Source organism: Mya arenaria, chromosome 2 (assembly GCF_026914265.1).
Source record: "Mya arenaria isolate MELC-2E11 chromosome 2, ASM2691426v1".
NCBI lineage: Eukaryota > Metazoa > Mollusca > Bivalvia > Myida > Myidae > Mya > Mya arenaria.
The window spans coordinates 58922614-59175757 of NC_069123.1; the positions used below are offsets into that span (position 1 = coordinate 58922614).

At 36.2% G+C, this 253144-nt stretch overlaps 13 protein-coding genes and 2 pseudogenes across 21 annotated transcripts in view; 5 read left to right on the plus strand and 10 right to left on the minus strand.

Moving 5' to 3' along the window:
- Nucleotides 1–17160, minus strand: part of LOC128222024 (uncharacterized) — a 21315-nt gene extending 4155 nt beyond the window's left edge. Inside the window, exons 1-2 of one of the 2 annotated variants that reach the window (XM_052930767.1) lie at nucleotides 17132–17160; nucleotides 93–211 (exon numbers count right to left, since the gene is read on the minus strand). In XM_052930767.1, coding sequence (XP_052786727.1) covers nucleotides 93–192 — 100 coding nt within the window. In that variant the 5' untranslated portion in view covers nucleotides 193–211; nucleotides 17132–17160. Of the gene's footprint in view, nucleotides 1–92; nucleotides 212–2983; nucleotides 3077–17131 lie in introns of those variants that run through there. The other variant, XM_052930776.1, reaches the window with a different exon arrangement.
- Nucleotides 11458–14574, minus strand: LOC128222036 (uncharacterized). The gene is made up of 3 exons (XM_052930789.1): nucleotides 14469–14574; nucleotides 13267–13417; nucleotides 11458–11564 (listed from the first exon to the last, which is right to left on the minus strand). Exons 1-3 carry the CDS (start codon nucleotides 14566–14568, stop codon nucleotides 11516–11518), a joined length of 300 nt encoding a protein of 99 aa, XP_052786749.1. The 5' UTR covers nucleotides 14569–14574; the 3' UTR covers nucleotides 11458–11515.
- Nucleotides 17161–24592: 7432 nt separating the features above from the next.
- On the minus strand, nucleotides 24593–27581 carry LOC128216312 (uncharacterized). The gene is made up of 3 exons (XM_052922877.1): nucleotides 27467–27581; nucleotides 26206–26356; nucleotides 24593–24668 (listed from the first exon to the last, which is right to left on the minus strand). The coding sequence occupies exons 1-3, from the start codon at nucleotides 27564–27566 to the stop codon at nucleotides 24593–24595; spliced, it is 327 nt and encodes a 108-aa protein (XP_052778837.1). The 5' UTR covers nucleotides 27567–27581.
- Nucleotides 27582–33969: 6388 nt separating this feature from the next.
- LOC128204070 (uncharacterized) lies at nucleotides 33970–35951 on the minus strand. Its single transcript, XM_052905410.1, has 3 exons — nucleotides 35840–35951; nucleotides 34897–35047; nucleotides 33970–34027 (listed from the first exon to the last, which is right to left on the minus strand). The coding sequence occupies exons 1-3, from the start codon at nucleotides 35934–35936 to the stop codon at nucleotides 33970–33972; spliced, it is 306 nt and encodes a 101-aa protein (XP_052761370.1). The 5' UTR covers nucleotides 35937–35951.
- A 12209-nt stretch (nucleotides 35952–48160) lies between these two features.
- LOC128204059 (uncharacterized) lies at nucleotides 48161–50072 on the minus strand. The gene is made up of 3 exons (XM_052905399.1): nucleotides 49967–50072; nucleotides 49042–49192; nucleotides 48161–48218 (listed from the first exon to the last, which is right to left on the minus strand). The coding sequence occupies exons 1-3, from the start codon at nucleotides 50061–50063 to the stop codon at nucleotides 48161–48163; spliced, it is 306 nt and encodes a 101-aa protein (XP_052761359.1). The 5' UTR covers nucleotides 50064–50072.
- A 6085-nt stretch (nucleotides 50073–56157) lies between these two features.
- Nucleotides 56158–60625, minus strand: LOC128216323 (uncharacterized). The gene is made up of 7 exons (XM_052922887.1): nucleotides 60582–60625; nucleotides 60190–60284; nucleotides 59536–59604; nucleotides 59120–59306; nucleotides 58686–58856; nucleotides 58324–58436; nucleotides 56158–56319 (listed from the first exon to the last, which is right to left on the minus strand). Exons 4-7 carry the CDS (start codon nucleotides 59238–59240, stop codon nucleotides 56158–56160), a joined length of 567 nt encoding a protein of 188 aa, XP_052778847.1. The 5' UTR covers nucleotides 59241–59306; nucleotides 59536–59604; nucleotides 60190–60284; nucleotides 60582–60625.
- A 615-nt stretch (nucleotides 60626–61240) lies between these two features.
- LOC128218219 (adhesion G-protein coupled receptor G2-like) lies at nucleotides 61241–68959 on the plus strand. 2 transcript variants are annotated; one of them, XM_052925832.1, is made up of 6 exons: nucleotides 61241–61313; nucleotides 62500–62761; nucleotides 64422–64611; nucleotides 65440–65527; nucleotides 66134–66220; nucleotides 67728–68959. In XM_052925832.1, exons 2-6 carry the CDS (start codon nucleotides 62506–62508, stop codon nucleotides 67911–67913), a joined length of 807 nt encoding a protein of 268 aa, XP_052781792.1. In that variant the 5' UTR covers nucleotides 61241–61313; nucleotides 62500–62505; the 3' UTR covers nucleotides 67914–68959. The 2 variants fall into 2 exon arrangements, with proteins under 2 accessions (XP_052781792.1, XP_052781798.1); XM_052925838.1 differs by having other exon boundaries at nucleotides 61292–61388.
- Nucleotides 68960–81033: 12074 nt separating this feature from the next.
- On the plus strand, nucleotides 81034–111222 carry LOC128207803 ((E3-independent) E2 ubiquitin-conjugating enzyme UBE2O-like). Its single transcript, XM_052910946.1, has 20 exons — nucleotides 81034–81237; nucleotides 83988–84161; nucleotides 84820–84917; nucleotides 85538–85598; nucleotides 85901–86056; nucleotides 86762–86877; nucleotides 87150–87629; nucleotides 88823–88991; nucleotides 90262–90467; nucleotides 90731–90836; nucleotides 91800–91940; nucleotides 94504–94643; nucleotides 96535–98024; nucleotides 99334–99434; nucleotides 99672–99734; nucleotides 100011–100214; nucleotides 100883–100940; nucleotides 101512–101633; nucleotides 102013–102092; nucleotides 106814–111222. Exons 1-20 carry the CDS (start codon nucleotides 81034–81036, stop codon nucleotides 107193–107195), a joined length of 4551 nt encoding a protein of 1516 aa, XP_052766906.1. The 3' UTR covers nucleotides 107196–111222.
- On the minus strand, nucleotides 111220–121130 carry LOC128207813 (mitochondrial import receptor subunit TOM22 homolog). 2 transcript variants are annotated; one of them, XM_052910957.1, is made up of 3 exons: nucleotides 121021–121130; nucleotides 112429–112671; nucleotides 111220–111838 (listed from the first exon to the last, which is right to left on the minus strand). In XM_052910957.1, exons 1-3 carry the CDS (start codon nucleotides 121060–121062, stop codon nucleotides 111737–111739), a joined length of 387 nt encoding a protein of 128 aa, XP_052766917.1. In that variant the 5' UTR covers nucleotides 121063–121130; the 3' UTR covers nucleotides 111220–111736. The 2 variants fall into 2 exon arrangements, with proteins under 2 accessions (XP_052766917.1, XP_052766925.1); XM_052910965.1 differs by having other exon boundaries at nucleotides 120940–121029.
- A 1597-nt stretch (nucleotides 121131–122727) lies between these two features.
- On the plus strand, nucleotides 122728–144340 carry LOC128208297 (probable splicing factor, arginine/serine-rich 6). Of its 3 annotated transcripts, XM_052911842.1 has the most exons (12): nucleotides 122729–122967; nucleotides 125911–125988; nucleotides 127787–127888; nucleotides 132348–132401; nucleotides 132521–132586; nucleotides 133745–133780; nucleotides 134330–134437; nucleotides 136997–137098; nucleotides 137376–137420; nucleotides 137723–137779; nucleotides 140188–140223; nucleotides 140498–144340. In XM_052911842.1, exons 1-12 carry the CDS (start codon nucleotides 122825–122827, stop codon nucleotides 140514–140516), a joined length of 846 nt encoding a protein of 281 aa, XP_052767802.1. In that variant the 5' UTR covers nucleotides 122729–122824; the 3' UTR covers nucleotides 140517–144340. The 3 variants fall into 3 exon arrangements, with proteins under 3 accessions (XP_052767811.1, XP_052767802.1, XP_052767820.1); XM_052911851.1 differs by lacking the exon at nucleotides 132348–132401 and having other exon boundaries at nucleotides 122728–122967; XM_052911860.1 differs by lacking the exons at nucleotides 122729–122967; nucleotides 125911–125988 and adding an exon at nucleotides 130212–130552 and having other exon boundaries at nucleotides 127792–127888.
- Nucleotides 144341–144425: 85 nt separating this feature from the next.
- LOC128208288 (protein unc-93 homolog A-like) lies at nucleotides 144426–149961 on the plus strand. Of its 2 annotated transcripts, none has more exons than XM_052911829.1 (8): nucleotides 144426–146360; nucleotides 146672–146792; nucleotides 147056–147196; nucleotides 147504–147661; nucleotides 147928–148158; nucleotides 148379–148503; nucleotides 148688–148819; nucleotides 149408–149545. In XM_052911829.1, exons 1-7 carry the CDS (start codon nucleotides 145995–145997, stop codon nucleotides 148815–148817), a joined length of 1272 nt encoding a protein of 423 aa, XP_052767789.1. In that variant the 5' UTR covers nucleotides 144426–145994; the 3' UTR covers nucleotides 148818–148819; nucleotides 149408–149545. The 2 variants fall into 2 exon arrangements, with proteins under 2 accessions (XP_052767789.1, XP_052767779.1); XM_052911819.1 differs by having other exon boundaries at nucleotides 144429–146360; nucleotides 148379–148514; nucleotides 149408–149961.
- A 3206-nt stretch (nucleotides 149962–153167) lies between these two features.
- LOC128204249 (uncharacterized) lies at nucleotides 153168–183625 on the minus strand. 3 transcript variants are annotated; one of them, XM_052905643.1, is made up of 6 exons: nucleotides 183487–183625; nucleotides 174576–174684; nucleotides 164101–164285; nucleotides 163640–163861; nucleotides 163285–163431; nucleotides 153168–163007 (listed from the first exon to the last, which is right to left on the minus strand). In XM_052905643.1, the coding sequence occupies exons 2-6, from the start codon at nucleotides 174625–174627 to the stop codon at nucleotides 153579–153581; spliced, it is 10035 nt and encodes a 3344-aa protein (XP_052761603.1). In that variant the 5' UTR covers nucleotides 174628–174684; nucleotides 183487–183625; the 3' UTR covers nucleotides 153168–153578. The 3 variants fall into 3 exon arrangements, with proteins under 3 accessions (XP_052761603.1, XP_052761622.1, XP_052761612.1); XM_052905662.1 differs by lacking the exons at nucleotides 174576–174684; nucleotides 183487–183625 and adding an exon at nucleotides 167809–167907; XM_052905652.1 differs by lacking the exons at nucleotides 174576–174684; nucleotides 183487–183625 and adding an exon at nucleotides 164524–164825.
- Nucleotides 183626–189715: 6090 nt separating this feature from the next.
- Nucleotides 189716–190872, minus strand: LOC128216334 (uncharacterized; annotated as a pseudogene).
- A 21271-nt stretch (nucleotides 190873–212143) lies between these two features.
- LOC128210936 (organic cation transporter protein-like) lies at nucleotides 212144–228417 on the minus strand. Its single transcript, XM_052915284.1, has 8 exons — nucleotides 227948–228417; nucleotides 227175–227599; nucleotides 226780–226992; nucleotides 219899–220033; nucleotides 219624–219706; nucleotides 218358–218493; nucleotides 217977–218049; nucleotides 212144–212637 (listed from the first exon to the last, which is right to left on the minus strand). The coding sequence occupies exons 1-8, from the start codon at nucleotides 228377–228379 to the stop codon at nucleotides 212494–212496; spliced, it is 1641 nt and encodes a 546-aa protein (XP_052771244.1). The 5' UTR covers nucleotides 228380–228417; the 3' UTR covers nucleotides 212144–212493.
- Nucleotides 228418–229851: 1434 nt separating this feature from the next.
- Nucleotides 229852–248022, plus strand: LOC128210926 (uncharacterized; annotated as a pseudogene).
- Nucleotides 248023–253144: the final 5122 nt, after the last annotated feature.

Here is a 253144-nt window from a genome sequence, read left to right on the forward strand (position 1 = left end):
TATAAAAGAGAATGTCGTTTGGTTTTGTTCACAGTCCTTAAAATATGTGAGCACACGGACGCTTAACAAAATACAAAATGTCATGGCCTTACTGTCGTATCCGCCGAGTAGAGATTCAATGAATCTGTCCTGCACAACATGAGCCGAGAACACGAATGGCATCAAAGCCAGAAACAATACAGCTGTCTTCATTGTTGTATGTTGATGGTGTCTAGGATAAAAAAACGAAATTGTAATGCAATCTCTTTCAAAAGGTATCTGTTTTTTGTTACAATTAAAAATTAAGTTACTTAACTGGAAAAATGTTATACCACACCTTAATAAGTAATTGGTTCATCTCAATTTTAGTTCAGTTAACCCTCTGGTTGGATCTTATATTTAAAATTTGGTTCTTGTTCATGGATAAATGGATAAATGTTATGACAAGTAATATGTGACAACAATATTGAAAGTTTATTATTTACTGTTCCGATTTTGAGTATTTTATTTATGTATTTGGCTTTTAAGGGCATTCCGAAGTGTAAAAGTCTTTTAAGGACCAAAACATTTAAAAGAAAATCTTTTTTATTTAATTTTAAGGTTCAATATTAAGTAAGAGTAATACATATATTCGTTGCAACATGTGTAGCTGTAATTAGCATTTTAGCAAATTTGATGAAGGATTTTTTTATCCGATCTCTAATCAAAAAGCAGTTGCATGTTTCCGGAAAAGTCAGTACTTCCAAATTAATAATGTCTAGAGGCGTTGTATTGATGGCAGCTATTTAAGCTATGCGTTTTTGTAACCAGGAAATGAATTTAATCCAACATTTTTCATTATTTTTTAAAGCATATTTCTTATTTGAAAAGATATCTTAAAGATGCACTCTTTATCCCAAAAAAGCAATATCACAATGAATTCAATTGTTTTAATTTACCGAAAAGAATAAATACATATTATAAACAGTGGTTCTTACGGACGACACCGAGTTTAATTTGAAAGAACGATGCAGAAAACACGGTATTTCTGCCTTATGAGACGATAGTTGATCACTGAGTCATTATTTTTTGATAAATACACAGTTACAATCTTGTTATCAGTAATTCATGTTTCCCAATACTTTTATATTTCGCCTTATTTATTAAGTAGTTAAAGGTTTATCACTCAAAATATGTGTACGTTCTATGTATTGATTTTAAATACGAGTATCATATTGAGAACTAACAATACATTTTTGATCAGGTAGCCTGGGGCATGTTAACACAGAACATAGTTTTATTGTCTTTTAATGTTTCCAAAATGATGTCAATGATCTTTCTACCATATTCCGTTAAACTTATTTCGTAAATTTTGGTCAACTCCTTATTATCCGAAAAACATGTCACAAAGAATGTATGTTTTACTGCCTATTAATAAAACATGAACTTTTAAAACATGTTTATTTTTAGGCTTCCCAACTAATGTTTGCATGTCTGCAACCAGCGATTTGAATTGATATCCGACATACAGTTATGTATCAATGTATCGGGATAATGTTGTGTTTTTTTTATATTTGTGAACATTTTAAAAGACTATGCCATCACTATTGAGTTTTAATTTACTTGGAAGATAGAATTGTTTCATCTTAAGTTATTCGTTTAAACAAAAAAAAAACCTCCTTTACCAGAACTACCTGATACAAGGGAAAATCTAACGTTCCTTACCAGTATACCCACGATGATTTCTAACCATGGGCAAATGTATTTTATGTTGTATTCCAAGTAGCGCACGTGTTACGCGTGCTTTGACGGCCTATATTTAAGGAATTCATATGTTTTTGACAAAACTTTAAATATACTATAGTCGACCTGGAAGATTAAAACAAAATTAAAAACTATAAAATGACGCAAAAAGAGCATCACAAACGAATGTCAATAATAACTCAGTATGTCATTGGACACAACTGGAAAACCTAATTAAGGGTTAATGAAGGTTTCTATTTCTAACTACACATAGATGCAATAGTTTTGTTATTGCGTCATATGTATTTATATTAAATTTATGTAATAATCCTTTTACGTTTTTTTTTTGTTATGGTCAAATGTGTGAACTCTGAACAACGTCGCTGCCGACGACGACGCAGCCACCGAAATGTAAATATAGGGCAGTGAATATAACAGCTCAAAGCAGAATCCTCAGTGTAAGGTCCGACCATTTTATGACTTAATTGAAAAGTTACTTTGTGCAGATATTTACAGTTGAAAAGATAAAGCATTGAGTTTTGACTTTGGCATTTTTGCCTCTTTCTTACATTTCATTTTAAATTCATTTTATAAGTATGGTCTTATGGTTAAAACTGCTCAGTTTCAAGTTATTTTGCAAAATGAAAAGCTTTCTTATAATGTCCAGTTAGAAATGTTGTTCAGTGTATGGTACAAGCCTTTGTGGATTTCAAATCTTATCACAGAAATGCAGTATGCTATAAATACTTGAGACATAATTTATAAATGTTTTCATATGGTCCATTGTACTTCAGAACAGCACTGAAATACTGGATCAAACTTAAGAAGGTTGCATTTGAATACTCGTTTTACCGTAAACACTAAAATAATAAATATTTTCAAAGACAACCCATTTGTAAAACAAAAGAGAAGAAAATTTCTCAGACTTGTGTTTATTTATTTTAATTGTGGCTAAGCGACGAGCATGTTTTTATTCCATTTTGTTTACTTTAAGATTGTGTTTTATCTTTGTGGCGCGTTAGTTTTATACATAAACGTATTTGCTTTGCTTATTTTGCTAGTGATCCTTTTTTTGCCCAGTAAACAAACGCTTGCAAAAGTCTGTTTTAGTGGCGCAAAGAATTGATGAGGATAATGGGTGCAAAATGTTCTGAACAACAATTTTGAACTCTTTGGAATGGTTTCGGACTGGTGTCTGTTGTCCTGCAGCAACTAGACACATGTATAACAAACTAAATAAAAAAAATAATCAATATAGCAAGAAAACAAGGAAGAGAAATACCTGTTTGTCCACGTAATTTTTAATCCAGGGATGGAATTCTGATCGAGAAATGATCAAGCCTGCGATGGAACTCCTATATATACGCGTTTTTTTATCAGAAAGTTGTAAGAGAAAGCGCCCTCTAGCGTGTTCACACTTTTATCTATTGTTTGACGTAGTGAAGCATTCTATGTTTTGACCTGTTATGATAAAATAATGCATGCTATGTGTGAATAATAATCACTTATTATCAGTAAGTAATTATTATATTGTCTCGTAATATATAATATAATCAAACGTATAGGAAATATTTGTTGATTTCAGTGTAACCTCGTATTTGCCAATCGTGAAAATATTTTTTCTATGCTATCGAGTGGAAATTATAACGACCTTAAACCGAAATGAACAAATTTTCTGTCCACAAAATGATTATTGGTATTACAATGTATTTTCTAAAAAAACACCTTGAAATGTCCTTCCCGCAAAGTTTTGGTTGACGTTGAAGATAACTGTTGTTCCTACGACGGCTTGTGGAGCAACAGTTCTCCAATATTATTTTTTTAGTATATCATTTACTCGTGACAAATAATCAATAAACTTTTATAAATACATTAATATTCCGAATAAAACAGTGAATGCAGATTAAAAGGGTACGAATAATTATGATTAAATTACGATAGTTGCTATTTAACATATTTGAAAGGTCAATAGTGTTAGAAAACAAATTTGAAGATGCATTGGATAATATACATTTTTCAAAGTTAAAGAGTTATGGCATGGCACAAGGCTACATAATACATGTTCATACATGATGGACCATATGTTTGTTCGTAATAGCGTATGCGAACAGATCCTACATGATGCAGCTGGGAAGTGTGCTTATATAGGTCAAGAGGATCAGGTCAATTTGGTCGACAAATAACCCTTAGAACAGGTGTACGTTTGACGGCAAATCTGCTGAACTCGCTATTCAGTTGTTTAACTCTGACGGAAAACTTGGAAATTAAATCTACAATAGTCATTTAAGAGGCTTTTTTTTATTGCATCTATTTTTAAAAAAAGAAGATATTTTGCATTTTTATAACTAGAAAGTGAATTTTATCCACTTATTTCCATTATTGTTTCAATAACTTTCTTTTTTTGAAAATAAATCATCAATAATTCTCAATACATTGTTGATAAGGTAGTCTGGGGCATTTTGACACAAGCACAAACGTATAATGTTGACTTTTTCGAAGGAATGGGAAGGCTTTTAATAAAAATATCTGATAAAACCTTCTTTTGTAAAACCTGGTCAAATTCTTCCTACCCCCCCCCCCCCCCTCCAAAAAATAAAAATAAAATAAAAAATGTCACCGAGAATGTAGGTATTACTCCTTCAGATCGTTCCCCAAAACTAAAGAGTACATGAACATTTTTTGAGTAGTGACATGGTTGTATCAACATGATCTTTTTTCCCAGAGCCTGACGAAAAAAAAAAAGAATTTCCGGAGCATACGGAGAGCTTTAACGTGGTTTCGAATGGCGCATCATGATCTCTAAACGCTTCTTCCTCGAGCGCGTTAACGAGCAGACCATGTACCATCTGAGAAGTATTTATTGTGCTCAATATAAAATGACAACTGTGAAATAATTTGCATTTGATAGCAATGTACACTAAGGATTTATCGAGCATACTAGAAAATGTTTAAAAACAGTTTAATGTCATGTGCATAATAAGAGACTCAGCTTTCCCCGGAAGAGAATTTGCAATCGAACCTTGAAGATGTTGACTGGAAGGCACACCTTACGCGCCGGTTACACCGGCTTGCGCATAAAAAAACACGAGCGCAACGAGCGAAAAGCCAATTTCTGACTAAGATCGGCGGCCAGTTCTGCTTTCGCACAGGGCCTAGCATTCGAAGCACAGATAAGAAATCAATAAAAAGTAGTTTGAACTCAGACTCACATTCCGTTTGACGAAAAAAATCGCCTTTTGGGTATTTCATATCCATTAACTTATATTGTAGAAAAAAAAAATCTTGTCGGTGTAGTTTTTTGTGCAACGACATATTATAACTGGTTTACGTCGACTGCTTGTATAAAACTGGCCATAGTTTGATATAAAATGGCTGTTTTTATGACAAAGTAATTAAAATGTTGGAATTAAATCCTTTGATCTCTGGATAAAATATAGAAAGGTTTTGAAATACATGAACTTAATTGTGTCTGTGTGTATGTGTGTGTGCCTCAAAAGATCAATAACACGTTGTTAATGTAGTTTTTAAAGTGTTTGGTTAAGTAACAGAAGTTACATTTCGGCGTGAAATACACGTATGGTGACGCTTTATAAACCATCGAGATTTGGATGTTAACACGTATAATGACGTTCTGTTTTACGTAAAGTTCGGGATGTCTTTGGCGTTTACCCTGCGCCATTAAACGGGGTTTATGTTAACATTCTTGACTACTGGGCTTGTTACTGTAGTTATTTATATAAATATTGTAAACATTTATCATTACGCCATCTTTTACATCGAGTTCGGCTGCTATTAGTTACACTGGGGGAGTATGTGGTATACACTCTAGCCCCCGAGAGCGAAGTACAGCTTCGTTACTTGTTGTGCTTGCAAACCGATTTTTAGTCGCCATTTTGTAACCAATGACTCATGTAAACAGTCGGTTACACTCAATTGATTGCTTGAATAAAATGGATATTCAATAATGTGCATGAGATAGCTCTCCTACAATGAAAAGATAAGCCGAGAGAGAAGATACAAATTATTATTATTACATTTTGTTACGTCTTCTGCGGTGTATGAAAGTTACAGGGGCGGTATGAAACGTACTGGAAATTACAGGGGTTGTATGGATTATACACGTCGTGCACGTGACCGCTCTAAGCCAATCGGATAGCGTCATTCATGTAGGAGGTGAGATATAAATACATATCGTGACGCCCTGTATTGTGTCGAGTACGGCGTTCCATAAACATTTACTTTATAAAAGTATGTCTTCAAAACAAAACAAAATAACCCTTAAAAGAACTTCTTGACGCATGCTGTGAAATAAAATGACTGCGCATCATGATGTCAGTAATCATGTTTAAAAAGAAGCTTTTCTATGTATTTTTTTCACAAAATATGGAATTAAAGATATGCTAGAAAAAATATATATCATGTGTTTCCGTTCCGGATAGTAAAATTCGACTTGCCGGCTTACCGGCAACGCCGCGTGCCCATGTGTCAGATTTGTTGTTTTTGTCAGTGTTTAGACTTTCAATAACTATTTCAGATCAAACAATTAAACATATATCTCAGTGGAATTAAGGCTATCTCGAACTTCAAAGTATGGATGCGCTTGTATTATTAATTGCTATACAAAACATCACCTTCATCCTTTTTTGAGAATGTTGAATTACCAAAAAGATTTTGTATTCAAATTTCTTTTAGCAACAAGGGTATAGACCTTCTCAATTTAAATATTCAAGAAAAAAATGTAGAAAAATGTATAACGCCAGAATAAAGAATAATATATATAATAACAAATATAAAAGGCCTTTTCGAAATTTCGTATTGAACTATTATAAAGTAGTAGCATAAGATGACTGATAATTTATCTAAATATAATAAAAGCTGGTGTTAAAGAGAAGGGATTGAAATTAATGCCTAAATGCCGTTGATAAATTAAATATCGGCCCTAATAGATATGAAAATAGAGTTGTTAACAATAATCCATTGGCCCTGCATGAAAAGTCATTTACGATTACTACAAAGCTGATCATGGATGTCAAATCCCTACATAAAAATGGTATTTGTTCCAGCTGAAAAAGCATTTTATAATGTAATCATAGTTTGACGTTAATGTTATGCAAATACTAATTGAAGAGTTACATTCTTCTAGAACTTTAGTTCCTATTCCACTCGATAAAGTGTTATTAAAAATCATATTGATTATAATGTTTAATTTTGAAGTTGTGTTGAATGATGATCATAAAATCATACCAACAATACGCTGGTTACCTAAAATGCATAGAAAAACCCGTATAAATCACGATTTATAGATAATTCCATTTCTTGTTTTAATAATCAGAAATAAGTCTCGTTTGGTCTATCAACAATTCTTCGGATGTAGTTTATGATTTTGAAAGATGACGATATAAGGTCTCAGCGCTTAATACATATGCCTTTTACACGCTTTATACATATATTCCACAGTATTTAGTTACAAACAAATCGACTCCTCTTGACGAAAAACTATTGCTAGGAAGAAAACTACTTATATCACAGTAAATGGTGACAAAGCTTGTTTTACCAATGATCGCTCAGATAAGTATATCTATTGGATATGCACAGATGTCATTGAAGTAGTAACTTTTGTACTGAATAACTCTTTTCTAAAATGTTTATATAAGCAAACAATTGGCATTCCAATGGATGCAGACTATGCACTTTTACTTGCAGCAGACCTCTTTTTATACTGCTATGAAAGATAATATATGTTGAAAATATCTAAATCTGGAGATCTTTCCTTTGTTGATAAACTCAACAACACTTTTAGATATATCGGCGATATTCTAAGTTTGGATGATCCGGTATTAACAGATAACATTAATAATGTTAAATCAATATACCCTTCACATTTGTAACTTATAAATCTAATACATCAAATTTAAAAGCATACTAATTAGATCTGCAACTCGAAGTAAGGAAATATGAATTGAATATCAATCTTTATGATAAACGTGATGATAATAATTTCAGAATAATTAATTACCATTCTTTAGATGGAGATGTTCCTAGTTCACCATCATATGATGTTTTTATTGCAAAGTTGATAAGATTCACTAGAATATGCACAAATGTCAAAAATTGCAGCTCTCGTAGTAAACTTATGGCGGAAAAAAACTTCTCAAACAGGGTTTCAGAAACTTTCTCAAAATTTGTTAATGGTCATTATAATATTACGTTGATAACTGTTCTGCTCATCCTGAGGTTAAAAATATTAAGACATTCAAGCTCGTGTTTCTACCTGCAAACATCAGTAATGCAGCCTATGGATCAGGGTATCATCCGATCAATTAAGGTTAGTTATAAGAAGCGGATTGTCGCAAAGGAGCTAAAAGCACTGGACGCAAATCAAACATATGCGAGCAACCTTCTTGACGCCCTTCTGAGATGAAAACTGCGTGGGATGGCGTAAAACAATCAACAATTGTAAATTGTAACCGCTGCCCAGGTCTGATTCCGATTCTCCAAGATGAAACACCATAATAGACGAAGACGACCATGATGACGACATCCCACGTGCACGTCTCGCCTCCGTCATGGGACCAGTAACCATGAACGGATACATCGACATCGACAAGAACATCCCGATATCCGATAACATTGATGACAACGAGATTATTAAGGAACTCATAGATTAGCAAACAGCAGAGAAAGCAGTGTACTCCAGCGACGATGACGATGGAGAAAAACCCGCTACCAAATACCCCATATCCGACCACCAAGCGACAACCTTCATCACCGGAATGAGTCGATATTTGGAGCAGCAGACAGATGGCAGCGAGTCTACGACTTCATTAACAAACTGGTCGGATACGTGACTAAAAAACACATCAAAGGAATCAACAGAGTGCAGCGTGATATCAAATCTTCCTTTAAAAAATAAACCGAACGATACTGAGTAAACAACATTTAATTTCAGTGCCATTTAAACTTGCTTTTCAAAAAGTTTGCTATGTTCCGAAACATATGCTGTCATTTTGTTTTAAATGTTAAAGCTGCACTTTCACAGATTGAACGTTTTGACAACTTTTGTATTTTTTTGTCTTTAAACGAGCCATTTTTTGGGAAAATCCATGGAAGTTATATAAGACAGCTGACAAAAAATTAGATCGTAGATTTTTATATTTAAGTTCAAAAAATGATGTTTTATGCATTTTTTTAACCCGTTAGTAACGATTTAAGCCATAAAACATTAATTTTCGAACGGAAATATGAAAACCCGCGATCTCATCTTTTGTCAGCAATCTTTTATCGTTGGTCTGCAGATAGTTACGTAAAAAAGTGCTCTTTCCAAGACAAAAAATACAAAAGTAGTAAAAACGGTATATCTGTGAGAGTGCATCTTTAAAGTATAGTAACGAAATATTTGTCATTAATTAAACAATAATTCAACAAACATTTATACGAAACACCACTCCGTTTAATCGTATGTTATTGTATATAATATACGCACGTTATATAAATCATTTCGACAAACAATATAATTATACAATTGGGTTGGGCCATAAGTTATAACAACGTTAGAAAATGGCCCTTCCCGCAGTGTAAAAGTCATCTATAATTCGCGAACACTGTCATTTTCGGAAAATGTTAATCCGAACTATCGCTTTTACGAAATATTTTTTTTGGCTCGCTACGATTTCGGATTAACAGTGTTCAACTGTAAGTACAATAGTAGTCTTAAATCACTGATTGTTATGTTATTGCTCAACCCGTTTTTATGGTGGTGATGAAAATGGAGCCCTAACATAACTGTATCAGTATCAGTGATTTGATTTAATGAAGAATTTGGAGATTCATGTTGTCTTGAAATCCATTTTTGGCTGGCTGGGAATGTTCCAGAGTGTCACGTCACTTTCTTTTAAAATTTAACTTAGGTAATAATTTCGAAGAAAAGTTATGCTAATAGGTGTCGTTTTTAAATTTTAATAATGTTTTCTTAGTGTGTTCCCAGTTTTAGTACAACGTTGCTTTTTATAATGTAATTCTTTGATCGCCAAATTGTAAACTTTTTACGTGCTAAGGAAGACTGTGTGTGATGCTCATAGTTTCAAACAATAAATGCATCGTATCTTTGAAATATTTTGCATTAGGTACTCGGAATTGTATTCCTTCGTCTGTAGATATAGTTGGGATCCCTTATCATTTAAGTACTTGGGGTTTACCTTATTGTTTATTATTATTTGTTTTATTATTATGTTTCCTCAAGTTAATGCATACTTTGATAAGGTTTTACCTTTTTAAGCTTTTTTCTTTATTCAGGATTTGTTGGGATACGAGTGTGGTTGTACACGCAAACGGGTTTAACTTCCCAGTAAATTTACATTTAACTGACCGTTCCAACGCGTTACCTATCAAGCATTGGTAATCAAACCTTTTTTATATAGAATATATGCACTGTGTTTGTGGAGTCTTGTGCTGTTGTTCCATGCATGTGATTGTTTTGTTTCTGTGTTCTGTCTATGGCGTTTACCCTGTGCCATTGAAAAAGGTTTAACTGAGCTTGTTTCTATAGTTTTTCGTATAAATATTGAGTACCATCACCATAACAAGAAAAAGCCCTTTGGAGATAAAAAAAATATATATACTATTTAAAGCTTGCACATTAGCAGCAACTTGTATTTTTATTAGCTTGAACGTTGACAAGTGTAGACATGTAACCCACTGCAGAGTTAAATAATAGGCACATTTTTGAGAAGTGTTGCCTTTCGAAAAAAATAAAAAATCCTGAAATTAATGAACATGCAAAGAAAATGAAAAAAAAAACAACCTTGCAGATAAGAATTCCACATTTTAAGTATATTATTTTTTGTTTGTCTTAAAAACCATAATAATCTCAATACATATGCACTGTTGCCTCATATTTATTTCTTTTTCTTTATTTAAAGGCATACTATGAAAACCTTTGGATGATCCACAGGAAGGTTGTTGTTAGCAAAATAACTATACATTTCATTATTTGTTTAAAATATGCTTGTGTACTAAAACGCTACGGGTTTTCAGTATATTTAAAATAAAAATAGGTGCTAATTCTGAATACTAATAACTTCGGCCTTAGTTTGATAGCTATATCTAAGACATCCTCTTAAAGAACGAAATATATTTTATTCTCTATGAATTCAGTTCATACTAGAACGTTTTAATGCATCAAAAACTATGCGTAAAAGAGTAAAGTACCCGTATACTAAGGGTATGATAGCTGAAAAACCTGCAATTCGATGTCAAAAAGAGCACGTTCGAAATGAGGAGGAAAAAAACACACCCTTCCGAAACGTTCATTTTTAAAAAAAATAATTACTATGCCAATTTTAATCAGGCGCTTTTGAGTGTTAAAAAGTCTGTAACGTCGATTATGTTTTGAAAGTTATTTTGAAATATGGAAATCTATCTTTGATTTCCAATGCTTGTCAAAAAAAGAACATAGAGTCTTTATCCAAACATTTAATTATGTTCGGTGGTTTGGAGTCATTGTTTAACATGTAATTGTTTAACATGTAAAAACAAAACTAAACTTTATGCTAACAACTACGTTACAAAGGTGTAGCAGTAGCTTTATGGTTTTGTAAATGATACCTGGCAATATCAGGAAATTGCATTTTAAATTTTGGCAGGTGGTATATGTAATGGAAACATGTGTCTCTAACACCATAAATTGAAGTCATAACCTCTAAATTTGATCATAAACTAGCTTCAGTTGCATTATGTACTGAAACCTTTATTGACTCTTGTAAAGTGTGATCATAGACACATTGAAATCGATTTGCCGAGCTGGTGATGTGGATCTCTATTTGCCTCCCTGTTGTGGAACGAAGGTGCTGGCAAGAACTTGAGCCCTAAAAAGGTGAAATATTATTAATAAATAATCACTGATCGTTAAACAGCAAATCAACGGACACAGTAGACTGCCCCTGTATCATGGATTAGCTCGCGGGACTAATTGGGCCATGACGTCGAAAATATATAGAGGATATAATGTTGTCGACGTAAGAACGAGATGAATTTTAGCGAGAAGTATTTATTATATTTAATACACAAACATTACCTTTTTTTCTCAACATAAATAACAATGTATAAAGCATCCGAAATCGAGAGGCGAATTCTAATTTATTTTGCGAAGTGCTGCCGATGTAGATTTGCGCGTCAACTAGCGTTATCAAAAACGAAACTTAATCAGATACCTACTTGTTCGTACAGTTGTAATAAAAACATATTTAATGTGATTATATACTTCATAAGAACGCAATTAACACTGTTTTACCCGTTAACCAACAAATACGATTTTTTTCAAGTAATAAAACAAAAACTAATAACACAAACTTGGACTTGCATTTAAGAGAGTGGATGCAAACACTTTTGCGACAACATAGTTTTTCGAAATATTAAACGCTTTATCCCATCGTTATTATTTTTATCTTTTGCAAGTGTTTGTGCATTCACGTTATGTCAAGGCAAAAAGTTATACGTACCAATAGATTTTGTTTTTATTCCGGCGGACTTTTTTCAGTATGTGTATACTTTGATTACCAGGGACACATTGATTCCGGATAAATATACCCACTACTTTTTTATAAAAATAAGAATAATAAAAAAACGAGCAAAGTACCTATGATCGACCGTTCAGGCTGTAGATGTCTGGCGGCCGTTTAAGTTACTCCATTGGCCGGACTTAACAAAAACATGTGTAAACAGCTATCAAATCATATTGACAAGTATTCTGTTCACCATTTTAATAATTATGTGACAATATCGAAATACAAATTTAGCGATAATGTTACTGCCTTAAGCACGCTCTTTATAATAAACAACCGAATTCAATACTAAAATGTGCAAACTTTTGATATTCATTATGAATAAAACAAACTTAACGGGGTCATCCCCGTAAAGTTCTATACTATAAAAATATACCTTGCGCATTCGTATTAACTTAATATCAACAATCCATGTATGTTTTTTAAACGAATGTTCCAATAACGTCAATGTTCTCATTCATTTTTTTGTACTAACATCAATATATTTGCATCCAAACAACCACAGCCTGAACTGGCAATCGTAATTATCTCACGCATGTGCAGAGGGCAGGGCGATTTTTGGAAATTAAAAGGAATATACAAAGTCACGTAGATCGAGAGATTATGCAATATTTAAATAAATGTCGTATTCAACGTCAAACGTTTTACAAGATAATATTGAACAACAATAAATGAAGAAAAACATCGATCGACATTGGCGACAAATATGTTCGCACATGAAAACATATTAGATATTAGTAAACTACGCGGACGACGACGCCGGAGAATATGATTTCAATCTCGTACAGATGTTTCGGACAAGTTTCACATGCGACGAAAAAAAAAAAAAATACAAATAAAGTTTAACCTTGGTTGAATGAAAATTACATTATAAAATTAAGACTATTTTTTTTAGGTCTTCTCCTTTTCCGTTTTAAACATGTTAGAATTTAAAACCCTTCCTCATCATTCAGAAATTCCAATAATTAATTAATAGACAGTTGGATAATACAATGACTGAACTCACTCTTTGCAGACAGCAGCGCACACAAGGCCTGTAATGAGGGGGTTGTGTCCGTCAATTTTGTCGAGGAGAGGAGGGCATAACTCGGTTTCACATTGTTGCTCGGTTTCGTCAGTACCAAACTGACTAAGGAGCTGCTTGGCCAAATCTAGGACTGAAAAATAAGGGAATTGTATTGAGACTGTAACCTCCATAATCTGTCCCCAACAAGTCGTTCATAATGGGAGTTTTAACTTTTATCCGACGTGACGACACAATTAGAGTCCCCGTCTGCTGTAACATGTTAAAATCTAAGACATTAAGAACATGTCAAGTATAATCTTAATGAATACAAATGTATACACTCGCTTCGTACGCTCCGCTCAATTCGCCAGTGTTATCTCTTACACATTTATAATTTACTTAATATGTTGTAACAATTACATTAAGGCAGTGGGATGTATTAAATAAGCGACTTGCAATTTGTTTGTAATGACGTTATTTCTGTTTCAACATGGTCTTAGTATTTAAAGATCGTTTTGGTCAAATGTATTCCATTGTAGTTTTGTTAGACTTTTTTATGTAAAATGACGTACGTTGGATACCTCTTTGTTAATTGGGAATATGTGAATGCTGTGACTGATGTATTTGTATGAGACATGTACTATTATGCAAATTTTCTATAGTATCACAATATCATTAGTCGCATATGACCTAAATTATTGATGTCATCTTTTAATGCATACCAACCAACGGCGTTTCTTTTTATCTAACTGATTGCGATGGGGATTGCTCCCAACAAAAAACATGTAACCTGTGTTAATTGGTACGCTTTTGTTGGTCAATTGGTGATAAAACCCAAGAAGGAAAAAATGAACAATCATTGTTATATCACCTGCACCGTGTCGAATGGCAAAATAATAGCCAAAGGTCACTTGACGTTTACCTTTTATTGGTTGCGATGGTCAAGTGGTTAGCGATTCGGACCCTGAATCAGATGGTCATTGGTTCGATCCCCGTTCGGAGCTTCGTTGATGATACTACTGGTTATAACCCAGAAATGGTTAATAGCTCCTAATCATATGAACATTGCAGATTGTAAAACCTGTTCGTACGGTCGTCGTTATAAAGCTCTATAAAAGAGAATGTCGTTTGGTTTTGCTCACAAACCTTAAAATCTGAGAGCATATGGAAGCTTAACAAAATACAAAATGGCATGGGCTTACTATCGTATCCGCCGAGTAGAGACTCGATGAATCTGTCCTGCACAACATGAGCCGAGAACACGAATGGCATCAACGCCAGAAACAATACAGCCGTCTTCATTGTTGTATGTTGGTGGTGTCTAGGATAGAAAATACGAGTTTGTCATACACACCAGACGAATATGATGTATGAAAAAGTTCTTTTTCTTACCGTTCAAAATTAAGATGCTTAATTAAGAAAAAAATAATTATAAAAAAGAAGAAGAGAGAAGTATTCATAAAAAATTAATTTGTTTTTGTGTCAAAAATGTCAGTATTACCCAATTGCAACTACTTTATGAAATATATTGGCTTTTTGTAACCAGGAAATGAGTGTAATCCTCTATTTTTTGTTATTTTATTTAATTGCTATCTTATTTTGAAAAGATAGCTTCAGAACTCAGTAGACATTGTTGATGAGGTAGTCTAGGGTATGTTAACACAGTTTTATTGTTGAAAGACTTTTTAAAGATATGCAAATGATTTTTCTACCCAAATCTGATAAAATCTTCTTTCGTATAATTTGCTCAAGTCCTCATTACCCGAAAAACATGTCACAAAGGATGTATGTTTTACTGCCTAAACTATTGTTCATCAAAACTAAATAAAAATGAACTTATAGAACATCTTTAGTTGTACGCGTATGTGGAAGGCAATTCAAACAAGTAATCCTATGATAAAAATGGCGTTGAAAGTTCATTCAAAGGACACTTTCCGTGTTTAATCCACAGAAGCATACGTGTACGTCAGCCCACAAGCGATTTGATTAATGAGTCTATAATCGACATACAGTGGTGTGTACATGTGTCAGGATGATGTGTTTTTATACATTTGTAAACATTTTGATAGACCCTGCGATCACAATGATTTCTAATCATGGGCATATGTATTTTCTGTTTCATTCAAAAAAGCGCATATGTAACGCGTGCGTTGACGGCCTATACATAAGAAGTTCATTTGTTTTGACAATACTGTGCATGAGGAATTCGTTTTATTTTGACAAACTTAAAAATAAATAAAATAGACGACCTGGAAAATAAAAATAAAATTAAAAAAAAATCAACTGACGCAAGAAGAGCATCACAAACGAATGTGAATGACTGGCCATTCTACTCAGTTTTTCATCGGTCACAACTGGAAAATAAATAATGAAGGTTTCTAATCCTTCCTACACAGACGCAATGGTTTGTTATTGCATCATATGTTTCAATTGCATACTGTAAGTATATGCCCATTTCTTTCTACGGTATTTGCGTCATGGTCAAATGTGTGAATGGCAGTGAATACAACAGCCTTAAAGTCCGACCATTTAATGGCTTAAATAATAGTTACTCTGTGCAGATTTTTACAATTGAAACGATATATCATTGATGATTGACTTTGGCGTTATTGTTCCATTTTACATACAATTGACATATTAAAAGTATGGTCTCGTTGTTAAAGCTTATCAGTTTCGAGTTATTTTGCCAAATTGTAAGCTTTCTTGTAAGGTCAAGTTAGAACCTTTTTCAGTGTATGGAACACGCACTTGTGGGTTTCTAATACTACAGAAATGCATTATGCTATAAACCCTCGAGACATAATTTATAAATGGTTTTATTTGGAACATTTTAGTTCAGAACGGTACTGACATGCTGGATCTCACTTAAAAAGGGCATGCATTTGCATACTCGTTTAATCGTTAATTTCACATTAATATATGTATATTTCATTTGCATATTATTTAATAAATTTCAAAAACATACCATTATTCAACAAAAGAGAAAAATAATTCTCAGAAATTAGTTCATTTATTTTTACTGTGGCTAAATGACGCACATGTTATTATTCCATTTTGTGCGCATTAATTTTGTGTTGTTGCTTTTTTTTCTTGCTTTGTGGTGCGTTAGTATTATGCATGTACGCACTAACTTTTGGCTTATTGCTATTGGACCTCTTTTTATCCATTACAAAAACACTTGCGAATGTTATTTAAATGACGCAAATGATTGATGATGATAATGGTCGCGAAACTGCTGTTTTACACAACAAACAGAACTCTTTTGAATGGTTTCGGATTAAAGTCTGTAGTCCTGAAGCAATAAGATACATGTATGACAAATGTACGAATTTATTTTAGATATATATTTAAGAAATATTACACACCACTGAGGGTCATATGACATGATAAGGACCGGCCAGTCCGTCACCAAAGGTGTATATGGACCGAGGCGTTAGCCGAGGTCCATTCACCTTCGGGGGCTAACTGACCGGTATTATTATGGCTTATATTATTCCGAACACTTTTCATTACTAGACAATATTTTTAAAGCGATTTAAATGTGTTTTATTTAACAAACCTGATAATGTTTACTTGCGACAAATTTTCGCCGTTGCGAAAATAGCAAGCCGCACTTACCAATCGTATGACGTCATCGGCCCCTATTACATTTTTGGCGAGGTCCGGACCGGCCAAAAATATAATATGGACCGCTGACGTCATAAAACTGGATTTTCATCAAAATACAGTGATATACGGACCGATCGAGATTATATATATAAAGAAGGGACAAATTTATGTGAGGTATAATATGTAATCATACAAACACTGAACAAACTAAATGAAATATTAATTAATTTAGCAATAAAACAAGCAAGAGAAATACCTGTTTGTCCAAGAAAATTTTAATCCAAGGATAAAATTCTGATCAAGAACTGATCCAAACTGCGATGGAACTCCTTTATATATATGCTCTGTTATCAGAAAGACGTTAGAAAATGCGTCCTCCAGCGTGTTCAAACGTTTTTTTTTCCATTCTTTGACCTTGTGACGCACGTAATGTTTTGACCCCTTGAGATAAAATAATTCATGCTTTTTGCGTTTACGATTCAGTCTTTAGTGTGAATATAACTAACAAACAATTATGAATTAGTTAATATTATATTGCCTCGCAGTATATCATCGAATCAAATATATATGCGGTATGTGTTGATTTCAGTGTAACCTCGTATTCGCCACTCATGAAAATGTGTTTTCTATGATCACGAGAGAAAATTAAATACGACCTTACACTAAAATCAACAAATTTTCTGTTCACAAAATGATAAATTTCGGAGATTGTGGTGTGTTTAAATTTATTTTCTTAATACACCCTTTATGGAATACCCCTTTCCAGGCTACCCATAGGATGCCCTTCCCGCAAAGATTTTATCGACGCTGAAGTAAGACTGTTGTTCCTACGACGGCTGGTGGAGAAACAGTTCTCCAATATTTGTTTTTGAAGTATATCACTTTTTTAATGCATTTATGTTCCGAATAATAACAGTTAATGCAGAGTTCTATGAAAGATAAACAGGGCATAATGACGATTAAATTACAAAAACGCTTTTCACTGGATGAATATTTGAAAGGTCGAAAGTATAAATATAGGATTAACATAAGATAATAAACATTTTTTTCAAAGTTAAGAGTTTGTTTCATAACACAAAGCTTCAAATTACATGTAACACACTCACTGCCATATAATGTAGTCTGGTCGATTTCCAGACGAAGAGTGAAGATTAAAGACCCACGATTCGTTGTTGACATTTGTCATGTGGTGGAGTATTTCAGTTTATTTATCAGATAATTATTGTCTCTTTTTCAGGGACAGTTTGAAAATATGTATTTGGTGTTACATGGAATTTATGTTCGAGCATTTGATTTTGTCTGTAATTCTTTGTATGAATTAAAATGTTAAACCATTTACCTACAAGAAAAAAAAACTTTGATAAATATGATAACCATTTCCCTTATCAACGGTTTATGTATAAAAAAATAATTATACATAAGCAATATATTTCCTAATCAAATTTTCACTTTTCACATAAATTACTAGGTCAAAAGTGAGGTATTCCGTTTTGATAAATCGGATTTTAAAAGTCTTACTTACAGTTGATATTTTCATTCTTATGGGGTTATTTTACTGCTGATACAGTTACTCACCGCCTGCTATTTACCGTTCCGATATAGTGGTTATAGTGGTATAGATTAAAAAAAACACCAACACTCTACATGTGATTAACCACATGTTTGTTCGTGAAGATCTATGCGAAAATATCCGAAATAATTCAGCTGGAAAATATGCTAATAGAGGTCAGGAGATCAGGTCATTTTGGTCGATAAATACCCCTTAGTACATATGGGGTACGTCTGATGGCAAATCTACTGAACTCGCTATACAGAAATTAAATCTACAATAGTCATTTAACAGTGAGGAGTGACATGGTTGTATAAACATGAGCTTCGCCCCCTGGGCCTAACGAAAATAGTATTTCCTGAGCAGGAGGAGATCTTCAGCGTGACTTCAAATTGCGATGAGTGCATCATGATCTCTAGACGCTTCTTCCTCGAGCACGTCAACAAGCAGACCATGTACCATCTCAGACAAGTAGTCAGTGAAAAAACATGTTGTGTGTGTTACCAAATATCAATATTGGATGTTGAAGTATTCATTTTGTTCAATATAAAATGACAACTGTGAAATAATTTGTATTGTTAGCAATGCGCACTAAGAATTTATCGATCATACTAGAAATTGTTGAAAAAAACAGTTTAATGTCATATGCACGAGAGACTGCTTCCCCCGGAATAGGTGTTGCAAGCGAACCTTTAGGTATTTGTTGACTGGAAGGCGCGTGTACCGCCGCATCGTGCATAACAAACACGAGCTCAAAAATCAATTTCCAACACAGATCGGCAACCAGTACCATTTAACGGTACTATGCCTCGCATATTATAAGTGGATAACATCGACTTCTAGTATAAACCATTCACAGTTGGACATAAGACAATGGTTCATATAACGACAGAATGAAATATAAATAGGAATCAAATAATTTCTGAATACAGTATTTCGATACACTAATATTATACACACCTACATTACACTTTGTCTGACAAAATTTTCACTATGGTTGAAACGGTCTGAATAATTATAAATCGTTTGAAATCCTTTAATGCCCCATTAGATTAAGTACTTGAATAATATAATGTTACATGGATTTACTTTTGTATTCAGTTAATTTAAATGTGTACAATTTCAAATATTGCCTCGATGAAAATGTTTATGTTCTTGTTTGTACTTTCGTTTGTATATGCTATAGGATGTTATTACGTGAACTCATTATTGGAATAGAGGGTAAAAATTTCACATTTTAATGAATGTTTGTAGTGTTAACTATAGGTACTGCAGTTTTGTCTTTACACAACAGTATTCATACATAAGGTATCAATTAGTTTCCACTAAAGTGCTTTATGGAAAACGAGTTCCGCCCCTTGGCGGCCATTTGTTTAGCTAGAATGAATTTGGCATCTAGTTCACATAATGAACATTTCTGTGAAACTATTTGGGAAACTGGTCCGTAGGTTTCAGAGCAGACTTTCAAATGTTCCACCATTTTAGCCATATAAGAAAACTATCCCCGACAAAGGAATATTTCTGAGAAAAGAGATATCTTCAGAGAATATTCATTAAGCTTTTTAAGGGTTCAAAGAATTTGGAAAAGTACCAAATAACATTTTTGTTTATATTATACAGACCATCCCATTAAACATAAGATTTCCATTCGTTTTACTTTCGGTTGCCATTACGATCAAAATGCTGCATGGACTCACGTAAAAGGGGTATGATAGAGAACCAAATAATTAAAGCTTGTGTATAATAAGACAGGCATTCGACAATCCTCGGCCATTTTTATCGAAAACAACCTCGGATGTATTTGGACGGTTTACATACTCAAAAGCTGGTACGTTTAAGTCCGCTGCAAGTTGGTCGCGTAGTTATTTTTTTCAGCAGTTAAACTTTATGACTTAAATCTTGGGAATGTTAATTATGTTTGCAATAATACACTTCACTAGCAATCAATTTAAACTTATATCAATAAATGCAACTCTAAAACACTGCATTTCATTAAAGATATCATTTAAAAATTTCCGAACTACTTCAACTGATGTACCGGCATACATTCGAGGTTGTTTTCGATAAAAATGGCCGAGGAGCTCCGAATGTTAAAATAGGCAGTTGTTTAAGGCAAAACATGACAGAACACGTTGCATGTCGGATGAATGTCAAATGTTGTAAATAATTAATCTACAAAACATATTATCATCAGGCCACAATGTTTTGTTATTTTAGTTAAGCTTCAACCTTACTTCGCAAGACTTAGCTACTTATTCGAAAAACCAACAATGCAATTTTGAAAAGAAATTGAAAATTTGCATGCCAATCAATGACGTGTTTTTATCTAACTGCGAACGAAATGCTTGCCATGATAATTGCTCCCCATAAAAACAAGTTTCTTGTATCAACTGCTACGTTTTTATTGCGTATATATGATATGTTTAAAATCATGGTGATACCAGCGGCACAGTGCCGAATGGCAAAATAAGAGTCAGTGTCATTTGACGCTTACCTTTTCACTCCGTGACGTCATTGGTATCAAGCGTCTGTTTGAAAGCGGTTTGGAGAGCAAATGACACCCAATCGGAAGTGCCTACTCATTGTAACATGGCTATTTTCATTAACACATGACAGTGAATCAATGCATGGTTATATCATCTTAGATAATTGGATACTTTCCATCTTTATAGGTTTTGAAGGTGCATGGTTTGTGTTTTCAAAAACAGGCTAAACATGCTGGATCTTCTTGATCTACGTTTTTGTTCACATTTATTTTTTCTTGTTAGAAACGTCACTTCTTCTTACGATATTAATGTTTAAAACCCAATTTAAGATTTCGAACCATTTACGGCGTTGGGGGCCGAGGAGGGCTAGAAATCAGTGTTATCGTGCATGCAAATCGGTCAATTTACTATCACGGTGGATAACCGTACACCGGATATAGTAGCCCTAGCAAGACGTAAACAACGGGATTTGGCAATATTTATGTATACAACAGCTGAGCTTTCACATTATATTCTGCTAATTGTGAATTTTAAATGATAATAGATACTGATTTTAATCGTCAGATGTTTGATCCAAACAGTAAACATGCGATAGCTCCCAGATTTGTTTGAAAGCAGTTCAATTAGTTTTTGAAACTTAACAACTCGCTCAAAATTTACACATGAGTACAACATATCACTGAATTGTAGTTGAAATGTACAATTACATAAATTTCTGAACTGTACGAATTATTCATTTTCTTAAAAGTAATTTATATTTCAAATTGTGTCAGTGCAAAATTGTTCCTTATTAAGATACAGCTTTGATATGCTTAGATTATGTGAACTGGGTATAGTATTTTTGTGAACTGGGTATGGCCGTATTCTTGAAAAAATGTACTGTGGATAGAAGTATACTGTTTGTGTAGAATGCATTTAAACGTTAAAACATAATTGAAAAATAATAACTACTGGTTTATATAACATTAATGTCATTTAACGAATCGTGTCATGTAAGATTAATTTTAATATCAGGTAGGTTATGTCTCAAATGGAAAGCAAATGTATATTGATTTTTTATGGCGTTTAATGCCCTATGAACAGCTTTGATCATTGAAAGGTGTTGTCAGTCCAGACTTTTTCAATGTTTCTTGTTTGTGATTGCTTGCTGTTTGTGTTATAAGTCTTTGACGTTAACCCTGTGTCATTAAACGGGTTTATGTTTAAACTTTTGGCTACTGAGTTTGTTTCTGTAGTTTGTCATATAAATATTGACTTGGCTCAATCACCAGTTCATTCCTCAATTTCACTGCAATTTCTGTATACAGAAAGGAGTCAGCACTGGCGACCTCGATTACGAAACCCGTCCATTTCAACAACGATTCGTCACTTATTTACAGCTTTATCAGCTTAAATGTTGCTGATCAAGTGCCTTTATGTTCAAATTAAAGATTAATAGGTATGGTATATATGTCTCTACAACTCAATAACCAGGTCGTAAACGAAAAATTGATGTCTCTTTTACATTTCGCTCATATTACATGAAATTATATGTTAACCATTTGTTCATTGAATGGATAACAATTAAAATACTTAAAACGACTGACTTCACTGAATAATAATCATTCGATTTAGACTTCTAACACACACTCCCTTCGGAACATTTGCGGTCATACCTAAGGACTGGGTTGGGTGGGGGCGAGGGGTCAACAGTCTTAACATCAAAAAAGCAATTTGCGAACTGTCTGGAGAAATGGTGAATAATCCCTCAAAGCAATCATATCATTTCATACATGAGTCATTCTAGATGATCAATGACTTTCAGTTTGTACATATCAGCAGAAAACACGCAATGAAACAACTCTTTTTTCTATTCTAACAATTTCGACCACACAAAGTTGGAGAGAGCGAGTGAAATGAAAATAAAGAATACATTGTTTTTTCATTTCGTTTTTAAAAAACGAGATCATGTATCATAATGTATCATGTACAGAATGATAATCCCGAATAATTATAATAACTTCTCCCATCTCAAGTTAATACCCTAAGGGGTGTTTTTGTCTTCCGGGGTTTGTCAGAGACATCTAATAACATTTTATTGAGTTGTCAAATGCAACATTGCTTTTTTGTCATTTCGATGGTCGGGGCTCGAGCACGTGAATATGTTTTTTCTGAAAAATATCCGGTATATCCGTCGAATGAAGCATCAGTTTGGTGAAGCCTAATATCTTATATAAATCTTGTTATTAAAACAAACGCAGAAAAAGAAAAAAAAACTTAGTCCCTTCTTGTTGAACATTTGAGGAAAAGGTGATAAAAACTGTGAGTGTCATTTTAAAGCAATACACTCTTCAATTTGTTTGGCAGATAGCGTCTTTCAGCGATTTTAGCGTCATTCTACATACAAGTATGTGCAAACGTGCCATATATGATAAAAAAATTAGATTTTTTATCAGAATTAAAATAAGAAATCTGAATTTCTGATTGTTATGCTTACTAGTATATTTATCAGTAGAAATAACATCATGCTTTCATTTTGAAGTTGATCTTAAATGGAAGGAAACATGTTTTTCAGGAAATTTATATGCTTTGCTATATTGATTGGCATTGACAACATGCATCAGATATACGAACAGATTTGTTCATATTTGTTTTCACAAATAAAAACAATTATAACAATATGTAACTCGTCAATATTTGTGCCAATGATCATGAAAAAATAATGTTTTGAGTTATCTACTTTATGTCATAATGTTTATGTAATGTCATTGCCAAAGGTTCTTTGAGGCAATGGTTCATGTAAGTTTTACATTCAATGATTTATAGAACAGCATGAAAGCAAAAATAATACATGCACTTGGGATAATATACTATACCGTCCACCTCATTATCACAATTAATTAAATTTGAATTGTTATCTTAGAATTACTTTTAACTCTTATTTCACTGGGAACTAAACCATTTTCAAAGAGAAGTTCGACGCATGCGCACATTCAATCAAAAATTCGATTACTCTACAATATAACTAGGTTTCATATGATGTTTTACGCTTTTTCAGCGGCTTAGTAGCGACACGAGTGTGATCTATTACGACAGCTAGTCCCGACAAAACTCGATCACTCAATGTGTTCCTAGACGATTTCCCAAGACGTTTGTACGAACGTTTTACAGCTTTGAAATAGTGCTACTACAATGATTCATCTTTATCAACACTACCACGGTTATAAATCAGAACACATAATTCACTCAAACGATTGTTTGTAGCATAAGCCTTAATATTGAAATACAATAGTTTGATAACTGTGTTAAATATGAGTTTGGTGTGTGACCGGTCTCCAAGCCGGACAAGTGGGTTTTCTCCGGGTACTCCCGTTCCCCACACGCTCGAGAAAAATTGTGCCAACGAAAGTGATTAATATAATGCTTTAATAACTTGTTTAACAATCGTTGCAACATGAAGTTTAAACTAAACTTCTATCTCCCTGCGAAACCTGTTGTTTCAAGTGTAAGACATACTTCCTAAACTTTTATTTCTAATATTAATTAAAATGTTAGTGCAATCATTAACTAACATAAGCTGCATTACATACTAATTGCCCCTGACAGCTGTATAAACAATTCTTCGATTCTTGAAAATTTATTCACCGATGCTCAGGATAATCATAATCACATAGAAATAGATTTGCAGCGCTGGTGTGAACCTCTATTTCCCTGCAGTTGTTGTCGATAATACAAGTGGTGCAGCAGTTGAAACGTAGTTTTGTGCAAGAACTTGAGCCCTACAAAAGTTGAGGTATTATATAAAATTAGTATTTAATTTATTTATTTTCAACAATCGTTCTACAGCAAGTCCACTGCCAGAGTAGAATGTCCTCACTTTCGTTTGACCATCACGTGATAATAAATAGCATCGTCGGCAACCACGGTACTTTCTTCCGTTACACTTCATACATAGTGTAGTGTATATCGGGGATATCCGACGATGCATAAATATAAGTTATTTCTAAATGTCAGTGTTCGGTCGATGAGAAGGTCGGTTTCGCCGACAGATATTGGAAAGCAATTTTGTGATAAGCTGTTAAATGCATTTTGATTTTACTCCGAAATTCAAGAAATTGGTTCGTTCAACTATGCTGAAATTTAAAAAAATGTCAATAATTGTGATTGTCAAGTGTTTTTAAGCATGTGCCACAAAAAATGCATTATTAAAAAAAATGAAAAAGGGAGATAATTCTGAAATATAGATCCTTAAGTTAAAATAGTTAAAGGATGCGCAATTTCACATTGCTTTCACTTGATGTACCAAATTTTTTATCAATTGCTTCAAACCGTTTTTGATGACAAAGTTTCATTATAAAAAAAAAACATGGAGATAACTTTGCAAAGATATCAATCAATTTATTCATAGAAGAAGAAGAAGAAGAAGAAGAAGAAGGAGAAGAAGAAGAAGAAGAAGAAGAATGGGAAGACTATGTTTTTACTATGAATATTTATGCGAAAACCTCCAGAAAAAAGTTCAGTAGCAAAAAGTTAGTTGAAGATTTATTGGAATAAGTCAGTTCAATTTTCCTTTTAAGCATAAGAGAATAACGTGATATTTTTTCTCTCTTTCCTGTTAAGCATTTTTTAGACGGACGGTGCTATATATTTAAACAGGAAACGACTTCATCAATATATTTTGAACTGTATGACATTATCAAAGCAAGTGTGACGCCACATTCTAGGAAACACAATTCAAATATATTATACTGTTGATGTTAAGATTTTTACTGAATAAATATTCAGGATATAATTTACTAGTAAACAGAATTAAAACGATCAAGCATAGCATTTGTTTTCAAATCTTCTTGGTGCTACATTTCTGTATTACATATATCGCGGGAAATCGCTTTACTTTGTGGTGTTCGACTTATCAGCAGCACTGGTGAAATAGGTAGTTTTCTTGTTATTTTCGACCGTAAAAATCATATGCACCGTTCAAAAGTGTGAATTGTGTATAAACGTTCATATTGAATCAGAGTATACACCTTACAATTAAAACGTCATTAGTACCCATTCCATTGTCCTGTAACGGCGGACAACATGCTCCGTACAGATGCTTCGGCAAAACATCGCACGAGACACAAGGCAATAGAAAACATACGGAAATGTTGTTGCTACCTATAAAGGCTTCCTTTTTTCTTAATTTAACTGGAGTTTTTTTCCCTTTTTAACATGTTCATATCGAAACCCCTTGTGACCGGTAGTATACGTACCCATATTCGCTAACTTAAAGTAATGTTATAGACCGTTGGATAATACAATGACTGAACTCACTCTTTGCAGACAGCAGCGCACACAAGGCCTGTGATGAGGGGGTTGTGTCCGTCAATTTTGTCGAGGAGAGGAGGGCATAACTCGGTTTCACATTGTTGCTCGGTTTCGTCTGTACCGAACTGACCAAGGATCTGCCTGGCCAAATCTAATACTAAACAATATAGGAAGTGTTATTACATTTTAACCATCATTCGCATATCGGCGCTCAATAAGTACAATTTCAGATTGGAAGTTTTAGAAACAAACATGCGTCAAAGTTGGGTTCCTCACCTGCTGAAACATGTTAAAATTCAGAAACAGTTTAAACGTTCAGTTTGTTTTCGAGATTTTCAAAATTCCGCTTTCACGTTTTTGAAACTTAAGCCGTACCTGTTATGGTGATGTTATGATGATGTTGTTTTACCAGTTAAAATGTGTGATTGTTTATTGCTAGGGCTTCAATAATAAAAAGAATGCCGTGGTGAATTGTAAATTACTAAGTTATTAATAAGCTTAGACAGTCAATATACAAGATGCTTTTTCTCCCACCTCAGTCAAAGAAAATTCAGTAAAAAGGTATTTTTTGCTGGAACTCTATTGTGCGTAGTAAAAATAAATGAGTATGGATATGTGATAATTCGTGGTTGTGATGGATATGCGCGCAGCGATTCAGATTATGTTAATAGTTAAATCTGGGAGTAGGATTACAGGGAGAGGAAACCAAGCTAAACAGCATAAGTCAGTCTGAAAATGCTGTCGTCTGTTAATTTTAACACTGATAACAATGATTCGATCGATATCAGCGCGCTTTTCAAGATTTACAGCAATGCGGTATGGAGTGAAATGTGTATGCCGTCACAAAAATGGTCTTAATAAAGTATTAAACTTAAGATCCCAGGTTAATCGGTCTTTAAATAGTGCTAAGAAGAGTGAGGCATTATTTCTTGAAAGATTTATGAACACTTTTTATGGTGACATTTGAAGCGAGAAATAAATTAATTAGCGTTCTAAATATTGCCACAAAACAAGGTTTCTATGATGCTACAGACGACAGTCTTCAACAAGGGGGTAATAACAAAGTGATGACCACAAATAAGGAGTTCCATACGGGCACATGTTTTAACTTTGCCCGTGGGCAAGATAAGAATTTCTAGCATGGTTAAATTTTTAGATTTACTTATCTGAGGTGGGAGAAAAGCTTATCTAAAACGTTATGCTCACGGGGCTCAAAACCTTGGCGCACACGGACGCTTAACAAAATTATAAAATGGCATGGCCTTACTGTCGTATCCGCCGAGTAGAGATTCAATGAATCTGTCCTGGACAACATGAGCCGAGAACACAAATGGCATCAAAGCCAGAAACAATACAGCCGTCTTCATTGTTGTATGTTGATGGTGTCTAGGATAGAAAACGAAAATAAAATGCAATCATATTCAAAAATTATATATCATTTTCGAATAAAAAAGAGACACAAAACTGTATTCACGCAAGTTACATTTAATGAGTTCGTCGTACCCACTTTTAGAAAATGATGTATGTAAAAGTTTATTTTTCTATCCATCCAAAATTAAGAGATTTAATTGAAAATTGTTTAACGATAAGAGGTAGTTAGGCCATCTCAAACAAATTTCCGTCTAATTAAAACTTCTAGTTGGATCATTTATTTAAAGTGTTGCAAATAAAGTTCTTATTCATGGCTAAATGTTATGACAGGTAACATGTGACAGCAATTCTTGCGGTCTTTTTAATTGAACGTTTCAACGAACGAGTTTTTATTTATTTAGAGGGCAAATAAAAGAAGTAATGATATTATCAATAACGGAGTGGCAAGCGATGTATTATTTGCTTTGGTCTATTTTATGAGATTTATTCCCTTGTTCCGAACTAAACATCAGATATACAGTAATAGAAAACAGAGAGAAAATGTACGTTTTAACTCAATATGTAATGCATTGCTCTTTAAAATGGTTATACATGTATATATATATATATATATATATATATATATATATTTGAAATGCATACGTCATAGATCCTTTTTCGAGTATCAAGTTTTGTGTACATAGATGGTCGCTTTGAGTACAAATTCAATTATTGCAATAATTTTAGAAAACAAATACTCGGATAAAAAATATTTGATGATATGCTTTTTATAAATTTGTAAAACATTTAAGGGGTCTTGTCATTAAAAGTGAGTTTTTTATTTACTTTTGAGTAAGTGCATTGTCTCTTGATTTGTTCTCTTAACACATAATAGGACTTCCTTTTATACCTTAAACTGATCTTTCTAATGCAAGGAAAAATCTATCATTTCTAAACAGTATACCCACGATGATTTCTAAGCATGGTTGGGCAAATGCTTATCGTTGTCGCATATATATATATTTAACGGTTATTGAGTTATGGTCAACTATTGAAGTGTGCACAATGCCGCTGCCGACGACGACACAGCCAACATTTCTGCTATGGGGCTGCGACATAAAACTAAATTTTGGGTTTTAAGTTAAAAATGATTATGCCGAAATTCAATGGTTTAATTGGTTTTATGTCCAAAATTCTACAGTTAGAAAACAATAATCATTAATGATTGACGTTGTGCTTTCGTTTCTGGCATGGAAGATGTAGCATAATAAGGGCCATCCCGTAACCTAAAATTGAATGGTCCTAAACAATCAATTTATTGTCCCGTTTTTACCAAAGGTACTTTAATAATAAATATGTTCATGGACACCCCATGTGTCAACTAAATATAAGAAAAATTGTAATAAGTGATGATATATAGATAATTATTTTAATTATGGATGAACGACGACCACATTTCCTTTCCTTTATGAAAACCTTTTTATTGTGGTTTTCCTTTTGTGGCCTTTTTGTTTCATTGATTTATTTACAGGCTTTTTGAGCGTGACCCTCTTTAGGTCCAGTACCAACACATTTGCGTAAAAGGTTATCGGAGCGAAGAATTTATGGTGATAAAGGGTACCGAATAATTGTGTAGACAACAAGTGGAAACCCTTGAGAATGGTCTTGGACCAGTGTCTTTAGTCTACAGCAATTACATACAAACATGGTATATTATACAGGTATGGTGTACAAAACAGGTATGGTGTATAATTAGAAATCATATTAGGTCTGTATCAAACAATAATAGTTGCTATCATACAATCATTGAAGAAGTTGAATAAGATATATATTTAAATAAATTTAAATAGCATAAGTAGCATTAATACAAAAAAGAGACATACCAGTTGGTCCAAGTAAAGTAAGCTTTGATCCTGGGATGGAGTGATCAAACCTACGATGGAACCCCTTTATATACACCTTCTTTCTAACAGAAAGTAGTTAGAGAATACGTCATCCAGAGTATTCACACTTTTTATCTATTGTTTGACCTGGTGACAAATGTAGTGTGTTAAACCTTTATAATATACTAGTACATGCTATTGTAGCGTACATTGACTCCAGTACTTCAGGCCTTAGTGTTTATATAACTTATGAACTATATCGCTTAAAAACTAAAAACTAACCAGAGTCAGATTTCATTGACATATCGGCATATTTTTCTTAGGCCATTTACAATTACAAAGTGAAATATCTAGGCCAAGATGTACAGGCTACATGGCATAATAAACATATAATGACACTCAAAAGTATTGTCTATAAATAAAAGAACAGTAAATAGTACACCAAATAATAAAAAATATACGTATTCTCTTATGAACATCCAATGAAGAAGCAGCTAATTTGTATGTCTTAATTTCATAGAAAATTACACATATGTTGCAAGATTGTACGGTATCAGCATCGACAACGAAAAACATAATGACTAGATACACCATTTATTAAACACACAAAATGAGCGGCATTGTAAGAAAGGGTTGGAAAGTTGGAAAATTTTAACTGCGGCGGGCAACGACCTTATTTGCATAACAAATCTGTTGTAATAGCTCCAGAGTGCTGCGTACTTGCTAAAAGTATCACTGTCATGAGTCATTAAATGTTGTGCGGTTAATATAGTGCGAATAAGCTGCGATTTTGCACAATTACGCAATTAAAATCATGGTAAACGCAAATGTTTTAATATCGACGAGTGAGAAAATGTAAAATAAAAAGCAGAATGCGCTAAAAGTTTTAAAATAAACGCGTAATGAATCAAAATAAATACATATTCATATCTGTGATTACAGTTTTGCCGCAGCCTGTGTTCTAGATTATATCGGTCATTTATAGAATCTGGGTAATCGGATTCGGACAGGATTTTCCCCCGGAAATTAACGCGGAAAACCCGGTCAACTCCGAAAAAACATGAATTGTGTTGCAATTAAATTATCAATTGGCGTAAAATATGAAAAAAATTGATTTAAATGAAATACTTATTTTTATCCGATAATATTATTTTCGTTGATTTTTATATCCATGTTAATATACAGTTGTTGTTTTTTTTAAATAACCTTAAGTCGACTTTTTTGGCATTTTTCTTATTATGATTGTTTATTTTTAACTATTACTCAATGCCTACTATACACTTTTAAAGATAAAATCAAAGCGCTTAAAGCATTGACGGGCTTTCGGGCTGGTATGATGTATGAGATTGTCATGTAATGCCGAACGGAACAGAAAATGTGTGAAGTATTAGCATTTTGAATCAAAACCCATTGCTATCAGTCTGTTCATTTTGTCCACGGGTGACAGGGGTTTGACAATTTTACGATACACAAACTTATACAGGCAAGATATATGTAGGTGATTCAATACAAAAGAATTATGCGCAAAGAACCTCTCATTGTAGTAATGGACTTTAAAAATAAACTTTATTTAAGTTTATTTACATGACAAATTCATTTTGTGGGATGCATTTGGTTAAGTGGGCTGTTAGTTGAGCAATTAAGACTCAGTCAAGCTTGAAGTGTAGAATATATTTTACTAAAAGTATTTTATACTTTATTGGCGGCAGTTAGTTGTTTGTGAAACAAAGTATCAGGTAAGGTTTTATATACAATTGCAATTGCGTAATACTCAATCCTTTTTAAAAGAGTGTTGCAAGTGACTGATACTCGATGGTTTTGATTGAATTGAGTTTTAACAAAAAATATTTGCGAGGAATTCATGAGCGGACGTTCTACGACTAAGTTATCCATGAAATTTTAATAGACTGCGAGAGAATGGCCAAGCGGGGCTTTTACAGTGGGCTAATCAGTAATACTTGGCCAATCATTTCCCAGCCCAAGGTGGAGCTTCATAAAAAGAAGCGATGTGGTTTCCTTCCGCTCGTTAATACAATTAAGACGATCAAAATACATCATTATTGAACCTTTCCTAAATGGCTGCGGCTGTTATTTGAAAAAGGACTAAAATGAAGTTTTCAATTATATAAATAACGGATATATGTGTTTAAACGCGATTGAAAAACGTTGTAAAGAATAATCATAATTTGGATAATGAGTCACCACAGAACAAAGATTCGGAGAAGAGGGGCGTGAACACAATGACCCTAGAACAATTGACAGCCCTCTCCGTCTGTGCAAGGACAGAGCTAGGGTTTTTATCAATATGTTTTGAACATACAAATGGACAGTTACAACCCAAATGGACAGGGTCAATGATAAAACAAAACCAAGGTTATCACTTTGCTTCATCGGTTTTACCTTATATACCTGTGATAAATCAAACATCACCGGCCATGCAGCAATACTATTGGATGGGTCAGATGGGATCAACAAACAATGATCAGTTTTCAATGTTGTTTCAAAAACTTTAAAAAATAATATTGACAATTAATTGACCCAGTTGGACACTATCCAAATAACGGTGAACCTGATCACAAAAAGACAAGATAAAATATTTCTAAGGGCTGGTGGCATGGAGACAAATAATAAGGACGATGAGTCGCAACTTTGACTCTAAAACATTAGACGAAATTAAAGAAAACAGAAAGAACTAGTATATCTTAAGTGAAAAGTTGACACACTTGAAGTAACGCACTACAGGGCGGAAGCAGAAATTAGGAAAGAACTCGTCGATTTGAAAGGGAGCAGCATGAGGGACAACTTACTGTGTTTTTGGGTACCGGTGAGCAGAGACCCCGATAACAGAAAATGACACCAACTGTGTGGAAAAAATGTCTTAGAAAATACTTTTATGTCTTTGAAATCTAGCTTTATATTGCAAACATGCATGTGAATAACGATATAACGTTTTGAGTAATAATGCTTAACTTTATATATCTTTCTCATGAGTTCAACGTTTTGATTTTCGATATGTATATTGCACTCTCGCCTTTACCTGTTATTACCATGCCATATGATTATGTTATTGTAACAACAATGAACAGTATTTGTTCAAGTTAACAATAAATGTTCTGTTTATCTGATCTGTTCTAAATATTTCCTAACCACAGCTGCTCGCAAATTAAAATGAAATAAACATGTCTAAACATACAATCATATATGAATGCAATATAATATGCACGCAATTGAATTTATTAATGAGTGGAATAAAAGTACATGTTATATGTTGAAACGAACCTGAGTAACAACATAAAACAAAGTGGCTAGTTATACCATTTACACATCCTCTCGAACATTAATGACATCGAAGACACTGTGTCTGTATATTTATAATAACATACCTTCACACATTGTTTTCTTTTGATATAAATGTCTTGCTGGCTCAAAAAACGACATTGAATGTTCAGGCTTGACAACGATTTCGACATTCAGAAAATAAAGGTTGACCTAGCTCGACAAAAGTACCTCTACATTATGTGTTCGCCAGCGTCTATACAATGACAGTTAGTTCAGAGTTTTTCAGAAAAGCGCACCAAAATCGTTTGCGAACTTAACGTCATTTCAAAACTGACGACTCGTTGTTTGATATTCGCGAATAATAAACTTGCAATGTTTGAATAACCTACTGGCGACTGACATGAAAAATAGTGATTTCAAACAGTGCTTATCACGAAGATACGTATGTGTACCTGAATAAAAGTACATTAAGCGTGTGATTTCTTCACATGTGAACCTTAAGACCATAAAATTTGACAAAATCTTAATCCCCAACTGGTTGGTAGTTTGATATCGCAAATAACGGCTTATTATTAAAATCAACATACGACTTTGTAATTGATTATTCGAATCCCCAAGTGGCAACAAGCAGGGAGTTGATTATTCGAACCCTAAAGTGGCACCAAGCAGGGAGTTGATTATTAGAATCCCCAACTGGCAACAAGCAGGGAATCGATTATACGAATCCCCAACTACCAACTTCCTGCCAACTATACCGTAATGGTTGTTTTGTCATTTGCCGAGTGTTGTCGGCTTATCATTTCCTACTTTTTTATCGTAAATGTTTGTTTTTAATCGTATGAATTAAGCTTTTTATCGGTGAAAACGCAAGGTACCAGATAGATAGTCGTTTCCGTGAGTATGAAAACAGGAGACGGTCGAGTAACTACGGTTGAGAAATTTGGGGGAAAAACACGTGAGAGCTGCTTAATAAAATTTGGTCCATCCGTGTGGGCTATTTCCTTAACTTTATAACTTTATTAAGTTCGGACCAGTGTGCCTTTAAACAAAGCAAACGTTGTTTGTTTATCTGCCGTTATGTCACTGTAGTTTCCATTGTATTTTTGATTGAATACTTTCAAGTGCGCATTTTCCCGATAAGTTAAGTATAAACCTGAAAACTGATTGCCATCTGGGTGCATAACAAGATTTTTATATTCTACAATTTGCATTTAATAGGTATATAACGGTGAACATCAATAAACACAACTGACGAGCTCTATTTCCCACCAATTGGCATAGCGGTTGTAACGTAGTTTTGTGCGAGAACCTGTGCCCTGCAAAATTTGAGAAAAAAAAACATATTAAAGATATGAATATTTTATGAAGAGAAACATTTTTTTTTTCAAAATCATGTGGAGTATAAGCTTGCTTTTTAAAAAAAAAAACTTTTTTTTTTATTTATCTAATGGGTCATGCGAATCGATCTGCAAATCCGTCAACACGGTATTGAATGGGACATTTTTCAGCTACGAAGGCGAAACAGTAGGAACATTGGCAATATATTGTAGTTCTGTAATGTCTTTATCGAAAATAAGAGATTGGTCAAATGCTGCTTTTGAATCTTTCTATGAGTGCTACTCTCCACTCTGTATAAGTTTAAAGCGTGAAGTCGAAATAAAAAATATGATCTTTGTTGTGATAAGTAATTTCGTGCAAAGTGAACTGAAATGGTAACACCTTAACAGAGTTATCGCATCCAAATCAAGACCAACTGCAAGTTTTACTTGCACAGTTAGCGATAAGAATTCGTACAAGAATACGAGCAAGTACAAGTAGGGTTTCGCATTCTCTCTAATATATTCAATTTTCTTTTTTTCCGTTATCATAGCTTTTTATACTGCTAGATTTCCCCCTCTTTCCCCAATATAACAAATTATAAAACATTTGAGGTTTGTTACACTTTGGACACTTAACACTGCATTGACTGTATCGGCACCATATCTTTCTATGTTGCATTGTTGCATAATCCCCCCCCCCTATTCCACATAAAACAGTTAGAATTCTAAAACTGTTTTCATTTTAAAGGTTCGTTACACTTCAATTCTGAAGCAACAGTTATAAATTGCAGAGTTCGCAAATTTGTTTAATCATATGCAAACAAACCGCACGTTGGAAAATGACACGAACTCTTTAATTTACTCACTCTTTGCAGACAGCAGCACATAACAGGTTTGTGATTAGTGCATTGTGTCCGTCAATTTTGTTCACCAGTTCAGGGCAGAAAGTGGATTCACATTGAGCCTCGGTTTCGTCAGTACCAAACTGACCAAGGAGCTGCTTGGCCAAATCTAGGACTGAAATATTAGGAAATTTGAATACACAAATAAATACTATTGTTCTTCGGACCGTCAAAAAAGACCTATTGCATGGTTCACATACTAGAACCAATATTTTATATGGAGTTCTCGCTTGTTCACCTAATGGTTTTTGGTTTAACCAGTAAAAGGCAAATGAAGGCCATGAAGGCAATTTACATTCCTTTCGTTATATCGTATACTTGGCTGAGAGCGAGGTCTACTTAAAGCGTTTAGACTGCTCAGTTATGTGTACACCTTATAATACCTTATAATATTTTGCAACTCAATATAAAAACAACAACATTTTCTTACAAACTCTCATGTAAGGAACCCGATATGATAATATGATTTATGTGCAATAAGCCACTGTCGATAATGTTAAATGTTATACCTGATGACCACCATAGTTAGTTTTAGTATCATTTGAAAGAAAACTGCTTGCTGATTTCCAGTCGTTTGTAAAATAAATGACCGATAATTCGCTATAGTGAGAGTAGCTGCAGATTGTAATGGTACTCTTTATTGGTAAAATGTTAACATGTTTTGCTCCTCTTATCAAACAAAAAAATCAAATAATACAATAATAAGATGGGGTCACCAGGCGTCCAAAATTCATTCAACTTCGTTCTCGTTCAATATAACTGTCAGGACTCAGCAAAACTATGTGCACACCTCGACACTAATCAATAATTATATAAAAATAGTTATCATCATGCTATTCAAATGAAGAAAACACTATTATAATTATTTATTATTATTATTAAAGAGTTTAAGCAAAAAATGACGTACTGTCGTATCCTCCCAGCAGGCTCTCGATAAACCTCTCGTTGACACTGGCGCTGAGCACGAACGGCATCAGGCACATAAACACGACGGCGAATTTCATGGTGATTGCGGGGGTGTTGACGTACTTTCTATGGACAACGAGTAATCTTTATAGAAAAATGGCTATAAAACAAATTGCATTTATAAAAGACTTTCGCAATATATATCAACTGTAAAGATGAATCTTTTAAGTTCAGGCGATAATATGTTTTAGGATAAAGTATTATTGCGTGTTTATAAAAACAAAACAGAACTACAATGTCATAAACACTTAAGTGTTTTTTTAAACAATGCATGTGAGAAATAACAGTTAATTTTATACATCAAGTCTCTTATCTTTATGACTTTAATGCATTAGGTTCCTAATTTTACCGACAAAGACTTATTATCTTAATTAAGTTATGAAATCAATTTCATCATAAGTCTCACATAAAATCTTAGATAGCAGGTTTATGTACAAACTACATCAACATGAACAGAACAGAACAGAATTTTATTACACGTAAACTATACAGTTTTTTTTGTTTCATATACATATTTAATAAATTACAATTACAATTAAACCCATATTTTATATCGTTAAAATATCACAACAATTAATGATTGATTAATGATCACTCGGAGTTGTTACAGACACATTGTCTTATCTAATTAAAAAAAAAATCTAATATTTCCATATTTTTTTTCAATTAGATATAATATTAGTTCATCAATGCCACCTGCGTTTTGTATATTGTTTTAGGTAAAATGTAAGAAATCCTTAAGAAAAAGATTTGATTTGATTCAACAGGGGTGGTATTCAATGTTCGTCTTAATTGGATCGAAGAACTGTGTAGCAAATCAGATTGTACAGTGAGTCCAGTCAATGATGTATGATCACATAATGAATACCACCAATGCCTGTTTGTTTAAGGATCACCGTATATATCGAAATAGTTCATTCTAGCATATATATTAAAGCTTCGCAAATCCAATTGTCCGTAACCATATTCCCCAAAAGCAACACATTACCTTCAAAAGTTGTACTGCCAAATTATTTCATTTCGGAGCTTTTATATACATCGGAAAAGCCAGTGGTCAGTTACGTGATCCTGTTACATAAGTGCAATCCATAACGGTCAGTGGTTGGGCGATCTGGTCTTGATAGTGTGGCCTCAATTCCGATCTTTTGACCACATCAGTATTTTGGAAGGAATTATAAGATAGATTTTGAATTAGTGTGAAAAGCAGTTGCTCAGAAAGTTTGTTTCCAGTCTAGTTGTATACGTATTCTGTCCATGTGAGTCAAAATTCACAAAAATGAGCTTGACAAGATAGACTATGCCGACGAAGACATGATGAAGAGGTTCACCGACATATCGATCCAAATAAACTCTATTACCATAATCTTTTCATGTCAATAAACTTAAAACACTTTGATAATTAAATGTTAAATATTTTCCAAGATTTAATCAAACACAAAAGGCTTTGCAATTCTTTCGCCAATAGAATTTTGTTATGTAGGACAACGAGCATTTTATTTTCCCAAAAGGAAGAAATATACACTGAAAATTAAAGTAACCGTTTATAGTTGTCCTAAAGTATTATAAAGCATTGTATTATTCTTACATCTGAGCGGCATATTGCGGCTAAATTGCATGATTTTAAAACTGTTACACATATCTTAAACGCACTAACCAACGAATGATCAATCAGATTTTTCCTAAGGCATAACGTAATACATACAACACAGCAAAATGACCACTCATGTACATGTCGGCTATGATTGGCATTGATCTATGTATGTTAACAAACACATTTTCTTACAGTTTGGTGTACAAGTGTACTTTTGTGGACAAACTTTGACCGGATAACATCGTTTGAAGTATGCAGTTAAAGTACGTGAAAACATATGCATTTAGTTATGAGTTTGAATGTTGTTTCTCAGACGTGCGCGTTCATATTTGAACTTCTGAAAATGATAAACTATGAATCTGTGATGTATATTATCACCGTCATGTTTTATATTGTCATGGTTGTTGAGCATGCTCTGCTTCTCCTGGAACTGTCATCTATGTAGTTGCTAGGTATTTATAGTTATGTCATCGTCAAAATAACTGTATGTCTAGTGTAGGAAATCCAATTACAACTGACCTAGGAGAGATTCCAGTTAAAAGAACCAAGACCATACGGCCATAATATAACTGTTAACCTATTAATAATAAACATACTGTGGAGCAAAGAATTTGCAATTTTCTACGCAATTGCGTGTCGATGACATTTGAAGCAAATATATATTTCAGTACCACGCAAATGGAATATATACTGTAAGAATTGAGTATCTGTGCAAGTAATGCAAACTTCAATGGAAACGCACAGTTTTATTTAAAAAAAGTATTGTCAAGTGTCATAATTAAGATATATTTAGATTTGTGGCGAATTTAGAATTTTTGGTTTTGAAGATATATAAATTTATCATTTTCAACATTCAAAATGGAAGGTTAATTCAAGAAACTGACTAGGGTTAGGGGCATTTGAGCTATTGCTATTCCCTTTGTCAATGGATTCGCCATGTTCGACTTATTTATACTCGCACTCTGACAAGGCTTATTCAGCTTATTTTCCTATACTATTATTAGTCATTGAAGGATTTTTGGAGCAATGTGCACATACTTAATGTAACCCTGGTCAGAGCTACACTGGTTCTTTAACGTGCACCATTGTGTTGTGCGGCCGAGAATCGCACCTGCCCAGTGTGTTACCATTATTACACGGAATCGCCACAAACTGATGATCCTGTATTTGTTTGGTTTTAGTCGTCTAGTACTTGGAACTTATAAGCATGCTTGAGCCGTCGTAAAAAGTCCTTGATAATCATTGGTAGTCTTGGGTGAAATATCTTACAAGGTATAACGACCAAACGTCATTTAAAGCTTCCAAGTCGCATATCAGTCGGTGACAATCTTATTGTGTGACAGCTAGACAGATAAAGCAGAAAAATACGACCGGACTAAGAGCGCCTTATGTCGCACGACTGACATGATGGCGATTCCAATGTGACTAAAGTATTATAGAGACAGGCAAGGATGAGAAAGTTAACGCATAGATCGGTGGCATAAATTAAACATTTGTATAAGCTCAAAGAATAAAGCGAAAAATATATATGATATGTCTAAAGCACGTGTTTGATTAGTATCTTTAACAGGAGGTGGAAGTGTGATCAAAGTCTAAAGATCAGAGCTTTTGGGGAAGAATGTAAACGTTTGAAATTCAGTCAATCAGTTGTTCAATTTCGAAATATAGTATTACAATTATTATGCTCAATCCTTGAAGTAAGCACACGGGAATGTTTTTATAGTATATCTCTCAGGTTCTTTCTTGTTGATTAAGCATGTTTGAGACTACTACACAACACTTTTAAATTTATTGCAATCCGGAAAAAAATGATGGCGCTTTACTATGAGGATTCAGTATGTGGCTTTACATGATGCATACCTCATTTTAAACCAAACCATTTACTACGAGACAAATTGCGACAATGTGTACGGCAGTTGTTCGACAATACTGGGATGTGGTGCAATATTCGTCAAGTTCCGAACGAATGAAATTAACAGTATAATATGGGTATTTGAAGAGAAGATATTCCACCCGCATATGTTGCTTATACTACAACTTAATAATGGATTTAGGTATTGGTTAAAATGTTTGTGTCTCTAGTTCATTGTTGTTAAGGTCCTTGTCTTGAGCTTCTAAACAGGAATTATTTTTGAATTGTTGACTGCCGTGCGTTTCCCTGTAGTTTTCATTGTTTTATTATATACCGGATCTGTGTAACAAATGTGCATGAAGTATCTACTCCCAACATTAGTCCATCAAACCTCTCTACGGATGCAAAAGTGCGAAAATTTTAACGTGATTCACGTGCCTGTTCGGTTATCTTATTTTGCATACTCAATTCCAGTATCTTTAAACTAGCTTGACAGAGCCACGCTTCGATTTCAAACATATGTTTATGTTATACTTTCATTTGTACGAATAAGTCGAAAAAATACAATTCAACCGTCGATTACTCGTAATCGGGAGGCAAGAAGATGTTTATGTGTACTAGTATTATCCCGTCCTGCGAAGTGGGAAACAATGTTGAGTTCAATCATACCGAGGTGTATATACAATTTAATATATAATCGGTATATATATTTAATCAAATTACTGAATCATGCAAAATATTTCTTCAAGTTTCGAATCCAATGTTAGACATGCAACTTCATCTTTTTATTCACATTGTGTCAGGTAAAATAACTTTCCTCTGTAGAATTATATAGAAAGTATCTTAAACTATTAACGATCAAATGGTTTGTTTTGTTACATGCGTCATTAAGGTATTTTTTCCCTCAATATAATATTCTCTTTTTCTATATTGAGATCAATTTTCACAATAATAAGAGCTATTTTTTGTTGGGGTTACCTCGCAATGTTTTCGATCCGACATTGAGTTCAGTTTTCATCATTTTGAAATAAAAGAGAAAAACATGTTTAACATTTGGTTAATAACAAGAAAACCATGATAGCCTATCTTACCGTTTAGTGTTCTAGTTTACGTTCTGTACTTTTAGAACGCTAAATGATCAGCAGATGTCTACTTTGAGAAGTAGGAGGTCACTGGAATCACGAAATAGAGATAAAAACACGTTAATGGAAGTAAGAATGTGCAGGCCTAGACGATAACAATTTGACATACGTCCGAAATCATGTAGTGAATTTCGAAATTCACGGTGTGAACTAGTACGAGCACTTGGAACCTTAAAATCTTTGAACAATCAAATAAAATCAAGCTCATAATACATATAATAAAATCACTCGTAATCTTTAAGCTTATTATTTGGTATACAAGTATACAAATGTATAATCATATATTTCGTTTACTGTTCGATACAATCAAAATCGCTTATATGGCTTATATAATTTAAGTTGTTGTTTAAGGCGTTTCGCAATGGTTTAAATTTACCTTTAAATAGTGTTGCTCTGTCGCGTGCATACAAACATGTGCATAGAAATGGTCCAGGCAATATTAAGATGAGGAATTACGTGACTTCAACGGGGTTCTCACGTGGGTCATCACGGTTCAAACCCGATGTAAACAAGGGGAAAAGTGACGTAAATTCCTAAATAACTTTTTTGAGAAAAAAAATATGAAAATATTGCTAAGCCTATAAATGACTATGCGATTTTCTGCTTCTACACGTGTGAACTATTTAAGATTTGATTGTATTTTAATGATGCAATCCTTGTCTAAAATTTGATGGAATATTGTAGAACGATGCAAAGCTGTGTGCGCCGTGATTCCTTTTTGTGTACGCATTTTTAGTACTAAGTAATATTCAAGAAGTCACATATGCGTTAAAAGGCTAGTTTTGTTCATTACTTTCATAAAACGAATAGTTCGTAAAATGTATTTTAGTTTTGCAATAAATATCGAATTTTCAAGGAATGCTGTTGTAAACGTTTATTTTATTATGCTGCTGTTAACGTGAACTTTATCTTACCTAAATAAAGCTCACTATGTTTTATTGATATGCGTGACAAACTTATTATAACATTCTTATTTTATTCTAAATTATAGTTTGTATTACTCCCTCAATTGTGACGATAATTTACACAACACAAAAGTATTATTCCAAATAGTCTTTTTTTCATGAAACGAATTACATCAACTGGATCGATTTGAAAATTTTAAAGGGTCAACATAGTTTTATCCAGAAGAAATCAGGAAAAAAATAGGAAGCACTGACAAAGAAAATGACTACCACGAAAATATCCTACCCTCGTTTAATGATTATTAGTTTCTTGCATGGCCTCTTGTGTCAGATAGGTTCATCCCAACCCGAGCGTAGGGTGATATGCGGAAACAAGGTTTACTGGGTTTCCGCAGAACTCACGGTGCGAGGGTTGGGATGAGCCTATCTTAGACAAGAGGCCATGGTAGATACTTTTTTACCACCTCAGTTAAAGAAAATAAAGTTGAAATGTATATTTTTTTGCGGGAACTCTTTTTTGCATAGTGAAATATTTTGCGTATAGATGTAATAATTTATGGATCTCATAGATGTGCGCGCAGTGATTCATAATATGTTAACATATGTTTTTGGTGCCATGAAAATGATTTATTTGGATTTTTTAATAAGACAAGGGTTCCATGATGCTACAGACGACGGTCTTCAACAAGGGATGCAATTTCGTGATGACAATTGAAAAGTAGTTCCATACGGATATTTTTTACTCTTTAGCCATGGGCAAGATTAGGATGTCCAGCATGACCAAATATTTGGATCTACTTATCTGGGGTGGAAAAAAATGATAGCTTTGACGTCATAGAAGAAAATATCACCAACCAGACACCGCATGTGGAATCACAAACCTCGAGTAGTGATGATACAGACTGCCCTTCAATACATTTCCTGTAAGAAACACTAACAAAAAATAAAAAATGTTCTTACATTTATGCACGCTTAAACACTTAATATAATTGTTTTAATTTCCCAAAATGATGAATACATGTCGAAAACAATGGTTTTTATGAAGGATATCGAGTTTCATCTAAAAGAAAGGTGCAGAGACTACCGTATTATTTTCCTTATGAGACGATAGTAGATCGTAGTAAATATTTTAGCACTCACCAATCATTAAATATGTTTGTGTTTTCAGCTATTAAATACACGATTACAATCTTGTTATCAGTAATTAATATTTTCCATAAATGCATAATTTAGTAAGTAGTTAAAGGTTTATCACTCAAAATTAATGTTTGTTTTACATGTGTATGTATTGATTTTGAATAAGAGTGTCACTTTAACATTCTTAAAAAGCTTAATTATTTACAGCTATTTTTTTTTTTAAATCAGATCGTTTTGTCATTTGCATACAAATTTCAAATGTATTATGTATTCAAAGTTGAATGTACAAAGGCCATGCAAAACCACAATGGAATATGATAATATATATATATGTATGTAAACAACATCATCACTATAATAATGTACAATGCAATCATACAATACATCAAAGAAATAGTTATTGTTTCAACTACTTCAATAACTTAGAAAGGTTGAAATTTTTCATAGTAAGCTTTGAATAATTTCCATCAAACGGTTTGACTCATATCATGAAAAAATGATCAGAAGTTTATAGTGACATCACATACTAATCAAATAGACCCAATACACGTGATTAAAGAATTATATAATTCAATAGTTAAATGATAAATGTTACATTAACATTTTTTAACGTTATTTAAAGTAAATATTTGGGAGAATTCAAGTACAATCATTTCTTGACAGTTTACTTTCTTTTTCTGGTTGATGTACATGGAACCAGGTTGGCTGGAGTATATCTTGCCTTCCATTTGAGTGTATTCATTACTTCATCAATTGAGTTAATCCACATTTGGTGAAAAAAAAAATCTCATTTATTTTTTACACAGAATACAAAACAATTCACATACATTAAAGCATTAATAGCATTATAACTATTCTTTGTTTTTTAGTTATTTATAAGCCCTAATCCCCCCCCTCCTACACACACGCACGCCTGCACACAAACGCACACAAACACACACGCATCCATTCACACGTACACATTCTTTCAGTCTCAGTTTGAATGATTTTAGGCATTCGTAGACGTATTTGTGGCTTAAGTTTTTTCCCCTAATGGATTTTACAAGCTACGTATTGTAGTTAGTTATACATATTTAAAGGTGGAAAGGTAATAATAATCAATTATTGTTATAATTAGCTGAATCACATACTGGTTATAATGAGTAATTTATGACCGTATTATACGTTATGTTAGAGTGCTGAATTTACTGTTATCTAAGAATCGAGGTCTAAAACTTTCCATTTCTTCTCGTGGGTATCATATTTATCGTTTAACAGTGCGATTTGCAATTCAATTCTTTTTCTCAATGTCAAATACTGTTTGTATGAGTTAAAAGTCGGTATAGTGTTTTTATATTTCATAGAAAAGATATAAAATTTCACACAATTAAGAAATTACATATGACTGTGTATCTTCCATTTCCCTGAATGCATACACATGCTTCTTGTTTTGTTATCATAATATGTATGGATTGCGAAGCTATATAGATGTTAAGTTCTTCCCATAAAGGTTGTATCTTCTGGCAGTCCCAGAATACGTGTTCTATTGTTTCTGTTTCTATGCTACAAAAGTCACATAGAGGTGTTGATTTTATTTTACATTTATAAAGATATTTATTTGTCGGTATTATTCTTAATAAAAATTAATACTGAAAACTGCGCAGACACGTGTCTATTGTAGTAATATATGTTTGCCTGTAAATTGATTTCCATTTTTTGTCGTCATCTAAACCTGAAAATAATGTTCGCTATTTACTTTCTGACGACGGTTTTAAAACATCTCTTTGCTGTAATGAAAAAAGGAATTTATTAGTCTGTTTCGATTTCAGTAATTTATCAGTTAATTTATCTTGTGGTATTTGGTTAATCGTTTCTGATATAAGTTTCGTTTTTAATGATTCTGGTATTGAATTAACAAGTGTTAGATATTTTAGAAAATCTTGTTCATTAAGGTCATACAGAAATCTAAGTTCATTAAACTTGTAGTAGGTCTTTGCTTTATAATCGTAAATGTGTTCAAATAGCTTAATACCCTTCTGATACCATTCTTTATAAAAATAGTTGCGACCATTTTGTTTCAGTAATTTGTTATTCCATATCACCATTTTGCTTATAGTGATTTTATTATTTTCATCGTGATTACTTTTAATATTTACCCACGACTTCAATACGTCGTTCAAAAAGGTTTTTTCTTGAGAAATGTGTTTAATTCCGTTTTGGTCTAGATTGGATTCAAAAATAAGATCGTTTCCATATTTCTTTAGTTTTTCGTGCATAAATATTTTCCAATCCCCATTATTATTTGGGTCTAGATATCGTTTAATCCATAGAGATTTTAGTGAGCCTAGGAAGTGTTCTATATCTGTTAATTTTAGACCTCCATATTCATAGTTTTGACATATTATATTTCTTTTAATCTCATCGGGTTTATTGTCCCACAAAAACTCAAAAACTGCTTTTTTAATGTCGTCAATTGTTTGTTTACTTGGATTAGGAAGAACCGCAAAAGGGTATATAAGTTTCGGAAGTGCAAAGGTTTTAACGACCGTAACTTTTCCCATGAGTGTGAGCTTTCTGTCTGCCACTGTTTTAAGCAGATTCTGAATTCTTTCACTTTGTTTTCTATGTTCTTTTGTATATTTAGTTGTCTATTGTTTGTAAAAGTCATGCCTAGTGTATTTGCGGTGTCAGAAGTCCATATAAAGTTGTGAGTGTTGCAGAAGTGTGTATTTGTATTTTTCAATGATCCCACTCTAAGGACTATAGATTTATTGGTGTTGAGGTTTAGGCCTGAACAATCAGAGAACATTTCTAGTGTCTTAACAAGAGTTTCAAAAGATTGTCTACTACCATTATTAAAGAAGGTTGGGTCGTCTGCAAAAAAAGTTTGTTTAATAGTTTTATCATTAATTTCAATCCCTTCAATTTGAGAATTGTTTGCAATATAGTTAGAAAGAGGTTGTAAACAAATTATAGACAATGTCGCAGACAAGGGGCAACCCTGTCAAACGCCTTTCTTTAGTCCAAAAGATTGTGAAAGAGTTCCATTATTAATTATCAAACTTTGAATGTCATTGTAAAATAGCTTCGTCCAATTCAAAATGTCAGGTCCAAAATTGAATGATTTTAGACATTCGTAGATGTATTTGTGGCTTAAGCTGTCAAAGGCCTTCGCAAAGTCAGCAAAAAACAAGAGCCCAGGTTTATTTTTATCTTCTAGATATTCAATGACATCAAAAATCAATCTAACGTTTTCTCCAATATAGCGACCTTTGACAAACCCAGATTGAACATGGTTTATTATTAAGGGTGAAACATACGTGGGCCAACCTCGTCAATTAAAGAGGGACAATGAGTATTTCGGATGTCTCGCCATGGCGACCTTTCTAGAGCATAACATTTTAAAATCGATAAAATGGATGGATATAAATTCATTCCATGAAATATGATCATTTAGAATAACAGCTTTATGTTGTATGCATTATCGTCACAATTAAGAAGGTAATTCAAACTATTAAGTAAAATGAAATAAGCATGATAAATAAGTAAAGCCTACAAATTAAATATAAATTACGTTATTAAGGTGAGAAAAATTAACGTTAACAACAGAATATATAAAATTCATGTTTACAGCGTTTCTCGAAATATCGATATTCATTAAAAGAACTAAAAGGCATTTTACAAACAATTCGTTTAATGAAATAAATGAAAAAAAATATTTTTTCACGCATGTTTGTCTTCTGAAATATTACTTATTACCAACAAATACATAACAATCAAAGAATCACGGCGCTCACAGCGTTGCATCGTTCTACAACATCCCATCGAGTTGAACTTTTGGCCAAGGTTTGCATCGTTAAAACACAAGCAAATCTAAAAATGTTTAACACTTGTAGAAGCATTGAATATGATAGTATTTTATAGGCTAAGTAATACTTTCATATATTTAAACGGAATTAACGTCACTTTATTGCTTGTTTACATCGGTTGTAATCCGTGGTGACTCATGTGAGAGCCCCGTTGAACTCTCGAGATTCCTCAACCTGAATATACACACTTGCTGAATGACATATTTTGGGTGTTAACGCTTTTTTATCATATATCATTTTCAATATGAAATTTTACGTATATTCGTTTTGTTTCATATGTTGTTTAAACAGTTTTCTCATTTGAACAGCCTCAAAACCAGATATTGCCACTGTAAACTAGCACCATAGATTTGGGTATTTAGTTGTGTTGAGTTGGGCTGTTTTTTTGTTGTGCAGTTCTAGTGCATTGGAAGCTGCAGCCTTTTAATGCTTCTGCAACGTTGTGAGTAGGTAGAGTTTAAGTAAATGTCTTATTGTGTGACTGTTATGCTGACATCGCAGAAAAAACACGACCCGATCAATTTCGCCACGACTTACTTTGTCGCCGGTCTATTGTGACGAATAAATTAGGGATACGGTAAAGGATGAGAAAGTAAACACATAGTCAGGTGGCATATAAAAACGTTGTAGCTCTGTGGTAATACGTTAACATACGACATTGGATATTGAACATTTAAATTGAATGCAATGCTGGCACGAAAATGGACATGCGGCATTCAGAAATGAATGTCTTGCTGGCGTGACATTGGACATTGGGCATTCAACAACAAATGTCTTACTGACACGACATTGGACTTGCAACATTCAATAAATGAATGTCGGGCTGGCACGACAATGAACATTTAAAATGAAAGTCGTGCTGGCATGACAATGGACACTGGACATTCAAAAATGAGGGTCGTGCTAGCACTAAATGGCACATTCCAAAATAAAATTAGCATTGGCACTACATTGAACATTACACATTGAAAAAATGAAGATTTGAAATCGGACACATTGAAATTTGACATTCAGAAACGAATGACATGCTGGCACGACGTTGGACAATCAAAAACAAATTTCTTTCTGGCACGACATCAGACATTGGACAATGTTTCGCTATTTTGTCATGCAAAAAATCCGTCATGGTCCGGATTTGTCCGTGTTTATTTTGGATGTTTAGAAGATATATTAGTATTCAATACGAATATAACCCGTTTAGTCGCGTTTGGATGACTTGCATCAACATTCGTCGGGAACATTTTTTTCTTTCTTTCAATCGCATCTTCGAGGCATGCGCATAAATAATCCTAACGAAAAGCAATATCAAACGATTGCTGACAAATGCCGTATTTGCGATAAAGTAATAATAACATACATGTATATATATTCTGCATTACCTGCAGAAAACTGGAAGAAAGGACAACCTATACCTATAACAGTGTACAGTCAGATTCTTACAAGTTTTCTAAAAAGTATTTTTTATCGAATTAGGAGCGTCAAATAAGTGGATTATGGGGAGTTACTAAATAAAATTTGTCCATCCACGCGGGCTATTTCCTCGCCATATTAACTTGATAAATTTATTAAGTTCGGATCAGTTTGCCTTTACACAGGGCAAACCTTGTTTAGCTGCCGGGCTTGTCACTGTAACTTCCTTTGTATTTTTGATTGAATACTTTCTAGTGCGCATTTTTCCGACAAATTAGGGTAAAACTTGACAAATGATTGCCATCTGGGTGCATAACAAGATTTGTATATTCTTTAATTTGCATTTAATAGTTATCAATAAACACAACTGACGAGCTCTATTTCCCACCAATTGGGATAGCGGTTGTAACGTAGTTTTGTGCGAGAACCTGTGCCCTGCAAAATTTGAGAAAAAAAAACACACATTAAACATATAAAAATTATGTTAAAAACATATTGTTTTCAAAAAAATGTAGAGGATAAGCTTTTTTAATAATTATTGATTTATTTTGAAATATTTTTACTAGAAATGCGACTAATTGACACTATTGTTGCCTGCTAATGGGTCATGCTAATTGAGCTGCAATTATGTCAACATGTTATTGATTGCGACATTTTTCAATTAGCAGGTGAAGAAAAGGAACAATAAAGTGCAGTTCTGTAAAAGCCTGTATCGCAAATGAGCTTTTTACAGAGAGGTTGCCAAATAGTATTTATGAGCTATTTTATGAGTGCTGCGACCCCAAGTATGTGCACTTTGTATAATTTTAAAGCGTTAAGTCGATATTATATATCGAAATAATATGATCTTCGTTGTAATTAGTAACACCAGACATAGTTATCGCACCCAAATCAAGACCAACTGCAAGTTTTACTTGTACAGTTAGCGACAAGAATACACAGAAGAAGTGTTTCGCATCCTCCCTGATATAATCAATTTGCCTTTTTCATAATCATAACTTTTTATGCTGCTCCATTTTCCCCTCATTTCCCCATATTACATGTTACAATTCTAGAACAATTTTCATTTTGAGGTACTTACATTTTCGACACTCATTAATGTCAATAACTGTATTGATTACAATTTGTTTTGTAGAAGAGTGTTGTTGTTTTTCTAAGCAGCAATTATAGATTGCACAGTTCGCTACTTGAAAGTTGTTTAATCATATACAATCATATTGCACGTTGGGAAATGACACGAACACCTGAATTTACTTACTCTTTGCAGACAGCAGCACATAACAGGCTTGTGATCAGTGGGTTGTGTCCGTCAATTTTGTTCACAAGTTCAGGGCAGAAAGTAGATTCACATTGAGCCTCGGTTTCGTCAGTACCAAACTGACCAAGGAGCTGCTTGGCCAAATCTAGGACTGAAATATTATGGAATTTGAATGTTGTTAATTCAATCCAATACATAAAGCAATACTTTTGTTCTTCAGACCGTCAAACGAGACCTTTTGCTTGTTTCATGCATAAAGATCTCGCTTGTCTACCTAATGGTAATTGTTTGACCTAGTAAAAGGTTAATGAAGGCAATTTACATTTCTTTTTTTTAATATCTTATACTTGATGCGGCTTGAACAAACATGATTGGATGAGAGCGATGTCTACTTGAGATGTCTAGACTGCTCAGAATGATGTGTAGACCTTATATAATAGTTTGTCACACAAAATAAAAAAATATAAAAAACACACAAATGTATTTAACATATTTAAGGAATCCGATATAATAATAAGCTTTAAGTTTAATGAGCCATTGGCGATAATGTTAAATGTTGATACCTGATGACCACCATAATCAGTTTAGTGTTATTTAATGAAAATTGCTTGCTGATTTTAGTAGTTTGTAAAATTAATAAACGATTAAACGTTCTAGAGAAAGTAACTGCAGATTGTAATGGTGTTCTTTATCGGTATTATGTTTACATGTTTGCTCCTCTTGTCAAATTATTTCAACTGATACAATATATGGGTTCACCAGGCGTCCAAAATTCATCCTAATTCGTTCTCGTTCAATTGCTCAGCAAAACTAAGTACACATATCGACACTTATCTATAATTATATTATATTTATTATCTTGCTATTAAAATGAAGAAAACACTATTGTAATTATTTATAACGAGTAAAAGAAAAATAGACATACTGTCGTATCCACCCAGCAGGCTCTCGATAAACCTCTCGTTGACACTGGCACTGAGCACGAACGGCATCAGGCACATAAACACGACGGCGAATTTCATGGTGATTGCGGGGGTCTTGACGTACTTTCTATGGAAAACGAGTAATTTTTATAGAAAACTGGCTATAGAAACAAATTGCATTTATAAAAGACTTTCGCAATATATATCAATTGTAAAAATGAATCTTTTAAATTCTTGCGATAATATGTTTTTAGGATTAAGTATTAATAATTGTCTATAAAAACAAAACAGAACTACACAGAAAAGACTTGTATAAGAATAGATTTTAAAATTCACCATTATAAAGCTAGCCACTTTTTCATGCGTGAAAGGAAATGAGTACTTTTTGATATATATATCGTATATATATCATTTACAATCATGTCATACAATGCCATAAACACTGGAGTTATTTTTAAAAACAATGTATGTGAAAATGGCTTTAAGTTAATTCTAAACATTCAAGTCTTTTATCTTAAAGGCTATAATGCATACAGTACCTAATTCTAAAAACTAAAACTAATTATCAGAATTAAGACTGAAATGTTTGACATAATATGTACAAACTACATTAACATGAATCAATATATTTTGTTTAAATAACACAACAAAGAAAATCGGTAAACTCGAAAAATTATCACTTGGAGTTGTTTTGGACACAAAGTGCTATTTCATTGAAATAAACTGGCATATGCCTTTAATTAATAGTTTGTAGAGATACATACAACCTTGTCACACGATTTACAAATATTTTTTTCTAATAGTGTTCCGTGTTTTTCAATTAAATATAATAGTTTTATATAATTTTGTTTGATGTAAAACGTAAGAAATCCTTAAGAAAAATATTTGATTTGATTCAACAGGGATGGTATTCAATGTCCACCTTAGTTTGATCGAAGAACTGTGTAGCAAATCGGATTGTACGATATATATAACAGTGCTGTACAGTGAGAGCAGTCAATGATGTATGACAACCTAATGAATACCACCAATGCATGTTTGTTTAAGGAGCACCGTATATACTGATTAAAATAGTTCACGCTTGCATATCTATTATAGCTTCTCAAATCCAATTGTAGACAATTGTCCCTAACCATATTACCAAAAAGCAACACATTACCTTCAAAAGTTGTACTGCCAAATATTTCATTTCGGAGCTTTTATATACCTTTAAAATACCAGTAGTCACCTTCGTGATTAAGTTACATAAGTGCAATCCATAACGGTCAGTGGTTGGACGATCTGGTCTTGATAGCGTGGCCCCATATTCGGACGTTTCGGTCACAGCATTATTGTGGAAGGAATTACAAATTAGATTTTAAAATTGTCTGAAAATGAGTTGCGCAGATATTTTGTATCCAGTCTTATAACGCATCCTGCCCATGTGAGTCAAAAATCACAAAAGTGATCTTGACCAAATAGACTAGTCCGACAAAGACATAATGAAGACGTACACCGACATAATTATCAATTCAAATAGACATGATTACCCTGACCTGTTCATGTCAAATAACTTCTTCGACTTTCAGCATTTCTTTTTAAAAACACTTTATAAATAAAATGTTATATATGTTTCCATATTTTATCCACCACAAAATGCTTTGTAAATAACAATGTTTTCGCCAAAATTAACATCTTTCTGTAGTACTGATAGAACGACAATCATTTTGTTTTTCATTAAAAGGCAGAAACATGCTCTGAAATTCGTATAAAGTTGTCCTCAGATATTATTAAGCATTGCACCGTTCTTACTTGTTACACATATCTTGAACGCATTAACCAACGATTGGTCACCGGAAGTATTTTACCTAAGCCATACAAAAACACACTCAAAATGAACACTTATGTACATGTCGGCGCCGTGATTGTCATTGATCTCCGTTTGAAAACAAACATATTTTCTTACGGTTTGGGGTACAAGTCCTTAAGGTATTTCCATTCCATTCCTCAATGGATTAGCCAATTGATCGAGGGGAAATGTTAATTTGCATTAATCTGCACGTTCCGCCAACAGATAATCTGGTGGTGGTGTGAGTTTTTGCATTCGATGAGTGTTCCGATAAATTTATTAATGATATTAGGTTTTTGGGGCATATTGCACCGAGAGAATGTCACCCTGGTTAGGGCTACTCTTCTTATACGTGCACCGTTGTAAAGCAGGGCCACACGGCCCCCTCGCAGAAGAAAAATAGTATTGTTTTAGTGTTGCGGCTAGGAATCGACCCTGCAACCCCTGGAATGACAGTCAAGTGTGTTACGACTGGAACACGGATCCGCCACCAACTGATAATCCTGTATGTGTTTGGTATTTATGGTCGTTCGACTAGTCGCATGACCAGTCGTAAACATTCCTTGATAATCGTAGGTAGTCTTGGTGACAAATCATTCCAGGTCTAATGACCTTTCATACGTCCTCGAAGTCTTCCATAAGTCGCAGACCAGTCGGAGAAAAGTCTTATTGTGCAACTTTTAGACTGACATTGCAGACAAAATACGACCGAGCCAAGACCGCTTTGATTTTGCCATGGCCGCAATTACAATGCAACTGAGACAGGCACGACGGATATGAAAGTTAACACATAGGCTGGTGGCATATATTAAAAAGCTGTATCTGTGTGAAATTTACATAAACACACGACATTGGACATTTAGCATTCAAAAGTGAATGTCGTGCTGGCACAACATTGAAAATTGGATTAACAAAAAGAATGTATTGCTGGCACGACATTAGCCAATGGAATCTCAAAAATGAAAGTCGTGCTGGTGCGACATTGTCTAGTGAAAAAATGACAATCTCGGACCCATGAACAAGAAAACTCAAATGGAATAGCGATTGATGTTTTAAAAAGTTTTACAAACTTACATATTGTAAGATTAAATATTCAAATACAGCAACGATTTCATTCGAATATAATAGTTGTTCATCACAACCGTTTTGATGTTGATTTTGATAAAAAATATGAAATACAAATGCAATATCACAAAGACAAGTTAGTCTGAAAGTTTGATTGATAGAAAAATGGCAATAAAGGCATGAATACTTGGCACAAGGAAATAACGTTAAAAGATTGTATCTAAAACATGTAAATTTTTCAACCGATCTCGTATTTAAACTAAATGAGATCATTTCATTTCTATGCTTGAATATACAAACATTAAAACCGGTGGTTATCTTTGCAATTAAGTCACATATGTACACTCCTTAATGGTGCATGATAAGGCCATATTTGTCCCAAGTTAGGCCATCTTGGTAGCAATATCATTTTACAAGGAATTATCAAATATAATGTACATGGTGACTTCAATTCAATCTGAATGTTGAATCGTTGATATTTACTGTTTGTCTGTCGGTGTAAATCCAATATAACCCCAAAAGCAAATTACCTCCATCTGCTTAAATGGCATGCTTGAACAGCATCAATACCATAACATTACTTTATGGCCATCTTAAGTCGCAGATATGCTTAATGTCAATTATAATGTCCGCATGTCTGATGGCCCTTCCAATGCATTGTCTATTAGCACAATTCCATTGAAGCCGGCTGTTATACCTAAAGATCATCAACGTAAGACAAACTAAATGCAAAAAGAAGAGTACTATTTAAAGTTTTTTCTGAATCCTCTGGGTATGCCCACCGCAATTAACCAGTAATAAATGTACTCCTTTCTTTTCTTGGCAAACAATATATAATTCTTCCAAATCTTGACCCAAACAACAGCAATTTATAAGAAATGATAACATGATTTAGCACATCATGATTTAACGCATGGTCAAGAATTGACCTTAGATTCTCGGTCAAAAAGGGGTGAATGTGTAGCTGAAGTTGACTCTCGTGTAGAAAATTAAAAGTGGAAAAAATGGCTGGTATTTTATGGCATGATAGGATGACGTGTTCTTGAATTAAGGGTGACTGGTTTGCAATCATACGTCCCGTATAGTAATTTGACAAAACAAACGTAACTGGATAGTTTGCTCTTTCAAAGTGTGTAAAGAAGCAAACCCTGGTACGACTGAATGTTTTTAACTGTGGACAATTTCCTTTACATTCTCAGATTGTGTCTTGTCCCTGTAGTTTCCAACGTATTATCGTCTCATATTTATATATCTAATACCGTATGATATTTGGTAGAACGACTCTCAAATAGTTGTTTTCATGACGGTCTTCAAGTTACTTAAACTGCTTTTAATACATATATACAGGCTACATTCCTGTCTGGACCAAATAAATGAGGTTAGTTTATGTAGTTCCACATATTGCTGTTTTAACATTCCGTGTCGATTTAATAGTCTAAGACTGATGCAGTTGTGCGTTTGTGCCCCTTTCTGACATTATAGTCACCAAGAATTTATTTAAGTCACTTGGTCCTATATGATAAAGTTTCAAATATGTTCAATGTTTTTCTCCATGTTACCAATATTATAGAATGTATTTTACAAAATGTGAGGTATGGAGAATTGTTTTTGATAGATCTGTACTAAAATACACAAGGCTCGAAACAAGTGCGGCAACACTTTTTAAACCCATAGTATTATGTGTGTGTGTGTGTGTGTGACTGTCTGCATGGTATCATGGCAAAAATAATGATGAATCCTTCAAAACAATTTTATTCTGTACTTGTCAATGACCTGTAAGACGAAATACTGTACTGCAGTCACGGCCGGGCCTGTATTTGGTTGATAAGATCAGGAACGGTGTACCGTTATAGTTGTGGCATGACAGTTGGAATCTATATGGAGCGAAAACCCAGACATCACCATCTCCTCTCGATCACGCCATTGCCAGAGATAGATTGCGTATCTAGAGAGATAATGACTCGAACGACATTGTTTTAGACTCGGTTTTTCATCACTTCAATATTTCATCAGATAAAGTTTGAAAAACAACTCGAGTGACACGTAGTATCTAGTATGTTTGAAATAGTTTTGGCTTTGGGTAAGCAATCCAAATTCAAATGCATTACCGCCAAGAGTTACCGGGGTTCTCAATGCAATAATTATTTGTTATGTGGTGCAGTTAAATAAACAATCAGGAGTGTACTGGGTCGTTAGGTTTTCTTCTGTTTGTTGACATACAGCTTTCGTTTCACGATTGTCCCTGTCTTATTAGTTTGTGATTTACCCCTAACACACGATGCTAAATAAGTACACGCGTAGTGATATAAGGCGTGTAAGGCGTCGACCATTGATTGAAAACTTAATACAAAGTTAGTAGTTTTATGCACCAGTCAATTGTAACCACGCCCCCAAAGGTCCGGGGGTATACCGGGGATAACCGGGAATGGGCCGTGTTTTATCTTCCCGGTGGCCCCGCAGTTTCGGTGAATGCGGTGGTTTTGTATTCGCGCCAAATATAGCGGGGAATGTGCCTTACTTAGGGTCCCTGGGGTGCGGGGGCATTTGGCGGGGATTTAACCATCAGTTCGTCCCCACAGGACGGGGGTTTTATCCGGGCTTGGCTGAACCAAAAGTCAAAGTCCCCGCTATTCCCTGGACCTGGAGGGGCCGTGGTTACAATTGACTGGTGCATTACAGTGACAGCTGCGTGTCCTGACTTGCATAGTTTGTGTTTTTTCGTCATTGTTTCGTACCGGCATCTTCGGAACCAACGTGTTACTGTATTTTGCTTACTCAGGTCAACTATTTGTATGAATTGCTTTCTGCTACTTCTGTTTAACCCTCGTAGATCCATTTGAAATGGATCGTATACGTTCATATATTGTCGGAAATTATTGAGTCGTTGTGGTTGGTTACCTCTCTACCTCGGGAGTTACTGAGCTGGTCAGATAAAGAGAGATTGGTATTTTGTCGAATCACTGCCTTACGAGTCAGAAGTATGAGTTTTCATTTTATTATTGCAATATAGTGTGTAAATCAATACCATCAATGGTTGGAAAGTTAACCAGTGTCGACTCTTACCTCTGCTGTCTTTGAACAGTCTAAATCTAATCGGAATTGCTGCTTTCACACTTCAGGTGTATGTTGTGTTTCCTATGGATCAAATTATCTCTTTTCCCAAATGCAATGATATTAATCCGTACAGTACATTTGGTACAGCAAAATTCTTTTTTTCTGACAAACCCCGACATCTTTGGCAAAACAAGGAAAAACAATATCAAATACAGTCAATTAAGTTTATTGATAATCTACACTCGTTCAGGCGAGAACTTTCACGTTTACCACCCTGGATGCCGTTCCACAAGCGTTGGTGACTGTACATACGTAGGGGCCTTCGTTCTCTGTTGTGATGTGGGAGATCACCACGGTTGGCTCGCCTGCAGGCCGGTTCACGTTCACGGGGTATGAGTGGCCTACCACCTGCAATAGTGTTATAGGATGCAGGGTGGAATTTAAACGTGTGTTGAACAACCATACTCCAGTAAACAATTGCGAGTACATGAGTTACAGCACAGAGTTTAGAACAACGTACAGAAACAGCTAGCTTTGATTCAATTCATGCAATTTATAGTAACGATGTTATTAACTAATTCACAGACATTTGATAGCTGAAATTAAGTCAGCATAAAAGTTACATAGAAAAGTAATAACATGTATGTCAAGTTCCTGTATATTATTTCCATAATACGATAGCTGTCCGGAAGTGCATAAACGGTGCTTAAAGGGACTGTACACCAGATTGGCATCAGTGTTTTTCCGTAACTAATCTCAGGACAATTATCTAATAGTATGTGTTACGCTTTGATATCATAATTGTAAAAAAAGTACCAAAATGTTAAATAAAAGAGTGTCGGATCCCGGGTTCGAACCGGTGTCGCCAAAATTGCAGTCAAGCGTCGTATCCAATGACCTACGACGGCTTACTCTAATCGGGTTACATAATTTAGCGATACACCTACCTCGGTAATATCACTAGATAACACCGACTAGCCAATCACGCATAAGGAATGAATTCTACCTGATAGACATACCCAGTAATCTTTTTTAATGGAAAAATACGAAATAACTGCTTATCTTAAATAAATTGTAAACTATGTGGTACTTCAGTTAGTAGGTTTCAAATGCATTGTACACATCGATGCCAAGTTTATGTCAGTTTTCGACAATTTTCTTTTTGTTTCGCTATTTTATCATACGGAGTACAGCCCCTTTAAAACTGACCTAATTCTAATATGTTTGATAAAATATTTAATGATATGCCACATTATTATCAGAAAACGTGGATCACTTTGATTTATAACAATCAGATTTTCTTGACACCAATGTAAAGTATTTCCATTGTGCCTTGCAATTTTTTACTTTAATTTATAACTGTGAGTTGTGTGCATATATAATGTCATTTGTCTGCAAAATAGTATGAAGATATGACAGCAAAACCTTTACAGAGAAATTGTCAAAATCTTATAACCATTGACTACTTGCCATTTCAACAAAAAATGTCATCTTCCAGTTCACTTTTATAATGTTGTGGGAAAGGATAGAAACTTAGTGGATTACAGAATTGGATACTTTAGTAAAAAGTTTGTTGTCTTAAGTTTCTGATGCAGTATTCAATTCTGAGACATATTTAATAAATATATCATATATATATATTTCTTTTGATAATGATAATGCAATTGGATGTGATCTGACGTCAAATTAGGCGGGTGCCATCCCCCTTTCGGTACGCCGGCTTCCGAGCAATTTCGGGCGGTATCCCGGTTGCCGAATTTAGGTACGCCGGATTTCACTAACATAGTACTCAGGATTTGGATTCCATAAAAAACACACAAGTTACAGTAATAAACTGAGTTTCATTTACAAAAGAAATAATGTCTATATAGTATCATTTTCGAATAAAACATGCACAAATTACCTCAGGGGAGAGCCCCCAAAACCCCTAATCATATTTTACCCTATATTGTTTGGTCCAAGTTCTTCAATCCTTCGACACCCAACGCTAAATCTACAAACCGCCGCTAGTCACGAGTATTGAATATTAATGAATAGTGAGGGAGTGACAGCCTCATTTAGCAGCATTTCAGTAGTTCCCAATGTTATCATGTCAAAATTTCAGATTGAGAACCTTTTACAATATTCTTCCTAACCATGATAAAAAATAGGTACAAATAACAACAGAATAAACAATTGTTTCCGAACACCTCTTGAGGGGTTTGTAATTGCATGATACCAGCAGCTAGGTGAGCTCTCACGTCGCTGAATATACTTTGTGTCATTTAGCGGTGTGTCTCTTGTTAAATGTCTGGTTGGCCTTATTCCTTGTGTCAACAAGATATTTTTTCATATCGAAAGACATGTTCGATGGTGATTAATTTATTGTTGTTGCTGTTTAATTTAATAATTAAGAACGCAAACCGCTGGTACCTCAGGTATTCTCCAGGAGAGTGTGTCAAAGTTCGTGGCATTGCAGTAGAGAACGAGAAAGCTCCTTGTAAACACGAATTGGTCGCTGTCTATGTAAGTAATAACCGGAGGATCTGTTGGGAAATAGAATATCAGCCTACTACTTTTAACGTGTTGAAAATTGTGTGATCCTGAGATTGATATTATAATCAAAAAGGTTTTTGAAAAATTAGTGTTCGCTCTGAAATGTATAAGGGTGTTCCTTGTTTACATGTAACTGAATAGAAAAATAAATTTGCACATGTATGTATAATAATGGTGAGCATGTATACGTTCGTAAGTATTGAATGGGGTTGAATGATATCAATCCAAATGTGACATACTCGTGCAGCAGACTCTGGTATGGCAGATTTTGGTGTCGAACTTGTTCCCTGTGCACACACGAGGGTCCTGGTCGAGACAGTGCCTGAACCGGTGTTGGATGCCATCGTGACCGCAGGAGTACGGGCAATGGGTCCAACTGGACCACACCGACCATAAACTACTTGTGGTGACTATTCATAAAGATGTGAATTGCTGAACATCAAAAAATAAGTTCTAATGGACAAGTAGATTATATTATATTCCTCAAACTTAATTTAGTGTTTGGTAATGTAAGTGTATACTGAGCTTTTCCGCTATCATTATTTTAGGCAAACTCATTAGTTATACAATGTTTTAACTTATGACAACTTATACATTACGTAGTAAGTTTATCCCCATATTTTTATATAATATCTTTGTCTAATATATAGGATTGACATTGAAATATAATTACTCGCGGTAGGAAGTGTTGTTGTTGTTGCCATTGTTGTTGTTGTTGTTGTTGAGGGCGGTTGGCATTCCACAGAGTTACATATTGACTGCTCGCAGCAGGTCTCACACTCGAGAGTCCTCATGGGACCCGCGCGTCTACCAATCAACTCACCTTGTGAACCGTGATCTACATCAGGGCCGCTACACGTCTGAATTGAGTAAAGGTGAAGGCCATTAATTTTCTGGGCTTGTCCCTGCAGTTACCATTGTTTAATTTAAAACGAAAATATCCACAACTCAGGGGAATTTCAATAAAAAGAATGATCTACTAGCGAAATAAAAAGTGTTTGTATCCTTTGCAAAATATTTTTGTTTATTGTGGTATGAGGGAGAAGTACATCTCGCGGCCATTCTAAAAAACTATTGTTTAATAATTACTTCAGGATCTGTACATCCAGTATCATACGTGATTGCCCCGTTGACGTTGAATCTCTTCAAGAAACAGACCTAAAATGTGTGGAATGGATTAAGTTGCTGTACAAAAAGGTATGAGGGAATATCACAATGTATTTTCTTTCACAGTTCTACAACATTAATATTGGTCCATTTATAAAGGATTTTTTTTTTAATTTAGAGGATGGATCATATTTATTGAAAGGATTCTTGACCATCCGTGGACGTATTACTTATAAGTTTATATAGTTTACAGTATTACACCAATGTTTACATAGTTATTTTATTAGTACATGATTTAACGCGATCGTGACAAATGCTGCATTGTTACTTGGCACTGGATAAAAAGGGCAATTTATTGTGTTTGAATGGGTTAATGACTTTACTAATATTAACACATAATAATGGCATAGTTTAGATTATTTTCATATGCAAATTTATCAGATTTTCTCATGAAAGTAAATGGTCAAATAGGTCTGAGGATCTCATTATATGTTCAAACAAAGTTTTATATCTTTAGTGCATATCATTTAATGAAATAACTGTCTTGAATTGTTCGCTTGTAAACACGCTGGTATAACATTGAGCATAAATATACATGTACATGTTTTGCACATGCATGATACACGTTTTGCATACTTGACTTGGAGGACATTGCACGAGGTTTGCACACGTCGTCGCATGTGTTTGGTCGGAACATGAGTAGCAAAACAGCTGCCCATTCACACGGCTGTCTACAATCGGCATCAACTCGTGTTTGAACGGACAATGACAGAGATATAGATAGATAAAATCAAACCGGCTCGAATAGATAACGTTGCCATTACTTGAATAAACTAGAGCGTTCAGAAACAGAATTCTATTTTATGTACACCTATTGAACTTTATTGACAATGTGCCGATATTCATATCAGTATTTATCAAGTCATTAATTTTACTACGTGTCGTTATCTATTTTTATTTTCTTTAATATGGAATACAGATTCAAGAAAAAAAAATGTGCAAACTTAACAAAACAAATAGCTATTTACCTATAGAAGCCGCGAGTACAAAGATGAAATGGCATATAAAGCAATCCATGAAACTTACTTATTTTGAACTGGTTATAATTAAAGAAAGGAGTCTTATCTTTAGAAACCTAGGCTTAGAGATTGGTTGGCAAAACCATTTGTATTGATATTCTGCCATAGTGTTGAGCTAGTCCCCGTTCTTATTAACACGTTAACGAAAAAATCGCACAGAACTTTTCCTGGAGCGGATTTATATGTACATTTTATTGTTTTGGTCTTCCGAAAACATAGTTTAAAATGCCGCCTCGAATTCCAAAATTAAAAATAACAAAACGTTGATAACAATTTGTAATCGAAAATTAATATAATGTTCGAGAACATGTCAATATTTCAACACCGCTTTGAGACAAATGGAATGCATTAAACTGTACCATATACAACTAGTATGTGTTTGCACACGCGACTTCGTTTGCATTGCCGACAATAGCATATTATTATCCCTGTTTTTGTTTTTCTATATATCTTGCCGTTTATGGACGTTTCATTTTCCTTTGTATAAGATGTTGCCGTTAAAATGTTTTCACCATCTGATAGTGACTTCAGATGTACAGAAGTGTACATCTTCTCGCAAATACATTACGTTTAAAGTATACTGTCGTCGCTAAAGTGCTAAACGGAAAACTATTTTTTACAGAGTTTTCTCCCTTATTTCAATTTGCGCCACTGATTCTCGTTTTCCTACCCATTTATATTGTAAGTGAGAATCCGCATGCACATTAAATTAAATACTTGTAGCAACTCACTGCATTTACTAGTCGTATTATCAAGGTATTCATCCAAAATGCTGACTAGTTATATCTGATAAACTATTATTCAATATTTGCAGAAGTGTGTTGTTGTTTTTGAATGCTGATCACATGAATCAGTTTCGTTGACATAAGGGTTTCAACCAGGTCCGACGTGCCCTCCGCTGTCTAGCTTGAAGCCGACACCCTTTTTTTGACGACATGCTATAATTAGTTTAGTGGCGAGTGTTATCGAAACCATAATCAATTATGACCAAACATGTTTTTGTTGTTATTGCAACAGTTGACTGAGAAGGCGTGTTAGGCATAATACAATATCAGCCAATCCGGATCCCAGATAGCCAGAAGATCAACAGTGCTGTTTTGTGTTCAAGCATGAATACACTGTGTTTCACACCTTTTGCTGTGACGTCAACAGTGTCAAAATAAATAATAGCCTATGAGTCCATTGTATTATCAGAATACTTGAGAAATACGGGTTTCAAAAGATACATGAAAGGAAACAACAACAAAAATATAATTTTTTTTTATGTAATCAGATTGTATTCGGTATTTATAAATCAACGCCACAGATCTGTATGCTTGTCTTAAAAACAGGAAATTGCACCATTTTGATAACTTTGATAAAGAAATGGCCAGTGGGAGAAACCCTCTCAAACTCTCCCCTCCCTGTTGAAATTTCTGGCAAAACCCCTCAACATCACCTCATTAATGACTTTTCCTTATCCAAATGTTAAACATGTCACAAAGCATACAATGAACCATAAATTTATGTAAAACATACCATGGACTTGATATTTTTAATGTACAGGTTCAGGAAATTTGCCCAACCCATCAGGAAATTGCTAGTATTTATAGGTATACATAACTCATTTTTATATGCTGTCCGCGCTTTTTTTAATGGGGTTTCTCCAAGCCAAACATTAAATTTTAAAGTACTGGCCTGGATTGCATTTTGTAATGAATAATGTATACATCTACTTTGATACTGAGACTAAGGCTGAATGTCATACGGATTGTACTTTATAACTTACTTCTAGTTGAAGGGTATACGGAATGTCATTCGGATTGTACTTTTTAACTTACTTCAAGTTGAAGAGTATAATTATTTTGTTAATTTATATATGTTTTAGACAAGAATGTCAGAACCAGTGACTCCAGATATTAGTGAACAGACCACAGAACCAGTGACTTCAGATAATAGTCAACAGTCCACAGAACCAGTGGCTGCAGATAGCAGTCAACAGACCACAGAACAAATTACTCCAGATAGCAGTCAACAGACCACAGAACCAACCTCTCCAGGTAGCAGTCAACAGACCACAGAAGTTCCAGTGCAAGAATCTATTATAACCACAGTACCAATAACTGACAAAAAAGAACCGAGTCAAACAGGTAGCTAAGAAGTTCACAAAAGGATGAGTATTATAAATGCATTTTACAATGAGGTTGTCATTTTTTAAAATGTGTTCAGGTTTTTTTTAGATTTTGAGATTTTTGCAAACCAATTGGACAGACAGATGCAATAAAAAGCCAAGGTTTGCCTAGATTTGAAAGGAGCATATTAAATACCTGGTGAATATCATTCAGGTGCTTGTCTGACATCTGTTTTGCTTAATATTACAGATGAAAAATATTAGCCTGTATAAATGGGGTTTTCAATTAATAGCTATGTGGCCACAAGTTACAATGTTAAAAGGCTGCAAAATATCGCTTATATTTTTTATCTGTACACAAATCATTGCTTTTTTTTACCTTTTAAGCCAAAAGATAACCACAATAATGCATGAAAGTAAATATGTTGTTTTTCATGCATCTATCTAGCTTTTGTACATAATATAAATTTACAATTACTTACATACCCATCAATATTATCACAGTGGCAATTGAATGAATCAAATGTGTTATGAACTGTTTGAAATATTCAGATATTAAACAAAATATACTGACAAACTAGAATTTGTAGCTATCTGAAGATCTATTTTGAAACTAAAGAAAATATGCCAGTTTTATCACCCCTTCCTTTGGTGCTCTAAAAATTTGTGACAATTGATGAATTGCCTATAATAGTTGAAAAGTTATGGCTTACACACCAATTCTATACTTTTAAACAAAAACCTCCCAAGTTTGACCTTGACCTTTGAGATAAGAATAAAAAATGTATGCACAACAAGTTTTCATGGTGAAAGTTGAAATGAAATCTTATCAATAAAAAGTTATTGTTGTGACAGGGTTGTAATGAACTGTAATTATTATATATGCCAACCTTGAGGGCATAAAACGTGCCCAAGTTGACATGGATTTCAACAAAAGTCAATATTGAAATAGAGTAACTTAGAAAAATGTATCCCAAATCTACTTTTCTGAGGATACAAGATTTCACACTTATTTTTGTGAAAATGTAATGCCAAATTGATGAGCAACATGCAATAATTGGGAATTCTAAATGATTTTAAAGAAATTATCCATTTGGATGGTCTGAATATCTGATCAGTGGGATGTCTTGAAAAAGGCTTGATATTATGTTAAACTAAGTAAGGATTATAATATATATTACATCTTTGAGTCTCTAAGCCGTTCTCTTTTCATTTCAGTTTTGTTGATAATGCTTAACAGTAAGATTTGTTTGTTTCCAGTTTCATGAGTAATCCTAAACATTTTTACTCAACCCTTTTTTCTTTTTAGCCATTGGATAATTTTTTTCTGACCATTTAGTTTTTCTTCCTTTGGTTTATATCTTTCAGAAATTTCTTGTACCAGCAAGACGCGTTAATGTTCTGTTTTAATTCAACCCTCTAACATTGACTAACTCTTTTATTATTTTCTTATTTGATATGATTGAGGGTTTTTAAATGTAACATTGTACATGTACATAAGTACATGTAGACTATTACATGCAAATTGTGTTACACTTGCAATTTCATTTGCAATATAAGTTTATCAGGCTGCTATTCAGATCCATGTATATTTTATTGTTATAATGCATTGGAGCATCTGCGACATGTATGTGTGTATGATTTAGTATATATCTAATCAAGGCACCTTTAAATAACAGATGAACTGCCCCCTTCTAATGTGCATGATGATGCAAGCAAGGCACTGCCAGATTCCTCCAACCAGACTATAGTGTATATCCCTCCTGACATCAATGTTGAGCCGGCAGTGATTGAGAAACTCACGCTCGGGACACTGGAAATGTTCTTGCCCAATCTGCAGAAAGCTAAATCTTCACTGAATGAAGTATTGTAAGTAAATGAACAGTTCAAAACAATATATTTCATAATTTTTGAACCACCATTAACTAAGAAATTGATAAAAACTCTGGCATAAAATGAATTTAACACAATCTGAGTAATGTATTAATTCATTAATTTCAAGTCTTCATATTTTGCTTATAAGCATGTTTTATTATTTAAAGAAAAAGAGTTATTTGCAAGCCTCAGTGTTTGGTCAGTGTCATAGTGTAAAGACTTTCACCGTGGCAATAGCTAAAAATTATTTCAACATAAGAACATGTAACTTGTGATAATAAGCAGACATGTTGCAGGGCTCATATCTTTGGTGCTGATAATTGTCAAGCTATGCACCTTAATAATTTACAAAAAATCATGAAGCAGATTGATATTTCACATTCAATAAGCTATACGGCCCATGAGGACAAACTCAATATTTACTAATATTTACAATGGTACATACACATACTAGTACATGATTAGGAGAAGGCACACAATAATTGTTTAAACAATGCTTTGAAAAATACTACTACTTATAATGGTCAATATGTCAAGTTTTGAACCCGATTTGTGTTAAAAAGCAGGCGAGTGTTGGCATTTACTCCACGCCTTGTTAAATTTCCATTTATATCTCTCAAATTATTTTAGAAATAACAGGTCAATATAATTTGATACCCAGTATTATAGATAAAGTTGTAAGGGTATCCAATTCAAAAAAATTATCGTATTTCACAACAAGTGTAAGCAAGGCTAAAACATTCTAAACCAGTATTTGATAATAATTTTGTTAACAATACATGGGTAATTGCATATAAACTCATGTTGATTTTCTTTGTCCAGGCACAATCAAGAAGTTTTGATAGAAACGATTCAGCAAGAGAATGCTAAGTTCACAGAGTCTGCAGCTATGCAAGAACTCCGAGATACGGTGAGTATGCTCATGCTTAGTAAAGATGGTATCCATTGTCAACAGTTTTCTGTGCTGAAAACATATATCATGTCTTGTTATTGTCCTTCACTAAATCTTACTGCAACTATGGTAAAACTAACCTACACGTGTATATTAAGCTTCAGTTATGTTCTTATTACAAGCCATGTACTTCTTTTACTAATTGTTTTAGGGGATAATTGTTGATCATGTATCAGTAGATCAGATGATACTTCATAATAGATGATTATGTGCATCTGTGGTAAATGTTTATGTTAATTGGTATTTGTCCGAGAGGTAGATAGATAGATAAGTCTTTAGACTGACAAAGATCAGCAAGTAATTTGTACAATTCTAGTTGATTAATATTATATTTTCAACACAAATTGGTTATCAATTTGTACAATGCTGCTACATTAATGGTGCATTTTTGCGACAAAATGGTTAAGAATTTCAGTCTTTTCTGAGGCTCTAAAATTACAAAAACATCATAATGAGCCAGCCTGCTGCTGCTATACAAAATATTTGATAAAGTTTTATATAAATACACTGAATATTATATAAACAAATTTTGTAATACAAATTACCATGGTGTTTTTTTTCCAGATGCTGCAAGCCAAATCTTACCACAGCAAACTTGTCAATTTAAAGAGGGAAATGAATGGTTTAATGGACAAATCAGTAAAACTAAAGGTTTGAAAAACACTATATTATTGATATGAATAATGTTTCACAAACATTTTCAACATACTTGTATGAAATATTCATTTTAAATAACACTGACATTATACCATCATTGATGTGTATACATGCCATATCTAGCAGCTGGTCAAGGGGTGGAATCTTGGGGAATCCCCGTAAAGTTAATGCATACCCTGGTTTTTGGGAATTAAAAGTGTTCTGGGTTGTTAACCAGGTTTTCACAATGTGAAACCTGGTAATCGAATGTCATCTGTTGTTGTTTGGGTGGGCCGGTGGCTGGTGTGAAATTTAAATGTACCTATAGTATCAAATAATTGCACTGATGTTTATACTACTGTTTGCATATACTATATGTCAAACATCAGTACAATTATTTGAAAAAATTCCGGGGGGGGGGGGGGGAGGCATACCCCCGGACCCCGGACCCCCCTAGTGTGCGTTGACATTATGACGAGTGTCCCGGAATCGACCCAAGAAATTATCACATGTATGCATATAGTGACCTTATATAGGAAGAGTTTAAGGAGACCTTTCATGGGATTGTTACTTAAAATATAAAAAACGATTGGAACTGAATAACTTTAGTTAGGGTGGACATATTTTGTCCAAACTTTGTATAGTTAAAGGAAAAATTTATGGAGGCCTTTCATGGGAATGTGTTTTAGGCCTTAGGGTAAAAGGTCACTGTTGCTAAAGTTAGAAAAACAGTCTCACAATAAAGGCTGAAATTCTTCAGTAAGTCAAAGAAAAGCTGATTAAGTCGCATTACAGGGTTTCTTGTTTTGTTTCGTGTGTTTATGATTGGAAAAAATGCAGACTACATTGCTTTGTACATTATATTTTCTTACAACACATAAATATACTCAGTACAGTGCAATTCAATTAAAAGAAAATGCTACCTTAAACAATATGCTTTTTGAAAGCAAAACATGCAAAGAAAAAATGTAACCGTAGAGCAATATAGATATGTGAATAAATTTATTCTATCTTGCATCTAAAATTATGTTGTTATTCTGCTCATTAAAGTCAACGTGTGAAAAAAAATCCCCTGGGCTAATGTCAAAACCTCCTTGAATTCTGAACAAAATCCCCTGGAATAGTTGCCAGAAATATGACATATATGAATGCCCTTACATCAACCACCATGAAACTTTGTTAACTGGTTCCCAACCCATGATTATAGCGAATTAGATAAATAATGTGTGGAGTTATTCCTCCTAGAACACCAGAGTAAGACAGTAGAACATCAGCTTCAGCTTCTGGTTCATGTGTATGTTGTAAATGTTTATTTGTTATATAAAAATACTGTTTAAACCAACTTCTGGTTCACTTGTCTTTATGTACACTTCTGTACGATGTTTATTTGAATGAAACATCTCATGTTCCTGTATTATTCTAAATTCTAAAACTATTTTATCAAGAATGATATTAACCCTATAATGATGTACTGTTTGTTTCATGTTACATTCTCATAAATTATAACTTACTTGTTCTATAGCGAAGAGCTGTAAAACTGCAGCAGCAGAAGCAGAAAGAAGATATGAGCAGGGTGATGCAGCGAGAACGGGAACTGGAACGCGAGCAGCTGCTGCAGGCCAAGGTTGCCAAACCCACGCAAACTTCACCACAAGGTCAGGGTCAAGGTCACACCCAGCAGGACACACCCCCACAAGGACACACCTAGCCCAGTTAAATGGCTTGTAGTGATTCATTGTATGCTGTGATATATTTGTTTTCCATTCCATTTTATTCACATTAAGGAATAGTATGTATAAGAAATTGTTTTGTGTATGTACCAACCTGTATTTGTAAAATAAAAAACACTGCTCTTGCTTTAGGTAACACTCAGCATTGTAAAGGAGCTTTGTATGAGAGTAATTTATGTGATCATGTTTCATGTTTGTTTCAGTTCATTGTTTAAGTGGGTTTTTTTAATATCTTTGTATGTTCCAAAAGGAGGGAATATTGATATTGCACCATTTGTCTATGGGTAACTGTGTGTCCATCTGGCAATGTTAAGCGTTATGTTCTGGGTCATCTTTTTCACTTACTTTAAAGGCTATTACTTTAAATTTCATAATTTCTTGGCACTATTAGTGCAACAATTTGCATATGGAACTCAATATCCTATAAGTAGATTTATAGACCTTTAAACACTGAGAAATTGGCCAGTCACAAGTTGTCAATCAATAATAGGAATATATTTGTAAATAAATGGAAGCACATGTTTTCATTATCCAATGGATTATTTGAAAAATCTCCCCAAATGATCTTGACAAGTTGTAATAATGACTGTGGTAAATTGTCAACTCTTTAAATAAATATTGTGGTTTTTTTTAAATGTTTTATATAGGTTTAATGCTTGACTCTATTTATATATAAAAGCTGTTGCCTTCCAATTTACACACTTTGCGCCGTGATATATTTTGTTGAACAAGATGCATTATTCTATTACAGTTCTTAGCCATCATAAGTGGAGTGCATATACTAGAACTGGTAAATATGCATAAACCTAGATGCTTTGGTGCAGATTTAAGGGACAAATAGCTACCTGTATCTTGGTATCTTGGTCCGTTAGAGGACATTTATCACATCCCTGTGAGACTGAGACGGTTTTCATTATCTCCTGTTTGTGCAATATACTGTAATGCTTTATTGCATCATTTTATTGGAATGTGTGTGATCTGTCAATAATTTTATCATATTAAGAAATAAAGATGGGTGAACTAATTTGTGTTCTTTTTACATTGTTCTTCTCACCATGTCTTAAATGATCACATACAAAAAATCTGATTATTACAAAAACATTATATCAATCAATCAAGGCATGTTTATAAACAGAATTTAAATATTTCATGTATAATATACCTATTAATGTACCTACAGGTATGTGCATATTGTAAACAATATACAGATGTTTGCTGTAATGAAAAATGGTGTGCTACCTGAGTGTCATCTTATTTGTAACATTTTCTAAACCGCATTAAGGTGTTTTAAGAGTGTGTTGAAGATGACCTGTGACCCACTGACCCCTCAAACAATGTGGTCCATCTTTTGGTTAAGTACAACCTACCTGTGAAGTTTCATAATCGTAGGTAATTGCGTAAACAAAGTTTTTCAATCAATTTCGAACGTAACTTTTTACCTTTGTGTACATTACGCCAAAGACAAACAGGCATATTGGACCATCTTCTGGTCAAATACAACCTACTACTGAAGTTCTAGGTCAACCCATTCTCGAGTTATTGTACAGTAAACTTTCCATAACACTTTTAAAAGTGACCTTTGATCTACTGAACCCAAACACAAAGGTAATCTATTGGTCGTGGGTAGCCTTCCACAGAAGTTTAATGGTCCGAACAACTTTTATCAACTTGAAAAAGTTATCGTGCAGACAAAGTTGTCATAATATTGCTGACCATAAACTTGACCCTTGACACACTTAATTGTCTGAAACAAGTGCTTGATTGGATAAAGACGTTCAAAGAAGAAATGCTTTCACATACCGTTGACCTTTGACTTACTGAACTTCAAAAAAAGGGTCATCTACTGGGCCAAGTATAACCCATCATTGATGTTTATGGTCTTTAGTCAAACCATTCTTAATTTAGGACCTTGACTGACCTACTTCATTCTTTATTTTTTGTGACCTTGACCTGGGTCTTGCATGTGACACACCTCATAATGCTGACCATTTGTGCTTAGTTACATGACAGTCCAATCATACATGGTTAAGATGTGGCTCAGACAAGTTACTGGCCAATGAACACAACTCATTTTGACCTGTAAGTTTGATCTAAACCTTTGAGATACAGGCCTGATCTATACCAAACACACCTAATCATGGAGAACATATGTGCCCAGCTACTTGGGATTCCTATGATGCATTTGAGTAACAGAACTGTGATGTGCATGTGCTATGCTGCCTCATCGTAACAATCTTGTTCAACCTTCATGAAAATGCTATTATTCATGGTCAAGATAAGGCCCAGAGAAGGTACATTCCTTTAACTTAATATTTCAACATTTGACCTCTAAACATGACCTTGACCTTTGAGGTACAGACCTGGGTCTTGCGCGTGACATGCCAACTTAAAATTGTTAACATTCATGGCAAGTTTCTGAAAATCCTATAAAGCATGGTAAAGATACAGCCCAGACAAGGCTCTGTCCGGATCAGTTTTAGCCCCTAAGAGTGACCTTGACCTTTTAGGTACAGACCTTGGACTTGTATGCAACATGCTTGCCTTATCTATATGAAAATTTATCACAAATTTCCAGGAAATCCTATAATGATTAGTATAGATGCAGCCTAGACAAGGTACAGTCTGATCAACAGTAATCATTTCAAACTTTGACCTCCAAGTGTGACTTTGACCTTTGAGGTACAGACCTAGTTGTTATACGCAACATGCAACCTTATCATGTCCATGAACCTTCATGGCATTTTTTATTGAAAAACTTATAATGCATCTCAATAAAACAGCCCAGACAATGTTCAGTCCCAATGCATAGGCACATATACACGGCGCCACCATTGAAACATCTATGTCTTGCTTAGCGCACATGAGCTCCACAATTTTTTTTTATTTCGAACCTCTTGCTCAAATTTTTTTTTACCAAAATCCAACAATCACATTGGTGTGGAATATAGTGGAATGACATTCGGTACCATAATCATTTTTCCATTTCAATCAATATGGTGTAAGAACTGTGAAACATTTTTAAATGACAAAGTAAAACTAGAGCTATTTAAGTTTTTAATTACTAACAAAGTTTATAGTTTCTTGGAGTAATAAATAATATAAAACACTTGTAAGGATATCATAATGAAATTAGGTAAAAGAGACCACAAACAAAACAAAACCTTGGACAACAACACACTACAACTGAAAAACAATGCCTAACACCTTTTAAAGCGAAAACACTTTTGCAATACATGCCTACTAATTTTATGACTACGCCGCAGTGTACTTATATCTTCCTAGAGCTTAAACAAAACATACCAATATTTTTCAGTGTACAAAAATATAATGTTAAGTCTTCAAAATATTTCCATTAGAAAATAATCCCTGGTTTGGATGATCTGATCCATTTAAGTATTGTCCTGCTTTGCATGCTTCCCAACCAAAACCTACATACAAATCTATAAACATTACACTGAACAACCTACTTAATTGGTCACCTAACATTTTATATGAAATAAATATGAAAAAAGCAATTATGATTTTAATAGGTAAACAATCATTATATGTAGGAATGCTCGGTCCCCATGTGCAACATACACAATGTAGTGAAAATGTCTCATATTGGGGTGTTTTAAAATCAGGAGAGAATTAGTTTCATTTTAACTAAGTCGCCCAGAATTTGAATAAAAATAATTTCAATAAAAGCGATCTCAAATATAAAACATATTTAACTGTAATTTAGTATGGTACAGGTGAGAGAGCAACGTCTTATAATTTTAAGTAAATGTGTTCATAATTATGGCTTATTTAAACATTTCAACTTTTTAATTTTAACAAATTCCCACTTCAAGCAATGCAATTACAATGGGAAGGTCTTAATGAAAAGGTAGTTAAAGCCACACCAAATTGATGATTTGGTCTACGGATTCAAATGACCTTTAATTTATCCAGAAACAAATATTTAAACATAATAAACAACACTTTTTTCCGAAACCATGTCCCATAAAGCAAAGCAAATCATGTTTAACAAGCATTTTCAGTGAAAAGATATCCCCCGCCAACGATGGCTTGTTTGTGCTTGATGGCTTGTTTGTGCTTGAAGGTTAAAAAAAATCTCAGAAAGAATAAGATAAGCACATTGGTTTTACTGAGAAACGGCTGCAAACAATGATTTTTTAATAAATCAAGGGCAATAACTCTAAGGAAAATTGACCAATCCAAAAGATAAATAGACAGGCATCATCACATTATGTTGGTTCTTATTTATTCCAAGTGTCATGAAATTCTACCAGCTAGTTGCATAGAAAAGGCTGCAAACATGGATCTTTTAATAAATCAAGGGCAAATAACTCATACAGAAATTACACAATCCAAAATATAAATAAACAGGTATCATCGCAGTATGTTGGTTCATATTTATTTCAAGTTTCAAGAATTTCTACCAACTAGTTACTGAGAAATGGCTGTAAATGAGAGTTTTTCAAAAAATCAAGGGCAATAACTCAAATTACAATTGACCAATCCAAAAAAAAATGAACAGGCATCATCCCAGTATAGTAATTCATATTTATTTTAAGTTTCATGAAATTCTGCCAGCTAGTGACTGAGAAATGGCTGTGAATGTGCATTTTTCAAAAAATCAAGGGTAATAACTCCAAGGACAATTGACCAATCAAATTTTTTTTTGGACAGGCATCATTCCAGTATAGTGGTTCATATTTATTTTAAGTTTCATGAAATTATACCGGCTAGTTACTGAGAAAATGCAGGTGACGGACGGAAGGAAGGACGGACGGAAGGAAAGACGGACGGACGGAAGGACGGACGGACAACGCCATTTCAATATCCCCCTCCCTATTTCATAGGCGGGGGATAATAACGATACTGAACTAAAGATAGTATGGAAAGAACCATATAAAACCATTCACTGGTAAAATGATCAATTTTCTTCTATTTTCAAATCAATGGGAGGTAATCTGACAATTAAGGAATTTACTAAACTTAGATATACTTTTGTGCAAACTGCTCCAGTGTTTGGAAAGACAAAATCATTCTTAGACAGAGCATCCTCTAGTATAATAATGTAAAAAATATATCACATTACAGGGCTAATTTTTCATCAAGTAAACAAGTATCCTATTTGGTACAGAAGGGGTAATTACTTAATAAATTTGGTACAGATACACCAAAAATTCAGAAAACTTGCTGTAGAAACTGCATGCCATCCTTGCTACTACGTTCAAGGTGTTTTTCCTAAATCACAGATAGGTCGATGCCTATAACCATCTTCAAATTTATTGGAGTTTAAAAACTGACCAATTAAAAAAGTTGCTAAGTTTTCCAAAAAACAACATCTGAGAATAAAGAGCATTGTATATGTACGCATTGTATCACACAATAATCTGAGTCAGTGATTACCGTTCATCTAGATGCAAACATCTGACGGATCACTACACTTGACTTCATTTTAGAATACACTTACATGTAATATTACATTAAAGAAAACCGTTCATAATATGCAGATCTTTTATATTTAGCCATAAATATTGATGATAAATAATGTAAACTGAACATTTGAGCCATAAAAATACTTAATCAAAACAAGTAAAAACTGTACAAAAAGTATTGCAATGTAAACTATTGAATGAAACGCTTGAAAGTAGGTTGTGCAAATAGACACTTCACTTCAAAATACACATTTTAACACTGGTGGTAAGAAATGGATATATCAAAAGAAACAAGATTGTGTTTGTCTTTGACTGTCACCCTCCTAGCTACACGAACTTTAATACACACTGCCATGGCAACATTGTAAGATGATTTCAAATTGTTTGTTCAAGTCATGTTTAGTTTAAATCAAAATCCTTCTATTCTTTGCTATGTAATGTGAAGTAGCATAACAAATCATAAGTTTTCAGGATAGGTTTGATATGCGAAGATTGGATATTTCAATGTCCTTCTATCTAGTCCTTTACACTAATGAGAACGGCGTTCCTCTGTCACAGCCTGATTCTTGTTATCTGAAATAAAATTATAATATTATTAAAATAGTATTTATCAAAAAAATTGTATTGAAGAAATCAGTGCACTACAACTAGATTTCCACAAATTTGACATGTCACCTGTCAGAAGTGCACATAACTTTCTAGTAAAGATCAGCATGACATTGACCTTCATCCTACTACTACTACTCCAAAATTAACAGGGATCATCTGCTGACCATGACCAATGTTCACACCAAGTTAAAGAGAAAGAGCCCGTTATTTTTCTAGTAAAGGTCACCATGGCCTTGATTTTGACCCAAAATTCAATAGAGGTAATAGATTGATAACAGAAATGTCACAACATGGATGACAATCAACTAATTATTAATTTAATCTTGATGTGGCTGCCATGCTTCACAAGCAAAAAAAAAATGGAATTTAATTAATAGTTAAGCTTATAAATGTGAAATAAATCTATTAATACAGCCTTTCACTGGAAATTTAAGTGCCTTGGTGCTTGGCTTATTTAATTCTGAAATCAGTACCACAGGGATGTATAAAAATATGTGCGTCTAAAATTGGGGGGGTTGGGAGCAAAGCCCATCTGTCAAAATGGATTTAAGCATTTAACCCTAACTCTATTTTACCCCCTTTTTGATATACATTCTGGTATATTTTTATGCAAATAACCATTCTCTACAGTCCAAACATATTTAAAAGTGATTGACAAAGACATCAAAAAACTAAGAGGTCTTTAGATTGTTCTTGCACATATTTTGTAAGTAAAATAGCTGGCATTTGTATATTTTTAAAAATAAAGTATTCTTTTGCAATTTGAATGTCCAACAGACCTCCCCAACACTGAATTTCTGTTTAATACCCCCTAAAAGTAAGTCTCATCAGATTAAAATTGATCTGAAAATTGACCTAATTTGGAAATCCATATTTATCCACAATTTTTACTCCCTGGGATAAAATAACAAGTAAAGAAGCTATGTATTATCAAAAGGTCACTTCCTTACAGAAACTTATCATACCAACTCTGACCTTAATGAAGTTTCAGTTTCCTGCAAGATGATATCACCTATGCGCATGAGTGATGTACTATATTTAAAAAGTCATGGTACCATATTTCCTAGACTATAAGACGGGGAAATTGGGTCCCGATTTTTAACCTCAAAGTAGGGGACCCGTCTTATAGGCGAGTCTATATTCAACATACGGTATTCAACTGACTGATTTATTGTCTGCTGATGACACCCCAATAAAAGTGACAAGATCACACTAATCGGATTAAGACGACCATCTGCTTTGTTTCGCTGCTATGAACACTCAATATCTGCTAATTGGTAACCGCTTGTTATCGGTCCAAACACATTGTTTATCACAGGAGACACATTTTACTGCCTTTTATATAATTAGAATATTTAAAAAAATCATTGTGTTATTTTTTCCATACATGTTTGAAATAAAAGCTACTTTTTCCTTACGATTAGGCTATGCGTATATCATGCAGACTGGCATGTGGCATGCTTCAATAATTATACACATTTCATTGATCGTTTAATATACGTTTATTTATCTGCAATCATCAATGGTTAATTTAAGTCCCATCAACTGCAATCCAAACAAACACCTGCGAAAATTTAACTTATTACACATGTAATAGAATGTGTAGTGTTTGTCGGCTGCAGATCAAACGGTACAATTTGAGACGTCACAACACGAGCTCTGTAAACATCAAAGGTGCATGGCAGTGGTTTATTTTTAAATAGGTCAGCCTTTACCGTATAACCCCATTTACTCCCAAGATTGCGTCTAGGCTGGTTAGAACATACGATCGGAAAAAAATAATAATCAATAATCCTCGTATGAGAACCTTCAAATCATGGCCAATATATTTGAGTTTACTACAAATATGAATGAACCTTTGGCTGTACGAAAAAAAAAACTTAACCGAGTAACGTTGTTCTATTATTAACCTACATCCACATTAAAGAGTTCACAGTTTACATTAAATTGGTGATTTTCTTCAAATCAAATGAACAAATTTAGTTGATAATTGACTGTTTAGCTTGAACATGACCAAAGATTTGGAGAAATTCAAGTGCTGGATGTGCTTTAAAAATTGACCCCGTCTTATAAAAGAGCCTAGACAAAAACACCAGATTTCATGGGCAAAGTAAGGGGGTCGTCTTATAAGCGGATCGCCTTATAGTCGGGGAAATACGGTACATGGGTAGTGCCCTATACGCACTTGTTTATTGAAGGTAATCATGGGTGAAAAACTGAAAATCAATAATAATTATGGAAGATATGACATTTGCCATGGACTTGATTAGCAATGCTTAGCAAAGGTACAATGTCAGAGGTAATTTTACGGCAGATATAATTAATACTAGCATCCCAGTATATAAGTTTATTAATACTATTGCTTTTAGGAGCTCTGTGACAAAAATGTCAGAGTTAAAGCAAATAAAGGTTATGAGGCCAAAACAGCCACAGGGAGGCCTAGTCTAAAATAATAGACGATTCTTCTTAACCCTAAACAGGTTTGTGATTTTTTGTATTGAAATTGAGAATTTTCTGATCATGTGATGCTAAAAATAGATTATACAAGAGGTTAAATGCATATTTTATATTGAAATGATAAGAGTATACAGTAGGGTTCCAGATGAACAGCACAAAAAATAAATAAATGAAAACAGAACAAATAACAAAACCAAGATATCCTTTTTCTTGACAAATCCGGTCGGTGGAATTACCGAAATCCCGAAAATCCCCGTAAATACTGAAAATCCCTTCCATTCTCTGAGGTATGTAGTGTTTTCTTTAATATGCCCTGATTTACTACTTTATTGTGTTCGAATGTTGTATGCCGTAATTGTTGGAGGTTGGAGAGGGGTGGGGAAGCCTGGGGAGGGTGGGGATGGGGGTCGTGGTGACTAAAACCCGGGACCCCCTTTCATTTTACATCGAATGTGCGAGGTGGTTTTTCGGGATTTCGGTAATTCCACCGACCCTGCATACATGCCATATTTTCTGGAGACCATTCAGGGGGATTTGTTCAAAAGTCTGAAAATTCAGGGGGATTTTGGTAGTATTCAGGGGGATTTTTTAGCAAATCTAATTCAGCAAAATTTCAAAGTATTTTAAGACGAAAGTACGAAAAAAAACAAATTGCCATAATTTTGAAAGGCTCCTGAGGGGATTATGTCCAGAATTTAAGGGGATTTTGGTCACATACCAGGGGATTTTCATCATCGCCATGTAGCATTACGGGCATGACACACATGCCAATTCACCTTGTTTACCCTTGTTTTTCCAGCACTTCATCTATATTTTTATGAGACACAACCATATTGCATAATAAATCACTCACTTGCAAAATAGAATACTTCACAGAAAAATATGTTTCAGAGACAATTTAATGGGCTTACCTTCCTCTAAAATTGGATACAAAATCTGCTGCCTATGATCATAAATGATGACTTTCAGACTAATAGAGAGAATGGAATGAATTATCAATATTTTTCATTTCAATTCCCAAATAGTCAGATTTGTTTGCTTCTGATAAAAAGCAAATGCATAATTTATTGTTTAAGTTCATAAACATATCTTCTTTTGGCATTGATCAAAAAATAAAAACATCACCACCATAATAAATAAATAAAAGTCATTTCATCCGAATTGTCTACTTTCAGTTTCTCTTCTGGAAGTTCTGTTATTTTCCGATATTTGCGATGGAGGTCAATGTCATGTATGTAAACATATGTCAATGTCATGTATGTAAACATATTAGTGAGGCATAACAAAGAACAGCATTGTCTATTAGTTATTTTAATCCTTTTCTTTAATGAATAATTTACTGTCACATTTTAATTATCAATCCTTTTGATGACAATGACACATGTTATGAAGAACGCTTTAATTTGTTACATCCTCTCTGATTGGATAAAAATTATAGTTTTAACCAATGAAAATCGTCCTTTTATCTGACCAGTCTAATTGACATTTCTTACGCAAATTCTGTCAGTTTCAATCAAAACAATACATGAAATGTGCCCTGCTGATTTATTAAGTGTCACCCAATAGGTGTTGTTAAAACACACCATCAGTTGATAATCCAATTAAGCTTCAAGACAGGAAGGGCATTATAACTGTAAACAGGCATATATAATTAAACCCTGTGATAAATTTGCGTAATTTTAAACACTTTAATTCCGGGGGATTTTCATCCCCCTCCGGGAGACCGGGGGATGGGTCGAAATTCCGGGGGATTTTATCCCCCTCCAGGGGATATGGCATGTATGACCCTGACAAATCAATATGCCAAATGTTCATTTTGTAAATTCTTGTCCAAACGTGCTGATTCAAAATATTTATAAATCAAGATAAATATATAAAAAATGTTTAAATATTTTGCACTCACAAATAATTTAATCGTCATCATCATCTGGTACAAACATCTCAGTTTCTTCCATGAATATTGCGAAACGTTTGGCTACTTGCTGGCCAACATAAATCCCAAAGGTAATGCAGCCAAGCACCAATGGGAGACTATATTTCGTTCTCAATGGCCTAGTTGGAATGGACCCTGGTACAGATACTGAGCGTTCAGCTGCATTTCTTGATTGAAGTAATAAAACATTAGGCGTTTGCCTTAGGACTCCAGACTTTTGCAGATTCTGGCAAGCCCTTGCCAATGTTGACACTTTAGTAGCCATGTTTGTTTTAATTCTCTTCCGGTTCGATTTTTTTTAACAATGTAACGGACATTCGCCCAGATAAAAATGTTGCTAAAGAACGTAACGGATTATAGATAGATAGATTATAAGTATCTTCCATGGCCAAGAGTGTAAGATAGGTTCATTCCGACCCGAGCGTAGGGTGTTTTGCGGAAACGAGGTTTACCGAGTTTCCGCAAAACACCCTGCACGAAGGTCGGGATGAACCTATCTTACACGAGCGGCTATGGTAGATGCTTTTTCTCCCACCTCAGTTAAACAAAATTAAGTAAAAATGTATTTTTTTGCTGGAACTCTTTTGTGCTTAGTGAAAATAATTGCGTACGGATATGCGATAATTCGTGGTTGTCATGGATATTCGCGCAGTGATTCAGAGTATGTAAATGGTATGATCGGTCTTTAAAGCTGCACTCTAACAGATTAACAATTTTAACAACTTTTTTTTATTTTTTGTCTAGGAAAGTCCAAATTTTTGTGTAAATATCTGCAAACCAATGATATATGATTGCTGACAAAAAGTCAGATCGTAGATTATCAGATTTCCGTTCGAAACTTAATGTTTTATGGCTAACGGTTTTAAGAAAAATGCATAAAGCATCATTTTTTTTTGTACTTAAATATAAAAATCTACGATCTGATTCTTTGTCAGCAGTCTTTTATAACTGGTTTCAATGGATTTTCACAAAAATTGGCCCGTTCCAAGACAAAAAATAAAAAAAGTTGTCAAAACGTTAAATCTGTGAGAGTGCAGCTTTAAATAGTTCTAAGAAGAGTTAAGCATTATTTCTTGAAAGATGTGTGAAAACTGTTTTATGGTGACATTTGAAGCGAGAAATAATTAATCAGCATTCTAAATATTACCATAAGACAAGATTTCCTTGATGCTTCTGACGACAGTCTTCAACAAGGGAGGTAATTGCAATGTGGTGACCATTTAAAAGGAGTTCCATACGGGCATTTTATCTTCGCTCGTGGGCAAGATAAGAATATCTAGCATGGTTAAATTATTGGATCTACTTATCTGAGGTGGGAGAAATTCTTATCTTGCCCACGGGCGAAGATAAAATGCCCGTATGGAGCTTCTTTTTATGGTCACCACATTGTAATTATCTCCCTTGTTGATGACAGTCGTCTGTAGTGCATCATGGAAACCATTCTCCTTAGAACTATTTAAAAAGTCCGATTTGACTATTAACATTAACTGAATCACTGCGCGGATATCCATGACGACCACGTGCTATCGCATATCCATACCCTCGCGCAGGGTGTTTTGCGGAAACTCGGTAAACCTCGTTTCCGCAAAACACCCTACGCTCGGTCGGAATGAACCTATCTTACACTCTCGGCCATGGAAGATACTTATATTCTAGCATGGTTAAATTAACGGATCTACTTATCTGAGGTGGGAGAAAGATTTATTCGTGCTTATAATATCTGTCATGTGTTTTCGTTCCGGATCGAAAAATCCGACCCGAGGGCACCTGCGTTGCCAGGTAACAAGGCTTGCCGAGTTACCGGCTACGCAGCGTGCCCGACTTAAAAATCGGGCCCTTACCAAATCGGCCTACTACCAAATCGGCCCTAAGACGTTTCGGCCCTACCATTTAGGCCCCTTAATTAAATTGACACGAGGCGTTTCGGCCCCTTACTGATTTTCAACAGAGACATTTCGGCCCCTTAATTTTATTTTATTTTTTTTTGTTTTGAATATCAAAAAACAAATATAATTTGTTAAATCTTATTTCAAAAGAAGTTGTAAATAAGATCTTTAAATTCACAAATAGACAAATATTCATGAAATACATTGATAAGATTGATATAAAAATCATTTAAAACTATTTTAAATCCTTATTTTTAATATAAAAGTATTTAAGTATATATATATTAAATCGTTTCCAAAGACAGGTACCATTTCTTTTAAACGTTTTGCTGTGCCACTCTTAATTTATCGTGTTCACATGTATATCTGTGTTCAAGTATAAAATATATTTTCTATTAAATCTATTTTTTTTATCAATACCTTTGTATGCAGTATAGCTTTATGTGAATAAACATACCTCATTACAACTTTTATTCAAATTAAAAATGTTTATTTTCTCTTATATTTAGTATTAAAAGAACAAAATAAAAATAATGGCCGAAATGTCTCCGTAATCAGGGGTCGAAACATCTAAAGGATGGGGCCAATTTGGTAAGTGGCCGAAAAGGTAACCGTTTCAACTAGGGGCCGATTTGTCTGGTAGCCCCACAACCACCACCACAATCATCATCATCATCATCATCATCATCATCATCATCATCATCATCATCATCATCATCATCATGTCTATCTGCCAGGTCGATCAGTCATTTAAATTAGTGAAATCTTTAGACCGTTTCGAAAGATGGCAGCCTGCAGTATTTTCGACGAAGATGAAGTGTGTATACCCTTCTCAAGTGGAGGGTTTAAGTATGGTCTTGTCGTCGAAAGCTCAGAATATTTAAGCAGTGATGATGAAGACAATACGCCCGAGGAGAGAGTCCAGAAAGGTCAAATCAAAGTCGCCTGGCATCCATCTGGAGAGGAGACCGTCGTGGATGAAGAAAAGGTGACTCACAGTCATTCTTTCTTCTGTCAAAATAAAGCATTTTACAGCATGCTTTCCGGTGGTTCAAACATTATATATTTATTACTGAAATAAAATTGATTATTCATAGTAACAAACAGTGAAAATATCAATTCGATATTTTTCACTGTAGGCTTCTGACATTTTACCACCAGATCAAACATCACTGATGTCATCAGCATGCACAGTGCTGGAACACAATTTCAACTATGTCATTGCAGAAGCTTTTCACAATCTTCTTCGTAAAAAACACAACTTCCTGTCCACGCTTGCGCACTCCTTTTTAATTTAACATTACCAAAATGGACTGATGTCAGTAAATATTTTTCCCAATTTGATAAATGCAGATGCTACATTAGTGAATAAAAAAACAATGGATTTCTTGAAAAACAAGCAAATTCCAAATAAAAAATACTGGATGCAATGTCATGATACATCTGTTTACTAAATTTGATATTGGCAGAATCAATCATACTTCATAGTGTCCTTACTCCTAATAACTTTGATATACTGGTTGACAAGCAGTTTCCGACAGTTTTTAAACGTTTTTATTGAATTATTTATACGTGTTTAAATATCTACTGAAAGTGTTCACATTTTATATAACTACAGCTCAAGTTGCTATTGTCGATATATTTCTAACATGTGTGACGTCACATATAGTGTATCTAATAGGGGCGCAAATAGGGTACTTACGTTGTTCTGATTAGCTTGTGATGAGAAGCAGTTTCCGACAATTTGAATGCGGGGCATATTTGAGGTGCCTGTTGTGTGTTTTTATTATCCGTTTATTTAATAAACTAAATATAAGACTGTAATAAGAGAAATGTTATTTAATTTTTCAGCATTTACAAAAAATTTAAACCGACTTTATTTAGACTGAATATCAATAATTTTTTTATTCATTTCTGATGGAAACTTGTGTTTGTATACATTTAAGTGAATGTGGATGCGAAACAAGCATGACACCAGTGTTCACAAATATGTACACAATGATCATCGTTTGTATAAGTCAATTAAAGAAAACCTTGTAGCTATTCATAGATATGCAAATTAGGTTCACACGCATGCGCGATACGCTGCGCGTGCAGATCCCCCACGTGCAAGTTTGTGTACAAAATGAAAAATAAACATTAAACATTAAATAATAATAAAAGTTTCTTACGTGTCTCGGTAAGAATTTCAACTTTTGATTGCCTAGTTACCATATAGCTGAATTGCAGTACATTCTTTATGAAGATCTAAGGAAGGTACGCGAAAAAGCGATTTGTCGGAAACTGCTTTCCGTCGGAAAATGCTTCTCAACCAGTACTGGTTAACGACCCATTATTCATCTGTAGCAATTTTTTAGCCTACCCATGGAAAACAGCCAAAATGATAATTATGTTCTTGAAAATATGAGTCTGTTGTACAGTTGTTGCATTATGTTTGAAAGATATCAGCTGTTCCTTACAAACCTACATGCATGTTGTTTGTGTTTTTCTGTCCAAATAAGCAAAGTGTACGCTTGGTCTTTTCCTGATACTGAAGTCCGTATGGCAAGGTCCAAATCTGTCCAGACCGGCATATGATTGGTATTTAGAGCCCTTAAATAGATAATTTGACACATTTTGTTGTCGTTTTTTGCACGCCTAAATATTACAAACAACTGCCCACTTTTGAAGGAGAATAACACAAGCTTTATTTGGAAGGGCACACCTGTCTTGTGACTCGAATAGCTATCTTATATCAAAAGTTATTTATGAAAAAAAAAATGTCTGTTCCTGGGCAAAAAAAAGGTTGTATGTTATAGTATGTATATATATTATTTAGACCTTCAGGGCTCGAATTTAGCACTTGCACACTCACCAAATGCGCATGAAATTGGAAATTGCTAGATGTGTTTTAAGGTGAAAACTCCCAAATAAAAGCAAATAAAAGCAACTTTCAATTTTCCTACTCTCTATTTCTCGTAAAAACACATAGAATGATTTACACAAGCGTGTTACACTTAGCACACATTGTAGACTGTTTTTTATGTTCAGGTTTTAGGCAGCAGTATTTGGCTAAAATTTTTCCAATGTTGAGGCATAGTCCATCATCATCATTATCATCGTCATGACAAGCTAAAAAATTACGCATCAATATTTAGAATAGACGATAGCAGATGGCGATGATTAAAGTAATCCGAAATAGGAGCCAAAAATTTTTTGTGTGGACTGCATTATCAGACTTCCTCAATACGTTTTCTTTGTTTACGATTGTAATTTAGAAGGTGAATTGTTATGACACAGAAGACATTATTGTTGTTTTTGATCACATTACATTTTCCTAATAAAAACAAAGGGGTGAACAAAAATATTGCTAAGCAACTTCAGATTTTGCCAGTTTGCATTTTAAGCAAAAGTTAGCGAGTTTTTTTTTTAAATTCAAGGCCTGACCTTTCCAACTAGGTCAGTCCTGTACATATTTCCAATGTAAGTCTTGTTCGCTGGTTTAGGTGGAAGGACGCAAAGAAGTCTTCAGAAGGGATCATGCATATAGACTGCACCGTTATTACCCGGTTGAAAGTAAAAACTGGACCCTTCCATTGGGCCATATAGTTCTTGCTATGAAGAGACAGGATAGTGAAAGGAAACAACCATGACGGGAATCATATTCACATTGGTTAAGAATGACTGCCTTTAAACACCGTGCTAACCAGAAAGCCAGTTTTCATTGGCCTCTTTTACAAATAAATATCTTGTCTGCAGGTGGTGCTGGTAGATCGGTCACTGATGCCAGGTGATGTGGTTCGAAGACTTGTTAGTGGACAGGAGAGTCAGCGGGGATTTGTTCAGGAGTGTATCACCAAGTGCCATGTGAAGATATTAAACACAGAACAGTACATCTACAACATAGATGCTAAAGATGTCAAAGCATTGCAGGTGAATTAATTTTGCTTGATGCATTGATTTTTCTTCGCAGTTTTGGACACCTCCATAAAGCCTACCATATTTTTTCATTAGCAGAACACTATCAAGTTTAGATAACATTATGAACATATTAACTAAAGAATCAATAGAAGTAATTGCTTATTAAGTGTTAAAGTACAAAGTAAATAGAAATTATTATGTAAAACAAGAAGAATTCTGTAAGTTGGCATATGGAATAGGTCCTAAAATTGACTGTACATATATTATCAGATCCATCACCTTTAATGCCACTGACTTTGCACAGCTATTGATTAACTAAAAACATCTTGAGGGTTTGACATTTAAGGTATTCTGTGAGTCTGACACTTCCCATATTTTGCTCTCACTCCTAGATTTTGTGGGCTTAGGAGTCAGTCAGACGCCTAGATCTTGTAAAAGAAAACTGTAATGATTTATGCTATTCTGCATCTACTAGTCTTGTGAAAAAAAATTCAAAGTAAAGTCTTGATCTCTTTTCTGTATGACTATGATTTTAAAATGACCTTAATAGTGTCTAACACAGATCATGCAATAAATACATTTTTAGTCAACAGAGTGTTTATCATTACTCTGAGTGATTGACTCATTTAAAATTCATATAGGAAATGAACATTATAAGTCTGTATTGCAGCCTTATGACGGTGAGTCTCGGGTGACACTGGACACTTGGGTAGGGGATGTGATCATGGCAATGGACCAAGTCATCGTCAGGTTCCCCTGTGGAGCAAGGTATAAAGTTTGTCTATGCATGTAACAAACTGTAAATGTCCTATTAGAAGCGGCCAAATTAGCTGCACAGGGGGTCTTTTTGAGGGCTTCAGCGCCATTTGTTTATAGTGTACCTGCTAAGGCTGCTGAGGTCAAGCATATCAATGTCTTTAATGAATACCCTGATATGATTTAGGTTACACACTTCCTATGTTGATAATAGAGTGAAACATTCTACACCAGGTGTATACAGCTATTGTTTAGCTGAAACTAATCACTGATTTTCACTCCGCCTATTTATGACGCTTAGCATGGAAAATGGTTCTTATTTAGCCCACAGGGTTCACCCAGCATGTCTAATAAGATATTAAAAGTAGGCTTGCAGTAGTCAAAATGTTCATAAGCATGCAAGCCATGCACTTTCAAAATGCTTTCTGGGCTTACTTAAATTCTGGATTTTATATATTAGAGCTTGTAAGAAGCACTAGTGGAAGAAATGTAGCTAAAATAAGAGTTTGTGTTTCACTGGGCTGTTATGTCAGGAGGAGTAGAAAAGGGGCAAATAACATTAAATATATATATTTTATTGAGTAGATTTGAGAGTTCTGATGTATGTACATGGTAATTGTATTTAATCACAGATGCAGATTTGAAGACTCAGAAATGCAGCAACTTCAAGATGTTGAGGACAAAAGGGAAGATGTAAGAAACTAAGAAATATTAATAGTTTGTGCAGTTGAATATGAGGATTATTAATCTCAAAATTGTTGTCATGGTTTTAAGATTCTTGTGTCAATAGAAATATTTTACTTTTTTTATAATATCTTGTTATTTATTATAGCTTAAGGATCAAGAAGATAGCTAATATTATTACCTCTCTCCTTAGTGAACTTGTATTATGTGACTGTAGGAGAAAAAAAGCTATTATCTACTTATATTTATTTTTAAGGAGGATGTATTAACCATGTTGTAATTTCATGCTACACATGTACAATTCAATCCAGTATTCAGAGTTCAGTGTGCACAACTACTATGAAGGTCAGAAGGTGTCTGGCTTCCCGGAGGACTATGATGAAGTTGAGTGGCTGAGCACGTCCAATGTACGCGGGCCCAAGTGTAAGGTGAAACATCTGCTCAAGACCCCTGTCACTGTAGAACAGGTAATAATAGTCTTCCTTTCTCTTTGTTTATCTGAACCTTATAATGAAGGCTTTGAAAAATATGACACTTAAGTAATAACTTGAGTTTGAATATTTTATTTTGAAGGTTTGTGTTTTTATGAACACATGTCTACTGTTAGTATTTTATCTTTGTTCAAAAAATTTAATACATGTTCTTTTTGGTGATAACACTTGACCTGTTTGATGCCAAAGTAGATGATTTTTATAAGCATTCAGACAGATTGTAAGGTTTTACAATTATTTTAGTTTTTGTCTCAGAATTTTGATTTTGGTATCAATGCCATCAATTCAGTCATATATTAAAGATAACACACAATGGAACATTACTCAATTGTTTGAAAAATCGCTGTAAATTTCATAATCCTTCAAGTGTTAGTAACGCTTTAGCCATAAAACATTAATTTTCGATCGTAAATATTTGAAAAGGCAAACTGATTTTTTTTCAGCAGCCTATCACTGGTTTCCAGACATTTACACAAAAATTTGCTCATTCTTAAAACAAATAATACAAGCTGTCAAAAGAGTCAAAATGTGGGAATGCAAGATTAAATTCCGATCAAATTCTTAAATATGAGTATTTAAATATTCATAGTCATTTGAAACCTTTGGTGAAAAAAATATTTTTATGTTCATGCACTGTAAGTGAATTTGTGAACTATTATTAAAATGTGTCCTGTATCTCAGGTGGAAACAGAGAGTGTACAGGTTGAGTGGATCTGTAAAGGTTTCACCCAGTCAGGGGCTGGCACAGACAAGCTGGAGGCTCCAAACAGTGTGGTCCGTGGGGACGACCTTAAAAGGTACATTAATGTCTACATGTATGGGCATACACAGGATCTTATGAGAAGGTCTGTGAGATTAAAACATATCATGATCTAAGATGGTGTTGTGGTTTTCATTGAAAGTTCTCATTAAGTATTATACTGACTATTTCATTTTTAGGGCCCCACATAAAACTGTGATATTTCTAGCTTTAGAAAAAAATGTACTGCATATAAGTGTGTCCAATCGTAACTATTAATATAATTACATTAAGATTGTGGAAAACACCTCAGTGTATGTCTTATTTCAGACTGCGCAAGCTCGATTGTTTCGGATTCTGTCACCATCAAATAGGAGACAAAGCATATTACACTGTGAAAGAAAATGACACCATTCTCCACAAAATGTCTCCTAGGAAACATGTCACACCTGATATCATAGAAATTAAAGCTAAAGAAAACGTTATTGTGCTTGGTACAAAATCTGATACAATAATTGTTAAACAGAGAGGTGTGGAGAATAGAGCTTCTGACTCCGCAAATAACCAAAGTAAGGGAAATCTAAAGGATTCTTTAGTGAGAAAAGATGCAGCGAATGAAATGTTAGACATACCAAATGGTGACATAGGAAATGGGGCAGTAGAAGATACTGAAGCCGTTCAAAACACAAATGATGATGGTGCAAATGCTGATGATGAGTTTGAAGATGTGGAAGACAAGGGTTCTGAAAGTGAAGGGGAGGAGTCAGATGCTAGCTCTGCCAACTCAAGTCATGGCAGCCTTGTACCAAGGTAGGTTACTGTTCAATGTACATATTTGTCATTTGTTTATACAGGAGTCTTCAGCAAACATTTCTAAGCACTATTCTCAGTCCTTGTAATTAGTTTGGCAGTATTTCCTTTGTTTTTGTTAATACATCAAATTTCATAACCGGAGGGCAACAAGTAGGGCTTAACTGTTTGACCTTATCCTAAATGCTCAATAATTAGCACTCGGATTAATTGCAATGCTATTCCAGTCATCGAAATTAGACTTTTAGATGAACAGCTTGGCATCAAATTTTGAACACGCCTTGCTATATAAAATTCAGAATTTGAGCAAGCCCGGAAGACATTTTACCAGTGCAGGGCTTGTGGGCTCGTGTTAATTTCGACCACTGCTATTCATTTGTACATCACTCTTTATTTCTCTGTAGTTCTAGCTTCTATAACTTTAATGTAGAATTTTTTTTGATGTTTACTACACATAAAGACGTCCCAAAATGTAATTGATCAAGTGTTTGCTGAAGTTCTTTAGCTAATTTTTCTGAAGAGCCAATTTCAGCCTGAAATCGACCTCAGAAAAAAATGTCAAAAGCTTGTTACTGGTTGTAACTGACGCAGGCATTTTTTTACATCGAAATCTGAGGAAAAAAGTGCTACTTAAAACCAGTCATATACAGTATTTGTTCCAAATGATGAAATAAATCAACTTGAAAGTGGGAAATAAATATGAGTTACTTTTTGAAGACATTACAGTGTGTGTTATAGGCATATAGGGGTTACTTTTGTCGGCGGCGGCAGCGGCGGCGTCCGCGTCCCATTTTCGCTTGTCCGGGGTATATCTCCTAAACTATTAGTGGTATCAACTTGAAACTTCATATGTACATCATAGCTAGATAGATCTTATTGAGGGCAAGTGCAGTGCACAAGAACCGTTACTCTTGCTGCCATATTTTTAGAGTTATTGCCCTTTGTTAATTTTCTTGCTTAGGTTTTGTCCGTGGCATATCTCGTAAACTATAGGAGGTTTCAACCTGAAACTTATTCCGTAGGTATATCTGATTGAGGGTTCAAATGCCACCTACACTTGAAGTTAAATGGCAACATCATTGTCTATAAATGAATAAAATGCCAATCTAGCAGCTATAATGTCGACAGTAAATAATTCGTCAGGCACACATCCGACTCGCGGAGTTCTAGTCATGATTGATGATTTGCTTCAGGAAGAGGAAGCCACATGGTCTGAGTCGGTCGATGTGTCACGGGAGGATCAAGAAAGAGAAGAGGATGAAGAAGGTGAAGAAGAAGAAAGTGGAGCGAGAGGTGAAGCCAGGAGACAAGGTTGCCGTGGAGATCTGGTACACATTCTCCACCTGTGACGTTATGTGGCAGGTAGGTTCTGTCTGTCTTGTTGGTCTAAAGGTGAGAGTATGTTAAACATTAATATTGTTTTTACAAATAACCAATTTATTTCTTGGTAGCATTAAGATTTTCATTATGGCAGTTTGGGTAAAATGATATGATGGTGATATTTTGTAGTTTTGTACACAGTCTGTTGTATTAACCATAATACTACAGTAAAACTGCGATCGCTCGAGGTCGCCAGGGACCGAGCCAAAACCTCGAGGGAACCGATGTTTCGAACGACCCGATTTTCAATTTTCCAGTTTGATATGAAATATCTTCCAGTGTATTTTAAGTTTGAACTCGTCAAACAGACTGTTTACTAAGACACCGATTATGTGTTGCGTTGTGGAAATCGCTAATATGTTCAAAAGTTGACGTAAACTAAATGTAAAACGCAAAAGAAAAAAACAATAAATGAATAAATAGAAATGTTTATTTTAACAAAAAAGCACATTTTCGTAACAAGCAACATTTGAATGACAGTACATATTGTGGCAGTAGTCAGATTTAAGTTTCGCAAAATCAAGGATTGTTGATTGACACATCTTGTTGGTTTCGTAATCTGTTCAATCGTAATGTGACGTGACAGCGTACAGAGCGTCTGAAGATCACGGTCAGCATGGGCAGTGAATTCAAAGAACCTTCTGATCACATCTAAAGCGTTAACTTCTCATAATTATCATCTCAAATGCCCATATCAACTAATATCGGTCATGCGTTAACAGTGGAAAACGGTTTTTCACACCTTATCAAATTGCCTTTCAACTGTCATTGCAATTTTTACAACTTGCAAAAATTTTAACACCTACCAATTGTTTGTTTATTTTGGAACACGCGTTCTGGAAAAAGTGTGAAATTATATCCTCGAGGGAGCCATTAGGTTTTGTGCACGATTTGTGTACTTGGGACCGAGGATATTGCTCGACTGCTCGACATAGTTAGGTTTCGATGCAGCGTGGGTATATTTAATATGAAAATAGTATGAAAAAAGTTCGGGACCAAGCTCCGACCTCGAGGGAACGCCGGTTCTCGAACGACCGCTTGTTTGAGGGAACGCAGTTTCACTGTATGTATTTAAACCAATAGATGGACTCAGGGATACTTCCATTTGTCTCTAGGATCTCCGTATTGGTCAACGAGACACAATTACAGAAAGGGGTATTGAGATGTAGTTGAATATCTACCTTATAATAACAATTTGGCTAGGACACTGATTACATTATGACTGCTCCATTTCATGTGTTCTGTCCTTAAGGATAGCACAGTGGAGAAAGGTGTCCCCTCCCCGGAGCTGTTCCCTATCCATCACCTGGATGAACTAGAATTTTTCCCCGGGGATTTCGTGCAGGACAATCGGGGAACCACGGGCACAGGATACGGGGTTGTTGTCAGCTCAGACTACAAGGAGAGAACTGTGATGGTCAAGTGGATCCAGCCATATCAGCCAGGCACAGACCTTAAGTAAGGTTAAAAAATTCTTTTCCACATCTATTCTTTGGTGAAGCTCATCTTGTCTTGTGTGTTATATTTTCTTCTTCTTTGTTTTAAGAATCAGTTTCAATATTATAAATTACACAGTCAAAAACTTGTAAAAAAATGAAAAATTGCACACATACACAAGTTATTAATTTTTAAGGTTTTAAATTTCAATAAGAAAAAATACATTGAAAACTGTAAGATTTGTTCTTTAGCGTGCTTTTTTAAAATAAGAACATTGTCAACAGGCCTGTGGAGAGTGAAGCAGTGGAACTGAGTGTGTTTGATGTAAAGGATCATCCAGACTTCAAGTTTCGATGTGGAAGCACTGTGCTTAGGGTCGGAGGATTTGAAGTAAGTGTACCGCCAGATAGAAGTTTGGCGATTGGTAAATTTGTTCTGAAATAAATGAAAACATTTACTATTCCTTATATTTGTTTTTGAAAGGTTCAAGGAAGAAAAAAGTCTTCAGTCCTGTCTCCATATTCAGTTTATTTTTAAAATAAAATATAACTGCTTGCTGAAGAACATTTGACATACTTCTGTAATGTGCCAATCAGCCTGACATGACCACCATATGCCATAAGTAGTACTAGTCTGACAGTGTTTTTGTAAATAACTGGCACCTAGGGTTAAGGTCAAGGTCACTATTACAAAAAAATAGAAAAGTGGTTGGTACTGAATAACTAGTTAGGGTTGACATATTGTGACCAAACTTGGTATATAGAATAAGTTAAAATATACCTTTCATGGGATCGTGTTTGGGGTCTGAGAGTCATGGTCAAGGTCAAGGTCACTGTTACTAAAAATAGAAAAATGGTTAGTTCTGAATAACTTTTGTTAGGGTTGACATACTGTGACCAAACGTATATAGAAAGAGTTTATGGAGATCTTTCATGGGATTGTGATTCATAAAAAAATGGTCACCAATTATTTTATTGTTTTTACAATTTTTGAAGAAATCAACATTAAAATTAATGACCTTTTCACAGTAACAATGTGTTCTTTTGTGACAAGTTAAAAAACGCCATCTTAAATAGAGTAGGAGTAATGGCCCTTTGTAACTTTTTATATAAATGCATATTTTTCATGTTTTTATACTTCTGACTAATTGAATAACTAGCCAACTCTTCGTAGTTACCTGAGTGTTATTGCCCTTAAAATTATAGAAATATCTAGAGCACCATTCAAGTTTTACTTAGGTAAGCAATATTGGGCCATCTATGTCCTTTTGATTAAAATCTGCATTGAAAATGAGCATTTTGCAGTTTTTAGTATTTTGTAAATATGCCATGTTCATGATCCTCCCTTCTGCAGGCTGGTGAAGAGTATGAGGCGGTAGGTCAGGTGTTTCGTGTTGACCCAGGTGGGACAGTGCAGGTCTGGTGGCCCAATAACACTCTCACACACTGCTTCCCCCAGGACCTCTTCCTACCCAACGGCGAGGATGGAAATGAGGTGGGTGTGGTTGTTAACAAAACCAGGAAAGTCTGTTAAACTTAGCAGGGGTAAAGATAAATTCTGAAATCGGGATAGAGAGCTTTAAATTTCAGACTATTGACAATTGTAAAGATTGCATTTGCTTAGATTTTTGCATCAAAGACTGTAGGTAAATATAGACGTCTTTAGGTACAATTTCAAAAACCCTTTACCCTGCTTTTGGCATTTATCCCTCACGCTCATAATTGACAATTGTCATCTGTATTTATGCAAGAAGTTGCATTAAAATATCAGTATGCACACGTTATGATGCCTATTTTCATTTTCATCATTTTCATCATTTTCACCATCACCATCACCATCACTATTCATGGCACCAATAATTAAAAATCACAATGTAGTAAAATGAATATAAAGTAATATTTTTACAAATACCCTATATGTCCCATTAAATGTGCCCTGCCCATTCTTTTTGTAAACCCTTCACTCTTAAAAAGAAACATTTTCCCCATTCAACAAAAAATCTGCTTAATTGGAGTCAAAAACATGAAATAATGATCCGCTGCATTGTAGCTGTAAATATTTGATTTGGGGTCCACTTCAATATATGGCTTCAATATATCGACACCAAACTTCTGGAATTTAACTTGACTGTCAATGTGTACAATAGGGAATGGGTTTTCCGTTAATGCATGACATCAGCAGGTGCCTGAAAATGGGGGCAGTAGGAATGCTTTTCATCTTCTTCTTTTTGTATTTTTTTTTACTTAAAGGTTTAGGTATCCATTATACCCCCACAAAAAAGGTTTAGGTATTCATTATACCCCCACAAACGAAGTTTGAGGGGGTATATAGGAGTGAGCTTGTCGGTCGGTCGGTCTGTCGGTTTTCATGGTTTCCGGACGATAACTCATGAAAGGCTAGACAGATTTGAAAAAATTTTGGTACACAGGTGTAACATCAGAAGATACAGGTCAAGTTCGATATTGGGGCTGGTGGGGTCAAGGTCACTGTTACTTAAAATAGAAAAACGGTTTCCGGATGATAACTCATGAAAGGCTTGACAGATTTGAACAATTTTTGGTACACAGGTATAACATCAGAAGATACAGGTCAAGTTCGATATTGGGGCTGGTAGGGCCAAGGTCAAGGTCACTGTTACTAAAAATAGAAAAACGGTTTCCGGCCGATAACTCATGAAAGGCTAGACAGATTTGAACAATTTTTAGTGCACAGGTGTAACATTAGAAGATACAGGTCAAGTTCGATATTGGGGCTGGTGGGGCCAAGGTCAAGGTCACTGTTACTAAAAATAGAAAAACGGTTTCCGGACGATAACTCGTGAAAGGCTTGACAGATTTGAACAATTTTTGGTACACAGGTGTAACATCAAAAGATACAGGTCAAGTTCGATATTGTGGCTGGTGGGGCCAAGGTCAAGGTCACTGTTACTAAAAATAGAAAAACGGTTTCCGGACGATAACTCGTGAAAGGCTTGACAGATTTGAACAATATTGGTACACAGGTGTAACATCAAAAGATACAGGTCAAGTTCGATATTGGGGCTGGTGGGGCCAAGGTCAAGGTCACTGTTACTAAAAATAGAAAAATGGTTTCCGGACGTTAACTCATGAAAGGCTAGACAAATTTGAACAATTTTTGGTACACAGGTGTAACATCAGAATACAGTTTGGTACACAGGTGTAACATCAGAAGATATAGGTCAAGTTCGATATTGGGGCTGGTGGGGCCAAGGTCAAGGTCACTGTTACTAAAAATAGAAAAAACGGTTTCCGGATGATAACTCATGAAAGGCTTGACAGATTTGAACAATTTTTGGTACACAGGTGTAACATCAGAAGATACAGGTCAGGTTAGATATTGGGGCTGGTGGGGCCAAGGTCAAGGTCACTGTTACTAAAAATAGAAAAAACGGTTTCCTGACGATAAATCATGAAAGGCTTGACAGATTTGAACAATTTTTGGTACACAGGTGTAACATCAGAAGATACAGGTCAAGTTCGATATTGGGGCTGGTGGGGCCAAGGTCAAGGTCACTGTTACTAAAAATAGAAAAACGGTTTCCGGACGATAACTCATTAAAGGCTAGACAGATTTGAACAATTTTTAGTACACAGGTGTAACATCAGAAGATACAGGTCAGGTTCGATATTGGGGCTGGTGGGGCCAAGGTCAAGGTCACTGTTACTAAAAATAGAAAAACGGTTTCCGGACGATAACTCATGAAAGGCTTTATTTCTTGTCAGCAGTGTAACTTCTAAATTACTCAACAGATTTAAATAAAACAATACATGCATGATAAAAGAAGATGCAGTGTGCAGTAACCTTGGAGTTATGGCCTCTTTTCAAAGGAATGGTTTGCCATTCCTGTGTCCAGGCGGCATTTGGGGGTATTCGTCACTCCTGTGACAGCTCTAGTTGTTCATGTCACAAAATCAGAAAATAAACCCATGTTAAGACCCCATGTGTGTCTTTTAGGGCATGCACATTCAATAGGACATTTACAGTATAATGCACTTTTAAGATTACTAATATGTACTCACATTCCCTGTAATTTCAGTCATTCAGTGATGATGATGATGATTCCACAGAGGAGGACAGTTATGGGGAGGATGAAGATGAGGGATCTGATGCCAGCTGGGAGACCGGATCAGAGGAGACAGCCTCAGAGTCCGACACTGCAACAGACAAAAAGGCCAAGTAGGGGTTCAACTGGTTGGAATTGAGTAGTTCCTGTTTCAGAGAAATTTGGTTGTATTTTTTATGCAAACATGTTATTCAGAAAAAGCAGGGTTTTGATATCCCCTGCCAAAAGGGTTAGGCTTGTAGGCAATCTCATCTAGAATATAAGTGGAAAAGTCTTTGAGGTATTGACTTAAAATGTCATATACAGAGAGATCTCAGTTAGCAATAGTGCAGTGCACAAGAACCATGACCTTGGCTGCAGTGTTTTTGAGCTATTGCCATTTGTAACTTTTCATATTTTTTAGCACAGCCTAAAAGCCTTTGAGGTATTTACTTCAATGTCATTCATGTATACAGAAAGATCCTGTTTAGGAGAAGTGCAGTACACAAGAAACATAACTCTTGGTGCATTATTTTGAAAGTTATTCCCCTTTGTTAATTCTCCTACTTATTTTTGTCTTGAGCATAACTTGGAAAGTCTTGGCGGTATTTTCTTCGAATTTTATATACAGATATATCTCATTCAGGAGAATTGCAGTTCTCAAGAACTATAAATCTTGATTGCACTATTTTATTAGAAATTGCCCTTTGTTAATTTTCATACTTATTTTTATGCCCCCACAAAGTGGCGGCATATAGGGTTGCCCTTGTCCGTACGTACGTACGTACGTACGTACGTCCCGAAGATTGTTTCCGATCTAATTCTTGAAAACCGTTTGTCCAATCCTCACCAAACTTTAAACACATGTTTGTGACCATAATATCTTGATCAAGTTCGATAGTCATGGAAATCGCTTTAGTCATTTAGGAGTTACGGCCCTTTTTTGCCAAAAATTCCCGAAGATTGTTTCCGATCTAATTCTTGAAAACCGTTTGTCCAATCCTCACCAAACTTTAAACACATGTTTGTGACCATAATATCTTGATCAAGTTCGATAGTCATGGAAATCGCTTTAGTCATTTAGGAGTTACGGCCCTTTTTTGCCAAAAATACTTCAAAAATATATGTTTCCAATCTAATTCTTGAAAAGTATGTGTCCAATCCTCACCAAACTTTACATACATGATTGTGACCATAATATCTTGATCAAGTTCGATAGCCATGGAAATCGCTTTTGTCATTTAGGAGTTACGGCCCTTTATTTGCAAAAAAAGACTTGAAAAATACGTCCCGAAGATTGTTTCCGATCTAATTTTTGAAAACTGTTTGTCCAATCCTCACCAAACTTTTAACACATGTTTGTGACCATAATATCTTGATCAAGTTCGATAGCCATGGAAATCGCTTTAATCATTTAGGAGTTAGGGCCCTCAGATTATCCTGAATAATCATTATGGCTTATTTTCTGTGACAAAAAATCGAAGTGGGGGCATCCGTGTCCTATGGACACATTTCTAGTTTTGTCTGGAGCCTATCTTGAAAAGTCTTTGCGGTATTGACTTCAAACTTCAGTAAAGAGATAGATCTCATTTAGGAGAAGTGCAGTGCACAGGAACCATAACTCTGGTTGCAGTAGTTTTTAGTTATTGACCTTTGTTAATTGTAATTGCTATCCTTTGACATAAGGCAAAGTTGTTGCTGTTCTTAATTTGGCAGGGGATAGGGCAGTGTGTGACTGCTCTTGTTGCTTTGCATATGTTGATATATATCTGTTCATCCATTGGAAGACCAAACCTTTTCTGATTGATAACTAGGGAGCTCTTAGGCCTATGGTCCTCAATCTTGGTAGGGAGGCTGGTAGTTGAAAGGCTGTGGTAGTGGTGACTTTTGTACATAAGTCTTGGAACATATGTTAATGATGATTATAACAGTTGTTTTCGCTTTTGTTTTGCAAAGAAAGGAAGAAGCAATAAAAATTTTATTATTATTCCAACGTAAACTCTAGATAATTATAATTTATTTCAGGCCAAAGTTGGTTTGGACAGTGAATGATGACAAGAAGAAAGAGCTTGACGCTCTCCTAGACAGGGCAGGAATTGCTTTGTCCGGGCTGCTGGACATTTTTGAAAACAAGGCAGGACCTTTCTTCAAGAAGTCCCGGCAAATCTTTCAGGACATCCTGGCAATCTTCAGGAGATGCAAGGACGTGGAAAAGATCCTCCGATCATCTTTCTTCAATGATGATGAGGTTGCAGATCTTATTGCTAATGTAATGACTGAAGCTAAGAAAGAGAGGACAGCCAGACTTGCAAAACAGGTTGCAGATGTGTATAAGTCTCGAACTTGCCCTGTGAGTGCTGCAGCGCATGCAAATAATGATAAGACTAAATTTGAAACCACTGAAGATGTAAAGCCTGCCACCAAGGACAAAATAAGTGTTGATACAGAGCATGAAAATGTTGACAGCAATACGCAAAATAGTTCAAATAACATGGAAAAAATAGCCAAATGTATTGAAGATGGCATTAAAGACAAGAGGGAGGATAAAAGTATACAAGTTGACAGTGGTAATATCCAGAGTGAAAATGGCAGGAGAGAGGAGACCTTCCGATTATTGAAGGAAATTATAGAGGATATAAAACCAGCAGTAACTTCCAAACAATTTAGAAAGGAATTAGATGATGCTTTATGTGAACTGAACACACAATCTGAATCTGTTCCAACTGAATGTCAAATGTGTGCCACTGGAGAAGCTGTGGAGGAAGCTTGTGTACAAAGTGCTAATGATGAAGAACAAGTGGGCTTAGCCATACAGAAGGTAGGGAAATTGGTTTTTGAAGCAGTGAAATACTCTCCCCATGAGCTGGTTAAGTTAAAAGAAGTTAAAAGGAAACTTGAGGCATATGTTGAACGGAGGGAGAACAATAATCAATTAAATTCGGAGGATATAAAAAAAGAAATTGGTGGAGAAGAATACTGCCATGAAGTGATGCATCCAAACCACAGATCATTGTGTATAAACGTATGCAAAACCTTGAACACAAGACTAATGCTTATTAAGCAGGAATTACATAAAAAATGGCTTGCTTATAAATTTGAATGTGATGAAAATGTGTCGGAGTTTGAACTGTTGGGAAAGATGCAAGGCAAAGCATTTGATACTTTAGAAGATGGAAATGGACCATGGACAGTTACATGGGATTGTGAAAAGGGAAAAGATGCTGTCACCAATAGCTCGACTAATGAGTGTGTTCAAGAGTTGGAAATGATGGAAGAAAAACGCAATTCCCATGAAGTAGATACCGGTAGTAACCCTAAGAATGACTTGTCTCTGGATAAAACTCCTGACCAGGAAAAAGACCCAAGTGAAACAATGGGAAAAGAGAAAAAGGTTGTTGAAAACGGTGAAATAATCAATGAAGGTGGTTCGTTGAATATGGAAAAAGAAGATGAAAGTCAGACTGCGGGTGCCATTTCACTACCCTCAACCATTCCTATGACAACAGGAGATTCCAGTAAGCAGCCCATAAAAAGCACAAGTTTATTTAAGTCTCAAAAATACAACATATATACTAGTGATGTTTCAATGATTGATTATAAATATAATTGATTATAAATATAATTGAAAATTGATAGGTGACAATCAATGTGTAAGATCATAATCGATTATCAACCCAACCATCAAGTTGTTTTTCTTCTTTCCGTTCGTATAAGAGTCGGTGCTTATGTATAGTAGAAAAACACACCAACAATAAATAATTTAAACATACATAAAAGATAAGCATAGTTAATAATTACGAGCTATTGTACAAGAATAAAACTACAATTCAGGTGTTGTCAAAAACGGATTGCACTAACGATAATTGGTGAAACCGATTATTGATAGTCAAACTGGAACCGATTCCGAACACTAATATATACAGTTCATGATGAATATCAGGATCGTGTAATTTCCATTCGAAGTATGTGTTTTAGGAGACTACAATTAACACACAATAATGTTACAACAAGCGATTGATAAACGTACAACTTGAGGTAATGTGCTTATATTGTGATAAAATATTTACACAATAAGAAAATAGAAAAGAAATATAATCATGGCACAAAAATAAAATCATAAAGAATTTAGAATACTCAATGCTAAATATTCCATCTAACATGCACAGTTAAGATATTAAAGCAAATTTTAAAAAGATCAATAATCAGTATTTATACCAGAAGTCAGATTGGCGATTCGATGATTAGCACTCATTTTTAGCTTAATGTTAAATAGGAAAAGTACAAGATGTATATTGATAATGATAAATAAAACATGCTATTATTTAAAATAATGTTGCCGGTTTTCAAACAGTTTTGGCACAAAGTTTTGACATTATATTATATGATAGAATAAAAGATAGCTTATCTATTTCAGCCATGTTTTGAAGTAGTGGATTAATGGTATTCACCATAGCATTCTTATAGTATTGTAAAATCTACAATATAATAACACTTGAGTTTCTTATTTAACTTTATCACAAAAACAGCATATACAATCATTCATTGCAAGATTCTCAATTCGCCCCCTATTCTAAACACCTGTATGAGTATTGATTTCCATAGTACAGAATGAAAGAAAAATTTTAACACAAAACTTGGTTCATCTGAGAGTTGCACTGTAAATTGACTCTTTTAAGAACAGAGGTATATGTATTCAACCAAAATATATTGCAATGTTCTATGAAAAATCAAATCTGAAATACATGTACAATGATGAACACATAATGTTCTACTTGAACCGTACAAATATTTTAAACCATTTCCCACTGTGGTTGTTCATTGCAGGCTTTGACGTTGTAAGTGAGGCTCCATACAGCCACAGGTTCAAGTTTGAGGGAGACAAGGTCCAGGGGAAGAAGCAGTTTCTAACAGCTGTCAGAAGGGAGGTGAGTGTTTCTTGTTGCCCCTGTAGATGCAGATTTACACAAGTTTTATTCCAAATCATAAAGCAACACATACTGTAACTCTTGGATTTTGAAGATTCATATTTGTTACTCCCAAATTTGTTTGAACAAAACTATTTATATCAATTTTGAGACCGTAAATTCACTATTTTTTACATTGACAAATTAATCTTTTACTCACTGTAGAAAGCAATGCAGTGTTAAATTTTCTCTTTCCAGTGGACTTTGTTGCAAAATGGTCTTCCAGATGGCATTTATGTCAAGGTCTTCGAGGACAGAATGGTAACTGATTAAATTGTGTACAAGTATTAGGGGTAATTATCATTCTACATGAATATTATAAAATTGTAGTTTTGAGAAGTCTTTTATCATAAATGATATGAAACATATACTTATTTTCAAAGACCACCGTCTTTAAAACCATGAAGGTTGAAAGTATTTTTTTTTCATATGCGTAACTTTCAAAATGGAAACCTTCATAGTTACAGCAAAATATTTGGGCTATTTCGGAAGTAATGGTATCAATGACCTCTGTTATTGACTACTTTGTGCCTGCAGGACCTGATCTCAGTGATGATCAAGGGTCCCACTGCCACGCCGTATGAGGACGGCCTGTTTGTGTTTGATGTGTATCTACCTCCAACCTACCCGATCACGCCCCCTAAGTTCCACTATCTGTCCTTCTGTAATGAGAGGCTGAACCCAAACCTGTATGAGGACGGGAAAGTGTGTGTCAGCCTGCTGGGAACATGGACCGGAAGGGTACACTAACTTAGATTATGACTTGAATATGTACTCTAGTTAAAAAGTCTGTGTTGATACAGTCCTCTTAAAGTAGTGATGGATCTTCAAAGGGAATAAAAAGGTGATATTCACACAGCTTAGTTCACTTTAAAATTTAAATGGCTTGTTACTATGGAGGTCCAAGTATGAATTTGATTATATTCTTTTTATGCCATATAATCAGCTGAAAATGAAAAAATAATATTATTATCAGTACTTACAATAAATTGTTACCACTAAAACGGAGTTGTATCTCTTGAATAAATCATCAGGATTGACTTCCGACAGTCATTATAGCAGAAGATCTCTGTGATTATTTAACTATAATTTCGAGAAAAAAAACGCTCCCAAGAGAATTGAACAGCATAAACATTTGGATATTTGAACTGTTGCGACAGATTCAATAATGTCACTTGTTTCATCGACATCATGTACAATTAACTGCAATTAAATATCGTAACATTGACCAATCCCAAATTCCAATTTGAAAGATCAGAGGTTATCAGAGACATTGCCTTCCATAGAATATGAATGCAATTGAAAACTAAAGTGTTTATCTATGGCATGCAAAAGGAGTGTTATACAGTTGTACGATACATGTACATGTATATCTGCCTGTGCTAATTGTTTTGTTTACTTCATTTTAGGGAAGTGAACTCTGGACGGCTGACTCAAACTTGCTTCAGGTGTTGGTATCGATACAGGGTATGTACGTGAAAACTAATTAAAAAAAAACTTTACTTCCGGTAGATAATAAAAAAATATGTTAGTGTTCAGAAAATGAGGAATTATTTTGATTTAAGGTTACATAGGTATCATTTAAGATAAATTTTCAAAAATTCCTCCATGCACTTGAAATTTCCCCATATATAGGCTGCATTCCCTTTCCCAAAGTACAATGAGGACCCTGCATGTCTGTTGACTGTCTTAGGCATAATTTTAACTTGATTAAATTGTTTGTTTTCTTAGCTTATTCTTTATGGTCTATTAATACATGTATAAGGTTCTCATAATTGTTATGATTTATTCATGATTTATTCTTGTATATGGGAAACTTTGGGGATAAATGTGTGTATCTGTTAGTTACTTTATGCAAAAGTTAGCTCTGATTCATTCCCAAATGAAGAAAATACTATTTGTAGCAGAAAATAAAATGTTCACTTATAAATGTTCTTAATGATTATGTCTGCATGTCTGATTGATAATGATTTTGTCTGCATGTCTTATTGATAATGATTTTGTCTGTAGGTCTGATTGATAATAATTTTGTCTGCAGGTCTGATTCTAGTCAAAGAGCCATACTACAATGAGGCTGGATACGAGAAACAGCGTGGCTCCCAGCATGGCAAGGAGAACAGCCGCATGTACAATGAGATGGCCATCGTCAAGCTGATTGAAGTGAGAAAATACTGGTCATTACTCAACACTGTCTGTAATGCTGTTCTGAAATCAAATGATGACATTTAGAATGCCAGTTTGTAAGTTTAAGGAAAAAAATATTTCATAGGGGCTGGTTGCAGATCATCCGAGTCATTCAAAGACAGTAAAGTTTGGCAGTTACTCAGAAACCATTTCAAATATTCACATGAAACTTAGTAAACGTGTGGCCAATGGCAATAGACGTATGTGTAGTTATAATGCCTTTTACATTAAGTGTTTGGGTTCATTTTAGGAGATTTTTAATAGCATGAGTAGAGTTTAATCATGATTCCATCTAAGCAACAACCTGATGAAATATACTTTCTAACCTTGACCATAAATCTTGCAAACTTTTCAGTCCATGACAAAGATGGCAGTATCACCAGCAGGTACATTTGTGGAAGAAACTAAGGCCCATCTGAAGAATACTGGTCAAAGGTATGAATAAATTCTCATGAATCCAAATATCATTTTTGGCGTTTATCGTTTCAAGTACATCTTTTTTCATTGATTTGCTTGGACAAAGTCGTTCTTTCTTGTAAGAATAAAATCATGAACTTACATGTTAAACAGTTGAAGTTTAAAAATAGTTTTCATTTCATGTTCTGGCTATGCAGTTATCATTCTCAGATTAAAATTTATTAATTATTAAAACAGTTTATTAAAACTTATACAACAGTATAAGGTCTAATACATTACTATGTATAAATATATTCTTGTCATGTGTCCAAAAGTGGATTGTTTTGACAATTATTATGCCCCCGAAGGTGGGCATATTAAAATCGCACCGTCCGTCCGACTCAATAACTCAGAATATTATGGACAGATTTTAAAATAACTTGCCACATGTGTTCGGCATACCAAGACGACTTGTCGCGTGCAAGAACCGTGTCCCTACCTCTAAGGTCAAGGTCACACTTAGTGTTTATTGACAATGGAGTGTTGCATATAAGGACATAGAGTATAGGTTGTCGTGTCCGGGCTGTAACTTTCCATTGTATGGACAGATTTTAAAATAACTTGCCACATGTGTTCGGCATACCAAGACGACGTGTCGCGTGCAAGAACCGTGTCCCTACCTCTAAGGTCAGGGTCACACTTAGGTGTTTATTCCCAATGGAATGCTGCATATTAGGACATAGAGTATAGGTTGTCGTGTCCGGGCTGTAACTTTCCCTTGTATAGACAGATTTTAAAATAACTTGCCACATGTGTTCCGCATACCAAGACAACGTGTCGCTTGCAAGAACCGTGTCCCTACCTCTAAGGTCAAGGTCACACTTAGGTGTCTATTCACAATGGAATGCTGCATATAAGGACATAAAGTATAGGTTGTCGTGTCCGGGCTGTAACTTTCCCTTGTATGGACAGATTTTAAAATAACTTGCCACATGTGTTCAACATACCAAGACAGCGTGTCGCGTGCAAGAACTGTGTCCCTACCTCTAAGGTCAAGGTCACACTTAGGTGTTTATTCCCAATGGAATGCTGCATATAAGGACATAGAGGATAGGTTGTCGTGGCCAGGCTGTAACTTTCCCTTGTATGGACAGATTTTAAAATAACTTGCCACATGTGTTCAACATACTAAGACGACGTGTCGCATGCAAGAACCGTGTCCCTACCTCTAAGGTCAATGTCACACTTAGGTGTTTATTCACAATGGAATGCTGCATATGATGACATAGAGTATAGGTTGTCGTGTCTGGGCTGTAACTTTCCATTGTATGGACAGATTTTAAAATAACTTGCCACATGTGTTCGGCATACCAAGACGACGTGTCACGTGAAAGAACCATGTCCCTACCTCTAAGGTCAAGGTCACACTTAGGTGTCTATTCACAATGGAATGCTGCATATAAGGACATAGAGTATAGGTTGCTGTGTCCAGGCTGTAACTTTCCCTTATATGGACAGATTTTAAAATAACTTGCCACATGTGTTCGGCATACCAAGACGGCGTGTCGCGTGCAAGAACCGTGTCCCTACCTCTAAGGTCAAGGTCACACTTAGGTGTTTATTCCCAATGGAATGCTGCATATAAGGACATAGAGTATAGGTTGTCTTGTCCGGGCTGTAACTTTCCCTTGTATGGACAGATTTTAAAATAACTTGCCACATGTGTTCGACATACCAAGACAACGTGTCGCGTGGAAGAACCATGTCCCTACCTCTAAGGTCAAGGTCACACTTAGGTGTTTATTCACAATGGAATGCTGCATATGATGACATAGAGTATAGGTTGTCGTGTCCAGGCTGTAACTTTCCATTTTATGGACAGATTTTAAAATAACTTGCCACATGTGTTCGGCATACCAAGACGACTTGTTGCGTGAAAGAACCGTGTCCCTACCTCTAAGGTCAAGGTCACACTTAGGTGTTTATTCACAATGGAATGCTGCATATAAGGACATAGAGTATAGGTTGCCGTGTCCAGGCTGTAACTTTCCCTTGTATGGACAGATTTTAAAATAACTTGCCACATGTGTTCGGCATACCAAGACGACGTGTCGCGTGCAAGAACCGTGTCCCTACCTCTAAGGTCAAGGTCACACTTAAGTGTTTATTCCCAATGGAATGCTGCATATAAGGACATAAGAGTATAGGTTGTCGTGTCCGGGCTGTAACTTTCCCTTGTATGGACATATTTTTAAAATAACTTGCAACATGTGTTCCGCATACGAAGACAACGTGTCGCGTGCAAGAACCGTGTCCCTACCTCTAAGGTCAAGGTCACACTTAGGTGTCTATTCACAATGGAATGCTGCATATAAGGACATAGAGTATAGGTTGTCGTGTCCGGGCTGTAACTTTCCTTTGTATGGACAGATTTTAAAATAACTTGCCACATGTGGTCAACATACCAAGACGACGTGTCGCGTGCAAGAACCGTGTCCCTACCTCTAAGGTCAAGGTCACACTTAGGTGTCTATTCACAATGGAATTCTGCATATAAGGACCTAGAGGATAGGTTGTCGTGTCCAGGCTATAACTTTCCATTGTATGGATAGATTTTAAAATAACTTGCCACATGTGTTCGGCATACTAAGACGACGTGTCGCGTGCAAGAACTGTGTCCCTACCTCTAAGGTCAATGTCACTCTTAGGTGTTTATTTACAATGGAATGCTGCATATGATGACATAGAGTATAGGTTGTCGTGTCTGGGCTGTAACTTTCCATTGTATGGACAGATTTTAAAATAACTTGCCACATGTGTTCGGCATACCAAGACGACATGTCACGTGCAAGATCCGTGTCCCTATTTCTTAGGTCAAGGTCACACTTAGTGTTATTTCACAATGGAATGCTGCATATAACGACATAGAGTATAGGTTGTCGTGTCCGGGCTGTAACTTTCCCTTGTATGGATAGATTATAAAATAACTTGGCACATGTGTTTGAATTACCAAGACGATGTGTCGGGTGCAAGACCCGTGTCCCTACCTCTAAGGTCAAGGTCACACTTAGTGTTTATTCACAATGGAATGCTGCATATAAGGACATAGAGTATAGGTTGTCGTGTCCGGGCTGTAACTTTCCCTTGTATGGACAGAATTTAAAATAACTTGCCACATGTGTTTGACATACCAAGACAACGTGTCGCGTGGAAGAACCATGTCCCTACCTCTAAGGTCAAGGTCACACTTAGGTGTTTATTCACAATGGAGTGCTGCATATAAGGATACAGAGTATTGGTTGTTATGTCCAGGCTGTAACTTTTTCTTGTATGGACAGATTTTAAAATTACTTGCCACATGTGTTCGACAAACCAAGACGACGTGTCACGTGCAAGACCCATGTCCCTACCTCTAAGGTTAAAGATACACTTTGTGTTTATTATACCCCCCAAAACAAAGTTTGGGGGGGGGTATACTGGAATCGGATTGTCCGTCTGTCCGTCTGTCTGTCTGTCCGTCCGTCCGTTTTTTTTTGTCCGGGATTCATCTTTGTCGTTATTGAACAAATCTTTTTCAAACTTTCAGATATTAATGGCCATGATGTAAACTTGCGCCTCTGTGAAATTGGTACGGGTCACATGACCCTGACCAGAGTTATCTCCCCTTGATGTGTTAAAGTAGGCAAAATAAGCCCTGTCCGGGATTCATCTTTGTTATTATTCAACAAATCTTTATCAAACTTTCAGAAATTAATGGCCATGTTGTAAACTTTCGCCTCTGTGAATTTGGTACAGGTCACATGACCCTGACTGGAGTTATCTCCCCTTGATGTGTTAAAGTAGGCAAAATAAGCCCTGTCCGGGATTCATCTTTGTTATTATTCAACAAATCTTTATCAAACTTTCAGAAATTAATGGCCATGTTGTAAACTTTCGCCTCTGTGAATTTGGTACAGGTCACATGACCCTGACTGGAGTTATCTCCCCTTGTAGGCAAAATTAGCTTTGTCCGGCCTAACTCCAGGGCAAACAACCTAGACATGGAGGGGTGGGGGGTATTCGTTAGCCTATGGCTTACAGTTCTAGTTCACAATGGAATGCTGAATATAAGGACATAAGAATGTAGGTTGTCAAGTATGGGTGGTATTTTTTTATGTTCAGAGGCAATTTAAAATAACTTGCCATATGTATTTGTTTGATCTTTAACTTTTCATGTACTGACCTTGTTCATAGGTCAATGTCACATTCGGGGGCATTCGTCACATACTGTGACAGCTCTTGTTTATTTTTGTTTTTGTTTTGGAATGAGCCTATTTTTGCATAAATGTCTAGAGACCTGTTGTATAAGACTGCAGACAAAGAGCAGATTGCAGTTAATGTATTTATGTTTGAAATTAATGTTATAGAGCTTAAAGCATTACTTTCCCTTTAAGAAAACGTTTTTGGCAGTTAAACAAACAATTGGGATCTGTTCTATTGTGAGTTATCTTATATCAGTGAATTGAAGGCACTGATGCCAAATTTAGCTGATTCTGAGACAAAGACATAGGAAAGGTATGTTCTAAACTATTCACAACGTGATAAGTTAGTTAACTAAGGCAGTAAAGGAAACCCACAGCAGTTACATTATGTTGCTTTTACTCTTTTTCGCCCCATTTGAACTGTTCATTGATAAAACTGAGTGAGTCCACTCCCATGACATCATATGAATATATTTTGTTGGTACTTTTTTATAACCTAATATTTTGCAATGTCAATAGGATGATTGACAGAGTGGAACGCTGGGTGGAAATATCGAACAAGTCAAGGATGGGATCAAAACACTTAGATGTGCCAAAACAACCTCTATGCAATGGAAGTGATGAGATAACTCCACTGGGTAGCAGTCAACAATCGAAACCGGCTGCAGGGAGCAGTGAACAGTCTGAGCATTATGATGATCAACGGACAGACAAACTTGAACCAGGAGATAACCAGATTGATGATGTTGATGATAGAACCCAAATACTTTCAGAGAAGACACCTGAAGATCCTGGCTTTCTCTTGTTGCCAGGCTCCAAAGGTTTCTGTCTTGCAGTGAAAAAACACTTGCAAAACTTTAAGGCTGTGCTTTCAAGTCAGATTTTTATTCAGGAATCATGATTGTAGTTGGCCGTTATAGCACAACAATTAACTGTAATTAGTATGTCAAGAGATCTGACAATAGTAATAAGTGCAAAATATAATTTCTGCTATTCCAAGTTTATATATATGCCTGTATTGTTGAGTTTTCAGAGTATGTCAGTACTGTTTTATTTATGCATAGCAAAGATGTACAGTTTGCTAACATGTGCATGTACATTTAGAAATGTTATTAGAGCCCTGTAAATCAAATGTGCAGGTGCCATATATAAAGTAAGCATCCCGTCTTTTTTAATATTTTTTCTTAATAATTTTCAACCAATAAAAATAACAACTTTCAACTTTACAAATCTGCTTGCAGTATCAATATGCTGTACAAGTTTGATATTGTCAAATATAGGGAACTTTGTTAACTAATTAAATTGAGCAGTTTATTGTAAGAATTTTTAAAATAAAATCAAACATTTTAACTACATGGCCCATATTTGCAAAGTTATCCTGTTTGCCTTTCAACATGCCTGTAAATAATATGCTATCATTCCAGGTCCTTATCACATTCTGTGATGGCTCTAGTTTTCATTAGTAAGCAACCTCAAAAGTGAAGATATCTGATGTGATTCAGACTCAAAATTGAGTTGTTGGTAAATTAAATGTGCTTTACATGTCTATATATATTATATATCTATTTAAATACATTTGAGAGATTTTTTATTTTTATAAATACCCAAAAGAAACCTTGGATAATCAAACCAACAAATACTGAACATACATGTACAATCTCAAAGAAGTATTTTTAATAGGACTTATTAATTAACTGTATCAAAAAGAATGTTACTTTTCTGGTTTCTTAATGCGTCAATTTATAAACACTTAAAATATTTATTATTTTTTATAGACAATCAGCTGCATATGAAAGAAAATGAGATCAATGCATCAATCTGTATTTTGTTCAAAAAGGGTTACAAATTATTGTGTTCATAAAAGAAATTTTCATTTAGACAAAAAGTTGTTTAATCAAAGTACATGCTTTTATTTAAGTCATGTTGAGTCAAAACCAAGAGATCAACTATACTGCTGTGTGTTGTTTATTTCAATGTTCATTTGGCATCTGCTTGGTATGTATATGTTCAGCAACAGTTTTGAAAATTGAAATTTGTAATCTAAATCCCTTATTGAGTGATGGTTAAAGGTTGTTAATATTTTTCCCCACAATAAATGGGTGGGTCTGATGCAGACACTGGGCCCATATTTCATGCCCATGAAGGGTGGCATGTAGTAAGCCGACTGTCCGTCTGTCCCCACGTTTTTTTATCAATACACTTTGGCTAAGGAACCTCAAACTTGGTAGGCTGGTTGGTAATGACCAGCAGAGGAACCCAATTAATTTTGAGGTCAAAGGTCGTGTAGACCGCAAGCTGAAAATGTGTTTCCAATCAATAACTGACAAACACTTAGGACCAGATACGAGTTGACATCCACTCCATCTTGAAGTGACTTACCCCTGCCATGTACATGTACTTTGCCCTTAAAATGTGTCAGGTCAATATTTCAAAACTACATTGGAAGAAGGGTAGGGCATCATAAATATGTTATATACTTAAGGCTTGATACCACCCCAACAAGGCCTTTCGGGTGCAATGGTCACATTCCTGTGACAGCTTTTGTTTATTGGAAATGCAAAGTAATAACCCTTTAACCTGCTTAATGTTTGAGATTATATTTTCAATTTGACTACTGACACTGACCCGCCACTTAAATCTACCCGATTTGCCAAAATAAATGTACGCCATATTTGCAAAATACATCCATCGCAAATTATAATTTCAGACACTAAAACATATTTTAAAGTATCTGTTTTACACTCTACATCTTGACAATAGTGCTTTCATATTGCATTTCAAATGGGGGGTTTTGCAGTTTTTGTGATTATACATGTCTGTCAAATATGATAATGTGCTCAGTTTAAAGATTCCATTGTTATAAAAGTAGGATTGTTAATACGTTGTGACCTCATAATTATGTACAAGTATATATTATTATTTTGTAGAAGGTTTCAATGGTGATAGCCAGTTAATATTGTGATATTTATTTATGCTCCAATGCTGCTTCTCATTTGTTTCACTTTATATTACATGTATAAGCCATTGGGCATGGGCAGACATTTACGCAACATTGGCATTACACCCACCCTAGCTTATTAGGCAAAGGTAGGCATAACATTATATTGTCTGAAAAAAACCTTCCTGAATCTGTTGAATTTTCACTTATTTAAACTATAGTAACAATGATGGTTATAGGATTTTTTCTGCTTGTCATTTCATATTGTGGAAGTGATTTCACATGATGAGCACAAGCACCTGGGGACCAGTCTCAATAAAGACCTTAGCTGATTTTAGTCTTAAATTGAAATTATCTTTGTATCAAAGTTTCATTATTTTGCTACATATTTCAGTAAGTTGAACTTGGCCAGTATTTGAAATGAACACAAAGTTGAAGAAATAAAAAAAATCAATGTGTTGTCATTAGTGATGTTCATACAGATTTATGATTTTTTAAAGTTACAACAAATTCTTTGATTCTGGTCCCTGGCCTTATTTCTGAAAACATCTCAAGTCCCTTATAACAGGATTAGGCTAAGCTCACTATTTTTGTTTTTGTATATTTTTTTTTTTTTTTGAAAAGTTCTGATCCTTTAAATTGAAAAAAATCTTATTTTATTCATGACAAACATTTTTATTTTATAAAATATAGTTATGGTAATTTTGCCAAATGAAAAAGGCTTAAGCTACTTATGCTTTAGCAATTCAAGAAATGGTGGCCAGTAACCTGCAGACTTGATTCTGAAATAGACTCCCTTGGATCTGACCATTTTTTGTTGTTAGTCATTTCTACTTTGTGCTAATATTTTGTTGATGTTGCAAGTTTAACTGAAAGGAAAGATTGTTGGGGGGTTTTAGGAATCAAATTCCATAATATATATTCTTTCCATCTCAGTGTGAGTATACCACGTGATTAATTAAGTCATATATGATACGTCAGAAGGCAACAAAGGGCAGTGTATGCCTCTTAAATCGCCCCGCATTCGTTTTATTACCGAAGTTTGATAAGGTGATTAGTTTCATCAAACACTTCGACAAACCTGTTTCCAAAATAATCTTTTGACAGTGCTCTGTCAGACGGCCGTATTTTGAAAATGTTTGTCGAAGTGTTTTAAGAAACTAAACTCTCAATCAAACTCTGGTAAAAGACTGAAAGTGGGGCTCTGTAAGCGGCTTAGACTGCGCTATGTTTCATTTAAAATGGGGAGGAAATATTGAAGTTATCTTTGTTTAAAGTCTTCATTCGAACCAAAATATTGCCTTCCGACGTAGCATTTATGACACAATTCATCACGTGGTACATGTATACACACACTGCATCTGCTTTGTTTTAAGAAAATGGGAAAAAAAAATATTTAAAAAAAATTGTTTTGCATATTATACATACTGATGAGTCATCTTGCAAATGAAAACATATAATGTTACAATCTGACGTTGATATATGTTAAATTGAGAAACCAGACAAGTTCTTCACAGTCTGGATACAAGACGGTGAATGTGAAATATTATTGACTTTGGTCAAGCACTGCTGGCATCAGTTTGAACAACCCCCATGTGTGTGCTTGCTTTGACCACTTCAGTGACCATGTTGTACACCTCATCAACTTGAGCTTAAGACAAGCATCCGTATCAAGATTATTCAGCAGAATTATCTTTTGGCCAGTTTGTAGGATTTTTCATTTTTTGAAAATCAGTTTTATAATCTAGTATTTTTATCTTTCATCTAATAAGATTTTCTTCCAACCATCTGGCATTTTCTTTGTCACAATCAGGTACGTTATCTCTGTTTAACTCTGAATACAAATACATATAGAATCTGTGTGACTAAATAGTAACTTGTCAATGTGAAAATTGTCTGTTATAAGAGTTTATGAAAGCCGGTGAATTGTACACCAATTACACTATTAAGTTAACTTGTTTTTCAATTGAATAAAACAAATAAAACATTTTATAGTTTTGATTTCTTTATTACATATTATAACTATTGAAAGTTATGTAAGATAAAAATGAAACATTGCGGTTCATGAGATGTCTTACACAAAACTAGATTCCATTTCTTCTGAAGCCTTTTCACATTTTACTACACTTAACACAAAATTGTTTCCATAAAACAGCCAATTAACAGTTTCCTTACCGGCTACCGCAGCTTACTGTATAAAACTTGGATAATTTTCCATAGCTTATCTTTTGGCCAGTTCGCAAATGTAAATGATTGGTTGATAGTAATTAATGGATAAATAATTTATTACCAATCAATAAACTTTGACCATAATCCGACAAACTTTATAAAAGTTAAACAATTGGTTGCAGGACTGCAATGCTGTAAGTATTGTTGGTTTGAACAGCGTACTCAAATTTTCAAATCAAACCTCATCCACAACAAGGCGGGGTCAACTTGAATTGGTCATCACAAAACTACATATTTTATCACACACAGTACAACAAAACAAATGAGGAGTATGATCACTGGGGCCCAGGGGGTGGGGGCATCATCCCTGGTCCTGGGGCCATCCCCCCTCCCATCATATTCTGGCCAGACATTGCTGCATTGGGACCTAGCAGGATCTGTCAAGTAAAACAATGTTCATTATTGTGATGTTCAAGAAAACTTCTCAAGCTGAAATCTAAGAAGAAGAAAGTTTATTCAAAGAAATATATCACACAATACATATTTGAAATAGGCCAACATGACCCGTGATCATATCAATGTAATACAATGACTTATATATACATGTATGGCGGAACAGATTGATTGACTCTATTTATATATTCACAGATTTAACAACTAGATGATAAAATGGGCCCTAATGTATTTGCTTTTAATAGGCTTTTAAATGACAAAATCTTTGGTGTTAGGAAGAAAATGGTATTTTTCACCATAAAAATGATGCATGAAATAGTTAATCCCCCTCAAAATATTTTTTGATAAATTTTGATACTTTAAAGGGGCCCATTTTATCATTGGACACATAATATGCAATGAATTTATAAAACCTGTTTCTTCAATGATATTTTTTGGTAATGAGGTGACCAGTTAAGTAATGTAACATTTACATTATTTGCATTTGCCAGTTAAATTTTTTATTCTGAAACAAGCTTATTTTCAACTGAATGTTGTGATTTTCAGATGGTCCAAAAGAATACACATTCTTTACCTGTCTTTGTTGTTGTAACTGTAACTCTTGCATTGATGCTCTTTCCCGTTCAAAAAGAACTGGCAGGAACATAATGGCAAATATGGATGAGAGAGTCCACACAGCTGTCCGACCATAACTGAAGCACACCTTGACGGAGCTCCACGTGAACTGGGAAGCCGAACCACAAGACCTCCTAACCGGCTCAGGGAACATCTCTGCAAGACCGCTTAACCTCTCCGCTAAGGTCTCGTCAATGAATTCCTGCAAAACAGAAAATTCTTTTGTGATCAAAGATATATCAAGCTTGAAACTGTAAAACATGAGCATTAGTAGCAGAGATGGATATTGTTTGAAAATAACTAAATTATTAATTTTGTGTCTAATAACAGTTATTTGTGTAAATGCAAAATTAAAGAGATAACCAGGTTTAAACCCTCAATATCTTTGATAGCCCGAACAAGTGTCAATTATGACAATATTATATTATTAAAGGATTATGACAAACCTCTTTTGCCCCCATGGTTGCACAGAAACCAGAGTGTATGATGCAAGGTCACACTTTCAGGCTGTTTACCAGTTCAGGCCATGGGACATAATACAACAACTTATCATGTTTCATCGGGCGTGGACATTTTTAGAAAAGATTTCCATCATTCACTTTTCATTACCCAGGGGCGGATCCAGGAATTGACGTTAGATTGGGCATAACTATTTGACATGTGTCCCTCCCTCAGAACTGAAAGTTTATGCAGACGTGTGAACTCTACCTAAGGTAGGTAAAATCAACCCCTTTTGATACCCCTCGCCGCTCTACCGCTCACCTGACGAAAGCTAAAGCTCTTGAAAAAAATCTGAACCATTTTTGGCCTAACATTATTTAAATTGAAAACCCGTAAAATTATATCATCCATGCTTAAATACCCCATAATCTGTCACTTTTAATTTATAAGGAAATGGTGCAATAAACAACCTGTCAAATGACTCGACACCTCGGACAAGATCGTTATTAAGAAATGGCACTAAAGACCAGCAACCTACTCTTCAGCATTCTTTGTTAATTGGCATCCTACTAATCAATACTCTTTGTAAATCTTAAAGCTGCATTCTCACAGATATACCTTTTTACAACTTTTTGTCTTGGAGAGAATTTTTTTGCATAAATATCTGCAAACCAATGACAAAAGATTGCTGACAAAAGATCAGATCGCAGATTTTCATATTTCCGTTCAAAAATGAATGTTTTATGGCTTAAACCGTTACTAACGGTTTAAGAAAAATGCATAAACATCAATTTTTGAACTTGAATATAAAAATCTATGATCTAACAATTGTTGTAAAACTGTGAACTGCAGCCTTGCAGGTGCCCTTCATGTATATATCGTTATGTTTTGACAGAATGAAATGAAGAAAAACCCGTCAAACTCATAATTATTCGTAGGATATGTATTAGATCAACTATTTAATATAAAATAACATTATCTGGTAATATTTCTTGGTTTTATGATATTTTATAGACGCAAAATGCTTTAACCCCAAATTCAGATCAGAATAACTACCCAATTTGTACGTGAAGGATTTTCCATATCAAAAATCGTATAAAAAATCTGTCAATGTACAATTATTTGGGGTCGGTATTAGACACAGCGATTTGTGCAGGCTGCGTTATGGGGGTATGAAACGCAGCGGCGCAGCCAATATATATAAATTGGGAAACAGCTTTTTAAAAGATACATTCTTACAGCTTAAAAAGGGTTAAAAAGGCAAGATTTTATTACTTTTTTTGATATTACATATTAAAAAAAACATATTGGAAGTATTGACCAGAAACAAAAATGTGTATTGCAAAATAGGTAAGTTTAATTTCGGAAATGTCAGAAAGCTCATTGTTCCTTAAAGACGGTAAGTAGTTTATATACTTATTGGGTTCTTGTTGTTTTTTATTTAGGAATGTTTGTAGTATTTGACCATAAAAACAGAATATGATCTATTTCGAACTCAAACTCAATCTATTCCATTCAACTTTATATATAGAAATTTATTTCGGATTGTTTTGCCAAATAAGTATGTTTAATTTCGGAAATGTAAGATAGCTGATTCTCCTTAAAGAAAGTAAGCAGTGTATACACTTCTGTTCTTGCTGTATTTTGTTTAAGCTTTTAAAGTATTAGAGCTTAAACAGAATACGATCTATTCCATTCAACTTTATATATGCAAATTTATTTTGGATGGCTTTAAACGTCGTCATAATCTATTATTTAGCTTGGTCTTTGTAAATAAATTTTACTTCTTAAAGGCTGACACCATTGTTTTTAATATTTAAAAGAATAAGATAATGTAACAATGTTAAAATGTTCATCATCCTATTATAGTAAGCTTACCTGTGTTAGTAAATGTGTTGTGTTTTTTTAAATCACACGAGTCTTACACAAATCGTCTTTAATATAGACCTAATTCTTGTCAGCATGACGTAATCATGAGCAAACAGTAGCTGTGTGTATCAGGAAACATGCTAATCCGTTTGTCATGTACTTCACGAGGGACAGGTGCTAATATCTGACACACAGTCATAAAAGTTTATCGCAGTGCACTTGTCATAAACAGAATAAAAATATTGAATGAAATATTTTGAAGGTTTTTTTACCAATTAATTATTACTAACAGGGCGACGTTATCAATATAATGACTGCTTCACACAAAAAACATGTACAAATTAACGTAGTGTCGATAATTCAGAAATCAACATCGTGATTCAATTGCAGGTGGTGGTTGTTATGGCTGGTGCCAATAACATAGAATGTACCGAGGTCTGGCTTTGAAGACGTCCTGTCGGATTTACAGGAGCTGTGCAAGAAGGGGCATGCTACTAACCCTAAGTATGTCGCCGGTTTATAATTAATACAACAAAATGTTTCGACTTGTAAACCAATTATATTTATAAGTGAAAATGGACTTTCTTATATTACTCAAAATACTTGATTTTAGTTTGAAGAATATCCGCAATAAATTGTAGATTAGTGTTTTTGTATAGAAGACCGGCAATCAGGAATTTCGATATATTCATTGTTATCCGTGCTGCACCGCATGGTTATTCGGTGCATAACCGTATAACAATAATATTTAGAAAATTAATGTGTAACCAAATTTACGTTTACAAGTAAAACAACCAGTCTGCGAAAAAAGAAAAAAACATCAAATTTATAAATATTATAAATTATTGCAGTCGTTACCTTCTAGAGTGTTTTGATTATATGAACCAATGCGACGACTGCAACAGCTGGCGCCATTTGACGTTTCGCTAGCAAATGCCGAGTATACGCTTGGTCTTTGTAAATCAATTTAACAGAATTGAGTTAAATAGACATGATTAAATATAAACTGATATACCGTAATTCACCTAAGAGTTCGGACACTCTAAATATTCGGACACCCATAATTATTTTCAAAAATAATTTATTTTGTGTACCTAATTTTCGGACACCCATCAATCATAACTTTCACAGTTGCCCAGAACAAGTTCCACAGACGACAATTATTGATCGTTATCTTTGCCTCCGGCTAGATTACCGTTTACTCCACTACAAGTTAATTGGTTACAAAACAGCCTTAACGATTTATTGCTTATAGAAGGAGGAAGTGTGATATATTTATGGGAGGATTAAAGAAACAACACGGGCGATCAGGGAATTAAAACAAAGACATGTCATGTTTGTAGCAAATTTATAGACAATATGAAGCATTTATTTAACTTGCATTTAATAACTTAAAAAAATAATAATGACGATAATCGTACAGCAATACTCGTCATACTCATCAAGAGAATAATAAACGTCAGCACATTTTATTTATAGCAGTTAACTATTTAACGTGATGAATAACTATTTAACGTGATGAATTTGCAATGATCTTAAACACCACGCAGAAACATGAATCGCACATTAATCGCACATGACGTCCATACTCTCCACGAGATCCTCGGGGCCGAATCCCTCGAATTCGTCGTCACTGTCGTCACCGTCAAATGGCGCATGTTCGTTCAACGCGACGTCATTGCGAACCATGTCGCGTTCAGCACCAGACAACGAATTGCTTATACCGCAAACCAAGAACGACTTAATAATGAGCGTGCGGTTAGCCTGTATGGTCTGAAAGGCGCCTCCGATCCAGTCAACGACCTGTTGCTTGGACGCTGCTCGCACTCGTTCCCCCTGGTTGACCGAACTGAGAACGGATGCTCTCATGAATGCCGACCAGGTCTTCCGGATTTCCCCCTTGAACGGCTTATTGATGGAGACGTCTAATGGCTGCACCTTCGACGTACAACCCCCGGGAATAACTGCTGGAACGCAGTTGCCTCGACGCATGGTTCTCTTAACAGCTTCCGTCAGGTGTGCCCGGAAACTGTCCAAAACCAACATGGAGCGGTCCTTCTCTGTGAATGGGAGGAAGACTTCCTTGACCCATCTGATCATCAGCTTTTCGTCCATCCACCCTTTCTCCTGTACGCAAACTAGCCAGTTGGGTGGATGTTGGAGGTTGAGTTCACGCTTGCCCTTGAAGATGATCATTGGCGGCAGCATGTCACCGGCAGCAGTACACGCCAAGACGACTGTTAGGTGGCGCTTGTCACTGGCGGTCGTCCGTATCCGAATGCTCTTAGTCCCCTTGGTCTCGACTGTGCGGTTCGGAACAAGATCGAAATACATTGGAGTTTCGTCCATGTTAACAATCAAGCGGTCATCAAACTCGTCCAGGCGGCGATGTTTCAGGACGAAGTCGTGAAAGGACTCCAACTTCTTCTCTAAGTCTGCAGGCAGACGCTGGGCCATTGATGTCTTGGCACGTAGAATGAGATCATGGCGCCGCATGAACTTATCCGCCCAAGTTCGACTGGCCTTGAAGTCCGGGTTTGTCGGCAGAATCCATTCAATGGCGAGGTTACATATATCATCGACCGATACCGGCAACTGAAGATCGCGTTGTTCGAGAACGAAAGCGCAAAGTTTGGCGTCGATGTCCTCGCTGTACGTGAGCGGCCTGCCCGACTTCGGTAAATGCCCACTCTTACTCCTTTGGCCAAGGTCGAAGTTAGTTTTTAACCAATCCGACACAGAACTCTTACTGATCTTAAACTGCCGTGCGGCACACCTTACTCCATGTTCTTTCGCGAATGGCACTACTTCACTTTTTTGTTTAGCAGTAAAGTTGCGATACGCACCCCTCTTTGAGGGAGTGACACTAGCACTATCGCTTTCACTATTAAAATCCTCAACCAATCTCTTGGACGGAGTGACCGGCGTTTCGGTTTCGCCGTCAAGCGTGCGTTTCTTTGGGCGACCGACCGGGCGCTTGGTTGGTGCTGTAGGCAGCGGTGATGTTTTCCACGATGCAGGGAGAGCAGCTTCACTAGAAGCGAATCTTACTACGAACTTATCCATGGCTGGTGGTGAAACTGCATGAAAGGGCTTTAAATATATATATTTTTTCAGTCAAGGTATAACTTTGAGTAAATTATTAGGAATGTGATTGGATATTTCATGACAAAACAACATTGGAAGGTATTTTTAACGCTTTATTCAATTAAAATTTTCATCAGAAAAACCGCAAGTTCTTTTAATTGTCGCTCCATTTATCGCCTTGCAACAAATTATTACCACGCGCCTTTAATCTAAACCCCGTGCGCTGTGACGTCACACAGTGTGACTGTTTGATCTGCAGCCGACAAAAGGTGTTTAACCATCTCAATGCATGTGTAAATCGGTAAACTCGTGTTTGTTGGGATTTTAATTAACTTGATGGAGAATTTACACTTATAGGCGTAATAAATAACCATTGATAACAACGGATAACTTTAATAATTAGCATGTACAGCGCAAAACATGAAGAAAAATGGTATGTTTTATCGTTATCTTGGACATAAACAGAATGCAAAAATGATAATTTTCTATGTATTCGGACAGCAAATTTTTTAATTATTTTAAGGTGTCCGAACTCTTAGGTGAATTACGGTACACGTTATTTATTATTTCAATAATTATTTATACGATACCCAAGAGATTTCATCCCAAATTATTTCGTAATTGCGCCATGTGTACCATGCCTTTCATATAATAAAGTTTACTTTCTTATGTAATTCATTTTATTTTCATATTCATTATTTCATCTGTTTATAAATATAATGTCAATTTGTAGCATTACCTTTACATATCTGCATTTTTTGCAAAAAAATGCTTCGATATGTTACATATTACAGGGATGATAATAGAGCCAAGTTGCCAATCCTGAAAATTTCTGCATGGGGTTCAGGGGGCCGCCTAAGGGCCCCGATGGGTCCAGGGCAAAGCCCTGGTGGGGGGATAAGGGGGGCGAAGCCCCCCGAAGCTTTCCAGATTTCAGGGATTCTAATACCCTTTTTTGCCTTAGAATAGTGTTCATGGAGTACACCTTTCGGTTTGGTAGATATAATTATGTTCAACACGAGACATCCACAATCAGAACAATTATCAGGAATCTTAGCAGTGAAGTTTAACACCTTTGTCTTTAAACAAAGTTAAATTTACTTTTTTTACCTGAAGTCACAGGCATAAGACATGTACCTGACATTTTGGTTCAGTTGTCCACTTCCCATAAAACTCAACTGGCTATGATCAAATGCCTGTGTATGAACAGTCTACACTGTGGGATGTTTGATTTATAATAGTGAACAACATATCGATTATCATGCTTGCAAATGTTTATTGTAAAAGTGTTAATTATTCAATTTTAAGTATCATATAAAGAGTATTTATTCCATTTTCTGCACATTTGATGAGAATGTATTGTTATTAAATATTATATATATTATTCCAAGTAATATCCAAGCGGGACTTAAATGCTTTGGCAGCGTAGCCGTTGTGGACATGGTGGACTTTGACGTATTCTGGTCCCTAAGCCAGATTTTTTCCCCTCATGGTGTTACATGAGTCCAGTAGCACAAAAACTTGATTGTCCCATGGCAGTTCAAGTCTCTCAAATAGGCTTTCAAATTCTATGAAAATTTATTCAGAATCAGCCCTAGTGATTTTTAAGGAGGCCAAATGTCTCAACACTATTTCTTTCTCTATAGCAGAAAAATAGCTGCAAAAGTTGTGTTTGTTGACTTGTCTTAGTTGAAACAAAACCGAGATCCATTAACCCCCACATGTTCATCATGGAAATGGCTAGCCACTCCGTAAGTCATCTTGTATGATGCTGTACACCTTTGAAGTTTTTATTCGCTTTTGTATCTTTGGCAAGTGTCTTAAGTAAGGCACACTACTGTGGTGCCAGGGAGCATGTTCAGCCATAAATCCAAGTATCATGGCCTCTGGATTGAATTGTCAGTCATTGACAGGAACAACTGGATGCACTGGCTGTGGTGTCTGTTCATCCCTGACTTTTGTAACCATCAACATACCTGGAAATACAAATTACAACTATAGAATTTAAATCTCACTCAAACTGGGTCCTCAAGACGTTTTGTTGAACTGTCTCAATAGAAAATAAAATGACTGCCTCTACGTAATATGTATTACTACTACAAAATATGTATTCATTTTTTTTTTAAATTTGAACCAAACCAATTTTCATTTGAGCCTCCCATTATGGTCAACAGCCTCTTCTTATTGAGAACAATGCTTCAAACATTATGAGAATAATAAAGAAACGGTTTACAGCGTAAACTTCAATCAGCCAAATAAAATTTGTAAAATAAAAATCGATTATTATGACACAATCCGAATCGGGATGTCCGAAATAATGCTACATGCGCAAAATTCATTATCAGTTTTATAACTTTCTATTAACTTAAAAAGAAACGTTTCGTGAATTTCTCTTGAAAATAAATGGCAAATATACCCTTAAAATCGACGAATCAATGTTTTTAGAAGTTGGTGGTGGTCGTTTTTTTCCAATTTTCCAATACCCGTTTATTCGTCTTCGTCGTCTGTCATATCCGGGTACGACCATCCGGATACTGTCTTCTAGTCCCATCGATAATTTCCGTAATCACCGGATGCTATCTTAACCAATCATATAGCTCGATTGCCAAGACGTAAATAGGTTCGTTAATTTCCGGCTTTACACTTCCGGAAAACTCACCTTTCGTACCCATATTGTTCGAACTGAGCTCGATTCGCTCCTGTACCCCTCCCCCCTAGAAAAAAACTCAACGGATTTACATTAATCTCAAAATCGATCCGTGAGGCCATAAATCCGGAATTCCGGATTAATCCGGAATTTTATCATCCCTGATATTAATATACCGGGTAAATCAACAGGTATAGAACTAGTTGTATAACACTTATCTGTTTCGATATTTGTGTTACTACCGGTGCGTTTTCCCTATATGTTTCTATTGGCTGCGTTAATCGCTGCGTTTTATACCGACCCAATTATTATGACTAATATTCTGGTGTGATTGCGTGGTTATGACTTGAGTTGAAGACACTCTAGTGCTCACCGCAAAATGTCATTAACACGTTATCTGAAATCAAGTTAAGGACTATACCAAACCTCTTCATCTTCATCATGCATTATTGCCGGAAGATTGACATTAACACGTTATCTGAAATCAAGTTAAGGACTATACCAAACCTCTTCATCTTCATCATGCATTATTGCCGGAAGATTTGCCATCTCTTAATATTATTTTCACTTCACCCGTGTGTCCTCTGTGAAAGTAGAGTAACGTCCCTTCGGAAAAGGTTAAAACGTCTATACTCGGTATATTGTATCGGTGTCGATGGGGAATGGTTATGTAGTACAGTTCTGTATCGAACTCTCGGATTTCCGCGTTGCACCTGGTAGTTTGATATATGATATACAAACCTTGATTTTTTCGCAAACAATTCTATTGTTGACGGACTTCATCATAGGCATATATTGGCTGAAATCATTTAAAGTAAATCCATAAGATGACAGTATTTTTCAAATATTCTACTGTTCGTATCATAATCGGATTTTTTGTTGAATTTGAGCTTCACAGGAAGACATTGTCGCAGCTAGACAACAACAATGATGACGCCATTCTCTTAATTGCCACTTACAATGACAATTGGATATGTTATAATCGTAAGTCAAGTTACAACAAAGAAAACTTCCGATGATCGATTCTAATCTCGAATACGTATGTGTTGTTGCTGTTTTTTTAACTTTTGAAATGTGTTTCGATTTTTCTATATCATTATGTTCTACTAAAAGCATACTATGCTACATTTAACTGAATTTATTCGACGTTATGTTGGCATTACATAGAAAGTTACGGTATTAAAAGCTTTTACTTGTATTTTTCATTGTATTATTATTCTAATTCAGTTAGATGTAACCACGGGCATAAAACCAGAAATCATATGTTCCGTGATGTAACCATATAAGTTTACTGTAGTAATTTCAACATTGTTCCCAGAATGTCGAATATTTCGTTGAAACACATATATTGTACATATTAATTGAAATATTTGTGATAATATTAAACTATATTTTATAGTAATGACAAAGACATATATATCATAGTTATGCATTAAATTTTAGAAGCCATTTAAAAAAATCCTGATTTGATATTCATGTGTGGAAGATGGAGCTCTATTCCAGGGACAAGGGCCCCTGTACAACCCGCCCAATCCGCCAGCTGCATGTACGCAGCACATCATTTCTCCCTTCTTCTATAAGAGGGTAGGATGGTCTGTCCGTTGTTGTTGTTGAGTTTAGAAAGGTCTGTCCGCGCCCTATAATGGCTGCATAATGGCTTGACCCAATCATATCTCCAAGTCTGACTTAAATAAAAAAAAATGTTTTATGATCTGCCCGCGAAAATGACTGTGGCTTCTTTATAGCTAGGCAACGCTACGTCCTCCAGCGTGACTTAAAGTTGGAATCATATGATTCACCACCAGTTTGTGGCGTCATATTAAGCTAATTGTATACAGTACGCCAAATATGTTATTTTGGAACCAAATAACTCTGGAAAATGCGATTTACGAATATAGGATGGTCCAACAGAGTCAACATTTTATCAAGAATGAATTGTTGGACTCTTTAAAGCCACTCAATTGGCTGGCGTCGAGGCTCCATCGGCATCGGCTGCAGACGATAATTGTACATGTAGTTATATCCCGTGCCATCTTCGCGACGAAACCGCGCCAGCCGAGCGAAGAGTTACACTAAGTTTATGTTGCTAATTTATATGTGTGTGGTTATCATGCCATTTGTAAACCAATATATTTAAAAATATAATTTCTAAACAATTTTGGTTGTACATAACTTTTTTGAACGATGATGTGTCGAACAATGCTAAATGTGCCGTTTTGACTAAACGTATTTCAAAATGTTTACGGCTCTACTTCGTCACCAAATCATTCGCACAGTAAACATTAAACAGCTGACTCCATAACGCTGAAGAATGTCTCTGGACGATGCTGTGTATGACCGAATACGAGGAGGGTACCGTGTGTTTATTGGGGACCTCGGAAATAGGATAGGAAAATACGAGATTGAAAAAGAATTTAAAGATTTCGGATCGATCATAGATACATGGGTTGCAAGGTAGGTGACTAGTTTATAACTTCTTCTAAATTGGAATCTATTAAAGTGACACTCTTATTCAAAATCAATACATGCACATGTATAACAATCATCAATTTTGACTGATAAACATTTAACTACTTACTTAATAATGCATTTATGGAAAATATTATGCTCATTTCTTTCAAATTAAACTCGGCATCCTTTAAAAGAACCATTGTTTTGGACATTCATCTTTTTGGGAATATTAAAACAATAATTAATATAAATTGTGGTAAATGTTATCTGGGAGAAAAGGTGCATCTTTAAATGATACTGTAGTGTGTAGCAGTTGTTATCAGTTTTTGAGATTATGTACATGTATTAAAGTGTACTGCTCTGCTATCAGAGTATGTCATCGACTTATCTTTGTCCATAGTGAAATTTCGGCCCGATATGGTTTGCGGCCAAAATTGGGCCACATATCCCTCCTGAAAAAAAATATTCCCTTACCCAGGTAAAAATATGCCCCCTTAGTTTTGGAGGAGCATTGCTCCATTTAAGAAATTATCCATTAAGTACCATTCATAAATATATCTATAGCTTTGTTAAACAAAAGTTTTGAATATTAATTCTTTCTAGGTCAAGTTCGATTCTGGGTCATTTGCGGTCAAAAACTAGGTCACCAGGTCAAATTGAAGGAAAATCTTGTTAACGCTCTAGAGGTCTCACTTATGACTGTATCTTCATGACAGATGGTCAGAATGTTTATATCAATAATCTTAAAGTCAAATTTAAATCTAGGTCATGTGCGGTCAAAAACTAGGTCACCAGGTCAAATCATAGGAAAAGCTTGTTAGCACTCTAGAGGTCACATTTATGACTGTATGTTCTTGAAACTTAGTCAGAATGTTTATATTAATTAGATCTGGGCCAAGTTCGAATCTGGGTCATGTGCGGTTAAAAACTAGGTCACCAGGTCAAATTGAAGGAAAAGCTTGTTAACACTCTAGAGGTCACATTTGTAAAGGTTTCTTCATGAAAGTTTGTCAGAATGTTAACATAAATTATTTCTAAGTCAACTTTAAAACTGGGTCATATGCGGTCAAAAACTAGGTCATAAGGTCAAATCATAGGAAAAGCTTGTTAGCACTCTAGAGGTCAGATTTATGACTGTATGTTTATGAAACTTAGTCAGAATGTTTATATTGATTAGCTCTAGGCCAAGTTTGAATCTGGGTCATGAGCGGTCAAAAACTAGGTCACCAGGTCAAATAACAGGAAAAGTATTTTAACACTCAAGAGGCCACATTTATAACTGTATCTTAATGACAGTTGGTCAGAATGTTTATATTAGTAATCTCTAAGTCAAGTTTAAATCTAGGTCAATCGTGGTCAAAAACTAGGTCATTAGGTCAATTCATAGGAAAAGCTTGTTAGCACTCTAGAGGTGACATTTATGACTGTATGTTCATGAAACTTAGTCAGAATGTTTATATTGATTAGCTCTAGGCCAAGTTTGAATCTGGGTCATGTGCGGTCAAAAACTAGGTCACCAGGTCATATAATAGGAAAAGTATTTTAACACACTTTTAACATTTATGACCATATGTTCATGGAACTTGATCAGAATGTTATTGTTGATGATCTTTATTGGATCAAGTGAGCGATTCAGGGCCTTCAGGGCCCTCTTGTTAAAGTTATTACCATGGTAATCAAGTATAACCTTTGGCTCTTAAATAAATTTGTTTGAAATATTAAAAAAAACTCTATGAGAGAGAGAGAACAAAGTCAAAAACATAAAAAAGTTTTTGCTGTTCTGTGCTAGAATGAGTTGAGATTGAGAAATTTAACTCTTCTTGTGATATTGGTGCCAGGTCGAGGTGATTTCTACAAATAATTTCAATTCTCACCTCTGCAATAATAAAAAGAATGTATTTTAAATTTGAAAAAGGAGATTTACAGTTTACTTTATTACTTCAAAACTGGAAAAAAATGGGCCTTAAAAAATAGCATTTTAAGTAAACTTTAATTATAAAGTGATCCAACATCTTTTAACAAATTAATACTGTGTAACATTAGCTATATGATTATTCTATTATTCTTGGGTATGATAATTGAACTGTAACAGAAGTTTTTGGTCCTACAGGCATAACATTAGTTTTTCTGTTTTTATTTTGTATTTCAATAACACTCCATATTCACCTTATACTAGTCCCAGTAGCTTCATCTCTCTATTTGACTTTGAAGGAATCAGTGGATATGCCCAGCCAACATGTCCAGGCCCTCTTGTCATAGTTGTTTTGTTCTTGCACATTTTATTTTTGTTGATTCATAGTAACTTTGTGTTGGTCTGAACACTAAACCTAGAAAAAACAAATGAATGACCCTTGACATATGTGCTTGTTTCCCTCCAATAAACTGCTTTCTTTCAATTAAATTGTAGCATAGCCCATATATCAAATGTAGTCCACAATAATAAACAGTAACTTTAATTTGTTTTCATTTAGTTGCATTTAATTTCATTGTTAATCTTCATTATTCTCAAAAATACTACAATTGGATAGATTTTTATCATGAACACTGGGATTAGGATTTGTTATGGGTCCCAGATGAACATAAATTTATTTTTATGAAACACAATAGCATTTGCAAACAAATTATCATTTTTTAGACAAGAATGTGTCTCCATGATTACCATGGAATCAATTTCAATTACTGACAGCTTAAGTAAATCTTTAACAATTAAACATCACTGTCTGAACGATTGAATGCTGTAGAACAATGATTATATACAAATATTGTATTCTTTTAAAGTCAATGGGTGATATATTGAGCATTCATCTAAAACAACTCAGCAGTGAGCACTGAACTACACTTTCAACATTGCAGCATTGTAAGCATTAATTTATCATTAATCAAATGATATCTCTTCATGTAAAAATCATTATATAATAATTATACATGCAGTTGTTTACATTACAGAAATCCCCCTGGGTTTGCCTTCCTGGTTTTTAAACATGCAGAAGATGCTGAAAGTGCTGTACGAAGAGTACATGGAAGGTATGTCAGTCTAGACCATGATAGATATGTCAGACTAGAGTATGTCAGTGAGTCTAGTGTCTGTCTAGAACTTTGTTAGTTCATGAAAGTTATGTCGGTCTAGACCATGATAGGTATGTCATTCTAGACTATGGAAGGTATGTCAGACTAGAGTATTTCAGTGAGTCAAATGTCTGTCTAGAACTTGAGACCTAGAACTTGTGAGTTCATGAGCGGTATGAAAGTCTAGACTAAAGAGGTATGTCAGACAAGACTATGTCAGTGAGTCTAGCATCCGTCTAGAACTTTTTGTGTTCATGGAAGTTATGTCAGTCCAGATTAAAGAAGGTATGTCAGACTAGGTTATGCCTAGAACTTTGTTAATTCATGGAAAATAGGCTAGTCAAGACTATGTCTAGAAATAGAACTTTGTGAGTTCATGGAAGCTATGTCAGTCTAGACTAAGGAAGGTATGTCAGACTAGAGTATGCCTTTGTCTAGGAAAAGAAGTTTGTGAGTTCATGGAAGGTATGCCGGCCTAGACCAGTGGATGGTATCGCAGACTAGACAATTGAAGGAATGACAGTCTAGATTAAATTGAAAACTTTGTGTATTCATGAAAAGGTTGGCAAGGCTAAAGTAGAACTTTGAGTAGTTGTAAGGTATGGCAGTCTAGACTCTGTTTAGAACTGTGAGTTCATGGATGATATGCCAGTCTAGACTGTGTCTAGAACTTGTTTTTACATGGTCTAGACTATGGAACAGGAATTTATGTCAGTTAAGGTCTATGACGTTGTGATGTTATGGAAGGTATGTCAGTCTAGATTATGTCCAGAACATTCTGAGTTCATAGAAGGCATGTCAATCTAGACTCCTTTGAGTTCATGGAAAGTATGTCAGTAGTGTCTCTGTCTGATACTGGCTAAGTTTTAAGGTATGTCAGTCTGGACTCTGTCCTGAACTTTGTTTGCAGGTTTGTACCAGGAAAATGGATGCAATGAAAGCTTTACAGGGATTACAATGAAATATACTCCAACACAAAAGGGGCACTCTTAGGTGGATAGTCATTAATTTTAGAATCTTATTCATGTAAAAAAATAGACTTCTTTGGATTTTAAACAGAAACTTATTTAATGTTTAAGATATTACAGCGATATTACTTATATCACTTATCTCACTTCATACAGTGACTGTGCACACATGTACAAAATGTTCATATTGTTCAGCTTCAAATGGCTTCTGAAATGAAAACAAATCAAATTAAGTACAGGCTGTGACCAAACTGGGACCATTGATGAAGACAGTCTTGTTTCTTTTAATACACCGTACCCATTTCGTAAAAGAAATAATCAGATCAATAGATCAATGTATGAATGTACATGTATTTGTCAACTTAATTGATTCTCAATGTGTTGTCACATTTGAAGCCACAGTATCAACATATGCATTTGATACCAGGACTGGGTTATGATTCATTGATTGCCTTATAAATGTTTAATAAAAACAATTTCTGTCTTTGGGAATATATTGATACCTTTTTAAGACTCTTATGGTGCCACCCAATCAATACAACTAGAGTTATGATTTTGTATTGCACGAGTGCCAGTGTAACAATTAATATGATGCAATTGGATGCTTAGCTCTGCCTGGTCAATTGTCTGAGGTTGCTTAAAGAGGGGATCAAAGTAGTCCATTTTGCAGATAAAACCATAGTTCTTTACCTACCAAATACATGACGTACACATATTTGATGGCATTATTTTTATGCAGCATCAAAAGGTTAATTCCATGTAAAACCTAAACTGTCGTTTGTTTTCAGACGTGTTGCAGGGCGGCGAATTCGTGTTGAACATGCCCGACCCTTTGAGGAGCGACGTCGACTGCAGGTTGAGGGGTCACGAAGGTCATCACATCGCTCCAGGTGGGTACGCAATGTACATGGTGACAAAAAATATACTGTAATATCTCAGCATTGAGAACTGATTAAATACTTGTCTGCTAAGACACCACCCTGTTCAGATAATAAAAAGCATTGAAATATTAGCAGTACTGGTTGTGGGGAAAACCCTAACCACTTTTGTAGGGTTATATTTCAACCTGTTATTTTGAATCTTGAATCTTGAATTTTAGACATATTAAGTGTAAATGCATTTTATACTATTTATCAAAATTTCATACTAGTTCTCTGTAACAAGGCAAAAATTGTAAAAGGAAGTTTTTTGCCGTCCTTGTATACTGCTCTTATGTTGCTCGTAAAGCGTAACACATTTGGAGTGGTATTATGGATCAGATTTCCAGCACTGCAGTCATTTATACTTCCTTTTAGAGTGAATAGCTTATCAATTTAGGCCAAACAACTCAGATATCAAATATGCTGTAAACATTCTTAAAGATAATTTGCATAACATTATGTGATCATAAATAGTAGCTTAAACTTAATACTCTATACTGCGATTATAAGACATGTACTACCGTATCTTGAAAATAGTTAACAAGGATTCAAACCAAACTGCAGATTGTTATACAAAACTAATGAAATTTTGGCTTTTGGGGCTGAAATTGTATACCAATTAAAGATATCATTAAAGTTCTGTTTTTCAATGATAGTGGTAGATCAAGTACAATATTAAAAAATCTGACTTTGCATGACTTTTTATTTGCTAAACTGCTATTTGTTTTGTGTGCTTCCATTTAATTTTAGCTTGGATAAAATAAAAAGAAATAGTTATTTTTTATGTTTGCTTTAGTAAACCACTAATTTGGCATAAGCCGGGGACAGCTCAGCTGCTAATCTCCACAACATAACTCACTTGATAAAACCAATGAATGACTTAATGGAACTTTGGTGTGTGTTTTTTTCATTAGAGGCTTTCTTAAATCAGAATGAGTCGGGTGATCCCATTGTTCAAGGCATAAGCATAAACACTAAAGGCTTTAACATCCACCTCTAGTTGGATAATCTTTAGAGTCATAAAGGGATTGAGACACATCTCTGCATTGAGTTGATACAAGCTGTGGTCAATGTTTTACTAAATTGATTACACTAGCCTGAACATTGTAGTTTTGCTTGCAGCCACTTTTGTACACATTATTATGTCATAAGCCAATCATAAAATTGGTTCAAAACTTAATTAGTGTATATAAATCCTCACTAAAAGGCTTCCCGGACAAATTCTGATTTAAATTATTTTAAGGAAGCTTCTGATGAAAAAACTACCACATTTTCATTTAATCAGTTCTTTAAATAGGTTATCATTTAAGTGCTGGATAGTATAGAGACATGTACGTCAGCACTAAGAAAGTTATAATCATTTTTGCTTTACTAAATAACACACTCCGGCATGTATTCAGTCATTACACAAACAAGTAACATCAATATCTATTGGAAATTATGGCCCTGTTTTAAATGTAAAAATTTTAGTTGAACTTATGCAGATTTATACTGTATTTCTTAATTCACAATCAATCGATGATACTACGTAAAAGTTATTGTTTATTTTGCTTTAAAAAACATGAAATCGGTATTTGCTGGTTGTAGCCAGACAACTGATTTTTTTGTTTAGTCAAGCAATAATCACTATCTTAGTGTCGGTGCAAATATCTCTATACCAGCCTGCACACATGCACTACCCACTGAAAACACCACTTCATAAAACCAGTTACTGATAAAATGGCAATCATTTTCAACAGATACTTTCTAAGGGATAATTTGTTCAGTGATTCCATAATGGTGGCTGAAAGACATTGACGTTACCAATCAATTCATACCTTTAAATAACAGCGCATGATTCTAATAAACTCTTGATCAAGGTTGTCAACCACATAAAGCCAATAGTTTATGTCTCTCCCTTGAATTCAAATAATGAAGATAATTGCCCTTGTTTGACTTGGACAAAATCCATTGATTAGTGACTCAAATAATCAAGGAGCCCAAATTACACTATTAAACAGATATGATACTAGTATGTATTTATGTTTTCAGCTTTTTTTATCTATTATCTTTTGGTAGCTCATTCAGTGTGTTCCTGCTGTTAGATCATTCCCTCAAAACGCTTTGAATATTGGCCAAAATGTCTGAATTTATACTTGAGCAGTTTAGTGCATTTCATGAAAGGCAGTAGACTGGTGTCATGTAAAAACATTTAACAATTGTTATAGGTTTTCTTGCTTTAAAGATTAAAAAGAAAATGCACAAATTCAGTTATAACTTAACAGACTAAAATGCATATTAAACATTTGTTTAGGAAGCCATCTTGAGACACAAACACACTATTAAGAAAACACACTGACAGTCCTCAAGAGCTATCCCACTAACGAGGGTACAAACCACTCAATCAAAGACTAACTAGCAACAGTCGAAACACGCTTAGTGAGATGGGAACAGAGATTACTTGATGACCGCCTTGTACCCTAATGACGTTTATATACACTCTGGACTGTACTCCATCTGTCCTCTACAATCGGCCACAATCACTTACAATTCGAACACATGCGACAATCGAGACAGAATTCCCAGGCTGGAACTAGCTCACTGCCTGCTTCCCGCAGCGTCCCTGGGATATGACTGCGTGCACACTTGCACAAGGTCAATGTCAAGGTCACACCTTGAGAACTCTCAAACCGCTTTCCCTAGTACACTGGTGAACGGCCTAGACTGTCAAACTGTCGCTTAGTACCCACGGTACTCCCATCTACAGGTACTCTTTCCTGATTGAGTGTGGCTGTTCTTCTGTTTACTGTTCTTTTGAAAACATTCCTGATCATTTCACTTTTTTTTGAAAACTTACTAGCAATTATAGATAGCTGATATCATTGTTCTTTGCAGAAAACTGTAATATTACACATGTAAAAGCATTAGAAAGAAAGAATTAAAATTATCACCATAGTTATTATACAGTTATTTTGTGAATCTACTAAATAGAAAATTCAATGGTCAGGAATGTTATGAATCGAGGCTTATCACATTTTATAAACAAAAATCAAATTTTTAATAATTATGCTTTACTTTCTAAATTGTGATAAAAGCATCACAATAATTTTGTTGAATTGCACGTTCTTAAGTCTTGACAGGTATTTTAGAACTTTAAAAAAAAAAGTTGCCAGATCTGATTTACATGAAGATGTTCTTCTTCAAATAATATATGTGATGGCCTTGTAACAGTGTATTCAAGTTGTCCAGCATTTTATACTGCTATAGTGATGGTGGTGGATCATTTTGCCTTAGAAAACAGTTATACTTGTGGTAATGCTCTCTGTTATATGTTTTAATTTTTATCCACATTTATTAAATTGCGTTATTCTGCTAAAATCCTTTTAAGGTTTGTGTCGCAAATCTGTGGAGAACAATGTGTAAAGTTTTATTTATAAGTAATTTATTTTTTGAAAGCTAGTTTCTTGAAAGCATTTCACAACAGTTGCTTTATCAAAAAGTTTACAATAAAACCTACAGGAGAGTATCTGAACCTTTGCAAAATCAGACACAAGCAACAAAAATGATTAGGTGGATGTGAAGAAATTGAATGAACCTTATGCATATACCATTGAATAATTCATGTCATTTTCTCGTGTTTCATAGATTATAAATTGACACTGTGGGGATAGCTTTTTATCTCTGAGTAGGAAATTCCTTGCATCCATATTTTATTTATGTATCAGATTATTACCACAGATTGTTGCATGCCTGATGGAAGCATAGATAGATCATATTCCTTATAAATATTAAATGATAAGATAAAGCTAAGTTCTCTTTATACAGTTTTTTATGTTGGTATCATAAAGTCTTCTCTCATTGAATGTTGCTGTTCTGTTGTGTGCAAAGAGTGAGGTTCCCTCTTCATCTACCACCCTTCACAGCTTTATAATACTCCACCCATACCTGCACAATCCCTGTTGGCCTTCTATCCCTGAGTGACAAGTTCCCGTTACTTCAAAATCTGTTAATTTGTATTCTTCCTAGATGATTTTTCATTAGTTGAGACTATTATTGTGAGGTAAGAATAATGGTTTTTAGAGGTTGTCATTTATTTATAGCTTGTCTGTTTCCGATGAAAAAATGTTAAGTTACTGTCATAGCCTTGGGGTTGTTGGCGTAGGCAGCGGCAGCGTGCACAAAATAAACCTATGTTATAACTCAAAAGTGTTCAAAGTATTAAAGTTAAACTTGAAATACATGTTACCAAAGACAATACACACATTTCGAGCAAGGCCCATAATTCTGACTTTTCTAGTTTAAAATTAAAAAAGGTACTCTTTTTGGAATTTAAACTAAGATTGAAATGGTTTTACTTCGGGATTTGATTCGATGATTATTTAAATACCAAATGGTTTTACTTGATTTTCTGTTAATTTTGAAATTAAATCTGTTTCTTTATTTTTACTAGGTCAAGGTCAAGGGATAAACATAGCTCAAAGTCAAGAGATCGCAGAAAGCACAGGTTTGTTTTCATCTGACTCTTTGATACCTGCGTATGATCAATCTTTTAACATGACATGCATGCACTTGGGCACAATGTGAGCATATGTCCATTTAGATTTTATTCAACATACTTTTCAGGTCTCGATCAAGAGACAAAAGGAGGAAGTCTAGGTCAAGGTCGGGCTCAAAGTCCAAAAAATCCAGGTCTGTTTAAATATGCGCTTTTGTTTTAATCTTATGCATCAAATAAAATGGTATGTCATATTTTCATTACATGCTTCTGTGTTTTTGTTTTTATGAAGTACTAAACTTTAATATGTCAATTTAATAATGATACAGGAACTCCTTCTACATCCAAGGGCTCTTTAAAGGGCATCGCTTTTTAAAGACAGAGGGCCTCTCAGATTTGTCCTCTGCACTTTTTTTAAACATTATGTCCTATAGTAGAAGTATGCAAAATTTGGTGATTTTTACACCCTTCACCCCAACTTTACACATGCGCTGTATAGTAAGGTAATTTCTCTGTCTGTTTAAATAAACAGTTATTATACCCCCGACAAACGAAGTTTGAAGGGGTTATATTGGAGTCACCCTGTGGTCGGTTGGTCCGTCGGTTTGTCGGTCGGCCTGTTGCAATTTACCTTGTCCGGAGCATAACTTAAAAACTACTGGATGGAATTGGATTAAACTTCATACAATGATAGAGCATAATGAGAGGAAACGCAGTGTACAATAACCATAACTCTATTCTTGCTTATTACTGAGTTATTGCCCTTTGTTACTTTTGTTTTTCCGGAGTATAACTTGAAAAGTACTGGATGGGATTCATTGGAACTTCATACAATGGTAAAGCACAATGAGAGGAAGTGCAGTGTTCAAGAACCATAACTTTACATTAGCTAATTACTGAATTATTGCCCTTTATTTGTTGTTTTTTTTGCTGTCAAATATTTTTCCAGACATTAACTTGCAAACTACTGGATGGAATTCATTAAAACTTAATACAATGGTAAAGCACAATGAGAGCATGTGCAGTGTACAAGAACCATAACTCTATTTCAGCCAGTTACAGCCCTTTGTTACTTTTTTCTTGTCCGGAGCATAACTTGAAAACTACTGGATATAATGTAATAAAACTTTATACAATGGTACAGCACAATGAGAAGGAGTTCAGTGTACAGAGTTATTGCCTTTTTCTGTGTTTTTTTGTCAAACTTTTGTCGGTACAGTAACTTGAAAACTACTAGATGGAATTTCATAAAACTTCATACAATGATAAATCTTAATGAGAGGCGGCATTCGGGGGTATTAATCAACTTCAGTGATAGCTCTAGTTTTATTTTGATTTACTTTTGATTACAGAAAGTCAAGAAAGTCCAAGTCCCGATCAAGGTCAAGGTAGTGTATAAGTTCGCATTAACTTTAATTAAATTATAGATAATGTCGCCATGATGGAATCCCATCATTGTACAGTTTTGATAAATATTTAGTGTAATAGCTTAAGATGTGACATCTTAAATGAATACCGCTTAAAATATGCATGCTATAGAGTGACAGTTACCGTATTTAGTGCTCATCAAATTAATGTTTTCGATATAAATGAAATATCACATTCATGGTCAATCAATATGATATTTCACATTGCATGTCCATTTATGTAATATCTCCTATGTATTCTCCATAGTGCATGTTTGCATTATGTTAAGACTTTTTTGGTAAAAAACAAAAATAGATGATTACATTATATGTAACATTCAAATATTGCTATTATCATCTATAAGCAAAGCAATTTTTAATATGCTAGGGCTGTATTGTACTTAGATTTTCTGCAATTTACTGCAAAGGTAACTGTTTGATGTTTCTCTTTCATTTCTTCCAAATGCAGAATATATTTGAAGAGTGGGTATGTCATTAAAAAGTGTAATTTGAATTCCCCCTTATTTCCAGATCTGGTGGTAGGTCGAAATCACATGAAAAGAGAACTTCCTCAAGACAGTCACCTTCTCCTGAAAAGTCCACTGTTGCCAGCAAAAAGGAAAACGGACATGATGAAAAGTAATGTTTATCATAACATTCCTGTACATATAATGTAGAATGTCATGCAAAACTTACGTGAAGGTCCATAGCCCAAATGTTTGGGCTGTAGTTACATAAAGTTCTATAGCCCAACAGTTACATGTAGGTCCATGTCCCAAATATCAGGGTTGCAGTCACATGTTGGTCCATAGCCAAAATGCCATGGCTGTAGTTACATGTAGATCCATGTTCAAATTGTAAGGGCCGCAGTTACATGTAGGTCCATGTCCTAAATGTCAGGGTTGCAGTCACATGTTGGTCCATAGCCAAAATGCCATGGCTGTAGTTACATGAAGATCAATGTCCAAATTGTAAGGGCCGCAGTTACATGTAGGTCCATGTTCAAATTGTAAGGGCCGCAGTTACATGTAGGTCCATGTCCCAAATATCAGGGTTGCAGTCAGATGTTGGTCCATAGCCAAAATGCCATGGCTGTAGTTACATGTAGATCCATGTTCAAATTGTAAGGGCCGCAGTTACATGTAGGTCCATGTCCCAAATATCAGGGTTGCAGTCAGATGTTGGTCCATAGCCAAAATGCCATGGCTGTAGTTGCATGTAGATCCATGTTCAAATTGTAAGGGTCGCAGTTACATGTAGGTCCATGTCCTAAATGTCAGGGTTGCAGTCACATGTTGGTCCATAGCCAAAATGCTATGGCTGTAGTTACATGTAGGTCCATGTTCAAATTGTAAGGGCCGCAGTTACATGTAGGTCCATGTCCTAAATGTCTGGGCTGCAGTCACATGTTGGTCCATAGCCAAAATGCCATGGCTGTAGTTACATGTAGATCCATGTTCAAATTGTAAGGGCCGCAGTTACATGTAGGTCCATGTCCTAAATGTCTGGGCTGCAGTCACATGTTGGTCCATAGCCAAAATGCCATGGCTGTAGTTACATGTAGATCCATGTTCAAATTGTAAGGGCCGCAGTTACATGTAGGTCCATGTCCTAAATGTCAGGGTTGCAGTCACATGTTGGTCCATAGCCAAAATGCCATGGCTGTAGTTACATGAAGATCAATGTCCAAATTGTAAGGGCCGCAGTTACATGTAGGTCCATGTCCTAAATGTCAGGGTTGCAGTCACATGTTGGTCCATAGCCAAAATGCCATGGCTGTAGTTACATGAAGATCCATGTCCAAATTGTAAGGGCTGGAGATATATTTAGGTGCATGTCCCAAATGCCAGGGCGCCAGTTACAGTAATGTTAAGACCAAACATGACAGTAAGTGAGCTTCTTGTGCACTCTTAGTTCACCAGAAGTGCACTTCGTAGTGCACTACGGTAAGACAAGAGAAAGACTAAATGCAGTCAAGGGGCTGACCAGATAAGGCTTCTTCAGTCAATGATAAGTGCTATCTTTACAGTGAAACTGAATGATGTGTGTAGTTTCATCAGATGTTTAAATGTTAATTAACATATCATTAATGTACATGTAGGTCCATGTCCAAAATGTCAAGGCCTCAGTTACATGAAGATCCATGTCCTAATTGTAAGGGCCACAGTGCAAGTTTCATGTAGGCCCATGTCCAAAATGCCAGGGCAGCAGTTACATGTAGGCCCATGTCCAAAATGTCAGGGCAGCAGATACATGGAGGTCCATGTCCAAAAGTCAGAGTGGCAGTTACATATAGGTCAATGTCCAAAATGTCAAGGCCATAGTTACATGTAGGCCCATGTCCAAAATGCCGGGGCGGCAGTCACATGTAGGTCCATGTCCCAAATGTCAGGGTTGCAGTCACATGTAAGTCCATGTTCCAGTGGTCAGAGCGGCAGTCACATGTAGGTCCATGTTCCATTGGCCAGGGGCGGTATTCAATAAGCAACTTAGATTGAACTTAAATTTAAGATTAGAAACTAAGTGCTTTGAGTGGCCTGTATATTAAGCTGACCAATGGACTGAATGGAATCACTGAGGCATGTTTAAGGATAAGGATAAGATAAATATTGAATACTGGCCCAGGGCGGCAGTCACATGTAGGTCCATGTTCCAAACGCCAGGGCGGCAGTCACATGTAGGTCCATGTTCCAAACGCCAGGGTGGCAGTTACATGTAGGTCCATGTCCCAAATGCCAGGGTGGCAGTCACATGTAGGTCCATGTTCCAAATGCCAGGGTGGCAGTCACATGTAGGTCCATGTTCCAAATGCCAGGGTGGCAGTCACATGTAGGTCCATGTTCCAAATGCCAGGCTGGCAGTCACATGTAGGTCTATGTTCCAAATGCCAGGTCGGCAGTCACTTGTAGGTCCATGTTCCAAATGCCAGGGTGGCAGTCACATGTAGGTCCATGTTCCAAATGCCAGGGTGGCAGTCACATGTAGGTCCATGTTCCAAATGCCAGGGTGGCAGTCACATGTAGGTCTATGTCCCAAATGCCAGGGCCGCAGTTACATGTAGGTCCATGTCCCAAATGCACATGTAGGCCCATGTCCCAAAGTTCAAGGCTGTAGTTACATGTGGGTCAATAACCCAAAAGATTTGCATGATATTAATGTACAGCATTTAAAGGAGGTGTATTGCATGCTTCATTTCAGGGGGAAATCCAGGGAACGATCAATGGAAAAATCAAGGGAAAAATCAAGGAAAGAATCGAGGAGTATTTCTCCAGCAGACACCAAAGTACACAATGTTGAGAAGTAAGTTTTCAGTTGACAGTTTGAATTAAACAGTGTCAAGATATAATTGAACTTGCTTAACCTATGTATTAGTATGATAAAGATATCACCGGTTATAATTTCATTACTGCTGTGATTGACTCATTCTAATGAAAAGATTTTCATTCAAATCATATAGTATCTGTTGTTGGTTTAATCCTGCAGTGTAAACTGTGTAATTCAAATTTTCTTGGAATTGCATGATACAATGTACAGAGATATTTCATTTTACCTTTTTTTGTTTTTGTTTTTATTTCAGATGTGAAATAGATTGTGGTCTCACAGAACAGGAAACCAAAAAAAGGTATGATACTTTTAGCTGTTCCACTTCTCATAGAAGAAAACATGGGATATTGCCCGCCCTTAGTGTCATTGTATTACCATCATCATTGTTGGCACCATGCAAAACTCATTCTCATTAAATTTTATAAATATGGTAACAATGGTATGCAAGTTTGTGCCAGTTACGAAACTTTAGAAAGTTGTCTGTGGATCATATTACATTTGAGACCTTAAAGCCATGATGATTAAATGAATATAAAACAATAACAACATGAATGTAGCAATTATTATTACATGTTACTTTATTTGTTTATTTAATTTCAGACAGAAATCTGAGGAAAGAAATGGTGTAACAAAAGATGGTTCAGATGATAACACAGGGTAAGAGATGCCTGTGTCAAAAATGTCCATTTTTTCATTTGGCAGATTGTTCAGAACTTGGTTTTAGTTAACAAGGTGATGAACAATAGCACTGTTAGCTTTTGAAGGTGATCAATTTTTATGAGATGCTTATATATTTGATTAAACCAATAACATTTGAAACAGTTGTCTCAAATTATATTAGAAATACACAGATCAGTATTTCCATTAAACTTCCAGAGCAGATATGATTTGAAAGTTAACAATGATCCAGTTAACAACAGTGTTAACTTTTACAAAGTTCTGAACAACCAAGCCTTTACGCATGCTTATCAGTAAATCCCCATGAATAAGCAGACAGGTCCATAAGTGGAGTTACAATCAGCTTAATGTAAGATTCCCACTTTTCAGCTGATTTCTCTTGTTTAGCCACAAAACTTAATTAAAACTGTTTATTAGAATTAAAACTGTTACCTTTTATCTCATCTATTTTTTTAGCTCACCTGAGCACGAAGTGCTCAAGGTGAGCTAATGTGAACGCCCTGTTTCCGTCGTCCGTCGTCTGTTGTCCATCATCAACAATTTGATTGTTAACACTCTAGAGGTCACAATTTAGTCAGAATGTTTATATTAATTAGCTCTAGACCTAGTTCGAATCTGGATCATGTGTGGTCAAAAACTAGGTCACCAGGTCAAATTAAAGGAAAAGCTTGTTAACACTCTAGAGGTCATATTTATAAAGGTTTCTTCATGAAAGTTGGTCAGAATGTTTACATTAATTATCTCTAAGGCAAGTTAAAAACTGGGTCATGTGTGGTAAAAAACTAGGTCATAAGGTTAAATCATAGGAAAAGCTTGTTAGCACTCTAGAGGTCACATTTATGACTGTATGGAATCTTGGTCAGAATGTTTATATTGATTACCTTTAGGCCAAGTTCGAATCTGGGTCATGTGCAGTCAAAAACTAGGTCACCAGGTCAATTTAAAGAAAAAGCTTGTTAACACTCTAGAGGTCACATTCATAACTGTATCTTAATGACAGATGGTCAGAATGTTTATATTAGTAATCTCTAAGCCAAGTTTAAATCTAGGTCAATTGTGGTCAAAAACTAGGTCATTAGGTCAAATCAATGTCAAAAGCTTGTTAGCACTCTAGAGGTGACATTTATGACTGTAAGTTCATGTAACTTAGTCAGAATGTTTATATTAATTAGCTGTAGGCCAAGTTCGAATCTGGATCATATGCGGCAAAATCTAGGTCACCAGGTCAACTTTAAGGAAAAGCTTGTTAACACTCTAGAGGTCATATTTATAAAGGTTTCTTCATGAAATTTGGCAGAATGTTTACATTAATTATCTCTAAGGCAAGTTAAAAACTGGGTCATGTGTGGTAAAAAACTAGGTTATAAGGTCAAATCATAGGAAAAGCTTGTTAGCACTCTAGAGGTCACATTTATGACTGTATGGAATCTTGGTCAGAATGTTTATATTGATTACCTTTAGGCCAAGTTCGAATCTGGGTCATGTGCAGTCAAAAACTAGGTCACCAGGTCAATTTAAAGAAAAAGCTTGTTAACACTCTAGAGGTCACATTCATAACTGTATCTTAATGACAGATGGTCAGAATGTTTATATTAGTAATCTCTAAGCCAAGTTTAAATCTAGGTCAATTGTGGTCAAAAACTAGGTCATTAGGTCAAATCAATGTCAAAAGCTTGTAAGCATTCTAGAGGTGACATTTATGACTGTAGTTCATGTAACTTAGTCAGAATGTTTATATTAATTAGCTGTAGGCCAAGTTCGAATCTGGATCATATGCGGTCAAAAACTAGGTCACCAGGTCAACTTTAAGGAAAAGCTTGTTAACACTCTAGAGGTCACATTTATAAATGTTTCTTTATGAAAGTTGGTCAGAATGTTTATATTAATAATCTCTAAGTCAAGTTTAAATCTTGGTTATGTGCGGTCAAAATCTAGGTCATTAGGTCAAATCATAGGAAAAGCTTGTTAGCACTCTAGAGGTCAGATTTATGACTGTATGTACATGAAACTTAGTCAGAATGTTTATATTGATTAGCTCTAGGCCAAGTTTGAATCTGGGTCATGTGCGGTCAAAAACTAGGTCACCAGGTCAAATAACAGGAAAAGTATTTTAACACTCTAGAGGCCTTATTTATGACTATATGTTCATGGAACTTGATCAGAATGTTATTGTTGATGATCTTTATTGGCCCCTCTTGTTTGTATATAGTGTGATAGGGATACTCTGAGCTTGTACTGGTTTCCTCTTACAAATTTGTGTTAATTGAAGAAGGAAATTCAAGCCATGTTATACACAGATATGCTTGGCAATGTAAAAGTATTCAAAAGTATTCAATATGGATCTTCATTTAAAACCAAGAAATTAATAAGAAACCATTTATTTGCAGCTCAAAAAGAAAAAGGAAAAACTTGGAAGTAGAAATGTAAGCACATGTTAATCCTCCTTTTAACATGTAAAATTGCAGAGTTAAGTTCTTACAGTATTCTCAGATATCCTGAGAAAAGGTTAGCATTTTGGCAAAGAAGCAGAAAAACAAACACATTTGCGGACTTATATATAAGGGCCAATATTTGATAGTAATAATCCCTTAAGAGTTACAGAAATAAAGCATTCCATGAAATAAAATCAGATTTGTGTTATACAAGTATATGAAATTTCTGAAAAGGTTCATACTTACGATGTGATACATATTTCAGGAACGAAGACAGTGAATAAGTCTGGCTGTTTTGAGATTTTTTACCGGTGATGGATTTTTGCATGACATATCAGATGTTGGAATAAGAAAGTATTAGAACCAAATAATAAATATAGTTCTATGCTTGTCTGTTTTTCGCAGAAAGAATGTCGAGGTATTGCCATAGCCTTGCCATCAGCATAATCAGCAAAAACATTTAGATTGACCATAACTGAAAAAAAAAGATGTTTATAATATTTGAATGAAACTTGGTGCACATGTTACCAGTGACAATTTGCTCATATACAGCAAAGTCCTTCAATAAATTATACTTAAATAATTGTTAAGGTATTTTAACTAAAATCAGCAGACGAGTTTTGGCTCGGCAGTGCTCTTGTTTTAAGAAGAAAGGATAGTTGTTGTTTTTTATAAAAATATTACATATTCTATTTTACAGAGTATATTAATACTTGTATCAGGCATACCAAGTGTGTCTTTCTTTTTAAACCAAAAAATATATATAAGCAATGCTTAATATGATCTGCTGACTAGTGCTGTATGTTTGATAATACTGTAAAAGGCAGCTGAAATGAGGTTTAGACAATCGGATACGTTTATGATTATATATTCTTTATTCATGTTTGATATTAGTTGATTTTGATTATCATCAATTTATGTAAACTACATGTTTGCAACTTTGTAAACCAGGTAGCAGTTTTGGGTAGTAAAGATGCAAAAATATCCTTAATTAGTCACTAACATTTTTGGTTTAAACATCATAATGAGAAAGACAATTTCATTTTATTCTGCTAGTTTATTATATCTCATGGGTGATTTCATTTCAAAGCCTGAAAGGTTGCTTTCTTAAGTTAGTTATTGTGTTGTTGTTGTTTTTTTAAAACATTTGTATATCTTTCATTATTGTAAATGCAATATCTACTACTCACTTTCATGCACATATGAAAGGAAATGTTTAAGACTTACCGTATTAAAATAATAATTTTAAATATAGATCCCTGCCTTTTTAACCAGGTTTTTAACAAATACCAGGTTATTGGAATGCGGATGTCGTTGGACGGCAGGTGGGTGCTTGTCAAACATTGGTTTCTGCCCAATAACTTAAGTCAGCATTGATGGATAGTAACTAAAGTTGGTGTTTAGATAGCTTATGTGAAGACCTAGCTTGGGTTTGCTTTTAAAGGGGTAGAGTAAACTTCAAGGTCACTGTTACATAAAGTAGTAATATGGTTTCTGCCCAATAACTTAAGGAAGAATTGATGGATAGCGATGAAAGTTGATGGGTATGTAGCTTATGTGAAGAGCTAGCTTGGGATTGCTTTTAAGGGGATCGAGTCAAGGTCAAGGTCACTTTTACTCTAAATGGAAAAATGGTTTCCATCCATTCAAGTAAGAATTGGTGGAAAGTATTGAAAGTTGGTGTGTAGATAGCTGAGGTGGCGTGCTAGCTTGGGATTGCTATTGAGGTGGTCAAGGTCACTTAATTACTAACAATTACTTCAGTTAATATTGATGGATAGTAAATAATGCTGGTGTGTGGGTAGCTTATGTGAAGAGTTAGCTTGGGATTGCTTTTGAGGGGTGTGGGGCCGAGTTTTATGTCACTGTTACTTAAAGTAGAAAAATGGTTTCTGTCCAACAACTTTAGTTAGAATTGATGGATAGTCATGAAAGCTTGTGTGTTAGAAGCTAATGTGCAACTCCAGTTTGGAATTTCTTTTGAGGGGCTGGGCCAAGGTCAAGATCACTCTAACTGAAAATAGTAAAATGGTTTCAGCCCATTTACTTTTAGCTGCTTTTTTTCCAAACTCATACAAGAAATTAATTTGCTATAATTTCTGATTGCCCATATTAATAACCTGGTTGCGTTGCATTTGCAGTGTTTCTAGTTGTTTATAAAACATTCCTTCTAGCATTATATGATCATTTGTACACATAACTCATTACAACAATATATATTCAATACCTAAAATCCAATTTCATTTTAACAAAGACTAAAAATTGCTTATATTTTGTACTTAAATTAATTAAACAACAACAGTTTTCAGTGCTTTTTACTAATATTTTTTACATACGTACTGAAAATGAGTAAATGAAAATATGATTTTGATATAAGCATTGTCTACCAGGTTTATGAATTTATAACTATCTTTTATAGCATAATGATTTTAAGATGAATCAAATTTACTATTGCACTAGTTTGAAAAATATTGTCATGTTAAAATTATGAATGAGATTGCTGTGTCTATGTACTGGTTAGGAGCCACTTTTTAGCCCTTACCAAAAAATCCCCCGACCTATAAAATACTTGTTCAGCAACTCCAGTATGATTGTTTTTCATACATATTATATTTTGTGGTCAAATGATGCACAAATATTTTTCTGAAAGTAGCAATTAATCAGCAAAATTGAAATTGCACCAGGTTGCATCATACTTCTTCCAGCTGGGACTCATTGAGTTTTACCACTTAACAAAATGGAAAATGTGAGTGAATTATTTGCTCAGTAAACTGTCATTTCAGTGAAGGTTACTGAGTAGGTTTGGCACAGGAGTTCATTCTGAAAATAAGCATTCATAATAAATATTATACTGATTTTTTAAATCAGGGGTTCAAGAAAAATCGCCATGGCCGCGAAGCAAGGGGTTCCGCACGATTTAAAAAATAAAAAAAAATGGGGGGAAAGTGGTTCCAAACCAGTACTGTCTCTTGTATTGAATCTTATTCTATGTTTGATATTTTAAAACATTCCACTCATGATTTGTATTTTATTGCCATGGATGTAGTGTATTCGGTGTAACGTTAAACTTTTAGTGTGAAATGTATTTTCTTTACATCAGTGTTTTGTTGTTCAGATTCTATGTCTCTTTTATGTTGTTAAATGCATGTATTTTAATCCCTGATTTCAACAGTTTAACTGTGAAGTGCTTTGTTCTTGCTTTATTTATTTTGTTTTAATTTCTTTGATAGAATACTGTCAAACAACATTCTGTTTTCATTCCAGCAAAGTGTTATATGTTCGTTATTGTGTACCATCGTTTTAAATTCATACATGCAAAGATATTTTACATATTTAATTATGCTCAAAGCCTCAACTCTTATTTAAAGAACTTATGCTATTTAATAACGAGTAAGTACTAATGTGATTTTCATTAATTGCTCTTTTAAAGTAAGTTACATGTGTGGGATTCCTTAGGGTAGGTAGCTACCATGGTGCATATTTGTATCAGATGAACATTTGTACTCAATCACTTGCATTGGAATATCACCTAGCTATTGTTGTTCATTAGATGTACTAGAAGGAAATCTGGCCGAATATACATTACTTAGCTGGTCAGTTAAAAAAGCTCAAAAAGAGCTTACATGTATCCTATCTTGCCCTGCTGACTTATTTCGATGCCATTCATGATTGTGATATAGATATTTAAGAAATCCTGTTTTATGTTTAAGAGATTTATATTGTTTTTGGGGTTTGTTTTTAGTCTGTCTATTTTTGCAAACTAAGAAGTCGAGGTATTGTGATGGCGCCCGTGTCGTGTGTGTCCAGGTCTTCCGCATGTAAAAACTTGAACCATGGCCATAACTCAAAAACCGTTGAAGATGTCCAAGTAAAACTTACCGTAGTACATGTATGGTCAGAGACAATGGACAGGGGTGTTGCAATAATACTTATGCCCTATTCCGACTGAAAACAACAGTAACAGACGGGAGTTGACGCCCGCTTGTGGTACTCTTGTTCTCACCTGAATGCACTTTGGTTAAGTTGGGGATACAGTTAAGATTGTCTATCGTTAAATATGTACTCATTTTATTAACAAATCTCTATATTAAATGGTAAAATGTTAAAACTCTTCGCCTTTTTATTGTCACAATTGTATCAAACTCCATATTGAGTTTGAAGATTTTTGCGTTATATCTGTCAATCAAATGATGGAAGCTTCGTGGAAGTGACAACTGCATTGAAGTGAAAACGAAATACTTTGTGGTCTGATTGTTCTTGAACTAAATAAAAACGTTGTTTCCCATCATTTTGACCATGTTCCGGCCGATCGCATGTGAAGTCCATATGTAATGACGTCTATATCAGACTTTTTCTTTTTGTAATTGCCAAGCTATTCATTCAAAATAATCACATATACAAAACAATATGTGTATACATAGTTTACATATCGTATCTAGAAATTACATATGAATAGTGTCTTTAGTACATTTCACATAATCAAAATCAGACTTACACATCTCAGAAAAGTAATCGCAAGCATTACATGAGGCCCCAGCGTCCTGCGATTCGACCTGTTTTACGTCAACATCACGGACAAGCGCGGTAACAGTGGTATGCAGTAGCATCTACAATTCACTCGAAATCACTGGGTTGGAAGTGTGTGTTCTGAATAATCTCGATTTCAATTTGGACAGTAGTGCTGTTGTAGGGTTTATCAACGTTCTGGTGAATGTTTCAGTAACACCTGTGTCGTGCAACCTCGTTCGTTCGCATTCGGAGCTCCTCGGCCATTTTTATCGAAAACAACTTTTTCGATAAAATGGCCGAGGAGTTCCGAATGGTTTGTTCGACGTTAGCAGTGTGATTGTTTCCATCTAGCTTGCATTAAGGCCAATTGTGAGCATACAAAATACTGACTGAGAACTTATCGCTACGTGAGTTATAGCGTTGATATTCATTAAATATGTAACAATTTGTTTAAGAATCATCGTATACTTTAATAAAGTTATCATTCACGTTTCATCCGCAAATACTCCCTAGTTTAGAATGTATAGCGTATTTGCCGAGAAACGGTTTCTTTTTCTGTAGGTATAGTTGTTTCTCAGCTATGTAGCTATTGACAAAGGCAATATGCAGATTTGCCAAAAAATAATTGAAACTTTTTGTATCATGTACATTAAATACATATGTTGATTTGAAACTATTCAGAAAATAACGTTACAATTAAAAGGAACACAGCCATTCTTTAAAAGTTAAGGGTTTAACATTTAAAGAATTGCTCTTCGCATGCATATAAAATATGGGGGTATACGCATAATGAGTCATTCAGTCAAGCAGTTCTTAAATGGGACACATTTTACACTGTTAAATGCCAAAGCGTATACTATATTCTTTAAAACTAGATTCTACATGTACTTCTTAATATTCTAGATTTTTTGGTGCACGAAGATGCATCAGACATTAAGGAAATATATAATTTAAAGTTATATTATAAACTAATAAACAGTCTATGAATGGATGTCTCAAACATGAACACAGTGTCTCCTTAACTGCTTAAATGCATTTACTATATACCTGATTTGTGCTTAGTGAATCGCGAACACATTAAATTGAAACGGATACCATGGCAATGGTCAACAATTAATGAACTGTTGCAACTAACCACACGCCTGTGTTAATAGACAAGACAAGCCAACCAATGAATCAATATGGAACGCATTAAGCTTTAAATTCTGCTAGCACTGTTTTCAGGGGTTTTTTTTTCGGATATAATTACGAAGATGGAAAGTAATTCGGATAATCAAGAATCCGATATCAAGTTTACTAAAGTTGGCGAAGGTTTCAGTGTCAACAGAAACGATTCTTTTGATGACAACGCAGAAGAAACCGCGTTCCTTGCAACAGAATCACGTCATACCAGCGACAAGGAACTCGATGCCGTAGACGTGACGCCACCACCGTTCGGCCGGAAGCGGATGTTGAAGAATCTGGTGGTTGTGAGCGGGGCGTTCCTGTTCCTGTTCACGTCGTTCCAGTCGCTTCAGAACCTACAGAGCAGTCTGAACAAGGAGGCGGGCCTTGGGACCGTCAGCCTCTCCGTCATTTACGCATGTGGCATGCTGGCCGGGCTCCTGCTGCCCCCACTGGTAAGCGTAGGCCAATAGCGACCGTAATAATAACTGCCATCCTCAGCTAGCTTGCTTATTGCAGCTTTGTTATCGGTCGGTCAGTCTATGTCCGGACTCTTAAGTTATGAATATTAAAGGCCTGACGGATTTAAATATCTTCGTCACTCCTGTAACATCCCTAGTTGTATATCCAAGCAATGGTATCCGAGGAAAAAGTGTGCATTTATTGGTTATGTATTGGCAGGCATTGAAGTGTGTAAATTTTCTGTGCCATATGCCGCTCAAAGTAATGCGAGTCACAATTTTGCTTTTTTTTTGCATTTCTTTAGATAATTAGCGTGTTGGGATGCAAATGGACGTTGGTCGGGAGCATGGCCTGCTACATTGTGTTCATGGCCGCCAACCTGTACCCTGTCTGGGCCACCATGATTCCCGCATCAATTGTCTTAGGTACGTGAAATACATTATTTACGAGGTATCATTGGAAAATAGTTCAAAATGCACAACATGTACGAAATCCTGTTTCCGCTGTGAGTAACATTAGGGCGATATTGCCTGCTTTTATGAAATTCTGAGGACGAAACTGCAAAACAATGTTGTCGCATCTTCGCGTCCTGATTGACAGCAGAACATTAACGGTGGAATCAGGATTCTGTATACAAATAATTGGTTAAAAATCTAGAAATAATTTTTTAAAAAGTTCAACCCTGTAGGTTGCGGCGCAGCGAGCCTATGGGCTGCCAAGTGCACGTACCTAACCCAACTAGGCGCCTGGTACTCGGTCCTCGACGGCTCCCCCAAGCAGGGAACCATTAGCAACTTCTTCGGCATATTCTTCATGTTCTTTCAATCAAGTAAGATTTGTTTTCGTGATGACTTCTTGATTTTGACCAAGCGAAAAAACGTGTTCAGTGTCAAAGTAACACTCCTTCACTCCTTTACAATTTAGGTTTTGTAGATTATAAATGTGTTATTAAACCAGGCAGATGAATGAAGGTTAAAAGTCCTTGTGACTTTTTTCTTATTAATCCAAATGTCGCTGGCACAATTGTATCTCATCGGTCCTGGACGAAGATATCCGCGTTGTTGAACATTATACTTTACACTTCTCAAAAACAATTAAACTAAAGCCATATTGTCATTCTTCCCCTACCCTGCAAGGTCAGATCTGGGGTAATCTGATCTCTTCGGCGGTGTTCAGTCAGGCGGCCCCCGACAATTCTAGCGTCTCCGAAGACGTGCTAGCCACGTGCGGCGCCAACTACTGCCCAACCGACTACCGTAACAATACTAACCTGGACAGACCTAACACCACCAAGGTATTTTCTAACATAAAAACATGGCACTATATGCCATATATACACAAGTTAACTAAAAAGTCGGACTGTTGCAGCTCTATGTAGTTCCAGATACGGCAAGGTCCCCTTGGTAAACTCACTGTATGGTTTCGTGTTCAGACATTGGTAAGACTTAAGTTTAGGTACATAACCATGGCTGTTTGTTTTGAATAATTGCTCTGTTTTAGAATAAAAAAAATACCTTTCAAAGTACCGGAAGTACAGGTACATGTAACGTCTTGCTTAAGGTGTATACGGTGTGCGGTATCTACCTTGGCTGCGGGATACTGGCGCTCGCGATCGTTGCCGTCCTGCTCGACAACATATCCGTCCGGACGGACGTGAGCCGCGCGCCGGTCCGTCACCAACTGTCTGCTATCGCCCGCCATTTCCTGTCGTCGCGTTACCAGCAGCTCCTCATCCCACTCACCGTCTACAGCGGCGTGGAACAGGCGTTCATGGCTGGGGATTTCACCAGGGTAATCAATGCCATACTTGTTTATATAAATATTTAACTCACAGTTTGGTTCGAACTAGAACATACACGTGTATAGTTATAAGTCGAGCTATACATATCTGCATACTGGTCTTTGGATTTTGGAACACGAAAATAAATCTCTTTTGACAACAGAACCAAGGCTAACACTCTTTTTCTTCAAACAGACACTGTATATGATGGCCCATTGGGTATAATTACAGTCGTATATCAGCTGTGTGCTGGGGGTATGGAACGTTGGTTACGTTATGATAGCGTACGGTATATCGGACGCCCTGGGCTCCCTGACGGTCGGCCGCCTTGTGAAACACACCGGCTTCGTTCCCTGGTTTGTAGCAGGTACAATATACAATAACATAATATTAAACTTGTTTCAGACGAATTTTCTTCAAATAATGGATGGCAATTTTTAATCACTTTAAACCCTTTATAAGGTATTGGCTTGAAACTTTGTACAAACGTAAACAAGGACGAAACGCGTTTGTAACATTTGCATCTTTATTTTTATTCAGTATTTATTCTCCACGGAGGTTCTATGGTGACGCTGTTATTATGGCAACCGTCCCCGGATCACGTGGACGTGTTCTATCTCATAGCCGTGTGCTGGGGAGCTGGGGATGCCATCATACAGACGCTTGTTAATGGTGAGTGCTCGGGCTGTGTCTGATATCATGTACATCATACTATACACGCGTGTATACACATTTTAATATACATGTACTATGCTTTGGTAGTTAGGAAAATGGCATGCTGTTGAAACCATAATGACCGTCTTTGTCGTACTATGTAAGAGTTAGATGACGTGAATTATTTTTTTAATGAATAAGAATAGGCGGAGTGAGCGTAGCAAACGAGCCCTTCTTATTCATTAAGAAATTACTTCAGGTCATTTAACTGACTTATAATACAACCTCATTGGCTGATACATTGACAACGCAAAATCTGATTTAGGGAGTGTGTATCGGATGATTGGCGGTAGGCGGCCCTTAAAACACCCGCGAAAGGTGAAATTCTTAATGACTAAGTCTAGTATTTAATGGTTGCCTATCTGCGATTTCATTGGCTTAAAATGTAAGTTGTATTCTAAGCGAATTTATTAATTAAGCGAGTTATTATTTTTCCATGATAGGAATGCTTAAATAGTTGGGGTTTTTTCAAATATAAATTGATAATGCGGCTTATGGCTACATCGACTGTTTTAGAATGTACATGAGATTGTATTAATTTTCTAGCTCTTTACGGTTCGTTGTTCACTGAGAAGCCGGAGACCGCCTTCGCCAGCTACCGGATCTGCGAGTCTGCGGGCTTCATCCTGTGCTTTGGTTACAGCGCGTACATCTGCACACGCGCCAAGTTGGTCATAACATTGTTGTTCCTGGTCGTGGGATCCGCGCTCTACGGCGTCCTCGAGTGGAACCAACGGAAATCGCATCGAAAGTAGAGGAGAATAGAGGCGGGGAAGCGGTGAATATAGTAATCCAAGTTTGTGGTTTAAAGAAGTCGGCTGAGAAGCTATGGAGATTCGTGATTGAATCAACAGTCAAGCAAACAGGACTTCAACCGAAGTGTTAATTATCTTTGTTTTTTCTATATTATGTAAGGGGATTTATCTTCTACGGATCTTTAAAGTGTTTCTAAATGTTTAATGCTTTGTCAACTGTACTGTTTATGAGCTTTATGTTGCCGTTGGTTTTCAAAGTAACACTGCCACTACTTACTTGACAATCTCATATGGTTTTTATATTCACTGGTCAATTGTTATACAATCTTATTAATTATAAGTGTGAATAAATCTTCTACAATAGTCATGTTATCAGTTTGTTTTGTTTTACTAAATCATCATCTCAATTGTATATGAGTGCGTTAATTTCGGGAAGTCCTTGTCTAGCATTGTTCACGCCATTGGATGAAAACAAAATAATTTCAGCTTCATTCAGATTTTCAACGCAAGTCTGGGGGAAGGGGAACGATGCTACGAGGAGGATATATTCCACAACCTTACTTTGAGCTTTCCAAACTCAAAAACTAGTTTCAGTTTTAGTTTCATGGGTTTCGGTGATTTGGAAACCTGTTTCGAATGTTTTGATTGAAGTAACAAATGCATGGTTTCGTGAACAGTTTCAACAACATGGTGGAGCTTTTCCGTGAAGCCATTAGTTTTTAATTTCTTCAAAGCAATGATACCGCAGATGGTCGTTTGCCTTTTTTGACTAAATGGTGTTTCAACTTACATGTTTGATTACTGTCCGCCATGTTGTTTTAATCGAAGTGAACTAGTTTTCGGAGGGAACGAACCGACGAAACCTGGAGGGGGTTTCGATGGTTTCAAAAGCCAGTTTAGTTTTGTGTCAAACAAACGATTAAGCTGGTTTTCTTTTTATTTGAGACTGTTCCAACACATACAAAGCTCATGAAACCGATGTTTAACCAAAAGTAGTGTATTGCCAACAAAAACGCCCAAATTGTTTTGGTACCGATTAATTCGAAAATGAAAACTGCAGAACGAGTGACCTCAACGGGGTCGCATCTGAAAACCGCAGGGTAAATGTTGTTGGCTGTGTTCGGGGATATTAGCCTGTTGGTATCAAGCCAGCAACTCAAGATAGCAATTATCTTAAAACTACCTTGGTGACGTTGCTTAGTAAGTATCGTATTCTGATGGTTATTGCCACGGTCAGTCAGTTTCCAGTCAATGGCTGCAATCAGAAATTCACATAGCAAACACATAAGGTTAGTTTAACGTTGTGTGAATGTTGCGTCATGATAATGTTATTGTTTAACATTTTATCACTTGCAACCCCATGTAAGCAATGTTATACAGCCTTACATATTTTCTTAAATCACACACGTTTTGTTTAAGCTAGAGTTGGTGCGATTCGCTGCTTACTCTTATTCGTTCTGTGTATTCGTTCAGTTGTTCACCAACAAAACAGCTTTTCCAAGAAGTTAAATACAGTGATCGAAATTAACACGTAAAATATTCTCAGGGGGCCTTAATTTCATTCAAAATAAGGAGAATCGCAACTTGTTTGTATGACGACATGACAGCGTAGCCTAATATATATGCTAAAATGAATCTGACATTTGTCGTCATGTAATACTAAAAACTATATAACTCGTCCAACAAGTATATTATGAAGCTCACCAGATACTCGCTTAATAACAATTATCATGAACTCGTATTTTGTATAACATGACACCTCATATCAGATTCTATATGTCACAACGTTAGTGCCTGAATTTATTTGTCACTATTTTTCATTATGAGTAATGGAATAAATAATTCAAGGCAAGCATCGCATAACGATTTGCAAGAATTAAAATAATAATGGAATTTGGGGATTGGACAACGTTATGTTAACGTTAAACTAACGTTGTGTTAAAGACTTTGCGAGACGTTTTCTAGGTTTCCTTTAACTAAGAAAACATTGTTCTAACGTGACAACGTTATCCTGGTCCATTGGATGGACGCAGTTTCGAAGTAAGAAAAATGAATGAATATGAGTATAAACTCTTGATCCTAATCTTAATCGAATATTATATTACGTAAAGTTTATTGAAATTATTTAGATAAAATACATTTTTTTTTTATTTAGAGGAAAGAAAAGTAAATAAATTGAATATAGCGTTCTTAATCACCATGGTACTTGATTATTGGTCGAGCATGTAGGACATCTATGTCTTGTCCGAGGAAGAATACAATAAACTTAAATCATCCACCAGACCAGCAATAAAACAGTATTGATACTATTGCATTTACAGGCGTTTTTTAGTTTTGTTTACCCTAACCACCCATTTTGTTGTATGAAGGTTATGTATTGGTTGCCAAAATTGCGTTGTTTCAACGTTAAAATAACTCCACATTCCTAACGTTGAGACAACATTGGCGGTAACGGTGCAACAGCGTTTAGAAAATACAGCAATATAACGTTATAACAACGTCGTACGAAGGTTGTGTATTGGTTGCCAAAGTAACGTTGTCATGACCTTAAAACACACCCACATTCACAACGTTGTAACAACGTATGCATAATGTTAAGACAACGGTAATGGTAACGTTATTTTAACGTTATGTGTTTACACGGCAGTTTTGGTATAAAATTTGGTACTTTGCCAGCTTATATTCCAAGTTACTGCACCCCAACCCGATTTATTGAAATTATTTACGAGTGCTTCAGTGCGAACTAGGGTAATGGGTGAAATAATTGTTTGGTTCCATCTTGTCAATGTCAATGTTCCAATATCTAGCATTCAAACAAATAAAAAGCAAGCATTGTTGTGTATACACACGATTGTAATTGCACGGTTAAACTCCGCCTGGTTGTAACCGTTCTGATATGGTGGTTAATGTTTAGATGCAAACAAAGGAAACATGTTAATGGTTCAAACGTTGACCAATTACCTTATTTCAGAACGTTGCAAAACAAGAAACTTGGAACAATTACTGCGAGCTTATATACACAGTACGAAGAACGCTGTTTTTCAACGTTTACCCGTTTGGAACTTTTTTTTTCAACATTTGATAACCTTGACCTAGACTAACCAAACAAGACAGCGCCTCGCAGGCACCCAGAATGCAACCACAAAGTACATCTCCATGTAATTATCAACGATGTATTACACAAACTTTAAATGAATATATTGTGGTTACATTTTGGATTAAAGCTAAGTGTCTGGTGAGTCAATTTGCTTAGTAAAACATTGCTCTAAAAAGGAACGTACCACAAGGGCACCAAAATGTTTAAAATGCATGCCGAGTAATACATGTAAACTAAAAGTTAAAAAGTGTATGTGTTTCATCATGACCTGGGACACAAAACTAATCATTCAAATGCTGTTGCAGTGTGAAAAGACACAGATAATGATTAGGTTTTATCCTGGGAACCTCTTTGTGGTATCTTAAGCAATACTTCATGATTTAGAATATTTTTCTATTAATCATTTACAAACCAAATGTATTGAATTTGGATAGTATAACTAGGTTTATACAATTCAATGTATTTATTAGGAAATGGAGAAAAACGCTCTCCACAAATACAAACTGGTTATTCGATTTAATTTCACAACATTCAGCAAGTCAAACACTTAAAACTATTAAATGACATAATAAAGGGTCAAAGTGAAACATATTAACATATTTCATTTAATAGAATATTAAGTATAAAATCCAGTTACAGAAATAGAATAAGGTCTGCAAAACAAATATATTACAATAACGTACTAAATTCATATGACATCATTGATACAAATGCATATAGTCTATGGGATATCTTATGTACATAAATTATACAAATAAAAACAAATTAAAGCATCGGTATCTCAGTCTGTTTCAAGTCAATTTGAACAAGAACAAAAACACACACAAAATGTAAAACATTATTATAAACATATATGTTTCCAAACTCAAGATTTTTGTACTACCACAGATTTCACCCTATTCTTTTCTACATCACTCCCACCTGTGGTTACACTTTCACTTTCATCGTCTTTTTCTTGTTTCATTCTGCTTGAAATTAAATGATAAGAATCCTCTCCCCTGGAAGACCTGTAATGCCTGTCAGCATCGCCATCTCTAGCATCGCTATCTCTAGCACCACCGTCTCTGTCATCACCATCTCTATCATCCTTGCAAGACCGGTAATGTCTGTCATAATCGCTATCTCTATAACTCTTTGAAAACCTATGCGAATATTTGTCGCGATCTTCCTCTCTAGAATCCCTCGAAGACCTTCCGGAATATCTGTCGCGATCTTCTCTGTAGTCTCGAGATGACCTAAAATGTCTCTCATGACCATCCCCTCTAAAATCATTGGCCGACCTATAATGTTTATCAATGTCGTCCCTGTAACTTCTGTCATCTCTTTCAATCCTTTCGCTGTCTGAATGCGTGTATTTGTCTAAGTCATATTTGCTTCTGGTATATGATGGTGTATGATAACTTCCTCTGTATCCTCGTCCTCTTCCTCGAAAATAATACGGCCTGTATGCTGGTCGAAATTTATAAAAATGTCCTCTGGAACTGAATGAATATCGTTCTGATTCGTCTTTCATAAGCTTTAGACGCTGAAGTTCAATCACGTCTTTGTCCCGCGCCATTCGTAATCTTTCTAGCTCTAGCTCCCTCCTTTCACGTTCTAATTCTTTTTTCTCCTTTTCTATGAGCTGTATTTCAAGATCAGTACTTTGGATGTCACGACGTACATTAACGTATGTTTCTGTTCGTTTATCCATGTATTCACTTGTCAGACTATCATATGCGCTGCGCCTTCTTTCTTCTTCCAAAAGTCTTCTTTCGTATTCATATTCTCCGTCGTTATTTGACTTAAACGATCGTTTATTGGATGAACCGTGTGAGTCATTTTCCCATGTTTCATAGTCGATGTCGTAACTCCGTTGACGTCGTTCATGCCTGTAATCGTTCGGAATCGTTTCACTTTCTAAGGAATCTTTCCTCTCTCTTTCATAATTGCTGCCCTGACCATGTTCACGATCTATGCTTGTATCGTTTGATCTCCTAGAAATTAAGTGGTGTTCGGGCGATTGGACCATATTCCTCTCTGACTTATCTCTAAAACGATCACACTCTAGTAATGCTCGTCGTGGTTCCCTGTCGTAGTCATGCGTGGGCTCATACTGGTCGAATGATCTGCCGACAGCGACGCGTTCAAGTTCTGTTCTTTCATCTCTTTCACATGAGTCGATCCTATTAACACTCCTCCCTTGCTCATGTTCTTGTCTAAATTCATCAGGATAACCTTCATCGTAACTACGTCTTCGTTTATAAATGCTGTCTCGTCTCAATAGGTCATCTGTTTCACTCTCTCTGTTGTTATCCCTATTTCTTCTCCGATCAGTTTGATATTGTTTGTTTTCTCGGATATTCCGATTTTCTATAATACTGTCCTTATTTCGGCAATATTCATCATCTTTAAATACTCTTTCATTTTTATTTTCTCGCTCCTGTCTGAGATATCGAGCTTGCACATTTCGTCGTCTTTCTATTCCTAATTCTTTTTCTAAGTTTGATCGCTCGCTTTCTAAGTCAGACAATGACCGATCGCCTTCATCTGGATTATAGGTGTCCCATTTACTTGCAGCAAGCTCACTGCGTTTCCTTTCTAATTCTGATTCCGTATCTTTAGACATTTTTCTCACAAATTTTATTTCATACCGGGCAAAATCTGACTCCACTTTAGATGGCGAATGTTCTGCCCGGTTTCCATCATTTTCTTTTGCCTCAGTATTTTTCGAACACAGCATTTTAGTTTCTTGGCCATCTATTCTGGTATCCTTATCACGTAAACTTTGTAATCTTTCACGATGTAAATCATAATCGTCCTTTTCCATTCGTTGAGTTTGTGTTTGTGAATTTGACTGTTTTCCAATGCCGTTTTCATCAAACTCATTTTCATTTGTACTAACATCCTCAATATCACTATATTCGCGAAAATAACGAATCATTTTCTCAATGTTGCTCATACCGTCACCAGCTGGTGGTTGAATTGTATTCTCATCTTCCAATTTGTCTTTTTGGGTGGATATGCTTACTGTGTTGATATTATTTGCTTGACTTTCAACTGTTTTCTCTTGAATATCCAATTTAGCATCTTTATTATCCATTTGACTTTGATCTGATGTATGCATTTGGGTGTTGTCAATTTGAGGTGTTGACTTAGTGATTTCTGCTTGGGCTTCGGTCTTCTTCGTACAACTAGAACCTTCTGCTCGAATATCTTCGATGGTTTCGGTCAGTGCACCGTGTACATCTTGAAGCATGTTCGATGTCTTGACATGGTCAACCGGCATAATGGTAAGTTGATCGACATGCTCGTTTTCATGTGTATTTTGGTTCTGTGGAAGTTTGGTCTCAACCTTGAGTGAACTGGTTTCTACATGATCATTACGTTTTTCTGTTTCGGAAGTTGATAACGTACTATCATTTCCATTTCCTCCATTTGCTCTGTCTTGTTCTGCATGTGTTGCAGAAAAGCCTTGTCTATAAAAACGTGCATCAAATTCGTCCACAATATCGTCTTTTGCGACAACACTGCGATCTATTTCACATGTGATACCAGTGTTATTTTTCATTTCAGCTCCATGCGCATCCATTGTAGAAATAGTCTGCAGATTTCTAGAATTGTTGCCATAGAAACTCCTGCCCATCCATCTACCCCGAAACCCCCGGAAAGGTCTACGTGGATAACGACCTCGTCCTCGACCTCTGAATGGTACAAAAGGAGCATGGTTCATGAATCCTCCTCTTCCGTAATATTGAGCAATTCTAGCATTAGACTGAAAGTTCGAGTGCTTATTATCCATTTGACCATTCCTATTGGTACCTGAATAACACTGATGAAATTCGTTATTACCTTGACTGAATTTTTTTCTGTCTCTGCTATCAAATGAAGTTTCTGTTTTAGCACTTGCATGACTTTCATTACATTTTCGCATATCATTAAGCATACTTTCGTCAATTGATCCCGGAGTGTTTGCACTTCCAACAAGCTGGCTGAACAATTCTTCCTTTATTTGTTTTGTTAAATATTCATAATGTCTGTGAAGGTGTGTTTTTAAAAGGTCATCTAGTTCTTCCTCATTTTTAGGTGTTTTAATGCACTCGTTTGGTTTGTTACTTTTTACTGACTCGGGTGAGAACATGTCTCTGAATTTATAGGCGCTTCTATCAACTAGTCCCTGTGTCTTGTTCCTTCCATGTCCAGTATTGCTGTTCATGTTATCTCGTTTCACTTGAAGAATTTGGAGTTTTTCTGTCAAATAGTGTAAATAACTTGCAACTTTAGTATCACCTTTTTTATCTCCAGTGGTGTCTTGGAAAGTGCGGCGGTATTCCTTTATAGCATTTTCAATTTTTTCTCGCAGATAATCTCGTTCTTTTTCGCGCTTTTTTCGATTAAGCTTAGCGCTTTCTGTTGCAGCAATTCCCGGAAAAAAGGGTGCACCTGGTGTACTGTTTTCTTTGCGTTTGCGATACTTTCGACGCCAAGAAAAGAAACCGTTAAACGTTTGTACTTTTGATTTTTTTGTCGATTTTGTATAGTCGTCTTGATTTTCAGATATTCCCTTGCGTCTACCATCGTTTGACCGCGCGCGTTTGCTCTTTTCTTTTGTGGATTGGCTTTTGCTTCTAGACCGATGTTTCCTGTATGGCGAATGTGACTCCTCTTTATTTCCAGATATTCCCTTGCGTCTACCATCGTTTGACCGCGCGCGTTTGCTCGTTTCTTTTGTGGATTGGCTTTTGCTTCTAGACCGATGTTTCCTGTATGGCGAATGTGACTCCTCTTTATTTCCAGATATTCCCTTGCGTCTACCATCGTTTGACCGCGCGCGTTTGCTCGTTTCTTTTGTGGATTGGCTTTTGCTTCTAGACCGATGTTTCCTGTATGGCGAGTGTGACTCGTCTTGATTTTCAGACATTCCCTTGCGTCTACCATCGTTTGAAAGCGCGCGTTTGCTCGTTTCTTTTGTGGATTGGCTTTTGCTCCTAGACCGATGTTTCCTGTATGGCGAATGTGACCTATGTCTACTTTTGCTTTTCGTTCGGCTACGTTCATTTTGGTCTGAAGATGAATGTGTTCGTCTACGATTACGTTCGCTAGATTTGGATCTTGTTTTTTTCTTCGAATGCTCGTATTCTATTCTCTCTTTCCTTCTCTTCCGTATGTCACTGTAATCGATAAACCTTTTACTTGTAGTGCCTCGCAAGTATTTTCTATATTGCTGATTTTTTAAGATCATTACTTCATGAAAAGGAATAACGTTTGGATCTGAATTTATTTTGTCTGATGGCTTCTCCTTTGTTTTGTTTGGCTGTTCTTCTTTTGGAATTGTTTTTTCTCTATTGATAGATTCTGTTAATTTTGCAAAATTGTTTTTTCTATCCGTGTTTGTTTTTAAATGTTCCGTGCTTTCTTTGGTCGAATTATTTGGAACTATAGCTTCTGTGTTTGTAAGTATTGCGGGCATCACGAGCTTTGCATTTTCAGTGTTGTCTTCAATAATCTGCGTCTCCGGCTGTTTTGTCACAATTGTGTTTAAAGATGATGGGATTTCACTCTCTGATGTCTCTTGTGACTCATTCAATGGACCGGACATATTTACCAATGGATCAGCCGTAGGTGTTGTTTTATGAAAATTTCCGATTATTGTTGGTATTGGATAAACTTTTGTTTTTGAAGTTTTGACATCAAACATGTTCTTCCGTTGGTGAATGCCCTTATTTAGTACCCCTGGTTTTTGAAGGGTGTTAGAAGGACACGTTGTTTTACTAAAAGTGTTTGTTGTTTCCATCTTAATTTCAGGGACAGGTACAACGCAACCTATGGAACTGTTTACATATGTTTCCCTTTCCAGCGATTTTTCATTTCTAGTAAACGTTATTGGGACGCCAAAATGTTCAAGTAATGTAATGTCATCTTGGTCATGAGTATCAAATAATTGTGGCAGCTCATCTCGTCGTTCGATATCGCTGTATTGGACGTCTGTGTGAACTTGAAAACAACTTTTGCGCCTTTGTCTATAATCAACGTCACATACAACTTTCCCTTCTATCTCATCGACTGGTTCTGCCTTAATAGATATATTTTGCCATGGTTCATGTGTTGTTTTCTGCAACTCAGAGTTGTCTGTTTTTCCTTTTAAGTTAGTGTCGGTGTCTTCAGTTTTAACATTGGAAACCGCTAATGTATCACTTGGCATTAACAAGTGTGAATTATCTGTTTTATTAAATCGATCACGGTCAGATTCGGGCAAAGCATTCATAGACATTGTTGCTTTTTGATTGTTATCTGATAAGAACTGTAAGACAACAGAGAGCTCCCGTAATGTTTTCACTATTGCACTTCTTGTATCACCCAGATCCTTTTGATTTGCCGTTTCCTTATCTGCATTTACCATTTTCTGCGAATCCTTCGCTGAGTGTACCTTTGTTACGCCATTTGCCGCGCTATCAATAGCTACACTTCTGAAATTCTGTACCTCATTTGCAGATTCTACCATTTCTTGTTTAACAGACGCGCTGTTTTCTTCATTGGTTTTGGTTTCATAAGAATCTTTAGTTGTGTCAGGGTGGTTTCTAGTCTGCTCAGGCAAATCCATCATCTGATTATTGTTTGCTTTTGTTTCAACTGGGCTTCTATAATCCGAAGTCCGGTGTTGCGTTTTCGTGATTTTATCAAAAGTTGGCAAACGGTCATTTTCCTTTTGTGCCTCTTTTCTTTTATATGCAGCAGCTGCGACTTTGCTGGAAAGAAAGTTTTTAACTTTATCGGCAACACCTTTATCGATCGTTACAGGCTTACCCACCAAATCAGTGTACTTTGCGTATTTTGGTTTGCCCGATTCTTTACTTATGGTACTTTGTATGAAATCGTGAGGGTTGTTCAACGCTTCTTGCACCATTGTAGGTATTCCAGTACATTCACTTGTTTTAGAATTTACACTGTCAGAATTTTCGACAACCATTTTTTCTGCTTCGTCAATAGTTAAAAGTCTGTATCCTTTTGTTTCTGATTCGGGCAAGTTATTGATTTTGCTTGATAACTTGTTGTCAGGTTTTGATGCATTTAACGTGTTCTTAATTTCACGACTGTCGGAAGATTCAATATTCCGAGGTATCGACTCGATTTCGCAATTCCTGTCTTTCGGTGCGTTTACTGTAGTACCTGTTGAATAATTATCGTCGCGTTTTGTACTGCTGTTTGAATGTATTTGTTTTGATAGGCTCGTTGATACTGATTTACAAACATCTTGGCCCTTGGAGTGTGGTACATATTCTTTCTTTATTGTTGCTTGATCATTCATTACCTTCGCAATAGTATCATTATCTGTTTCTATGGTTATATTTAATGTCTTAACGATTTCGTCGACAGGCCCCCTTTCCAAAGTACAATGTGTTGGCAGTTCGCTTTCTTTTGTTTCAGTCCCCGTATTATCATTTCTGACTGATGTGCTTGGTCGAAGAATCGTGCCCTTATTTTTAGTAGTTCGATTAACAGAAGACGTTTTACGTTCTTGCCTCTGAACGTTTTTGATTAATGTCTGACTGTGTTCAACCTTTTCTAACGTACACTGTTTTGGCAATGTATCACTTTTAGATGATTTACGATTCAGGCCAGTTGTTTCCTGATTTGTGCAAGTGTGATCAACTGTAGATAATTCATTCTCTTCAAGCTGAACGTCTTTGTTAAATGCCTGACTGTTTTTACTGCCAACCTCATTTTCTGAATTACAATCAACAGGAAAGGATTTTCCATCCTCTAGCTGAACATTTTTGTTTAATGTCTCAATGTGTTTACTGCCAACCTCCTTTTCTGAAGAACAATGTTTAGGGAATGCACCTTCGTCTGCTTCAACATCTGTACTATCATTTCTAGAAGAATTGCCATTTTTGTCCTTATTTGTGCAGGTTTTATCAACTTGAGAGGGCTTACATTCTTCAAGCTGAACTGTTTTGTGTAATGTATAAATGTTTTTACTGTCGACCTCCTTTTCTGAAGTATAGTTAACGGACCTGGATTTAGATTTTTCAAGGTGATCGTTTTTGCTTAATGTCTGAATGTTTTTAGGAACAACCTCATTTTCTAAAGTACAATGTTTTGTCAAAGCGCATTTTCCTGCTTTAACCCCTGTTTTATCAGTTCTGACGGTCGTACAACCTTGAACCTGACCCTTAGTGCCTTTATTTTTGCTAGTTTGCGTAACAGATGCGGATTTACACTGTTCTTTCTGAGCGCTCCGCGGCCTTTGTTTTGCTGTATTTTTCTTTTTGGAAGGCGGTAAAGACAAATCTAAAGCAGACGCTGTGTTTTGTTTGCTTTTCTTTGTAAGCGAAATTTTATCAGGCAAAGCTAGTTGACTGTCAAATGAATGTTTTACAAATGGTGTGTCCGTTTTTTGCTGATGTGCCGGTGGAATAGAACTCTTTTCTAAAGTCGACAAAGTTTCGATCTCATTTGGGGCTTTGTCAGTGGTCTTAGTCCATTGGTCAATGCAATTTGCTTCAGGGCTTGACAAGTTGATTTCTTTTGCAAAAACAGACTCAGCCTTATCTTTATCACAACTAGTATATGAGTGTTCCAAACGAATATTTTCAATAGGGGACTTTGGTCTATCATTTGCATTTTTGTTATGGGAACCATCTGTATGATTTAAGTTCATTGCTGGTGCTTTGTCTAGATTGTCAGCTATAATTAATTGTGAAACTACTCTACTACCATTGTGTTCATCACTTACGAAAGTGTTGGCTCTCAAAGCAATATTGTGTTCATCAATACCAGTTACAGTTGTAGAAGCTGATGTAACATCGGGAGAAATATTTAACATGTCCGGCGCTAAATACCCAGTAAGCGGAGACATGCTCTTTTCAAGCTTTCTTAAACTTTGATTGTGTATGTCTGCTTGACAATCACTACTGTTTTGCTGTGCTGAAATATTTTTATTTCTAGAAGTGTCGTCTGTTACCGAAGCGAAACCAAAATGATCATCAGCCAATGAATTTGATGGTTCGAGTTTATCAAGCTTACTAGCACTTGGTAGTGTGCGTGTTATAATATGTTTGAGAGTTAAATTGCGAATATTTTCTCCAGTTTCTGAAACTGTATTATCAGTGTTGATATCGTGCTCTTTACTATCTAATGGACAAGCTACATGACTTCCATCAATTAATGTTGTGCCGTGTGTGTTATCCTTCTGGTCGTGATCGAATAAATAAGCCAACTCATTTTCCTGATTAGTTACGACATCTTTAGTCGCTTCCAATAAATTAGGAATATGCAAGGTGCTCTTGCATTTTTCTCTGTGTTTTATTTGATTTGTTTGTCCAAACTTTCCTGGTCTTGTTGTATACCTCATCTTACCAGCAGGCTTACCTTTCTTATGAAGGGCGGGTTTTGTCTTCTCTCTACCTTCCAAATATAACAATGTTTCCATTTGACCTCCATCTTCCTTTTGTTCCAATTTATCACTGGAGGTTGCCATGTTTTCAGCAGCTGGATTACATATGTCTCCTGATGTTTTTGGTGTCGCACACGTTTTTGGTAAAACCGCTTCATTTATTGTCTCCAAAACACTAGTTTTGTCACTTTCATTTGTTAAGCCATGTGTCTGTTCTTCGCCATTGATATTGCTTTTATCAGACAAGTCTGTATTTGGCTTTTCCTGGTGTTCAATGTCAGTTGTTGGAGGAATGTCTTTCTCTTTAAACCGGTCTTTTGATATCAAGCATTTTGGTATGGCCGATCTTTTAAGTCGTTTTATCTTAACAAATGGCTTCATGAGCAATTGCCTGCTTTGATCATATGTACAGTTTATGTTTCCAATGTTTATTCCGGAGAAAGATTCTGAATCGCTGACAAAACCAGCAATATCAGTGCCATGTACTAAATGGGCTTGTGTATTGACAGCGTCTAATTTTGGTGGTTTACTATTGAACTGTATGTGTTTTTTCTGCTGCCTCATTTTTATCAATACAGGAAGCCGATCCTTCGACGAATGAAGCATGGCCCTCGATATACCTGAGCCGTGCTGTACAGACTTCCGTCGGCTACTGGATTGGCGCAACTCTTTGGCAAGTGTCTTAAATTTGCCTTTTAATCCAGATTTGGAGAACATGAACCGGAAACCTCTCCTCGTTTCTCCTTTGACCTCCCAGTGAGCTCCAGAAGAACTTGACAAATGAGTCGCCATAGCCAACATAGGATTTTCGGTCATTACAGGAACCTTCTTCACCAAATGAATTATAGCATATGGCAATATTTGGCGCGGAAATTTCACCGTATTGGATGAAACTTCGTCGTGCTCATAAAGATACACCTGCGGATCGAAAAACAGATTTATCTTAGCACACATCTTATAACACAGTTACCTACTGACAAAGAATAACTGTTTAATTAGTTTCTAGCATGTGCCTTATTAGAAAGGATTTGACTCGCGAGTATAATCTAGATCAAAGATATCTCACTATCGAAATACTTAAATCCAACTAATTAAATTATCTTTAAAATGTTTCACTCAATTTTCTGGTTTGTATTTTACTACAAGCGAATGAGATAATGAATGGAAGATAAAATAAGAAATTGTTTTAACATACATAGCTGCAATTGAGAGCCTCACATATAGGCATCGTCGGTTCTATATTTCTTGCAGAAACATGACTATCATATCCAACAACTGGTCTCAGAAATTTGTCCTGCTTATGAAGGCGAGGAAGAACAGGTTTCGACTTTCCCAGTAATATCTACAAAATGAAAAACACATCGCGTTATTACTTAAAGGGTTCATTACTTAAAGGGTTCAATATAATCAATTATTGTAAGAAATAAAATGTACAATAATTTCGCCAACCAATGAATGTTTTCCTTGAATAATAATATTATTTGAAAATAAGAATATATTTCATTCACAATAAGCATAATGTACGAACGGTGATCCCAAAAAGAACACACCTTGTAAACAACAACAAAAATCGGCGTGTAGACGCTCTGCTGTGCCATGTAGCGCGTGAGTATGTCGTAGTGGCGGACAAGATGGACGCCACTTCCGGTGTGGCCAAGCACGTGGCGACGTTTGAGGCCGACTCTTTGGCCATCTTGGCAAATATCTTGCACTATTTTCTCCGTCCCGTAAGAAAACGCAAAGACATCGTCCAAACATTCTTTTGGTCTCCCCTTGAAGTAAATGGTGAACTACATTCCTGATATTGCACCATTCATATGAAACTGTTTTCTAATATTTGCATACGAATATTTCTATAGAAATCTGAATAGATAAAATTACATTCACAAAAATCTTTTATATGTCGTTATCATTTTGTGGAGAATTACAAGAATACGGGAAGCTCGCATCAAGGTCCAATACAACATGAGCAAACCTTGCGATCTAGTCTAGTAAAAACTCTGCCACTAACCTGCTTTTCAAGATCGATTCGCGCAGCTGCATATTTCTGCGCGAGTCTTGGGTTTTGGATGGTGTGAACTGATTCTGTTCTCCAGTATCGATCAGTGAAGTCTACGTCGAAGTATGTCTGTGTAACCTTCTCTTGAAACGTTTGTCCTGCTGCGCTGTTCAGCTTCAGCGGTCGCCTTTCTGCATCTGTTAAAAAGAGGTGACATTAGTGAAATAATCATGGTTTATTTTCTATACTTACATTTGTGTTCTTTCTCGCCATTCTATATTTTAAAATTAGTTCACATTGCTGTTTCTGAATGTTTGTGTTAATCTTGTGAAACCTTAACTATAGTTTGTAACTGCCCAGTCAAAAAATAACCTCAATATTGACATTAATCCACTTGTTGTCACATCTATTTTGCTGTCAAAAAGTAAAACTAACCATGCTTTTTGCGTCTCAACTCCATTGCGATGTTAAACTGTCCGTGTTTTCAATATTTACACTGTAATCCTTATCAGACAACGACGAGGTTCTCTCAAAATTTGTAAATTTATGATTCACTTTAAAATCAATACCCTTACAACGGGTGAATACTGTTTATATATATTTTCGAATATCAATTGTTCGAAATGAATACAGAATATAACGCGTAACGAAACATGAGATTCTTGCATTGAAGTCGAGCTAAGATTCGCTGTATGATTGCTTAAATCAAGTATCACATTTCACGAAAATATTCCGTCATTAAAGTATGAACCTATGTTTATAATTGTGTATGTATACCCACTAGTGGGAACGTTCTAACTCTTATCTACCAGGGTAGCTGTTATAAATACACTTGGCATGAGATCAACATGGTTTGGATAGCATTCAAGTTACGCAATTTATACATATATTCTCAAGCATGCGCCCAGGTTTTAGTAAGGAGTTAAACCTGTCTCCCGTAGATATGTTGGCTGCACATATCAGCATTTATGCTTACATAATGAACACTTTGCGAACGTTTGATTTATTATACACAAAAGAATATTCAAAACAGACGTGTGCATAGCAGAAAAAATGATCCATTTTATTGTTTTCTGAGTACATGTAATTAATTAGTTTTGTAATATAAATGCATGTACATGACTTGGAATGATAATGGATTCACTAGTGTAGGAATGATAATGGATTCATTAGTGTAGGAGCTTTAGCAAATGAATTGGCTTAAAAAGTAACACTTGTTCTTGTATGTGGTGGTGACGTTGGTGGTGATGATGGAAGCGTTGGTGGTATTCACACATCTACGAGAAAATACTGTATATTCAGAACAAATAAACACAGACTTAAGCATAGTTTTAATACATCCTTGAGCACTTCCGTAAACCTAACAAGAATATAAGTATGTATTTCCGTTTTATTGAGGTCAATGGTCTAAATTACTCCAAAATGATAACATATAGTCGCCATTTAACGAAACTATAGTGTGTAGCTATTTTGATATCTGTTAATTAAACGACCAGTCAATCGCAAGTTCAATGATGAAACATTCAACAGCAGCAATTATATGTACCGAAAGAGGAGTTATTGACACAACGATGCAGGTACAGAAGGGTTTGCAGTCCATAATAGTAATTAATTAATTATGTGAAACATCGATCGTTGCAATCAATACCAATTATGAATAAGGATTATCATCATTCATGTATGCATGTAGATCGATCAATTCATTAACAAGTCCAACACGTGGTTGAAGAAATACAAGCATCAAAAATGTGAAAAAATAACCGTGTTTTGTATATGAAACTTGACCAGTACCCACATATCGTGCTAATCGTCATCTTTATGAAATGCTCGCAAATATCGTATTCCGTCTCGGGTCTTGGAACACCTGTAAGCAACTGTCCTTAAATGTGCCAAAAGCCATTTCATTGATAATACAAATTCTGGAATGTGTTAATTTCAATATGAAAATGAATTGTGTAGAAAATCCCTTTTTTATATCTTTGTTCGTATTCAAGGATAATAAAACAGTAGTTCACCCATTTGTCTCGTCCGTAAGTCCATCGGGGCTACCTCGCTACTGTCACCCGTCCCGTACGCAGGAGTTTCGAATATGTATGTGTATGCACGTCGACCGATATCCATGTGTGTTTTAACTATTTAGTTTCCAAGCTTACTGCTGTTGTCTTACTGCTGTTTTAATGCACTAGACATTCTGCTATACTGCTATATCGTGTTTAACTCGCTCCAACTAGAACACAACACCTCTATCTTATCAACAGACAAAAGGGAGATAACGCGAAGTTCGTTACAGAGGTTGAAGATTGTAAAAGGTTGTAAGATCTTTAATAGTGTACATATGGACATATCATCACTGTGCGGTCACTCATTCATTGTCTCACAAAGCGCTTTATCTGTATTCATGTATACGGTATTTAGATACTAGTCTATGTTATTTTTACCAGCTTAAATTGAATTTGATTTTGTTGTGCATTAGTCTTGAACACCAAATACAGTTGGCAAATCCGTTCTGTTGAACTTTTTTTTCCAATGTCATTATTAAGATGACATGCTATTTTTAACCTCATAGTTAAGTGGAATATGTTTCTTTGCACCCGAGTTTTATCACCTGTTGCTTTGACCACTTTTGAGCTGTTCTGTAGTTAACTTATATAATTATGTATTTATTTCCGAGTAATTTTAAGTCGTTCTTGTTGAAAAGATGTTCTTGCTTTTATCATAGTATTCTTTTCTTTGTTCAATTTATGGCTAAATAAAGGTTAAACTTCAACGTGGTACGTGTCCTTAATTTTAACATGGCTCGGTATTTTTCGTACAGCAAATCAGGCATGTACTTATACTTAGTCCCATATGCTAGATAAGTACATGTGTATTGTTGTTTTACACGATTTTGTATTTTTTGTAAATCCGACACGACTCATCCTTGAAACGTAATTGATTCAACGTATTCATGAAAAATATTAGCTATGCGAGCCGATGGGGCGATCTTACTTACAAATTTCGTAAACGTGTTGAATAAATTCGTGTAATATATGATGACAGGTTTCAGGTTAGAAATCACCACATGTTTTTTTCCGGTTTTAACAACAAAAACACCCTACCTGTTTCAACTGCGCAGGTGATGAGCTGAATTCCACAAACTGACATAAAGTAATGATTTACTACACAGGTGTAATAAAGAAAAAGTACGTGACGGTTATATCACACCAGAAGTAGGTAGAGCATGTGAAAAATAAGATTTCAATCTGTGATATTGCGTTTCGGAAAAAGATGGTAAATGCTTTAGGTGATACAAGATAGTAGATTGGAACAATGAATTTAGGGTAATACAACACTTCCTACTGCTTTCATGAGTGGAGAGCAGCTTCAATAATGGGTTTGAACCTGTTGCTCCTAATCACTGAAATCGAAGTCTAGTCAAGATAACAGGAACAAGCCCATATCTTGACAGCATGTGATGGTGTATAAATTTTAAATATACAATTGTATGCCCCAAAACAGTACAGTTAACATATTTAAATAATAATTAAACCTTCAAACGAGGAAGACTCGTTGACAGCCATTTAGGTGAACTACGTTTTATTCAAGCTTTGATATGATGGTTAAAACATTGAATATACGCCCATACTCGGATGGTGTAGGTTTTATGGTGTATATGAAATTCATTAAACCCAAAGTCTATGTATTTAACAATGTCATGTACAACACTTGGTTCCTCCTTACCCGAAAAGCACTTCATTGTTTACATCTGGATGTACACTTTATTATATCCAATAAATGTCCTCTTTAATGGCTAACGATTCATAATTACTACTGTTTAAGACTTACCAACACAAAAATAGAATAACGTAACACAATCAACGGAAGTAAAAGGGGAAATCCGTTCTTCTTGTTAAGCACATGAAAAACGAAAGGGGAAGTTTAAAACTTGGCGATATTTCATTGGTGCGTTTATCATACATGATTTACAAAATCGAAAGTAGCATTAAAACTAGCCTATATATTTAAAAGACCCTTCTGTTTGTTCGTTTCCAGTTAGAACTCAAGGATCTTATCAATGTGGAAATCGATTTTTATAATGATATACCATCATAAGTATGCAATCAATGTACACATCGCAAACAACACGAGCGTATTCCAGTATTATAATGCGATGTTAAATGACGTCAGGTAATGAAAAAGTGCGTTATTAAAATTCAACTTTATTTATAGAATAATACATGGTTGACCATGGCTTTTGGTTGATTATTGTTGCCCCAGTGGAAGGAATAATTGCTCGAGGTCATTGGTCAATGATTTCAAATGGATTTAAAAAGATGATTATGTGGATTAATGAAGGATATGTCATACCAGTATATTTAGAATCTAGTCTGAAGGTCTCAAAACTGAGATATAGCAAAATGGTTTTGAATGGCATTAGCTTTGAAAAATAACGATTGACTGGAATTCAAAATAGCAAACCTTTTCGTACGTGTTTTCAGAATAAGCCTGCAATTTTTTCATTCTTCAAATATTTCCTGTTTTACATCGGTTGAGTGTGATTCCTTGTCTCACTGTAAACATCCGGTACGTTTTCGGATAATACAGTCAAGTTACCCTTAGCGGATCACAACCATTAGCGGGTCACTGTCTTGTTGAAGACACGCTATCAAATTTATTTCATTATATTTTTTTATGAAATTTTGCAGTTATGCACTTTAAAGTATAAGTGAAAATCACAATAAATATTGTTTTTTTATCGGACTTCAAAATAATCTGTATCACACGAACGATTGATGCAACTGTTTACGTGACCCAGTTGTTCCAGCCTTGTTTTGATTGCAACATGTGCTTTTTCCGAGAACTTTTCGTCCAACTACAATGTGTAAGTGAACAATTTATACATTTTATGAAAGGCCAATATATAACCTCTTAGAAATGCCTTACATTATTTTATTTCATAAATACGTTGTTTGAATTTGGCGATAATAGTTAAGTGTGGGTAATTAACCAGTAGCGGATCGCCATTTTGTTTTTGCAGTGAGTCTGAGGGGTTCTTTCAAAACAGTGAATTTGTAACATTTTGTCATTTCCAAATTTTACACAAACATTGCTGAGTACTAATATTTCTTTAATTATGATTTAAATATGAATTATGAAACATATCTCTAATTTAGTTTCATTTATTTTTACTTTTTTTTCTACATCAAAATGATGTATAAACAGTACTGTATGGGACATGACAAATTTCAAAAAGCAGAAAAGAAATCTCAACGTGAAATGAAATATAACAAATACCTTATACATTATTTTATTAGTATCATTTTAAGTCTCTAAATCCAGTTTGCAGGATTTACAGCTGAAGACATTCTCGGCACCCCAGCGTATATGATATCATACAGGTTATTATAATATAAGCAGGGGTGCCGTGGATGAGTTGAAGACTGAATCACAGGCGTCTTGCTCATTGCTATTATTCAACATTTAAGACGCCTGTGTTTTAATGTACATGAAATTGCAACTTCTATGAGTGTTTACCATGCAGTTTGTGATTGTTTTTAAAAATATCACTTGTGTTTCACAGATGAAAAGAATGAAGATTGAATTGGGTCCAAGTTGACAACATTATTTTTTGAAAAGAGTTGGTGGAGGTTAGAAATCATCTTAGTCTGGAACAGAACATCATATTAACATTATCATATTGTAACAGGGTGAACTTATAATATATAATTCAAAATTAATCTTAATGGTACCTGCATGCTTTATTTTCAAAGTTTTTTTTCTGTTATTAAACAAGGCAATGTTTTCTCAAACATAAAATTCATATTGTATTGCAGAATGTGGATCCCAATCGACGGTGTGGTGCATCTTTATGTAGGAGCCCAGCGCAAAAGTCAGCCAAAACCATATCAAAGAAGTATCCGGGAAAAAAATGTCCCAGAGAAAGCGTCTAATGTTCGTCCAGCATTATACAGTGTATGCAATGAAAAGCTTATACTAAGGAAAGCAGCTAGAGAATATAGGGTCTCTTATGTGTTTCTTTATAGGCAGGAATTATTCAGGGGAAGTGCACATCAAAAAGATCAAGGGGCCGGAAACTGTCTTCATCTGCTGAGGAAAAAGGCATGGCCGAATGTCTAAGTGAAATGACCCAGCGCAGAATGGATTTAATGAAATCGTTCATGGTCTGTAAAATGCACTTCTTTAATAATGAAATAAAGTGTGGCAAATCATAAGGAGTGTTTTTTTTTAATTGTGCAATTTTTTATACTCAAAGTAGTTTGAATCTTGATTCAAATTGTTGTGTCTTTTGCCATCCTGCTTGTACATTCAAGGTTATCATGATATCTGTGTAATTTGTCAAGGATAAAGTATTAGGTTTATCTTATACTATTTCTAACCCTTTTATCCTGTTACTTCATATCATTGCATAGGTTAGTACCATAATATTATGCACCAGTCAATTGTAACCCCCCCCCCCCAGCCCCAGGGTATACCGGGAATAGGCGGGGAAATGGGCCGTGTTTTTACCTTCCGAGTGGCCCTGCAGTGCTGGGTGAATGAAGTGGTTTTATCTTCGCGCCAAAATAGCGGGGAATGGGCCTAATCTAGGGTCCCTGGCATTGGGCGGGGATTTTACCAGCAGTGCGTGCACGCTGGACGCTGGATTTAACTCGGGCATGGCTGGATCGAAAATCGAAGTCCCTGCTTTTCCCAGGACATGGGGGGGGGCGCTGTTACAATTGACTGGTGCATCAACACCTAGGTGGTCAGAATATCTGGTCAACCGTTATGTGTTTATATATATTTGTTTATATTTTACTTTTTATAATGTCAGTGGTTTTATTCTTGAATACTTAGTGATATTCTGTGATTTAATGACTCGGGATACTTAATCATTGTCAAATTATTTTAAATGAAAATAAATTATCTCAATCAGAAAGAGTTTATTCTAAGCATGTTAAATCATGAAAATTTAACAGATTTACTAGAACATGCAAACACAGTTATTATTTATATACGTTCACATAATTTTGATCAGTGATAAGCCTTTTTGCTTACTCTCAAAAAATAAATTTAATTTGAGAGTGAGTTTACTTATCAACGTCAAGCCAGAAGAAAATAAGAATGTACAACTGGATTGCAGGTAAAGTAAACTTTAAAAAAAGACTATAAACTTACAAAATAAGAAAAACTCATCTTAGTGATTAAAACTAGAACAGTACCGAGGTATCTTATAAAAAAGTGTTATTAGTATTGAGTTTTGATCCGGAGGTCGTGTTCGACTAGAGTGTATACATAAATGTGTGCTGATTATTTTTAGACCGGATTCGTGCTGTTTATATTTTTTTAATATGTTGATTAATAACCAGTCCAATAAACTGATGAAATGCTTACTCCGATTTAACACAGTTGAATACATCAATCATTATCACCGTGATCATTCTTACGGTAGCTATGGGATTCCAGCTCGATAAAAGTATACAGGATTAAACAGTACATCAACCTATATCAAGTATTATCAAAACGGTGATATATTCTGTTTGATACGATGTGGGACCGATGCATGTGAAGTGTTGTTATCAGCAACATGTTTATCTTTGTAGATGATAGCTATTGCCTGGACGATGTATTTATTTGGTCATATCAAATGCTTTAATAACACCACACATAAATTTTAGAATAAGCGTTAACATGTATAATATAAATTATATTTTTGTCTCTTGTCCTGCGGCGGAATATATCCAAATAGTTTGGCAGAAATCTCCTTTTTCCATGTAACGAAACGCTCAACGTAGTGTTCCCAAAAACGCTATGTTCTGGGAATGTAGACTATAGCACAAGATATGATTTTTATTCAAACATCAATGAAATAGATTTAAACCTATCAGTTTTGGTCCACTTGTGAACAACACTGTAAATAACAATATTTTTGTTTTAATTTAGTGGGTTTTTCCATTATTATTTTGTATGAAGAACAGAAATGGTGTACCAAGGTTTACATCCTTTTTGAACTCTGTTACAGTAAGAGATAAAAAGTGCGTGAAACAGCTCTCACCTATGATAGGATAACTCCTCCTTTGTAAGCAACATAATCCAGCGATAGAAAAACATATTTGTTTTACATTTTTACGTGGCTTATCGCTTAAAACATTCGGGTTTAACTACACACGTATTTTATGGTAAAAATAATGATCAAATTTTTATATTTTCCATTTTGAATGAACAGCATTATAACCATTGTGTTCGCTTCTATTCACTTTGTTTCTAAAACTTAAGCTATCACTAAATGTGATTTCTAACCCCGAACGTCAACCTAATATGAAATGGCAATGAAATATTAAGAATTATTCAGTTGTATTCCATCCAGTACTGTTCAATAAACGATCCGGACAAGAAAAACAAACAAAGGACAACAACTCTGTACTAAGCTTTAACAGGGTTATTGTTATTTTTCACTGCACTTCCCCTCTTTGTGGTTTATCATGGCATGATGGTAAATTTCATTATATCCAGTTGTTTTCAAGTTATGCTCCGGACAAGAAAAAAATAACAAACGACAATAATTCTGTAATTAGCTGAAATTAAGTCATGGTTCTTCAATACTGCACTTTCTGTCATTGTGTTTTACCATCAAGTTTTACTAAATGCTATCCAGTAGTTCTCAAGTATTGCTTTAGACAAGAAAAAAGTAACAAAGGGCACTAACTCTGTACATAGTTAAACTAGAGTTATGATTGTTATTCAGTCGCTTTGCGAGTTGCCATTGTATGAAGTGTAAAAACATTCCATACAGTAGTTTGAAAGTTATTGCCGGGACAAAAGTTTGACAACAGAAATACAGCAAAGGGCAATAACTCTGTCAGTTGCTGATAAGTATACACTGCACTTAAAATTTCTCCAATTGTTCTTAACTATTGTTTGAAGTTTTATTAAATCCCATCTGGAAGCGTTTAAGTTATGGTCTGGGTAAGAAAAAGACACAAAGGGCAATAGTTCGTGTAAGTAGCTTAAATAAACTCATGGTTCCTGAACACTGCACTTCGTCCATTATGTTATATCATTGTATAACGTTTTAATAAATTCATGTTGCGTTCCGGACAAGGAAAATTGCAACGGACCGACCGACCACATACCCCCTTCGAACCTCGTCCGTCGGAGGAAAGAACACTCTATACAAGCAACAGAACGAGGTCATTGGACAAGGATACGGGTCTCTTATGAAGAGTTCGCACGTGAAGATCAAGAACAAAACGCGGACAACGTACACAATCACCCTGCTCCCGGTGATATAGGCACGAAAGTCAATCGTTAAGTTGATACCGAAAGAAACGACGTTCTTTTTTAAATTTAATTTTATTTTTATATCAAACTTGCTCCAAAGTTCACAGCTTTCCACCACAAGTGTATCAACGACTTTATTTACAAGTCCATTTAATCATAGAATAAGGAAATCATTAATAAAAGGCCTGCCGAGAGTTTTCTCAACAAGATAAAACCACTTGCAAATGTTTATCACTTACGAACATTCGCGGGTGTTTGTCCCGGACGTGCGTAACTGTGTTTATCTACAATCAGTTGCAAAAGAGTGTTTTTGCTAACTTTGTGTATTATTCTGAATAGGAATATGATGATGTTTGGTAACAAATTGTACATTATGTTTCATGTTCCAGGAGTTTTGAGAGGTTCTGTATAATATCATCTATGGCCACCCCTTCCGATAAAGTAAGGGACGACGAGACCGCGCATGGATCGAACGTGTTGGCGTACGAAGTTATAATGAATGTTGTGCCATTCCTTGATGTGAGCGCGTATCAATGTTATTTATATTAACTCTCGAACTCACCCTCCGACTAAGCTCGCCTGCGTTCGTGACTCAAGAAATGCCGAATGTCCGGCGATCTTTGACACGATCGGTTTGTTGCAAACGAATTAAGCAAACTATTGTTTTTCTATGTCATGCAAACGTCTGGCTAGTGTATATTACATTGTCACCCGGGCAGCGTCGTAAATGCTTGGAAAAGCTAGTTTTCACAAACACTGATTTGAACTCAGATACAATTCTCGCTTAATAAAAAACAAAAGGAATATGAGGTCACATCATTTTTACTAACTAAGTGTGCTGCATGTTCCACAGTATGCCGATCTGCAGCCTTTCACCGACGTTAATGGATATGTGTTTATTCCTAAGAACTACATGTCCTTTTTACAAAGGTCTTGTATCATGAGGTTAGAAAGTGAGAAGATTGATTCATCGTCCTTTAGAGCGTCTTAGTGTAGTCGGATGGCTGACGTTACGACCTTAATCGTTTTTAATCGCATTGCAAAAATACCGACATGTATGTAAAAGAAATGACCATCCCCTCAAATTTGAGAAAGTGACGGTTTGCCTTCTATATTCTGAGTTTGTTTTGTATATGTCTTTTGAAAGTTGCTCATACATGTATATACGTATGCAACTTACTTGTTCAGTTAGATAGAAGAAATGTATTTATTTAAATTTAACTCACCATAACATGTTCTACTCCACTCACGAAATGTTGTTTTCTCATTTCCCGCCATTTCTTGGTAGCAGCCGTTTTCTGCAATTGGGTGTACGAATACCCTTTCCGTCACGAACTGAAAAAGACCTAAAAGGTTTTACGATAGTTGGTTATACTTTTTGATAGTATCTCAAAAGTATTCATTTTCATAATTTAACCGGATGTGTGAACCGATCTCGTTGTTCAGTAGAACGGGTGCTACGATACCAACACAGAGTGGCTAGCGACAACTAGTAACATCCAACATACTCTCAACATTTGCATATTTTCTTTTAAACATTCATTATCAAAATTTAAAAAAAATGTATAAGTGTTTTAACATACAATTTATAGTTTCTATAAAGTCTTTGAATGTCAAGTATTCCAGAAGTTATTAAGTTATTAATTATGAACATTAACGTACTTAAATCAGGAAAGTGGCTTAAGTAAGGAAATCACTTAAGAAGTTCTATAAACACCATCCATTTGACTCAATAATGACTCCATTTGACTCCAAATAATAGGAAATACATTGTCACTATCAAGAGCACGATAGCAAACAGTTGTCAAGTTGCCCACACGTGTATCCGTTTGTCGTCAAGTTCAGATGATTGTTAAGGGCCTTAAACAGTGCAAAAGTGGGTGGGGAAGGCCATGCAATTAAAACGTTCCAAATTTCATGTTTTTGACATGTTTTGGGGTAATGTGGAGTATTCTAAATTTAACGAAAGAAAGTTTTATTATATTTTGGACCAAAAAGCATTTGCAGTTTTTCGGAAAAGTCTGTTGACAATATAACTGTTTTTGTGTCAAAATGCCCAGGACTACCTACTCAACAATGTCTTGTGAGTTCATGATGATCTATTTTCAAAATAAGAAATATATTCAAGAAAATGATGAGAAATAGTGGATTAAATTTCATTTCCTGTTTACAAAAATGCAAATATCTTTCTTAAAATAGCAGCAATAACAACAACGCCTCAAGTTGATTGGGGAGTACTGACTATTTAAAAAAACATACCCATTTTGTTTGAAGACATTTCCTAAAACACTAAAATACTTTTTTTGATAAGAATTCTGATAAAATCTTCCTTCATAAAGTTTGCTTAACTCCTTATTTCAGTTTCTCATGTTGCAACAGATATATGTATAATGCTTGTTTAATATTGAACCTCAACACTAATTAAAAAAAATAATATTTGTTTAAACATGTTGTGTTCTGGTCCTCAAAACGACTTTTAACATCAATTATACTACATTAAGCTTCCAAAAAAACCACAATCTATGTACACTAAGTCATCACTGCAATCATTCGTATGTGTTACCGCCTTTGCATTCTCAGTGAATTCAATAGGGTTTAATATCTGCTTCAAACGAGTAGACATATATCGTGTTCGCTTTTTGGGGATCAAGAATGAATCTGTATAAAAAGGCAAACCGCAACTTAAATAACATAATACAACTATTATAAGAACTTGTAGTGAAAAAAGTCGCCAGTTAGGTATGATGCTTCATTGTGGCTTGCTTGAACAGCAATGGAGGACACATTCATTAGCTTTTGGCGTACACGTAGAAACCAAAAGTAAATTATAGAGTAAATCATGGAGTGGAATTCTTACACACGTAATGTCGTTATGGCATTATTATGGTTTAGTGAAGATTAACTTAAACTAATAATCATTTCAACATTTTTTGTTGAAAAAAGGAGAACATAATACGCAAAAGCAGTTTGTGTTCATATGAAGCGTACATATTTATGAATACAAGATATAATAACTCTATTTTACCATTGTTTAAAATATATCCAAATCACGACCAGCTTTCAAAAGGCTTCATTATTACCTATTCAGTAGGAAATCAGATCCACTGCCCTTTATGACTAAAACACGAGAACAATGATAGTATGAATGGCTATTTAGAGATATTGGTACATGATTGTGATCACAAGTACTAGTTATCAAGATATACACTTTAATTATCATGTGTGTCAAATTGGTTCAAGTACTATCAACTAGTTTGTAGTATTTTGATCATTGTCAAAAAGGCTTTGAATTTTAAAATATTTTAAAAATGTCTTAATACCGGAACGCAATACATGCGAAATATCACAGCACTTTCAACACAATGAAAGGATTTCTTCGTAAAGGTTACCAGCCAGAAACTGATCATTTGGTCTATTGTTTCAATATTTTATAAGGTTTTACATTGATTGAATGTTTTAAAAACAAATATACTGCTTGTCAATTGTAAGAAAAGTTTATAATATTAAATGATCAAAGATTTAAAAAAGGAAAATTCTTGTTTTTAATGTTTTTGAATTGCTCAGCGTAAACCTAGCATTCATGAATTATTTCAAAATTAAAACTAATGGCTAATGGCTTTCCCTAAATACGTCTTAATTACTTAACTATATAATTAAAAACAAGACAGTATAGTTCAAAAAAGTATAGTTCACTTTGTGTGTATCTTTTGTGATCTAAGACCATTATGTCAAATAAAACTACTGTATTCACGACATTATATGGATGAAAAATGGGTACTAGAGCTTCTACAACCCACAGGCACTCAAAATTATAAAACATCTCTGGTTAATTTAATGGATTTTGTACATTTCATGCTGTAAAATGTAAGAAAAACAAAAACAACAACACCAACAAGAACAACAACAATAGCAACAACAAACAATTGCAGTCAAAATTGCACATAACTTCAAACGTATAAAGGACTTTCTATATATGATATTTTCTAGTAATGATGATGAACGTTTTAGTGTTGAATAAAAGTTATGTACGTCAAATAAGCAACCTAGAGGCGCGAAGTTAGCGGCCTAGCGGCCTGGATACAAAAGTGTTGTACAAATGTATTTGTAACGTATTGTATCATACTTTAATGGCATGTACACACCATCAGATAAGGCATTTCGTTCTCAGTGAGTAAACTATAATACATTAAATATATCATTGACGCCCCATTGTCCAAGTGGTAGAACATTGCAAAAAGGTCAGCAGACATGGTCTTTTTCAGAAAAAACATGAGTGTGAAAAATTCCGCTGGGAGAGACAGATACTATCTACTATACCATAGCCTATGTTAATACCTGCGGTGTGTTTATTAATTTTTTACCTATCGACCGCTCTAATAGAATGAATGTATTTGTCGAAAGGCATATTCGAAGATAATAGTGACATTTGTTTTCTGCTATCTGCTTTTTATTCTATTTCGTTTTCTTTTCTTCTCGCTCTTTCTTAAATTCAAATATCTACTGTTTAACATTGTGTTTTGACAATGGCACATTTTAAAGATAAATACATACCTTTATACGTATTATTGCAAACATGGCTATCAAGTTGCGTGTTACCGTGTGCATTTCATAATACAAGAGTGGGTTCCCACTTCGCCAGATGGTTATCAGTGTTACATGCCCCTCATAAAGTTTTCAAAATTGCAATAAAATCTTGAAACAAATCCAACTTTGCATACATTTATCAGGATAATACTAGGCCAGAGATCAAAAATACGACACGGGTTCATTGCATGTTTAATGTCGTTTTCCCTCTATAAAAACCTCCTTGCGTACAGGAAAGACATAAACTGAAGTTGAGGAAAAACAGGTATTTTATGTTGAAAATGTACTTTTTGAGGTGTAATTATTCTACAATATACAGCAGGTGCTAAAATGGATCCAGCAATGCGAAACTTCATTGCGGACCTGTACGTAATGCGGGTTAATATATTGTTTAGTGCTAATCCTTCATTTATTAGCCCACACCGAATTTATGATTAAACGCACTTACTTGTTTTGGAAAAAAAATAAAAGAAAAGTATTTTAAAGTGAACGATTCTACTTTTCGCCATACAATTAAAAGAAATCCATCAAATTTGAACACAAATTTGACAAACGCAAAAAAAAAAACACGCTTTCCTGCGAAACAGTGTCTCACCAAATCGAGCTAAAATGTTTTTGAGCGCGTACTTATTGACGGTATATGACAATTCTATCAATGTTTATACGACAAAATGTAAGACCAAGAATTTCATTTCAATATTTTTTGAGTGTCACAAATCAATTTGCTTAATCAAGTATGTGTTTGCATAAAATGACAAATGAACGTCTTTTCGAAATAGATGTGATAAAGACTCAGAAAAGCGATCGTACGATACGTGCGGTGATAAGACTGCCCCAGTTACACTCAAACAACACGTGTTGGAACTGCACTCAGTCTCAGAGGCGACTATTGTTCAACATTTCATTTTGAGATAAAGCATGTTTTCTTTAGAAGAAGAAGAAGAAGAAGGCTATGGTTGTCCGGTTAGCGTGTGGCGCAATGGTTAGCGCACTCGTTTAGCACCTAGGCGGCCCGGATTCGATTCCCGGCATGGGCGCATGTGAGTTTGGTTTGTGGTCACAAAGCCGGACAAGTGGCTTTTCTCCGGGTTCTCCGGTTTCCACCACAACACAAGACCACGCTTTCGCGTATAATCGTGCCAACGAGAGTGATTTATATAATGTTGTAATAACTTGTTTCACAATTGTTGTAATAAAAATATGTTTAAATTAAGAAGAAGAAGAGAAGAAGAAGAAAGTAGAAGAATAGAGGAATTAAGAAGAAGAAGAGAAGAAGAAGAAGAAGAAAGAAGAGAAAGAGATGAAGAAGAAGAGGAAGAATTTACTTTAATCTAACTAAGTAATAGCTAGATGACATGAAGTAAGATCTTAACGAATAAAAATCGGCAGAGAGAGAGTGTAGTCCTTCCTTATCATTCAGTTATTACTTCAGGCCATCTAACTGACGTAGAATACAGCAGGGAGACTGTATTGGATGAATGGCAGTGGGCGGACTTTTAAACACTCAATTTTGAAGTTCTTGATGATTTATAAGCCTAGTACTTTATGATTGCCTATCTGCAATTTCATTGGTTGAACATGAAGGCTGTATTCTAAAGACTGTTCGTAAAACAGAACTTACTATGTCATAATACAAATAATTATACTCAACGGAATTTTAAACGCACCCATTTTATGATAATTTGTCCCGTCCTTTCAGTAAGGTACATTTCTAAAACAATGGAAAACACATTGCTGTTGTTTAATGCAATGCTACGCTTATTTTTTATTTAGTTTAATCCATTTTGTCGTTATCAAAGGAGCAATACTTTTATGTCGATTTAAAGCTTGTAAAAATGGTTAAATTAAAAAACAACACTAAAGGCAAATAATTTAAAACCGGAGCATGACAATTATCAGCCCGTATTTTTAAACAACTTGTGTCTTCTAACAAACAAATTTTGATTTTATCAAAATTACTTAAAATTACTCAACTCGACATGTCTTTTTTCCAAGGGGAATTTTAAGAGAGTTGGTTTCTGCCAAAATACTATGAATTTAAGAATATCGACAGTGATAAATTTGTATCATTTCTTTATATCCTTCCGAAAACAACGAGTTTCGTCGGCAATTGTGTATTTGTGGTTGTTCCTTTTTTAAAACTGAACTCTCACAGATTTACCATTTTAACAACTTTTTCTATTTATTTGTCTTGGAACGAGCCAATTTATGCGAAAACTCATGTAAACCAGTCATATAAGACTGCTGACAAAACACTAGATTGCAGACTTTTATATTTAAGTTCAAAAATTGATGTTTTATGCGTTTTTCTTAAACCGATAGTAACGGTTTTAGCCATAAAACATTAATTTTGGAATGGAAATATGATAATCTGCGATCTGATCTTTTGTCAGCAGTTTTTATCACTGGTTTGCAGATATTTATGCAAAAATTTGCTCATCCCAAGACAAAAAAAATAAAAAAAGTTTAAAAAAACCGGTAAATCTGAGACTGCAGCTTTAATGTAATAATTTTGTGATACATTTTTGGTTCATTGAGTGTTCTGTACATTGAGTTTTCGTCATTATGATTTAAAGGAAATTATATTGATATCTTTCTTGAGTCACATGTTTCAAGCCAGAAGTAGACGTGTTATGTTGGCTTTATAGTTTCTTTCAAAGAGCAAGGCTTTTGTTTTTATGTTTTCCTTCGAATCAATTTATTTCCTTTAGTTTATCTAAACTGTGAATGTTTGTTTATTCTCCTGTAATAAAAACACACTCTTAATATAATTGCATCACTTAGCTTAAGTTTGGCGGTTTTTAAATATGATTTTATTTGTGTGTGTTTTGTGTGTGTTTTCTTATTTAGACAGGCTTTCGACACGATGCCACAACATTGAGCAGAATTTGACAATAAGAAGATACTATTTTTCACTAATTCATTATAATGGTCAAGTATCATACCTATCAAAATAGTGAAAATGCAAATATCACTTGGACGTGGCAACAGGGAGTCAAACGTAATTATTTTTGCGGAATTTTAAGTGAGGGTCATGTTCAGTGTGGAACAAAACAGGCGGATTCTTTGGATTTTTTTTGTATTTTCGAAAGATGTTTTGACCTGTTAAGTAGGTTTATATCACTGTTATCGTAATAAGAATTTGCCTATCCGGAGACCTTTCGGGGATTTTAACTTATGTTTCTAGAGGCCTCAACAAGAAGTTATTGAATGTACATGTGTATAAGCTAAAATAATGTTTAAATAGGAACTTGTTTGACCTGAAACTTTGGTTTTAGAAAAGATATACCGCCATCGGACCCAATTTAGCTAAATTGGTATCGAGTTTTTTCATGTTTTTCTTAACGACGGCTTGTGCACTTAACATGGATACGATGGCCAGTTTTTATTTTTAAACGCCTCTTATGTTTGCCGTGGGAATTTCTATGCACATTTTGTTTTGAGCGGAATCAGAATAATCAACTCGTGTGCGTTAATATAAGTGTTAGTCAGACACGAGTTGCATCGAATGCTTATAACCAAAACAAAATGGAATGTGTTACCCGAATACGAACGTCTCGCGTCCTATGCAATTAACCTGACAAATACACTTGTATTATATTCGAACTCTTCATATATGTGCTTTTTAACTCCTAACTCTTTATAATATAGGAACTCTTGACCTTCTCAGCATGGATAGGAAATAGATGGAAAATTTGCGTATTACAGGTTTAATTGATTGATAATTCCGAACAATGCATGTACGCAAGCACTTCATAACATGTCACGAAGCAGCAATCAAAACAGCTTCGTTTTGTGTTACCAACGGGAGCCATTCGCAACAACTGGGCCATCTCCGGCAAGATTCGGGATTCAGCGATGGATAATGGCCAAGGTGTTCCGCTTGCGTTACGAATATGTTTTTTTTATAAACGGACAGAAATTACCGACACTAAAAGAGTAGCGACACCTGTTGTAATAATATGAGACAATCGTCATGCGTGCTGAATAAGACTGGAAATCGTCCTGAAGCTTGCTATGTTTCAGCATTGGAAAACTAAGCTTGTAAAGAAAGTGGGCCAGGAAGTAAGCTTTAAAATACATTGTAGCTAGAATAAAAAGCTAAAATATTATTAACACGATTATATCTTTAATTGATAAATAAAGTGATAATTGACTTGCACATAATTCAGAAAAAAACAATGCACATTTATGAATATGAAAACGTTGAATGTCACTTTAGACCAACACGTCTGGATACTTTCACGAAGCTAGAACAAAGGATGGAATGAAGCAAGATGTAAAAGTCAGAATTCAAGATGTAATTTTTGCATCAACACCCTTCGATATTATAGAGGTGCATCTATATTTAGAGGTGCACGCTATTTTAAACTACCGGTACAGTTCGACTTCTAACGAAGTTCGACATACGTCATATAACAACATGCAATATTAAAATAGAATAGTTTTGTTAATTTCATCACTGTACTGTTTCAGTTCAGTCTCCAATTTTTTTTTACATCACCGAATATTTCTAGAACGGGTAGGTAATTTGGCATAACAAATACATATGACGTCCGTGCACATGTTTTGGTAGAGCCATTTTCGGACAAAGTTAAAAATGAACATACTTATATTTTGGTAACATACTGCCTTTTGTTGTGATTATTAACATTTGTTACAGCTCGTGTCTTATTTACACTAATTACTACGCAAACAAGCGGGTAATTCTAATTTTGCATCGAACAAAAACTGCATAAAACTTCCACAGCAAACATTTAAGGTGTTTAAGCATAGCAAAATTAGCCATAGTAAGTGCACACGCCATCGTTAAGAAAAAGACGCAAACACGCGTTAATTATTTAGCTGTAATATGTCTAAGAACGGTGTATTTATTTTTGCTAAAAACACAGATTCAAGTCACGCAATTTTCTATTCACCGTTAATTTAAACAAATAACCGTTCAGTTTATATATTCAATAACCCTTTAAGGCCTGTATGGACATAGGTTAATAACCGAGAGGAGCTTAAACGTATGGTCTCCGACCTTATCAGATAAAAACAACTTCGAAAATTTAAAAATACCCAAAGAATCCGCCATTTTGTTCCGCACTGAACATGTCCCTCACTTAAAATTCCACAAACATTATTTAAGTTGGGACGCTGTGAAGGTTCCGTTTAGTTCAAGTCTATGAGCAAAGAATCAGTGGCCGAAAATACCACAAGCCCGTAAGCCCTGTACTGGTTAATTTCTTTCCGAGTTTGCTCTAATTCCTGAATTTATTAGGCTTCATGGCAAGCACTAGTATAAGTACCCGGCTTGTGTATCCAGAAGTCTAATTTCGATGTATGGAGAATTTTGGTATAATGTTCAGAAATAAGCCATCAATGTTGGCGACAAAAAAAAGCAATGTGTGTATAAAAACAAACTATTTAAATCAGATTAAAGTAGTTTCAAGTAAACAAAACACTTAAACAACGGATGATTACTACGATGTTGGTGGATGTACAGAGGTTTCGTTCAAAACTTGAATCGAGTTTAAACTAAAACTCTTAAGATATCTTAAGTCTTACCTTAACTAGGTACGTAATCTTTCGCTTTCACTTTCCAGTTGCTTTAATTGCATTTCACCTTGTCCGTTTGATCTCTCCTTTTTCACATTTCATAACTTTTTTTAAACATAAATTGAATTGACAAGATCAAACACTAACGTCTTCTGCATGTAATCAAAGCAGAAGACAGACACGCTTATCATCTATAAATAGTCATTTTGTATTTTCCCAAGTGTTACTTATTATACGATCTATTACCTATTTCTATTAATAGAAAAGTTGGGTTCCCTGATAAATGACAATTGAATTGAGAATTCAAAAGAACTGCGCGGTTCTCATTACATGCTTAGGAAAGCTTTAACATTAATAACATAATATAAACAAAATCAAATTGATATTCTGCCATTGAAGTTTGAGTTTTCAAGATAGCAATCAGACAGGTAAATGATCGCAATTATTTTAAATCACTTGAAGATAAATCATTCTTAAAATGTTAATCAAAGCGCTTAAAGCGTTGAAAGGTTTTTGACCAGCTACGTTTTATGAGTACATGTGTAATCATGTAATTTAAAACACATTAACATGAACCTATAAACATAGTTTTTTCGTGCTCATGAATCCCTTCGAAAATACTTCTATTTATCTCCGACTAATGCCAACTCATCTTCCGAGTGTTACTGACATAAACGGTGCCCGCCGGCTTGTTAGTGAAAAGTAAAAAATAAAACACTGACGAAGCAAATCAACATCAGAACAGTGAGAATTGGAGTATAAAAAGAAAACTCAACTTAAGTAACATGACAAAAGTGATTGGTGAACTGGTAAAAAAATAAAAACATCGCTTATCGTATGTTTAATAGTTGCCACAATCACATTAAATGCGTCAGGGGTTGGGATAGTGACAATATGATTTGGCAAACTGTTCCAAAGTACAACCGAGTGAGGATAGAGTGAAAGTTGTAGATAGCCAGTATTGACTTGAATTTGTCTTAAACATAGTGGGTGCATTAGTCTGGTTACTCTCATTGGTGCTTGAATATAGGATGGCCGAGTAAAAGCAACATGACGCTGGTATATGTTGTAAAATATTACAAGTCGTTAATCTAGTGTACGTCGTCGATTGAGCACCATCCAAGACTTTCCTGCATGGTTGTAACACTGGAGAGGGGAGAGAAGTCATGTTTAACCTAACGAATAGCCCGACGTTGAAACATTTCAATTTTATTGGTGTTTGAATTTGTGTGTGGGTGCCAAATTGTGCTTGCATATTCTAACTTTGGACGGACACGGGTTTTGTAAGCTAAAGTTCTGCACTTTCTGTTTTTATATTTCTTTTAATGAAGTTGAGAGTATTATTTCCATTGGTGGTAATTCTTGAAATATGAGTGTTCTAGCTGAGATCTGCTGATAATATCAACACCAAAATATTTAGCACATGAAACTGACTCTAGGATCTGGCCATGGAGTATATACGGATTTCTGATAAAATGTTTACCTTGTCAAAAGCTTTGCTGAAGTCAAAAAAGATTAAGCCTGTTTGATCGCCTGAGGAAGTGATTCTTACAAGATCGTCGGTCAGCTCGATAAGTTGAGTCTCGCATGAGCGCTTTTTTTTCGAAAACCATGATGTAGGTCATAGAGAATGTTTTGCTCGGTCAGATGTGCAGAACGATTTGAGGCAATATTGTCTTCTAAGGATATGCTTAAAATACATGTGAGATAGGTCAATAGTTTGCCGGGTGCTCTTTTTGGGGCCTCAAATCTCTGTCCAGGCAAAGTTACTGAGAGATATATCCACATAATTTCCGTCCAATTCGGCATAACATGACTTCACTCGTCACTTTACGTGCTTTGATTTTAATTGTAGAATAGTATAATATGAATTAAGTAGTGGTTTATACGCCCGTGCGCGCATTAAATCGTCAAAAGTTAAATATAATAATTATGTCGATATTCCGATGGTAAATTCTGAGATATCGTGACTAGTCTGCAGGTCTAGCGATCTACAGCCGAAACAGATGTAAACTAGCATTTTGATTTTATTTGTTATCAGTCTATGCCCAACAAACTATTACTAATGTATAGTTCTAACAACATGCTTCGTCATGATAAGGAATACATACACATGTCAGTTAACTTATGCATTCATTTTAGGAAGCACATAATACGGCGCAGTACGATGACATACATCGGTCATTGAAGCGAGGCGGCATTTTAGATGGTCCATGATTTTGCACTAGCCTTTTAACAGAGCATGTGGGTACACGTAGTGTATACGACTCGCAACAAACGTTGTCAATATGTATAAAAAAATGCTACCATCATCATGCCATGATAACCGATAGGTTTATTATCAAACTGCAATCAAGTAGAGTGATATGACAAAACGTGAAGATAAAATAAAAACCACATATTTTGGGTGGCATACATGAACATGATTCAGTAATTACTGATGATCTGGAGGCTTATATAGCGTGAAACTCAGTCCATTACCAGTAAGCTGCCTTTGGCCACTTGTTGACAAGTACACCTGGTTGTAAAGGAAAGTCCTTGAGTCCAGAGCTCCTGAGGTAAAGTATTATTTGCTGATGGAATGTTTGCAACATCGGTTAGTGCAATGTCAAACATTCTTTCCAAGTGTCACTAGATCAAGCGACAGAGAAAGTGAAGACAATTTACAAGAAACGTTGAAATGGTCTTACAGGGGATAAAAGCAAAGACCAGACCAGATACACATTATATATAATATGGTCAACAAAACGTTTCTCGGAATGCTCAGATAATGTAAATGAATACTGATGACGAGGATGATGTTTTAGAACATGATACTAGACATGCCTTTAACCTTCATACCAGACTTGTGACGACACAATTGAAAAGGCAAGTTAAATCTGACATATTTCAACTTAATGCTGAAGACTGAGATTATAACGAAAAAACTGGAAAAGGTATACCAGATATTTGAGTTTTTTGATGTGTTTAACATTTAAAGAAATCACTCTTAAAATATTTAAAAACATCATTTCAGTCTGCTCTCAAAATCTCAGCCAAGGAAGCCTTTTAAAATTAAAGCTTTTGTACGATGGACAACCGCCTCATTGGAACGCCGTACATTTACATTTCGTAAACAACGACCAGCAGCGTCATAATGCGGAGAAAAATTGCTGCCCCCATCAATACGGATCGGCCGCCAAAATAGATAGTCGCCGCGATATGCGGTCAAATCTTTCTCCTCGTCGACCATCAACAGATCACAAATGGTCAACTCCGACACACTGGAGACCTGTACCAAATTTGTAAAAGAGGTATCGTTGTACTCATTTTTGTTTTTAAAATGATGCTTATTTGATATTAAAAGATTGGAAATATACATTGTCATTTTGTTGTTGTTGTTGTGTTTTTTTTTCATTGGTGGGGCAGTGAATTGCCAGATAAAATGGACCCCTTTCGTAGCCACGAAAAGCCAAAGGAAGTGTTTTGTCGCGGAACTCATCATCCGCCTCTTTACTTTTTATGCATAATGGAAACTCCCATTCTAGCTCCAATACAGCGATAAAACATATGTATTGTAATTCAGAGAACTTCTTGTTCGATTCCCAAGTCCGGCATCAGATTGGTGTGTTGCACTGACTTTCCACCTTCTCAGGTGTCTTATGTGTATGTACACACCGCAATGCTTGGTAACAACAAAATGCAGGCCCTTTGAAGTGGCCATGGTGTCTGTCAATTCATACAACATCAGACTGAGTTTTTTTCAACGTCAGTATACAATCCTTTTGCCAACTCTACATGGCCGAAAAATATCACTGATACGTCTTTGAGTGTCTTTGATCTCACTAAGCAATTAAAGCATAAATTCCTGAATCTCTGTCTATTCATGATTACCATTACAGATTTGTATTACAAGTAATTTAAATCGTTGATACTATAATATTCAATACTTTTGATATGTATGAATATGAACCAAACGCTGAAATTCTAAACATTTCATTGAAGAAAAGCAATCAGTTTTAATGACAGTGGCAGCATTTAAAATCAATTTATTATCGTCTTCTATAAAAGACAGATCTGTATTTTTTTTTCATTCAATTGACATAGTTCTATTCAAAACTTTTGGCATTCAGGTGTATGACCCATTCATATCATTGTTAAAGATTTCATAGAGTACAAAGCACAATTCTTATAATTGGACTATGGAATGCTTTAAATCCATTTATCCTCTTGGCCCTGAAATGAGGCTTTAACCCTGTGATTTGTTCATTTTATTTGTTTCACATATCTAGTGTCTAATTGGTCTCTTCAGTAAATCTATCCTTTGTGTTACTCCATTTCGACATGCAAGCGCATGTGTAACTCGATCGCATTGCGTTTGTTAATACAAAGTGATACCGATGCACATAATAAATAAAACATGTGTAAAACAATAATGCAATATAGATATGGAGTTGCGTTAAAGTATAGTTATTTCATCAGAAAGTAAGAGGAAGTGTTTCTGCGAGGGTGCAGATTTTCCACAGTGATGCACTGGCATTTAGTCCAAACGATTCAGTTACATCATTTTTATTGTCGAGCCCGCTTGCGGTGAACGCAACATAATTGTTACAAAGGCGGTTCCGTGTATGTGTGTACGTCCGAGTATCCGTCCATCCGTCCGGACTGTACCTTGTCCGGGCTGTATAATGACCATACAATAAAGGATTTTCAAAAAAACTTGCCATGAAGGTTCAACATGATGAGGTGGCGTGTCGCACACAAGGCCAAGGTCCGTTCCTCAAAGGTCAAGGTCACACTTTGAGGCCAATGGTTGGAATGATCCTTGTCAGCGCTGTATCTTAACCATGCGGTGTAGGATTAAAAAATCTTTCGATGAAGATTTACTATAAAATGGCGGTGTGTCACGCACAAGACCTAACTCTGTTACTCAAAGGTTAAGGTCACTCGATATTTTATGTCAATATGAGTACTGTTGATAGGACCATGATCAGATTGCACATACACACATATGAAAAGAAAAAAAGAGCACTATTATATCTGAATGATATCACATTAATAAGATTTTGTAAACATAAACTTTAACATCTTCTATTTTGAAATAACTCTCATTGCAGAACCCTCAGCAAGTGTACTAAGATGCGTTTTCAACTTGTTCGAAATCACTGAAATGTTCTGTGTAGGATTAATAAAATATGTTGCTGGAAGAACAATGCCCCCACCTTCTTCATTTGGTGCAGGCCAGTTTCTTATGCAAAAAACTTCACCATTATCATCTAATACTGTCCTGAAAAATCCTGCCAATGACCTTGGAACGTGTCCTACAGGCAAACCAGTAACACCACTTGATTGAAGGATACTTTTTTCATCAGTCATTATTTCATGTAAATCCTTAGAGAACTTGTCTAAAGGTGGTATCTAAACCAAACAAGCATTTATGCCTTTAAAGTGTGTATATTCTCTATCAACTCTGAGACAAGTTGGTGGTTCTGTGAATGGTGGCCTTATCGTGTATGCATGGTAACTTTTACTGCAGCTCAATGACAGTGGCATCTGGACCATGACTGTCACTTCCTAAAACACCAGGATGTGGATCAGTTTCTGTTGGATTTCTCAGTCGCTGAAAACAAAGTCACACTTATGGAAGCTATATATATTTTACACTCTTCACTTTTTTTAATTGAATTAATCCACAGAGTCTCTTTTTCGGATTCCATGTCCTCCTCCCATTACGAAAACATTCTTTGCAGAATTCTAAATTATTGTTTTACTTTGTTTGTTTACGTGACTACTACTTGTTATTGTAATTTTTCCCTTTTTCTTTTAGCATACTTTGATATATTTTTTTGCCCTGAGATTTCTCCGCTTTTTCGTCAAAATTTAATTTTGCTTTTCTTCCTCTTTCTGCAAATGTTTTTATTATTGGTAATTGCTTTAGAGACATTTTTCTGATTGCTTCTATGGATGTTAGGTTGTCTGGCAAGTCATTGACATTTGGGTATACAAGAGCTTCATTCAAAGCTGGGGAGATGGTGAAGTTTCTACTGCTTATTCCAGGGACAACAATATCTGAAGCAGTTGAATACGTCAAAGCAAGGAGAGGTTTCTTGGATATCGTTTCCTTCTTTTATACTATGTTTTCAGTCTGACAGGTGTTGTAAGATCACTCTAAGGCTTCAAGGGCACCATGTGCATCGGACTATTGAGATGATTTTGGCTAATAAGTTTCATCACATTTGTTTCCCTGAGGACTAATTGTTCATTCACATGAGAATGTAAGTCCTGGTTTAAATGGCTCACTAGTGATGACACTGCTGTCCACAGGGTATATACCTGATTACCTTAATGCATTAATACTGTGAGGGGTTTGTAGAAGAGGAGAAATGCTTGCGTTAGTTTTTCTGCAAAGTTATCTCTGGTAAATAAATGCTTTTTCCAGTGTTTCCCTACTGTATTTTCGAACTGTCAAATGCCACTTAGATTTCAGAGAAACACACATTTGTCAGTTGGCTGCATCAGGTGTGTAGCATTTGGGACAATCCTGTAGAGTTCGATTCCTTTGGATTTGGCTTTAGAAAAACAGATACATCTATACGTGAGCTTACACCGTACACAAGTATTTTTATAGGGCGTTCCAATCCAGCATATTTGTCAAAATGATCGATACATTTAGAGAATGCCTTGGCATCTATACATCCTTTTTTGGGTATGGCAATATCACTGTCTTCTGTGGAACGTATAACCTCTTGGTTTGGGTTCTGGGAACACAAAGAAAGCAGGCAGCATTTGCCCAGATGTACTTCCACAGTGACTGTTAGTCTTTGCTTACCAGCTTTGATGTGGGGAGCTCTAGTTATTCTAGTAGGTCCAAGAACTTTAGCTTTGTTGCTGCCCATATTAAACCTTGTCTTATCAGCATTCCATATCCGCGAGGGATTATCAACTAAATTCTTGTAGATCAAGTATTCTCTAAAATTACAGTACCATCTGTCTGTCTTTTCCTTCGTTACTTTCGACCTACAAAGCTCAAGTTGGATCTCTGGTTTCAGTGACATCAAGTTTTTGTTTCTTTACATAAATAATGCGTACCGCACAAAACCAGGCCTTTCATCTTTTAAGGTGTTCTTCTTTGCTCTTTTTAACAACTGTTTGTATGAAATCCAAAAACTCATATGGCCTCAATCCAATACCTCTTAGAGCCATTTCACTTAACCATGTGGCTAAAGCCTAGTCTTTACTCTGACTGAACATAGAAGATGGACCATTGTTATCATCTATTTCTTCTTCTCCAGATGACCTCCTTTGTAGAAAACTGTAGGACACATTATATAATTTTGAGGCTTTTCTCAATGCCATTTTGTTTTTACTCACATCATACAGTGCTCTCCGTACATGTTTCGACTTCTCGGGAGCCATACTTATACAACTCTTAGTCCTATATTTCTGGGTGATAAGCTTTGCCTGCTTCATTGCTGTGCTTACTCTATGCGATACTGTCAGCCTGACTTGCTTCTTGGAGCCATCTTCCAACCAAAATAATGCTGAAAGAACTGGTGAATCAAATCAAACTGACATGATGAATTGGGATAGTTTTAAAATATTTATCAAACGGATATCTGCCCTGGCAGAGTGGATATCGTTGATAAGGGAACGTGTGTCTTTGGTTCGATCCCCAGTCGCCAGTCGTAGCATCGTTCATTGTGGAGTTTCTTTGGTAGTGTCTTTGGTCAAGGCACATTTTCTAGCCTAGTACTGGTTTGTTTACCCATGAATATAAGTCAACTGTCGGATTGATATAACAGAAATATTGTTCAAAACACTAGTAAAACAAACAAACAAAATTAGTTAACATACTCTAATTAAGGTAAAACAGCAATTCATAATAAAAATGTTATGAATTAGTGTATATTTTTAACGAAAGTGGTTAAAGAAACATGATTTCATATTTGCTTATAATAATAATAAGGATTAAAATTCCCTATTCAAGTTGGCAAAATCGAATACCCATGCCTTATAAAGTTTGAGTCTGTCCCGGATGCTGAACCTGAAATGTCGCATGCAACTAGGTCAACTTAATTGGTGATTGATCAAATCAGAAGTTTTGTTGAGCATGTTATGCTTAATTTCCAAATCAGTGTAAATTACCATTAAGATAATATGTAATACTTACCCCTATTCTTGAAATTCGGCACGAAATCATCGATTTTCAATTTGAGTTCTTGAAAAAAAAATCTTGCGGTGTCACGTGTGCAGTAAACGATGCAGTCAAGCGTTTTGTGATTAAGACAACGTTTATTTGTAAATGACAACACCCGGAATCAAAGTGAAATTAGTTGAATGATTGGGTTACGTGACTGAATATTAAAATTATTTATAATTTTACTTCGAATTGACCCGGAATTGTCGATGATTCGGAACTGTCCAGTTCACTGTACTATACATATTGCAGCCTACTCATGTCAACAGAGGATCATACAGTGGGGCCAGTGTTACCAGGGTTCATAATGAGTGCATTTATCCTTTTTGTATCCATGCGAAAGCCATAAGTAGTGGTGATACATTCCCTTGCCCCTCTATTGATGATCAGTAGCTATAAAGCGACTGTGTGGCAAATATGTAAGTATGTATAACTAAAGGTAACTTTAAACAGCTAAAACAAGTTTAAAACAAAACAAATTAAAACAATTATATATCTTGAAGAAAAAACATAATGTGCACACATGTTTGTTGTGAAATGTAGGTAAAGGTCATGGTCGAAAACAGGTTGTATGGAGGGCAAATTACTAAATGTAGCAGCCGCCATTTTGGATTCAAAATGTAAACAACAGACGATAAGTACGCATTTTGTTTTTCTGGATTTTTTTTGTATTATCTTATTTTGGCAAAATGAAAATAATCCTTTTGCGGTCGAAAAGATGTTTTTCTGGCATATACATAGCATCATAAGATTGCTCGAGTAACATTGAAAGAAAAGTGCGGTGGGTATTAAGCGAAACTCCAACAAGAACTGAGCTCTTCCAAATTTAAGTTCTATGATTCCGAAATAGGAGTACAAATTGGGTCAACTTCTTGTTTGACAGTAATAGTTCTCGGACATTTACCAGAAAGTATGTCATCATTTGTATTGACGCCTGACGTCTTTTGTTTGTTGTACAATGCGAAAATACAGATTTAGACGTAAGAGCAATTTTTTTCTGCACATATGATAACAAAAACCAGATCGATTTTCAACAGACACTTTATATGTGTCTTTGAAAACAAAGGAAAAATCGTGACTCTACTATATTTGCGGCCGGAGATACAACTCCTTACTGGTACTTGAAACAGGATTGATACTTTCGATTGTATACGTTAAACTTCCAAATATGGCCAATACATAGGCATTGTACATTTTAACAAAAGGAGTGCGTGTCCTTGTTTACTGACAATAGCGTTAGACAATCGATTTTTCAAGTACACGAACGGAAACATATGTCCGGTATGGAAAACAAAACAAAAATACCACAGAGAGCAATATTATCACGAGTAGACTACGCCAGTAGCGTAGCCATGAGTATGTGCGTCTTATTTTCTGTAACTATCAGTTAACTACTGTAATATTATTTAACAAAACACAGAATGTAAATTAATTTTCTACCTGGGTGTCTTCGCTACGAATGAAAAGTGAAACTATCGAGTTTGATATTGCACAGTGTATAAGTGCAAATTAACGGTAATTCCTCTGCCAATAAAATCGCTGTATTGCGTTTGAAAATTGAAAATTGAAACTCATCAAATGCCACCAAAAGTTTCAAACAATAACCGTACTATTAGCTCCATCGAACCGATTCTGATCCGAAATCATGACGACATCTAGGATAGTAGAATAGAAGATCTATATGTATCCCGGGTCACGACTGGACGCAGTGGAAGAACTACAAATTCAACAGTGCCTTAATTTTAAATCCATACAATTCACATATCTCATTTTTACAATAGAAATTGTCATTGCAATTTCACAAACTTTTGTGAATTTGGTGCTCGATAGGAAATTTCCTCCCGCATCAAAGGACTTTTTTACGATATTTTTTGTATTTTTATTTCTTTAACGAGCATTTTTCAGTATTGTTTCCGTCTTAATGGTCGATGCGCACAACTTTCAATAATTTGTTCCGTCTTTTTGTCAATGTGCACATTTATACCAAATTTGGTATATAATTTTGACTTTTGGGGCACTGCTTAAGTTGCTGATAAGTTTAAGTCGAAATAGTCTGCATAAAAACGAAATAAAGAAAGACGAGCCAATTGAAAAAAAAACACCTGCACATTTGAACTTCACCTTAAAGCATATGGCCTATGTTTTGAGTAACACACACCACGTGCACTACTGATGGAGGGATTGGTGCACCAGGTTCGCGGAATATAGCAGGATAACCAATGATATTCTAAGAAACATTTTGGTATTGTAACATTCTTGTTTGAGTTCTTTTTATTCCTGTACACCTGCCAATTTAATTATATAGATATACTATACCAGTGGGTAAAGGTCAAGCGGTTGGACGTATGACCATGTAACCGAGAGACAGACGACAAAAATACAGTTGGACAGCTGGACAGCTGGACGAATGAACAAAATAACAGTATCACTAGTCACACAAACTTACAAATGTATGAAATGCATAACACATATAGTACACGTGAATCATGTACAATACATAGCCGATACTTGTGTTGTCTTTGATAGGAGTAACAAGAATACCACCTTTTTACAGGTTTTCTTTATTTTCTAAAATAACTGGTAAACTTAAAATAAATAGTTAACTAAATTTACCCCAACTTAACGTATGGAGGAGCTTTAATTTGTATCCATGGGTAATTCATGTCGTAAACCCAGCAATTGATTTGCTCCCAAGGGGTACTTCGATTTCGGCAAGAGTTTACAGTAAATAGTTGACACATAAAACCAAATAAAGGAAGGACATTGTTATATACCTTTATTTAGTATATCAAACTCTTACCGATACCGAATTATTTATTACAACTTTGAGCAGGTCCGAGTTAATGCTTAAATCCTATTGTATAAGACAACTCATATGACATTCAATCATTTCTGCATGAAGCATTCGTGTATGCAAATCAGCTTATGAATATTCATAACCGGGCTACTTTCTATTTACAACCTATGACGTCACGTCATAGTAGGAAGTTGTTTACATGTGTATTTTCCTTCTTAAAAAATATTTGGGGTTAAAATAAAGCAACAATGAACAATAAACTTTTTTTAAATATTGATCTTGTATTATTTTTTTTATTATAAATGACAATAAACTGATTGCGGAAAACTGGAAGCTGAAAGTTCGTCTGCAGAGGAAACATGGCGGATGATCTGTCAGATTTCGACTTGTTTAAAAGATCTTTTTGGTAGTTTTGAGTTGTTTGTGTCGGAATTGAGTGAGGAAACTGCTGCTGCTGCTGTTATGATTTCTCCAGAAATTGAAGAACTGAAGAACATTTCACTTGATGATTTGCCTGAAGTTACAAATAAAAATGAAAGTTAAGATCTAGGTCAACAGGATAATGAAAGTTATGACATGCCGACAATTCATGAATATAAACAACAGGGCAGTAGGTTCAATGGTAAAAATATTGTCATAGGCAAGGAATAATGGAAGATACATTTCAGAGTTTAAACAAGTCTCCTTACCTGAAGAGAGCTGTTAATCCGCTTCGAAATGGAAAAAAAATGAGGAGTCGGCAGCCATTACTGGTCTCATTGTTACTAAATTTAGCTACACGTGTCGTCAATACTATGATGTATTCATACGCATGGAAGGCTACAAACTACTTGGAATTATCGAGTAATGAATTGCGGTTCTTGGATAAAAGCAAAATAAAAATCATCTTTATTTTTTTCTATAGTTGTAATTATAAGTTTTGAACATTATTTTTCTGCGTTTCATTGATGTATGAAGTGTCGGAAAAATTACACCTAATTTATACACCTTCGGTCTTTATGCAAATTAGGTGTAATTTTTCAGACACTTCATACATCAATGAAATAATGTTCAATTCTTAAATTAATTTAACTACTTGTTTTTCAAATTTGGCTACTTGGTCTTTCTTTGAGACTCACATGCTATCTAATTGGAGTGCTTAACCTTTAAAAACATTTAATTTAAAGCTATCGCATTCCTATTGTATATGATTCTTTTGAAAGTGATAAATATAAAACACATTCTTCATTCTTAGTTTGTTTTTGAAATTGAAGCAAGCATGGACATGTTCAGCTTAAAAGTTTTCGAATAATATGACGAAAAGCATACCGATTACCTTTTTGGTTTCTTAACATTCATGCAACATAATACCGCAAAGTGAATAGGAGTGGTATTAAATACAGTAATATTAGCTGGATCACTATTTCAAATGGACTTTTCAACGCAAACTATTGGCTTTTAATGAAAATAATACCCCAGTATGCAAATGATCGGCATACCACCGCGATATATTTTCATGTTAACCAAAACAATCTTGTGTCGTCACATAGGTAAAGCGTATGTTAAAGGCACGAGCCTCTGAATGTGGCAGTGCGAATATTGTTCTTTTTGAACAGATTTTTTGAAATCCTTATTATATCAGCATAATTTTCAAAAGAAGAGAGAACGATCGATGTTAAACTGTTTAATTTCTAGTGAATCAGGTACCAGAACGATCAACCTTAAGCTGTTTAATTTCTAGTGAACCAGGAACCAGAATGATCCGTCTTAAACCGTGCAAGTTATATTGTACCAGGTCCAAAAAGGTCCCTGTCAATATGTGAAATTTCTAGGGTACCAGGTACTAGCGGAACGATCTCTTAAAAGGTGACAGAAAGATAAGTTTTAACCCATGCAAGTTCTACTGTACCAGGTACAAGAACGATCTTTCTTACAGTGCAAGTTCTACTGTACCAGGTACAAGAACGATCTTTCTTAAACAGTCCAAGTTCCACTGTTCCAGGTACAAGAAAGATCCTTCTTAAACAGTGCAAGTTCTACTGTACCAGGTACAAGAACGATCCTTCTAAAACAGTGCAAGTTCTACTGTACCAGGAACAAGAACGATCCTTCTTAAATCGTGTAAGTTCTACCGTTCCAGACACGATCCTTCTTAAACCGTGAAAGTTCTACTGTACCAGGTACAAGAACGATCTTTATTAAGCCGTGAAGGTTCTTCTGTTCCAGGTACAAGAACGATCCTTCTAGAACCGCGAAAGTTCTACTCTTCCAGGTACTAGAATGATCTTTCATAAACCATGAAGGTTCTACTATACCCGGAACAAGAACGATCCTTCTTAAAAAGTGCAAGTTCTACTGTTCCAGGTACAAGAACGATCCTTCTTAAACAGTGCAAGTTCTACTGTTCCAGGTACAAGAACGATCCTTCTTAAACAGTGCAAGTTCTACTGTACCAGGAACAAGAACGATCCTTCTTAAATCGTGTAAGTTCTACTGTTCCAGGTACAAGAACGATCCTTCTTAAACAGTGCAAGTTCTACTGTTCCAGGTACAAGAACGATCCTTCTAGAACCGCGAAAATTCTACTGTTCCAGGTACAAGAATGATCTTTCATAAACCATGAAGGTTTTACTGTACCCGGAACAAGAACGATCCTTCTTAAACAGTGCAAGTTCTACTGTTCCAGGTAAAAGAACGATCCTTCTTAAACAGTGCAAGTTCTGCTGTTCCAGGAACAAGAACGATCCTTCTTAAACAGTGCAAGTTCTACTATACCAGGAACAAGAATGATCCTTCTTAAATCGTGTAAGTTCTACTGTACCAGGAACAAGAACGATCCTTCTTAAACCGTGTAAGTTCTACTGTTCCAGGTACAAGAAAGATCCTTCTTAAACAGTGCAAGTTCTACTGTTCCAGGTACAAGAACCATCCTTCTTAAACAGTGCAAGTTCTACTGTTCCAGGTACAAGAACGATCCTTCTAAAACAGTGGAAGTTCTACTGTACCAGGAACAAGAACGATCCTTTTAAACCGTGTAAGTTCTACTGTTCCAGGTACAAGAACGATCCTTCTTAAACAGTGCAAGTTCTACTGTTCCAGGTACAAGAACGATCCTTTTTAAACAGTGCAAGTTCTGCTGTTCTAGGTACAAGAAAGGTCCTTCTTTAACCGTGCTAGTTCTACTGCTCCAGGTACAAGAACGATCCTCCTTAAACCGTGAAAGTTCTACTGTTCCAGGTACAAGAACGATCCTTCTTAAACAGTGCAAGTTCTACTGTTCCAGGTACAAGAACGATCCTTCTTAAACAGTGCAAGTTCTACTGTTCCAGGTACAAGAACGGTCCTTCTAAAACAGTGCAAGTTCTACTATACCAGGAACAAGAACGATCCTTCTTAAATCGTGTAAGTTCTACCGTTCCAGACACGATCCTTTTTAAACCGTGAAAGTTCTACTGTACCAGGTACAAGATCGATCTTTATTAAGCCGTGAAGGTTCTTCTGTTCCAGGTACAAGAACGATCCTTCTAGAACCGCGAAAGTTCTACTGTTCCAGGTACAAGAATGATCTTTCATAAACCATGAAGGTTCTACTGTACCCGGAACAAGAACGATCCGATCCTTCTTAAACAGTGTAAGTTCTACTGTTCCAGGTACAAGAACGATCCTTCTTAAACCGTGAAAGTTCTACTGTTTCAGGTACAAGAACGATCCTTCTTAAACAGTGCAAGTTCTACTGTTCCAGGTACAAGAACGATCCTTCTTAAACCGTGAAAGTTCTAATGTTCCAGGTACAATAACGATCCTTCTTAAACAGTGCAAGTTCTGCTGTTCCAGGTACAAGAAAGGTCCTTCTTTAACCGTGCTAGTTCTGCTGCTCCAGGTACAAGAACGATCCTTCCTAAACCGTGTAAGTTCTACTGTTCCAGGTACAAGAACGATCCTTCTTAAACAGTGCAAGTTCTACTGTTCCAGGTACAAGAACGATCCTTCTTAAACAGTGCAAGTTCTACTGTACCAGGAACAAGAACGATCCTTCTTAAATCGTGTAAGTTCTACTGTTCCAGGTACAAGAACGATCCTTCTTAAATAGTGTAAGTTCTACTGTTCCAGGTACAAGAACGATCCTTCTTAAATAGTGTAAGTTCTACTGTTCCAGGTACAAGAACGATCCTTCTTAAATAGTGCAAGTTCTACTGTTCCAGGTACAAGAACGATCCTTCTTAAACAGTGCAAGTTCTACTGTTCCAGGTACAAGAACGATCCTTCTTAAACAGTGCAAGTTCTACTGTTCCAGGTACAAGAACGATCCTTCTTAAACAGTGCAAGTTCTACTGTTCCAGGTACAAGAACGATCCTTCTAAAACAGTGCAAGTTCTACTGTACCCGGAACAAGAACGATCCTTCTTAAATCGTGTAAGTTCTACCGTTCCAGACACGGTCCTTCTTAAACCGTGAAAGTTCTACTGTACCAGGTAAAAGAACGATCTTTATAAAGCCGTGAAGGTTCTTCTGTTCCAGGTACAAGAATGATCCTTCTAGAACCGCGAAAGTTCTACTGTTCCAGGTACAAGAATGATCTTTCATAAACCATGAAGGTTCTACTGTATCCGGAACAAGAACGATCCTTCTTAAACAGTGCAAGTTCTACTGTTCCAGGTTAAAGAACGATCCTTCTTAAACAGTGCAAGTTTTAATGTTCCAGGTACAAGAACGATCCTTCTTAAACAGTGCAAGTTCTACTGTTCGAGGTACAAGAACGATCCTTCTAAAACAGTGAGAGTTCTACTGTACCAGGAAAAAGAACGATCCTTCTTAAACCGTGTAAGTTCTACTGTTCCAGGTACAAGAACGATCCTTCTTAAACAGTGCAAGTTCTACTGTTCCAGGTACAAGAACGATCCTTCTTCAACAGTGCAAGTTCTGCTGTTCCAGGTACAAGAAAGGTCCTTCTTAAACCGTGCAAGTTCTGCTGTTGCAGGTACAAGAACGATCCTTCTTAAACAGTGCAAGTTCTACTCAACAAGGAACAATAACTATCCTTCTTAAACCGTGAAGGTTCTACTGTTCCAGGTACAAGAAAGATCCTTCTTAAACAGTGCAAGTTCTACTGTACCAGGAACAATAACGATCCTTCTTAAACCGTGAAGGTTCTACTGTTCCAGGTACAAGAAAGATCCTTCTTAAACAGTGCAAGTTCTACTGTACCAGGAACAAGAACGATCCTTCTTAAACCGTGAAGGTTCTACTGTTCCAGGTACAAGAAAGATCCTTCTTAAACAGTGCAAGTTCTACTGTACCAGGAACAAGAACGATCCTTCTTAAACCGTGAAGGTTCTACTGTTCCAGGTACAAGAACGATCCTTCTTAAACAGTGCAAGTTCTACTGTACCAGGAACAAGAACGATCCTTCTTAAATCGTGTAAGTTGTACCGTTCCAGACACGATCCTTCTTAAACCGTGAAAGTTCTACTGTACCAGGTACAAGAACGATCTTTATAAAGCCGTGAAGGTTCTTCTGTTCCAGGTACAAGAACGATCCTTCTAGAACCGCGAAAATTCTACTGTTCCAGGTACAAGAATGATCTTTCATATACAATGAAGGTTCTACTGTACCCGGAACAAGAACGATCCTTCTTAAACAGTGCAAGTTCTACTGTTCCATGTTAAAGAACGATCCTTCTTAAACAGTGCAAGTTCTACTGTTCCAGGTACAAGATAGATCCTTCTTAAACAGTGCAAGTTCTACTGTTGCAGGTACAAGAACGATCCTTCTAAAACAGTGAGAGTTCTACTGTACCAGGAACAAGAACAATCCTTCTTAAACCGTGTAAGTTCTACTGTTCCAGGTACAAGAACGATCCTTCTTAAACAGTGCAAGTTCTACTGTTCCAGGTACAAGAACGATCCTTCTAAAACAGTGCAAGTTCTGCTGTTCCAGGTACAAGAAAGGTCCTTCTTAAACCGTGCAAGTTCTGCTGTTCCAGGTACAAGAACGATCCTTCTTAAACAGTGCAAGTTCTACTCAACAAGGAACAATAACGATCCTTCTTAAACCATGAAGGTTCTACTGTTTCAAGTACAAGAAAGATCCTTCTTAAACAGTGCAAGTTCTACTCTACCAGGAACAATAACGATCCTTCTTAAACCGTGAAGGTTCTACTGTTGCAGGTACAAGAAAGATCCTTCTTAAACAGTGCAAGTTCTACTCAACAAGGAACAATAACGATCCTTCTTAAACCATGAAGGTTCTACTGTTTCAAGTACAAGAAAGATCCTTCTTAAAAAGTGCAAGTTCTACTGTTCCAGGTACAAGAACGATCCTTCTTAAACAGTGCAAGTTCTCCTGCTCCAGGTACAACAACGATCCCCCTTTAACCGTGAAGGTTCTACTGTATCAGGAACAAGAAAGATCCTTCTTAAACCGTGTAAATTCTACTGTTCCAGGTACAAGAAAGATCCTTCTTAAACAGTGCAAGTTCTACTGTTCCAGGTACAAGAACCATTCTTCTTAAACAGTGCAAGTTCTACTGTTCCAGGTACAAGAACGATCCTTCTAAAACAGTGGAAGTTCTACTGTACCAGGAACAAGAACGATCCTTCTTAAACCGTGTAAATTATACTGTTCCAGGTACAAGAACGATCCTTCTTAAACAGTGCAAGTTCTACTGTTCCAGGTACAAGAACGATCCTTCTTAAACCGTGTAAGTTCTACTGTACCAGCTGCTGGTTCAACAACGACCATTCCTACAGTTCAAGTTAAACTCTACCAAGTACTAGAACGACCCTTTTTGCTCTACCAAGAACAAGAACGATCCTTCTTAAACCGTGCATGTTCTGCTGTACCATCTGGTACAATAACGATTCTTCCTACAGTTCAAGTTCTACTGTACCAGGTACAAGAACGATCATTCTTTATCTGTACAAGTTCTATTGTAACAGATAAAGGACGATCACTGTCCAACTGTGAATGTTCTAGGATACCAGACACCAGCACGGTTCCCCTAAATATGTGGACGTTCTAGTTTATCTGGTACTAGCACGACCCCTCTTAAAGTTCTAGGTCAATGAGGTGGCTTGTGGAGACAAGGTACTTTGTAAATATCACAATATTAGGTTGTGATGTATTCATATATATTAGGGATGGCAACGAGAACTCGAGTACCCGATCGATCGTCCGAGTACTCGAGTACCAAATCACTACTCGAGTACTCGGAAAAAAATAAAAAATAATCTCTAAAAATCACCAAATACACGATTTACAGACGAAGTAGCAGATCTGGTTAGTTGCCAAGACGACAATTTGCGGTCATTTTGATCCCCGCTGTGTACACAATTGAGCCAATAAATTTATTGACAGGTGTTGCAACTGTCAACAAAGGGCCCCTATTTCAAATTCGCACTGATGTCAATTAGCGAAGTATTGATAATTCTATTGTTTACCAATTAGAGACCTTTCACCAAACAATGGACGCTACCGAGCGAAAGAGTAGCGACCGTTTCGAGTATTGATTTCTTATTGGGCGTATTTTAACTATTTTGCAATGATTATCACAATTGATTGGTTTGATATCTTAAATCAAGAATTATGAATATTAATGAAGTAAACAACAATAATACAGAACGAAGTATTTCGTGCTTTTTATGTATGCTTTTTATTATATACATGTATTATATATTCAAGGACACGTATGTAGTGAACGGATTGGTCATGACTAACGAATAGTTTTGCAGACACTATACTACAACTCACGTACATGTACATACAATAATTGTACCAGTGTCGGATCCAGAAAGTGGTGTTAGAGGGGGCGTAACTTAGGGGGACACAACCGAATTACAACGGTCTAAAATAAAAGAGAGTATTTGTGGGTGCTCCCCGAATAAATTTTCAACACTTGCAAGTCCAAAATGGTGCATTTTGAACGTGTTTTATTAAATCAAATTCCCAAAGGAGACATAAATAGTAATATTGGACGATTTAAAGTAGGAGAACGGGTTGCCCTTTCCCTTCATCCGCTAGTGTGTACCTTGCTCCATATGCCATCGTCCTGATCTTATTGTACCTTACTCCACATGCAACCGTACTGACATAATTGTACCTGACCTTATTACCTTGCTCCACATGCCATCGTACTGACCTTATTGTACCTGCCTGCACACGCCATCGTACTGACCTTATTGTACCTGCCTACACATGCCATCGTATTGACCTTATCGAACCTTACTCCACATCTAACCTAAATAGCTCCACACGCAATCGAACTGACCTTATTGTAGCTTGCTCCACTGGCCATAATACAGACTTAATTGAACCTTACACAAAAGGTCATCGTACTGACCTTACTGTACCGTACTCCACATTCCACCGTACTGACCTTATTGTACCTTGCTCCAAATGCAATCGTACTAACCTTATTTTACTTTTTTCCACATGCCATTGTACTTACCTAATTGTACCTTTCTCCACATGACATCGCAATGACCTTATTCTTCCTTGCTCCACATGCCATCCTACTGACCTGATTGTATCTTGCTCCAAATGCATCCGGACTAACATTACTGTACCTTTCTCTACTTGCCACCGTTATAACTTGATTGTACCTTACTCCACATGCCATCGAACTGACATTATTCTACTTTGCTCACCGTACTGACCTGATTGTATCTTGCTCCACATGCCATCGTACTGACCTGAATGAACCATACTCCACATGCCATCGTACTGACCTTATTGTACATTGTTCCAAATGCCATTCTACTGACCTTATTGTACCTTGTTCCAAATGCCATCGTACTGACCTGATTGTGTCTTTCTCCACATGCCATCGTACTGACCTTATTGTACCTTTCTCCACATGCCATCGTACTGACCTTATTGTACCTTGCTCAATATGTCACCGCACTGACCTGATTGTACATTTCTCCGCATGCCATCGTACTGACCTTATTGTACCTTGCTCCACAGGCCACCGCACTGACCTTATTGTACCTTGCTCAATGTGCCATCCTACTGACCTTATTTTATCTTGCTCCACATGCCACCTCATTGACCTTATTGTACCTTGTTCAACATGCCATCCTACTGACCTTATTGTACCTTGCCCCACATGTCATCTTAGTGGCCTTATTGTACCTTACTCCACATGCTACCGTACTGACCCTATTGTACCTTCCTCCCCAAGCCATCGTTTAGACCTTATAGTACCTTGCTCCACATGCCATCGTATTGACCTGATTTAACAATACTCCACATTACACCGTACTGACCGTATTTTACCTTGCTCCACATGTCATCGTACTGACCTTTTTGTACCTTGCTCCACATGTCATCGTACTGACCTGATTGTACCTACTTCCACAGCCCAACTTACTGACCTATTATACCTTACTCCACATGCTACCGTACTGACCTTTTTGTACCTTGCTCCACATGTCATCGTACTGGCCTGATTGTACCTACTTCCACAGCCCAACTTACTGACCTTATTTTACCTAACTCCACAGGTCACCGTACTGTCCTTATTGTACCTTTCTCCACATGCCATCGTACTGACCTTATTGTATCTTTCTCCATGTGACATCCTACTGACCTAATTGTACCTTGTTCCACATGCCATCGTACTGACCTTATTGTATCTAACTCCACATCTTACCGTACTGACCTTATTGTACCTTACTCAATATGCCACCGCACTGACCTTATTGTACCTTGCTCCACATGCCATCGTACTGACCTTATTGTACCTTGCTCGATATGCCATCGTACTGACCTTATTGTACCTTTCGCCACATGCCATCGTACTGACCTTATTGTACCTTGCTCCACATGCCATCGTACTAACCTTATTGTACCTTGCTCGATATGCCATCGTACTGACCTTATTGTACCTTTCTCCACATGCCATCGTACTGACCTTGTTGTACCTTGCTCAATATGCCATCGTACTGACCTTATTGTACCTTTCGCCACATGCCATCGTACTGACCATATTGTACCTTGCGCAATATGCCATCGTACTGACCTCATTGTACCTTTCTCCACATGCCATCGTACTGACCTAATTGTATCTTGCTCAATATGCCATCGTACTGACCTTATTGTACCTTTCGCCACATGCCATCGTACTGACCTTATTGTACCTTGCTCAATATGCCATCGTACTGACCTTATTGTACCTTTCTCCACATGCCATCGTACTGAGCTTATTGTACCTTGCTCAATATGCCATCGTACTGACCTTATTGTACCTTTCTCCACATGCCATCGTACTGACCTTATTGTACCTTGCTCCACATGCCATCGTAGTGACCTTATCGAACCTTACTCCACATCTAACCTAAATAGCTCCACACGCAATCGAACTGACCTTATTGTAGCTTGCTCCACTGGCCATAATACAGACTTAATTGAACCTTACACAAAAGGTCATCGTACTGACCTTACTGTACCGTACTCCACATTCCACCGTACTGACCTTATTGTACCTTGCTCCAAATGCAATCGTACTAACCTTATTTTACTTTTTTCCACATGCCATTGTACTTACCTAATTGTACCTTTCTCCACATGACATCGCAATGACCTTATTCTTCCTTGCTCCACATGCCATCCTACTGACCTGATTGTATCTTGCTCCAAATGCATCCGGACTAACATTACTGTACCTTTCTCTACTTGCCACCGTTATAACTTGATTGTACCTTACTCCACATGCCATCGAACTGACATTATTCTACTTTGCTCACCGTACTGACCTGATTGTATCTTGCTCCACATGCCATCGTACTGACCTGAATGAACCATACTCCACATGCCATCGTACTGACCTTATTGTACATTGTTCCAAATGCCATTCTACTGACCTTATTGTACCTTGTTCCAAATGCCATCGTACTGACCTGATTGTGTCTTTCTCCACATGCCATCGTACTGACCTTATTGTACCTTTCTCCACATGCCATCGTACTGACCTTATTGTACCTTGCTCAATATGTCACCGCACTGACCTGATTGTACATTTCTCCGCATGCCATCGTACTGACCTTATTGTACCTTGCTCCACAGGCCACCGCACTGACCTTATTGTACCTTGCTCAATGTGCCATCCTACTGACCTTATTTTATCTTGCTCCACATGCCACCTCATTGACCTTATTGTACCTTGTTCAACATGCCATCCTACTGACCTTATTGTACCTTGCCCCACATGTCATCTTAGTGGCCTTATTGTACCTTACTCCACATGCTACCGTACTGACCCTATTGTACCTTCCTCCCCAAGCCATCGTTTAGACCTTATAGTACCTTGCTCCACATGCCATCGTATTGACCTGATTTAACAATACTCCACATTACACCGTACTGACCGTATTTTACCTTGCTCCACATGTCATCGTACTGACCTTTTTGTACCTTGCTCCACATGTCATCGTACTGACCTGATTGTACCTACTTCCACAGCCCAACTTACTGACCTATTATACCTTACTCCACATGCTACCGTACTGACCTTTTTGTACCTTGCTCCACATGTCATCGTACTGGCCTGATTGTACCTACTTCCACAGCCCAACTTACTGACCTTATTTTACCTAACTCCACAGGTCACCGTACTGTCCTTATTGTACCTTTCTCCACATGCCATCGTACTGACCTTATTGTATCTTTCTCCATGTGACATCCTACTGACCTAATTGTACCTTGTTCCACATGCCATCGTACTGACCTTATTGTATCTAACTCCACATCTTACCGTACTGACCTTATTGTACCTTACTCAATATGCCACCGAACTGACCTTATTGTACCTTGCTCCACATGCCATCGTACTGACCTTATTGTACCTTGCTCGATATGCCATCGTACTGACCTTATTGTACCTTTCGCCACATGCCATCGTACTGACCTTATTGTACCTTGCTCCACATGCCATCGTACTAACCTTATTGTACCTTGCTCGATATGCCATCGTACTGACCTTATTGTACCTTTCTCCACATGCCATCGTACTGACCTTGTTGTACCTTGCTCAATATGCCATCGTACTGACCTTATTGTACCTTTCGCCACATGCCATCGTACTGACCATATTGTACCTTGCGCAATATGCCATCGTACTGACCTCATTGTACCTTTCTCCACATGCCATCGTACTGACCTAATTGTATCTTGCTCAATATGCCATCGTACTGACCTTATTGTACCTTTCGCCACATGCCATCGTACTGACCTTATTGTACCTTGCTCAATATGCCATCGTACTGACCTTATTGTACCTTTCTCCACATGCCATCGTACTGACCTTATTGTACCTTGCTCAATATGCCATCGTACTGACCTTATTGTACCTTTCTCCACATGCCATCGTACTGACCTTATTGTACCTTGCTCCACATGCCATCGTAGTGACCTTATTGTACCTTGCTCAATATGCCATCGTACTGTCCTTATTGTACCTTTCTCCACATGCTTTCGTACTGACCTTATTGTACCTTGCTCAATATGCCATCGTACTGACCTTATTGTACCTATCGCCACATGCCATCGTACTGACCTTATTGTACCTTTCGCCACATGCCATCGTACTGACCTTATTGTACCTTTCGCCACATGCCATCGTACTGACCTTATTGTACCTTGATCAATATGCCATCGTACTGACCTTATTGTACCTTTCTCCACATGCCACCGTACTGACCTTATTGTACCTTGCTCAATATGCCATCGTACTGACCTTATTGTACCTTTCTACACATGCCATCGTACTGACCATATTGTACCTTGCTCCGCATGTCATCGTACTGACCTTATTGTAACATACTCCACATGTCATCGTACTGACCTTATTGTACCTTGCTCCACATGCCATCGTACTGACCTTATTGTAACATACTCCACATGCCATCGTACTGACCTTCATAAGCGCATTTGACAGATGGCGGTAATTTTAAATCAAATTGAAACCGAAAAATAAAAAGGAATTATTAAATAGGCGGATATATAATAAATGGAATATTACGATAAAACGATTTTCTGGTAACCTGCATCACGTCTCGTTCGGCGTGTATACATCTGCGTTCTCGACGGATTCGTGTTTACACGCCGAACTCGACGTGATATAGGTCACCAGAAAAACGAGACACAAGCTGGATTCAGAGCTAAAAATGAGTACCGTTGATAACATTTTTGTATTACAAAATTTAATAACCTTGTTGTTAATGAAAACAAGGAGTTATTTTGTATTTTTTGTTGATTTTACAAAAGAGTTTGACTATATAGTCGGAGACAATATGTGGTAATTTGTATATATATTAGGACTACGGAGCAATCTCCAATTGAAAGGATACATACCCAATTAATAAAATATGCACTTTCGATTAAAACAACAACACAAAATGGCTTTGTATATGCAGAGACGGGCAGATTAGATATACAGTCGCAATGCATTATAAATATTATTAATTACTGGCTTAAAGTTTTAAGTATGCCGAATGATAAAAATGTAAGAACCATCTATAATGTAATGATTAATGATGTTGTAAAATTCCCAAATAAAACAAACTGGGCAGTACATGTTAAAACAATATTGAGTAATATGGGGTTTCTTCACGCCTGGCTTGCACAAGGAGTTGGTGATATTTCAAGTCTGGTGTCATTTTTGAAGCAAAGAATACGAAATACAAAAAATCAGAATTGCTTTAAGCCAGTTAAGATTATCGTCGCATCGGTTAAATATAGAAGTTGGTAGGTGAAATAATACAATTTTGGAACAAAAACTTTGCTCACATTTTAATGTCTTAGAAGACAAATTTCATTTCTTGATTGAATGCCGCCTGTATACAAATAGAAGATCTAAATATATTCCAAGATATTATCGTACTCATCCAAATATGTTTAAAACCATAGAATTGCTGAATACAGAACATACTGATTTGTTAAAGAATCTTTCAAAATCGCGTAAGAAGCATTTACTACGAGAAAAAATCATTGTTTTACATAAAACATTATTATTATATGTTTTAGTACCAGCCGTTAAGTAGTTGTAAAAGGGTTTGTAAGTAATAATTCTTTTGATTAACGCTTTTAATAACTGTTTTATTTTTTGTCTATGAAAGAGCAAATTTTTGCATAAATATCTGCAAACCAATGATATATGTCGTAGATTTTCATATTTCCGTTCGAAATTAATGTTTTATTGCCTTAACCGTTACTAACGGTTTAGGAAAAATGCATAAAACATTATTTTTTTACTTAAATATAAAAATCTGCGATCTAAATTTTTGTCAGCAGTCTTATATAACTGGCGTCCATGGATTCCCGCAAAAAAATGGCTGGTTCCAAGATAAAACATAACAAAGTTGTCAAAACGTTCAATCTGTGAGAGTGCAGCTTTAACATTTGCTACTATTTTTGTTACTGAAAAATATCCCAGCTAGTTAAAAAAAACATAAATTAACCGCCAAGAAAATGTTGAATAATGAAATGATCATGGACTATCATAGTTTCATAGTCTATTTTATTGATGTATATATGTGGGATGTTATGTGTGGAAATAAACTTGTGTTCTGTTCCACATGCAATACTGACCTTCTTTGGACTTTGAACTTTGTTGGCGGGGACAAATATATCAATACTGTCTTAACAATGACAGTTTTATGTAGATTAACATGTTTAATACGTCAAAGACAGATGGTTAACTTTTTTTCTAAACATACGTTTGAAAAAGAAAAATTATAAAAAAATGAAATCGTGCAAAAACGAGTTTGCATATTTTTTTTACCTTTTTACTTTTGTGCCGATGTGTTTTTTCGTTAAATGTTAACCATGTTTATTATTTAATGTATACCAGGTCTGAGCTAACTGTCTACAAGATGTATCGTTAAATGTCTAACAGGTTTTTCGTGAAAAGTATACCAGGTTTTTCGTTAAACGTTTACAAGGTTCATCGTTAACTTTTCCGTGAAATGTCTACCAGGTTTATCGTTAACTGTCTACCAGGTTTATCGTTAACTTGTTCGTGAAATGTCTACCAAGTTTATCGTTAACTGTCTACCAGGTTTATCGTTAACTGTCTCCAAGGTTCATCGTTAACTTGTTCGTGAAATGTCTACCAAGTTTATCGTTAATTGTCTACAAGGTTCATCATTATTTTTTTCGTGAAATATCTACCTGGATTATCGTTAACTGTCTAACAGGTTTATCGTTAACTGTCTACAGGTTTATCGTTAACTGTCTACAAGGTTCATCGTTAACTTGTTCGTGAAATGTCTACCAGGTTTATCGTTAATTGTCTACAAGGTTCATCATTATTTTTTTCGTGAAATGTCTATCAGGTTTATCGTTAACTTTTTCGTGTAATGTCTACCTGGTTTATCGTTTACTGTCTACCAGGTTTATCGTTAACGGTGTACCAGGTTTATCGTTAACTGTCTACAAGATTCATCGTTATTTTTTTCATGAAATGTCTACCAGGTTTATCGTTAACTTTTTCGTGAAATGTCTACCTGGTTTATCGTTAACTTTTTCGTTAAATGTCTACCAGGTTTATCGTAAACTTTTTCGTAAAATGTCTACCTGGTTTATCGTTAACTGTCTTCCAGGTTTATCGTTAACTGTCTACAAGGTTCATCGTTAACTTTTCCGTGAAATGTCTACCTGGTTTATCGTTAATTGTCTACCATGTTTATCGTTAACTGTCTACAAGGTTCATCGTTAACTTTTCCGTGAAATGTCTACCTGGTTTATCGTTAACTGTCTACCAGGTTTATCGTTAACTGTCTACCATGTTTATCGTTAACTGTCTACCATGTTTATCGTTAACTGTCTACAAGGTTCATCGTTAACTTTTCCGTGAAATGTCTACCTGGTTTATCGTTAATTGTCTACCATGTTTATCGTTAACTGTCTACCAGGTTTATCGTTAACTGTCTACAAGGTTCATCGTTAACTTTTCCGTGAAATGTCTACCTGGTTTATCGTTAATTGTCTACCAGGTTTATCGTTAACTGACTACCAGCTTTATCGTTAACTGTCTACAAGGTTCATCGTTAACTTTTTCATGAAATGTCTACCAGGTTTATCGCTAACTTTTTCGTGAAATGTCTACCTGGTTTATCGTTAACTGTCTACCAGGTTTATCGTTATTGTCTACCAGGTTTATCGTTAACTGTCTACAAGGTTCATCGTTAACTTTTTCGTGAAATGTCTACCTGGTTTATCGTTAACTGTCTACCAGGTTTATCGTTAACTGTCTACCAGATTTATCGCAAACTGTCTACAAGGTTCATCGTTAACTTTTTCGTGAAATGTGTACCTGGATTATCGTTAACTGTCTAACAGGTTTATCGTTAACTGTCTACCAGGTTTTTCGTTAACTGTCTACAAGGTACATTGTTAACCTTTCGTGAAATGTCTACCAGATTTATCGTTAACTGTCTACCAGGTTTATCGTTAACTGTCTACCAGGTTTATCGTTAACTGTCAACAAGGTGTATCGTTAACTTTTTCGTAAATGTCTACCAGGTTTATCGTTAACCGTCTACAAGGTTCATCGTTATTTTTTTCGTGAAATGTCTACCAGGTTTTTCGTTCACTGTCTACCAGGTGTATCGTTAACCTTTTCTTGAAATGTCGACAAGGTTTATCGTGAAATGTCTACCAGGCTTTTTCGCTAAATGTGTACCATGTCTTTCGTTAAATGTGTACCATGTCTTTCGTTAAATGTCTACCATGTCTTTCGCTAAATGTGTACCATGTCTTTCGCTAAATGTGTACCATGTCTTTCGTTAAATGTGTACCATGTCTTTCGTTAAATGTCTACCATGTCTTTCGCTTAATATGTACCATGTCCTTTGTTAAATGTGTACCATGTCTTTCGCTAAATGTGTACCATGTCTTTCGTTAAATGTGTACCATGTCTTTCGTTAAATGTGTACCATGTCTTTCGTTAAATGTGTACCATGTCTTTCGTTCAATGTGTACCATGTCTTTCGCTAAATATGTACCATGTCTTTCGTTAAATGTGTACCATGTCTTTCGTTAAATGTGTACCATGTCTTTCGTTAAATGTGTACCATGTCTTTCGTTAAATATGTACCATGTCTTTCGCTAAATATGTACCATGTCTTTCGTTAAATGTGTACCATGTCTTTCGTTAAATGTGTACCATGTCTTTCGTTAAATATGTATCATGTCTTTCGTTAAATGTGTACCATGTCTTTCGTTAAATGTGTACCATGTCTTTCGCTAAATGTGTACCATGTCTTTCGTTAAATGTGTACCATGTCTTTCGTTAAATGTGTACCATGTCTTTCGCTAAATATGTACCATGTCTTTCGTTAAATGTGTACCATGTCTTTCGCTAAATATGTACCATGTCTTTCGTTAAATGTGTACCATGTCTTTCGTTAAATATGTACCATGTCTTTCGTTAAATGTGTACCATGTCTTTCGCTAAATATGTACCATGTCTTTCGTTAAATGTGTACCATGTCTTTCGTTAAATATGTACCATGTCTTTCGCTAAATATGTACCATGTCTTTCGTTAAATGTGTACCATGTCTTTCGTTAAATGTGTACCATGTCTTTCGTTAAATGTGTACCATGTCTTTCGCTAAATGTTTGACTACAAGGCTTGTACATTTTATTTCCATTCAATGGTATAATTATAAAAGGTTTTGTCCCAAGTCGACCATAGTATTCTAAATTCGAATACCATAGTGATTGGTACTTCTGTTGTTAGAATCTTATAATCGTGGCGTTAATGCCAGAACTACCAAAACCTTCTATTTGTTTTGGTACCTTCTCGTGTAAGGCCCCACTTCTAGTTAAATCGTACTTGAATGTTTATGCACAAGAAATAGCTGTTAAGCAACATAAAATCATGTATTGATATTGATGAGTTTGGCCACAAGTAAAAATCAACATTTGAAATCGGCCAGCCCCGCTAACACCCTATTCTCGCATTTAACCAACGATATATATAACTGGCTATTTTCAATGTGTATTAAAAACGTTTTTCTCAGGCTAACATTACAAAGAATAAGGAATATCGCTATTTTTGCTTAAGGATTTGCCCGGCTTTGTTTCGCACCCATTTTGTCTGTAAGTGCACCACCCTTCGTCTCAGGCAGAAACACCAAGGCAATGTTACATATCAATGCGACACCAGCACACACGAAGTATAGCAGTCCTGGTACGTACTTGTTCTGAAACATCGCAAACATACAAAAAAGTTATATCTGTATAAGTCACTTTGAATGGCGTACTTGTCAAGTGATGCAAAGGTTACAATATGACAACAGAGTCCCATCAAATACAATTACTGACATTTATCTAAAAGAATGAATGTAATTTACTGATGTAGCTATAGGTTGCAGCAACAGCTTTAAAATACAATCAGCGAACCTCGAAAACAACCTCTGATGTACGGTTTACAAAGTCAGAATTCTTATCATTTAACTACGCTGCAAGTAGATCGCGAAGTGAATTCTATTTAGCAGTTAAACCTGAGGTTTTAACTCTAAGTTATCTTACATATTTTTGCACTAATTTATTTCACTGGAAAATAATTTGAACTTACTAATCAAAAATTCCCGTTTTAAGACTTCATACAATTAATTAATGTTAATATTATTAAGTGTACGTACAACTTATACTAATGCACCGGCAAACATCCGAGGTTGTTCCGAATCGAGGCAAGTAGAAGAAGTAGTATAAAAGACCGGTGCATTACAATGGCGATATTTAGCCGATAGTGTGTATAGTTTTAATCGGATTCCTGCTACTATTGAGAGTGTTGTGTCAGTTCGGTGTAAAAATAATTTTTTTACGCAGAACGCAATAATAAGCTTAGGATTGGTATTTTAGCTATTTAATTCATGTCTGAACTGGACATGTACCTCTTTTATGTCAAATTGTGTTTTGAAAAGAATCTTCTCTTATCAATTATATAACCCTAGTGGAGTTTAGCTTCGATGATATTATGATGAAATATTGTTTATTAATCATGATGAATAGTTGTATTTTGTCCCAAGACGTGATAAGCAGCCAATAAAAAAGTTGTATTTTTTTATTTTCAGGGTCAAGCAACTGAGGCAACAGGTAACTCAAGTAAGCCAGAGGCAGCTGTTTGGATCTGCATCATACTTTCAAGTCTCTGTGGACATGCACGTATAATAAAAGTATTGTAATCAAAGATAGGTAATTTAAATCGCAGTGTCGTTTTCATTTTCTTGCTAAAACAAATCTAGTAATTAGATTAAACATGTGCGGGTGTGTAAAACCCTTGGGCCATTTCAGAAAGGTGTAGTATATGGACAGAGGGAACATCGGAGTCATTTATTTACCTCTACAAATAACCCAAATACTCTATATTCATTAATATTATAACCCCGGTGCCCTATATTAATAGTCATCGAAAACCTGGTGCCCTATATTAACTATTATTATAACCCCAATTCGCATCATAAATAATCATTATAACCCCGATGCCCTATATAAATAATCATTATAACCCCGATTCCCTTTATAAATAGTCATTTAAGTATTTAGGCATGAAAACGATAATTATTAAGCGCTCTCTGGCGTCACTCTTTTCCCATAACTCTCTGACAGGTGGCTTTTTTATAGCGCTTTCATTGTTAAGCGCCCGAGCGGTCACTGTTAAGATATTAAATTTGAAAAATGGCGTCAGGTGGTGCGAGTTTGAAAAAAAGGGTGAGCTATTGTCCTGGGCATTGCTAGAACTAACTTCTAGAGCAAAATCGTCAAAGAAATTGAACGAACTTGACTTCGACGATCTGCTGAAAGAGAGGGACATTTTACGAAGGCAGGTCGAAGAGAGAATGGCCCATGGAGAGAAGAAGCGTCTTTTCAGCGAGATAGATGCCTTGAAACAGCAGCTGGCCTCTATTCCACCGCGACAGAGGGAGATAACAACATTTATTATATGCCAATCAAATTCCATTTCCATATCCAACAGTGAAAATACAACACGCCGTATTGAAAAATCCGTATCATGTTCTGATTCCGTATCATGCGAGTACCATGTGTAATCTCGGAACTACTTTCGCGTTGCTAAAACAGCGTGACCAAAAAAACTGATAAAACCTGTCAACTTTTAAATACATTCAATTATCTAACTTTACTCACGCTCCAGAAGCATGTAAATATTCAGGAACATGGTTCTCATGTTCTTCGAAGAACCATGAGGATAAGCACAAAGCAGAGAACACTTCCAATTTATCTAGACAGCTACTTCAGTGAACTAGTTGTTTGCCATTTCGAAGTTCATAAATTGTTGTATTATCCATGTTTATTATCATAAAATATAAGCAGCTCGCCAATTCAAAAAAGAAGGCGAATTCGCGTCACTGACAGAAATAGCGATTGACTCACGAACTTCCCTTAATTCTGCATATTATGACCTTCAAAAATCCCACGAATGTTTACTTTGTGAAAAATGGCCGTGTTACGTCTACAGGAAATGACGATTAGTGTATACTCGTTGAATAAGTGTTTTGTTGTTGTATTTTTGTGCTGTGACATTTAATTAATGCTTTCGTATTAGCAATTTGTTAATTTTGCTGAAACATAAAATATTTTGTTCTTATTTTGCTCAATAAAGTGAATGTTGTAACTTCTGACTTCGTTTCGCTGTAGTAGCCTCCCTTGACTTCATTACACAAAACTACGTAACTCATTCGAATTCATACGCGAATTTGACAGATGGCGGTAAATTTAAATCAAATTGAACGGATAAAAGGAATAATTAATTAAAAGAAATAATTAAATATGCAGGTATATAATAAACGATAAAACGCTTTTCTGGTGACCTGCATCACGTCTCGTTTGGTGATTAAACATGTATCCGTCTCAACCTGCGGTCTCGACGGATACGTGTTTACACACCGAACTCGACGTGATACAGGTCACAAGAAAAGCGTCCTATCATAATATCCCATATGTATAACACCTTCCAAAAAGTTGAAATCAGGTAAATCTGCTCCTTTTTTTCGGCCAAAATTTATTATTCTATTTCCTGGTTTTGTTTTTCGATGCTCCAGCTTAAATGCTTTGAGCGTCTAGGATAATTATAACCCTGATGACCTTTATTAATAGTCATTATAACCCTGATGGCCTATAGAAACAGTCAGTTTAACACCGATGCCCTAAATAAATTATGACGGTAACCCCGATGCCCTACTTTGATAGTCATTATAACCCCGATGCCCGAAACAAATTATGATAATAACCCCGATGCCCTAGTTTGATAGTCATTATAACCCCGATGCCCGATACATATTATGATAATATACCCGATGCCCTAGTTAAATAGTTATTATAACCCCGATGTCCGATACATATTTTGATTATTACCCCGATGCCCGATACATATTATGATAATAACCCCGACGCCCTAGTTTAATAGTTATTATAACCCCGATGTCCGATACAAATTATGATTATAACCCCGACGCCCTAGCTTAATAGTTATTATAACCCCGATGTCCGATACAAATAATGAGTATAACCCCGATGCCCGATACAATTTATGATTATAACCCCGATGCCCTAGTTTAATAGTCATTAGAACCCCGATGCCCGATACAAATTATGACTTTAACCCCGATTCCCGATACAAATTATGATTATAAACCCGATGCCCGATACAAATTGTGATTACAACCCCGATTTCCTCTATAAAGAGCTTTATAACACCTATGCTCTATCAAAATAGTCATTTTAACCCCGATACCCAGTGGAATAAGTCATTATAACCCCGATGCCCTATATCAATAGTCATTATAACCCAGTAGAATAAGTCAGTATAACCTCGATGCCCTATATTAACAGCCATTATAACCCCAATGTCCTATATAAGTACTACTGATGAAACGATAAATCGTCGCTGACAATGCTTTGTCGGCGACAATCGATAGTGGTTGTCCAAAGTCGATGTTGCTAATGATACTTCCGGTAACGACGCATTTTTTGTTGTGGTAAAACTCGAGTCAATGTCAATTTTTGTTTCCGGTAAATTCTCGTTGAAGTCATTTTAACGTGGGAGGTCACTCTCTTACACAAATGCTGTGAATGTAAACACTATTGCTTAAAAACTTACAAACTCTCCCAAAATTACAAATTGTTTTTATTTGTTTATATATTTCATAAAACCTTCTTCAATAACCTTGTTTCTATGGTGTAGTGGGTCCGTCTTACCTGCAAATACCAGTGATCCAAGCTCGATGCATTCTGTTTTTAAAACCTTTTTTGGTATCGTTTGTAGTTAACTAATTTACTTTTTTTGTGAAAGTTTTATGAAATTGAGATTTTCTTATGAAATGTTCAATATAACAGTTTATTGAATGGTAAGCTGGTTCACATATATTTAATATGTTTTTACATGGATAACATACTAAGATAACTTACTTGATGCGGTGTGCATCATTTTGCAATTATTGTGCAATTATTTGGCATGTGTTATGTTGTTACGTTTTTTCGTTAAGACAAAAAACGTTATGGAAATACTTACTGCTGCAAATCACAATTCCAGGTTTAACCATTCAAATGATCATGATGATACTATGTATAAAGAATGTATTACGTACTGATATTACGAACTTTCGATTGTCCGATAGTAAATCGAAATGCTTGGTCCGATTCGATTCGATTATCGATAGCAAATGGAGTCCGATTTTCAAACACTAATAAGTACTCATTATAACTCCGATGCCCAGCATTAATAGTCATCATAACCCTGGTGCCCTATATTCGTAATTAGTATCACCCCGATGCATTTGTTTAATAGTCATCACAACTTCGATGCCCTATATTAATAGTTTAAAGTTACAATTACCCCGATTCCCTATGTACGTAAATATTTAGTGTAATCCCGATTTACTAATATCCAGGTTAACCTTGATGGTCCATATGAATAGTCATTATAGTCCCGCTGCCATGTAGAAATAGTAATGTTAACCCTGATGCATTATACTAATGATTATAACCCCGATGCCCCTTCTTAAATTTGATTATAACCCCGATGCTCTATTCTTATTATGTGTATAACCCCGATGCCCTCCTTTAATAGTCATTATTACCATGATGCCCTATATCAATAGTCATTATAACCTCGCTGTCATATTGAAACAGTCATTATATCCCCGATGCTCTATATTTATTATTATCAAAACCACGATGTCTCTTTAAGCAGTTTTTTTAACCCCGATGTCCTCTATAAAAAGTCATTATAACCCCGAAGCCCTATACTAATAGTCATCACAACTCCTATGCTCTAGATGAATAGTTATAATAAACCCGATTCCCTATGTTGACATTCATTGAAACCCTGACATCCTATTTTAATTATCCTCATAACCCCGATGCCGTATGTTAATTCCTATCGTAACCCCGATGGCCAATAACAATATCATAACCCCGGTGTTCTATATTGATTGTTATAATAACCCCACTTCACTATGTTAATATTCTTTATGACCCCGATGCTTTATATTGATATTCTCCATTACCCCCTTATACATACCAGGTAAACAAACTGCGGTCCAAGCATTGCCCCAACCCTCAGGACAACACTGAGGCATCCAAAGGCAGTATTTCTGATAGTTAAAAGAATACATATTTCAAATGGTGAAATAGACCAATGGTAGATGGTTATAATTGACATACTTCTATCACTAGGACTACCTGGTTAGTCCCATACTGGGTTATTTATATATTAATTACTTCAAAGGGATCATGTTTTGTAAAAATATGTAGGCTATGTATTATTGACAAAAACAATAACAGTAAACACGCATTTAAAAGCTAGTTTTCTTTTCTTTTCTTTTTTTCTTTTTTTTCTTTTTTTTCCTTTTTCTTTCTTTTTCTTTTTTAATATAGACTTTAAAAAATAAGGACAATTTACCTGATAACAGTTGGAAACAATTCGATGGTGTGCGTTTGGACTGGCCCATAAGCCGTTACTATGGCCATACTTGATATTATTGCGGCGGTATTTACTACTGTAGCTGAATTTGGAATTTCCAACCAGTGTTTCGCAACTGAAATTAAGCATCACACTCATCAGCATACAATGTCGTACAGTGTAATACTCAAATGAAAGTTAGCATTAATTTGGTGCAGAGTGTCTAAACATACCTTTGTTATAACGTTACCGCGTCGGCGTCCACAACAATGTTAATTGCCATCGGACTGTATACATGAATTTATGACTTACAATCCGGTAGCTATTATTTCCGTTATGGTCATCTTGGTAGATTATGAATATATCACATATAAACATCCTGATCAAATATTCCGACTGCTAGTACACGTTTAATTCCTTTGTGTTAGCATATTAGTGCTGTAATCGAGTTTGTGACTGTTTGTAAATCCGGAATATGCTATCCGATTTTGAGACACTAAATAATCTTACACGGTACTGTAGCTTCCCTTAATTATGGTTTAGCAAGTGCATTAGTTCATGCACTACGTAAACACTGTTTAGATTAAGCCATGAAGAGACATTATTCAAACGTAGGTCCAGTTATTATCGAGCAATTAAATTAAGTTTTATGCACTTCTCGAATCCCAAATACCAATATGGCGACCTATTCTCATGTGACCAACGTATGGTAGCGACCGAGTTTGGGTAGCGACCACGGTAGGGTAGAACTTCAGACCGAATCTTGGTTGTATTTTCTGGGTAGAATCTACCGTTTTTATACCAAATATGGGTAGACGACCGTGGTCGGTTAGTTGGGTATATAAAGCGTTACCATCTTGGTTTCGGGATCGAAATTTTAGATTTTTTTACTAAGAAGCGCAAGGTTAGCAACATTTTATATCTCAGGAATTAATAAATAAGTTCATTATAAGAATTTAAAGTAATAAACGAAGACATAATTGCTATTGAAATGCTATATTACGATTATACATCAATATTGCCTTTAAGACATACACCCTCACTCGTGTTCTAAGCGGATTCCCGATGACGAGTAAATAAATATATAATATACACGTGGACGCCGATTTGTGGTTGAAGTCACTAGTTTGGCATTTGTGCATCAAGTTCAGGCAATAAACAGATTAAAAGGACTTGTCTACTGTTGACTTTGAAGCCCACAGGAGCACGACCATATTAAATGAATAACACTGTTCTGATACACATGTACATAAATAATAAACAAACCTGTTAGTTGGACTACCCCAACAACTAGACAGCCAGCCAGAACAATAGTGTAACATATAGCAGACGTGCTCCGTCTCCCAAAACTGAAAGGAAACCCCTTGAATTATATACATACTAGTATTTGCCTATGAATCGACAAGGAAAAGACGTACATTATGGACATTATGTAGACGCATAAGTGTATTTATAATACCAAAGTTTTACAACCAACCTTACATTCGTCACGTTATAATAGTTTATAAAGATGCTTATTCAATGAATCCGCTGACCCTTACTAGTTTGTCATGACCATGGACGCTGTTTTAGCAGGAACACCGACAATATTGAAGAGAAACATGTTCAGGTAGATGTTGCCGGAAAGAGACTGGATACCGAAGCTGATCCCATAGTAGGCTAGACCGTTGGCACACCTGAGATATAAACATAACACTGATCCCATAGTAGGCAAGACAGTTGGCACAGATGAGAAATGAACATAACGCTGATCCCATAGTAGGCTAGACAGTTGGCCCAGCTGAGAAATGAACATAACGCTGATCCCATAGTAGGCTAGACAGTTGGCACAGCTGAGAAATGAACATAACGCTGATCCCATAGTAGGCAAGACAGTTGGCACAGCTGAGAAATGAACATAACGCTGATCCCATAGTAGGCTAGACAGTTGGCACACCTGACATATAAACATAACACTGATCCCATAGTAGGCAAGACAGTTGGCACAGCTGAGAAATGAACATAACGCTGATCCCATAGTAGGCTAGACAGTTGGCACAGCTGAGAAATGAACATAACGCTGATCCCATAGTAGGCAAGACAGTTGGCACAGCTGAGAAATGAACATAACGCTGATCCCATAGTAGGCTAGACAGTTGGCACACCTGACATATAAACATAACACTGATCCCATAGTAGGCTAGACCGTTGGCACACTTGAGATATAAACATAACGCTGATCCCATAGTAGGCTAGACAGTTGGCACACCTGAGAAATGAACATAACGCTGATCACATAGTAGGCTAGACCGTTGGCACACTTGAGATATAAACATAACGCTGATCCCATAGTAGGCTAGACCGTTGGCACACTTGAGATATAAACATAACGCTGATCCCATAGTAGGCTAGACAGTTGGCACACCTGAGAAATGAACATAACGCTGATCCCATAATAGGCTAGACCGTTGGCACACCTGAGATATAAACATATCGCTGATCCCGTAGCAGGCTAGACAGTTGGCACACCTGAGAAATGAACATAACGCTGATCCCGTAGTAGATTAGACCGTTGGCACACCTGAGATATAAACATAACACTGATCCCATAGCAGGCTAGACAGTTGGCACACCTGAGATATAAACATAACGCTGATCCCATAGTAGGCTAGACAGTTGGCACACCTGAGATATAAACATAACACTGATCCCATAGTAGGCAAGACAGTTGGCACAGCTGAGATATAAACATAACGCTGATCCCATAGTAGGCTAGACCGTTGGCACACCTGACATATAAACATAACGCTGATCCCATAGTAGGCTAGACAGTTGGCACAGCTGAGATATGAACATAACGCTGATCCCATAGTAGGCTAGACCGTTGGCACACCTGACATATAAACATAACGCTGATCCCATAGTAGGCTAGACAGTTGGCACAGCTGAGATATGAACATAACGCTGATCCCATAGCAGGCTAGACAGTTGGCACAGCTGAGATATGAACATAACGCTGATCCCATAGCAGGCTAGACAGTTGGCACAGCTGACATATAAACATAACGCTGATCCCATAGTAGGCTAGACAGTTGGCACAGCTGAGATATGAACATAACGCTGATCCCATAGCAGGCTAGACAGTTGGCACACCTGACATATAAACATAACGCTGATCCCATAGTAGGCTAGACCGTTGGCACACCTGGGATATAAACATAACGCTGATCCCATAGTAGGCTAGACCGTTGGCACACCTGAGATATAAACATAACGCTGATCCCATAGCAGGCTAGACAGTTGGCACACCTGAGATATAAACATAACGCTGATCACATAGTAGGCTAGACCGTTGGCACACTTGAGATATAAACATAACGCTGATCCCATAGTAGGCAAGACAGTTGGCACAGCTGAGATATGAACATAACGCTGATCCCATAGTAGGCTAGACCGTTGGCACACCTGGGATATAAACATAACGCTGATCCCACAGTAGGCAAGACAGTTGGCACAGCTGAGATATGAACATAACGCTGATCCCATAGTAGGCTAGACCGTTGGCACACCTGAGATATGAACATAACGCTGATCCCATAGTAGGCTAGACAGTTGGCACACCTGAGATATAAACATAACGCTGATCCCATAGTAGGCAAGACAGTCGGCACACCTGAGATATAAACATAACGCTGATCCCATAGCAGGCTAGACAGTTGGCACACCTGAGATATAAACATAACGCTGATCCCGTAGTAGGCAAGACAGTTGGCACACCTGAGATATAAACATAACGCTGATCCCATAGTAGGCTAGACAGTTGGCACACCTGAGATATAAACATAACGCTGATCCCATAGTAGGCAAGACGGTTGGCACTCCTGAGAAATAAACATAACGCTGATCCCATAGTAGGCTAGACAGTTGGCACACCTGACATATAAACATAACGCTGATCCCATAGCAGGCTAGACAGTTGGCACACCTTAGATAAAAACATAACACTGATCCCATAGCAGGCTAGACAGTTGGCACACCTGAAATATAAACATAACGCTGATCCCATAGTAGGCAAGACAGTTGGCACTCCTGAGAAATAAACATAACGCTGATCCCATAGTAGGCTAGACCGTTGGCACACCTTAGATAAAAACATAACACTGATCCCATAGCAGGCTAGAAAGTTGGCACACCTGAGAAATGAACATAACGCTGATCCCATAGTAGGCTAGACCGTTGGCACACCTTAGATAAAAACATAACACTGATCCCATAGCAGGCTAGACAGTTGGCACACCTTAGATAAAAACATAACACTGATCCCATAGCAGGCTAGACAGTTGGCACACCTGAGATATAAACATAACGCTGATCCCATAGTAGGCAAGACAGTTGGCACACCTGAGAAATGAACATAACGCTGATCCCATAGTAGGCAAGACAGTTGACACACCTGAGAAATGAACATAACACTGATCCCATAGTAGGCTAGACCGTTGACACACCTGAGAAATGAACATAACACTGATCCCATAGTAGGCTAGACCGTTGACACACCTGAGAAATGAACATAACACTGATCCCATAGTAGGCTAGACCGTTGACACACCTGAGATAAAAACATAACGCTGATCCCATAGTAGGCTAGACAGATAGCACACCTGAGAAATGAACATAACCACCGATCCCATAGCAGGCTAGACAGTTGGCAAACCTGAGAAATTAACATAACGCTGATCCCATAGCAGGCTAGACAGTTGGCACACCTGAGAAATTAACATAATGCTGATCCCGTAGTAGGCTAGAGAGTTGGCACCCTTGAGAAATGAACAAAACGCTGATCCCGTAGCAGGCTAGACAGTTGGCACACCTGAGATATAAACATAACGCTGATCCCATAGTAGGCTAGACCGTTGGCACACCTGACATATAAACATAACGCTGATCCCATAGTAGGCTAGACAGTTGGCACACCTGAGAAATGAACATAACGCTGATCACATAGTAGGCTAGACCGTTGACACACCTGAGAAATGAACAAAACGCTGATCCCGTAGCAGGCTAGACAGTTGGCACATCTGAGAAATGAACAAAACGCTGATCCCGTAGCAGGCTAGACAGTTGGCACACCTGAGATATAAACATAACGCTGATCACATAGTAGGCTAGACAGTTGGCACACCTGAGAAATGAACAAAACGCTGATCCCGTAGTAGGCTAGACCGTTGGCACACCTGAGAAATGAACAAAACGCTGATCCCGTAGCAGGCTAGACAGTTGGCACACCTGAGATATAAACATAACGCTGATCCCGTAGTAGGCTAGACAGTTGGCACACCTGAGAAATGAACAAAACGCTGATCCCGTAGCAGGCTAGACAGTTGGCACACCTGAGAAATGAACAAAACGCTGATCCCGTAGCAGGCTAGACCGTTGGCACACCTGACATATAAACATAACGCTGATCCCGTAGCAGGCTAGACAGTTGGCACACCTGAGATATAAACATAACGCTGATCCCATAGTAGGCTAGACAGTTGGCACACCTGAGAAATGAACATAACGCTGATCCCATAGTAGGCTAGACCGTTGGCACACCTGAGAAATGAACATAACGCTGATCCCATAGTAGGCTTGACCGTTGGCACACCTGAGAAATGAACATAACGCTGATCCCGTAGCAGGCTAGACAGTTGGCACACCTGACATATAAACATAACACTGATCCCATAGTAGGCTAGACCGTTGACACACCTGAGAAATGAACATAACACTGATCCCATAGTAGGCTAGACCGTTGACACACCTGAGATAAAAACATAACGCTGATCCCATAGTAGGCTAGACAGATAGCACACCTGAGAAATGAACATAACCACCGATCCCATAGCAGGCTAGACAGTTTGCAAACCTGAGAAATTAACATAACGCTGATCCCATAGCAGGCTAGACAGTTGGCACACCTGAGAAATTAACATAATGCTGATCCCGTAGTAGGCTAGAGAGTTGGCACACTTGAGAAATGAACAAAACGCTGATCCCGTAGCAGGCTAGACAGTTGGCACACCTGAGATATAAACATAACGCTGATCCCGTAGCAGCTAGACAGTTGGCACAGCTGAGAAATGAACATAACGCTGATCCCATAGTAGGCTAGACCGTCGGCACACCTAAGATATAAACATATCGTTGATCCCGTAGCAGGCTAGACAGTTGGCACACCTGAGAAATTAACATAACGCTGATCCCATAGTAGGCTAGACCGTTGGCACACCTGAGATATAAACATAACGCAAATCCCGTAGCAGGCTAGACAGTTGGCACACCTGAGAAATGAACATAACACTGATCCCATAGTAGGCTAGACAGTTGGCAAACCTGAGAAATGAACATAACGCTGATCACATAGTAGGCTAGACCGTTGACACACCTGAGAAATGAACAAAACGCTGATCCCGTAGCAGGCTAGACAGTTGGCACATCTGAGAAATGAACAAAACGCTGATCCCGTAGCAGGCTAGACAGTTGGCACACCTGAGATATAAACATAACGCTGATCACATAGTAGGCTAGACAGTTGGCACACCTGAGAAATGAACAAAACGCTGATCCCGTAGTAGGCTAGACCGTTGGCACACCTGAGAAATGAACAAAACGCTGATCCCGTAGCAGGCTAGACAGTTGGCACACCTGAGATATAAACATAACGCTGATCCCGTAGTAGGCTAGACAGTTGGCACACCTGAGAAATGAACAAAACGCTGATCCCGTAGCAGGCTAGACAGTTGGCACACCTGAGAAATGAACAAAACGCTGATCCCGTAGCAGGCTAGACCGTTGGCACACCTGACATATAAACATAACGCTGATCCCGTAGCAGGCTAGACAGTTGGCACACCTGAGATATAAACATAACGCTGATCCCATAGTAGGCTAGACAGTTGGCACACCTGAGAAATGAACATAACGCTGATCCCATAGTAGGCTAGACCGTTGGCACACCTGAGAAATGAACATAACGCTGATCCCATAGTAGGCTTGACCGTTGGCACACCTGAGAAATGAACATAACGCTGATCCCGTAGCAGGCTAGACAGTTGGCACACCTGACATATAAACATAACACTGATCCCATAGTAGGCTAGACCGTTGACACACCTGAGAAATGAACATAACACTGATCCCATAGTAGGCTAGACCGTTGACACACCTGAGATAAAAACATAACGCTGATCCCATAGTAGGCTAGACAGATAGCACACCTGAGAAATGAACATAACCACCGATCCCATAGCAGGCTAGACAGTTTGCAAACCTGAGAAATTAACATAACGCTGATCCCATAGCAGGCTAGACAGTTGGCACACCTGAGAAATTAACATAATGCTGATCCCGTAGTAGGCTAGAGAGTTGGCACACTTGAGAAATGAACAAAACGCTGATCCCGTAGCAGGCTAGACAGTTGGCACACCTGAGATATAAACATAACGCTGATCCCGTAGCAGCTAGACAGTTGGCACAGCTGAGAAATGAACATAACGCTGATCCCATAGTAGGCTAGACCGTCGGCACACCTAAGATATAAACATATCGTTGATCCCGTAGCAGGCTAGACAGTTGGCACACCTGAGAAATTAACATAACGCTGATCCCATAGTAGGCTAGACCGTTGGCACACCTGAGATATAAACATAACGCAAATCCCGTAGCAGGCTAGACAGTTGGCACACCTGAGAAATGAACATAACACTGATCCCATAGTAGGCTAGACAGTTGGCACACCTGAGAAATGAACATAAAGCTAACCCCATCGTAGTCTAGACCTTTGGCACACCTGAGAAATGAACATAAAGCTGATCCCATACAAGGCTAGACCTTTGGCACACCTGAGAAATTAACATTACGCTGATCCCGTAGAAGGCTAGACCATTGGCAAACCTGTGAAATGAATATAAAGCTGATCCCATAGTAGCCTTGACCATTGACACACCTGAGAAATGAACATAACGCTGATCCCATCGTAGTCTAGACCTTTGGCACACCTGAAAGATGAACATAACGCTGATCCCGTAGTAGGCTAGACCATTGGCACACCTGAGAAATTAACATAACGCTGATCCCATAGTAGGCTAGACCATTAGCACATCTGAGAAATAAACATAAAGCTGATCCCGTCGAAGTCTTGACCGTTGGCACACCTGAGAAATGAACATAAAATTTATTCCATTGCAGGCTAGACCATTGGCACAGCTGAGAAATGAACATAAAGCAGATCCCATAGCAGGCTTGATCGTTGGCACACCTGAGAAAATAACATAACCTACTTTAATAAGTTATTAATATGAAGAGTGTACGATATATTATTTATCTTTTTTTATAAATGGTAAATACATGTTTACTGTTTAAGCACAATGTTCGAACATGGTGAAAAGTAAACACCAACCAGTTAGTAGAGAGAAGCAGCGTTCTCTTGGTCAGTTCATACGATTTGAAGAGGTCCAGGACGGTGTATTTCCTGTCAGCTTCGGTGTCCTTAGACAAGTGATCAAGCTTTGGAACTTCTTTTTTGTTCTGTTTAGCTATTTTTGAAATCACATGTGCTGCTTTCTCTGTTTTGTCGTGTGAAAGGTACCAACGGAAACTCTCCGGAATGAAGCTGAAATGATAAAAAAGGAATGTGCCATACGAAGGGTTTTTTAAAAAATAAAAGCATTTCGATTTTTCATATCATAGAAAAATAGTATCATTGACGGGGCTGGATGCTTGATTTTGCATTTTATTAGATTATAATACACGTAATACACGCACTCTTAGTTTTTACTTAAAACATTTACTTACAAGAACGTCAACAGGAAGGGCAGTCCAAAGAGACAGGTGAACAGCTGTATATATCGCCAATCCTGGATCAACCAGGCGACCAGCGCAAACAGACTAGCTTGAACCGGCCACGAGGGGAATCCAATAATCCAAGCCCGCCATTCTGCCAGGGAGAACTCACAGAGGAGACAAAACTGGGTACTGAAGAAGAATCCACACCCGACTCCAATCAGGAATCTTGCAGCAGCGAACATGATCCAGCGTGTTGAGAAGAAACCGAGTAAGTTGCCAAATATGCAAATAACGATGGACAAAAAGAAGGGAGGCTTCCGTCCCACGATATCAGATATCTGGCCAGCGATCGGGTTTGCGATCAAAGTTCCAAATACCTGTATAGTCATAATAGTACTTGGAATGAAGTCTTGGCCATTACACATCAGGTGGTACTGGAAATATAAAGTATACGGTGTCTGACTATCTACACAGTATCTTTGTTCTTATTAACGGCCTTCCACAGTGCAAAAGTTGGTTTGAAGGACCAAAACATATATTTCAAAATGTCATTTTTTATCTAATTTTAATTTTCAATACATAGCAAGCATAATACGCACGTCTTTTGCAACATGTGTATGTTTATTAAAGAGTTATGCAAATTATACGAAAGAGATAATCGCGCTGTGAAAGGCCATAAATACAAATTGGGTATGTTTTTTTTTTTAATTTTAATTATACGTGTACTATTATATCTGAAAAATCAACGGACCCTGGTAAGTAACATGACAACCTATACTTACCTCTGTAACGAGTGTTCTTGATCGTCCTTCGAAATAGAACTGATTGCAACGTGTTCCATTATACGTGAGACAATTTCTTGATGGGCAGTAGGTGGAATTACGTTCTTCGTCATCTGAACAGCTGGTAGCGTTTGAAGGCGCATCTGTCTGAGAATCGGCGCATGCCCAGGGCGGTGTGGACGAGATGAGGATCATGCTTATCTGACTGAAGCACATGAACGTCTTGATCAAGTGAACCAGCACTGATACCCGGATCTGAAAGCGACCACATCCTCCTAAAACTTCGACAATTTGTTCCGGTGTTTCAACTACGTCACTCTTGGTATCCTTTCTATTGCCGCTCAATTCATTGGCAGCATCAACATGTTTTGCCTGGTTTACATTATCGTCTAACACCTGTGCGTTTACCTCAGAAGAGTGTTCGTTAATCATAATGCAATTATTTAGAAAAACATTTACTCACTGTTAACTAGTTGTGCTTTAAACCCCATAAGTTGATTATATAGTGTGCTTATTAAACGTGACATTAAGCAAGCATGTTAGCTACAGTGTACAGTGCATAGTCTATTAAATGCGTAGACATGAACGTCTTGTATTCGGAGATCGTATAATGTTTAAATAATTTTAATTAACTTTCTTGCTCGAATTATAATAATGTACCCAAGTGTGTTTTACAACGGCCAAGCGTGTCGAGTTGACCATTAACATTTACATCATTAAGTAGATTGTTTGGTATTACATATATATATATATATATATACGACTGCCGGCTGAACTTGCTTTGTACCGATCATATTCATAATACCTTAGCTCATATCTGAAAGATTTTGTCTCTTTTATGATACATGTACATGTATATCAGTTGTCATATTTATACTGTGTGACTGAATTAAGCTGAATGTTTGAACGATGAGTTTTGTAGATGGAAGACCGACAATTCTTCTCATTCATTTGACAGATAACAAATCAAGTTATTTCCCGTACAATTAATTCGCTTTACGGCGAGAATGTCACGTAAATGTTAAAAAAAAATAGCAAGTTCTAAAACTTTTGGAACCTAGAAAATTCTTTCGTCCCAGTGTATGTGTATGTGTGTACTTTAAGCTGTCTGGCTGCGACATTTGAATACCGCGATAGTGCGCACAAACTTGTTTTTTAATGATTTAATTATGTTTCTTATGCTGTCTACAGATAAAACAAAACATATGACTATGATTATGACTATAGATCATAACAGACATACAGCAGGGTTGTTTTACCATTAAAAAGGCCTTTTCCGATGCTGTTTTATGGAATACAAGGCGGCGACAATATTTTATGACATACCGTGATGTATTTATGTTAAATCGAACATACGGAGTTGTATATTCGTATGTGTTATTAAATTCTTGGCTGTGTGCGTCATACAAGTACAAGATCGTGATACGCTAGCTATGTTTGAACGATGTATATTTTCTAGACGTAAATGCTGCTGTTCGCGACTAATCCACTGATACATAAAATGAGTTATCTGACACGTTTTATAAATAATTCCAGCAGAATGTTTATAGACACGAAAAAGGTTCAGCATTTATTGGTTCCAAAATGTCTTCTTACGATTATTTATGAAGCGGCAGAGAAAGCTGCGGTATTCTAAAGTACTCAGTTTAATGAAACTATAAAACGGACTCGGTTTAGATCAATTCCGTAGAACAAAGAGACTGCATGTCGGGGCGAAAATGAGCAAATTTCAGTGTTTCAGTTATTTGATTGTGGGTTTCACGAACTTAGGGTAATGTATCGACAAACTAAACGATAGCGGCACGCCTAATCTATAGTATTTAATCTAGTTTTGTAAAGCAGCACTTGATATAGGCGGAAGACATGAAATAAGGAAACACATTGTGAAAATATACATGTATTCAGTATTACGCACGCACAGGCTGGCGGTTTAATATTTCTGTAGTTAACGATCGGTGTAAAACTATCCGGACCTACAAAGGCGGAACCGGGCACAGGGGCGTTGATTGAAAACAAAGGAACGCGCAAAAAACTTTTGTTTATAGTTTAGAAAGGGGTTCGGTTGGCGGTGCGATTTATTTGTTAAGTTATTTATTATTTATGCTGGCAAGATGGTCGGAACTTGCTAGCATGTATAAAAGTAATCGAACGGTTTTACATGTATCGATTTATCACTGGTGTCCTGGGGCTAAATGTTTGCTTGACTTAGTGATGTCACGTAATTACACGATTATTTCCACTTCCGCGGTGGCGAGTGGAGGTTTCTACACACTTAACTGGATAGGATATTATTTCGATAAGATTGTGTGGATCTTAAATGCGACTGATTACAATTCCGGGCCTAGCTCTCTTTGTCATTAACTTAATTATTCATTGACGCTCGGATACGACCGTCAAAGCGTCCCTCCGACAATTTGGTTATCGCATTTTAATATAAATCGTAGCTTTAACATTCGGCATTGCCTCAGGATCTAGTTACGGGGGATCGCTGTTTTGAATATATTTCATTTTACGCCTCTCGCATTTTATGTTAGTTTTGAGCTATTGAACATGTTAATAGGTTCGGCTTTCTGATGCGTCCGCCGTGCAACTAATCGTCATTAATATAAGCGGCTTTGTATAGACACGTACACAAAGAAAGGGTCCTTTAAGCAACGGAAATGTATCTCATTATGACTATTAATATATAAAACACTATTTACAGGACATGTACAGTACTATTTACACAAACATTAAAATAAATATTTAGTCAGTTATAATTATTATTTCGCTCCGGGCGCTGAGACACGGTAGCGAGCGTTAAACTAAACACTGGTGTTTTAATCATTATTGACGGGAAGGCAGCTAAAGCGACGGACAATATACTTTATGGAATGCTTGGATAACGAAGCCGAGCGGCGGCTATCGTAGTTCGAATGTAAATATCCTGCTATCAGGCGAGCTCCGTTATCGCAAAGACGAGAAGCGGACGTCCTTTGTTTGCCAGTGTATAGATACTAGGCTTTTACGGCAGTGTGAAATCGAATCCGCGTGACATTCAATAATCGGATTTTATCAAGTATAGACGTGGGTACGGAAATGGCGAAACGACGAAATAAGAACAAAGCTAGGCGCGCATTGGTCGGGTTAAACAGAAATGTAAGTTTGAATGCAGTTGATAAAGCTAGCGATGTGAAAATGGATGGAAAAAGTGATAATATTTATGGGGATGATGAGGATACCATAGATGACCCGCCCGTGACAGTGCAAGTTACGGAAAACGTTCAACTGGACGAAGGCGCTACGGAAAACGTGATGGAGAGTGCTGCAGCTACGGAAACACCAAAGAAAGATGAAAAACAGATAAAGTCACCGAAATATGGCAAGAAGAAGTCACCTAAATTGTCAAAGTGTGAAAGTGACGGAAATTGTTCAGATGAAATTTTAATTTTTCCAACGGAAATAGATGGCGAAACTTGCTTAGACATACAGTGTGGTGCAAACGAAGCCTTCATGTACTTGGGTAAATTGTGTGTAGGTAGCAAGGGTTCTTGTGTAAAGTTTAATGACAATTGGTTGACTCCAAATGAATTTCAAGCCGTGAGCGGGCGGGAGACCGCCAAGGACTGGAAACGTTCTATTCGTCACAGAAGCAAGAGTTTGAAGCTTTTGATAAATAAAGGACTAGTTGTTGTGCACCCTTCATCCCCGAAAAAGGCAAAAGCTGCTATCATTGCCTCGCCCACCAGAGCCGTCACAGAGGCCACTATTAAAAAGGAAAAGAAATGCAAATATGTGAAACCCACGAGTGAGTCACATGGCGAGAGCCTGAAGGCGGAGGTCGGCGACACCGGAAATGCCGCGGTCGGGGAGCCAACCCCGCCGGCGATCCCGGCGCTCTCGACACAAAGCCACGTAAGTACATTGGCAAATATCGGAATCCGCTTAAGTTATTTGGTTTTCATGATAACAATCATCAGATATTTACAAACATCCATATTAAAATATTTATTGGTGCGAATGACGTGCAAGATATGAGCTATCGTATATCTAAGCACACGTGTAGATACTACAGATGGAGCAGCTGCGCACGATCGTACTACAATATTACGCAAAAGATTTGACATGTACGTTATACGTAATTACGATTGTATCTTTACGAACTATTGTAGTCAACAATGCAGAAGTACTTGAATATAAATCATATTCGTATACACATTTCGATCTTCTGTATAACGAGTGTTAATCGGTACTATTTGCCGGTAATGCATGAAATATTTACAAATGGAGAACATAATATCAAGAGTACTGGCTGGCTTACGTGGTGGCTAACATGATTGACTACTGCGGAAATACGTGTATTTAATTACTATATACTACAATTTAATGAATCGCCAAAAAGCGGTTACTGCGTTTTAAAAATACTTGATCAATCAGTATACGATCAGCCGCTATAACAAACACAAATACAAAACCAGTTCATATTGGTATATATATGTTTCAGATAATGATCATAAAGTACGTACATACAATCTCATTGTTTAACATTTACTTTAACAAATTTGTCTGATGTGGGCGAAAAGAAATAGTGTCACATAGAATTGCGTTTTATGTTTACCAGTTGCCCAAAATCGTTGTAACAGATATAACAGACATTAACCATGCGTATATTTATTGCTGTAGGTTCAATTCTGTGTTTATATATCATTCATGGATAAGTATTTATTTATCACTGTGAGTTTGGCACGAAACATTAATCACGACAGCCGGGCCCGGCGAAATGCGCTCGCTCGGTCTGTGTGACGGAGAGGCGAACACAATATTAGGATTCAACTGTTGGACCACAATTTATTCAGCTTTCACTTTCAACAACTGGTTTTTACAAAGACAGCTCTAATGTATACATTGGTAATCTTATTTCTCATGAGCTTGATCGCGCTTGCTCGCCGGCTGTATAGATTTCGTTTTCTATTTATAATAATAAGCTCCCCGTAAACTCTGATAACTCAGATAAAGGCGTCATGTCTTCAATTAGATAAATATCCCCCCTAGATACGCTGCTTAATAGGCACGGAACCCGCGGCCTGTCGGCGAAAAACACAATTTGGACGCCGAGAAACGAGATGTGTACATATGTCGTCCTATTTCCGCAGGCGAAACACAAGGTCTGACTTCCCTTTGTTCGCATTTTTGATGAATGATTAGAGTGAAGGAGATTATACAAACCTCTTGTAAACCTTCATTCACCAGGCCATAATTATGTGCGGTCATTCTGATTACCTGTGTATTATTTACCTTTCAATACTATCGTAGAGTATCGGGCGCGAAAACACACCAATCACTATGAATGCAAGTTTTCGCGCCTTAAAAAACATATACGAGTATCTACACACAGTTTCTGCTTACCATTTTTGCATTTTATTTGTAAAGAACTACTGTCTCACAAAACATCGCCATGACCCAAATGGCGGAATATATATAGTCAATGTGTTTAAACGATACTACGACGATACACCTTTTAAAATAGATCTAAATATAACTATTAAATATATGACCGTTATTTATTAACTTTCACCGTCGCAGGCAAACAAAACCATATTATGAGATGGAGACTGAATTGTTTCTGAAACCCTCCATTACATTTACGGCGACATTTTCAGCAGAACGCTTTATTGAAGCAAGCATAGCCGATAATTAAGGACACAGGCAACATTTTGCATCAGTCTCACAGTCGAGCTTTCTACGTATTAATTTTAACCGACATCTTGATTGTTTCCGCTATAATGGCAAACAAGAGCGGCTATATTATACACACACGTGGCAAAGTATATTTATGTATTGATAAAAGAGACCGAATTCTCCTAACATTCGTAGGTGAAAGCAATACGTGTGTTTACTGTATCAAATGGCGTAATAGTAGTAGTAGTAGTAATAGTATTAGCATTTCACAATAAAATGTCGACGTGGATCACAGTGCTCCCATTAGTCTCGCAAGTTTAGCATTGATTCATAGTAATCGATTTAGTGCATAAAAGAAGCTAGTACGTCCGAGGCCAATAAATGCCCAGCAGGCGCCCCTCTGCGCCGTCCATTGCCGCCTTATAGCCGGGTGTCGCCATCCTGAATCGCCAGCTGTTAAAGTGCATCTCGTTATTAGATCATTTCGTCGGCAATCCGATGTCTCATCCGACGTACAAGTGGCTTAAACGGCATCGTGCTTTATCGTGAATGACGAAAGAGCACGTGGACGTCATGGCGATACATATTGTAAGCAGTAAATATGGTTTACTTTAAAGGGCATATGTTCTTTATACCACAACAGGTTGTAATGTTAAGGAGCTGTCTTCAGGTAAGCAGAAATGAAATTAATATATCTGACAACTACAAAGAGTGAATTCATATGAGTTTGTAGTTTTGCCATATATGTGTAAGATATGACGTGTCTAAAGCCCAGAATAAGCAAACTATTAAACGGATCAGCTCACATTAACACTTTTGATATTTGTAACCGCAAACGGCGGAATTGGACAAAGTGTATTTATACTGACAATTTATAATACTAACACAGCCACTGGTATTCGGTTATTACATTTAAGATTAATTCCATTATGTTAGTTTTATTTCTTGACTCCTGATGCAGCTAGTTGACTAAACACCAGTTACGTGACCCGCACGTTGTTGGCTTGGTAACCGTTGTGAAGCACCATTGCCTGTAATGAAATAACGTTTTACGAATCAATTATACATGTGGCCAAATTATTTGGATATTAATGACGAAAATTGCGAGCCATGTAAAGCGCTCTTGGCGATATCTCTGTACACGTGGCCGGCGAACCAATTTTCAATAAATCAATGTGTCTGTATCTTTTTGGATCGAAACCTATTCAAGCTAAACGATGGTTACGCACAATATATGCAACTGATGGCTGGTGACCGCAATTTTCTGTAAAAGAGTTACTGTCGCACGCTAGAAGCTCCGGAAATTAAACATTTGCTGGCCGTGGCGAAAATGGTCTTTCTTTGCTGTTATACTCTATACATGTTTTATTGATATTCTACCTAAACTCACTATTGAAGTAGGCCTATTGTAAATAGATAGCAGCAGATATATTTAAATGACCTTTAATCTTTTACACACATCAAACGTACTACAGATCTGTGTATTTGTACTTGTATTTGTATTTGTGACGCAAGTAGCTGAGACGCGTTGCCTTTAGAGAATTTGCCATTGGGAAATCGTTTTAAACGGTTATATTCTTCTATTAACATAGGCATAACGAGGACGCTAATCTTTCATTCGGGAATCAATAGTGTGGTTTGCCGCTCTGGTTCAGGGTGTATCAAGCAATGGTAATTTGCGTGACTCGAGCGCGCGAGCGTCCGGCCCTCGCCTCACTGAGAAACGGAAGTGGGACGACATGAGTCACTTGTGATCAGGGCGAGAGTTATTTAAAAGGACGAAAAATCTTACGAAATGCTTCTGTCGTTATTGAGCAAAATTGAATTGAGAAATTTGAACAATTGAAGGTGTTTATTACCAACAATCCCGAAACGGTTTCAATAGTATTGAGACAATCCTGTATGCATTTGTACTAGTTAATATCCTTTTATATAAACAATACATTTGCTTAAAAACCTTTGTCTAGTGACGCGATCATGGTAACTATTAAACTGTGGTTTAACATTTACAAATAATGAAACTGTCTCTGTCGTAAAGTACAGCCCCATGGTGCTCAACTGAGACCGCCGCCATTCTGTTTCTTAGAAACTGTCTACAAGGTAGCAATTAAAAGTTGCAATTACCAGGAACCTAGCGGTTGTTGAGCATATAAAATATCAATGCTGCCGTCACGTTCTGGATACGACCGTAGGCGAACGTTTGACATTTGTAAAATAAATAGTTTTCGTGATCATTAGAATGATATCTGGGGCGGGAAATGTCTAGCGGGAAATCGCACGTGACAAATGTTACCAGTTAACATTAAGGACTGCACGTAACAAATGTTAGCACGATATGCAAGCCGCGGTAATATTCATTTACACTTTTTCTAGAATAACGGGTAAAAAATGCAATCCTGACTTAAATCACATTAAAAATTTTTAGTAATCGTGTATAAAACTAGTTTCACTATCATATTGATGCATTCGTCGCCTACGTAATTCCTGAATCGTAACCTGTTTGTATGAACAATATAAATATATTGATATGGTTTGCAAGTAGACCGACACACGATCGATATTCGTACATGTATATACATGTACATGTATAACTTGCATTTAAAATGATAGATACTAGTAGTATTGAAACGAGCCGCACGTCTATGTGTTGTTGAATGTACTTTTAATCTTTGGAAAAAGTGTGAAACATTATGTTACCTGATAATTATATGCTGTGAAGAACTAAAAACGGAACAATGAAATGAAGTATACACGAAAATTTAAAAAGATGAGAACAACACTCTGACAATTGGTTTCTATTTATGAAGTTTTTATTTAAAACTGTTGAATTATGCGTTGAACACGCCATTCAGTCTTAACTATATAACTGTTATAGTATTTTCTGATATTTGATCGTCATTATGCAAACGGCAATTAGATTCAAAAGTTCATAACAAAGGATAGCACGTCACTATCTATTTTGAGAGGTGGAAAGCACGCGCAGTCGTTCCTTCGTGATCAATAGGCTTCCGCCTCCATGTGAACGATTGTTTTACAGAAACATTTCTTTTTTACGTATGAGAACAACTATACACCAGGCTTGTGTAGATCTAAGGCGAGACAAACAGAACAATAACGTGGAACGGTAATTTCCTGTATAAAGGCGGCGATATAGAGGCGGCGGCGATATAGCGGCGGCGAGACGTGGTGTGCGTGTAGTGGCAATAAAACACGGAGTAGGCCCTGTCTCAAACTGCGCTACAACACTGTCTCTGTACGATGCTATGCTGGAAACTCGACTCAACCCGATTAGTTAACAAATTATTACCTTTTCCCGAAGTTAATACTCTGACACAGGAAAACTAACTAAAATATAGTAGTATTTCTTTCAAGATCAACCTCTTATAATGCCTGTTTGCTTACAGTTGTAATGATAGAAGCCGCACGGCAAGTAGGTTGTTGTTTTCCTTTCTGATTTAAATGCTCTTAGATTATAGTGCATTGTTGTTAACAAGTACGTGCACGACGTAAGGATGGGACTAGAAGGTTCAGTCACTCCGTTGGAAGGTTCACTGACTGCCTAAGCACGCATCCCTATAGATACGATTAACGTAGACTTTTTGCACAACATGTTTATGATGCCGTACCTGAGACGATCATTTCTTGATCTTATATTGGTCCCAGGCCATATCAAACACTAGTTTATGTGTACATGCGTGATTGAGCATGTAAGCAGTCTAATTGATCAGATGGTTCCGATTGTAAACTATTTTTGAATAAGAAACCTTTATTAAGAGAGCTGGTTATAATGAGGCCAAGAGCATCGCATATAATGAATCGTTCGTCGTTGACACTGAATACGAATTATGCAGACATACGAGCCATTGACGCAAGTGGCGGCTACCTCCAGTGCCGCGCGGCCGTCAGGGGTCGCGGAGCGGTTACGGAAACAACGCCTTTCCCGGCCAGAGTTTCATTTTCCGGCTCGCTGACGCTCTTAGCCATTAGGCGGCTTTTATCGGTCTTTTAATGTCTGAGAAGCTCTGGGGTGAATGGTATATTGTAAGCTAAGAACTATTTATGAGTCGATCTCATCGGTCAATAAGTTTCTTACTTGATAATCAACATGTTTTAAGGGATATGCCTTTGTGTCACTCACACAATTTGAATTTGAATTGACTCATAAATTGCCTTTAAATTACCACACTGGTACACTGTAAGCCAAATTGGGATGGCACGGACTATGGCTTCGATCAGATATTCATATTGTTCCAAACACGAAAACGGCTAATCACACCATTTATTTAAAAGGATCATAAATAGTGTTCTGTTTAGAAAGAGAGAGTAAAACTCCCCTATATTCACTTCTGAACCCGGTAACGCTTAATCGCGCCGTCTGTAAATCACTTCTCTCTGTTTCCGCTTGCTCTTAACTTTCATGCGTGCCGGATTTTATGAAATGGTTCGAGCGTGAGTTGAATTTGAAATCCTGCTTGTGGTTGAAATGAAATTCTATATTTTTCCTTAAATATGTAGCTAAAGAAATAAAAAGCCATCATTGGGTGTTTTTAAGCCGCATCACATTTTTCTTCCCTGTTCATTGTTTGTCTCTGAACGCCAATGATTATGGCGAATGCACGTGTTTGTGTTTTGTTTCCGCATAGATTATCGGGTATCTCACGTAAGAATAGTTTCTCGCCTATTTCAGTGGAAGTGATTGTTTTTGCCATTCTGTAATTACATGTTATACGTCAGACGATTCGAGCGTAACTACGTGGCTGCCATCTGCTCATATTGGAATTTAGGCGCGAAAACTCGTCTGCAATCGTACGGAAATATCTTGGCATTAAATGCATTGATTGCACGAGATTTTGAATGCGCATGATTGAAATGGCTTGAAACAAGGATCTCTAATTTCTTGTTACATTAAATCTGAGTGAACCAGATCACTGCAGTCAAGCTTGCCAATGGGTTTGACCGAATAAGCTACGTGACTTTTGCACACGTTGCAAACTTCATGTATTACAAACAGTTTTTACCAGCTTAGTTTGAAACAGATAAAATCAGATATCAAGTATCATGTTATACGCGTATGGTTATACTGTGGTAAATATATATCCGTATTTGACTATTTCAATTATTGCGTCAAATGCCAGACAATCTATATGAACAATCCTTTATCCGCTGAATTCAAGTAGGGGGAAGTTAATGAAATGAAAGTAAACAGTAGCCTGTATATTAAGTTTGCTTTAGTCGAAATCATTATAGCCTGGCGCTAAATGAGCCGTTTGACAAAAATAACGTACTTAAAAAATGATATCATTCAAAAATACTGCACCGGTTTACCGTACCACTTCAGTAAAAAGTAATATCTATATGTTCAGGATAAACTATTTGTCGGTGCAGTTTTCAAATAAAACACAAGTTCATGCCATTATTTATATTGTGTTCTGTGTTCGTAAATCGTATGGTTTCACGTGTCCTCTAGAGTCGCTGTGAGACATCACAACATACACGTTTACCAAACATGTGACTTTATAAACTTAAGTGTAAACAATCTTGAGAATACACGTTTGTGATGTAAGATATAACATTGAGCGATTATGAATTAATTATGGCCTTAGGAGGCTAGTTGTGTGTTGATTATTCATCCATCAGCACACTTGAACTGTATTTAAGGCGGGACGTCGATACACTCGATTTTTCTGCCCTAAAATGATTGATGCATAGACATGTTGGGGAATTGATTTTAAGATATTATATGTTTTACTTAACGTTAACTTCGAAAAGATATATGTACAATGAAAAAGATTGTTTGTATAATTGTAACTATGAAGATCGTGATTTTCAACGATTATGTCTCAGAATAGCTGTTTAGTCAAACTCCATTTTGACTACGGAGGGACATAAAACGCATTTCATTGTCAGACTAGGCCCAAAAATCTCGAAGCATGCCATTGTCGGGCTAGGCCCAAATATCTTCATGTATTCCATCTTTCGAAGCATTCCATTGTCGGGCTAGGCCCAAATATCTCCAAGTATTCCATCTCTCGAAGCATTCCACTGTCGGGCTAGGCCCCAATTTCATTAAACCATTTTCTAACTTTATTTTGAGTTTGCTAAATAAATTTTAAGCCGTTATCGTAATTATCATAAAGAGAATTTCTTTTAAAGTAAAAAATGTTAACTTTACACAAATGATACCAAAACAAAAATATAGAGCTCAGCTTAAGCTGTTTACAAGGGAGTGACGTTTCGGGGTCTTGTTAAAGTGTCTGAAGCAGATTACGAACTAAATAATCACTTTTTTTCGCAGCATCATAATATTTCATACACCGAATGGCTTGAAGGATAGGTATTAATAGATAGTAATTTCATATTAATTTCTGTTTTGCTCGATCGGGAAGAACTCTGATGGCTTAACAGAATCACATCCGAGACCGTATCTTTGGTAGAAACCACTACTGACCAAGGTCAATTACTATGAGGAAATGTCCGTGGTAGGCCTCGTAACCGCCATCTCGTTTATGAGAGCCGGACTCTCTAAACCACCTCACCATCTCTCAACTATACTGTCTTTGATAGTTATAAGCATGCGTATATTTTTATTATTTTCAACTACTGACATAAGATTACTGAGACGCTAGTCAGTTTGTTTCTTTTGGTTTGGTTTACAGCGGAAATCACGATTAAACTGAATAGAACAAATTTCCCATAACACTAGTAATGTCACGGTTCGATGATTATAGCTAAAGGGGTAATGGTTGGTTTCTGGTGAGGATTTAAATAATTTCGCATCACTGGAACCAGGGGCTAAGATATTCGTAACTGAATTCTTTTGTAAAACGGCGGGCCAAATTCGAATCACATTTGTTGCTATCAGTGGAGACGACAAAAACTGCCAGTTTGAATTTAGATTAATTAGAATATTTCAAGTAGTTTCGTGATGTCGACGTCTCGTTGTACTATTGTCGGTTTATCCTTATTGATTCTGCGTGTTCTGGTCTTTGAGACGATTAATTGCAAAAGAAGATTTTTTACGGCATTATGCACGTTTATTATTGGCTATGTCGCGCCATGAAATATTTAGTTTGCAAAACTGTTAAAGCATCGATGCGCAATTGCAATAAAACGTACACGATTTGCAAATGCAATTAGCCTCCAGCACAGTTCACTTGACAACATTTACCGAAATGGTGTCCCAATTAATACATAAAAATACATAATAATACATAATAATACATAATCATACATATATTTTCGTTAAGTATACATATTGGAATTCATTTTATTGATCATTTGGTTTGTTTTAATACGCGATAATGGTGTCAATTATTAGTATGTTTTCTTTATTTGCTCGAGAGAATTGATGTATAATACATCAGTGTATAACTATATATATATAAATATATATGTGTGTTTGTGTGTATGTGTGTGTTACAATACTAGTAGGTAATCACAAGATATGCAATGCACGTATGCACATAGGGGGTCATTATCTCCTCTTATCAACGAGTGAACGACGAAATCTCATTAGATCAAGAATGTTCGTGAATATAAGTCAACGTCACAAATGAAATACAACGTCCCAATGCCTTCGTTTTAACTGACCAATCAACTATTATTTCCCTAATATATAGTATTACTACTTAGAAATAAGGTCTAACGTTCGGAAAAAGTGATCGAACAATTATTTCGTTAATAATTGATGGCATATGTCGCATTGTGCATACATGTATGATCGAATGTCGCAATATAAAATGTGTTACAACCTACATGAAGCGACACGTGTGCCTGTTGAATACGACAACATTGATCATTTACTATACATTATCACTTCCATGATTCCCCAGTATGCATGATGGCGAGAACATCCTAATGTATTTATATATAAAGCTATAACTAACCATTCAATCTGTCTGAACTCGTTTCTAAACGTCGGGTTGTTAATATGATATGAATAATTGTGGTTGCTTACGGTAACGTCTTTAAGAACTGCATCGCTGTTCACCAGGATAAACTCATGAATGCTGTAAACTTGCGTGCGGATACAGATACGAATCTCTTCACGTGAGCACGTGCTAATGGCATCAATATGTGTCATTAGAACTTCGCGAAAACACCCTTGAACATTACAATGTAAAATGTAAATTGCCATGCACACAGCTGAACTGTCTGACGCATATTGGCGGAAGTTATTGAGCTCAATCGCAATAGCCCTATTGTCATACTAGTAAAATTGTTGTGTTGATGTTTAAAATATGCTTATTTATAGCATTCACAAAATGTGTAAACTGCAGCAACGTTATACATTTAAATCTTTATTGAAACCGGAGTCCTGAAACACAGTTTGTAGCTAAGATTGTCAACAATTCCCCGTTTTTGTTTATAACAGGATGTTCAGCAGCCCAAGAAGCGAGGCCGGAAACCAAAGCGGCAAAGGGGGCGTCGACCGGGAGAGGCGGGCGACAAAGCACGCAAAGCACAGGACGCCCTTCACGTGACTTCCTTCTCACTCGGGCGCTTGCAGGACAAGCCGGAAAAGGATGCAGACGATGGGTCGGAAGGGAAAGATAATAGGTGAGGGGGTATTGATAATGGGTTTGTACTGTAATGAGAGTTTTAACACTAAAACGTGCCATTCTAGAGGTAACTGGCGCTCTCGATGATTACATCAACTATTACAGAAATGCTTAAACCAAGTAATCTGTATGTTTTAACGAACCTTTCAAAACCATCCATAACCATAGTCTGTGTTTGTCATATATGGTAAATGATCCCGATACATCTCAGATAAAGAGCCTAATGGGGTTTCCGTCGTGCCTACAAACAATAGTCCAATGTTTGGGTTTATTTCGTACACTTACAAGCTAACCGGTGCTCTTAATCACAATTAAGTCAACTGTTGTAAATCAGGCATTATCTACGGATAATATGCACGAACCACATTTACTGACAATATCAAAATAAATTTCAGGCCGGAAGTGGATGCGCCGTCTTCTCCCGCAGACACACGGACGGACGAAGAGAGGCGCCTTGACGAGTTTGTAAAGACCCTGCGGCTTACAAAAACAACAGGTACACATCATGAGTTCAAAGATAAGCAAAACCGATTAAATCTGCGTCTGCGTCAGATACTGATAGAGCACCTATCTCCGCCAGCTTGATTTGTTACGTTCGATCAATAAAGAGTTTTCTCGTATTTCTAAATTAAATGTTCTGTTCACGCACTGCCGCAAAGATATGATTGTCTATATACAATAACAATTAATGACGATGATATTGATTACGTAAACGGTTCCTGACATTTATAATGTTTTGGCAGAGCCGCGTTCGAGCTATTATGGATATTTGCAGGAATACAAGTGCCATAAGTCGCAGAATCGGTACGTGCGCTAATTCATTGTACGTCAATTTCTCTCATTATCCGAGGAAAAAAGTACCCTAGAAATGTTTAGATAAGCGCAGATAGATAAACCGTTTTCTACGACCGTGAACACATTTTCCCGTATTTCCTCCTTCGTAATTACGGCTTGGCTGCGCGATGGGCCGAACGATATACGATAAACGTATGTTGCGAGATTGTGTACATGTAAATGAGTGTACATGTATACATGTAAAGAAAGAATCGTTCATTTCTTTGTATTACGGAAATCCATGATTTTGTTTTTAACTCTTTGTAGTGCTACATGTAAGCATTTGTATTTGGTTTCTGTTTCCGCAGAAAGTCATTAAGTGGGTACTTTAAGTGATATGCAACTTTCATACGAAACAAAGACATCGTCGTTCTGAATAAACTTTTTATTGATCGTAGGTGCTTTTTTCGAAAGATGAAACACGACACCTAATGTCTACAATTGCCGTCTGGTAATTTCGTGTTTACCTATTCCGCCAACAAAGTCACGTAACTTTCACGTTTTCGTCATTGATTCTTATATACAGACAATTACGAGAGCATGTCTGAACATGCCGTTAGCTTATTTATAATTTCCTGCACCTCTTTATTCAGACGATACTAAATTGAGTATTGCCATGCCTAACCATAAAATACAACAAGGCACGTCAACTCCATTTGATCACATTATTCTGTGAATAACTCTTGTTGGTAATGAAAGACATTAACGGCTGCAACGGGCTTTTTCATTAACCATTTCTCTGTTCCCATTCAGCGCTCACTAAAGTTCCCGACGTCCCGAAATTGGACAGCGCAGATGTTTCAAATATCACCAAACGGGATGTCAGCAGCGACCACGGCGATGTCGACCCGGAGATGCCGGTGCTGCAGAAGGAAGGGCTCGCTGGTGACAGCTTCGTCAAGACTCACCCGGATATCAGTGTGTCCGTAGATGCCCTGAACGCAACCGTTACCCCGCCGCCGACGCCGCCAAGCGAACGTGTCGGCATTGAACAAAACATAAATGCGATCGATGGTGGCAAATTGGTTGAGACATTCAAATCGACTCTAGCATCCCCAAGTGTCGGGTTAAAATTGAAAATTAACCGAGAAAAGGTTAAGCTCGATATGCCGATTACGGACAATGAAGTTAAACCCGCTGACAAAGAACAAAGTAAACTCGATAGTGCTGTAACTCAGAACGTAGAAATTAAAACACCAGTAAGTGCTCCAAAACAGAACTTGCAATCAATGATGCTACAAGATGCACTGCTTTCTGCAAGGAAATATAAAGAACAGCTCTTGCAAAACCGCCAGACGTCGCCTGTAAAAACACCAAACACGGCGTCACCAAAACCATTAACGACATATCCAGATTCTCTGAAATCCAAACCTGTCACCATGCCAACGCCATCTTCAACGTCCGTCAAGCTTGAACCCACGACTGAGTCACAGAATGGACTAAATAGCGCAACCGTTATCAACGGCCGTGTTGCCGGCGTTAAACAGGAAAGGGCGGCAAAGATGGAGCCGTCTGTCGCATTTCCGTCCTTGCAGTACGGCCAGATGCCGTCCATGGACGATATGCGGAGGCTTTCGGCGATGCCCTTCAAGGATTTTATGTCCGTCATGGCTTCGGTTTATGGGTAAGACGATTTATTTTCTGGAGAAACAACGCCCGCTTTAATACAGCGTTTGTCTGATGAATAAGACTTCAATCCACATCAAGTCCATGCGTCCCGAAATTGATCAGACAAATCGCGGAAACGTGACAATCACATTTACTTTTTGTGTAAATTAAATTAACTACAAAATAATTGTAAAGAAATACGCAAAAGCGGAGTTAGATAATCACCGTATCTCACATTATTGACAATGGCTAAATCCATTTTAAGTTGTACCTTTCAACTACTTTTAAAAGGCGTTATTAATACATTTTATATTTTGTTTGTAAATGTTTCTGTGGTTAGCATAATTTATACATTGGTGTAAACGATGCGTTTATTATCTCGATTGCGTATCACGTTCAGAACTAGTTTAATTCACTGCACATGCTGGTGAGCAATAACTTATTTCGGTTATCGTATACATAGGTGCAGAAATCCATAACATCCATGTCTATTTGACATAAGTGCAGTTTCATGAGGAATCAAGGCATTCGGTGCTTTTTTGAAAAAAACAATTAAAGGGAAGCAAAGATATATAATTATGAGACTGACACGTAACCTGCAAAAATGATATTAATGATTGCTTTTTTGTGTTGCCGCTAGAAATGCTTAAGTAGGGCGGTGTTATGGGGAAAAACACTTCATTGTAAGGTAACGATTGGTCTCGTTAAAACATTGGCGGTGACTCGCGTTTGATTGTTGTAACACACAATCAGTTCCGAAGATGTCCGAATTAATATGCAGTCGCTTAGTAACCGTCCATAAAGACAGCGGAAAATAAACATGACGCCTGTATTTCAGCTTACGGAAAATTGCCGTCACGCGAGCCGGCTAATTACACGAGTGCCAGACATGACATATTGATCTCGAAAGACTTTAAGTATTTATGAATCGTTGGCATTTCCACGTTATATACGTCATTTGTGTACACATTAGATATTAGCTGCCTCATATAGGTCCGTGGCTGCTTGGAGTTCGGCATTTATTTTATTAATTGGGTATCGTTACCTTTTATTGTCCAATATGTTAAATAAAATAAAATATCGGAGTAGAATGGCCGCGTAGTTCGGCGGAAATCTATAAACGTTGGTCCAAATTGTGATAGTACAATCGTAATGAGGAGCCTCTCGTAGAATTTCTATGTCAAACATTGGTCACGCAATATGATAATTTGTAAGATAAAGGATAAAATATGTGAACATGAAATCGTTATTCGACGTATACATCATCCGCAGTGGTTTGCTTTCATAGCCAGCCTTGGGCCATCTGTTACCCTATATTCCGTGCACGGCCAACATACGCATAAATGTTCAACGCATTAAGGTAGTTTTATACGATCGTATCATTTCCCTGTTATAAACTCAAGATCAATTTCATCTATTTCAAGCACTAATTAGACAACAATAGAAATAAAGTGTATACTTCAATAACGAAGTATATTGTAAAGCTGATTTGGGCCGTGCTTAGATAACTATTGGCTTTTAGTGTTATTCAGAAATATATTTTTTATATATATTTTCAGTCCGCTTCCGTTTCCGTTGGTAACAAGGACGCTGCGTTCGCCACCTTAAAGGACCTGCAGCAGAAGCACGACATGCTCCGTCTGCTTACCCAGCAGGGTGAAGGTCAGGAGGCCGGGGAGCAGGCGGCGCTTCTCTACCCTATGATCACCCAGCAGCTTCTCCTCGCCATGACTCAGCAACTCTACAGCATGTGCAACGTCCCCGCTATGCACGTTAACAGCTACGCTGGAAATCCGCCATCACATACGTCACATATACAGCAACGTGAACAATCGCATGCAAGGATCGTGAGTAACGTCCAAGCGCACTCGCGCCCCGTTGTTGACGTCAAACGTGAATTAACAAACAGAAATCCAACGTCAGAAATCCATAAGCGACCTGTAAGCCAGGCGTTAGACGATAGACATAGAATGTTTCAGTATATTGAAGATTGTGCTAATAGAAAAAGAAAACATATCGAGGTTGACGAAAATGGTGCATTAGATTTGTCAGTAAAAAGGCGAAAAACCGAAACGGTTTCTACAAAATCATCAAGTATTCTAGAAGCGGACGGACCACTGGACTTCTCAATGAAGACCAAACATTCCAAGCGAAGTGACCCATCCATGCATGATTCTTCACTGAAATCCGTTTCTCAAGCTAACGGATATAAAAATAACATTCATCCCATGAAAAATGGCTACGCACAAAGGCCGCCCTCGATTCCAAACCATACCAATTACGGTAATCGATTTCCGAAATCAAGTTTAAGCGGATGTACATGCGGCGGGTCCGGAAATGAAGACATCACAACTTGGGGCGTTGATCAAGTATGTCACTTCTTGGTAGCGCTAGAGGGATGCGCCATCTATGCAAAGGTACAATATAGCTCTATACAATTTCATGAATAGCATAGATATTATGATATTCGTGTTTTCATGTAAATAAATAATATGAATGTATAGTATTCAGTTAATTTATGTATTAGTATTTTTTAAAGAAACCTGTGGCATATATCGTAATGACTATTAAGAATAGTTCCTTACTGCAAGCTATGTGTCGCACAGGTCTACGCCAGTTATGGTATTAGTGTTTACATTATTTTCTCATTTTTTTATTATTTTATTCTAGACGTTCCACGATCAGGGGATCAGCGGGCGTGTCCTGCCGTACCTAACCACCCAGCATCTTACACGCACCCTTGGGATGAAAGTCGGCCCCGCCCTCACCCTAATTCAGGCCATAGAACGCCACCGAGCAGAGCGGCACGTGACATCTACGTCAGCGGTGACGTCACCGTGCGCTGTGTCGTAGTCTTATGTTCTCGTCCGGTGCCGGTGCTGCGTCACTGCCTACATAATACAGGCCAAACTGTGAAGTCGTGTCATGTACACTTTAGTTTATTAACAATATACAAAATATCGAAGTATGAGTGTGCGGTAATATAGAGCTTGAATGGGTACTTGTATTCTTCTGTTGAAATAAGGAAGTGGGAAGTTTTGTTTCGATGACGTTATAAGGAAACTAGACGCCGCTCTTGAAATCGCTCTTCATACTACGAAAGTATCCAAATCTGGTGCAAACATAATTAAACTGCCTGTTGTATGGATTCCATTTAGCATTGTGCTGTGTTATGTATATTATGTAAACGATTGGACAAAAGTATATATTCATAATGAATATAATATAGTGGTAGTTAACCATCTTACCAGTTACCAGTCCGTCGAGTTAATGTCTTCGGCAGAGTGCTGATCAATATACGACCTATAGACAAGTGTTTGTCATGTTGTTTTTCTCATACATTCTATTGTAATATATTTTATGATTGTGCCACACGTATGTTCATTTTATGCTAATAAATATTTTAAAAGCGCATTTATTATTAAAGTCCAATATGAATAGCACCATAAGTCCATGGCGATGCGATCGTAAGACAAAGAAACTGATAAGAACATCACACACAGATGGAAAACAAAATAATGCCTTTGTAGAATATTGTAAAATATGAATTTATTGTTTGCAAAAAAGAGAAAGTACACGACTTTGTAAGTTGTATTCATGGTGGCTGTTCGGCTATTGAAAGTCTATAAGCTGAATGACAATGTTGAACAAACAAACGAGTATTGACAGCTTCAAGTATTCTCTAAATATACACTTTTAACAGATATTCGCAGTTGCAGCAGCTGCCGTAACCAATCGACCTAACACGTGCCTGGTTGAAATATGAATTCTTGACATAAGACAAATAAAAGTGAAACGCGTACAGGGAATTGTCAAGTCTGCCAAGCCAACAAAAGGAATATTTAATACAGATGTGTTATTGGTGCGGTAATGACGCTCCGTTTTTATTTCAAAACATGGCAATAATTAGACGTCGCAGAAAATGTTAGTATGTCTTCATAGCTAAAGACGGCTAGAAGTGCATTAATGTCAAAATAAACTCTCCGTAAGTGAAAGTGCTCAGCAGCGCTTATTTTATGGCTCAAGAGCATGGACCGTAAAACGACATATTGATTACAGTGTTCGCTATGATAATGCCGCCCGACTAACAGGCCACAAAGTATTTGAGCGATCGTGAGAAGAAATATTATCAGCTATAAAATATCAATCACTCTTGTATTGATTTCCAACGTGGACCTTTCTACGGGACTCGCAAACATTCCGCTTAAGACATGGACGGCGGAATTAATTCCTCCGTAACACGAACACTGGCGGCGACCATCATTGTTATTTCCTGACGTACATGTCCACAGGAAAATAGACCGCCGTCCCACATTTACAAATGAGCACATAGGAGTCATTTCCTGTAAACCTTTTTTTAAATTGTTTAATATAACGTTTGACAATATCCACATATTTATGCAATAAAAAAAGGAAACCAACACTTAGCATTGTTTCCAGTTTGACACTCGCCTTGCATGTATATTCACTTAAACACGTGAAAAAATAGATGTATAGCACGCGACCCCAAAGTATTAACTTGACCTTTGAGCTAGATTAACTCGACGTCACATTGTAGTTGATTCTAGTATAAGATGCAGGGGTAGTACCATGCGAGTGTTTAGGGTTCGGTTCACGTACAAAATAATGCAATATATGAGGTAGCTGTTATAAATTAACTTCGAAATTCGGCTACTTTAACATACAACATCCACGAACGGGACAAGAACACGGAACAACAAGTACAACGTTGCTACAACGAAGGAACACGTGACAGAACGTAATCATCACGAGTCCCACCGGATGCTACGTTTTGTTCCGTCTGTAGACACGTTAAGGCATTTTGTGCTGCGGTATGTTATAATGTTGACTCGTTGCGGCAACGTTCCCCTGTCACGTTATACCATGCAATGATACCTTGTAACACGCTGTACTACGTTATAAGCTGTGTTATGGTACGTTGTACGTCGTTGTGTTACGTGTTAACTACGTTCTGGTACGTTGTGGCATGCTATGATTCACCGTGTCGCGGTATTTGAAGATGTCAGATGAAGAGGTCCTCAACATCCCAACTGCACCAGATGAGTGGGGCAGAGCTTTCCCTGGCTGGTGTTTTGGTGCTCGTTGATAAGCACGTGAGGTCCATGATGCCCTTCACATGACTCCACGGCTACATGCTACCTCCGGTGTGAGCTGCTCGTGTTGCTGCGGTTCTCATTGTTCTTCATGTGTGCCTACGGTTAAGCCCCACATACGGCGGCAATATGTTTTATTAAAATCGTGGTAAGATATAGTATAATCTCACTTGGCAGTCGTTTCAGTTATTACTCTGCCAGCCTGTTTGGCGTTGCATGTCGTGTTTTAGCTGAACCGTTGCGGCAGCGAGACACATTCTGGCGACAGCGAGGCTAGAGCGTTACGACAGCGAGGCAACTTTGATATTCGCTCTCACCTGTAAATAACGAGGTGTCAACGTCACTAGCACGTGGCGACAACTTGACACATCGTGGCACAACGTGGCAGTGGGGTTCAGCAACGGGGCACAGTGGCGCGGTCAAACGTTACACTACGACTGGGGCACAGCGGCGCGGTCAAACGTTACACTACGATTGGGGCACAGCGGCGCAGTCAAACGTTACACTACGACTGGGGCACAGCGCCGCGATCAAACGCTACACTACGTACGACTGGGGCACAACGGCGCGGTAAAAAGTTACACTATGTACGACTGGGGAACAACGGCGCGGTCAAACGTTACACTACGACTGGGGAACAACGACGCGGTCAAACGTTACACTACGACTGGGATACAAAGGCATTGAAAGTTTAAAGTATCTCAAGCGACTAATGTTCGCGTGGTATATTTCAGTGGTAGAGAGTTCGCATCGGGTGCGGAACCGGGTCGGGGGCTCAAACCCCAGCCGCGTCAAACCTAAAGACGTACCAGTAGGTCTCTTCCCTAGCGTTCGGTATTAAAAGGGTGGTATAGGGAAACTAGTGTACTCAGTTAAACCCAGGAAAGTTGTAAAGAACAGGATGTCACTTCGCAAATAGCTAGGGTATCGCACCCGGATCTCTTCTTTCTCGCTATATTTGTTCATGTATCCTTCATATGTCTGGATATGACTGGCAGCCTAAACACAAATTAAGTCGTGATGGTTTCACGGCGGGGTCAAGCCATTATGCAGCCAAAAGGCGCAGGCAGACCTTGATAACCTTTTTGTTTTGTTTTGTTTTCTTTGCCGTATTTCTTTTACCTCCCCCGATAAGTTCGTTGAATAGCGACAATCAAATATTACAGTTAAAGGGAGACAAAACTTAAACCAGGGAGATTTATGCGCTTAATGTCGACGTAGTACTGGTCCCTGTATATGTTTTCACCCCTACTGAACGTCTTCATGTTTCAAACAATTGTATGGTAGACTTTTTTATTTGCTTTCTTCTTTCAAGTATATAATTATGAATGTTGATCACCACTTTTGTAGATATAGACTAGACTTTATGCCAAAGAAAAAGGCGTTTGTGACCGGGATCTTTTGAAGAAGTTACATAAAATAAGTATGTTGTTAAAGTTAAATAGTATCAAAACATAAAATCACTCATATCAATAAATGAAAATATACTTGAATATGTGACATTGACCTTGAAGCTGAGACTTATTGGGGAGCTGGACCCCCGCTCCCGAGGCAAAATACCTCCCGCTCTTTTTGAGTACTTGTGGGTGGAAAAGCCCACTCATCATTTTTACAAGGCGGAAAAACACCCTTAAACCAGAACACCCACACTGTCATATAGAGGTTTATAGAAGTATTCATAAGTACTCTGCTGTACAATAGTGATATTGTATTTATAAATAACATGCTTGAGCTATACAGAAAATAAAACATTCACGAAATTGGTATAAGGTTAAAATATGTATGTGTTTTTAACATTTTATAAAACCTGTTAAAGTAATACAGAAAACTGTTGGCAATGATCACTAAGTACTATGAATTATAATGTTATCAATACTTCCCTAAAAGCAACGCAGCAGATAAGCTTTTACCAAAAAAGCAAATTTCTCCGGGGTTGTTCTGTCCCACACTCGACTAATTGCAGTATACATTTCTGTATCATTTTTAACTCGGAGATGAATGAGAAATGTTTAAACAAGGTCTACGCCCCTTACCTCAAATAGTATACAATCGTGTTTAAAAACGCAACGCATGTTTGAATCCGTTCGTATGGCGGAAACAAATGCGGCATATTAATGGTTGCTGTTATTTGAAAGCACTACATGTTAATTGTGAAAAAGAAAAAAACAAAACATGGTGGATCTCTACGATGAACAATCCACTAAGACCCGTTTTCTCAAAGGTTCAAGGATGGGTTTTGTAGGGGCTATTTTTAACGAGGTACGGATAATATCCCCCCCGGATGATTCCCCCCCCCCCCCCCAGACATTAGCCCCTAGGACCATAGACCTCCCGGAAGATAGCCCCCCCCCGTCTTAGTGAAAAAAACGGACGATATCCCCCCCCCAATATTAAAATGCATATTATAACCAGTTATTTAAGCAAATTTCCAAAACAATGATTTTTATTATTATAAATGAAACAACCCAAAGGCATAAATCAATGAAAAAAATCATGAATAGTGAAAAATAAACAGAAAAGCATGTGATTTTACAATGAAACATTTATTATTTAAAAGTTAATTGTTTTCTCTGTTATTTGTTGACTAAGCACTTATTTAATAATCTTTGATCAGTAAGTTCTCACCTTTAATTATCATTTGCATTGACCTTTAATTATTTAATAGGGTGATAATCCTTAATGCGATAATGACACTATATGTTTTATTTCTTTTGAAGATGTTTTATATGTAAAGTCATTTATATATATGCAGGGGGGCTATTGTCTTGGGGGCTAGGGATGCGGAGGGCTATCATCCGGGGGGGATATGGTCCTAGGGGCTAATGTCTGGGGGGGGGGGGGGCAATCATCCGGGGGGATATCATCCTACACTCATTTTTAACAATGCAGTACCACTGTTGAAATGTTCCCCTGCATATGTGTGTAGGTCTTGGAGTGTTGGTGATACGATCATCAAGTCAGAAAGCTAGAATATCTTCCAATTAAGAGAAGCCATTTATTACCATACGCGAGAATGGTTTCCGGTTTCTTCAGTGACAGTCACGCGACGTGATGATCTGCAGGCTTTAGGTGACACGTACTTGATTAATATCTTGCAACATTCAAGTGTTTTGTTGCCAATGAAAGACCATAAATGTTGAGGATAAAGGTTGGGTATGTATGTTATCCCGTGCTGTACTAAACAACCCTTTTTTATTTATTTTTTAGCGCGGTATGTTGGACATATTCGGTAATCATGATGCTGGTATATGGTTCGATAAAAAGATTACGGGGGCGGGGGATATGCACCCTTTTAGACTAGAAATGTTAAAATTTTCGTGGGGTAGTATCCCAAACCCATCTGCGAACACTTAAAACCATATAAATTGTTGGTTCTGAGGGACGGACGCAAGTCAAAAGGTTACGCCCCTAAGTTACCGTGA

Bases quoted from the DNA above. Each gene is read 5' to 3' on its own strand.
- LOC128222036 (XM_052930789.1), bottom strand. From the start codon at position 14,568: ATGAAGACGGCTGTATTGTTTCTGGCGTTGATGCCATTCGTGTTCTCG. The intron at 13,418-14,468 runs GTAAGCCCATGC...CTTATTTTTCAG, and splicing joins TCTACTCGGCGGATACGATA to TCCTAGATTTGGCCAAGCAG. The intron at 11,565-13,266 runs GTGAGTTCAGTC...TCACCTTTTTAG, and splicing joins TGCGCTGCTGTCTGCAAAGA to GGCTCAAGTTCTTGCCAGCA.
- LOC128216312 (XM_052922877.1), bottom strand. From the start codon at position 27,566: ATGAAGACGGCTGTATTGTTTCTGGCTTTGATGCCATTTGTGTTCTCG. The intron at 26,357-27,466 runs GTAAGGCCATGC...TATATTGTTTAG, and splicing joins TCTACTCGGCGGATACGACA to TATTAGATTTGGCCAGGCAG. The intron at 24,669-26,205 runs GTGAGTTCAGTC...CAACTTTTGTAG, and splicing joins TGCGCTGCTGTCTGCAAAGA to GGCTCAAGTTCTTGCACAAA.
- LOC128204070 (XM_052905410.1), bottom strand. From the start codon at position 35,936: ATGAAATTCGCCGTCGTGTTTATGTGCCTGATGCCGTTCGTGCTCAGC. The intron at 35,048-35,839 runs GTACGTCATTTT...CTAATATTTCAG, and splicing joins CCTGCTGGGAGGATACGACA to TCCTAGATTTGGCCAAGCAG. The intron at 34,028-34,896 runs GTGAGTAAATTA...CAAATTTTGCAG, and splicing joins TGTGCTGCTGTCTGCAAAGA to GGCACAGGTTCTCGCACAAA.
- LOC128204059 (XM_052905399.1), bottom strand. From the start codon at position 50,063: ATGAAATTCGCCGTCGTGTTTATGTGCCTGATGCCGTTCGTGCTCAGT. The intron at 49,193-49,966 runs GTATGTCTATTT...ATAATATTTCAG, and splicing joins CCTGCTGGGTGGATACGACA to TCCTAGATTTGGCCAAGCAG. The intron at 48,219-49,041 runs GTAAGTAAATTC...CAAATTTTGCAG, and splicing joins TGTGCTGCTGTCTGCAAAGA to GGCACAGGTTCTCGCACAAA.
- LOC128216323 (XM_052922887.1), bottom strand. From the start codon at position 59,240: ATGAGGACTCTCGAGTGTGAGACCTGCTGCGAGCAGTCAATATGTAAC. The intron at 58,857-59,119 runs GTAATTATATTT...CTTTATGAATAG, and splicing joins AACAACACTTCCTACCGCGA to TCACCACAAGTAGTTTATGG. The intron at 56,320-58,323 runs GTACCAGCGGTT...ACACTATTGCAG, and splicing joins TCTCCTGGAGAATACCTGAG to GTGGTAGGCCACTCATACCC.
- LOC128218219 (XM_052925832.1), top strand. From the start codon at position 62,506: ATGTCAGAACCAGTGACTCCAGATATTAGTGAACAGACCACAGAACCA. The intron at 64,612-65,439 runs GTAAGTAAATGA...TTCTTTGTCCAG, and splicing joins TCTTCACTGAATGAAGTATT to GCACAATCAAGAAGTTTTGA. The intron at 65,528-66,133 runs GTGAGTATGCTC...TTTTTTTTCCAG, and splicing joins TGCAAGAACTCCGAGATACG to ATGCTGCAAGCCAAATCTTA.
- LOC128207803 (XM_052910946.1), top strand. From the start codon at position 81,034: ATGGCAGCCTGCAGTATTTTCGACGAAGATGAAGTGTGTATACCCTTC. The intron at 84,162-84,819 runs GTGAATTAATTT...TCTGTATTGCAG, and splicing joins AAGATGTCAAAGCATTGCAG to CCTTATGACGGTGAGTCTCG. The intron at 88,992-90,261 runs GTAGGTTCTGTC...TCTGTCCTTAAG, and splicing joins CCTGTGACGTTATGTGGCAG to GATAGCACAGTGGAGAAAGG.
- LOC128207813 (XM_052910957.1), bottom strand. From the start codon at position 121,062: ATGGCAAATCTTCCGGCAATAATGCATGATGAAGATGAAGAG. The intron at 112,672-121,020 runs GTTTGGTATAGT...TCTGTTTTGCAG, and splicing joins TGCATGATGAAGATGAAGAG to GAATTCATTGACGAGACCTT. The intron at 111,839-112,428 runs GTAAAGAATGTG...TTTACTTGACAG, and splicing joins AGTTACAACAACAAAGACAG to ATCCTGCTAGGTCCCAATGC.
- LOC128208297 (XM_052911842.1), top strand. From the start codon at position 122,825: ATGTCTCTGGACGATGCTGTGTATGACCGAATACGAGGAGGGTACCGT. The intron at 132,587-133,744 runs GTCTGTTTAAAT...TTTTGATTACAG, and splicing joins TCAAAGTCCAAAAAATCCAG to AAAGTCAAGAAAGTCCAAGT. The intron at 137,099-137,375 runs GTAAGTTTTCAG...TTTTTATTTCAG, and splicing joins AAAGTACACAATGTTGAGAA to ATGTGAAATAGATTGTGGTC.
- LOC128208288 (XM_052911819.1), top strand. From the start codon at position 145,995: ATGGAAAGTAATTCGGATAATCAAGAATCCGATATCAAGTTTACTAAA. The intron at 147,662-147,927 runs GTATTTTCTAAC...GTCTTGCTTAAG, and splicing joins ACAGACCTAACACCACCAAG to GTGTATACGGTGTGCGGTAT. The intron at 148,820-149,407 runs GTGAGTGCTCGG...TTAATTTTCTAG, and splicing joins CATACAGACGCTTGTTAATG to CTCTTTACGGTTCGTTGTTC.
- LOC128204249 (XM_052905643.1), bottom strand. From the start codon at position 174,627: ATGGCGGGAAATGAGAAAACAACATTTCGTGAGTGGAGTAGAACATGT. The intron at 164,286-174,575 runs GTGAGTTAAATT...TCTTTTTAACAG, and splicing joins GTGGAGTAGAACATGTTATG to ATGCAGAAAGGCGACCGCTG. The intron at 163,862-164,100 runs GTTAGTGGCAGA...ATTTACTTCAAG, and splicing joins GAATCGATCTTGAAAAGCAG to GGGAGACCAAAAGAATGTTT.
- LOC128210936 (XM_052915284.1), bottom strand. From the start codon at position 228,379: ATGATTAACGAACACTCTTCTGAGGTAAACGCACAGGTGTTAGACGAT. The intron at 226,993-227,174 runs GTAAGTAAATGT...TTATCATTTCAG, and splicing joins CCCTTCCTGTTGACGTTCTT to CTTCATTCCGGAGAGTTTCC. The intron at 218,494-219,623 runs GTTTGTTTATTA...GCTTAATTTCAG, and splicing joins TGGGGTAGTCCAACTAACAG to TTGCGAAACACTGGTTGGAA.